This window comes from Phacochoerus africanus, chromosome 9 (assembly GCF_016906955.1).
Source record: "Phacochoerus africanus isolate WHEZ1 chromosome 9, ROS_Pafr_v1, whole genome shotgun sequence".
In the NCBI taxonomy this organism is placed as follows: Eukaryota; Metazoa; Chordata; class Mammalia; order Artiodactyla; family Suidae; genus Phacochoerus; species Phacochoerus africanus.
The window spans coordinates 53266538-53523377 of record NC_062552.1 but is presented as its reverse complement, the minus strand read 5'-3'; the positions used below and the strand labels follow the sequence as shown (position 1 = coordinate 53523377).

Below are 256840 nucleotides of genomic sequence, written 5' to 3'. Positions count from 1 at the left end.
TACAGAAAAGATGAATGGTTACATGCCTTTTTCAAGGTCACAAAGGGCCTTATGTGGAAAAATGCTCAGAACTACCTTTAACTCACCACTGGGTACCCGTTCAGAGATATCATGCACCCTGGGGGACTGACAGAGGGGCTAAGGGCTGGGGACCTGATGCCCATTCAGAGATGTCAGGGTACTCTGGGCGTCTGACAGGCCAGCCCCTCAGCGGTCTCTGTCTAAAGAAACAAAGGCCCCTTTCTCCTGTGTGAAGACAATAATCGTGGACTAAAGTAGGAAGAAAGCCGTCTTCCCTCCTCTAGATGCCAGGAAGGAAAAGGAAATGAACCCACAAGGAACTCAACCATCATGAGGCAGAGACAATAAACAGAGCCTTTAAGTTGAGCATGCTTATTAACATGTCTAAAGAGAGAAAAGAAGCAACAGAAACCATACGGTAAAGTTCCTGCTCTGATGCAGTGGATTAAGAATCCAACTGCAATGGCTTGGGTCATTGCAGAAGCATGAGTTTGATTCCTGGCCTGCCCCATAGGTTAAAGCGTCTAGCACTGCCACAGCTGTAGCATAGGTCACAGCTGTGGCTTGGATGCAGTCCCTGGCCTGGGAACCGCCATATGCCATGGGCGCAGCCATTAAAGAAACAGAAGAAACCATAAGGTAAAGCAAGGTAGTTTCAAAAAACTCTTTTCATTTGAAAAAAAAAAAAACAAAGAGACATTGTAGGTATTAAAGAATATACTCATCAAGGGAGTTCCTTTCGTGGCTCAGCGGTTAATGAACCCTACTCAGATCCATAAGGTTGCGGGTTCGATCCCAGGCCTCACTCCAGTGTTAAGGATCCGGCATTGCCATAAGCCCTGGTGCAGGTGGCAGACACAGCTTGCATCCTGTGTTGCTGTGGCTGTGGTGTAGGCCGGCAGCTATAGCTCTGATTCGACCCCTCGCCTGGGAACCTCCATGTGCCACACAGCGCTAAAAAGACTACACACACACACACACACACACACTCATAAAAACAAATGGAAAACTGTTCAGGTTTAACAGAAGACCAATATAACTAAAGAATTAATACACTGGAAGACATAAGGAAATGACTTAGCCTGTAGCACAGAGAGGGAAAAATGGAGAAAATGAATGTTAAAATATGGAGGGTAGAATGAAATGCCTCAAAATGTGTCTACATTAGGTGCTCCAGAAGGGAGACAGGGAGAAGGGCTCCCCAGAGAAAGTCAAATCCCTCAGGATTGGACAGAGACAAGTCCTCACATTTACAGAGTCCATCAAATTCCAAGGAGGATGAATGTACACAACACAGTGAAACTGCAGAGCACTAAGTTCAAAGAGAAAAGCCGAAAAGCTGGGAGAAAAGACAGATCCCTTACAAAGGAACCCGTAGTGTTAGCCATCAGACTTCTTTGCAACAGCTAGAAGACAGCATACACTACTGCATAAAATAGATCATTACTGAGAACCTACTGTGTAGCACAGGAGAATCTCAGTAGTTTGTAATAACCAACACGGGAAAAAAGAATCAGTATATGTATGACTAATTCACTTTTATTTATTTTTTGCTTTTTAGGGCCGTACCCGCAGCATATGGAGGTTCCCTGGCTAGGGGTTGAATCAGAGCTACAGCTGCCTGCCTACACCACAGCAATGCAAGATCTGAGCCTTGTCTGCAACTTACACCACAGCTCACGGCAATGCCGGATCCTTAACCCACTGAGCAAGGTCAGGCATCGAACACACAACCTCATGGTTCCTAGTCGGATTCATTTCTGCTGCGCCACAATGGAAACGTCCATGACTAATTCACTGCTGTACACCTGAAAGTAATACAATGTTGTAAGTCAACTATACTCCAATTAAATGTTTTAAAAGACAACAACAAACTCACAAGACAAAGGAATAATGTTTCAAAATACTGAAGGAAACTGTCGGCCTAGAATTACAAACCAAACCAAACTCTCTTCCAAGAGTGAGGTGAAATGAAGATAATTTCAGACATGCACCCATCTTAATTATGAACAGACCACTGTGGAAAAAACTGCTGAAAGATGTACGTCTTTAACATGAGTCCAGAAGTAAAAGGTGGGGTAGAGGAAGCAATAGTAAAGAGGGATTGGTAAACATCTGGGCAAAACTAAGGTATGTTGAGTGGGGAAAAAGTAACAGCAACATATAATCAGGAGTAGGGGAAGCCTGGTTTACAAAATAGGACAAGCCAAATGTGCAGGACAGAGGAGATTTTTATCATAGATTAGACCTGCAACATTGTCACCTAAAAGGGAAGTTGTCAAAGGAGAATTTAAAATCACTAAAAGGTTATAAATCAAAACTATGATGAAGTACCACCTCATACCAGTCAGAATGGCCATCATTAGCAAGTCCATAAATAACAAATGCTGGAGGGGGTGTGGAGACAAGGGAACCCTTATGCACTATGGGTGGGAATGTAAATTGGTACAACCACAATGGAAACCAGTATGGCGGTTCCTCAGAAAACTACATATACAACTACCATATGATCCAGCAATCCCACTCGGGGGCACATATCCAGACAAAACTTTCCTTGAAAAAGACACCTGCACCTGCATGTTCATTGCAGCACTATTCACAATAGCCAAGACATAGAAACAACCTAAATGTCTATCGACAGCTGAATGGATTAAGAAGGTGTGGTGTATATTCACAATGGAATACTACTCAGCCATAAAAAAGAACAAAATAATGCCATTTGCAGCAACATGGATAGAACCAGAGACTCTCATACTAAGTGACATAAGACAGAAAGAGAAAGACAAATACCAAATGGTATCACTTTTATCTGGAATCTAACATATAGCATAAATGAACCTTTCCACAGAAAAAAAACTCATGGACTTGGAGAACAGACTTGTAGCTGCCAAGGGGGAGGAGGAGGAAGTGGGATGGACTGGGAATCTGGGGTTAATAGATGTAAAGTGTTGCCTTTGGAATGGATAAGCAATGAGATCCTGCTGTATAGCACAGGGAACTACAGTCACTTGTGATGGAACATGATGGAGGATAAAGTGAGAAAAAAATGCATATATACATATGTGTGTGTGTGTGACTTGGTCACTTTGCTGTACAGTAGAAAACTGACAGAACACTGTAAACCAACTATAATGGAAAAAATAAAAATCATTAAAAAATCACTAAAATGAAAGCTATGGGAGGAAAAAATGTAATTAATGCAACCACTAAAAGATAAATGAAAAAAGTATGAATTAGAAAAGACACGACAGAAATAAGTACAAATATAAGATCACAAAACATGCAAAATCAATTCTGGAAAACAGTTTAAATTCATTTAAGAAGAGTAAGTAAATAAGTGATGGTAGGTCCTTAAAATAGAATACTACGTTTTTTTTTTAGGGCCACACCCACGGCATATGGACGTTCCCAGGCTAGGGGTCGAATGGGAGCTGCAGCTGCTGGCCTGCGGCCTGTGCCACAGCTCATGGCAACACTGGATCCTTGACTGAGCAGGGCCAGAGATCCAATCTGCAACGTCATAGATACTAGTCGGGATCGTTACTGCTGAGCCATAATGAGAACTCCACTCTGCTGTTTTAGGTCTAAAAAAGAATGAGAATTTCTGTGCTGATAATGAAGAGATTGCCAAGATATATTAATAAATGGGGAAAAAACATAACACAAAACAATATACATGTGTGCTAGCATTTGTTTAAATGCTGAATAAGCTTCAAATTTCTAGATGTGCACACAGCAAACGGGTTGCTTGTGGTGACTAGGAATACAAACGATCTGCATAAACATAAAGGCAAAACTGTTTTCAGGGTGAGTTATTTTTGCAATTTCTTCCTAAATTATTCTATGAATTTAGCATGATTCCCAATTAAGAAAAAACCCTTTTAAATCTAGTTAAGTCATTCTAATATTCATGTATTGCATGAAAGAAAGTCAGGAAAAATCTGAAAATGAAGTGTAAATAGAGAAGATTAACCCCAGACGTGAAAATATAAAACCGCCCTGATTGAAACAGTGAGACACCCTGTCTGGATGAGTAAATGGAGCTGAATAGAGCCAGGAAACATCAGCACAGGGTTTAGTAGAATATTAAAGGCGCTGTTTCACGTCCCTGGAGGAAAGATGGATTTATTCAGTAAATGGTGTTAGGATGACTCGGTGTCTCTCTGAGAAATAGATTCTTTCTCTTTAATTTTCATATCTAAAGCAATATGCCAATGTTTTAGATGTGAAAATTAAAAAATTAGGAAAAAACCATGAAGAAAAGATCTTTATCATCTCATGGTGGAAAAGGCATGACATAAAATCCAGAGTTTACTTAAAATCTCCCCACCCATGTTTAAGAGACCACCTGCCCTGGGCCAGGCCCGGGAGGCGACCAAGAGGGATGTGTAGTTGGATCAGAGCACTAACGCAAGGGACAGTCAAGCTGGGGACCACACAAGTTTCAGGGGTGCTCATCACAGCTGCATATCGGTTTGAGAAACTGGAAACAACCGAAGTGCCCAGCTCTAGGTGACTGTCAAGAAGACAACTTTGGGATGAGTCCAAACAGGAATTCTTTGCAGCCACTAAAAATAATGATTTAGAAAAGCATTCAGTGGGAGCTGTGGCTCAGTGGTTAATGAACCCAATGAGTATCCATGAGGACATGGGTTCGATCCCTGGCCTCGCTCAGTGGGTTAAGGATCCGGTGTTGCTGTGGCTGTGGTGTAGGCCAGCAGTTGCAGCTCTGATTCAAACCCTAGCCTGGGAACTTCCATATGCCTCGGGTGCAGCTCTAAAAAGCCAAGAAAGAAAAAAAAAAAAAAAAAGAAGAAGAAAAAAAGCAAAGCATTCAGTGAACTGGGACAACTTCGAGGCTGTGTTACTAAGTGAAAACCCACTAAAGAACAGTAATGTGGGGCAGCCCTTTGTGGACGGAAGGGAGATGAAGCCTATGATTAGAAGAAAAAGACTGAAAGGAAACGCAGGGGCGCGGCTGTCTGCAGGCCTTCCCTCTGGAGGTTGGGGTTACAGGGGTTCACTGCCTGCCCTGTGTTTTTCTGGGTTTTCTCAAACGTCATTAATATATCTGATTACTTCTGCAGTTAGAAGGTCCTAAGGTTTGAAATCTGAAGGACTGAGAAGGTGGTGTGAGTCCCATGAGTAGGAAATGCGGGCCTGGAGCGGACTCGCAAGGGGAGGCGGCCAGACCAGACCTGGACATACGCGGGGACCCAGCTGGAGATGAGCAGGGACCCGGGATGAAGCCTGTGCCATGTTTAGCTCCATGGACATGACACAAGCCTTGAAGTAGTCGAGGGTGAGGCGGGGAGGGGACAGCTGAGCGGCCCAGTTATGACCCCTGCCACTGAGGTCCACAGGCAGCCACAGACAAGGCGAGGGCCCCCAGGGGTTCCCTTGGCTGAAAGAGCCCAGCGATGACTGCATCCCAGGTTTTTCACCTCCTGCCTGAGCAAGCTCCGAGGACTCTGGCCTCCCAGCTGGAAAGGACAGCGACAAGTGGGCGCTGCCAGTGAGTCCCCGGAACAGAGGGAGCCACGCTGCGAGGCGAAAGATACCAACCTGGGAGGAGACAGCTCTGCCCGGCCCCCTCGTTCGAGCTGGACCTTTCCACAAAGGGGAGAGAAAGGTCAAAGAAAAGCAGGAAGCAGTTTCGCTCCCCCATTTTCTTCAAAGAAATAATTGGATGTGGAAGAACTGGCTTCTGAGTCACAAGGAAACCTTTTCCCTAAGGACTGGGATCAGAAACAATGGGGGAAGGAATTATTAAAATCCATCAGCTCACAATAAGCTCAGGAAGAAGCTGAATAAACTTTAAACAATTTGTCTCATCCTGCTATAAAAAGAGGAAATTTCAGAAAGTTAAGAACCATCACTGTGTAGTTACAGGCCCTTTCACTCCACTGACACGGCCCTGCATCAGAGCTAAGGGAACGTTGGAGTTCCCGTTGAGGCTCGGCGGTAATGAAACTGACTAGTATCCATGAGGAGGCGGGTTCGATCCCTGGCCTCACTCAGTGAGTTAAGAATCCGGCATTGCTGTGAGCTGTGGTGTAGGTCACAGATGTGGCTCAGATCCCACCTTACTGTAGGCTGGTGGCTGTGGCTCTAATTCAATCCCTAGCCTGGGAACTTCCACAGGCTGTGAGAGCGGCCTTAAAAAGACAGGAAAAAAAAAAAAGAGGAACACCCTTGATTCTTCCCCGAGGCCTGTGCGCAAGACAAAGCCCACAGCCCCTCACCTGTCACTCTGGGGCAGCTGCCGGGGAGCATTCGCAGCTCGGGCCAGACCCCTGCCGCCTGGGCCCCACAGGCTTGCCGCCCAGAACCTGCCTTTCATTGCTCTGCCCTCTGCAGGCTGAGCACAGTGGCTTCACAGATGCTCTTTGCAAAATGAAGGGCCCTGCCTGACATGGGGTGTTTTCACAAGTCACCCTTCCCATTTTCTCTCACCTCTGTTTCACCAATGCCACAGAACCCCAGCTAAAAGGTCCCATTTTCATCTCACAGAATAAGTCCTATTTAATTTAGAAATGGAGGAAACACGCTCAACGGTCAGGAAGCAATAGCATTAACTTAGGGGCCAAAAACAACCCTGCAGATGGAGAACAATGCAGGAGGCGGCCCGGGGAGGGTCAGGGTGGCTTAGCCAGGTGGTTCTGGTCACTAAGTCAGAAAGGAGAGTCGAATGCAAATTACACACAGAGGGTGGACTGTGCAGTGTTCCTACAATGAGTAATAATGGTTTAAGAATTTATCGAGGATTTTCAGATATTAAAAATGAGTGTTCTTCCAGACAAGAGAGATTAGCCTCACATAATGCATTAGTTTCAGCTCAAATTGTCCCAAAGTACCTAGTGATTTGCCTACAGACCTGCAGGTGATGGGGAACTCCCCAGAAAGGAAAGGATTTCGGAAGGAAAAAAGTGATTGACCTCCCGAACAATTTATGAAAAGCCAAGACTCAAGTGTCCCTTAGCTTTTAAAAAGGAAAAAGAGGAGATCCCATGGTGGCACTGCAGAAAGGAACCTGACCAGTACCCATGAGGATGTGGGTTCCATCCCTGGCCTCGCTCAGTGGGTTAAGGATCCGGTGTTGCCCTGAGCTGTGGTGTAGGTCACAGATGAGTCTCGGATCTGGTGTTACCATGGCTGTGGCTTAGGCCAGCAGCTGCAGCTCCAATTCAACCCCTAGCCTGGGAACCTCCATATGCCGAGGGTGTAGCCCTCAAAAGACAAAAAGACAAAAAATAAAATAAAATAAAAATTAAAAACACTATTTTTATTATGCTCCATTCCAAGAATGTATAGTTTCCAGAATTTCACACAAGATTATTAAAAATGAAGGTAAAATAAACTAATGTGAAGATAAAACATGCTACAATGTCCCATAATTGCTACAAGTAGCAGCAAATTTAGCTTGGAATTTTCTAGTAGCCAAAGTGAGAACAGAACAAGATCAATTCAAAATTGTAACACAATAAGCAGGTATCTAGAAGTCTTTTTTTTGTAGAAATTTGAGAAAAGTTCTACTTTCGACTAAATTCTGTACCTGTACTGTGCCATCAAGACCTTAGAACAAAGCTCCAAGGTCAGGTTTGTTGTTGTTGTTTTTTGTCTTTTGTCCTTTTAGGGCCACAACCACGGCATATGGAGGTTCCCAGGCTTGGGGTCTAATTGGAGCTGTAGCTGCCGGCATCTGCCAGAGACACAGCAACGTGGGATCTGAGCCGCGTCTTCGACCTACACCATAGCTCACGCCAACGCCGGATCCTCCACCCACTGAGCAAGGCCAGGGATCGAACCCACAACCTCATGGTTCCCAGTCGGATTCATTAACCACTGAGCCATGACTAGAACTCCCAAGATCAGGTTTAATGTTGACCTCATTGCCTATAGGTAAGCACCATCTCTGCTTCACGGACACTGTGGCTGTCTCTCCTACCCGGTGATTACCCCGCATCTACCAGTAATGCTCCAGCAATGGACAGGTGACCCCATCCTGTCCAATAAACCACAAAGAGAAGTTTGCAAGGATGATGCTGAATTAAGTTCTCACTCCGACTGGAGAGCCACAGGAAGAGACAGTCTCTTCTCTCTGTCTCTCTCTCTCTCTAGGTAGACTGGGTGTGGACGTGACAGCTGGGACTGCTGCAGCCATACAGCTGCCAGCCCAAGGATGAAGCTACCGCCAATAGGGACAGTGCAGAAGGATGGAAGAGACCTGGGTTTGCAGTGTTATCAAGCAGCATGGGACCCTCAGAACTCCTGGACTTCCTGCCAATGAGATAATAGCCTGTCCTTGTGGTTTCCGCTAGGTCCATTCAGGGTTTTCATTTCTATGGACACAAAATGTTAAAGCCTAGTTTTCAGAGTGAAAACACAAAATTCACACAAAAGGAAAATATCTTCACACAAGATAACTACTGCCTAAATTAGACTATTCATCCAGCATTATTCGAAAGAGCCAAAGACTGGATACAGGAATTCCCATCGTGGCTCAGTGGTTAACAAACTCGACTAGTATCCATGAGGGCACGAGTTCGATCCCTGGCCTTGCTTGGTGGGTTAAGGATCCAGCATTGCCATGAGCTGTGGTGTAGTTTGCAGACATGGCTAGGGTCCCATGTTGCTGTGGCTGTGGTGTAGGCCGGCACCTTCAGCTCCAATTAGACCCCTAGCCTGGGAACCTCCATATACCGCGGGTGCAGCCCTAAAAAGACAAAAGACAAAAAAAAGAAAAAAAGACTGAATACAATCTTAATGTACATCATTGAGTTAGTGGAGGCACATATCCATCATAAGTTATTGGTTAAATGCGTGAAAAGTAGAATCTCAAAAAGAGTGATAAAAAAGGAATGGAGAAATGGTACCCTCTTCACTGCTGGTGGGAATGTAAATTGGTACAACCACTACGGAAAACAGCATGGCAGCACCCATAGAAAACTAAATATAGAACTACCATATGATCCAGCAATCCCACTCCTGGGCATATATCCAGACAAAACTTGCACTGAAAAAGATACACGCACCCATATGTTCACTGCAGTGCTATTCACAATAGCCAAGACATGGAAACAACCTCAATGTCCATCGACAGATGAATGGAAGATGAGGTACATATACACAATGGAATATTACTTAGCCATAAAAAAGACAAACTAATGCCATTTGCAGCAACATAGATAGAACTAGAGATTCTCATACTAAATGAAGTCAGAAAGAAAGAAATACCATATGATATCACCTATTTGTGGAATCTAAAATATGGCAGAAATGAACCTATCTATAGAAAAGGAATCTCTGCATGCCATGAGCATGGCCAAAAAAAACCCCAAATAAAGCAATGAAACTATGTGCTAATTACAAGAAACGCACTAGATTCAGACACAAATAGGTTGAAACTAAAAGGACAGAAAAGTACTATACCATTCAGTTTTGTTTGTTTGCTTGCTTGCTTGATTTTTTCCCTTTTTTTGGCTGCCCCATAGCATATGGAGTTCCCAGGCCAGGGATCAGATTTGAGCTGCAGTTGAGACCTATGTGACCTATGCAGTTGTGAGCTGTGGCAATGCTGGATCTTTTAACCCACTGTGCTGGGCCAGGGATCAAACCTGCATCCTTGGCGCCACAGAGACACACCAAAACAAACAGTAGGAAAGAAATAATAAAGATTATAGTAGGGTAGATGCAATAAAAATAGAAAAAATATAGAAAAAAAAATCAGCACAGGACCAGAAGTTGATTCTTTGAAAGATGAACAAATGGAAAAACTTTGAGCTAAACTGACAAATAAAAAAGAGCATCAAAGAGAATAAAAATCTTAGGAAAAAAGTATAAGGCTTGTGCACTGAAAACTACAGAGCATCACTGAATGAAATTAGTAAGTTCAAAAATATTCCATGTTCATGCATTGAGAGACTTTATATTGTTAAGCAGACAAGAGGCCCTTTTTTAGGGTTGAAATAGTCTTCCCCAAAATGATGTGTTCAATTCTTAATCCCAGTACCTTGCAATGTGAACTTATTTGGAATATAATCATTTGCAGATGTAATTAGTTAAGATGAGGTCATACTGAAATAGGGTAGCGTCCTCTATCAGTAGATTGTTGTCCTTATAAAAAGATGTCATGAGGAGTTCTCCTGTGGTGCAGTGGGTTGAGGATTCAGCATTGTCACTGCAACAGCTTGGGTCACTGCTGTGGTGTGGATTCCGTCCCTGGCCTGGGAACTTCTGCTTGCCGTGGGCATGGCCAAAAGAATTTAAAAAAAAAAAAAGCCATGTTAAGACAACATTAGAGTGATGCATCTACAAGGCAATGAATACCAAAGATTACTGGATCACCACCGGAAGCTAGGAGGAGACAAGGAAAGATTCACCAATAGGTTTCAGAGGAAGCGGGGCCCTTGAAGACACCTTGATTTCAGACTGCTAACCTCCAGAACTATGAGACAGTAAATTTCTATTGTTTTAAGCCACCTAGTTTGTGGTTCTTTACTATGGCAGACTTAGGAAAGTAATAAAGTCTACACATTGATCTATGGATTAAATGCAATCCCTTTTAGAGGCCCAAATGCCTTTTTATTTTGCAGCAATTAAGCTGATCCTAAAAATTCACAATGGGAATACTGAAGACCCTGAAAAGACAAAATAATCTTGAAAAAGAACAACGTTGGAAGACTCACAGTTCCTGATTTTAAAATTTTCTATAAAGCTGTAATAATCAAGACTATGTAATACCGGCATAAGGATAGGCATATAAATTAATGGACTAGAAATGAGTTAGAAATACGTACATTTATGATTAACTTTTTTCCTGCAAGGGTGCCAAGATCTTTCAGTGGGGAAAATTACAGTCTTTCAACAAATGAGCCTGGGATAATTAGAGATCTACATGCAAAAGAATGAATTTGGACCCTTACCTCATACCACATACAAAAATTAACACAAAATAGACCAAGGACCTAAACATGAGAGCTAAAATTACAAAATTTTTAGATGAAAACACAGGCATAAATCATAGTGATCTTGGATTAGGCAATGATTTCTTAGCTATGACAAAACACAAGCAACCAAAGGAAAAAAATAGGTAAATCAGATTTCATCATAACTTAGAACTCTGCGCTTCAAAGGACACTATCAGGAACATGAAAAGATGGTTGATAGAATGGGAGAAAGTGAGAGTTCCAGCTGTGGCACAGTGGGTTAAGAATCCAACTGCAGGAGTTCCAGTTGCTGTAGAGGTGTGGGTTCAATCCCCGGCCCAGTGCAGTAGGTTAAAGGATCTGGTGTTGCCAAAGCTGTGGCGTAATCACAGCTGTGGCTTAATTCAATCCCTGGCCCGGGAGTTTCCATATGTCATGACTGCAGCCATAAAATTAAAAAAAGAAAAGAAAAGAAAAGAATGGGAGAAAGCATTTGCAAATCATATATCTGATTAGGTTATAGTAATCAGAATATATAAAGAACACTTACAGCTCAACAATAAAAACATAATTCAGATTTTAAATGAGCAAAAAAGGATTGAATAGACATTTCTTCAAAGACTACATACAAATGGTCAATGAGCACATAATCAACATCATTAACCATCAGGGAAATGCAAAACAAAACTACAGTAAGATATCACTTCACACACACAAGCATGGCATCATCAAAAAAGGCAGTTGGGAGTTCCCTTCATGGCTCAGTGGTTAGCGAACCCGACTAGGATCCATGAGGATGCAGGTTTGATCCCTGGCCTCACTCAGTGGGTTATGGATCCAGCGCTGCCACGAGCTGTGGTGTAGGTCACAGATGCAGCTTGGATCCTGCGTTGCTGTGACTGTGGCACAGGCTGGTGGCTACAGCTCCGACTGGATCCCTAGCTTGGGAATCTCCATGTGCTGTGGGTGCGGCCCTAAGATAGAAAAAAAAAAGGGCAGTTCATAACAAGTTTTGGTGAGAATGTGGAGGAACTGGAACCCCCATATGCTGCTGGAAGCTGCTTTATAAAACAGTTTGGCAACTTTTCAAAAAAATTAAACATCAAGTTACCATGTGACCCAACAACTGCACGCCTAGATATATACTCAAGTGAAATTAAAACGCATTCACACAAAAATTTTTGTACATGTTCATAGCTACATTATTCACAATAACTAAAAATTTGAAACAAACCCAAATGTTCATAAATTGATGTATAAACAAGATGTGGTATTATCTATACACTGAATACTATCCAGCCATACAAAGGAGGGAGGTTCTGACACATGCTACCACATGGATGGAACTTGAAAATATTATGCTAAGTGAAGGAAGCCAGACACAAAAGGCCACATACTGTACGATTCCATTTATATCAAATTCCCAAGCGTATTCATAGAAAGCAGATTAGTGGTTACCAGGGGCTGGGCATAGAGGAACGGGGAGTGAATTGGTATGAGGCTTCTTTTGGGGGTAGTTGAATATGTTCTGAAATTAGACAGTGGTGATGGTTGCACAATCTTGTGAATATATCAAAAACTACTATATTTATCTCCAAAAGGGCAAATGTTATGGTATGTGGATTATATCTCAATTAAAAAAAAAAAAAAAGATGTTATCCAGGCTGCAGTCATCTACAAGTTTCCCTGGGGCTGGAGGGGTGGTCCAGGATGTCTTTTTTACATTGCTGCTGCTGGGCGGCCTCAGCTCTTCACCAAGGGGACCTCTCAAAAGGCTGCTTAAATGTCTTTGCAACATGGCTGCCCCCAGAGAAAGCGATTCCAGAAAGAACAAGGAAGAAGTTACAAAGTATTTTGATGACCTAGTCTTCGATATAACACTATCACTTCTGTCATGTTCTATTAGTTATATGGGCTTGGTTAGGTCCAGCCCATAACGAAGAAGAGGGATAAAACCTACACTCTTGAAGGGAGGGGGTTTTAATAACGTGTGGACACACTTTAAAAGCTGCCGCATATAGGAGTTCCCATTGTGGCTCAGCATAAACAAATCTGACTAGGAACTATGAGGATGCAGGTTCGCTCTGACTTTGATCAGTGGGTTAAGGATCTGGCGTTGCCATGAGTTGTGGGGTTGAGTTGTGGGGTAGGTCGAAAATATGGATTGGCTCCCGTGTTGCTGTGGTGTAAGCCAGCAGCTGCAGCTCTGATTTGACTCCTAGTCTGGGAACTTCCATAAACTGCACCTGGGGCCCTAAAAAGATTTTAAAAAGAAAAAATACCCTTTATGAATATCACTGCGAAGATCCTCAAAAAAATACTACGGAACTAAACTGAGTGCATTAAAAGGATTAAACATCATGACAAAGTGGAATTTATAATAGAAATGCAGGAGTTCAATATAAGAAAAAAAAATGAGTGTTAATATATCACCATAGCAGAAGGAAAGAAAAAAAACCCATACTATCACCTCAATTGATACAGAAAATGTTACAAAAGCCAACACTCTTTCATGATAAAAATTCTCAGATAACTAGGAATAGAGGGAGGATTCCTCAACATGATAAGGGGCATTTATGAAAAAACCACAGCTAACATTATGCTTCCTGATGAGACAAGAATGCCTGCTTTCACCACTGCTGTTTAACACTGTACTAGAAATTCTAGCCAGAGTAATTAGACAGAAAAAAAAAAAAAGGAAGAAAGGAAGGGAGGGAGAAAGGATGGAGGTTCAATAATTTGCTATAAAAGTTCACAGAACTCTGGGAATAAACTTTCCCATTACTAGTTTATTATAAAGGATACAAATGAATAGATGAAGAGGTACACAGGTGAGGTCTTGGAAGGATCCTGAGCACAGGATCTTCTGTTCCCAGGGGTTTGGGATGTGCCAACCTCCCAGCACACATTCACCAACCTAGAAGCTCTCCAAACCCCATCATTTAGAATTTTTATGGAGGCTTGATTATGTAGGCATGATAGATTAAATTATCGGCAATTGGTGATTAACTTAATCTCCAGCCCCTCTTCCCTCCAGAGGTCAGGGGATGGAGCTGAGAGTTCCAATCCTCTGGAGTTTCCCTCGTGGCTCAGTGGTTAACAAACCCAACTAGCATCCAGGCGGGTTCAATCCCTAGCCTCGCTTGGTGGGTTAAGGATCCAGCATTGCCATGAACTGTGGTGTAGGTCGAAGACATGGCTCGGATCCTGCATTGCTGTGGCTGTTGTGTAGGCCAGCGGCTACAGCTCTCTTGGACCCCAGCCTGCAAACCTCCATATGCCATGGGTGCAGCCCTAAAAAGAAAAGCAAAAAAGAGTTCCAAATCCTCAAATCACACATTTGGTTCCTCTAGCAACCAACCCCCAACCTGAAACTATCTATAGCCCACCAAGACTCATTTGTATAAACTCATGACTTATTACTAATAACAAAACATGGTTGTCCTTCCACCCCTAACACTCAGGAAATTCCAAGGGTTTTAGATGATTTTGTGCCAATAACTGGGCAGAAAGATCAAACATATATTTCCTTTTTTTTTTTTTTGGGTCTTTTTAGGGTCACACTCATGGCATATGGAAGTTCCTAGTCTAGGGGTGAAATCAGAGCCACAGCAATGCCAGACTGGAGCTGCATCTGGGACTACATGGCAGCTTGTGGCAATGGTGGATACTTAACCCACTGAACGAGGCCAGGGATTGAACCCACATCCTCATGAATACTAGTTTGGTTCTTAATCCACTGAGCTACATCAGGAACTCCTCAAACATGTATTTCTTATTTTATCACAATGGCACAATCTATTAAAATACCTGGGAATAAATTAGGCAAGGAGTGAAAGACTTGTTTCCTGAAATACAAAACATTCTTCCAAGAGATTAAAGAAGATCTAAATAAGTGGAAGACATACCATACTCATGGGTTAGAAGAATTAATATAGTCAAGATGTCAATATTGGAGTTCCTATTGTGGCTCAGTGGGTTAAGAACCCAACAGTGTCGACACGGATGTGGGTTCAATCCTTGGCCTTGTTCAGTGGGGTAAGGAGCCAATGCTGCCACGAGCTACAGCTAGGTCAAAGATGTGGCTTGAATCTGGCATTGCTGATGCTGTGGCTTATGCCAGCAACTGTAGCTCTGATTCAACCCCTAGCCTGGGAACTTCCACATGCTGCAGGTGTGGCTGTAAAAAGAAAAAAAAAAAAATGTCAATAATACTCAAAGCCACATATAAAATTCTGAACAACTTTTTAAATTTTGTTTTTGGCTGGATCCATGGCAAGCAGAAGTTCCTGGGCCAGAGACTGAACTGGAGCCTCAGCTGTAACCAGAGCCACAGCAGTGACAATGCCAATCCTTAACTGTTGAGCTATGAGGGAACTTGCCGAACGAGTGAGCGACTTACTAAAATTTCAATGGCCTTTTTTTGCAGAAATGGGAAAGCTGATCCTCAAATTCATTGCATGGAGTCCATGTCATAGGCTGAACTTTGTTCCTCAAAATTCAAATATGGAAGCCTTAATTCCTAGTACCTCAAAATGTTGAGTGCATTTGGAGACACAGCCTTTAAAGAGGTGATTGTGTGACAATGACTCTGTTAAGGTGGGCCCTAGTCTACTCTGACTGGTGTCCTTGTAAGAGGAAATGCGGACACACACGCAGAGACCAGGGATGTATATGCACAGAGAAAAGACCAGGTGAGGACATAGCAGGAAGGTAGTCATCTGCAAGCTGAAAGGCTCAGGAGAAACCAAACCTACTTACATCTTGATGGACTTCTAGCCTCCAGAACTGTTAAGAAAATAAATCTCAGAGTTCCCATTGTGCCTCAGCGGAAACAATCTGACTAGCATCCATGAGGACACAGGTTTGATCCCTGGCCTCACTCAGTAGGTTAAAGATCCAGCGTTGCCGTGAGCTGTGGTGTAGGTCACAGACATTGGCTCGGATCCGTGTTGCTGTGGCTGTGGTGTAGGCCAGTGGCTATAGCTCCAATTCGACCTCTAGCCTGGGAATCTCCATATGCTGCAGGTGTGGCCCTAAAAGGACAGAAGAAAAAAAAAAAAGGAAAGAAAAGAAATCTCTGTTTAAGCCACCCAGTCTGTGGTATTGCGTTATGGCAGAACTAGCACACTTATACAGCTCTGGTATCCAAAAAAAATCTCGAAAAAGAACAAAGTTGAAGGACTCACACATTTACGGCTCACTACACAACAGCTACAGTTATCAAAAGACTGTGGTCAGATTTATAGATCAATAGCAAAGAACTGAGAGTTCAAAAATAAATCTATCCATTTACGGCTGACTGTTGACAAAGGTCCCACATCCATTCAATGGGGAAGGAAGTCTCTTTAATAGATGATGCTGGGACAACAGGACTTGCACACACAAAAGAACCCCTACCTCATACCATATACAAAAATTAACACAAAATGTATCAAAGAATCAAATTCAAGACCTAAACACCTGAAACTAACACAACTTTGCAAGTCAAATATACTCCAATAAAATTAGAAAAAAAAATATATATATATGGGCTAAAATCATAAAACTCTTGAAAGAAAATATAGGGGTAATTCTTCATGGCTGTGGATTTGGCTAAGGATTAGATATGTCACCAAAAACATAGGCAGTAAAAGAAAAAAATAACAACTGGACTTCATCGAAATTTTTAAAAATTTTGTGCAACAAAGGATAATATCAACAGAGAAAAGGTGACCACAGAATGGGAGAAACTCTTTGCAAATCATATGATAAAGAATTAATATCCAGAATATACAAAGAACTCCTACAACTCAATAAAATAACTCAATTTACTAGACATTTCTCCAAAGATATGCAAATGGCCAATAAACACATAAAAAGATGCTCAACATCACTAATCATTAGGGCAATGCAAATCAAAACTATAATGAGATACCACTTCACACTAAGGAGAATAGCTATTATAAACAAACACCTCCCTCCCCCAATCCAGAAAGTAGGAAGTATTGATAAGAATTTGGAGAAATTAGAACTCTTGTGCATTGCTGGTAGGAATGCAAAATGCTGCAGCTGCTGTGGAAAATAGTATGGCATTTCCTCAAAATAATTAAACACAGATTTACCATACGATCTAGCAATTCCACTTTTTGGTATATACTAAAAATAATCGAAAGCAGGGCTTTAAACAGTATTTTTATACCCATGTTCATAGCAGCATTATTCACAACCAAAAAGTGGAAACAACCAAAACGTCCACCAAAACAATGGATAAACAAAATGTGGTATGAATGAATGTATGTATCTATGTGTGTACATACATCTCAATATTATAGAATATTACTTACCCATAAAAAGGAAAATAATTTGATATATGTCACAACATGGAAATATGGACACAGAAAACATGTTTTGTGAAATAAGCCGGTCATAAAAAGGACAAATTCTTTTTTTTTCTCTCTTTTTAGGGCTGCACCTGCCGCATATGGAAGTTCCCAGGCTAGGAGTCAAATCAGAGCTGTAGCCACTGGCCTACATCACAGCCACAGCGCCAGATCTGAGCCGTGTCTGCGACCTGCACCACAGCTCAGGGCAATGTGGGATCCTAACCCACTGAGCGAGGCCAAGGATTCAACCAGTATTCTCATGGATGCTAGTCAGATTCGTTTCCCCTGAGCCATGAGGTTAACTCCAAAAAGGACAAATTCTGTATGATTCCACTTACACGAGGCACCTAGAATAAGCAAACTCATAAAGACAGAAAGCAGAACAGAGATTACCAGATGCTGGGGGGAAGGGGGAGTGGGGAGTTTTTGTTGGGGGGATGATGAAAGAGCTTTGGATGACTATGGTTACTAACACCTGTGATGTGTACACTTAGGAAAGGTTAAAATAATAAACATTGTTATGTGTTAAAAAAACAAAAATAGGAGTTCCCGTCATGGCGCAGTGGTTAACGAATCCGACTAGGAACCATGAGGTTGTGGGTTCGGTCCCTGCCCTTGCTCAGTGGGTTAATGATCCGGCGTTGCCGTGAGCTGTGGTGTAGGTTGCAGACGCGGCTCGGATCCCGCGTTGCTGTGGCTCTGGCGTAGGCCGGTGGCTACAGCTCCGATTCAACCCCTAGCCTGGGAACCTCCATATGCCGCAGGAGCGGCCCAAGAAATAGCAACAACAGCAACAACAACAACAAAAAAGACCAAATAAATAAATAAATAATAAAAGTAAATAAATGAATAAATAAACTTCACCACAGTTAAAAAAAACCCTTACCAAAATTCATGTAACTGATGATGGCTGTACAAGAGTGAAATGCACTGATAACAGTACTGGTTCAGTAATTGACAGATTTAGGTATTTTCTACAAAATACATACCGATGAATAACATAATGAATTGTACAGGTTTTAAACACTTTACATTTTTTGCAGGCTTTGAAGGATGACTAAATAAGCCCTTCCTGCTTTGCACATTTATTTCCACAACATCAGCTGTAATATGAGCTCAGCCAATCCCCACTTCAGGTTATACTGAATCACTGATTTCTAATCTTTAAAAATATTCTCACCTGGGAGTTCCTGCCATGGCGCAGTAGGTTAAGAGTCCGACTACAGTGGCTCAGGTAGCTGCAGAGGTGTGGGTTCAATCTCCAGCCCTGTGCAGTGGTATCCAGCATTGCTGCATCTGTGGCTCGGATTCAGTTCCTGGCAGGGGAAACTTCCATGTGAGCAGGTGCAACAATCAAATCAAATCAAATAAAAATATTCTCACCTGTAGTTGCTCTATGCAGATTTTTCTAGAGACTAATTCTTTAGTCTCTTCAAATCTGGCACTGACTCTTACATAAAACAACTGAGAAGCACTGATAACATTTTTTTGACTCAATAGCCAAGGAAAATCATTCGAAATCATTTGCGCTTTTTTTTTGTCTTTTTTGCTATTCCTTGGGCCGCTCCCACGGCATATGGAGGTTCCCAGGCTAGGGCTCGAATTGGAGCCTACACCAGAGGCATAGCAATGTGGGATCCGAGCCTCGTCTGCAACCTACACCACAGCTCACGGCAACGCCGGATCATTAACCCACTGAGCAAGGGCAGAGACTGAACCCGCAACCTCATGGTTCCTAGTTGGATTCATTAACCACTGCGCCACGACGTGAACTCCTGTTTGTAATTGATAACTGATACTGCTCCCAATGTTCTCAACTCTTTAGGCAACCGTCCTCACCCAAAGGCTAATAGTTTTGCTTTTTTTTTTTTTGTCTTCTTAGGGCTGCACTGGAGGTTCCCAGTCTAGAGGTCAAATCGGAGCTACAGCTGTCGGCCTACACCACAGCCACAGCAATGCTAGATCTGAGCTACATCTGTGACCTACACCACAGCTCATGCAAATGCCGGATCCTCAACCCACTGAGCGAGGCCAGGGATCAAACCTGCATCCTCATGGTTCCTAGTCAGATTTGTTTCTGCTGAGCCACAATGGGAACTCCCAAGTCTTTATTTCCTCTTGTTTCTTCCAGAGAAATTAACTCACCATTGTTAAACAGCTTCCCTTGCCTAGCTAATGAATGAACTGTAAAAACCCACGTAAAGCCCAGGTTTTCTTTTTTTAAACGTAAGTATGCACTAATAATTTTTTAAAAGTAAAATGTCACGATAGGTGATAGGTAGTTTCCTCAAAACACTATTGAGTTATAAATATGTAACTACAATCTATAACGCAAAGTGATATACACTGCCACCCTTTAGAACTGTAAAAACTGTTCTTAGTTCATGGCTTACCAACAAACAGGCAGCTGCCCATAGTTTGCTGACCCCTGCTGTCGAAAAAGAGAAAATGAGCTTTTATTCACATTCCTCACAATTGGTTCGTTGTTTTTTCCCAGTACTAATGAAGAAAAGAGGCAATCCTGAGGAAAACAGAAGGGTAAAGCTCCAGGTGCTGGTTCTTTGAAACTCTCAATAAAAAAACCAAAAGTCTGACAAGTTTAATTTAGAAAAGAATAACATTTAAAGTGATACATAGTAACAGGGAGTTTTCCTAATTATGAGAGAAAAACTAATTATGCACTTATAAAAACTGAAAATCTTAATGACATACAATACAGAGAATATGAGTTTACAGATAGAGGGGAATCTGTGTGTGTCAATTGTTAAGAGCAACAAATACATAAAAAGCCTTGGAGGAAGTTTCCATTGTGGCACAGAGAAAACTAATCCATCTAGGAACCATGAAATTGTGGGGTTCAATCCCTGGTCTTGCTCAGTGGGATGAAGATCCAGTGTTACCCTGAGCTGCGGTGTAGGTCACAGACGCAGCTCGGATTCCCATTTGCTGTGGCTCTGGTACAAGCTGCCGGTGGCTACAGCTCTGCTTGGACCCCTAGCCTGGGAACCTCCACATGCTATGGTTGTGGCCCTAGGAAAGATAAAAAGACAAAAAAGAAAGAAAAAGAAAAGCCTTGGAGGGAATGCTGAAAGACATGAAAACTAGATGCAGTGATTCTCTGTTGGATCCTGGACCAGGAAAAAACTATGAAAGACATTATTGGGAAAATTGGCACAAATTGACTCTGGGCTATGGATTTAGGAAACAGTATTGTATCAATGTTACATTTCCTGATTTTGATCATTGATCTGTGGTTATGAAGTTTCCAGTTCTTAGGAAATTAACATTTGTAACAAAAGGGCACCTCAATGGATCAGAAAAAAGCATGTGGGAGTTTGCTTGCCTTGATGCACATTGAGAACGCAGTGTTGTCACTGCAGCTGCTGTAGTATGGGTTCTATCCCTGGCCCAGGAACTTTCACATGCTGAGTGCAGCCCCCTCCCTGCCAAAAAAAGAAAAAAAATCGTGTCTACATATAGAACTTAGAGCAATTGAGGCAAAATGTGAACTGGTACTACCTTTCAGAGATCCATGTGCACGTGTACACAAACAGGCCAGTGGTTCAACCGTTCTTCCCACCCAACACAGACAATTGGACTAACAGCCTCAGCAGACCCCTAAACTCAGATCCATCTACCCAGTGTGCTCTGCCTCTCCTTAAGATGACATCTTGTTTCATTAATGCTCCTCCACACACATGTTGTTTACACTCCCCTATGCTCCAGGTACTGGGCCCAACAATGGATAGAGACAAAGAACACCACTGGCCCCACCTCCAACCTTGTCACCCTCTCAAGATGGGTAGGTTAATTCAAATTGTGGGTACCCAGGAGAGACATGGACACTTGGAGCATGCAAGGCAAGGAGGCAAAGGCATCTCCTGACTTCTGCCTGAAGCCAGAGTGAATGCTCAGGGCCTGCAAGAACCAGGCAAGACAGAGCTGGCAACCAAACTAGTAGTGCAGTTTTCAGGCTCAGGCCTCTGAACACATCCATTATCTGTGTAGGCACTGCCCGGGGGCCACTTACAAGTGCTCACATTGCAGACCACTCTTCTTTAGAACACTTCTCCCTTGAGAAAGAATTCCTGCCCTTAGTTCCACTGGCACCCAACCCCACAGATGACACAGGCAAGGTTGTTGACTGAGGTTTATTCAAAATATTACAGCATAGCAGAAAGATTCAAACAGCTCCACGTGGTGTTTTGAAATTCATCCCAACTGTAGGCTGAGTGACTTGCAGGTTGGACAGACTGCCAAAGTCCTGGAATAACAACAAAAATGGACTTAGTATGGCTATACCATGAGATCTGTGGTCAGAGTCCCAGTACTACCATTAGGCCATGGTTTTGTCAGCCTCCAATGGCTTGGGGGCAGATTGGTGGGACCCTGCAGAAAACCAGAGAGCTTTCTCTTCTCCACCACCCCAGAACAATAAACTCCTAAGGGGTCTACCTGAGATCTGAAGGACACTATACTCCAACAGCCATTAGGGAGCTGTCATGCGCATTTTAAGACATTTAACAGCATCCCTGGCCTCCATCCACTCATGTCTGCTGGTATCTCCCAGCTGTAACAACCAATAACATGTCCAGATGTTAACAAATGTCCCCTGGGAGTGAGGAAAGCAAAACCTGGCCCTTTGAGAATCACTGGTCTAAGGCATGAAGTGCCACTTCATTTCCAGGAGCAGCCTCAGGAAAGACAAGGTCAGGGCCTGCCTTTAAGCTGGCTCAATCTCAGTGACTGGGGCAAAGCATCCAATAGCCCACCACATACCTGGAACTTAATTTCCCATTTTATCCTCAAAAACCAGTGATCATAAAAAAGGGAAAAATAAAGTTGCTCTAATTCACAAACTGCCTCCTGGACTTTGAAACTCAAACTGCCTCAGCACTAAGATAAGCCACAGAAGAGACACACATCAAAACTGTATTGAAGACAGCTGAACCACCCAAGAAATGCCCCATCAGCAACTGGAAATGAGACCACAGGTGACTGGAATGGGTCAGCATACAGACACAGAAGGAAAGCAGGCAGAGAAAAGAACCAGGGCTGGAACTAAGGGGAGGCAAATGTGAGAAGCCAGCCAGGAAAGAAGGGGTGCCCTGAGAAGAAGAGCCACTGGATTTGGGAGTTATCTTCATAAGAAAAGCAAACTGAACCTACAGTAACAAGCTAAACCCATTTTGGAGGCAGTCTAGTTTAGTGGTTAGCAGTATGGATGAAATTCTCATTCCTGCCACGTACTAATTTTGCAATTACCATCTTATAAAATGTAATTAACAGGACATGCCTATAGGATATTATGAGAAAAAGGAAAACAATGCACAGAGAATGTTGAGAATACTTGATGTATTTTATGGATTCAGTTAAGTGTTACCTATCACAGAGAGAAAGCTACTGATGGTGACCAGGGGTGCCCTACTTCAGGAATTCAGTAAACACTTACCAAGAGTTTCAGCATCTCCTTAGTGTCAGGATCTACTTCAATGATCTCTTGATCCAGGGCTGAGACCTAGAAGGAACAAGGCAGGCCCCAAATAGCAATGAGTTATCTCTCACTTTCCGTGTCTTTTCTCCAAGATTCTTAAATGAGGGGAAAAAAGGGTGGTGGGGTGAGGGGGGGGGAAGACAGGGGACATAAGAGGACAGAACGGGATCTCACAAGTTCGCTATTTAGAAAACCTTAAGACTGGGTTTATGCTTCAGAAACAACATGCTAGAGCAAATAAACCAGATGACATGGTAAGTCACCAAAGCAGCATCGTTACAGGCCCTCATGTGTAAAAGAGAACGAACTCACATGGGCCCAACAGGGAAGAACAAAAACTAACACACAGGCAGGTAGATCAGGGGCACGTACAGCAAGTTCAGACTCGGCTAAGGTCTCCTTGAAAACCTCTTATCTCAAATGGTTCTCAGGAACCCTGTTTTATCTTCTAAGATGAACCAGAGGCCCAGAGAAAGATCTACAAAGTTTACCTCAGGCACGTAGTTGTCTCTCCTCTCTCTCTCCTCCTCCTGCAGCTTGATGGAGATACCCCTCACTGGTCCTCTCTGAATCCGCTTCATCAGATGTGTGACATAGCTACAAAGCACAAACGTCCAGGAACACTGAGAAGGCACGCTGCTCCCACTGGTACAGGGAACTTCTGGAGGAGTTTTAGTTCTCTTTCCACAGTGAGAAGGGAGAGGATTTACCACTTTAGGAGCCCTGATTCTGAATCTTCTGCACACACCCAACCCCTACACGCAGCTCCGCTTACACAGGCACGCCGGTCCTTCGGGGTCCTATATCCTCTATGCAAATTCACTCTCCCAAGTTACTAAAACCTCCCAACAAACTTTCCTGCTCTCTCCCAGGAATCATTTTCTTTCCTCCGAGTTACAATCTACATAACTGAGCATTTAATCTCGTTGTCCTTTACTGTAAATGTCAGCCTTCCAGGGATCGACTGTGGCCAACCTCGTCAAGTGCCGTCGCCCGTCAAGCCGCCAAACACAAAGCGAACACAAGACAACCGCTGCAAGAAACCCGGCAAATGCACACCCCCAGCGCCCCGCCCGAATCGGACCCCAAACGGCCCCGCATCTCCCACCCGGCGCGGGAGCCGAAGGCCGGGCCAACTCACCCTGCGATCTTGTTGCGGAGCTTCTTGCTGGGAATAATGGCAATCTCCTCGCACACGCGCTTGTTGGTGTGGAAGTCGTTGCCCAGGCGCGTGTAGTACTTCTCAATGATGACCCGGGCAGCCTTCTTCACGGTCTTGGTGCGAACGCGCCCCTGCGGGTGGAGAAGACAGGGTCACTCCTGACTCAGGGCGCCCCTCCGGGACCAGCGCGGGGACAGGCTGACTGGAGCGGGGTTCGCGGCCCGGAGCTAAGCCCTGGAGAGGGCCAGCCAGGTGAGGCTGGAGCGCCGGGTCAACGCGGAAACCAGCGGCCCACGGAGGCTTCGGCCTCACAGGCCCCGGCACACCGCCCTGCGGGCTGGGGGCGGTGGAAAGCGGCGGATGGAGGAGGATTGGAGGGATAGCAGCTTCGAGCCAAAACACCTACCATCTTGGCGGGTTCTTGGTAAAAGAGGAAACAGGAAGCACAAGAGAGGCCTATAAAGCGCAGGCCAGAAAGCCGCTTCCGCCTAGCCTGGGACTTGCTGAGCCGCCTCCAGGGAACCACAGCGACCCCTGGCAGAGCGGGGCGGAAGTGTGGCCGGAGCCGCCGTCCAGTGGGCGGAGCGAGTGCTTGAGCCACCCCCTGATGGGCGGAGCTTACCTCCCACCTCCAGCCACGTTTAAGGCTGTCTTGGGCAGGCTTCTCAAGCCCGATTCTTGTGATTAGATCGCCTGTGTGCTCTACACTAGGAGTTGAACATTTCTTCACAGGCCGAGGAGAAGGAGGAAGGCTTAAGAGCTCTAGCTAAGGCAGGAGCGAGGAAAAGTGAGGGGATGCGGATGGCGCCCGGCATAGGGCCGCCTCCCAGTGCATGGGTCAGAGACTTGTCTAACCTGGTGTAGGTTAGACACAGGTGCAACTGGGAGAGAATTGTCTCACTTCTTCCCAGTCGTTTGCTCAGGTGTCACTACACCAAAGGGGCTTTCCCTACAGTTTATATAAAGTAGTACCGTTACCCTTTTATAGTTTTTTAGCATCACTATCCTTTTTTTTTTTTTTTTTTAGTGGACTGCAGCAGTAGTTCTCCTTGTGGTGCAATGGGATCAGCGGTGTCTCTGCAGCCACTGGGACTCAGGTTCCAGCGCAGCACAGTGGGTTAAGGATTTGGTGTTGCCATCTTCAAATCTGATCCCTGGCCAAGGAACTCCACAAGCCTCAGGGAGGCCAAAAATGAAAAAAAAAAGGGGGGGGGGGTGTTCCTGGGTCAGGGATTGAATGAGAGCTGGAGCTGCGACCTACACTGCAGCTGTGGCAATGCCAGCTCCTTTAACCCACTATGCCAGGCTGGTAATTGAACCTGCACCCCAAAAAGGCACCCAAGCTGCTGCAGTTGGATTCTTAACCTATTGTGCCACAGTGGGAATTCCTAGCATTGCTATCCTTTTAAAGTTGCTCTGGTATTTCTTAGCACATGTCACAGTGACTTGTCTGTTTTCCCAGCCAAGAGTGAGTTCTGTACCAGTAAGAGCCGTTTTGCCCTTGAACAGTGCCCAGCAAAAAATAAATTTCTCGAATATTTAAGTGAAGGGCCCAGTTCACCTGCAGTTCTCCCAACTAAAACAGCTCCTCCAACCACCACTGTTCTTCAGGCTGTTCCTGCCATACTCATCCACAAACCAGGCCTTCTGAAGCCAGCAGCACAGGAGACCCCTGATGGCCTCATTAGCCTAGAGAGTACCCTGTTCCTTCTCTCCAACTCTGCTGAAGTGGGTTCTAGGCCCCCACCCAACTTAAGAGGTGGCTGCCCAAGTTGGATGAGTTAATGGGCACTGGCTGTCATCCCTCAACTCATCTCCTGGTCACCTTGGGCAATCCAATCAGACTCTTTAAACTGAATGGGAATGGAAGGCTGAGGGACATCAAGCCCTTGCCCTGAAAGTAGCACCTGGACAAAGGGGAGAGGAGATGGCTCTCAGAAAAAAATACCAAAAGGGAAAGTCAGACTCTTCCAAGACCATTATAGGAACTGAGTTTCCAAGACCACTGTAGGAATTGAATTTAAAAATTTAACGGCAAACTTCAAATTAAGCTGATGCCGGCCAGGTCTCAAATGAAAGATGAGGCCACTCATTCTTGGCTGAGGGACTCCTCACCAGCTACAATAGTGAGTTCTTGCACCTCTCACCCAACAGATGCTTCAGTATGCAGGTCTCCCTCCACCTCAGATTAAAATGGAAACTTTCAAAGGATCACTCCAATATCAGGCCCAGGCACACACAACCTACCTGAAAAAATCATCAGTAGACCCTTTCACAAATCCTGGGAGCCTGTGAGAAAGAGTCCAGATGATAGAGCTCTCTGCAGAAGAGCAAAAATTTACTCCATCTCAGGAAGGATCTGGGTCTGCACAGGTAGCCTGCCAAGAAGAATGAGCTCTAAGGCTTACAGAAGCTGAGAACCATCGGTTCGTGCCGACCACTGAGGAGCTATGCCTCCAGTTTCTCCAAGCTGGGTCTGGGATTATGGGAAGAGGAGCCCCAAGAAGTTTAATTGTGAGGGCTTTCAACACACTTGGACTAGAAGTACCCACTTACCAGAGAGATGCCTCCCAGATGCATTTGGCCATGGAAACGTTCTTGTCTGTAAGAACGACTTACAGGGGCAAGACTCCCACACTGCCCCACCACCACAGAAAATCCAAGGAAACATGAGTTTTTACTTTGGAATCTAAGTACCCCTCTGCCCCCCTGTTCCCACACTGCAGACACAGAGACAGAACCAGAACTCTGCTGCAACGTGTTTATTATGTGCCAAAAAAACTACACCACAGCTTACTCCACACATCTGTAGGAGAGTGCAGTCTTGCCTGCATATACTACAATGAGGTAGAGACTTCACACACAGCTTCACAAAACCCACAGAGTAGCTGGGATATGCAACGATGCAACTCAGCAGGAGGGAGGAGGGAGGTTATGACACTGGTTCTTTGGCACACAGCTTCCCAAAGAGGGGCAAGTCTTTTTTTTGTTTTTTGTTTTTGTTTTTTTTTTAAAGAAAAAGTCAAGTTTTCAAATTCCAGTAGCATTTTAGTCAACTGCAACTGTGGGTTCATACATTTCTCAAATGAAAGAAATAAGGGAAGGGTACTTGTCCCCTCTGAGAAAGGGCTCCTGTGAGCCTTCATCTGCCCCCACCAAAAAGCAGCCCTTTTTAGCTCAGTTTACAAAAGAAAAAAAGTCCTGTGACTTTGTGATTAAAAACTTCTATCAACCCTCCCCCCCCACATAAGTGCAACTTAAGAAGGTGCAATATACAGCAGCCGCTCAAACACCGTTTATCAGGTCCAGTTTCAAATCCAAAAAAAGGTTTTTTTTTCTTGGTTGCAAATGCCTTGATTTGCAACTGTGAGAAACAGTGACCAGCAGTCCCCCAGACACAAATTTGCTATAATGTTAAAAGCTGCCAAGAAAGAAAAAAAAATCTCTTGTTCCAAACGACTTAAAAACTGTTTTAAGGAGTGTAAAAAGGAACCGGTAAAAACCCTGGAGCGTGAAATATGAAATATGATTTTGGTTTAAATGAAGAGCAAAGTCTCCTTGTTGTTTACAGTAAAAAACACCAGCTGAACACTCAGTTTATGCCGTTCAGGTGGGGGTTAAATAAATGGAAAGGCACTGTATGGCAACTGCAAGAATGAAACCAATGAGACCTGCACATCATCACCATCAGTATTGCAAGGAATGTAAAAAAGCGCTTTTAATAAATAAACCTAGATGTAGGCTCGTGTCAATACCTCCTGGACACGTAGTTCTTTTTTTGCTTTTCATCCGCAAAATGAGAAAACTAAAATCTGGGAAAACTACAGAGTCGCTTGGAGGGTGAGCCAGAGGGTCCTTGCCCTGGCACACCCCCTGAAAACAAAACCCGACAAAACTCATTGTGCATTAATTAGTGCAGAAACAAAGACAGATGCAGCAAGTGCAAAGGTGACTACGATTTTCCCTTGTCCTCGGGAAGCCAGCTCCCTGGTCGCCAGTGGCAGGTGGTGCAGGCTATGGCTTGACCTGCCAGCCTTGGGCGCCACAGGCCACTGGGCAGGACCAGCTCCTCTAGCTGGCATCTCGGTTCTTCTGGTTCCGCATCAATGGGCTGTGGTGGCGCAGGCCCTCCACGCTGTGCCGCCAGTGCCAGCAGCTTCGGCAGAAGTACTTGAAGCACACCTGGGTGGAAGGGAGAAAAAGGGAAAGAAGCCAGCCTGTGTCAGCACCAGCCAGAAGGGCAGGTGTATGAGCTGTCTGCTCCGCCTGAGAGGGGGTGGGGGATTCTGATGGCCTCTGTGGGGCTAGAAGAGATGGCCCTGGGAATCGTTCTCACCCCTAACACAGACGCCTGACCAACCACAGCAAATCCACTGTCTATGTTTCTACAGGTGCCTGACACAAACACACTGGGCTGCAATTGTGTACAGATACCAGCCAGCTTCCCTCATCTTCTCTCACCAGCACAGCTGCTCTTCCAGTCCCCAACCTTCTCACCTTCTATAAGAGTAGTCGTATGTCACAGCTGCTAACATGGGAGAACATTTAAAGACAGTGACTTCAGGTCCTAATGTCAGGCAAAGTGGCTTCTTCTTCACATTTAGTGTTGAGAGGTGACTGGGCACAGACCTCAGTGCCAGCCCCACATTCTTGGTGGCTGTGTAAACTCAGGCAAGCTACTAACTTCCAGCCAATTATCTGAAAATGGGGATTATCCATGAATGATGCTGACACACAAAAGCCTAGAAGAGGCTAATCTGATCAGAGAGATACTTATTCTCAGGCTTTACCTAGCAACCCAAACTTATTCCACACTCTCATTTTGCAGTCTCTGATTAACTAATCTACCCAGAGTCTCCACACCTGAGTGATAGTACCACTACTAAAATCACTAAGTATGGACACGTTGCTAGTGTTCAAACAGGCCCAAACTTCTCTTGTTGCCAGCAACACTGGCACCACTTGGAAACTTGTCAGAAACCAGAAATCCCAGGCTACACTCCAAACCCCCGCATCAGAATCTGCAGTCACACAAGATCCTCAGGTCGTAGTATACATTGGTATGAGTATGAGAAGCACTGTCTGAATGCATCCAGATCTGTGCTCTCACCCAGAAATACTCAACAAAAACTATTGTGCTGCTTTCTGCCTGCTTCTGACAACTGTGAGTACAAATAGGTACAAATATCAAAACAGTCCAGAGGTTCAGAAGTAAATCAAGAAGGCTTCCTTGCAAAGGGGAAAATCAATCGAGAAGGCTTTACAGTTAGAACAACAGTGCTTGGCTTGTAGGTACTGCTGACTACACCCACCTGGGCGCCTATCACCCTCAAACACCACCTATTAGCACTAGTGCCAATACTGTACACCAACCTCCCAGGCAAGGAAACAGCTGAAGCATCAAGACTCAATGAGCTTTCCTGACAGCTCTGGGCCAAGTGTGTCTCTGGACTGACCATCAGCAAACATTACTGCTGCGTCTTCTCTGCTCTCAGACAACCACTAGATCTTCAACATTCCATGTGACGAATGTGGCAAGACAATCTTAAATTGAGGGCGGGGGCTTTACAGACATCTCAAGTGCCCAGGGGACTCACCTGATCACGACAGAAGAAAGGACCAGGCTGAGAACTGCAGATATGACACAGAGAATCTTCTAGGTAGGGGTCAATCTGAACCTGCACAAAGTAAAATAAGATAATGAAGATGGTTCTCACCAGGAAGCTAAATGGGTCAGAGAAGAGAGAATGCTATGGGCTATCCATATGAATACAGGGTTTTTCCTGTGGTTTTTGTTTCTTTTTTCATCTTTTCTAGGGCCGCACCCTCAGCATATGGAGGTTCCCAGGCTAGGGGTCTAATCGGAGCTGTAGCCACCAACCTACACCAGAGCCACAGCAACGTGGGATCCAAGCCGCATTTGTGACCTACACCACAGCTCACGGCAACACCAGATCCTTAACCCACTGAGCGAGGCCAGGGATCAAACCCGCAACCTCATGGTTCCTAGTCAGATTCGTTAACCACTGAGCCACAACAGGAACTCTGGTGTTTCCTGTTTTAAAGGAGGCCTAGAGAGACTTAAATGCAGAATACAGAGATCTTCAACAGCAGATATCCAAAAGTGAGAGGCACACATATTACTGCCTGGTCAGCAAAATGGACCCCAGCACTCCACCATCCAGCAACAAGTAAGCAATCAGAGGATGCACATCAGGTTATCTCACACTGCTGGTCAAGTGCTACAGCAACAGTCCTCCAGAGCAAACCAGGACTAGGCTCAATCTCAACCCTACCCCAAGTGTGTCCTCAGTGGCTTGGCTCATTCCCCAGAGCACACGCAACACAGAGACAGTGTCCATCTCAGAACGGCCCCAGGAGTAGCTGGCTCAGATCCCTCTCGATGGCCCAGAGTGAGCGTATGGACCAGCCCACTCACCTTCTTGGTGAACTTGGTGGTTTTGATCTCCACGAAAGCAGCACTGACTGCTTTCAGGTAACTACGTTGGTTATTGAAAGTCACACGTCCAGACCCTAGGAAAAACAGAAAAACTTACCTTCTACCCAAATTCTACCAAGTGCCACTTGTCAACACTCAGGAAACCCTGTTCCTAAATGCCGTGCTGTCCAACAGAACTATAATGTGGGCTACTTAGGTAATTTTAAGTTTTCTACTAGCCAATTTAAGTGAAAATAATGTAGTGGAATTAATTTTAATAATATATTTTCTTTAAATATACTATTTATATACATCCAAAATATTATCATTTCAACCTATAGCACTAGGCACATTTCAAGCACAGAGTCACATTTAGCTGGTGGGACTGTATCAGACACTACAGCTGTAGACCTCTAAGGCACTAGCCCCTTGGGAACTGGCAAAGGATTTGCTGACCGTAAGCGGGAGGGAAGAGACTCCGTGTAGATGCACAGGTATGTTAAAAGGGTTCAGAGTGGAAAGCAAGATGCAAATAGGATACCCTTCTGAAGGCAGGCCCAGCCATCAAAGCCCCCCTGGCCTGGAGGTACTCCCTCCACAGACCTAGCAAGGGAGCCGGAAGCAGTTGCATTCTGCCAAGTGCCACCTCTGAAGTCCCTGTTCTCAATCTGCGGAGCAGCACAGGCGAGCACACAGTGCTCCTTCCTGACCAGATTCGGTGTGGGTGGCCAACAAAGTGTGTGGGAAGGTGGGTTAGCCATGTGTTGATCAGGATGTTCAGGCCCTGCTCCACCTCCGAACCCCACCACTGAGATTATTCTGCCACGACTGAGGAACTGACCTCCTTCTTCAGGGGGGCCAAAAATCCAGTGATTAAGCCCCAGACTCTCCTACACTAGGACTGCATAGGCCATGACTACCTTCTGTTGCCCGAGTCACCCAGAGTCCTCCTTCAGCCTGACCTGGTCTCTGACCCTAGAAAAGGCTGTTTTTCAAAAACTCTTAATAAAGGAAACCAGGCAGGTTCACCAGAATCCTGACCTTTTAGTGAAATACTTATTACTTGCTGTCTGTGCCAGAAGGGTTTGGCTGTGAACTCGGAGCCTCTAACCAAAGTTCCTGTCTCACTTCCACCACCTATCACCTCCTGTAGTGCTCCTACCAATGTTTCCCCTTCAAGGGAGGTAGGAGAGAAGTATGGGTGCAGAGGGATCAGTACTGGTGGCTTATCTAGGAAAAGATGCTCTGCTGCTAGTATATGCTGATCTGCAGACCTGGGTCAGGCTGCTCCCTCCATTCCCATGGGGAGGTATCATAAGCTTGTTCTATATCCCAGGGGCTGCCAAGCTTTCCCAAACAAAAGTGGGACACTTACCAATGGGATACTTGTGCTTATCAGTGTCAATCCCAGCATACACCACACCACCAAATAGGTCGTTCAGAATGGCTGCCAGGGCCTCAGCATTGAGCATTCCATGCAGGGCACCGACAAACACCGTCCTGCTGGGGTCAAGTCTCTGAGATGGGCTCCGAACAAAGTTGCTGTCAGCCAAGACCCAGGGGATCACTTGTACCTGAAAGCCACCCAAAGATAAATTAGCCCTGGCAGGAAGCTAGAGACAGGGAGGCACCTGCTCTGGAGATGCTAAGCTGGGACTACTGAGACCCATAGGACAGGTGAGAAAGTGCAGCCCCAGGTACACAGGCATTCAGCAAGCCACCCTCACCCCAACATAGCTAAACTTGAAATTTACTGAGTCTTTGTGTCCAATATGGTAAAACTAAATGGTAGAACAGTGGTCACTCATCCTGGAAAGTAAGCAAAAGAGTCTCAAACTGTCATACCCAGAAACCTAGCACTCCATCGCAACCTTCAACTGTGTGGTTCCAAAGGACCATGGGAACCTGATGAACAGAGAGCAGGGTCTACATTCCTTGGGACAGGAAGAATTCAGAAAAGTGACAGGACAGGATCTTGGGGATGCTTAAGGTACCTGTATGAGATGGTTACTGGCCTCATGTACACATTAGAAGGCTTGTGCCAGGAGCAGTGGGAATAAATGGAGAGAAGCAGTGTGGAAAGTCACACACAGGAGATCGCAGAGCAGAGTAACACTAGGACAGGAGGTGACCATGTCCTTTGTCTCCGAGTCCCGAGCCTAGAACAACATCTGGCATAGCAGGCAGAAGGCTCCAGAATAAAGTGAGTTGACAGATGATCAGTAAATGTTTTAGAAGATTAATATGTGAAGACTTTTTTTTTTTTCTTAACAAAATGTCTCAAGACAGGAAGAGCTTTGAGGCAGAAACCAACAAGGAGGCAAAACAGTAGTTCAGAGGACAGATGGTGAAGACTGGAGAAGGCTGGTAGCACTGGGCACAGAACAGATCAAGACCAAGAAGATCCTTCATCAGGAGAATCTGCAGAATTCAGACCATCTGGGGCACGGTGGGAAAACAAGGAAGAATCAGACTGCTGGCTTATGCACCTAGATGACCTTGGGATGAGAAAGCCTGGCACAAGTTTCCAGGGGAAGCCAATTTCACCAGAAGATGAAAAAGCCCCTTTTGCTTTTTTTCCACTCCCATGGGAAAGTATCCCAATCTTGGTCCACATCCCAAGGGCCATCAAGCTTTCCAAGCTTTTTCTTACACTAAACAGAAGAGTTCATGAGGACATCTCAAAGAAAGGCCCCACAGGAAGTGGTGTTCATGTAGGACCTGAGACTAGAGGTGAGTCTGGGTCTAAAGCTTCGAGCAGAGCCACAGAAGTGAGTAATTTGTCTGATATGGGAAAGCAACGGGGGGACTCAAACACTGACTACACTGGTGGTGCAGAGGGTGAACACGAAGGACATACAGGGTCAGAGAGGTGTGAGAACCATGGCAGCCTACAGTCTACGCATCAAAGAAGGACACTAAAACACCGCAAGGTGATGAGGGACTAGGAGCCAGGAAGGCATCTGCAGGGGCACTGACCTGCAGTGGTCAGTGTAACAGCAGCCTCTCCCTGTGGAGGCAGGGGACAGGGGAAAAGTCCTAGAATATCCTAAGGTGGGATGACTGCATGAGCTCCACGCAGCAAGAAAGGAGAGAGGGTAGGGAAGCCGTAGGTCACTGCCAGAGGACAAAACGTGAACTAACACCAGGAAACACCTGTAAAACAAAGAACCAGCTTTGTTATATGGATTATTTATTTTAAATCAAATGTGACCATCTCAATAAAATGGGCGTTTTCTTCCCCTTACCCTACAGATTTTAATAGACTTTCCTTTTTTTTTCTTTTTTTTGTCTTTTTGCCATTTCTTGGGCCGCTCCCGCGGCATATGGAGGTTCCCAGGCTAGGGGTCTAATCGGAGCTGTAGCTGCCAGCCTACGCCAGAGCCACAGAAACACAGGATCCAAGCCACATATGCCACCTACACCACAGCTCACAGCAATGCCAGATTGTTAACCCACTGAGCGAGGCCAGGGATCAAACCTGCAACTTCATGGTTCCTAGTCGGATTCGTTAACCACTGCACCATGATGGGACCTCCTCCTTTTTTTTTTGTTTTTTTTTTTTGTTTTTTAGGGCCACACCCACGGCATATGGAAGATCCCAGGCTAGGGGTCTGATCGGAGCTACAGCTGCTGGCCTACGCCACAGCAATGTGGGATCTGAGCTGCATCTGCAACCTATACCACAGCTCATGGCAGCACTTGATCCTTGACCCACTGAGTGAGGCCAGGGATGGAACCCGCAACCTCATGGTTCCTAGTCGGATTCATCTCTGCTGCGCCATGACGGGAACTCCAAGAGCAGTTTTAGATTCACAGCAAAACTGAGCTGAAAATGTGGAGTTTCCTATATACTTCCTGCCCCCTACACATGCACAGCCTCCCTCACTTTCAACACCCTGAGGAGTGGTACCTTTGTTAAAATCAGGTAGCCTACACAGATACATCATCATCCCAAATCCATGGTTTACTTTAGGGTTCACACTTGGTGTTTGTTGTACCCCTGTAACTCTATGGGTATAATGGCCTGTATCTACCATCATGGTATCATAGAGAGTGTTTTCACCATCCTTAAAATCCTCTGTGTGCTGTCTAGTCATCCTTCCCTCCCCCATTACCCTGGCAACTGCTGGTCTCTTTACTAAAATAAGCATTTCGATTCCCCATTTTTTTAAAGATGAGGAAATGAATTTTCAGAGATACTAAATGTCTAGTCCAATATCACAAAAGTAATGTACTCTGGGGAGTTCCCGTTGCAGCTCAGCAGAAAAGAATCTGACTAGAATCCATGAGATAGCAGGTTTGATCCTTAGCCTTGCTCAGTGGGTTAAGGATCCGGTGTTGCCATGAGGTATGGTGTAGGTTGCAGACTCGGCTCAGATTTGGCATTGCTGTGACTGTGGTGCAGGCCTTCAGCTGTAGCTCCAATTTGACCCCTAGCCTGGGAACTTCCATATACTGCAGGTGTGGCCCTAAAAATACAAAAAAAAAAAAAAGTACTCTGGAATCAAATCTTTAAAAGTAACATGTACTCCTGAGTTCAAAATTTCCATGGACAAATGGTTCTCAAACACCACCACTAGGACCACTTGGAGAACTTGGTTAAAACAGAGATTCTTTTTTCTTTTTTTTTAAATGACTTTCCTGAATGTGGTGATGGCTCTAACTTGTGAAACGGCCCAGTGGGCTCTGGCTCCGTGCGGTGGCTGCACAGCACTCAGCACTTGCTGTGCTGCAGTGGAGGGTGCTGGCAGCCTCAGTTAGCCAAAAGCAGGGAAGAAGCAGCACTCTCCCCAGACGCCGCTGAGAAGGTATGTGTGAATCAAGTTTTATAAATCAGGGCTCTCCTGGAACCACAGATCTCTCTGCTCCTTGCTCCTTCTAACAGTACATTGTGCTGTGAATGTCTCACTTTCTACTGTGTTTTATTTATTTGTTTTAATTGAAGTATAGTTGATATAATGTTGTGTTAGTTGCAGATGTACAGCAAAGTGCTTCAGTTATACATATATATATATATATATATATATATATATATATACATATTCTTTTTCAGATTTCTTTCCCATATAGGTTATTACAGAATATTGAGTAGAGTTCCTTGTGCTATACAGTAGGTCCTTGTTGATTATCTAGTTTATACACAATAGTGTGTATGTGTTAATCTCAAACTCTTAATTTCTCTCTCCTCACTCCATCCCCTTTGGTAACCACAAGTTTGTTTTCTATGTCTGTGAGTCTGTTTCTGTTTCATGAATAAGTTCACTTGTACTATTTTTTAGATTCCACACAGAAGTGAGACCATATATTTGTCTTTCTCTGACATACTTCACTTAGTATCATAAAAAGTGGAGCTTCTGAAGCTCCACAGAAACGGACTTAGTCCAAGAACATGCAAAGAGGCTCCCAGGTAGGGTGACTCTAGCTAGAGACCCACAATGCAGAGGGCACACACAGTTATTGCCAGAAAAGGTGCACAGAGAATCATCGGGAGAGAACTACACACTAATGACGCCCTGAATGGAAGTGAAGAAGTGATCCATGGGTGGATGTGGGCTAAAGAGGGATACACCCACCCCAGCCTGGTAGAGGTCAGAAGGCACAGCCTGAAGGCAGGACTAGGGAGAAATGACTGGAGATTATCAGTTAAGGCCAAGCTGAGAAAGTTGCTATTTTCAATTTCATTTCTAAGATGACAGGTTTGGGACGGAAGTGTTGGCCAGAATAAGAAGAGGAAAATACGAGATGAGAGAGAGTTTGATCTCCACAGGCAGAAGCACACGCATACCATTCAGGTCCATGGTGGTAGTGGTTTTAATGTAACCGAGAGACTGTTGTTGTATTTACTGTGAGGCAAGAAGAACAGCCCTCTTGCCTCAGTAGGAATACTTAACCTGCAGCCTGTGTGTGTATCCACCCACCCCACGAAATCCACTGTCTCATGTGCCAATTACCAGTCCAGAAAGATGCTGTGCCAACTCACCTCCTTGCAGCGCATCCTCCGGCTGGACATCTTGAAGTAATATTCACTCAGGCCATCTGGGTTCAGTGAGTCACGAGAACAAGCCTGAAGCAAGGCCCGGACAGACTTCTCTAGTTCGAAGACCAGATACACATACCCTATTCCCAATGGAAGGAGAAACTGCATTAACATCCCTCAGGCGACGACTCCTCAGCCTTGATTTCACAGCAGGGAGTTTCTGCCGAGAAAGATGGCTTGTGTGTAAGATACAGTTCTGTCCTACTCCTGCAGTCTCGCTAAATGAAAGCACTGGCTGTGCTGGATACCTGGCCAAGGGAGGGAGAAGCAGACTGCTTCCCACCCTGGTAAGGACAAGGGACTGGCAAAGTAGAGCAGAGGATCCCACCAAGACCACACTGTCTCTCTCCCACAACACACAGCATGTTTGGGTCAGCGAGCCTGGCCTTCCTAGGGACAGGAGCAATGACAGATCTGTGGCCAGGGGATGGAGGTGTTCCTTTAAAAGCCTAGTTAGACCACTGGTTCAGGTTGCTGGAACATTCTCAGCGAAGGTGGGGCAGAGTGAAAATAGCATCTGCTCCTTTCTACAGGGAAGGGATCTCATTTCAGACCAGTGAGGAATCAGATGCTTGATCCTCATTCCTGCTAACTCCAAAGGGATCCCTGAATTAGGTCGGGCAACAACCTAACTGGGCAGAAAAGACAGGAAAGCTTTTCAGACACCTCATTCTGAGAGGAAAGGAACTGCTGTTTCAGGTTGGGAAGGAAGTGCACCAGGCAGTGTCAGAGGCAGCTCCAGCTGCAGTGTGGGTCTGGAGAGATGGAGTACTAGGTCAAAGAAACAGGGATGTGCAGGTTGAGGAGAAGTGCTGACAGCTGAAAGTTCTGTGCTCTCAAGTGCCCAAACCATGTTACCAGCATGCAGCTGTGACATCCCAGCATCCCTCAGTGCAGTGACGTACAAGGGAGGGAAAACAGCGCCTACCATGTCTTTATTACCTTTAGGCGTATTACCTTTGGGAGGACACCGGGGGTGCTTGCCATCCTTACCAGGCCACTCCACACTCAAAGAGCCAAAAACACGGAAGGTGTTAACCAATCCAGCTGCAACGAGATGGGAAAGAATGGCAGAAACTGGGGCCACCATCTTCCCCAGGAAGGCAGCAACATAGGGCCACCAGTGTTCTCCCAGGCTCATCCTCTTTGACAACTCAGAAGTGACCTCTGGTCTCAGGCAACAAGTGTAAGTGTGAGCCCTGTAGGAGTCTATGAAATGTACCTCTCCCTTCACGGATGTTCCTATAATACCCTGTGCCCAAGCAAAGGTTCAGTTCCTGACCTCAAGTCCAAGTTCCATGCTCCTCAAAGACATGCCCCACCTTCAAACACTTGAAGCAGAAGGTCTCAGGGCTCACCTTCCGTAATATCCCAAGGAACACCTCCTAGGAACACCTTGCAAGAGTAGATGGGGTTCTTATAGTTCCGGGGAGGAAGCTGGCCACTCCAGGTACAGGTGGCTTCATTCACAGCTTTGGTAGAAGACAAAGAGAAAAACAGGGGTCAGAGAATCAACAAAGTGACTGTCCTTCTCTGGGGTGAACTTGTCCAGGCAGGAGCAGAGAGGCCACAGTCCTAGCCTGGCTGCCTGGGAGAACACCCATGATCAGCTCTTTTGAAAGGCAAGAAATCTTACACCTCACCAAACCAGTCAGCCCAATATGGTAACCCTAATTCACTAGTTCTACCCCCACTAAAACTGAGAGGAAGAGCAAACCGAATGTGCAGGGGGAAAACCACAACCCAAGCTATTTCCAAACATGTAACTGGTATGCTAACCAGAAAGCATCTTTATGAAGACACTGCTTACAATACTAATGAATTTAAATTTATAGCCATAGGGATACCTCAGAGATATTGCAGGGTTTTACTCCAAATCACCACAATAAAATGAGTATCACAATAAAGCAGGTCATACAAATTTTTTGGTTTCCTAGTACATATAAAAATTACATTACACTGTAATCTATTAAGTGTGCAAAAGAATTATGTGTAAAATACAATGTAATCTACCTTAATTAAAATATACTTTATCACTAAAAAATGCTAACCGTTATCTGACAACACAGGGTTGCCACAAACCTCCAATTTGTAAAAAAAAAAAAAAAAAAAAAAAAAGCAGTATTAGTGAAGCTCAATAAAACAAAGTGTGCTTGGGCCTGAAGGTAAAACAGAGCCATACTGTATACAGCATCCTCGAGGCTTAGGTTGCGTCAAATGGACCTTCTCTTCAAATGTTCAAGTGAGGAACGTTCTACTGTGTCCCTGCCTTGCCTCTGAACTTATCAGTCAGAGATGTTAGGGCACTGCCAGTGAGAACCACCACCAGCAACCCACTAAGACAAAATGTCCACCTGTTTCAAGTCAGAACCATGCCCCATCATTTTCAGAGCTACCCTTACGATACACTGAGACACTGGGCCTTTCCTGATGCCAGCGCTTGAGATAATGGATCTTCCCTCCCAACCCCTCAGCTTCCTGTGTAAACTAATCCCAAGTTTGTCAAAACCCACTGTGAAGTTTCCCTGACTCTGACTCAAACATCTTGTTAAGAAACGCTTTGTTGCTATACAGAGGAGAAACTGTCTTCTGTTTGGCCTGCACTGACAGCTCCTAGAGGCCTCACTGTTCTTGGTGACCAGTCCAGCCCTCCCTCATACCAGTCTTTAATCATGTCCCCACTCAGTCTGCGCCCTTCCACACCAGAGACTGACCCCAGTGGGGACTGGCCAGTCCTTGTCTGCTTCACTCTCCTCCTCCAGCACTGGAGCAGAGAGATAGCCAATGAAATGAACCATCATTTTCATTCAGGACAAAGACACGAAAGGCCATTCTCTAAAAGGCACAGGCCTACTGTGTTGCTACAGCAAGAAATTAGGCACCATCAGCAATATTTTGTAAACAGAAGTGGATATAACGGTCTCATCCAAAAGGATGGTCCTGTCACCTCGTAAGAAAACAACGGCAGCAGAGAAAGTACAAAGTCAGGCTGACGAAACCATTGAGTGAACAGGGTAGCAGCACTATTAGGGGAGAATGAGATCAGGGCTAGCTCTGAATACACAGACAGACATGCTGAAACCTATGGAACAAATGGAACGGAGAAACTCAGCATTCAATCACCAACTCCAGAATCTGAGAACAGTGGTCAGTGAGCACCTCCCTGAAGCACTAGTAAAAAATGACTCATCTGCATTTGCTTCCAAGAACCGGTGTAAGATGAAGAACAGATTTAATATGTATTTAAGTTAATTTAAACGACACAAGGTTCCTGAGAGACCAGTAAATCTTGGGACATCCCTTACTTTGGAAGTTGACAAACCGACTACCCACCTCCCAGTGTCTCCCCATGTTTACCAATCAGAAAGCCCTGGGGAAGAGAGTGCAGTGTTTTTCCTGACATGTCTTCGACTCAGAAGTGGGGAGGGGACAGTCAAAATTCTTTTTTTTTTTTGGTCTTTTTTTTTTTGGCTATTTCTTTGGGCCGCTTCCGCGGCATATGGAGGTTCCCAGGCTAGGGGTTGAATCGGAGCTGTAGCCACCGGCCTACGCCAGAGCCACAGCAACGCGGGATCCGAGCCACGTCTGCAACCTACACCACAGCTCACGGCAAAGCCGGATCGTTAACCCACTGAGCAAGGGCAGGGACCGAACCCACAACCTCATGGTTCCTAGTCGGATTCGTTAACCACTGCGCCACGACGGGAACTCCGGGACAGTAAAAATTCTAAGCACCATTTCTAGTGTTTCTCTTGAAGACATCCACTCATGAAAAGAATCAAAGGCCACAGGGGTGTACAATCTCTGTGGAAGAGAATAAGTGAAAGATGGATCCAGTCCTTAATGAGCACCCTGTGTTCCAAGTTACCTGCTTCTCTCTGTTCAGCCTCAAAGAAGTTCCCAAGTTTGTCCCCATTAGCACAAACTCATCAGAACAGACCCTTCTTTGCAGATGCAGACTGCACCATGCAATCGAGTCTTCTTCTGGATAGTATACCGGTCTGTGAACTGAGGTCACTTACTCTCTGCCCCAGAATGAGGCCTCAGGCCTCCCACATGCCCACAGACACACTCACCTGCAGCTTGCCTGTGTAGCCTGGCCTCTCTCTCTATGCTGAAGGGGTCTTTGGGAGCTTCGAGGAGGTCCCAGGATGGCCACACAGAAGCTCCTGGCCATCTCTTTGATGCACTGGTTGGGGAAGGAGTGACTGCAGCCAGAGCAGCTTGCTCTTGGTCCATCCGGGACCCAACTCCCATCTTTAAAGGGTCTCTGGGACCACCCCCTGTCAGAGACAGGAAGGGCAGGGGAGGGGAAATTCGGAGGCTTGACTAGGGAAGGAAAGAGGAAGATATAGGTTTTTAAAGGACAGTTTTGTTATAAAATAATCACACTACAGAAAGTATGAAAAATTCCATTTAGCATTTTGATATAGTGTCTTTTAGATTTTCCTCCTATGCATTTTTAAGATTAGTTGTGCTTACATCATAATTTAAACAAATTCTTTTCTCCCCAATTCAGTTTTTTCCCCACATCACCAGTCTTCATAATCATTTTTAAATTGTTTATGATATGCTATTTAGGGAGTAAGCCACACTTCGCAGACCTTTTCCCCTACTGTTAAACAGTTAGATACTTTCAAGTTTTCAGGATTATAAATAAAAACTTTAAGTTGTAGCTGCTTCATATTCTGTATGTTCTCTGGTCAGATTCACAGATGCAGGAAGTCAAAATACCGTCTATGAGGGTTCTTTTGTTCTATCAGAAATGGATGAGAACATGAATTTCACTACAAGGCTTTAAATTCTACTAATTCAAGTGGGTAAAAATGATACCACGTTATCAAAAATAAAGGTAATTATTCAACAGAATATTTCCTATAAGTTCAAACACTGCCTCTATTTCCTCTTCTGTGGGTTGTCTGTCCATACCCTCTCATCAGTAAGACTTTGGGGTGGGGTATCTGAGACAGTTCTTTACACAAAATCCCCAAATATTAAAACTGATTATGTGGTAAATTCCCAAGACTGAGCCCCATCTAAAAGAACAAACAAAATTAGAAGCAACTTATCTAATTCCATTTATAAGGAATAAACAGCAGCCCAGAGAGTCAAAGGGACACGCTTATGGTTACCATCCTGAAAATACAGCCTGAACACACAACCAATGAGCAGAGGGGATACCAATGCCAGCTTTCACATTCTAGAACAGACTGACTGGGGGGCAAAGTGGGACCTAAGAAGTTATGCTATGAATGTTGCCAGTCTTGAATATGGAAGAAAAGAGGGCAGGGGAATAAACCATTCTATTAACTTAACAGTCAGTTCGGGGGGTTGGTAATAGAGAAGCCAGGCTCAGAAGGCACCTGAAATTGTATTTTACTTTAGGATGATTTCTTGCTGCCATTCCTATATATTTACTTCTGCTATGCCCTATTCCTCCTCTATTCTAAGCCACCTGCCAACTCCATTTGGAATGAATGTCACTCATGTCACACACAGCTGTAGATACAGAGGAGGAGATGTGGAAATGAACTCTGAGGCATTATTTCATAGATTCATCATGGCCTCTGAGAGTTTCACTGGCGTGGGTCTGTGAAAAACAATATAGGAGCTAGAGTCAGTAAGATTTGGATTAAACCCTAGACCCACAGATTACTAATATGTGATTTTTGTCTTTTTTCCCCCCTTTTTTCTAGGGTCACTTCCCACGGCATATGGAGGTTTCCAGGCTAGGGGGTCTAATCAGAGCTGTAGCCGCTGGCCTACGCCAGAGCCACAGCAACGCGGGATCTGAGCCGCATCTGCAACCTACACCACAGCTCACGGCAATGCCAGATCCTTAACCCACTGAGCAGGGCCAGGGATCGAACCCGCAACCTCATGGTTCCTAGTTGGATTCGTTAACCACTGCGCCACGAGGGGAACTCCCTAATATGTGACTTTTATTTCTTTCTCTCTCTTTTTTTGGCTTCACCCCTAGCATGTGGAAGTTCTCGGGCTAGGAATCGAACCCGTACCACAGCAGTGACCCAAGACGCTGTAGTGACAATGCTGGATCGATCCTTAACCCACTGAACCACAGAACTCCTAACGTGTGATTTTTTAAATCATCAGTTAAAAAATCTGAGGTATCATACATAAAGGTACATAAATGACGCTGTTTAAAGGTTAAAGAAAATACCCATGTAGGTCAAGAAACAGTACAATGCCAGGACTCCCACATTTACTTCTGAAACTGTTTCCCATTAGCTCCTGCAGTAACTGGCAAAGAAGCCTCCACTCAGGTCCTGAAATGTACCACCCAATGGGTATAATAGGTATACAAAGCATCCTCTATTCCGTTGAGGATGGGAAGTTCTACACCTGTCCACGTGGCCTCCATACCCCCCCATCATTCCACTCCCAGCATTCTAGTGGACTCGCATCCCACTCAAGCTCACTTGCTGTCCCGACCCCACTCCCCAACAAATTACATACAATCAAATCTGAGAGATGATCTGATCCAGAGCTGAAGCCACTGGTATCTGAGTCAGAGGGGCTGCTAGAACGGGAGTCCAAGATGGGCCGGGTGTCCAGGCGGGATCGTCTAACTGAGGGTGCTGGAAACTTGTCCACCAAGTCAGATCCAAGGGGGTCCAGAGGCAGGAAGCTCAAGGGGGGTTTCCCCAGGACATTGCCCAGTGGGTTGTGGAGCATGCTCAGTACTAGGAAGAGGGGGGGAAAAAAAAGAAAATCTCATGACCTCTTAGTTTTCCTCCCAGCCAATAGCCCTTCCTTTTACTCCCTCAGCCACCCAACAAGCTATACCACACCACGACCACCGAAAAGCACGACAGAACCACAGCTAAGAGTGTAACGAGGAGATACATATCTAGTACTGACACTGGCCACCGAGGGCCCTTTGGAAGCAGGAACAAGATGGCTTTCTGAGGACCAGAGTTCCTGCTGTGACAGGAGCAGCTAAACTCCAGCTCTCTGCCAACCAGGCTTCAGGGTCAGTGTTAGCATTTGGGAAAACTGTGCCACTGGGGACCCTTATCACAGGTCCTATTAATGTCCAGATACACACACCCATGCTGCTATAGGAGATACTTTCAGCACAATTAGGAAGCCCAAACCATACTCCTTCCATGCAGCCTACCATGTGTTTATTAAACCCTCACCTTTCTAACACTATACAGCTAAAAGACAGAATTTCATGCCATACCCCATAAGTCTGGTAGAGCATGAACATGCTTCTCATCTGAGAGGTTTCTTCATGCAAAATTCTAGCACATGCACTCTCTCCTATGCATTCCTGGATTTCACACATTTAGGATGGAAGCAGAATGACACTGTAGTTAAGCCTGGTCTGGTTTAAGACAATGTTGGGATGAAACCCTGGGTCTGACACCACCTTTACATGACTACGTGCTCTGGGAAGCTCTCTGAGTCTCCATTTTCTCATGGCATCTTGGATGGAATACCAACTACATCATAACATTGTCAAGAGAGTTCAATAATCAAGATAGCAGATGGAAAGTACTCAGCACAGCAGTGCCCTGCACACAATAAATATTTAAATATTAACCATCAAAAAAGAGTAAAGCAGAGGCCAGGAAAGATAAGGGAGGCAAACTGGACAGCAGAAGAGAGCAGCCTTTTTCCACATTTGACCTTGGGGAAAGAAGGAATCCAAAGCAAAGAATAACACTCTTTTATCCATGAGGTGGGTGTAGAGGGGGTTTTGGCCATGGAGCTATAGCAGTGCCAAGGCTAGGTGAGAAGCTTTATTAATCCGATTTTTTTTTTCATCTGCAGAAAGGGGAAAATACCCACCTCAAAAGCGCTGTGAGGCAAAACCAAAATAATGTGTTTAGTGTGAAAGTGCTCAATAAATGGTGGCTGTGACTGGCTCCATCTCACAATTACTCACTAGTAACTGAGTGGAACACAGGTCACCAGAGCTGTTTCCTCTCAGGGTCCAAGTAGTCTGAATGTCTGGCTGGGGCTGTAGTGAGTCTCAAGAGGCAGGAATAAACCTCTCTAAGCATGAAATCAGAGTGAAAGCATGCTTTCAGGGGATGCTGTTCACAACTGAGCCTACGTGCAAAATCAGACCAGTCCACTCTCCTTTAGCCAATGACTTCCTTCTTAGACTAAGACATGGTAGGTGTAGCCTTAACTCTTTGTTTAATGCAGGGGAATCATGTGTATGTATTTGTTTATTTTATCATGTTTATTTACCCTTAATTTTTATGAAACCTGTTGCATGTACCATTTCACACTCCCAGCAGCACTGATGAGCTTCAGTCCCTCCAAGCACTGGCCAACAGTCATCAGGGTTGGTCCTTTATTTTATTTTTTATTTTATTTTTTTGCTTTTTAGGGCCACACTGCACATGGAGGTTCCCAGGCTAGGGGTCAAATCTCAGCTACGGCTGCTGGCCTACACCACAGCCACAGCAATGTGGGATCCAAGCTGTGTCTGTGACTGAATGTGTGCACAGCTCACGGCAACACCAGATCTTTAACCCACTGAGCAAGGCCAGGGATTGAACCTGCATCCTCATGGATCCTGATCGGGTTCGTTAACCACTGAGCCACAAAGGGAACCCCAAGGGTTGATCTATTTAATTCTAGCCAGTCTTACATGTTTGTGTGTTGGGGAGTGGGGAGCTATACCATCTTCAGCAAGGAGTTTTACTTCATTTTTTTAAGAAAACAGTCTTTTAACTAGGCCTTTCAAAGCAGTTTCCCAGCACAAGCACTTAACCATATGCTGAAACTGTCTGTCTAAACTTGGATTCTGACACTTACCAATAAATCTCTGCCAAATTTCTCAATACTCCTGACAAACTCCTGTCTCAATACTCCTGACACACTCAAAGTCCAAGCCCCTAGAACTCACGCCCTGAGAAGGCAGGAGGTGTGAAGATTTATTCCAGGCTCCTCCTTGGTGCTGCAAAATGTGGTAAGAAAAACACTGTGAAAACTAACAGATCATCCATATTGATCTTAAAAGCAGTACCACTGCCCTAGAGGACTCATCTTCACATTTTACAAAAACAAGCTTAGGATGGTGAATCACGAGGTAACAATCAAATCATAAAGAGTTTTTTTTTTTTTTTTTTGTCTTTTTGCTATTTCTTGGGCCACTCCCGCGGCATATGGAGGTTCCCAGGCTAGGGGTCGAATCGGAGCTGTAGTCTCCGGCCTACACCAGAGCCACAGCAACGCGGGATCCGAGCCGCATCTGCAATCTACACCACAGCTCACGGCAACTCCGGATCGTTAACCCACTGAGCAGGGGCAGGGACCGAACCCGCAACCTCATGGTTGCTAGTCGGATTCGTTAACCACCACGCCATGTGGGAACTCCCATAAAGAGCTTTGAAAAGCAACTTAAGAGTGTTCAGATTTTATCCTACAGGTAAGTGGGAGACAGTGGTCAGCTGTTGTGGGGACAGCCAAGGAGGCTGACCAGGGACACTAGATAAGATTACATGGGTACCCAGCACCCAGTGAGAGACTGATTAGTAAATCAGACGTGGGTGGAAGTTCTCTTGTGGAGCAGTTTGTTAAGGATCTGGTGTTGCCACGGTTGTGGCACAGGCCATAATTGTGGGGCAGGTTCAACCCCTGACTGGGAAGCTTCCACAAGCCTCAGGTGTGGCTAAAATAAAATAAAATGAAATGAAATAAAGCAAGGAGTTCCTGTTGTGGCGCAGTGGAAACGAATCCAACTAGGAACCATGAGGTTGTGGGTTCAATCCCTGGCCTCGCTCAGTGAGTTAAGGATCTGGCATTGCTGTGACCTGTGGTGTAGGTCACAGACATGGCTCGGATCTGGCGTGGCTGTGGCTGTGGTGTAGGCTGGCAGCTGTAGCTCTGATTAGACCTCTAGCTTGGGAATCTACATATCCTGTGGGTGTGGCCCCAAAAAGCAAAAATAAAAAAAATTAAAAATTTAAAAAAAGTAAAATGAAATAAATCAGATATGGGTGATCTGGATACACCCTGGACCCATACAGGACCATGGGTTTTTTCCAAAGAGGTTTTGAAGGAGGAAATCGACAACAGAGTTGAAGGTACCAGCAACAGAGTTGAAGAAGAGCAGGTCATGTACTACAAGTAGAAGACAGGAGAGAGTCAAGAGACTGGAAGCAATGGAGAACAGCAATGGCCACGTGCTGGCAGCTACCAGAGGAGGGGGACAGACAGGAGAAACAGGAGGAGGAAGCACAGAGAAGACAGTTCTGAAGACCAAAAGGTCCAGGGTGTGTGACCACAGGTGGCTGAGGTGGACTATGTGGAGTCTAAAGTACTGTCTAGGTCACCTATAAGGACATTAAAGGGACCCATAGCTGTAAGTGGCTCTGGGGTTAAAACAAACAAAAACTAGATACTGAGATCTTCAGAGAAGGGAAAGGACTAGGAAGTTGGAAAGGATGAACAAAAAGAATGACCCAGAGGTAGACAGTAGATGAGGCTTGGGACACTGTGCAGCCTCCACGTGAGCAAGCAGCATTCTGATGGAAAAACCTTCCATGGAGGCAGAAGTTACAGGGACCATTCACCAGGGACAAATAAGATAAAGGGCACTTTGTCAGTCCCAGAAAACGGCAGCACAGGAGAGAGCTCCAAGAGTTGTCAAGGGGAAAGAAATAAAGCAGGATACAGAAAAAACGCTCAAGGAGATCGCTGGCCAAAAGGGCTTCTGTCTGGGGGCATCAAGGATGATAAATGTGGGCTATGGTGACTATGTCTTCACCCAAGGTTTTAAAAAAGTGTGGAGCAATATGGGAGCCAGTGTCAACCACTTTTCTCATTCACATCATTCTGTGTTCATTACTGTGTTGATACATCTGTTCTAACAGCCAGAAATCCATCTACCTCAACTAACCTAGGACTTTTTTTTTTGCCATGCCCAAAAAGACAGCTTGAGGCTTTGTCAAATTCCTGTGTCAAAATTAGAAATTATGTCTGTAAATAACACTCCTCTCATCTGATAATAAGCCTGTCTAAAAACAAAACGGCATGACAATCCACAATAGCCACTAATGAACTCCACCTCCTTAAATGCTCAGAGTTCATGGTCACATGGACCAGGTTCACCATTCACTAACGGCAGCTTCCATCTACTGCACATCTAGTGTATGCCAGATACTGTTAGAAGCACTTCGGTAAACAAACTTCACTGAATCCTAAGAAATGGATACTATTATCCCACATTTTTTTTCTTTTCAGGGCTGTACCTGCAGCATATGGAAGTTCCCAGGCTAGGGGTTGAATAGGAGCTGCAGCTGTTGGCCTATGCCACAGCCACAGCAACACCAGATCCGAGCCACGTCTGCAGCTCATGGCAACGCAGCATCCTTAACCCACTGAGCAAGGCCAGGGATCAAACCTGTGTCCTCCTCATGGATGCTAGTCAGATTTCTTTCCACTGAGCCAAGACAGGAATGGGAACTCCCCCCCACCCCCCTTTTTTTTTAAATACTCAGGACTTCACATCTTCTTGATGCCTCACTTTTTTTCAAAGTCCTTTAAGACCATCAACTACAGACAAGCTATCTTAGATTCCAGAGGTCAGTACCTTGGACTCTAAATCATCCAAGTCTTAGAACTTCTCTAGGACCTTGCCACTGTAGGAACTCATTAAAAAATGTATCTTGGATTCTCTCTAGACCTACTGAATCAGAACCTGCATTTTAACAAGATCCCCAGGAGATGCGTGTGCACATTAAAGTTTAAGAAGCACTAATCTAGAAAAATCTGAGGCTTGCTATTTCAGGCTTCTAATCAGTTCCCCTTATCACACCCCAAAACCTTTCATATGTAATTATTTCCCTTGACTTAAAAAATCTGTAGGTTATTTAAATACAGCTCTTACAGCACAATGGCAACTGTGTTTTTTTTTTCCAGGAGGAAAAAAGAAACCAAGGTGACTATGTATTTCCTAAAGAGCCTGATCTCTGAAAACTACCTTCTCCTCCCCATCCTGTGGTAGAGAGAGGGTGCTGGAGGAGAGGAGAGAGGGGGAGAGACCTAACCAGGAACAAATAAAGAATATAGAAAAAGATTGGCAGAGATTGTGATAATAGCTTCAGGAAAAGTGATGGCCGGAAACAAGCTGAACATTGTGAAAGACACTGAAGACGGAGTTCCCATTGTGGATCAGCGGTAATGAACCCCAGTAGTATCCATGAGGACGTGGGTTCAATCCCTGGCCTCACTCAGTGCGTTAAAGGATCCAGCATTGCCATCAGCTGTGGTATAAGTTGAAGATGCAGCTCAGATCCCTCGTTGCTGTGGCTGTGGTGTAAGGCCAGTGGCTACAGCTCCAATTTGACCCCTTGCCTGGGAACTTCCACATGCCGTGGGTGTGGCCCTAAAAAGACAGATAAATAAATAAATACATTAATTAATTCAAGACAAGAACTTTGTAAGCTCATACCAAGCAAATACAAAGAGAGCTCAGGCCTACTGCTCAGGGACAGACAACTGCTAAGAGACAAGGAAAAGAAAAATGCTATTAAGGATACTACCGGGGCACCAGACAAAGCTGGAATATGAACAATAGCTTAATGAGAGCATTACATCAAATTTTTTTTTTTTGTCTTTTTGCTATTTCTTGGGCCACTCCCGCGGCATATGGAGGTTCCCAGGCTAGGGATTGAATCGGAGCTGTAGCCACCGGCCTACGCCAGAGCCACAGCAATGCAGGATCTGAGCCGTGTCTGCAACCTACACCACAGCTCACGGGCAACGCCGGATCGTTAACCCACTGAGCAAGGGCAGGGACCGAACCCGCAACCTCATGGTTCCCAGTCGGATTCGTTAACCACTGCGCCACGACGGGAACTCCTCATTACATCAATTTTAAGTTGACTGAAGTTCATAGCTTTTGTTCTATGTGAATGTTTGTAAGAACATCTCTATTCTTTATGGTACAGAAAGAAATCAGATCTAGATATACATACAGAGAATGTGCAAATGATAAATCAAATGAGATAAATGTCAGTAATGGGAGAAACTGGATAAGGGGAATACAAGTATCTTTTGTATAATTTTTATAACCTCTGTAAATTTTAAATTACTTCCAAACAAAAAAAATTTTTTAAATGGCAAGAACGGAAACTAGTCAATTCCCATTTGACCTTCTTCACCTTTTTAGAGGTAACTAATCTGACCAGAAAAGGGAAACCAAGCACCACTAACAGAGCCTAGAATCCCCAGAGGGGGAAAAATGGTTAACTGAATACCTTTGGAGTCTTTGCCTATAAAAGAAATCATCTTATTTTGAACAAGCTTTTTATTTTTTATTTTTTTATTTTTTTTGCTTTTTAGGGTCGTGCCCACTGCATATGGAGGTTCCCAGGCTAGGGGCTGAACCAGAGCTGTAGCTGCTGGCCTACACTACAGCCACAGCAATACTGGATCTAAGCCACATCTGCGACCTACACCACAGCTCACGGCAATGCCGGATCCTTAACCCACTGAGTAAGGCCAGGGATGGAACCTGCATCCTCATGGATACTAGTTAGATTTGTTAACCACTGAGCCACAACAGGAACTCCTAAACAAGCTTTTTAAAGTCTCAAAAACATCTGTATAGATATTTTCAGGCACACACGTGTATAAAGCTCTGCCTTCTCAACCAAGCATACGAAGGGCCATTCTTACCACCCCACTCCAGCAGTAACTGCCTCAACCATCTGGCACAAGGCAGGTGATCAATGCTTACTGAATAGTACTGAAAGAAAGGGAGTATCATATGTCCCCAGGAGCCAGTATACTCACTGAGGCTATATCCCCTTCCTATCAAGGTTATCCAGTTTAAGAACACAATGCTGACTTACATGCAATTCAGAATTAAAGGAAAAAAAGAGTTCATCCTGACTCAGCCCATCACCAAAACAGAGGCCAAGAATACAGCTACTTGCTACACCAAACTTGTGACAATACTACTAGTTTCAAATACCTTCTTCAAAAAGAACTGACCATACCTGGATACTGGGCTGCAGAGAGCACCCTCCCCTGACCAATCTTCCCCAGAGTCTGCTAGGATCTCCACAGCCCCTGAAACATATTTCTCCACGCAGGTACAAGGAGCAGGGGTGCCCACGGAACACTATAGCAACCACAGAGGAAAACAAGGGGAAGGGATGGACCAGTGGCCCAGAAAGGGGCAATGCCAACCGGCAAATGTATAAGGTCAGGATGTACCGGAGTTAACACACCTGGGTCACATCAGTGCCTCCAGGCACCAGTTTCTTACAATTATTACAGGGGAAGGGGCCAAGAACAGAGACATTTGACTAGAAAATATACGGAAGATGAGAAAACCTTTTGTTAACACGGCTGCGATTTTCTAGGAGATTTGATATTTTCTTCAACCCACAGAAGGAGCAAAGTTTCTGGAAAATGTCACTCATGGTCAGATGCCCTACAGTGACCTGAGTGTCCCTCTATAGCCTAACCTCACAAAGGACTTGGCCAGGTAGTTCTTTGAGTATCTACAGATCAAAGGGAGGAAAGTAGCAGAGCTACTGGGCTTCTAGGGAAGGAGGGACCTCACTTCCAGGGATGGCACCTGTCTTGCTCCTAGCTCAGTCCACAGGACTATACTCCCCCTTATGTAAGGTTGCTGGATGAGCAGCACTGATTCACACCAGCGGGGAATCAGGAGGGAAGGAGCAATCTCTTCTTCCTAATTAACCTACAGCAGGAAGTATACCTACTGGAAAGGCACTCTCTTCAAGCCATATAATCTAAAATCCAGCGCAAGTGACAGGCATCTTATGCTACAGGCCACTGATTGACCTCAAGCTCCACTCCCCATCACATAGCACAGAGCTTCACCAACAGATGTCAAATATTAACCTAGATGGCTTAAGGGATGGGAGGGATGTGGGAGAGAAGTCCCATGGTCACCCTTCAATGGTGGCCATGCCCTGACCTCTCTGCTCTGCTCCTATACTGGCCGCTACAACTCAGGAATTACAGCAAGTCTGAGGTTACCATGGGCCTCCAGCCCTGGTGGCGAAGTGTAGAGCAAATTCTTCCAAAAGCGATGAAGAAAACCAATGTGCTCTTCCTAGGGCAGAGGTACCCATCCCCACTCCCATGCTGGCAGAAATCCGCATCAGCTACAGACAGCTCTAAGGGAAGTCACAGAGAGGACCTGGCAGAGGGATTCCAGCTCATTAATGCTACCTCAGAGGTACAAGAGACCAAATCAGCAGTAATATTTTTAGACTGATTGTTAACTTTCTCCACTTTCACCCTTCTGTGCCAGCTCCTGTGGGTTTTACAGCTGAGTCACTGTTTGAATTTTCTGAATCTTCCCCAAGAGTACAAAGGCACCCAGAGCCTGATGGCGGCAGCAGCAATGGCAGCAAGAGCTTGGATGTGGATGCCTGTGCTGCAAGGCACTGAACTTGAGCTCAGCCTGGGCAGAGACCAGGCCCAAGACATAACAGCCAGATGCCACTTGTCTAATGAGAGTAGTTGAGTGAAAACCCAGACCAGGGGCCATTGTTTTCAGCCTGAGATACAAGGCTGCATGCCTAGAACCTTCTTCCCTATTCCAACCCTTAGTTCTAGGCTGTCTGCTCAAAGTCTATCTGAAGGTACAGGACGAGGAAGCCGGAAGGCAGCACTCATTCCGGGTATAACAGAGTGCTCTTTGCCTATGACTCCAACTCTGCACCTATACCACATCCCAACTCAGGTGGTGATCTTGTAAGTCTGAACCCCCTCCACCAACTGTGGATCCCACAGGTCCAAGGTGGCAACCAACATAAGCCTTTCTTCCTGATCCCGACCACTGGACAAGTTCTGTACCTGAAGAAACGACATACCCAAGTCTCATGTAAGGTCAGCACACATTCGGTCCCTGCACCACCTCAACTTCTTTCTCACCTAGGAAGTGCCCCACCATCACACTGCTTCCCAGACCCTCCTTCCTCTCTGCACTAAAAGCTATTCCTCAGTGGACTACTTGACTCTGGGGCAGAATCCATGTTCCAGGGTATGACAAAAACTTTCTGTAAATCAATGCCCTAAAAGCAATGAAGGTTTGGAGATTCTGATCTTTTGACAATCTGTTGGTCTAGATGATCTCTAGGAGGCAGAAGACTGGGAGACACCTTGCCTGAACTCTGCAGTTCAAAATTACCCAGAATTTACTCAGCACTCTTCATTCATTCAATAAATACTTATTAAAAAACCAGAAGCCAGGCATTGTGCTACACACTGGGAATACAGTACTGGAGAACTGGACAGTTGAGGTAGATTCGCTCGAGAACCTGGTTGTGGCCAAGAAGTCTATGTTCCACAGAGGAGGAACCCAAGCCTGTTCTGTATGTTGCCTGGAAGCAAAGCAGCAACAAAATTAAAATGCCAAGACTCCCCTCTCCTTCCAGACTGATTCAGTCTGCAGACCAAAGGGGAGCCTGCAAGTGACACAGCACAGGGAACACACTATTCACTGGTTAGAAGTTAGGGCAGAAACCAGAGAGGGTGAGCAGGTTAATCCCCAAAGGACTTCCAAAGGAGAGTGAGAGGAAACAGGCCACATCCTCTGGCATCTTTAGACACAGCATCTGGTCTGCACACTGGGCTTCCGCACAAGGCATTCATTAGGAGTCCTTATTTCTAGGTCTCCCAAAGTAGGTTCTCAGTCACCCCACTTCCTGCTGAGTAATGCAAAAGAGTCACCAGGGGAACGCAGGAAGACAAATCCACTGGGTGGCACAGCTGATGAGCTGAGTCTCAGAGTGAAGAGGGAGTCAGAACTGTCTGTCTTGTGCCCTGGCCTTGAGGGATAACCTCAGCAAGGGAACACAACACCTCTGACTGAAGAGCCCTGGGGGCTGTATAAAGACATACCTTAACATCAGTGTTCCTGCCCAACATGTTAGGGTTCTGCCTACAGGATGACAAGTATGACAGTAGAGAGCATGAGAGGTTTGGAACCAACGAGACCCAGGTTCGAATTCTGGTGGTTCTATCACTTTGGGCAGTTGACCTCTTCTGCGCACGTCGTTTCCTCATCTTTCAGATAGGAACAGTAACAGTGCCCATTTTGCAGGACCATGCCAGCCTACAGTCACGTGATATCCTTAGCATAGGAAGCAGTCGATAAATAGCGATTCTTAAGTCCCTCTCTCCCCCATCCCAGGATATCAAGGATAGCTTTCATAGCTCTCTGTTCCATTACAGGTCTTAGGATGCTGCAAGTAGGACGAAGGTAACCCTGGACACATCAATGGGGTCACTTCTAACATTTATCTCGCCCTGATGGGAAAGAAGCTTCTTTACCAGCATGAGGAGAAGAGGCACAGTCTAGAAGGGAGGGAACCCCAGAGAGCCCTACCTCCAAACCTATGTTGGCCTTACAGGCAAAACACTCAAAAACAAACTCCACCCCAGAGTCTTCCTGCAGGCCTCTGGGGCCAATGAAATTCACACAGCAGAAGGACCCTAGCCCATGGAGAAAGGTCCTCACGTACCAATATCATGCTGAGAATACAATGAAAGGCTGCCCCAGTGCAAAAAAAAAACCCCCAAAACAAACAAACAAAAACCCTTAGTGGAGGCAAATGGCAGCCCCCATCACAGCAACTATCATGCTGCATTTAGTACTTTCCCATCTATTTTTCCTTGATAGTCAGGAGGACTTTTAAGGGTAACAGCTTTATTTAATGATATACCTTCAGTGCCTAACACAGTGCCTGGCACACAGCCAGCGCTCAACATTTGTTGAATGAGTTTAGCCAAGATTTTTTAGGCAAAAGTCCTGCTATCTCCAACCTTGCCCCCCACCCCCCACATTGCTGAAAACTTAAAAGAATTATAAAAAATGGTCAGATGTGAACCCATAACCACACAGGGCAACGCTGCACAAAGCAGAGCCCAAGGAAGAAACTTGCACCACATGCCCCATGCAGAGACATGAAGGTACCAGGCTGTCTGCAGGATGAGTCCCAGACTGTCCAGAGCTGGTGAAACACCTCCTTCCTCCCTCAAGAAACTGAGCTAGTTGGTCTTCAGATGGGAAGGCAGTGTAGGCACTGGGAATGTGGGCTGCATGTTCCCGCAGTGCTGGCAAGGATGCAGCTGGCTGGTGGGAGGGCTGCATCCTACTCCAGGAGGCAGTACCCTCAATGTGGGCTTTCCAAGAAGGCCCAGTGCTCAGAGAAAGAGAGATGGCTATCAATACAGCTCCAGAATCCATGGATAACACAGGGATTAGCGAGGGGTGTGTCCTCAACCCTCAGAAAGGAAGACACACTCACACTAACCCTGCCCGTGGCCAAATCATACCACTGGGGCAACTCTCTGGTTCCCGTGAATTCTAGGGCCACAGAGTGCAGGCCTTGCCTGATCCACGAAATCATGTAATATTTATCACTAAAGTGCTAGAGATGGAAGGTGGAAAAGTAAATAAACCCCCACTTTAGAGACAAATAGCTATAAACACAGGCTTTTCAAGAGGTGGAGAAGCCGAGGAAATTATGGCTGGACTCGAGTTATTTTTTACAGCCTAATTTCAGAATGAAATTAGGTTCAGGCCCACCTCCCCAAGCCCCAAGTTAGCCCCAAGCCCCTCTTGTATTTCTTTGTGTTATAACACATTTCAGAAGGACCCCTGTAGCTAAGAGAAACCAGCGCCAAAGAAGGGCCACACCCAGTGAAAGGTAGTGCCTTGGTTAAACATTGATTGCCACAGACAGGTGCCAGTCTCCTGTGTGAGCTCCCCTGACTTTTGCTCAGTTACAGCTGTGAGGGTGAGGACAAGGTCAGGTGCAGAGGCCGCCCAGGTTGGCTTCAGAGTACCACATTCAAGAAACTACCATGGCCTCCAAGCCAACATCTCCAGGCATAGGACACCAAACAGCGACACCACACTTCCTTGCCCAGAAAACAGGGCAGTTCCTAACCTTTCTGGAAAAACCTGCATCAGCTAAATGCCAGTACTTCAAGAAATTCTACCTTAACCCAGAGGTAGTGACTTAACCCTACCCGCAAAGCAAAAAAAAAAAAAAAAAAAAATCCACCCTCTACCCCTGAACAAACGGGATTTACCAAAACAACTGGGCATTAAAATGCCAACAGACACAACAGTCCCAGGCTCTGCTAAGCATTCTAAAAAAAGACCTGCGCCAAGTAGGGTGGAGGCCAGAGAAATCAACGAGACAGTACCTTGCTGCCGTGACTGCCGGGTTCTGGAACAGGGAAGGCAGGGAGAGGGGGCAGGCTCAGTGAACCCCACCGTCAGCACCAACAGCAAAGGCCGCCCCCACCCCCATTTTCCATTTTCCTAAAGTATCTGCTGCCAATATTCTTTTTTATTAAGGTATAATTTACACAAAGCAAAATACGTAGACTTTTAAGTATAGCTATTGTATTTCTTAAGTTCACATTTCCTTTTGAATAGTCTAAGACCTGCATCTGGCCAACCCTCCCCTTGAACCACAAGAGAGAAATAAATGGGCAATGGGAAGGGATGAGCAGAAGCAGTTCAAGGGCTTGCCAAGAAGCCCCTTCAACTGCCCCATCAAATCCTTCCAAGATGACAAGCGATCCTAAAGGGGAGTGGCTCTTCCTTCATCCACTTGGTTACCCTTAACACAAAGAAAGAAAGAAAAAAAGCCTCTGTAGCTGAGAGTTACTCCACCCCACTTACCCTGCTACCCCTTTCCAGGATCAATGCTCTTAACCTTATATTAAGCCAGTTCCAATATCCCAGTATTCCCCAGCCTCACTTATGTTTAAAATTCTTCCCTTGCCACGATTCAGGGACCACCCAACCTTCACACATAGCTCCCTAGCTTTAAAAGCCACTGAGAAACAGAATCTGGACATCCAGTAATCAGCCCCTTAAGTCCCCTCCCCCACCTAAAAGTGTTTTGCTTCATCATCTCTAAGACAGGCCTGGGCACCAGGGGGTTAGCTGGATCTTTTCTGCATAAGACTGTCACCTTGGGGACCCTTCTCAGGGCCACCTCAGGTGCAGACTAACAACTCCAGGGAATTTATCAGGGTAAGTGGAAAAGCCATGCCTGCCTTTACGAGCAACCATCTGTCCTGCCACACTCACAGCCAGCATTTCCATCTTTTGCAAAACAGCTCCATGTTGTATGGGGCGGGGGGAGGCAGAGGGGAACAGAACAACTGTTGCTGTGGATATCTTCACTCACCACCCCACGCACCCCCCACCCCCAACCAACTCATTTTCTGACACTCACCGGAGTGTGTGCTGCTCTGGGCTGAGGAATCTGAGTCCTGGGTGCTCCAGGGTCGGTCCCAGCCTATGAGACTGAGGGACTGCAGGCCAAGGCACAAGTCATTTGCATCTGGGAGGCCACGGGAAGAATCTTGCGCAGAGGTGGGGAAAAGCATCCTGCTTGTAACTGTTTCTTCAGAGTCCTGGAAGTCTGCTTTGGACAAGAGGACAGCAGAAACCCCAGAGTTAAGGGCTGTTTTCCCCAGTATTCTCAACAATAAATATTAATACTAGTTTCCTCAAGCTCAGGGACCAGACATCCAAGCTGGCTGAAAGCTGCAGTCGCTGCCTCTGCACTTTTAGGGGTGTTAAAGCAACAGCAGTTGCCATACAGCCCCTCTCCCCACATACACACCCCTATCCCGTCTGCATTACAGACTGGGCCAGCATGTGATCAGGCTGCTGATGCTCCCCGCTGCCAGTGACATCAGCCGGCTGAGCCGTGCAATAGAGAGCGGCATCATCCCTCACAGAACGGGGGAGGAGCAGGAGGGGACGACAGGGAGGAGACTTGCCTCCCAGGGAAAAGAGAGCACAACAGCTACTTGGAACAGTCCGGGTGCAGTGCCGGTAAGTCAGGGTTGCAAGGCAGCGCCCTCCGGTCTCCAGCAATGGTGGCCAAGCGGCCCTCAGGCACGACTGAAGTCCTCTGCTGACAGCAAAGCCAAAACAGCAGACTGCCTGCTTGTGCAGCTCTGCCCTCCTGCCCCTCCCTTTCCCTCCCTCTGCTCTCCACCCCCAAACCCAAAAACACTCTAGTCCTGGACTCTCTCCAGCTGCTTGCTCAAGCCCTGGTTTTGCAGCCCAATGCAAAGCCTCACAATTCTGCTGGCAAAAACCTATGTGCTCGAAGTGGCCTCTGAGCAGCACCCTGACACAGCAGTGTTTGCCACTGATGATGGGACAACCTCCAGAAAAACACTGTACACTCGAACCCTGGGGAACAACACCTGGTGCTCCAGGGTTGTCAGGAGAAGCTTATCACAGAGAAAGGGGGTCAGAGCTTTGGCAGGGGGAGGAGGAGACAGAGTCACTGGGCTACTCCAAGTATGGCCCACAGTCCACAAGGAAGAGTAAGATTGGTCTTGACTAGGATACTCCACTGCTCCCAAGTTCCCTCACCCTACAAGGGTGGACCTCAATTGTGAGCAGATATATCAGGACCAGCTCCTCCTCCTGCAAATGTAGGCACAGACTGAGGAAACACTGCCCAGACAGAATCTCAGATCAAAACAAGAGAAAGTGGTATTATGCACTGTCAGAAACCCCATGTTCGGGAGCTCACATCACCCCGCTCTGTCAATACTGCTTCTCTTGCCTTCCAGGAGCACTCAGAGTATAGTGGCCAGGTGTGAGGATCACTGATGTCTCTCGCTGGCTGGGTCCTCTCTCAGGGCACTGCCCAGGACCAAAAGTAGAACACTTCTGTGACCACTCATAGTTCCAGCACAAAGCCCAGCTCCACCCAGAGCTTCTGGAACCCATGCCATGCCCTGTTCGCCAATGTTCTCTCCTGCATCAGTCCTTTCCAACATGACCTCTGGTCACAAAGCTTCTTCCTCAGAAAGGAGGGCAAAGCCAAGGTCCCAGCCTCGGCAGGCAGGCTGGCAGCACCCCACCCTGCTGGTCCTCCCATGTTACAAAAAGTAACCAGAAACAGGAAGCAAACCCACCTGGGACTGCCCAGGACAGGGTCCGAGGTGGGCAGAGTGGGGGATGATGCCGCTGGCCATAGGGACAGCTGGCCAGAGCCTCCCGAGTATACCCTTCTGTCCACAGGCACTCAGGCATAGCCTAGAGGGGAAAATGGCCAGTCTGTGGGAGGAACTCCTCCCACTGGAGTTTTTTTTTTTTTAGAGCTTTGCTGCTGTGTCATCCATCCTCGTTATTCCTGTCTGGCTCTGCTTGCTCCTTGTCTGTGTCTGTCAAAGCCTTGTTCACCATTGCACAGGCTGAGCGAGAACTCAACCATGCTGGTGTTGTCCCTACCCCAGGCCACTCCCTCCTGCTTCTTGGACCACCCTTCCCCTAAGTGAAGAATATAGTTTAAAAACAATCCATATGCATTAATTATAAAAATATAATGATTCCTCTTAACATATGCATATTTACACAACCATTCCCCCACAAACCAGCCAACTACATAGTCCCTTCCATCATGACATGCACCTACATCTAGAAGTCATTGTTTCTCCCTCCCTTCTAAAATCAAGGCATTTGGGTACAGGGCTACCTTCAGGCCCCAGCAGAAAGAATCCAATCAACCATACTCCTGCTTCCCACAGACAGTGTAGCAGACCAGCATCACCAACATCACCAGGAGCTTGTCATAAATACAGAATCTCGGGAGTTCCCGTCGTGGCGCAGTGGTTAACGAACCCGACTAGGAACCATGAGGTTGCGGGTTCGGTCCCTGCCCTTGCTCAGTGGGTTAACGATCCGGCGTTGCCGTGAGCTGTGGTGTAGGTTGCAGACGCGGCTCGGATCCTGCGTTGCTGTGGCTCTGGCGTAGGCCGGTGGCTACAGCTCCGATTTGACCCCTAGCCTGGGAACCTCCATATGCCGCGGGAGCGGCCCAAGAAATAGCAACAACAACAACAACAACAAAAGACAAAAAACAAAAAAAATTAATAATAATAAATAAATAAATAAATAAATACAGAATCTCAGGCTCTACCTGAGACGTATGGAATTGATCTACATTTTAACAAGATTCCCAGTTGATATTAATGCACAGAAAAGTTTGAGTGGCACTGATCTATACAACTACCACAAACCTCCCAACCCAAGCAGAAAGATCCCAAGTCTGAGCAGCTGGTCCATTTAAGGCCATTTAGGAACAAATGGCTACAAGCATCCAGAAGCCTGGAGATCTAAATACAGTATAACTCTCTCTTTACTCCCAGCACCCCCACTAAGACATCATCTTTATCCTTACCCAGACATTCTCCACTCCACTGTTTCTTTAAGATAAAGGCTTTCACTATTATCATAGGATTTCTTCACTATATCTTTTTTTTTTTTTCCGCTTTTTAGGGCTGCACCCGAGGCATATAGAGGTTACCAGGCTAGGGGTCCAATTGGAGCTGCAGCTACCGGCCTATACCACGGTAACACCAGATCTGAGCCATGTCTATGACTTACACCAGAGCTCACAGCAATGCCGGATCCTTAACCCACTGAGAAAGGCCAGGGATCAAAACCACAACCTCATGGTTCCTAGTCGGGTTCATTAACCATGGAGCCACTGAACTCCACATAGCTTCTATTAATTTGAAGATGCAGTGATGAGGAGTTCCCATCATGGCGCAGTGGAAACAAACCCAACTAGAAACTGTGAGGTTTAGGGTTTGATCTCTGGCCTTACTCAGTGGATTAAGGATCCGGCATTGCCATGAGGTGTGTAGGTCACAGATGTGGCTCGGACCCCGCATTGCTGTGTCTATGGTGTAGCCCCGTCAGCTATAGCTCGGATTCGACCCCTAGACTGGGAACCTCCATATGCTGTGGGTGCGGTCCTAAAGAGACAAAAAAAAAAAAGAAGATGTGGTACATATACACAATGGAATACTACTCAGCCACAAAAAAGAACAAAATAATGCCATTTGCAGCAACATGGTTGCAACTACAGATTCTCATAGTAAGTAAAGTAAGTCAGAGAGAGGCAAATAACCATATATCACTTATGTGTGGGATCTAAAATATGGCAAAAATGAGACTATATAACAGAAACAAATTCATGGACATAAAGAACAGACTGGTTGCCAAGAGGGAGGGAGTGGGATGGACTGGAAGTTTCGGGTTAGTAGGCACAAACTATTACATTTAGAATGGAAGAGCAATGAGGTCCTGTTGTATAGCACAGGGAACTCTATCCAATCACTTGCAACAGACCATGACAGAAGATAAAAGGAGAAAAAAAATGTATATAAATGTGTAACTGGTCAATTTGCTGTGCAGCAGAAACTGACAGCAACAGTGTACATCAACTGTAATTTTTAAAAACTTTAAAAAATAAATAAATAAAACATTCTCTCAAAAAAACAAAACACTCCAGGCCCCAGATTGTTTCACTGGTAAATACTACCAAAATTTAGAGTACTGTAAATTTTACATAAATTCTTCCAAAGAACAGGAAAAAAGGAACTTCCCAATTTGTTTCAAGAAGCTAGTATAACCTTGATACTAAGGATATTTTAAGGAATGAAAATTACAAGCTAATGTCTTTTGCGCATCAATACAAAAATCCTGACGACATTTGCAAATCAATCCTAGCGATATACTACATAAAATACTTTATGACCAAGCTGGGTTTGTTCCAGGAATGCCAACTTGGTTTTACTTTGGTATCTTTTCTGAATGTTAGCCCCACTTTTTTTTTTTTTAAGAAGAGTCAAATGAACAGATGTAGGAAAAAAAAAATCATTTAACACCCAATCATGATTTTTTAAAAAATCTTCTCAGAATTCCCATCATAGCTCACTGGAAACAAACCTGACTAGTATCCATGAAGACCGCAGGTTCGATCCCTGGCCCTGCTCAGTGGGCTAAAAGATCTGGCATTGCTGTGAGTTGTGCTGTAGGTCGCAGACGTGGCTCGGATCTGGCATTGCCGTGGCTGTGGTGTAGGCCGGCGGCCACAGCTCCAATTGGACCCCTAGCCTGGGAACCTCCTTGTGCCTCGAGTGCGGCCCTAGAAAAACAAAAGACAAAAAAAAATTTGAAAAATCTTCTCAGCAAATTCTAAAAAGAAATTAATTTCCTTTACCAAATAAAACCCATCTAAAAAACTTCAGCTAACAAACTTAATAGTAAAATGCTGAAATCTTCCAACTCCTGAACTCCTTCCACAGGACTAGAAACAAGGTACAGATGCTGCTTATCATCACTTGTACTCAACAGTCTACTGCATACTCTAAGCCAGTGAAAAATAACAGGAAAAAAGGTAGAAGGACTCAAAAGGAAAAACAAAACATTTATAATTTACAGACAACACATTTATGTATGTAGAAAATCCCTAAGAATCTCTAAGTAAACTCAATATTTACAAGTAAATTTAGCAAGGTCACTGAAGGCAATATCCAAAAAGCTTTTCTATGTACTAGAAAACAATCGGGAAATATATTTCTTTAAATCCCATTCAGAATATTAAACAAAAGAAAATCAACCAAGAAAGCTTCTCATTGATAACACAAAAAATCCTCATTTCTATGTATGATATGAAAATGATAACTATTTTAAAAAGTCAGTAAATTTGAACAATCTTAAAATGAAGAACTTATGTTCATCAAAAGACAAATTAGAAGACAAAAAAGACAAGCCAAAAAGTAGGCAATAATAGCGATGCATATATCCAACAAAGGTGCCTACAAATCTGATTCACCCAACTGAAGACAGCATCAAGGACTTGCATAAGCACATTACGAAATAATATTTCAAATGGCCAACAAAAACCTGGAAATGCTGAATCTCAGCAGATATTAATAAGATACAAAATTTAAAACACAATGCAATATTACTCCATTCCACAAAAACAGTTACAAGAAAAAGCACTAATGCCAGTACATGGTTATGGTGTGAAGAAGCTGGCACTGACATACCCTGCTAGTGGAAAAGTAAAATGATACAACCTCTTAGGAAAAGTTTGGCATTATTTGTTACGTTTGAAGATACACCTAGATAGACAACTTGTGTGCCAGGATTCATGCACAACAGTATTCATTACACCACTGTTTAACAGCCCCAAACTGGTAACAACCCAAATGTTAAACATCGAAACTGATAAACTGTTAGATAGTTCATAACATCAATGCCAACAAACTACAGTTGCATGTAGCATGGATGAGTTTTGCAACAAGCCATCCAAAAAAGAATACAATATGGAATTCAAAATTTAAATACTTTTTAGGGATATATGCATTAGGTTGAAATCTATCAAAATAAGCACAGAAAGAGAAATGGTTATATCTAGAGAAAGAGAAATGTGCTCATTAGGGAAAACATGGGGAACTTCTGGTGTTACTGGTAATGCACGAAGTAGTTATAATGTTTATAATTTATTAGAGTGTATAATGGTTCTAGCAATCTTCTAGATATGCATGCTATACTTCATTTAGAAAAGTCAAACCAACCAGTCTAAAAATGAATCAGGAGTTTCTGTCATGGCTCAGCAATAATAAACCTGACTGGTATCCATGAGGACATGGGTTTGATCCCTGGCCCCACTGAGTGGCTTAAGGAGCCAGTGTTGCCATGAGCTCTGGTGTAAGTTGCAGATGTGGCTCAGAAACGGCATTGCTGCGGCTGTGGCTGTGACATAGGCCAGCAGGTATAGCTCCAATTTGACCCTTAGCCTAGGAACTTCCATATGCCACACGTGTGGCAATAAAAAGAAAAAACAAAAACAGAAAAGAAGCAGCCAGAGTAAGTTCCAAATATGTGACATAAGTGCATATACACGCACATCAAAACTGCAACTAAAATCTTAGATGTTAGGAGGATTCTGGGAAGATGAAAGAGAAGGAAGCACCAGGAATCTGTCTCCCCAGCTAGAGCACTAGCAGAATCTGTATGATGCAACCATTTCAGAATTCTAGAGTCATGAAGGTTTGAAACTTCCAGAGGAAGACTCAGAAGGCAAACTGCTATTAATTTCAGTCAATTTCAGCTCTCAGTACAAGAATGCTACCCACCTCCCACCCCAAGCTGTCCACATGTTCCTGTAGCAGCTTGTATACAGCTGTGGGAGTCAGGGTGGGCAAAAAGGACCTTGTCCTCCAAATACTGGGGATCTTTGGTCTGATCACTAACTGCTGCTTCTGCTCACAAACATGCAGAGGTGGGCAGCCATTGTTGCAGCAATTGAAACGAAAATTTCACTAGAGGGATTCAGAAGCAGATTTGAGCAGGCGGAAGAATCAGTGAAACTGAAGATAGGACAGTAAAAATTATCAAGGCCAAGGAACAGGAAAAAAGAAAGACTTCAGTGAACAGAACCTCATGGAGCTGTGGAACACCATCAAGTAGGCTAACAAATGCACCATGGGGGACCTAGGAGAAGAGAGAGAGAGAAGCCCAATATTTGAATGATGGTTGTAAACTTCTGAAATCTGTGGTGTTACCAGTTAAATCCTTGGCCCAGCACAGTGGGTTAAATGATCTGTCATTGCCACAACTGCAGCTCAGGTCACAGCTGCAGTGTGGATTCGATCCCTGGCCTGGGAACTTTCATATGCTACGGGTGCAGCCATTTAGAAAAAAAAAAAAGTGAGGGAAAAATTAAGACATGCCCAGATAAACAACAGCTGAAGGACCCCATGACCACCAATTGGTCCTGCAAGAAATGCTCAAGGGAGTCTTATAAAGTGAAATGAAAGGATCCTGAACAGTAACTTGAAGCCGTGTGGAGGAAAAAAAGATCTCAATAAAGGTAAATACACAGGTAATTATAAAAGTAAGTATAACTGTAAATGGTTTATAGCTGTATCCTTTGTTTTTCTACATGATTTAGGAGACAATACATTTAAAGAAGAAAATAATTATAACATAAAAAAAGCTAGTACTATTATAACTTTTTTAATTCCAAATCTTGTTGTCTACAGAATTTAGGAGACTAATGATTTTTTTATTTTTATTTTTTTATTTTTTTCCCCCAGCTACACCCACAGCATCTCGAAGTTCCCAGGCCAGGGAGCTAATCCAAGCCCCAACTGTAACCTACGTCAGAGCTGCAGCAATGCCAGATCCTTAATCCACTGTGCCGGGCGAGGGATCGAACTGGCAACACCACAGAAACAAGCCAGATCATTAGCCCACCACACCACAGTAGGAATTCCAACTAATGCATTTTTTAAATTATTAATTTATGTTTTGGAACATACATAGTTTAAAGGCACAATTTTATGGCATCAATAATTGAAAGGAGTGGGGACAGAGCTATAGAAGAGCAGAGGTTTTTTCTATGTTATGGAAACGAATCTGCTGTAAACTCAAATTAGAGTATTAAAACCTTATGACATTAAATGTAATCCTCATGGCAGCCACAAAGAAAACAGCTATAGAATTTACATAAAGGGATATTAAGAATGGATATAAACATTTAACTACTATAAATTAACTAAACACAAAAGAGGACAATAATGCAGGAAATTAGAGACAAAAAGGCTCTAAGACTTTAACAACAAATTAACAAATTAACACAATGACAAAAGTCCATCTTCTCCTTATGAGCAATTACTTTATATCATGTAAATGGATTAAACTCTCAAATCGAAAGACAGAAATATACAGAATAGATTAAAAAAATGACCCACATATGTCCTGTCTACAAGATACTCACTTGAGATCCAAAGATACAAACAGTTTGAAAGTACAAAGAGAAAAATAAATTCTACAAAAATCAAAGAAAGCAAGAGAGCAGGGGTGGCTATACTAATGTCAGGCAAAACAGACTATGTCAAAAAAAGGCTAAAAGAGACCAAAAAATGGTATTATGTATTAATGAAAGGCTCAATATATAGCCAGAATATACACACACACACACATATATACACACACACACATATATATAACATTTATAAGCATTTATGCATGCAATGATAGTCCATCAAAACATATGAAGCAAAAACTAACAACTGAAGAAATAGATGGTTCTATATCTATTAAGTTGGAGATTTAAATATCCTAACTCATGATAATGAATAGAATAAGACAAGATATTTAAATAAGGAAATACAGGACCTGAATAATACAATAAACCAACTAGATCTAGGAGATGTATACAGAAAATTCTACTGAACAATGAATACACATTCTCAAGTGCACATGGAACACATTCTAGTGTGAACCATTATCTTCTCTGACAATGACAGGGCAGAGTTCGAAATCAACAGCAAAAGTAAAACTGAAAAGTTCACAAAACTGTGGAAACTAAGCAACACACTTTTAAACAACCAATGGATCAAAGAAGGAATCAGAAGGGAAATTAAAAGATATTTTGAGACAAATGAGACCAAAAACACAATATATGAAAACTTACAGGATGTAGAAAAAGTGGTGCTATGAAGGAAATTTTTATCTGTAAAAGCGCACGTTAAAAAGAAAGAAAGATCTCAAATCAATATCCTAACTTTACAACTTAAGAACTAGAAAACAAACTAAACCAAAGCTAGAAGAAGGAAGGGAAGAAAATAATAAAGATTAGAGCAGAGATATCAAAAAACAAACAACTCAATCAAAAAAAGGAGAAGACCTAAATAGACATTTTTCCAAAGAAGACATACAGATGGCCAAAATACACACGAAAAGATGCTCAACACCACTAATTATTAGAGAAATACAAATCAAAATTACTGAGTACCACCTTACACAAGCCAAAATTCCACAAACAATAAATGCTGGAGAGGGTGCAAAGAAAAGGGAACCTTCTTACACTGTTGGTGGGAATGTAAACTGGTGCAACCACTATGGGAAACAGTATGGAGGTTCCTCAGAAAATTAAAAATAGAACTACTGTATGATCCAGCAATCACACTCCCGGGCACCTAACCTGAGAAAGCAATAATTTGAAAAAGTACATGGACCCCAGTGTTCACTGCAGCACTATTTACAACAGCCAAGACGTGGAAGTAACCTAAATATCCACCGACAAAGGAATGTATAAAGAAGATATAAGACACATATACAATGGAATATTACTCAGCCATAAAAAAGAATGAAGTAATGCCATTTGCAGCAACATGGATACAACTAAAGATTATCATACTAAGTGAAGTCAGTGAAAGACAAACATATGCTATCAATTATACGTGGAATCTTTTTTAAAAAGGATAAAAATGAACTTAATTGCAGAACAGGAACAGACCTACAGACTTTGGAAAGCTTATGGTTAACAATGGAGACTGGGGTGGGGGAGGGATGGACTGAGGGTTTGGGACTGGCATATGCACACAAGAGCTACATGGAATGATTGGCTAATGGAGACCTGCTGTATAGCCAGAGAACTCTACCCAATATTCTGTGATAATCTATGTGGGAAAAGAATATGAAAGAGAATGGATGTGTGTACAGGTATAAGTGAATCACTTTGTTGTATGAAATTATCAAGATACTATAAATCAATTATACATCAATAAAACTTTAAAAAACTAAAAAAAGGTTAGAGCAGAGATAAATAACATAGAAAACAGAAAAATTAATAAAACCAAAAGCTGGTTCTTTAAAAACAGCAACAAAATCAACAAACAGGCATGCTAAGAAATCCTGAAGAGAGAAAACTCAAATTACTAAATAAATAATTGAAGTGAGGACATTGCTACCTAGTCTACAGAGCTAAAAAGGACTAAAAGAATACTGTGAACAACTGTATACCAAAAAATTGGAGAACTTAACACAATGGACAAATTCCTAGAAATATATAACCTACAAAAACTAAATCACAAAGAAACAGATAAACTGAATAGATGTATTATTAGTAACAAGACTGACTCCATAATCAAGACTCTCCCAACATATTAAAGCCCCAGGCCTGCAGCACATGGTTTCACTGGTGAATTCTACCAAATATTTAAAAAATAACTAATACCAACCCTCCCCAAGCCTTTCCAAAAAACTGAAATGAAACCAGCATAGTCCTGATTCCAGAAAAAGGCACCAGAAGAAAATTATAGACGAGTATCCTTTATATGAACACTGATATAAAAATCCCCAACAAAATACTAGCAAACAGAAATCAACAGCACACTAAAAAGATAACCAAATGGGATTTATTTCTGGAAAGCAAGGATGATTCAACATACCAAAAAAAAAAAAAATTTAATGTAATACACCACAACAAAATGAAGAGAAAAAACCCCCAATGTAATCAGTTCAATTGATGCAGAAAAACATTTGTCAAAATTCAAAACCTTTTCATGATAAAACACTCAAAATAGGAACAAAAGGAAATTACCTCCACATAATAAATACCATATACATAAAACTCACATAAGATATCATTCTCAATAGTGAAAGACAAAGTTTTTTCTTAAGATCAGGAACAAAGCAAAGGTGTTTGCATTCACCATTTCTACTCAACATAGCAATGGAAGTTCTGGCCAGAGCAGTTAGCCAAGAAAAATAAATGAAAGGCAACCGAGTTAGAAACGAAGAGGTAAAATTGTCTATGCAGAAAATTGCATCTTATATGCAGAAAACCCTAAACTCACAAAACACTTAACAGAATAAATGAATTCAATAAAACTAGCAGATATAAAGTCGACACATACAAATGGGTTGCGTTTATATACACAATAAATAATCTGAAAAGGAAATTACAAACACAATTCCATTTATCATAGTATCAAAAGAATAAAATACTTAGGAATTAACTTCACCAAGAAGGTAAAAGTTGTACAGTGAAAAGCACTGCTGAAAAATTAAAGGGACATAAATAAATGGAAATGCAACACATGTTCATGAATTAGAAGACTTAATGTTATTAAAATGTCAATACTACCCAAAGCAATCTAAAGAGTCAACGCAATCCGTACCAAAACTCCAATGATACATTTTTTTGAACAGGAAAAACCCATCCTAAAATTCATATGGAATCTCAAGCAACCCCAAATAGCCAAAACAATCTTGAAAAAGAACAAAACAGAAGGACTGTTTCCTGATTTTAAAACTTACTACAAACTACAGCAATCAAAACAGGGTAGAATTAGCATAAAGAGAGACATACAGACCAATGGAAAAGAAGAGAGGGCATATAAATCACTGCATATACAGTCAAATGATTTTTGACAGGAATACCAAGATCATTCAATGGGGGAAAGAACAGTCTCTTCAACAAATGGTGCCTAGAAAACTGGATATCCACATGCAAAAGGATAAAGCTGAACCTCTTTACTCAACACCCTTTTACTCAAAGTGGATCGAGACCCTAAATATAAAACCTAAATCAATAAAACTCTTTAGAACAAAACAGAGGACAAAACCTTAACAATATTGGATTTGGCAATGATTTTTTTCTTTTTACTTTCTTTCTGCTTTTTAGGGGCACAGCTGTGGCATATGGAAGTTCCCAGACTAGGGGTTGAATTGAAGCTGCAGCTGCCAGCCACAGCCACAGCAACTCAGGATCCAAGCCACGCCTGCAACATACACCACAGCTCACAGCAATGTGTGATCCTTAACCCACTGAACCCAGCTGGGTTCATAGTCCACTGAGCCAAAACAGGAACTCCCTTTTTTATTTATTTTTTAATGATTTCTTTAATATGACTCCAGAGACACAAGTAACAAGGAAAAAATGAGATATTAGACTTCATGAAAATCTAAAAATTTTGTACATCAAAAGACTCTATCCGTGGAGTAAAGCGTCAACTCTCAGAATGGGAGAAATATTTGCAAATCATGCATCTGATAAGGAATTAATATCCAGAATATATAGAGAACTCTTGAAACTCAACAAGAACCCAAATAACCTAGTTAAAAAATAATCTAATTCAGGGAGTCCCTGCTGTGGTGCAATGGATTAAGAATCCAAATGCAGCAGCTCGAGTCACTCCGGAGGTGCAGTTCAATCCCTGGCCTGGGAACGTCCATATGCCACAGGGGTGGGCAGACACACACACACACACACAAACTAATTCAAAAGTGGGCCAAGGGCTTGAACAGATATTTCTCCAAAGAAGATACAAAAACGGCCAATAAGTACATTAAAAGATGCTATAACATCACTCATCACTGGAGAAATGCAAATTAAAAACTACTTCACATTCATTAGAGTGGTTACTATCCAAAAAAAAAAAAAAAACAAAACAAAACAGAAAACAAGTGTTGGTGAGGGTGGAGAGAAAGTCGAACCCTCGTGCACTAACTGTGGGAATGTAAAATGGAACAGCCTCTGTGGAAAACAATGACAATTTGCTCAAAAAATTAAAAACAGAGTTACCACATGATCCAGCAATTACACCTCTTGGTATATTCCCAAAAGAGTTGAAAGAAGGATCTCAAAGAAATATTTGTACTCTCGTGTTCATTCACAGCAGCAACATTCATAATAGATAAAATGTGGAAGCTAACTGAGTATCCATCAGCGGATGACTAGAGAAGCCAAAGGTAGTATTTATGTATAATGGAGTATTATTCGGAGTATTATTCGGAGTATTATTCAGTATTTGGAAAAGAAAGGAATTCCAAAACATGCTAAAACATGGATAATCCTTGAGGACATTATGCTAACATAAAATAAGCAAGTCACAAAAAAGAAAAATATAGTATGATTCCATTCATATGAGGTAAAGTAGTCAAAACCATAAAGACAAAGCATAATGGTGCTTGGCAAGGACTGGGGAAAGGGGAGAAGAGGAATTATTGCTTAGTGGGTACAAAATTTCAATTTTATAAGATTAGAGTTATGTGAATGAATGGTGCCAATATCTGCACAACAATACGAATTTAATATCACCAAACTATACACACTTAAAAATGGTTAAGCTGGAAAATTTTGTCCAGCAAAAAAAAGAAAAAAAATCCTAGATGTTATCACTATTGAATGTGGCAAAAGTATAATTGATTTGAACATAAATTTAGGGCCTCTTTTGGCTGAAGGCATCCAGTTTGTGAGGATGAATTCATTAATCAACTACATAATGATACCCATCATGTGCCAGGCCCAGTACGGAAGACTAGGAACCCAAGATTATTTAAGACTTGGTCCTTGACTTCACAACTCTTAGTCTAGGAGTTCCCTTTGTGGCTCACAGGTAATGAATCCGACTAGTATGCATGAGGACACAGATTCAACCCCTGGCCTTGATCAGTGGGTTAGGGAATCCGGCATTGCCATGAGCTGTGGTGTAGGTTGCAAATGCAACTCAGATCTGGTGTTGCTGTGGCTGTGGTGTAGGCCGACAGCTGAAGCTCCAATCTGTCCCCTAGCCTGGGAACTTTCATATGCTGCAGGTGCAGCCCTAAAAAAAAAAAAAAAGAAAAAAGACTCAGTCTAAACCTGAAACCAGTAGTTCACCTTTTAAAAACACATGAGGCTTGGATCTGGCATTGCTATGGCTATAGAATAGGCCAGGCAGCTGTAGCTCCAGTAAGACCCTTAGCCTGGGAATCTCCATATGCTGTGAGTGCGGCCTTAAAAAGACCAAAAACAAACAAACAAAAAAGGAGTTCCCGTCATGGCGCAGCACAGAAACGAATCCGACTAGGAACCATGAGGTTTCGGGTTTGATTTCTGGCCTCTCTCAGTGGGTTGAGGATCCTGAGTGGTGTAGTTCGCAGACACGGCTCGAATCTGGCGTTGCTGTGGCTGTGGCGTAGGCCATCAGTTGTAGTTTCGATAAGACCCTTAGCCTGGGAATCTCCATACGCCATGAGTGCAGCCTTAAAAAGACAAAAAAAAAGAAAAAATAAAAATACATGACCCCAGCAATGCTCTCACAACTGCATGCTTTATATACACACACCATCATAATCATCATTTAGTGAATGAGTTCAGTTATGGGCATCATTCAACATGATATTCAACACATATCTTATTTCAGCTTCACAAAAATCCTATAAATGTGTACTATTACTACTCCTGTGTTACAGTTCAGGAAACTTCACCTCCGAGAGTTGGACAAGGTTAGAGCAAGAAAGTAGCACAGCCAGGATTTGTTCTCAAATAACCTGCATCCAGAGCCTGCACTTTATTTTGTATCAGTTTACTACGAAATGGGTAAACTGAATACACCTTTTCAAAATTATACTTTAACCTCCCCACTTTGAGAATATATATGTTTACATTTATAACACCACCCAGTGGGTCAACAAACAATCTAGAAGAGCGAATGATCTTGCTCCACGCTATTGAGCCAAAGAGACAATGCGAACATGTTAGGCAGGAGAATGTGAGAAAAGTTCCCAGAAGTGATAACCAAGCTAATCTTGAAAAAGAATAGCATTTTTCTAAGCAGAGAATATTCAATTTAATATTCTGCTTAACAATTCTACTATGTGCTAGAACAGCACTCCCTGTGTAATTTCATATGTCAGTAATTTTAATTATATAATACATGATGGAATCTCAAGAAACACACCAAACACAACAGTATAATGGAAAAGAACCCTGGGGCACAGTTCTAGAGATCTTTTCTGGGCTGATGCCAGATCACATATGCTACATGTATTCTTTTAACTGCAGAAAATATTGAATAATATAAACAAGACAAAATTAAGTCGGCTTTACACCCAGATTGACTGAAATTTTGAAATATGACAGTAACTAAGAACTACAAAGATATGGAGAAAAACTCTCATGAAATCCTGGCCTGATTGCAAACTGTTACATTCTCTTTGAAAAATAAGTTAGCAACTTAAAGTTTAAAGACAGGCAACCAATTACTCTCGCAATTCACATCTAGGTGCATATGGTGAAGAAATTATTACTACGTGCACACAAGGAGATATAAACAAGTACTATATAATAACAGAAAACTGGAGTTAGACCTAAACATCTACCAGCAGAGATTAGATAATGTATATATTTATGTAAAATACTAATACACAGTATTTAAGATGCACTGGTTTGACTTAAATATCAATATGGACACAAAGTAAATGGAATAACACATGGGAAAAAAAAGAAAATATCAGAAAGACAACACATTTACACAATTTATGTAAACCTTAAAAGTACAACATTTAGGAAGAAGTTATGAGGGGTCTTCTTAGATGCTGGTAACATTCTGTATCTTGATCTGAACTATGGTTTTACCTATGGATATATTTTCTTTATGATAATTCGCCCCATTGTATCTGAGGTGTGCACTTTCCTAGATGTTATGTTGTATTCATTTAGAAAGTTAAATCACTAAACAATGTTTATAGACATATACATGTAAGTATAAAGGAAATACACCAATTTTAGGAGAGTCATTACCTCTAGGAGGGAGAGAGGCAAATTTTTTATTTAACGTCTTATGTTGCCTTAAAAAAGGTTTGAATCAAATACATCAAAATCTTAACATTTGATAAAGATGGGTAGTATGTACACAGGGATAGTTGATTTTCTTCTCTTTATTTTAAAATGTTTAATAGTAAAAAGTTCTCTGCAAAAGCAAAACAAGTACATTTAAAGCCTACCATTCAGATAACCACTGTTTTGAAACTGTTGACAGCTCTACTGAGGCGTAATTGACATCATAAACTGCATATATTTAAAGAGCAAATTTTGATGTTTCAACATTATGCATGAAACCATCACCATCGTCAAGGTAATAAATATATTCATCATCCCCAAGTTTCCTCATGTGCCTTGGTAATCCCTCTCTTTTCCCATCCCTGTACCTCTTTCCCCAGTAAACCATGGATTTGCTTTCTATCATTATAGCTTAGTTTGTATCTTCTAGAATTCCGTTTAACTGGAATCATATAGTATATAATCTTTTTTTGTCAGGCTTCTTTCACTGAGTCTAATTCTCCTTAGATTCATCTATGTTGTAGCATGCATTGATAAAAATATTCTTTTGTATGGACATGCCATGATTTGTTTATCCATTTACCAACTGATGGACATTCAGGTCAGCTATCACAAATAACTATGAACATTTGTGCACAAGTCTATCTACGGATACGTGCTTTCATTTCTCTTAAGTGTGACTACTACTCCCTAAATTTGTTAAAGTCAATAAAAACAGGAAAAGTGAGAAACTGTCATACTGTCTAGAAGAGCCTAAACAGACATGGTGACTAAATGTAATATGGGATCTTGGTACAAAAAAAAAGGACATTAGGCAAAAAATATGGAAATTCAAATAAAAGATGCACCCTATAGTATCAATACTGGTTCATTTGTTAACTGTGACAAATGGGACAAAAATTCACCATACTAATGTCAGATGTTAGCAGTAAGGGAAACTGGAAGTGGAATATAGAGAAACTCTATTATCTTTGTCATTTTCCTATAAATAAAAAACTATTCTGGAGTTTCCTGGTGGCTCAGTAGATTAAAGATCTGGCATTGCCATTACTGTGGCTCTGGTTACTGCTGTGGTGCAGGTTTGATCCCTGGCCTGGGAACTTCTGCATGCTGCAGGTGCAGCCGACCCCCCCCCCCCGGCCCCCAAATTATTCTAAAGTAAAAGTTTCTTTTAAAAAAGTGTGAGTGGAATGTTAGGTAAGCATTTAACTTTTTTAAAGAATCTACGAGGAGTTTCCCCTGTGGCCAGGTGAGTTAAAGATTCAGAACGGTCACTGCAGTGGCTTCGGTCACTGCTACGGCACAGGTTCAATCCCTGGCCCAGGAATTTCCACATCCTGTGGGCACAGCCGAAAAAATAAATTAAAAAAAAATTTTTAAAGAAATTAGAAAAAAAATCTACCAAACTGTTTCCCAAAGAGTTGTGCTATTTTGCATTCCTACCAGCAGTTTATGAAAGTTCCAGGTCTCCCACATTTCTAACAATTCTTGGTAAGGTCAGTCCTCTTAATTTTAGACATTCTAATAGGTGTGTACATTGTTAATATTTTAATATAAAATTGTTGGTGTATATTTTGCCAAGATATTTGAAAAAAGTATGCACATGCAGGCACACACATAAGATCAGCAAGATCCAATTTCTTAGTTCCTATTGGCAAACATGCAGCTGCTTAAATCCAAATCTCTCCATACATCTTTCAAAACCACATGGATCAACAAAAGTGAATAAAAGTGCTTGTAGCCTGAAACTACAGAATATTTAGGAAATAGAACATCATAAACTTAAATGTAAGAAGGATTCAAATTTCCCAAAGTAGTATGTATACTCAGCTCCGGACTTCACATTGGAACACATTAGGCAACGACAAGCAAACAGAAAATGACACAGAAAAATTATAATTTACAGGAAGTTCCTTTGTGGGAGAACAGGATAAGGATCCAGTGTTGCTGCAGCTGTGGCAGAGGTTGCAACTGTCGCAAGGGTTCAATCCCCGGCCTGGGAACTTCCACGTGCTGTAGATGTGGCCAAAAGGCACATTATAATTTACAACAGCATTAGAGACTTACCCAGACCTCGAGATAAACCTTAAAAAATGTCCAAGACATCTAGAAAACATTGAGAAAAATTAAAGACCTGATCAATGAAAAGACATACTAGCTTTGTTGAATTCAAAGATTTGTTGTCAACATATTCTTTTCACAAATTGATTCACAGATTCAAGGCAATCCCTAAAGAAAAATGAGTCTAAGACTTGAAGGAGCACTTCAAGAAAGAAAATATCAAAAGGTCAACAAACATATGAAAAGGTGTTCAACTTCATGAGTTATCAAAGAAACGAAAATTAAAACTGCAACAGAGATGCTATTACACACTCATCAAAATGGCCAAAGTGACAAAGACAATACCAGTTGTTGATGAGGATGTGGAACAACCCAAAGCATCTGACACTGTCACGAATGTCAACTGGCACAATCACTGTGAAACATCGCCTGGCAGCATCTACTAATGCTAAAAACATACACACCCCTATAAGCCAACACTTTCCTAGGATTACACTCAATAGAAATAAGTTCACCAAAAGGCATGTTCATAACAGCACTATTCATAATAGCCCCAAACGCCTATTAAAGGTAGAATGAAAAAGCCTGGGTATATTTATACAACATAACACTGTACAGCAATGAGAACCAATGATCCACAACCACTGCCTGAAATATGCATGAATCTCACAGATGAAAAGTATATATTTGTTATCTTATTATATATGTTCAAAAACAGGCAAAACTGTTCATGCATTTAAATGCCAATTTGATGGTTTACTCTTCACTAGTTAAAAGACTTCAGGGCTCTAAGAAGGTTTCTCATCTACTGCTTCTATACATGTGTGGATATACAAGATGTGTTCGGTGCATGAATATTCATTGAATTTTCATATTTACCATTTGTATACTTTTCTCTTTGTATGTTATACTTCAATAGAAAGTTAAACTTTTATCAGTTAACTGTTAAAGCCATATATTAAGGTTCCACAAAATTTTGTGGGAAACAAGACTTCTCAAGAGTAATTTCAACTGTCTCTTGTTAACTGAGACTGAATATATTAAAATTTATTTCAGAATACCTTTTCAGATAATTAAGTGACGGTACTGTTTAATGATCCTCCAGAATAAGAAAGAAATCCATTTCGGAGAGAAATTCAATATATTGGACTACAACTCTACACTTCCTTGGTCCTAAATTTAAAGTTGGTAGCTCATCTAGATCTGGGAGTTGCTGGTTACATGCTTGTTTTCAGTTTGTGAGCTCTTCACTTATGATGTATGCTTTTCTTTTTTTTGTCTTTTGTCTTTTTTTTTTTTAGGGCCGCACCCACGGCATATGGAGGTTCCCAGGCTCCGGATCTAATTGGTGCTGTTGCTGCCAGCCTACACACAGCCACAGCTACACAGGATCCGAGCCGCATCTGTGACCTACACCACAGCCCAAGGCAACACCAGATCTTCAACCCACTGAGCAAGGGCAGGGATCGAACCCGCAACCTTATGGCTCCTAGTCGGATTCGTTTCCACTGCGCCACGACAGGAACTCCGAAGTATACTTTTCTGTATGTGCATTATACTTCAATAATAAAAGTTTTTCGGAGTTCCCGTTATGGCACAGTGGTTAACGAATCTGACTAGGAACCATGAGGTTGCAGGTTCAATCCCTGGCCTTGCTCAGTGGGTAAAGGATCTGGCGTTGCTGTGAGCTGTGGTGTAGGTTGCAGACATGGCTCAGATCCCACATTGCTGTGGCTCCAGCTCTGATTCGACCAGGGCCTGGGAACACCCATATGCTGCAGGAGTGGCCCAAGAAATGGCAAAAAGACAAAAAAAATAATAATTTTTCTGTCTTTTTTTTTTTTTTTTTTTTAGGACCACACTCACAGCCTATGGAAGTTCCCAGGCTAGGGGTCATACGGGAGCTGCAGCTGCCGGTCTATACCACAGCCATGGCAACAAGGGATCTGAGCCACATCTGCGACCTACGCCACAGCTCACAGCAACACCAGATCCCTAATCCACTGATCGGGGCCAGGGATCAAATCCACATCCTCATGGATACTAGTCGGATTCGTTAACACTGAACCACGACTCGAACTCCAAAATAATAAAAATCTTAATCAGCGCTTCACAGCTTAATTACTTTGAACTACTTTGGCTAATCTATCCCTTTTCTAAGTCTTCAAGCTATTTTAACTGGTTACTGAGAATTCTCATCTCAGTGAGATAATGTGTAACTTTTTTCCTCCAGTTACTGCCGCCAGCCATACTATACATTAAATCTCCTATCCGTCTAGTCGTTAAGATGTCCCTTAATGTCATCTTACCAATTTTCACACTTTACAGGCACTTACTAAAAATTCATTTCATTTACAGTTTAATCACATGCCCATGTACAGCTTATTTCCTTCCTTCCTCACAGAGTTCAAAAGATTCTGACTTAAAGGACCGGGGAGCAGGGAAAGGCCCTGTAGGTGACAGGCATCCCTTTTATGAGGAGTGTGTACATCCCCACCACACAGTTGCCCGGGTAACGGATCCCAGCTCTGGCCTAAGCTTCCAGCCCCATCCCAACTCCTACTACCCCACACACAGCAAGGGCCTTCTTGGTGGGATTCTAGCCCAAAAGCTCAGGCCTTCTGCAACTTCTCCTAAACCTCCTGAACCACATTAAGTCACAGCTTCCCTGTGTGTCCACTGGTGGGAACTCAGATGCTTCAGCCATCTTCCCTCCCTCCCTGCCCTATATCATCTCTCCATTTCTCCTTCATCTCTACTCGTCAAGGACAGAAAGCAAGTCTGCTGCCTAACAAGGGGCTCAACTTCTGCCTTCTTTCTTAGAAGCACGCTCAATCTATACAAATGCTTCTCTTGAAGGGTCCCCCTGTGTGGCTGAGCAGAGGAAGCAGCATCCCAGTCTACTGTGCTCCATTGGGAGAGGAGGGACTCACCCCCAATGCTACCCTCCCTAAGCAGTCTCCTTATACAGACCAGGAAAAGACAGATAATGTTTGTGGTGGTAGGGACAGCTCTGTGTTCTCATGGTAAGCCCTTGGTGAGGTAACTGGTTCCACCTCTTAGGGACTGTCATTGTACCACAGGTCATTAATACCTCTTCATTCTCAGCTTTGGACCCCACTACCAATTCTAAAGCAAAAGGGAAAAAATATACTCATTATCCAGTTACTCTGAAATAACTTTCCCTTCTTCAAGGCCTATTTCAAAGGCTGCTTCATCGAAAAAGTGTTTCCTAGTTCCCTAATACAATCTCTCCCTCCTCTGACCCTGACACAGCACTTTTCTAATAATAGCTTAACTGAGTGTGTAGTTTTATTACTACTTGCACTGCATACCATATGCAATGAAATTCTGTCGCAGCTAACACAGCCTTGCAAGTGACAAACATGTGTTCAAATGAAAAATATAAATGGTACATAACTATTGCAAAGTTAGGCATACCCAGGAAACAAGTTGTGCAATTAAAATTAAATGTGCTCTATACAAAATCCAAACAACAACGTGAAACACTGTGCCCAGATATACAATTTTGAACAGGCTGTTTTTATTGTAAAACACGTTTGTTACAGAAGAACTAGTGGGGAAAAGCACACAGAAAAAAGATTACCAGGGAGTTCCCGTCGTGGCGCAGTGGTTAACAAATCCGACTAGGAACCATGAGGTTGCGGGTTCGGTCCCTGCCCTTGCTCAGTGGGTTAACCATCCGGCGTTGCCATGAGCTGTGGTGTAGGTTGCAGACGCGGCTCGGATCCCGCGTTGCTGTGGCTCTGGCGTAGGCCGGTGGCTGCAGCTCCGATTCGACCCCTAGCCTGGGAACCTCCATATGCCGTGGGAGCGGCCCAAGAAATAGCAACAATAACAACAACAACAACAAAAAAGACAAAAAAAGAAAAAAAAAAGAAAAAAGATTACCCATAATACCTTCACTATTACATTTATGTCTTGTCATTCCAGTCTTCTCCATGCATTTATACATACCTAAGACTATACTGTTTTCCACTTTTCTTTTTCACCTCATGTTGCAATCATTAGTCTTCTACAAACATCGTATTTAATAACTGCAGAACTGCATGGCTGCTGATACACTGAATGTTCCATATGCTGCAAAACACTCTACTGTCTGGTTACTTAAGCTTTTACTGTCACCAAACTGTTCCTAGTTATAATGCTGTGATAAACAATCTTGATAAGATTTTTTTTTGTCTTTTTAGGGCAGCATATGGAGGTTCCCAGATAGGGGCTGAATCAGAGCTGTAGCTGCCGGCCTATGTCACAGCCACAGCAACACAGGATCCAAGCTGCATCTGCAACCTACACCACAGATCATGGCAACACCAGATCCTTAACCCACTGAGTGAGGCAAGGGATGGAACCTGCGTCCTCATGGATGCTAGTCAGATTCATTTCCAATGAGCCACGATAGGAACTCCCTTGATAAGTTTTTATTTTTTTAATTTTTTGTATTTTTGTCTTCTCTAGGGCTGCACCTGTGGAATATGGAGGTTCCCAGGCTAGGGGTCCAATTTGAGCTGTAGCCACTGGCCTACACCAGAGACACAGCAACGCCAGATCCGAGCCTTGTCTGCGACCTACACCCACAGCTCACGGCAACACTGGATCCTTAACCCATTGAGTGAGGCCAGGGATTGAACCCGCAACCTCGTGGTTCCCAGTTGGATTCGTTAACCACTGAGCCATGACAGGAACTCCTGATAAGTTTTTATAATTCTGATTATCTTTTTAGGTAACAAGACTGATTTTGACCAGAAGCTACGAATTATTTCTTGAAGTTTTTCATGAAAAATACATACCCAGGTTTACTTCCTCATTAACCACAAGATGGGTTTTCCTGCTTGGGAAACCTGGGAGAGCTGCTCTCTGCTGTAGGCCAGGCAGCCCTGCCTCACCACTTGAAACCATGAGCCCACAGCCCTGAGTCAAGACCTCAGGTAGGGACAGGGAAAGAGCTGACCACACAGTGGGGGCTAGGTCACCTGCAAAGGGTCAGAACACCAGCTACCTTGACCAGAACCTCTCCCACACTCCCTTGAGGTCCTTTCAAACTGCAGCACTGCTTCCTCATCTAAGCACCACAGGAGAACCCTGCGAGGCATTTGGGGCAGGTACCATTCTGTCCTACAGCTGGAAGAATTATCTACTTCATTTTACTGCCCAAGGTCAACTTAGAATCCATTGTTTCTCTATTTCTTCAACATATTCTTCTGCTATGTGCCCTGAGAAGGCTCTGAAGAGGCCAAGAAGTCTACTTACTCCTTGTAGTTTGACCAGTCTGTGATGCGGGCGGAGTGCAACCGTAACAGTTTCACCAGAGCTTGGCATCTTCCTCGTGAGGCCATGGAGTTCCCTAGCCAACTGCAAATGTACACCCTCAAAGCTCCTCTCTCACCGACCATGCGTCTTACATGAGTCAACAACCTAGCATTACCTGAAAAATACTTTGCTATAAACCATCCAAGTTTACAGCATGTCTGAAGCAATCCAGTGAAATTTAAGCCATTGCTGACTATCATCCTTAATGGAATAAATGTCATGCATTTTCTCAAAAGAGAAAAACATCATGTATGTAGAACCAAGCAGGTTCTCCGAATTTTTAACCTGGCATAAGCTACATAATAAGGGTTAGCTCACGCTTATACCAGTTAACAGAAAATATCACATGTATACCTTTTTGGAAATTAGGAAAGAAAAGACCCTCCTCTGTCCCCCAGCCCCCACATTCTTCTATTTCCCCTCCAGGACAATTTAATAGCAAATGCTACAATTCCACAGGTCAGTCTCCTCCCTAAGGAACTTCTCCCTTAAACACTTAGCTAGTTTATGTTCACATGCTACAGCACTTCTGTGGGAATTATTTCCAAGGCCAAGTTAAAAATAACTCAAAGAATTTATAACTAAAAAATAGCAATTACCAGTTCCTGTTCTGAGAAGCTCTGTTGTTACCAAATATTTTCAAGGTCCATTTAAAAAATTATAAACATGTTCACTTTCATCTAAAATAATTCAAAAATATTTCACAAAATTCTTATATGCTGCAACTCCCACAAAAAGATAATGAAACACTGTTAGAGCATCCAAGCTCCTCCTGAAGGATCATCTTCAGGAGATGCTGCCCTTTCCCTCTACTATTCTGTGGAATATCATAAATATCATAAAAGCTGAATGCTTGTTGACCTGCATTCATGTTTAAAAGCAATTAAAATATTCAGGAGCTGCACCATCCAATACAATAGCCACTAGTCCCATGTGGCTACTGAGCACTTGAAATGTAACTAGTTCAAATTGAGCTGTGCTGTAAATTTAAAATAAGCATTGGATTTTGGAGTCTAAGTCGTACTAGTATATACAAAGACATACTAGCAAAAGAATATCTTGTTAATATTTTATTGATTATATATTGACATATCTTGAATATGTTGAATTAGACCAAGTATTGATTACCCTTGAAAAAATTTTAATATACCTGTAAGAAGATCTATCATAAAATACATGACTCACATTGTATATATAAATACTCTTGTCACATCTGACCTATCCTTTTTCACCCAATGTTCTTACAAATCATAAAATAGACTTCTATAAAATAATCAAAAGGTAGTCTTGGAGTTCCCGTCGTGGCGCAGTGGTTAACGAATCCGACTAGAAACCATGAGGTTGTGGGTTCGGTCCCTGCCCTTGCTCAGTGGGTTAACTACCCGGCGTTGCCGTGAGCTGTGGTGTAGGTTGCAGAGGCGGCTCGGATCCAGCGTTGCTGTGGCTCTGGCGTAGGCCGGTGGCTACAGCTCCGATTCAACCCCTAGCCTGGGAACCTCCATATGCCGCGGGAGCGGCCCAAGAAATAGCAAAAAAAAAAAAAAAAAAAAGGTAGTCTTCACCCTAAAGGGGACCCAATTCACAAAGCAAACTACAAAAGGGGCAAGTATTGCCAGAGATTCAAGGACATTTTTCACAGGTTTTATAAAAAGCTGCCTAGAACAGCTGTATATACATGTCTAGCACATCCAAGTTTTCATATCTAAATCACCTGGCAAATGATCATGAATTCCTCGATTTATGGGTGTAGTGCAGACTCTGCTGAAATCCAGAGAATTATCCAGTATGGTATTTATCCTTCGAAAGATATTGGCATTGCTACACGTGGAGAGTGCAGGTGCTTCCTGGTTGTCCCAGCAATCTTTTATCTTTCCTGCCTCTTCTTCCTAGACACAAAGAAAATATATTTAGGTTTTCTACTTTCCCTGATGATGGAGACATCACACCTCTTTCTTCCAATCCAAGTCCAAGATAACAAGGACTTGGGTTTCTTGTCTATATATTAAAATACTATGAGCAAGGTACCCTGAGAGAATTGTGAGAGGGAAAAACACTGAAGTATATAAGACACTGCCTCAAGAACTTTCTCATGCAATGGGACATGGATAGGAAGTATAGAATGGCATAGTAGCAACAGCATGAACCTTACAATGAGACATACCTGGTTCAAATCTTGAGTTTATCTATACAATAGATTTGGCAATAAAAAGGAATGAAGTACTGATACATACTACAAGATGGGTAAACCTCAAAAACATTATGTGAAAGAAGCCAGTCACAAGAGACCACATATTATATGAGCCCGATTATATAAAATGTCCAGAATAAACAAATCTAAAGTAGATTAGCTGCCTTCACCTGGGGAGATGGGGAGGGGGTTAGAGGGTGGTATCTAATGGGTTCAAGGTTTCTTTTTGAGATGATGCAAATATTCTAAAATTAGATTATGGTGATGGTTGCAAAACTCTGTAAATACATTAAAAATTAATGAATTGTACTTTTGAAGCTGAACTTTATGGTTATGTAAATTATATCTCAATAATGTTATTTAAAAAGTTTGGCTTGCCATTTATCGGCAATTATTAACCTCTGTGCCGTGGTTTCCCCATTTGTGAAATAGAAAGAATACCTCTCAGAGTTCCCATCATGGCTCACTGGAAACAAATCTGATTAGTGTCTATGAGGACATAGGTTCGATCCCTGGCCTCACTCAGCTGGTTAAGGATCCGGTGTTGCTGTGAGCTGTGGTGTAGGTTAAAGACACAGCTCAGATCCCATGTGGCTGTGGCTGTGGCATAGGCCAGTGGCTACAGCTCCAATTCAACCCCTAGCCTGGGGACCTCCATATGCCATGGGTGTGGCCCTATAAAGACACCCCCCCCCCCAGAAAAGAAAGAATACCTCTCAACCTTTTGATGAAATATATACAGCATTTACCATGGTGTGCTGATATATGGTGGCTGCTATTTTTATTTAAAAATATAATTAGAGGAAAACACATGGTAGGGATCAAGAGTGGTACAAACACTACCCAAAAGGAACCGTTTAAGTTATACAAGTCTATGTGTCATTAAAAGCACATACAACTCATATGTCATATGTCATTAAAAGTACATACAACAGTAATGTCAGTAAGACATTACTGAATCACTCCCAGATACATAAACATGAACTGAACCCCCACACAAGTGATTCTTTAGGTATTCTCTATCTCAGTAAATAACACCACCATCCACCAGGTGCCCTAGACGAAATTCCAGTGCCATTCTTCCCTCTTCATTTTCCCTCACTCACCACATCCAATGTCCAATATATAAGCAATGAAAAACTGGCTGACAGACAATCTTCTAAGGGGAGTCTGACTCATCAGTTCCATCATTCCCAATTAGCTTAGGGGAAAATAAACAAACAACAGACCAAGTAAGGAAACCAGTACCTAAGATCTTGTAGCTAATCACTTCGGAACAAAACTAAAAAAGGACTGGTGTCATTTTGTTTAGCCTATTAAAATCCAGGTATAAGCATAAGGATGACCAGAAGCATTTACAATTTTATGAACTCTGCAGGCCGGCCTTCAAGGGACAATCTTGACTCCTGTATCATTTTCAAGCTCTTGAAAAGACTGGTTATCCTTTGTGAGCTGTGAGGCTGACCAGAACACACAGCCTGCAAGGTCTTTTTCCCAAGCCCTCCAGAGAGGTACCATTGAGAATGGTTAAATCCACCAACACAAGGCCCCTTTCACAACTGTAGATTTCTAAGATGATTACTTCACTAAGGCAACTTCACAAAGGCTAAGGTACAAGCATTTACAATCAATATGCAGATCTCAGGTTATGCTTCATTCATTCCCTGCCTAATAAGCATTAACCAAATGCCTGCTATCTATAGCAGCATTCTATGGGTGGGCAGATTAGACAGAGACACAGCTAAAATTTTTTTTTTTGAAATCTAGAAAGGGAACGAAGACCTGACTGTATCATGAATAACCTCAAGCTATGATGTGTTGTAAAGGTACATTATCCTCTAAGCCAAGGGGACTGAGGGGGAGAGAATGTGTCTGGAAGTGGGGAATGAGGAGGGTCTGAAGAACACAGACACAGCAGCATTACCAGAAGTGGTGCCATGTGGTGGAGCATCACATACGGGAGAAGAGCAGACTGGAAAGACGGTCCTGTGTGCCAGGTTAAGGAGTTAAAATTATCATCTACATCAAAGATTTCCATACTTTAAAAGGCCTTTCTTAATATACAAAAATTAACTGAATTCGGAGTTCCCGTTGTGGCTCAGCAGGTTAAGAACCCGAAAAAGAGTCTGTGAGGATAAGGGTCGATCCCTGGTCTCACTCATTGGGTTAAGGATCTGGTGGTGCCACAAGCTGCAGCATAGGTCACAGATGTGGCTCGGCTCCAACCCCTGGCCTGAGAACTTCCATATGCCACGGGTGCTGCCATAAAAAGAAAAACAATTAATTTAATTTTTATTTATTAGGATTCCCAGATCCTGACCACACTTAAAGGCAAGTAAATAACTATATGCAACACCTAGGATACGCAGTAACTACATGAAAGATGGGAGGCAGGAGAACAGGTGACAAGAATGCCACAGTGGTCTATGGGAAAGATGCTGATCTGGAGGCCTTCTGGGACAAATCTTCCTCCCCAGGAGGAGGGAAAGTTCTAAGACTCTTATCATCTCACTCAGCCTGAAAAAAATCTGACTTAGGCATATGCCTGGCCAACTCTGCCCCACTCACATTAGGAACATACACTATAACTTCCAAACTCAAGGCAAATGCTATCTGGAACACCCTACTTCTCCCCTCAAGTACACCAAGTCAGAGATCTAGAGGACTTTATATAAATTAGAATAAAGGTAAATGAAGTGTTCAATTCCAAACTGCTTAATCAGGTCAGTAAGTACCAACAGTCTGCCTTGAGTAACCAATTTGGAAGGAAAAAAAGATCAAAGCCAGTAACATCAGATGGGGATAGACTACTTTCCTTATACAACAGGAATAAAAGGAATAATATTATTTCACAGGGCTTTCTGTGAATCAATGCACATAATGTGCTTGGCACAGTACCTGGCACGCAATTATGTGCTGACCAAACGACTCTGTAGGATCACTATTATTACACCAAGGGGTCAGAAGTCACAAGGATCCTTGAAAAAAAGAATATTAAAGGAGAAAAATGAACTAAAAACCTACGCCAACCATTCCCTGGAAGACCCCAGGCCCTTTCATGCCTAATCTCTATAATCATGTCATTTAAAAAGCTTAAATTAAAAGACATGATAAAAATTCAACTGCCTAAAAGCAGAGCCTACTATAGAATACAACAATCCTTTAAAAATTCCCCAGTTAAATGAATTCATAGTTTCTCTGACTTTTTTTTTTTTTTTTTTTTGCCTTGCCTGCAGCATACAAAAGTTCCCAGGCCAGGGCGTGAACCTGAGCCACAGTGACAACACTGGATCCTTAACTCACTAAATTACCACCAGGGAACTCCGTACTTTCTCATTTTTGAAAAAGAAAGCTTCTATCCAACCCCTATACTTACAGGCCCATTACTTTGTATATTCTGTCTTAACCCTGATCAATTTATAGGTCTGAGTTCATATCCATGTTTTACTCTAAGGAAAAATAAGTTCTTTCCCCTTAGTTATGCTACTATTTCTTGATAGCTCTCCCTGTTATTTTTGGCACATATTGCCATAAAGTGAGATAATCTGCAGCTTTTTTGGATATTTGGTTTTTCACTATGGATAAGAAAGCAGGCCTTAAAGACAGATTAGAGACTTATAAGAGAATACAAACTTTAATACTAATGAGAATCATGGATCAATAGGAAGAATTACTTGGCAGTGCCAGAAGAGAAAAGCAGTAATTCTTACTGTTAGCAGCTAAAAATGGCCTCAAGATAAAACTAGTTATACCTACTTATTATCAGAAAGAATGGTTCACTAGGAATTTCTGCTAATACAAGCTATTTTATAGCAGGTCACAATTTTCTCCTCTTCAACAGAAAAGGGTTGACACTCCCATCATGAAACAGTGGTTTTCTCTAGCAATAAACCTCAACTGCAAAGGGGATGATGGCGGGGGTGGGGGGTTGGGGAGATGACACCACAATCTGAAAAAAGCACTTCCCTTTTCCGCAAGGGAGGAATCCTCCCCCAACTGTGCATCACTGTTTTGAAAAGTAGAAAGGCTTTGGAGTACAAATACTAAGTCTACCACTAAAGTATCTTCTCTGAGCCTTGGTTGCCTTGGGTACAAAATGGAGTACCACCTACTTGTAGACTGTGTGATGATGAGAAATATATAAAGTGCCTGGATATGCTCAGTAACTCTTTAGGGACAAATGCCCCTCAACTCCATCACCGTTACTGAAAAGTATGCTTTCAACTTACAAGTTCACCAAGAAGCTTATAGCATGTAACTGTGGAGGATTTTTGTTTTTAAATTTATTGGAGTATAGTTGACTTACAATGTTGCATTAGTTTCAGGTGAATTGGGTGTGTGTGTGTGTGTGTGTGTGTGTGTATATTCTTTTTTTCCTTACATGTTATTACAAACTGTTGGGCAGATTTCCCTGAGTTATACAATAGGCTCTTGTTAATCGTCTGTTTTATACAATGGTACATACATGTTATTCAACTGGAAGGTTTTTACATTTGTGGTTTGAAACTCCAACTCAGAATTCTTCAAACATATGAACCCACACCATGTAGCCATGTTTGCTAGTTCAGGAATAATATCCCAAAATACTTATTTGTATGCTATAACAAAACTGTAACTGCCCTATTTGGGAACCCTGGCCTTGCCTTCAAATACCATATAACCCAGGATCAACATGGTGATGAAATGGCAAGTCCTTTAGGTCAAAATCCTGGTTTGGGGATATTTAATTGTCATAGATGATTGACAACTCTACCATCTCTGGGTTTGTTTTTATTGTTTGTCTTTAATCAACAGTAAAATATCTATACTGCAGACCACTTGTAGACTATTACTGCTAATCATCTCCTATGGATTCCTCAAAAAGTGGTTGAAAGATTTATGGAAGCTTATCTGAATGGCACACAATTTATCTACTCCTCCTAAGGGAGTTTTAAACCTGGGGTTCCATAGACTGGAATTCACTAAGCCCCTAGCAAAACTGTTCACACTAAAAATTTTTCTGAGAATAAAATCTTATAATTAATCAGGTATTTTTAAGCACTGCTCTTGAATATTTAGATGTTGTTTTTTAATTATGACACAGCAATAAAAGTAATACTTAGATATCCCCAAAGAACTGCTTCTGAAATGTACTTGCAATTTAGTCTTAGTTTTGTATATATGTAATAATAAATGTGAACAAAGCCTCTTGGCATTCATATTCAGGATGTTGAGAATACTGTTTACTTCAATTCTGAACAGCACTTACATGAACACTTGCTTAGAAAAATGTCATCCAGACCAAAGACCAGGAAATGCTATAGGTTCCCCTGAGGAGTTGATGTTTTCCTTATATTCTTTATGGAAGGATGTAAATCTTTCGGCCAAATTCCCAGGTTTGTTTTAGTCACCTGGCCATTCAAAGCCAAGTTTTTGGGTGAACTTCAATGACTCTATAGTTGTTAAGAAATGCTTCTCTAAACAAACAAACAAAAAAAACCACAAGGAGTTCCCGTCGTGGCACAGTGGTTAACAAATCCGACTAGGAACCATGAGGTTGTGCGTTCGATCCCTGGCCTTGCTCAGTGCGTTAAAGATCCGGCATTGCTGTGGCATCGGTCAGCAGCTACAGCTCCGATTGGACCCCTAGCCTGGGAACCTCCATATGTCACGGGAGTGGCCCAGGAAATGGCAAAAAAGACAAAAAAAAAATTCTTCTCTATGTTTAACTGTCTCCCTGGTCCTTACTTGTCCTTTTTTTTTTTTTTTTCTCTTTTTTCTTTTTATGGCTGCACCTGCAACATTTGGAAGGTCCCAGGCTAGGGGTTGAATCAGAGCTGCAACTGCAGGCCTATACACTACAGCCACAGCAACACTGGATCCAAGTCACATCTGCAACCCATGCCACAGGCAATGCAGGATCCTTAACTCACTGAGCAAGTCCAGGGATTAAACCTGTGTCCTCAGAGACAACATCAGGTTCTTAACCCTCTAAGCCTCAACAGGAACTCCCGCTTGTCCATTCTTACCAAACTTCCACCTCAAGTCTTCTGTGCAACAATATAAGGAATAAAAAGTTATTAGCCTGATCTCTATGCAATTGTCAATTATACTTACCTTTTCTGACCAAAAAAAAAAAAAAGCAGCCTCATATAGTTTCATTTAATATTTCATCATTACTAAAAACCTGCTAGGTCAGATGTTGAGATAAATAAAACATAATCCTTGCCCTAGGCAGAACTAAGTAAGTGGGAGAAAGAATCCAGCTAGGTAAGTGGAGATCAAGGTAAGTAAAAAAATACATAGAACAGAAGAGTATATTTGGTTTAGCAATGGTTTAACAATGACTTTCAATCTAGAAAATAATGAAAAAGCAGAATTTCAATAAGCAAGTCTGAGGAAGAACATTATAGACAGGCAGAAAACAAGCACAGAGTAGATACAGAACATAGTAAATTAAAGAAAAGGAAGTGGAGGAACAAGACTGGACAGAGGTTTACCAGGAATAAAGGAGATATGGCCGCAGGTCCTTACCCCGCAGAAAGAGAAAGCGAGTCAATCACCAGATACAAGAAGCAAGATATCACCTCCTCTTCATTCAGGATCTGACCTCCCTCTCCTTCTCCACTGGTCACTTCCCATCAATCTGTAAGTATGCCCAAGGTTCTCATCTCAAAAACAACCACATCTTCCTTGACTTAAAACATTCTCCTTTAAGCCACTGCCTTCTTCCTTTTGCTCTACCACCAATCTTCTAGAAAATACGCTACATTTACTTCTTAACCTATTTCATCCTCTCAACCCACAATATCCTGCCAGCATGTCCCTCTCCCCCAAAAAGAAACTCTACAACTGCTCCTAAGTTAATGACTTAAGTTGCCAAACCCAACCTGTACTTCAGATCTATCTTACTTGGCATTTTGGGTATCTGATCTTCGACTACTCTCCACTCATTTAATTCAGGAACCACTTTTTCCAGGCTCTTTCTTTACTTTTCTGGTTATTCTTCAGTTTCTGCAGAATGTATCTAATGCCTAATATTCTTTTTGCTTTATAAACTCGGGAAGAGGAAATAGTACAATTTACAGGACAGATTTATGAGAACATTAAGGGAATATTTAATATCCAGACTGCTCAAGAATATACAGAACACACAGTCATTCTAACTGTAGCTCCGGTCACACTTAACCTATCCAACTGCTCGTTGTATGCACTGTTAGCTCTGCATCTGACAATCTGTAAGATCCCTCAAAGCCTTTATTTAAGCAGCACCCCAGCATAAATATCTGCTAAATCTGCAGGTACTCAATATAGACCTCAGAGGAAAGGCAAAGGCAGACTCATATCCTACTCCTGTCATAGGTATTTTTACCACCTCCATCACAACCTCCTCCAAATGGTAGTGACTCTTTTTTTAAAACGTTAAGTTAAGATCAAAAATCAACGTTCACTCACCAATTCTATCGCTCTTCACTGTCAAAGCTCTTGGCCACTCAAAATCATTTCAGGATTTGGGATTTTAAGTTTGAAGCAGAGACAATTGCACATGAACAAAAAACAAGGAAACCATGAACAAAATGACCTGGTGCTTTGCGAACCCAAAGATTACATGTGCGGATTATATTTTCCTCATACACTAGAAGCCATTCTGGGGACAGAGGATAAATAAGACAGCCTGAGCTCCCAAGGAATTAATCTAATGGGAACACATAAACAAGTTATATGCTATAATTGTAAGCCCAATACTAAATATATACAGAAATAACAAGAGTATTAGGTAGGCAAAAAAGATCAAAAGGTTTTTGCTAAATAGGCATATTAGGGGTGGGGAAGGCATTCTAGGCAAAAAGAATAACATGTCCAAGGGCAAGAAGGTATGAAACAGAGGGATACTTTTAGAAGTACACCACTGCTAGAATTTTAAATACAAGGAATGACTTAGCAATTGCACTCATGCCCCTATATGCAAGAGAAGTGAGTACCTAAGACAGCTAAAAGGCATGTACAAGAACAATCAAAACAGATTTATTCATTATACTCAAAATCCTAAAAGAAATAAAAATTAATGGCTCTTGTGTTAGTGGTCCCCAAGACCACCCCCGGCCCAGGTTCCATGATTCACTAGAACGACAGGACTCACAGGATTCAGCACATAGGTGTACTCAGCATACATGGTTAAGACCGATTACAGCCAGAAAATAGCAAAATCAGCAAAGGGAAAAAAAAGCACAGGGGCAAAGCCTGGGAGAACCAGGAGCAAGTTTCCAAGGGTCCACCCTCCCCCCCAACCCAGGGAGTCACACAGGACATGCTTGACTCCCCCAGGAACAAACTGTGACACAACACTGAGAAATGCTGCCAACAAGGGAAGCATGGGCACCCAGGATTTTACTGAGGGCTGGTCACACAGGCAGCCTCTGTCTATAATACACCAAAATTCCAGACAACAAGAGGAAAGCAGATGTTCAGCATAAACCATATTGTTTGTGCACTTTACATATAATAATTCACCCTGACCAGTTCTGGGAATGGTAGAAACTCAAAATCCACATTCCCAGACACCAGCCAAAGGACAGCAGTCAGGTCTACTTTATTAACTTTTTCTGCACATCGTAAGCGTAAGTATGGATAAACTGTTCACCTCTGTAACATCTTAAGACAGGTAATTATTCACATCTCTAACATGCCAAACAGCAAAACAAAAACAAAAATATCTGTACTACACTGAAACTTATAGAAATCTCAGACACTAAATCAAGGGAAAAAAGCCAAACTCAAGAGTACATGCTACATGATTTCATTTATAAGAACTTCAAAAACTTCAAAAATAGGCAAAAATGACAGATGACAAGTCAGAATAGCAGTTAACTGTGTGGCCGGGCGGAGGTGTAAGAGTGGAAAGGGCACAAGGGCACCTTATGGAGTGCTGGAAACGTCCTCCACCTTGATCTATGTGATATACTGAAAAAAACATACAGGAGTTCCTGCTGCGACACAGTAGGTTAAGAATCTGACTATAGCGGCTTGGGTGGGTGGAGTGGGGTGGGGGGGTGTGTGTGCAGAGGTGTGGGTTCAATCCCCAGCCCCAGGCAGTGGGTTAAAGAATCTGTCCACTGGAGTTCCCGTCGTGGCGCAGTGGTTAACGAATCCAACTAGGAACCATGAGGTTGCGGGTTCGGTCCCTGCCCTTGCTCAGTGGGTTAACGATCCGGCGTTGCCCGTGAGCTGTGGTGTAGGTCACAGACGCAGCTCGGATCCCGCGTTGCTGTGGCTCTGGCGTAGGCCGGTGGCTACAGCTCCAATTCAACCCCTAGCCTGGGAACCTCCATATGCCGCGGGAGCAGCCCAAGAAACAAGAGATAGCAACAACAACAACAACAACAAAAAAGACAAAAAAAAAAAAAAAAAAGAATCTGTCCACTGCCACAGCTGCAGGTCGGATTCAATCCCTGGCCTTGGAAATTCTACATGCCACGGGAATGGCCATTTAAAAAAAAAAAATACAAATATGTAAAAATACATAAAAAATGTGAATATATAAAAATTGATCAAGATATGTACTAACAACTAGCATCTATTACTGCATGTATATTATCCCTCAATTTAAAAAAAAATTCAAGGAATAAACCATTAGGCCTCAAACTTGGCCACCACCCTGAAGTGAGACCTTGACAGGTTTTGTATGCTAACTAAGGAGCTTGATTTTACTTACTCTGTGGCAGCAGTTCTCTAAGTAAGGTCTGTGGACCTACCCCTCAGAGGTCTACAAAGTCAAAACTGTTTTCATAATTCTAAGCTATCAGTTTCTTTTTTTCACTTTGTTGATATTTGCACCAATGGTATAAAGGCAATGGGAGTGGGTAACACCGGCATGTTAGCAGGAATCGAGACACTGCCAATAAACTGCAGCAGCAGTTATTGTATTCTTTGTGCTCTGAATTCCCAGAAAAAGCCAGATCTACTTATAAATGTCCTTGGGTAAGCAGTAAAAATTTCATTAAATCTCAGTCCTTGAGTACATGCCTTTAATATTCTGTGAGACAAATGGATGTAGGTGTAAAGCCCATTTGCTTCATACTGAAATATAATGATGGACTCAAGAAAAAGGTTTTGTGACTGAGTTCCAAGAAGAATTAGGAGTTCCCTTGTGGCTCAGCGGGTAAAGGATCCAGCACTGTTGCTGCTATAGCTTTGGTTACAACTGTGGTGTGGGTCTGATCCCTGGCCCAGGAACTTATGCATGCCACAGGTGCAACCAAAAAAAATAAAAGTTTAGAAAAGTTTAAAAGAGAAGAATTAGCCTTTTGTTTTCCATGAAACATCTTTTGTACTTGAAAAAGTAACCAGCGTACTATGGTTTATCAGCTTTGGGTATCTGGCTTGAAAACAAAGTAAGCCAGTAGCTTCAAAAAAATAAATAAATCATTATCTGTCGCTAATGATAAAAACTGAGCTTTGAAGAAAAAATTAGAATTCTGGAAAACCTTTATTTGTCACCACTTGAAACTGACACCTTCCTCAATACTTATAAAATACTTTTCTGATGAGACTGGTCGTGCTACTAATCAGTGTTCAACATTTACAATACTGCATAACTCAGCGAAGCAGTATTTGTCAAATGGTTAAAATATGGTATTACAAAATCAGACATGGGTAGATGGCTCATCCAAAGTACGAGACAGACCAATGCATTTTAATGTAACAGAACATGAGGAGTATTGCCATATGGTTTCAGATTTCATGCTGCAACCACAGTCAGTCCTTTGTGTCCTGGGGTTCCTCATCTGCAAACTCAACCAACCACAGAGTAGAAACATTAGCAGAAAATATTCCAGAAAGTGCCAAAAAGCAAAAGCTGATTTTGCCATGCACTAGCAACTAAATGGCATTTTCCTTGTAACTACAACTATTTACATAGTATTAAGTATTACAATCAATCTAGGGATGACTTGACATATATGGGAGGACTGCCTAGGTTGTAAGCAAATACCATGTCATTTTATAGATGGAACTGGAGCCTCCTCAGATTTTGGTATCCATGGGGGAGGGGGGTCCTGGAACCAATCCTTCGTGGATACTGAGGGACAATTGCAACCTTTTACAACTCCATAGGTTGCAATTGTGGCTCAGATCTGATACCTGGCCCAGGAACCCCATAGCCTTTGAGGTGGCCAAAAAAGAAAAAAAGTTATCACTTGCTGAGTTTTGTTGAAGTATCAAAGAGGAATAGCCACAATTACTTGAAAAAGCTATTAAAACATTTCTCCTCTTCCAATTGCTTATCTGTGTAAAACCAAATTTTCTTCATATACATCAATCAAAACAACACACAGAAACAGATTAAATACAGAAGAAAACAACAAAATCCAGTTTTCTTCTGTTAAATCAGATACTGAAGAGTAAAAATGTAGAGGAATGCTCATTTTTATGATTCATATTTTTGTTTGTCTTAGGAAATATAAGTGCGTTAACATGGAATGGATTTATTTTTTAATGACTAGTGGATAAATTTATTTTTTCCATTTTTAATTTCTAATGAGTAAATATTGATAGATATGATCCACATGTGCAAAAGCTCCTGAGATTCTCAAAATATTAAGAGTTTAAAGGTAGCCTGAGATGAAAATGTTTAAGAACCACTGCCTATAGAGTAGGTGATCAAATCTGCACTTTCCAAAGATCTTAAAAGAACAGCCAATGGAGTTCCCTGGTAGCTCAGTGAGTTAAGGATCTAGCGTTGTCATAGCGGCAGCTTGGGTTACTGCTGTGGCACAGTTTCCATCTCTGGCCCCAGACCTCAGAACTCCCACATGCCACGGACATGAACAACAAAAAAAAACCAAACACATTCAAGCAAGAATGCAAACATTTTAAAAGGCTTGAGAAACATCTGTAAGATTTGACAAGGCACAATGAACTTGGTAAAGAGTTTCAGAACAGAATGTGTGAGGGGGGAGGGGATTATATAATGTCAGATCTCAAGGAATTAAGAGATGAGTAGAGTGAAGCAGTAAAGAAAGGGCTGGGTTAGTTAACACTCTGTACAAAAAGCTTGATGGGGAAACCAAGGAAAACCAGTGAGGCTGGTTGCTGGAGGGGGTTGCTGTAATAGGAAAGACCTAAGCATGGGAGAAAGGTGACCATGTTTGCAGACAGAGATGAAACATGTGGCAGGGACACAAGAGGCCCTGAAAGTGTGGGAGAAGATGGGCCCCAAGACACAAAACTCCTCTCTGAACAGGGAGGAGGACACTCATTCAATAACCAGAGAAAAGGGATAGTAATGGAAGCTAAGTCCAACTGGAGAGGACAAGCATAGGACCTGTATGACCAACCATCCAGTGCCTTCAGTTTCTCTTGTTCATCACAAAAATTTCTCAGCTTGTCTGTCTCATTACAAAGAAAAAGACATGCTTATCAGCAAAACAAAATCTTCCTCTAAGTCAGCCAGTTTAACAGGGCACTAGTACTCAAATCAGAATCCCAGACCCTAAAACTCCTCTTCCTTCTGCATCAAGGCAGTCTGAAAAACAAGGGAGGAGGAGAGGAGATAGCAGGTCTGGAAACCACCCTGTGACAACTCTGAAGCTGTGTAGGGAGTCTTTTTCGAGGGCAGGGAAATACTGTTATCAGAGCTTCACCTGAAACATTCAGAAGCTTTAGTATTAAGAGATCCTCCCAAACACAATAATACAAAATCTATGGGATGTCACCAAAGCAGTTCTTAGAGGAAAGTTCATAGCAATATAGGCCTTCCTCAAAATAACAAGAAAAATATCAAATCAACAACCTAACAGACAACCTAAAAGAATTACAAAAAGAAGAACAAAACCTTAAGTCAGCACAAGGAAGGAAATCATAAGGATCAGAGAAGAAATCTATAAAATAGATTTTAAAAAACAATAGAAAAAAATCAATAAAACCAAGATCTGGTTCTTTGAAAGGGTAAACAAAACTGACGAACCTCTGGTCAGACTCACCAAGAAGAAAGAACCCAAATAAACAAAATAAGAAATGAAAAAGGAGAAATCTCAACAGAAATACAAAAACAAACAAACCCCATCTAAGAGAATACTATGAACAACTCTATGCCAACAAATTTGACAACCTAAAAGAAATGGACATTTTTCTAGAGACATACAGACAGCTAAAAATGAATCAAGAAGAAACAGATCATTTGAACAGACCTATGGCAGAAATAAAATTGAGTATATAATAAAAAAAAAACACTCCCTACTAACAAAAATCCAGGACCCAATGGCTTCACAGGCAAATTCTACTAAACAAAGAAGATCTTATACCCATCCTTCCTAAACTTTTCAAAAAAAAAAAGAAACACTCCCAAAGACATTCTATAAAGCCACCATCACCCTAATACCAAAACCAAATATACTAACAAAAAAGAAAATTATAGGCCAACATCAATGATGGATATAGATGCAAAAATTCTCAACAAAATTTCAGCAAACCAAATCCAACAACACATAAAAAAAATTATACACCACGACCACATGAGATTCATCCCAACTTCACAAGGATGGTTCAACATACACAAATCAATGACATATACAACATTAACAAAAGAAAAGTCAAAAACTCATGATCAACGATATAAATTGCAGAAAAAGCATTTGACAAAATCCAACATGCATTTATGATAAAAACTCTTACCAAAGTAGGTATAGAGGGCACATACCTCAACATAATAAAAGCCATTTATAACAAACCCATAACCAATATAATACTCAACAGAGAAAAGCTGAAAGCCTTCCTGCTAAAATCTGGAATAAGACAAGGATGTTCCACTTTTATTCAATATAATATTGGAAGTTCTAGCCACAGCAATCAGACAAAAAATAAAATAAACTGGAAGAGAAAAGGCAAAATTGTCACCACATGCAGATGACATGATACTGCATATAGAAAATTCTAAGGATTCCACACAAACTACTTGAACTAATCGACAAATTCAGCACAGTAGCAGGATACCAGATTAATATTCAGAAATTGGTTTCATTCCTGTATACTAACAATAAAATATTAAGAAAAGGAATATAAAAAAATACCTCTACAAATCACACCAAAAAATTAAACACTTAGGAATAAAGCTGAACAAGAAGGTGAAAGACTTATATGCTGAGATCTATAAAACATCAATCAAGGAAATTAAAGAAGATTCAAAGAAACAGGAAGATATTCCATGCTCCCGGATTAAAAGAAAATTATTCAAATGGCCATACTATCCACAGCAATCTAAAGATTTAATGCAATCCCTATCAAGTTACCCATAACATTTTTCACAGAACTAGAACAAACAATCCAAAAATGTATATGGAACCATTCTGTTAAGATCCAGAATTGCCAAAGCAATCCTGAGGGGAAAAAAAAAAACAAGCATAACTCTCCCAGACTTCAGACAATATTACAAAGCTACAGTAATCAAGACAGTGTGGTACAGATACAAAAACAGACACATGGATCAATAAAACAGAATAGAGAGTCTAGAAATAAATCCAGACACCTATGGTCAATTAATCTTCAACAAAGGAGGCAAGAATATAAAATGGAAAAAAGACAGTCTCTTGAGCAAGTGGTGCAAGGAAAACTGACAGCTGCATTGAATCAACTAGAACACACCCCCACACCACACACAAAAATGAACTCAAAATGGTTTAAAGACTTAAACATAAGACATCATACCATAAATCTCCTCAAAGAGAACATAGGCAAAACATTCTCTGATGTCAACCATACAAATGTTTTCTTAGGTCAGATTCCTAAAGCAATAAAAATAAAAACAAAAATAAAGAAATAAGACCTAATCAACCTTAGAAGTTTTTGCACGGTGAAAGAAACCATTTAAAAAAAAAAAAAAAAAGACAACCTACAGAATGGGAGAAAACAATTAAGAATGATGCAACCAACAGGGCTTAATTCCCCAAATATACAAACTATTCATATAACTCAACAACAAAAAAAGCTAACGACCCAACTGAAAAATAAGCAGAAGACCTAAACATACATTTCTCCAAAGAAAACATACAGATGGCCAGTAGACACATGAAAAAATGCTCAACATCACTAATTATTAGAGGAATGCAAATCAAAACTATGAGGTACCACCTCACACTAGTCAGAATGGCCATCATTAATAAGTCTACAAACAACAAATGCTGGAGAGGGTGTGGAGAAAAGGGAACCCTCCTACACTTTTGGTGGGGATGTAAATTGTTACAACCACTGTGGAAAACAGTATAGAGGTTCCTCAGAAAACTAAATATAGAACTACCATATATGATCCAGAAATCCCACTCCTGAGCACATGTCTACACAAAACTGTAATTCAAAAAGATACACGAGCCAGATGTTCATAGCAGCACTATTCACAATAGCCAAGACATAGAAACAACCTAAATGGGCACTGATGGAAGAATGGATTATGAAGATGTGGTACAGGCAGTTCCTGTTGTGGCTAGCAGTAATGAACCCAACTAGTATCCATGAGGATCCTCGCTCAGTGGGTTAAGGATTTGGCATTGTTGTGAGTTGTGGTGTAGGTTGCAGACACAGCTCAGATCCTGTATTGCTGTGGTGTACTGGCTGGCAGCTGCAGCTCCAATTTGACCCCTAGCCTGGGAACTTCCGTATGTTGCAGGTGCAGCCCTAAAAAGCAAAAAAAAAAAATTAAAAATTTTAAAAAGATGTGGTACACATACACAATGGAAGACTACACAGCCATAAAAAAGAAGGAAATAATGCCACTTGCAGCAACATGGATGCGACTAAAGATCCTCATAGTAAGGGAAATAAGTCATAAAGAGAAAAAAATACCATATGACATCACTTATATGTGGAATCTAAAATATGGTGCAGGAGTTCCTGTCATGGCTCAGTGGTTAACAAACCTGACTGGTATCCACGAGGACGTGGGTTCAATCCCTGGCCCCACTGAGTGGGTTAAGGATCCAGCGTTGCTGTGAGCTGTGGTGCAAGTCACAGACATGGCTCGGATCCCAAGTTGCTGTGGCTGTGGTGTAGGTAGGCAGCTACAACTCTGATTCAACCCCTAGCTGGGAACCTTCATATGCTACAGGTGAGGCCCTAAAATAAACAAAAGACTAAAATAAAATAAGGCACAAATTAACCTATTTATAAAACAAAAACAGACTCACAGACATAGAGAACACATCTGTGGTTGTTAAGGGGGAGGGACAGACTGGGGGTTTGGGACTGGCATATGCACACTGAGGCATATGGAATGATTAGCCAACAGGGATCTGCTATATAGCACAGAGAACTTTACCCAATATTCTGTGATAATCTATGTGGGAAAAGAATCTGAAAGAGAATGCATGTTTGTACATGTATAACTGAATCACTTCGCTGTACAGCAGAAATTATCACAACACTATAAATCAACTATACTTCAATAAAATTTTTAAAAATTGAGAGAGAGATTGATCCTCCTAAACTCAGGCAGGGCAATATGAGCAGGAAAAGTAGCAGGATGGTGGAGCTGGGATAACCTCCTGACCAGCAGAGGCAAATTCAGCTTCTTCAAGTCCAAAAATCCAAGGCTTGTTTTTTGGTTTTTTCTTCCTTTTTAGGGTCACATCTGCGGCCTATGGAAGTTCCCAGGTTAGGGGTCAAATCAGAGCTGCAGCTGCTGGTCTACGCCATAGCCACAGTCATGCCAGATCTGAGTTGCATCTGCAACCTACACCGCAGGTATGGCAATGCCAGATCCTTAACCCACTGAGTAAGACCAAGGATCAAACCCACATTCTCATGGATACTAGTCTTGCCACTAGTTGCCACTGAGCCACAATAGCAACTCCCTTGAGTTTCATTTTGAAACTTCTGTATTTATTAACACCTCTCTAGTTATTGCCCTGGTGCACAGCGGGTTAGAAAGGATATAGGAAAAGGCCCTCTCATTCAGAGCTCACTACTCAGATTGGGACATACAATTAAGACCGAAGGACCAAGGATCTGGGGAGCAATAAAACCATTACTATGGCAGAGCTCCACACAGAGTGGTAGGTATGAATAAGCAGGAATTACTAAGGAGGAAGGTGGAAAGATCAGATTGAAAATATTCATCCAAAGGAGAACTGGATGGTGGCGATGGGAATGGAGAAGGGATGAGAGGGGCCAAGGGAGACAAAGTGAGCACAGCAAGCCTTTACAGTTACAGAAACTGGGAAGAGGTTTCTCAGGAAAGCTACAAGGACATGTTTACCTAGTCTCCTCCTGTACTGGGGCCTTTAGTGATGCAAAAATTAAAACAAACAAACAAACAAAAACCACCCAAACACCATTCTTTCCCCCAAGGGGACACTAGAGTGTAGTCAGGGGGAAAAAAATAGACCAGTAATTGGGTGGAGGAGACAGAATTGGATTAGTCCCAGGAGATGAGGAAAGGGATGAAACTGGTTGTTTTGAGATCTGCTATGCTTAATATGCCTCAGACAGAGACATTAATTCAGTAGGTTAATCAGAACTATGGGTCTTGAGAATGATCAGGGTTAAAGAGCTCAACCTAAAACTTGACCACATAGAGTGAGAACTGGTGCTACAAGAACATACGGGCTCTCTGTATAAGAAAACAAGAATGAGCCAACAGAACGAGCCACAGGGAATGTGGCATTCTGTGGGAGGAGGAGGAAGCCTGTTAAGAGGCAGGACAAGGAAAGATCCATCAGACAGAAGAAGAAAAACCAGGAACCCAAAGTTTTATGAACCAAGTGGAAATTTTAAGTAAAATAAGATAATCAGAGACCAATATAGCAAGATGCATGAATTCTAGAAATAACACTAGCCTGGAAATAAAGAAACTGGGGTTCCAAGTTTTGGCTTTATCATTCTCTCATTGTATAAACAACCACTTTTCATTCTAAACTTAATTTTCCTTGTCTGTGAAAATAGTCAGACACTATAATATGGGCTTAGTGTCAACTCTAAGATATACCTGGAAGGCAGACAGGTCTCTAACACCTCCTGAGCTTCAAAACAATTCCAAAATTACAGCTTAAAAAACAGTCTCAGGAGAAAGGGCAGACTCGGGAGACAGATGGTGTCAGAGCCAGAAGTACAAAGCCAGGATGCAGAGAGCACAGGTGTTAGGTAGTAAGAGATTAAGTGTTCCGTCAAAAGACACAAAAAAACCAACCTGCCCTTCGAGGTAACTGCTTTCCTTCAACAAGAGGAAAGCTACTCCCACACCTTTATCAAAGGAGACTTCGGGCCACAGTGCTAAACCTGTCAGGACAGTACATTTGGGCAAGAATAAAGAAACCAGTAACACTATTATAGTCAAGTCACTCCCAGAAACAGCAGCTACACGCAACTGTGACCCACTTTTACCTCACAAATCAATCTTCAGATCTGCCCTCTGAGGATTCTCCAATTACCTCAAGAAAAGTCATCACAAAATGCCTTAAAAATCAAAACAGTGTTAACTCACTATAATCTAAAAAGGTGCTCTCACCATGCAGGAATACTGAAAAGTGAAAGCAGCAGAATGTTATCCAGGCCTAAATGATGTTCTGCACCTCTGAAAGCAAAGCTCAACCCCATTTAGTCTGGAATGTTTCTCCACTCCTGTTATTTAAAAACACTCACTGTTATATATTTAGAAGGTTAAATGGGAGTTCCCACTATGGCACAATGAGATTGGCAGCGTCTCTGCAGTGCCAGGACGCAGGTTCAATCCCCAGCCCGTTACAGTGGGTTAAAGGATCCAGCCTTGCCAATGCTGTAGTGTAGGTCCCAGCTACAGCTCAGATCTAATCCCTGGACCAGGAAGTCCATATGTCGTGAGGCAGCCAAAAAAGATTTTAAAATTTTTTAAAAAGAGGGAATTCCCGCCATGGCTCAGTGGTTAACGAACCTGACTGGCATCCATGAGGATGCAGGTTCGATCCCTGGCCTCACTCAGTGGTTAAGGATCCGGCGTTGTTGTGAACTGTGGTGTAGGTTGCAGGTGCAGCTCGGATCCTGCGTTGCTGTGGCTGTGGCACAGGCTGGCGGCTACAGCTCCAATTAGACCCCTCACCTGGGAACTTCCATATGCCATGGGTACGGCCCCAAGAAGACAAAGACAAAACAAACAAACAAAAAATTTTTTTAAAAAAGAAGGCAAAATAATCCCAACAGGAGTCTTTAAAACCCAATAACAAAACTCTGAAAATTACGTTTATCATGTAAATTTAACACTCAAATTTGGATACTGACTTTTTATGGAAAGTCAGATGATTTTCCTACGGCAAAAAAATGAAATACTATACACACTATGTACCTTTTAATTCAATCTTTTCAGCCAGTTTACTGTAATTGGGAAAAGTCTTGTTTTGGAGGTCCTATCTTAAACATAAATACTTTCAGCATTTGGAATCTCTGCTTACAGAAGGTGGCGTACCCTCACTCACAGGTATAACTAAAATCAGCCTGCAAGAAATGGCAGGAAAGAAAACAAAGGGTACTGGTACTACCAAAGCTACAATATGTGGGGCAAAGGAGGGGGTTAGCAGTATCCAAACACTGAATGGGTGCAATCAGTGTTTCTCGGGTTTTAATTCAACCAACAGAGAGAAGCAAAAATTCTTCATGTAACTGTCTCCACTCCAATCTCTAGTCCAACCCCCTTCCTATTCCTCTCATCCCCTACCCCCAGGCTTTCTGGCAAGTTCTCCCCGGAGTCACTACAGCTTATATACGGCCTAAGAAAATTCAGATTTGCAAAAGAGTATGGGATTAGCATAGCCCTTCCATATGAGAGAAAGTAATTTGCCATCTGATCCTACAATTCTTTTACTGCCTCTACCACTAGCTACTGAAGACAAGAGCCTAACTAATATCTGGGTTTGACACACATGCCTACCCTAAACTTTAAGTCAGAAACACTACCCACTAATTCCCTTGCCCTTTAAACAAACAGGTAGCAATTTTAGGGGAATACTCATTTAGCTAAAAACAATGAATGAGAAACTCTGCTTAGATATTAGCTATCACATAAACACTAAAATACCAGCAGAGAACTAGTTTAGTCATCTCACACCCTTCCCCTCCATCCCTAAATTCATAAACATTGAACTCATAGCAGAGTGCTTGGCCTCTAATGACAGGTGGAGATAGATAACATTTTAAAGTTTCCATCTTTCCAAAAACTTCCCAGACCACAGGTAATTAAAAAAAAAAACAAAAAAAGGTGTCTGGTTTGTATTTGAGTCTGCATTCTCACTGAAAAATTCCTTTGGTAAAGTCTCTGAATATACTCTTCACTTCTTTATGCTTTAAATCCTTTGGGAGTAAGATGCAAAAACAAAGGTACATATATCCCTTCACATCTGCTACTGTGGCTATGTACACTGCTAGGATTCTAAGTTTTGCCCGAAATGAAATCCTAGCCCCTCATTCTTGGCACAGGGGTCTTTTATGCCCTGGGAGCTTATCCCAGAAAATTTTGCCATGTCCTGATAAAACCCTTATTAATTCTTCCTGGAAGCTTAAGAGATAGGATTATGGAAATTTTAGCGAAGAGAGAAAAAGGTGAGATTTAATAATCTTTCTACTTTTATAGGTCTTAAAACAATTACATAATTTCAAATATGCCTTGTCTCAGAATGAAAATGTTACTGAAATTTAACTGTCCTGAAAGAGGAAAGTCTTTTGTGCAGAGTTGGGAGGGTCACCCCCACAGTGGGAGGAGCCTGACTTCTTCAGACCTCTGGCTCTCTCAGGATCAGCTAACTGCTCTGACACACATCGTGGAATGATAGACACAGCACATTCCTCCCGACATCAACACTGCTGCACTAATGGTGGAAGACCCACAATGACTTCCACAGCAACCAGAGTCCCTCAAATGCCATTAAGTCTCCGTTTGACCAGCCCATAGACTACTGCACATTCCATACAACGTAGACCACTAATAACCCAACTCCCCAGACATACCAGAATACACATGATAGGCTGTGCTATGGCACCAGGAAGACCTAGACTCGCACACTGGTTCTATCACTTAATAGGCTTGTGACTTGATTTTTAAGCCTGTTTTATTATCTGCAAAATAGGGGGTGGGGAATACAAAAGGGATATTTTAAGGAGTTTCCCTGTGGCACAGCAGGTTAATGATCTGGCACTGTCTCCCCAATGGCTCAGGTTGTTGCTGTGGCACAGGTTTGATCCCTGGAACTTCCGCATGCTACAGGCGAGGGTCCCCCCCCCCAAAAAAAATGTTTTAAGACAGATATCCCAAACTGGCCCTCAAGTTGAATCAAATCTTCAGAATGGTGTTGCTTCAATCCTTCATTTTCTAATTGCTACATTTAAACAATAGAGATTATCAGCTTAACTAGTAAAGAAGTCAGAGATCCGCTAACTCTGCACCCACATTTTTGCAGCTACTAGCTCTCCTTTAGGGTAAATTCTATAGTTCAGCAGGTCCTACTCTTCTTTCTCTCCACTCACTCACGTAACCTCAAGGCCCTGTACGAATATGGGTTTGCAACCTATTTTAAGGATTAAAAACAATATAGATAGCTTGGTGACCCCTGAAAATACTTATAAAGTCAACTATCATCATTAGCTTGTTATCAAGCTTGGTGTTGAGCCTGAAGTCTTACTACTTTTACCACCTTCCTCCACTTCCAGCCTCGTGGACACTGGTACACTGTACCACAGTCAAAGACCAGAGCCATTCCTACATCAACTGCCTATGGCCCAATCCAAACTGCTAACGTTTCTACAATCACTCACCATATGCATCAGTTCTCTAACCTCCTGCCTGCTGTATTGGCTGACACAACTTCCCTCCTCCACATGAGATAACCTTCAGGAGTAAAAAGATACTTCTATACTACAAAGACTGACTCATATATGGTAGTCGACTTCCAAATCCTAATTCTATAAACTGAGCAGGGACTGCCAGACCACTCCTCAAGCTTAAAGTTACCTCATTGTGGCAAAAGCAAATCTCTATGACAAGGTGCTCTGGGAACAGTTTAGTCAACGCAAGCTCAACAAGGACACTCCAAGACCAGTGGTCAGTTCCAAACTCTACTCCTGAGGGGCTGCCCACAGCCCAGAGCTCCACGCAGTTTCTGAAGCAGAACTTCCCTCCACTCCTCTTCCACCTACGATAAAAACAAACCAACCAGGAAAACCACCACCAGCGCGAGGTTTCCAAGGTTTCCTTCTGCCTGTTTAGATTTATTTTTGTTTTTAACCCAGCATGTGTCCCCAAGCTCCAACAGATCGTGAGCCTAAGGGTGCAAACTATCCTCAAGAGACACACACTTCTAGCTGGCACATGTCAGCCCAGTCACCTGAGGCGCAGACAAAAAGCAGGTAGCACACTTGTGGCTTCCAGAGAACCAACTCCGGCCACTCGCCCCTCGCCCAGCAAATGACGCAGACCAGCAGTTTACTCAGGTGCCAGAGAGTGAGGCGGCAGATCGGTAGCCAGGGAGACCAAAGGAGGCGGTTGCCAGCGAAATGCAGCGCTAAGCAGAGCCCAGCCTGCAGAGGGGTGCGGGTAGGGTGGGGGAGGGGACCACGGCTGACAACCCAGGGTCTGAGAGTCGTCGTGGAGTCTTCCGTGCTTCCCACTCGCCTCCCCAGTAATCCTAGCAGATGGCGCTTGCAAAGGGGCAAGGCCTGCAAGGCGCAAAGTGCCACCAAAAAAGAACCCAAGCGCATGAGCACGTGCTCCAGAACCCAGGGATCCGCTTGGTCTTTCTCAGTCCCTTGAGCGGCGCTGAGCCACTTACGAGGAATGACGCAAGAAAGTCAGGGTCGACTTGACCATACACAACACCCACTCGAGGAAAAAGCCGGGGAAGGACGCCAAGTGGGACAGCCAAAGGTGAGTAACCTTTGCTGGGCCTGAGTTCCCCCCACAGCTCCCCCACCCCCACCCCCAGGGGCTCAGGGCAGGCATAGGCCTGACAGCAAAGCAATCTGCTTCTCCCCCACAACCACTGCTCCACCAGACTAAGGCTGAGTCTGCACCAACCCCCTACGCGAGTGTGGGCACCTGCTCCGGTCCTGGACTGAGGGGAGAATGACAAAGCCAAGGCCACACTCACGCTTCTCCATCGGTCAGGGAGCCCGGGGTGGGGAAAACGACGCAGATGTGGCCCAGGTCGGCTCCACACTTGGGGCACCTCCGCCCACACCCCCAAGACCCGCCTCCGGGCTGCGGGCTCCCCAGCGTGAAGCTGCGCTACACGTGCCGACCACCCACCCGCGCTTGACCCCACCAAGCCAACTCCGCCCCCAGAACTCCGGTTCCTGCGCCAATAGAACGTGTGAAGCCACGTGACCTCCCGGGCCAGGGAAGCGCGCGCTGCCCGCACGAGGGTCCTGATCCCTCCGCCTTAAAGGAGCCGCGCCCGCTGCCGTCGTGGGGCTCTCTGGTAACTGGAGGCCCACTGCTGGGAGAGCGCGGGGGGAGGGGGGTGGGGTCTCCGCTTCCAACAGTCCCGCCCCGCCCGGGCCGTCCGCCCCCGCAGCCCACTGGGTACGAACACGACTCGCGGGGAACGCTGCGAGGTGCGTGAGGTCCCAGCGCCGGTGGCTTCGGGTCTCACGTGCGACGGCTGCGGGAGAAGGAAGTGTTCCGGGCGCGGGGGCGCCCTTCCGTCCGGCTAGCTCCCGTCTGGACATACACTCGAGGCCAACGGGAGTTTGCAGCGCAGCTCCGAGGCCCCACCGGCCGCCCCCGGAGGGCCGCGGCGCCTTTAAAGCCAAAGGCCCTGAGTCACGAGGAGGCTCCTACCCCCCCCCCCGCCACACACCCCTCCACGAGGCCCCACGCCCGTGGGCACGTGACCCGCGCCCCGCCCGGGACTCGCGCGCACGGCGGGGGTGGGGGGAGGGAGGAGGTTACCGCGGAGCCGGCCGAGGCTGCGCGCGGACCGTTAGCTGCCGCGGCCGGGACCGCGGCCCCGCCCAGCCCCGCCCTGGCGGGCGGCAGGCGGCGGGCAGCTCTTACCAGCGGGGACGCCATGGGGTTGGCGAGGCCCTGCGGGACGGACGGACAGGCGGGCGGGCGGCAGGCCGGCGCGGCGAGGGACGCACAGACACGTGGGCACTATTTTTGCAGCGAGCCGAGGCCTCTTATAAAGCCCCACGGAGCCGCACCACCCCCCTCCGGGCCGGATGAGAAGCACCTGTGTCGGCCCCGCCCGGGGCCCCGCCCCTTCCAGCCAGCCGGGCGGAGGGCTTGGCCGCCCACCTGGAGCCGAGCGCCCGGACGGGGGCGGGCTCTGCGGCCGCAGCCCCTGCTGGCCAAAGCTACACTCTTGGGCCGCCGAGAAGCTAGGTTAAGCACGCCGCTCACCTAATGACCCTGGTCAAGTCACTTCTGAGCTTCAGTTTACCCCTTACGAAGTAGGGCGTGATTTCCAAGTCCCTGCGACGGGGCGGCAATGTAGCTTCGTCAGTAAAGCTCGCTTTGCAGTGTCCACGCTTCTTTTCTTCCAAGAACTCCTCCAGGCCGGGAGCCAACCCTACACCCCCTGTCTGAGCCTTCCCTCCTGGGATCCAGCAGGCGCGCTCACTCTACACCCGCTGTTCCGAATGCTGGAAAATGGGGGGAGGGGAGGAGATGGTGCGCGGGTGTCCGGGGATTCCGGAAAGTTCCATAGACACCAGGGGTCCCCTTCGGACCGCAGTTCCCTGGGGAGATCGCTTCCGACGCTTCTGCGGTACAGCGATGGGAAACTTCTTCAGGAGTCAAGAGAGGGGGCGGGGGTCGAGGGGCGAAAAGAAACCACTATGGGTCGGGCGGTTGTCAGGAACGGCGTCCTGGGGTAGCCGGGGCGGGAGCGGACCGGAAGCCCCGGGCAAGCACAGAGGCGGAGGTGGCATTCCTGGCGGGGAGATCGGGCAAAGGCTGTGAAGGAGGGCTGAACAGAGCAGCTCAATGTGACCAGGGCGGAGGATAATGCGTGCTGATGCCGCAGGAGGGAAGCCTGAGCCCAGTTTGTGAAGGACCTTTATTTTGCAGACAGCGGGGAAGTATTAAGAATTGTAAACAAGAGAATGGCAGTATTAGGTCTCTTTTAAGGGACCAGCGTTTGTAGCGCATCACTAAGTGTTTTGTGTATCTGTTACCTCATCAGCTGATGCTCTTCTATAAAGCGCTCACTGTGCTTAAGGTTCCTCCTAGCAAATGGGAAAGTGGGGCTGTTGCCGTCCTGGAAGGCTGGCTTGGCTCTAATGGCTAAAGGGAGGGAGGTGCAGAGGCGATGGAAGGAGAGGAAGGCACGGTCTAGCTTACTGTTGCAGGAGGCTTAATGGGAGAAGGCGAGGGTAAGAACAGATGCTGGAGTAGAAGTCCACAGGAGGACTCAGTGACAGAGTTGGCCATATAATATCCCCATGCAGGAACCTCCTTGGGTTACTGAGGTCATGACCAGAGAGGGGGATGGCTGCAGGGAGAGGCAAGAGGGGGCCCTGGCATCCCCTAGCCATAAACTGCTCCACCATCTCTTCCCCTTCAGAAGAGCTGCTTGGCCATGTGCCCTCCCTCCTCAAGATGGCTCATTCCAGCTGCCCAGGAAGCCACCCCTTCTAGTTTAGCTTCCCTGAAACCCTCCTGCACCGGCCCTACTGGAGGCTCTTTCTTCCCTAGGAGCAACCCACCCACAAGTCTCACCCTGGCCCACAAACAGCATAGGACAGCTCATCCGAGATGGTATATCTTGCTTGTCCTGTGGTGGGGAGGGTGCCACACCCAAATACATACAGCCCAAGAGCCAAATGATGGTGGATGACACCATTAAGAAGGCCCAAGACACATCTTAAATGGCAATTAGTTGATAGATACCAGGTAGGAATGACATCTCTGCTCAGCTGAAATGCAGTTTTGTTTTGTTTTTTAAGGTGAAATCTTCCTACTTTTAAATTTGGTCACTAATTCAAATTTAAAGAGCCAAGCCCAGCGTGTCCAGGGGCCTCATGCAGCTCATCCTTTCCATCCCTTCTTCCCTCACCCAAAGCTGAGCAAGATAAGAATCTGAAACCTGGAATAGTGCCCAGAGGAACAGGTATCTGGGAGCTCTTTCATATTTTAACACTCCCAGGCATAGACAATTAAGGCATATTTCAGGTGACTTGGAACAGAAATTTCTGCTGCATAAAATCCCTCTTCCTAAACTTTCTGTTGCAGGTAATAATAAATGATCTTCAGTGAGCACTTACTATGTGCTTGACACAACTCTAAGTGTTTTGCCTATGTTAAGTCATTTGTAGAAGAAGAAACTAAAGCTCAGAGAAATTAACTAGCCTAAGCACTCGCAGCTGGAAGTGGAACAATGAGAACTTAAATGCGGCAGTCATCTGGCTTCAGAGCCTGAAGCCTTAACCAGATAAGAGCAAAATGTCCAGCATCTTTATGCGTTCAGTTCCTTCTGAATGACCCCAGAGCTCACTGTAGGCAGTGAAGAAAGGGGTGACTGAGTGCACATACAATCATATATCTGAAGAGTCCTTTCCCTGCCCTTTCTTGGCCATGCAAGTGACCCAGGAAGAATAGTACCTCTAACCATAAGCTGTCCATGATTCACAGGGGGCAGGGGGTGGAAGATGGCAGAGCTGGAGATATGAAATGACTTGGTCAAGTCCCCACAGCTGGTCACTGGCAGAAGTAGTGGGAACAAACAGGCAGCATTATCTATTCTCCCAGTCAACAAACAGCCTTTGAGCAGAGCTATGCCTGGCACCATCTCTGGCAGTCATGCCCCAGATTTACAATACAGGTTTTAAGTGTAACTGTAATTGGCTGGACTAAGTTTTAAATGCATGTACTACAAAGACAGGAGAGACCTTGTATTACATGCTCAGGTGCCTCCACAGCAGTCGGAGAGCTAAAAGGAGAAAGGAGACTGCAGGGAGAAAATTTCCGTGGTTGGAGAAGATCAGAAGGAGGATTCATTTAGAACTCAAGACCACAAGGTAAAGTAAGCACATCGTGTCTACTCAAGTTTTGCCAAGCTCTCTGCAAAAGAAATCATATTCTTTGCTTTTTTTTCATGCCCTCTAAGTGGGACCAAAGAAAGTGGATCAGCCCCAACTTTCATCATACGCAAATATAAACTTTAAGAGGGTTAAAAATACAAATGTTTAAAGCATTACTTGGAATTTTTTTAGAAGAAAATATTAGGAGAATATTTTTATTACCTCAGAGTATGGCCAAATTTGTAAATATGGAACAAGAAGCACAGGATGTAAAGGAAAATTGATAAATCTGACCACATTGGAATTTAAGCCTTTGGTTTGTCAAAAGATGCTTAAAGCTCAGGATGTAAGGGAAATTGATAAATTTGACTACCTTGGAATTTAAGCCTTTAGTTTGTAAAAAGATATTTAAAGCACAGGATACAAAGGAAAATTGATAAATTTGACCGCGTTGGAATTTAAGCCTTTGGTTTATCAAAAGATATCCAAAACTTGAAAAGACAAGTCATAGACTAGAAGAAGGTATTTGCAATCCATGATCTACAACAGACTAGATTCCAGAATATATAAGAACTTCTGCAATGAGGCAAATAGAAAAATGGGCCAAAGATTGGAACAGGCAGTTGACAGGAGTGGAAGCCCAAATGTCTCACAAACATGTATGAGATGGCCCACCCTCACCAATAAGCAGGGCAATGCAAATGAAACACAGTAGGATACCATTTCACACCTTCCAGAGAGACAAATGAAAAGTCTCACTGTCCCAAGAGCAGGCTCACGTCCAGTTAGGGTGTAAACTGGTTCAGCCACTGTGGTTGGGGCTTTTATTTTCCACATTTCTTAAAATTAAGAGGTAACCCACAGAGAGTGCACAGAGTGTACAGTCTTAGGTGTACAGGTTGATACTTTTTACCTACCTACATATCCACCACCCATATCAAGGCAGGAAATCCTTCCAGAACCCCATAGGGTTCCATTGGATCTCTTCCCACTTTAATCTCCTCTCTTTGAGGTAACTAATACTCTTAGAGCTCTCCTCACCGATTCATTCTGAGCATTTTAGGACTTCATAAACTTTTGGCTCTTTCATTCAACATAGCATCTGTGAGATCTATCCATATCATTGCAGGTAGCAATAGTTAAGTCTTTTCAACTGCTAAGCAGTAGTCCATTGTATGGATATACCATAATTTATTTCTCTGTTCTCCTGTTGATTGGCAATTTGAATTGGACTCTTATGAACATTCTTGAGGGGAAGTCTGGCTACTCTGGCAACCAATTTGGCAATGTTGTTAAGTTGCAGGTGTGTATACTCTATGACCTGACAATCTCACTCCCAGGGAAATGTGTTGGAGAAACTTTCACATGTGTTAAAAAAGGCAGGATAGATGTGTTATTCAAAATTGCAAAAATAGAAGTTCCCTGGTGGTGCAGTGGGTTGGAGATCCAGCATTATCACTGCTGTGGCTTTGGTTCATTCAATTCCTGGCCCAGGGAACTTCTGCATGTGGTTTGTGTGGTCAAAAAGAAAAAAGAAAAGCAAAAATAAAATAAAATACCTTAAATACCCACCAATAGGAGAGTAGATGGATAAATTGTAGTCTAGTCATACAATGGAATACTACATATACATAAGAGTAAACAAAATAAATCTAATCATATCAACATGGATGACTCAAACAACATTGAGTGAAAAAAAGCAAGATTAGGCAAATACATACTCTACAATGCCATTTTATACAAAATTTAAAACATGTAGTTCATTACCATCGTGAAGTACAATACAACATATTGTTTAGGACTTCATTTGCATGTAGTAAAAGTACAAAAAATGCATGGCATTGATAAATAGAAAATTCAGAATACTGATTTACTTTGGGTGGGGAGGGAAGAGCTTGGTGTATAGGGCGTATCCAGTGAATTGATGAGTGCTTTAGTCCTTAAACTGGGTGATCAGTACACAAGAGGTTATTTTATTCTTTAAACTTGAAATATATCATAATTATTTAAAGAGGTAAAGGGCAATGGTGTGCTGGCAAGTGACAGTTGTCTGCAGGGAGGGCAGTGATTTATAGTATTCACCTATTTCTGTGGCATAAATACTTCTATCATGGCTGAGTTCAAACTACCAATATGAGCACTACCAGTCAGTGCTCATGAGCTAGTATGAGCCAGCTCCAGCACACCACTGACACTGAATGTGGGAGCAAACTGCTCTGAAGGACTTTTCAGATACCCTAGGAATAGGTTGGGGGGTGCATTGTTTTAATTTTATGCTGTTAAGTTATCCCAAAACTAAGCAGATTGAATCAACAAATATTTATTGTCTCACACAATTTCTGAGAGTCAGGAATCCAAGAATTACTTAGCTGGGTGGTTCTGGCTCAGTCTCTCTCCTGAGGTTGCAGTCAAGCTGGCAACCGGAACTGCAGTCATTTGAAGCTCTGCCTGGAGCTGGAGGATCTGCCTCTTAGCTCAACCTCAAACTCACTCAGTTCCTCGTCACTGAACCTCTCCAGAGGGCTGCTGGCTTTCTCTAGTGCAAATGGCCAGAGAGACAGAGAGAGACAGAGATAGAGACTGAAATGGAGGTGCAGTGACTTTCACAAGCTAACCTCACAAATGATATACTCTCACTTCTGCAGTATCCTATTGTTTACACACATCAACCCTGATAAGCCACAGGAGAGGATGACACAAGGGTGCAAATGCCAGGAAGCAAGGATCACTGGAGGTCAGCTGTCTCACTGATCACGGGTGAAGCTGAGTGCTGGTTGTCCTGAGATGCTCATAAAGGGGTTAGAGGATGCCTCAAGTCTCAGCGCAGGGGGAGACATGGGGACCTAAGAGGCCATCCCCTTTGTTGCAGCTGAGGAAACTGAAGAGTTTAGGGGTTTACTGGAGAATGTGCAGCCACTTTTGTCCGGAGCCCAGGGTCTCAGTCTTGCCTTAGTCCTAGTGAGAAGGACCACCCCTCATCCTCTCCCAACCTCATCTCTCCCTGCCTTCCCTCTGCAGGTGCAGAAGGTGGGATCCCAGCACATCAAGGCATAGATCAAGGTCACCAAGCCCAAGCCCTCAAGAGTTCCTTCCTCCCTACCCAGCAATCCCACTCCTGGACATCTATACAGAGAAAACCATGACTCAAAAAGACACATGTACTCCAATGTTCATTGCAGCACTATATACAATAGCCAAGACATGGAAACAACCTAACTGTCCATCGACAGAGAAGTGCATAAAGAAGATGTGGTACATATACACAATGGAATACTACTCATCCATTAAAAGGAAAGGGATAACGGCATTTGCAGCAACATGGATGGACCTAGAAATTATCATGCTAAGCGAAGTTAGTGAGACACCAACATCATATGCTATCATTTACATTTGGAATTTAAAAAAAGGACACAATGAATGTCTTTACAGAACAGATACTGACTCACAGACTTTGAAAAACTTACGGTTTCCAAAGGAGACAGGTTGGGGTTGGGGGGATGGGCTGGGGGTTTGGGATGGAAATGCTATAAAATTGGGTTATGATGATCATTGTACAACTATAAATGTAATAAACTTCAATGAGTTAAAAAAAAAAAAACAGGGAGTTCCCATCGTGGCTCAATGGAAATGAATCTGACTAGCATCTGTGACAATGCATGTTCAATCCCTGGCCTCGCTCAGTGGGTTAAGGATCTGGCGTTGCCATGAGCTGTGGTGTAGGTTGCAGAGTCGGCTGGGATCTGAAGTTGAAAAAAAAAAAAACAATAAAAAAGAGTTCCTTTCTCCTTAGAGCTGTTTCTTCACAAAAAGACAACCCCACTGATTTCCACACACCCCGCCCCTACCACAGGGGGTGTTGGTAAACAGGTCCGGTAGCCCCAGAGAGCATTCATATGCTACCATGTTGGCATGGCCAGGCACAAGTTCGTGCAGGCCTTCCTGGATCCCACCGCCATTTGCAGTCTGGTATTGAACCTTTGCAAAGCTTTGCGATTGATCTCTGAGTGAAAAAAACACAGCCCCAAACTAGAAGGAGGCACATGGGAGGGGTGCTATTGCACTTCTTGATCTGGATGCTGTTTGCATGGGTTATTCATTCAGTGAAAACCCATCAGATCGCATGCTTACAGTTTCTACAATTGTCTATATGATTATTATACCTAAAAGGTTTGTTTTTTTTTTTTTAACAGTCTCAAAGACAGGAACACAGGTATCTGGGAAAATCCCAGGCAGAAACATTTTTCTGAGCTGTTGGCAGTCTTTGTTCCCCAGGTACCACTGGGAAGCTCCACTCTGGTAGATTCTTGGGCTAAAGTTAGAGGGTCCTTGACAGCAAGATGAGAAGTGACTTTCAAGGTAAAAGTGACATTCAGGTAAGAAATGACTCCCAGGTTTGCTTACTCTCCTCAGCACTGTCCCAAACCTCAGTGACCCCAAGCATTCTCAGCAGTATTGGGGTAACCAGGTTGGGGGTTCCCAACAGTCAAAATTAAACATTGTGGCCCTAAGAGGACAGGTCAGTGGGATGGGGGAGAAGATGACAGGGTCAGACCAGCACCATCAAGATCCAAGAAGGTGTGCACTTCTTTTCCTTTGGATGTACCCCACTTCATCCCCCTGTTCGCCAAACCCCATCCTAGGCCTCACCCTTCCAAGAGCTGGTTCACCGTCCTTGGAGATGACACTGACCAGGCCATCATAGCAGGAAGACCCATGCACATCCTTCCTATAGCTCTCGTCCTGCCTCACCCCTGAGCTGGGGCTCTCCCAACCCAGCAGGCTCTGCAGCCAAGTGTGGGCTGGTGGAATGAAACAGGACCCAGTGGGCTGAGTAATCCCTCCTTGGTGCATACCTCAGTCCTATAGCTTCTTTGCCACCACAGTGCCTAGCACATGTTGGCTGCTCAGTAAATGCTTAATGAGGAAGGAGGGACCGAAGGCAGGTCTTTCTCCACCCCCGCCCCCGACATACTGCATCATGTGGAGCATGGTAGAAATGTGTGTGACTAACAGGGACATGAATGTGGCTGGAGAGGCTGGGAAGAAATTGGTAGTGGGGATCCTGGCTGGCCAAGAGCCAGGCCTCTGGGTGTGTGTCAGGGGGGAGGGGGGAGTCAGATGTTTGCTATTTTCCCTTATTTGCCTGCTAAGGCCAGGGACAGTCCTGTCACACTGACTTACACACCCAACGTCTGTCCCTTTGATCTGCAGGCTATGCTAGGAGGTGACCCTCAAAATGCCCTGCAGAAGGGGCAGAAGGAGCACAGGGGCTTGCCCTAGGGCTGACTGGCTGGGGGGTTCAGGCATGGGCACAGCTAATGTCCCCTACTCTAGGGTCCTTGGAGTGGCTTCCTTGTGTCCCTAGATGGGTCTATTCCCAACCACTGCAGCTAGTTAGCTACAGCAGCCTCACCAGAAACTGAAGCTATTCCTCTTACCCATTTGCCAGGGCACCACTTTGCAGCCATCTCAGACTAAGCTCCTGTTCTCAGCCCCTCACTGAGTTCCTTGTCTTCTGACCTGTCAAGGCCTGCGGTCAGGCTCAGACCACACTTGGACCTCACCAATGCTCCACCTGACCCTTGCTGGGGGCACTTTTGGTCTCTGTGCCAGTCCCTCTGCTTCTATCCACTTCTGGGCCCCTCCCACAACCCCTCCTGTGCACAGGCAGAGTCCTAAGAGCCCTTCCTAGTCTGCTCTGTAGTTCAGTCTGATGGTCCTTGTTCTACTTTCTTAGAAAGGTGCTCCACCCTCTTCCTGCTGTGGGCACTGCTGATTCAGACAAACGCAAAAACGAGTCCACTATCCGGGTTGCCAATGATGGGTGGATCAGTCCCATCTCAGAGCCTGCAGTGACAAAAACAGTGATCCCAGGGAGACTTTGGGGCCCCAAGGCTCTCAAAGAAGCACCGGGCCCCAGCTGCTCTCTGGTGCCACAGAGCCCCATAAGTCCCTGGAGCTGGAGGCAGGGCTGTCCCCTGGCACTGTCTTTGTTCTCCTTCCCTGAGAAGAGAGCCACACCTGCTTCACCCTGTCTTTCCCTGAACAGACTTGTTTAGGGACCCTTAGGGCTGTAAAGTCAAAGAACTAGAGTCTTGGTTATGAGGATCAGGGCTGAGGCAGCACATCTCGAACCGTAACTGGAGTGTGTTTCTTTTAACACAGTCAATCAAGATATTCTGGGACAAGATATCCCTGGTGGCTCAGTGGTAACAAACCTGACTAGCATCCATGAGGATTCGGGTTTGATACCTGGTCTTGCGCGGTGGGTTAAGGATCCATCATTGCCATGAGCTGGAGTGTAGGTCACAGATGAGGCTCGGATCTAGCATTGCTGCAGCTCTGATTCAACCCCTAGCCTGGGAACTTCCATATACTGCAGGTGCAGCCCTAAAAAGACAAAAAACAAAAACAAAACAAGTTCTGGGACAAATGCATCCTAAGGTCAAAACCAAGTGCGGATAACATTGTGAGGTCTAGCCCCGCTTGGAAGGGGTTGGGGGAGTGGTCACAATGGACAGGAGCATAGTAAAGGCTCTGAGAATGCCTTTGGGAAACTTACTGCATTAAATTCATGATTCCTAAACTTATTTGATTATAGACTTTTTCCCCCCCCAGAACCTGTTAATGGAACACCCATTACACCTTTAGGAACCAAGGTCTGCTCAGCCTCTTTCCTCACCAGGAAAGGTATCAGGGTGGGCCCTGACCCTCACTGCCACTACCCCCAGAAGGTTTGTCCACAGTGTGAAGGCTCTACATCCTCACTACTCAAGTGTGTCCATGGAGCAACAGCATCAGTTGTTGGGATCTTGTTAGAAATGTGGAATCTCAGGCCTCACCCCATACCTACTGATCTGAATCTGCAAGTTAACAAAATCCCCTGGTGATCTAATAAAGGGCAGTTTGAGAAGCACTGTTCTACATCTCCTGTTCTTCCCCCTCCAAGATGGCCAGTTGGTCATGGCCCCAGTTAGGTCAGGGCTCTAGGCCCCATGTCTAGATGCAGTTGACATATTTTGAGCCTTGCGTCTATCTTTGGGAATTCCCCACATTATGAGTTCTCCTTCCCAAGAACCCCTGAGGGGAACCAAAAGGGACTGCCAGATGTCAAAGAGGCCTCATTTTTGCAGAGGCTCATAAAAAAGACCAGGGAGTTCTTCTGGCTTGGCCTCCCGATCCCCGATCAGATGTCTCATCCATAGAGACGCCTGGAGACCTGACGATGGTTATCTTGGGGGTCCAACCAGAGTCACTTCTGAGAGTCAGTCACAGCCTCCCCTAGAAGGTCAGTGGCAATCACAAGGGTCAAACACAGTCACTCTTAGGAGCTTTCCCCTGCCCCCTCCCTGCCCCCATTAACCCCCTCAGGCAGAAGCCAGAAGAAAGGAAAGGGGAGCCAGCATCTAGGGAGAAAACATTTTATTGAGATTTTGCTACTTAAATAGCCACAGAAAGCTGGAAGGACTGAATGGCACTGTCGTCCTGTGCACAGGTCACTAAGGAACCCATGGAGAGGGGAGTTAGGAGGGAGCCTGGCAATGACCAGGGAGGGAGAGAGGACCCTCGATGCAATCTGGAATGAGGACTCTGATAGGAGAGAGAGAGAGAGAGAGAGAGACAGACAGACAGACTAACAGCCTAGATGTCATGAGGGAGGGAGAAGTGGGGGTCAGAGAGGTCACAGCACTCGCGATCACTGGGTCAGAGCCTGTACCACATCTTTCACCAGCATGGTACCGATCACCATCTTCTCACTGTTGACTGTTAGCTGGGCAGCTCCAGTGGGCCGAGCATCCAGGGTCAGCAGGACCAGGCTCCCACTAGTCAGTGTCCTCCCTGCAAACCTGGAGTATGGGTAGAGGAAGGGGCTCAACCCTGGGGCATGGGGCCCCTTCTTCAAACCCAGCCCAAGAGCCAATCTCTTCCCCTCTGCTGGTGGTCAATACCTGTACTCATCAGATGTCCCACAAGGGACACGACCCAGATTGGCAGTGGCTGTCACTTTCTGCACCACGATGTGGTCACTCCGACAGGTGTCGGGCAATGTGAGCTTCTCTGTGATCTCATTCATGCCTGTCAGCTTTCCTGGGGGCAGAGGTCATGATGAGGGCGGGGGGTGGGGGGTGGGGACACCTGCATCTGCCCACTGAGCATCCTCACCAGGTCCTCCTCAGGAGGGGCAGGTCTGAGTCCTCACCGCCTCTCGGACCTGGGCCTCCCTCAGGGAGGCCTGTCAGCCCCCTACCCCACTTAGGGTTCTATCCATATTGCTGACCAAAGACTCATTTGGCATCTGGGCCACCAGCCCCTTGGGAGGAGCCAATGGACTTGGTGGCCAGTTAGTACTTAGAGGTTGCCTCCACCTGGTTCCAACATCCTTTGGTTGTTCCTGGTTGGCTCTCCAACCCAAGTTCACATGTCTCCCAGCTCCTGGAGGCTGAGTCCTTTTAAAGAGATGACTAGTGGCTGCTGCTGGTCCTTACCAGATGGGCCAGAGTCCAGTCGTCACATGCAGCCCTCATAAGTAGCAAAATTTCACCTGTGGCAAGTTTTCAGACCCGGCTAGGGCTCCTGAGGCCCCTGGGCACTCACAGCACCCTCAGAAACCCTCTCTCTATAGGGCTGACCTTTCTTCTCCGCTCACACTCTAGCCAGCCTGTGCGCTGCTCTGTCCCCCTCTTGCCCACCTCCTCATCAGTCTCTCTCTCCTGGTCCTGCTGCTTCCTCCATTCTTCTCCTTTTAAGAATGAACATCCCTCTTCTGTTGCTTTCATCCTCTCCCTTCTTGACTAGTTACCTTTTCTTGCCCCTATACCTTTAGTCTGTCCATGTTCAAGTCTCCCTGTTGCTAAGAAAACCTCTCCAGAAGCAAGATCCCTCATCATGCCAGTGCTACGTCTGCTTCCCCATTCACGGTCAAGGTCCTCCAAAGCGGACTCCATTTCTTCAAGCCCTGGTCTCTCTCAACCCACGACAACTGGCCTCAGTCCCCACTCTCTCTGTGTTGTCAGTAGCTTCCTATCTTCTGGATCTGAAGGTCTTTGCCTATCCTGGCCTATAGACCAGCCAAGGCTATCTTCCACTGCCTCATTGCTCATGGTTCTCCTCCCACCTCTTGGTCTATTCCTTCTCTTCTCCCTCCTCCTGCCCTTTTTCTCATGAAGAATGAAGCTTTTCCTCAAAGAAGGTCTTTGGCCTTCTTATCTTTCCACCCATTTCTCTCCCAGGGTGATCTCACTCATATTCACAGCTTCAGTTACCACCTCTAGGCTCCTGACTCCAGCCTAAGAGTGTTTCCTGAGAGTTGCGTGCTAAACACCTCCTCCTGAATTTCCCAAATCTATTTCAAAAGTGGCTTACCCGAAACTAACAAAGATCTTCCCTGTACCTTACACAACTCACTCTTCTTTCTTCCAGATCAGGGGTTTAGCAAATTTCAGCATGAAGGCCAAGGACAACCCACTGCCTGCATGGCTCACAATGTTTTTTTAAATATTTTTTAAGTGTGGAAGTGAAAATCAAAAGATAGATATTTCATGACACATGAAAATTATACAAAATTCAATTTTACGTGTCTATAAATAGAATTTTAATGGAACACAGCCATACTCATTCATTTACGTATTATCTGTGGCTGTTCTTAGGTTACAAAAGCATATTGCAGCAGAGATCCAGAAAGCCTAAAACATTCGTTTTATGACTACCCACTGCAGAAAAAGTTAACCAAGCCCTGGTCCAGGTGAACGGCACTGCCATTCTCCCCACCATCTAAGCCAGACATTCTAAAGCCATGATATGTCTCCTCTCTTCTTTCATAGGGCAAATGCCTGAGGCTTCTTTCTCTTCCACCTCAGCCTTTCATTATTTTTGCTGCGGCTCTAATCCTCATCCTCACCACCTCTCATCAGAACTATTGCAATAGCCTTATTAACTGGTCACAGAATTTAGTCCAAAGTCACAAACCAAGCAAGGGGCAGGTTCAGAACTCAAAGCCAGGACCCATGAAGCCCCATCTTTTCTCCCACTTCTGATGTTCTGCCTCTTTTTCCTGCTGCAGATGATCTCAACTCCAGTCCTAGCTGTAAATGGTGCCAGATCCCTCTTTCTGGAGCAGAGGTCTCACCTTGGCCCCTTCCTCACTCAAAAAACTTCAGTCATTCCTCCACAGCTACAAAAATGAAGTCAACAGTCTTTCTCTCTCTAATGATGGAAATGGACCCAATAACTTCTGTGACCCCTTTCCAGCTCTGAAATTTAAGGGCTGAAATATTTTAGCCTAGCATTTAAGGCTTCCAGAAACTAGTCCAGACATATTTTCAGCTTTGTTCTCACTATTCCCCAGTGCTAAGGACTGCTCTATTCCCCAGAGCAAACTGCTCCCCTCCACTCCTCCTGTAAAATTTCACTAACACCTACTCTTAATGTTTTTTGCAGCTGGAATTCTGGCCTAGAATTTTCTGCCTAGCTGAGTCCCAACTCTCTCCAAGGCCTCACTGAAGGGTCCTGGCCTCTGTGAAGCTTTTGCTGGAGCCACAGGCTGTGAGGCCTCCCTCTGTCTGCAGGAACTGAGGCTCCCTGAGCATGACCATATGGAGGAGCTGAATGAGCCCCAGAGGATGTCCTGAGTGCCCTCCCTGCCCACCACATGGAGCACTCACCCTGTTCCTTCTTGAACTCGTTCTCACTCATGAATACGGGGGCCATCAGCTCCCCAACAGGTGGCTGAATGGAGACATAGAACTGTCGGGTTTGGGTGCTGGGAAGGGTGGGAGGAGACAGAGGGAGAGGGAGTGAGGCCAGCTGCTCTCTCCTCACCTCCCACGTTGTCCAGAGGCAGAGCTGAGAAGCAGCAGGAGAGGCATCAGGGCATCCCTGAGGTCCTGCAATGCCTTCCCGACCCAGCAGATCATAGGGTGTCCCCATGTGCCACACCCCCAGCTCCAATTAATTTTGACCCCACCTCTCCCCAGCCATCCTCCTACTCCCCCATGAGGAGGACACATACCACAGCTGGAAGTTGGCCGCCTGGGTTGAGTCACAGAAGTTGATGCCCATGATAGCAGTGGCAGACTCTCCAGGTGCCAGGGACTCTGCAGCCATGTGAGGCAGGGCAAGGGGGATAGGGAGATGCCATCAGCTGGTAGGCCTGGAACCCAGGCCCCCTCTCCCCTCCACTGCCAGAGCTGACCATCCCGCTATGGAATCCTGGTTTTCTGGGCTCCTAGAGACTGTGCCTGGATTTTTCCTGAAGCCTAAACATGCTTCCCCATTTAGTCCCTCACCCCATTTAGTCAGTGCTGAAACAACCCAGCCTCGAGCCCCTCATGCCCTAATGTGGACTCACTCATGTCCTAGTCTATCTTGTGCACAAGGGCATGGGTTGTGTTAGATGCCACCTCCATGCCTCCAGAGCCTAGACTCTGGCCTGGCAAGAGGGGGGGCTTCAGCAGCCACCAAAAGTCCAACCCCCTCCCCGGAACCTCCTTTGCCACCATGTCCAAGTCCCTTCCGCACCAATTTCAGGAAATTCCTGGATGCTTATGCCAGCAGGCAGTTTGGGGGTGCCCACGTGCAGGCCTTTGATGGGGGTATCAGAGCTGTTGGAGAAGTGGATGTGCACTGACACCATGTGGGGGTCCCCAGAGAAAGGCTGGCGGCTGAAGGTGTAGTCCACAGCCAGCCCCTCGCCAGCCACCCGGTGCAGCAGCTCCTGCCTCCCGACACCCGACACTGGACTCAGCAGCTAGAGGGGAGGGGGATATGGAAAGGAACAAGAAGGAGAGACCATGACCCAGCCTTGTCCCCACCTCTGGTCCCAGCAACAGGGACTCAAAGCTATCCCCTCTGCCACCCCCTTTCCACAAATCCACACCACAGGGTGCTGCACAGAGCTGTGTCCCTGCCCCAGCTCAGTCCCTCCCCATTCCACTCACAGAGGGTGCCAGGGGTGAGTCTGTGAGTGTCAGGCCCTCCAGGTCAGCGGCCAGACTGGTGGACACAACCGCAGGGGGAGACACAGGCTGGATACTGGGAGGGGTGACTGTGGGAGTGAATGAGGAAGATTGATGGGGGGGGGGCAGAGTGGAATTGGAGCAGGGAGCCCAAGCTTCGGGAACAGGCAGTTCAGCACCACGGACAGCGTGGCACATGGCAGCTGGGTGCCTACCCGCTCCTGATCCCAACCCCACACCTGGGGAGGGGTCCTGCTGCCTTCAGGCCCAAAGAAGTATTCCATCTGCTCCCCCACCCCGAAACCCCGAGGAACCCAGTCTAGACACCCACAGACCTTCCTAAGTCATACTCCCCAGGACTTAGACCGCCCAACTCACAGTCCTCTAGATCAAGCAGGGAGATCTCCTTGGCTGCAGGTGCACTTTTGCTACTGGAAGGCTGAAATGGGAAGAGAAAAATGGGATGTGAGTGTGGAAGAGGAGTACCTGGGCTGCTCTGAGTGGTGGAGAGATGCCTGGGCCTGGCCCAGAAGTGGGGAGGGCCCTGGTCCATGAGCCCGCCCCATTCCAGCCCCAAGGCTCTCACTGTTTTTTTCCTCCAGGAGGCAGGTTCCACCTGCTCCTCCTCAGTCTCCGATGTCATCTCAGACTCCGACGAGCTGCTGCTGGAGTCGCTGCCCTCATCTGAGGACGAGCCGCCTTCTTGTCCCTCTGGCACCTTCTTCCTCTTCTTCATCTGCCTCTTCTTACCTTCCTCCTCACTCTGGTCACTGGAGGGAGGGTGCAAGCAGGGATCAGGCTCAACCTGGGAGGCCTTTCCTCACAGAAGAGCAGGGAAAGCCTTGACATTGGGGGGTGCAGGTGGGGAGCCTGGGCCAGTGGGCTCCCCACCTGAGCTCCTGTGCCTGGGCCGCAGTGAGAGCTTTAGACTGGCCTGTGTCAGCCAGGACCCTACCCCAACTCCTTCTCCATGCTGCCCCAAGAGGCAGCAGGCCTGTCGCTGAGACTCCCCATAGCCATCAGCTGAGTCCACCGGGTGGGGGTGTCTGCAGGCCCCAGCAGCTCATGAGGAGGCTCGGGGTTTTTTGGGGACTGGCTAAGGCTGAGTGTTAGCCTTTCTTTTCCAGAAGAAGAAGCCCTGCAGTCATCTTACCTCTCACTGCTCCTCCCTTTCTCCTCATCCTCATCCTGGTCTTCATTGTCGGACTCACTGCTGGACCCCCCAGAGCCGCTCTCACTGCTGCTCTTACTGTCCGATTCACTCTCAGACTCTGGGTCTGTGGAGGCAGGGATGGTCTCAGGTTTCCCTCCCTCATGTACAGGGCTCCTGGGTGCCCAGCTTCAGACTGCACTTTTCCCGGCCTGCTCCTCGCCCCAGAGGCCATCCCAGATGAAAAGGACATGGGGGGACCTGTATGGATAGAGACCTACCCAAGCACACACACATCTGGGCTGAGCAGTTCCTTAGGTGCATAACACACCTTCAGGTGCACACAAGCAGGTGCACAACCCCTTGGACACGTGACCCTATAAAACAGGCGGGTGCACACACTCCAGTCAGCCAGCCACCAGGCACACACACAGGCAGGAGCACAGGGCCCCAGCTCTCCCCATCATCTCACCACTGTCTGCGGACTCGGTGGGGCCGGACTCTCCCTCGGAGTCTGAGTAGAAGGGTTTCTCCTTCTCCTTCCTTTTCTCCCTACTGGAGCACTTGGTCCATTCAGGTACCTGGAGATGGACGGGGAGGGGGAGGAAAGCACAAGGCCCTCTTATCCTTCACCCTAGCTCTTCTCAGGACCCACGCAGTTCTGTCCCCAAGAGGAAATAATGCGGGAAGGAAAGGGACGCTGTCCACGGAGGGGAGGGTATGCTGCTCACAGAGGGGCCCTGCCAACAAGGAAGACACAGCATGTAGGGAAGGCACAGGGGTGCAGCACACGAGGCAAGGGCAGGGGGCAGCACAGGCTGGGAGAGAACACCGCACACAGAGCAGAGGGCCCACAGCACACGGGGGCAGGGGGACCTCGGTGTATTCGCCCAACAGGCCCACGTGGGTCTCAATGAGGGAGAGATCTTCTTCCTGCGTGTGGGGAGGGTGTCAGGAGGGCCGTGCCCACCCTCCCAGGGCCCCCTGCTGTCTGTCCTCCCGCATGCCCCACTCAGCCTTTCGCCCCTGCTGACCTCCACATTGCGCACAGATGGGTCCGGGGCTTCCTCCGGCCAGTCTGGGAGCTCCTGGTAGCCTGTGGCCTTGGCATTGAGCAGGTGGGACAGTGAGCCCAGCTGGAAGTGGTCCCGGTCTGGGGACAGGGTGAGAGATCAGGGTGGTAGTGGCAGTGAGGAAATGGCCCGGGCATTATTTCCTATCAGGATGGGGCAGCGATGCTGGCGGGAACGCCCAGCCAGACGGAAGGAGGCGGTGGACCTGTCCCCTAATGACTCTTCGGCCCTGACTCAACCTCCAGGCCCACATGCTGGAATGACGGTTGTATGGCCCAACGCCAGCTGGGGCTGAGGGGCAGGGGAAACAGGGACTGAAGTAGAGGGCAGTGGGGAGGATGCAGGGCCCAGAGCTGCTGCTGGCCTGTCCGCCCAGGTCTGCCTGCTGGGGAGGCAGAAATGTGAATGTGGCTTCCCTTCCAGTGCAGCTGGGGCTGGGCTGCTGCAGAGCTGGGCTCAGGAAGGAGGCCTGCTTGGGGCGAAGCAACTGTGAATCCGGGGCTGGCCAGGCTGGGTCAAAGGGCAGGAGCCATGTCTGCTCAGGCCCTGGACTCCATGGGGGAGGGGTGAGCATTCCAGATGCGAGTGGGAGGGAGTTAGGGCCAGAGGAGGGCAACACTGAGACCTGTAGCTGGGGTGGTGCTGAGGAGGACAAAAGCACCAGTCCCCTTCCTCCTGGGGGTTTTCACATCCTGCCCCACCCTGGCCTAGAATCTTCCTATACCTGAGATCCACGGCAGAGAAAACGCAGAACAAAAAGACATGCAAGAGGAGTTCTTGTCATGTTCAGTGGTTAATGAGCCTGGCTAGCATCCATGAGGATGCAGGTTCCATCCCTGGCCTCACTCAGTGGGTTAAGGATCAGGCATTGCCATGAGCTGTGGTGTAGGTTGCAGACGAGGCTCAGATCCTGCATTGCTGTGGCTGTGGTGTAGGCCAGCAGCTTTAGCTCCGATTCAACCCCTAGCCTGGGAACTTCCATATGTTGTGAGTGTGGCCATTAAAGCCAAAAGAAAAAAAAAAAGACACGCAAGAGGACCGAGTTTTATGAAGGAGGCTCCCCTTCTGGGTAGGTTCCTGAGTCCACGGAGCAGAGCCGGTGGGGGATACTTCTCTCAGAACAATTGTTAGGGGAGAACAGCCCGAGAAAAGAGGGAAGGCTAAGGACTTGGGGTCTGGGTTGACCTCTAGGGACAGCCCACTAAGCGCAGGCAACTGCTTTCTCAGGACTCATACAAACACAGCCCTCTTGGAGTTCCCACCGTGACGCAGCAGAAACAAATTCGACTAGGAACCATGAGGTTGCCGGTTCGATCCCTGGCCTCATTGAGTGAGTTAAGGATCTGGCATTGCTGTGAGCTGTGGTGCAGGTTACAGACGTGGCTCGGATCCCATGTTGCTGTAGCTGTGGTGTAGGCCAGGGACATAGCTCCAATTAGACCTCTAGCCTGGGAACCTCCATATGCCACAGACGCGGCTCTAAAAAGCAAAACAAACAAACAAACAAACAAACAAACAAACCCTCTCCTTTGTGTGGTGTTTCACTTCTTGCCTTCCTGAGCCCTTAGGATGGTATACAGGGCCTGCCTGGGGAGGTGGGTGCAAAGGGAGAGGAGCCAGGAGCCCATCCTGCCTGGGAGGGCAGAGACTCAGGTGAGACGATGCTAGTGGTGCTTTTAAGCAGGTCAAAGGGGCAGGCCAGTCGGCAGGACTAGCATTTTTCCAGAAGTCCTGGCCACCGGAGCCTGATGCCTGGCTAAGACTGAGACCTCAGGGGGAAGGGCTGGGTCTGGGGTGCCAGCCAATTCACCGTCCCCACCCCCAACCCCCGGGAAGGTTCCCATTGATTTCAGCTCCCACCTTTGAAGGATGACTCCAAGACTGGGGCTGGTTTGGGCGCCAGGAAAAGCTTCTTGGCATGGCGGCTGAGGGCCCCGCCCTGCTCCGAAGGGACAATGAGCTGCCGGGTGAAGCGCGCTCGGTCTCGGATGTCGTAGTTCTGATCATACTTGGCCAGACTCAGCACATACTGGGTCAGCAGCTTGGTCTGGGGGACAAGAGGTGGGTCAACAGCCATCACAGAGGGCGGGGACACAGAAGGTCTCTGAACCAGATTCTTGGTTTTTTGTGGGGTTTTTTTTGGCTTTTGTCTTTTTAGGGCAGCATATGGAGGTTCCCAGGCTAGAGGTTGAATGGGAGCTGTAGCCGCCGGCCTACACCACATCCACAGCACCTCCAGATCCAAGCCGTGTCTGCGACCTACACCACAGGTCAGGACAGTCCCAGATCCCTAACCCATTGAGCAAGACCAGGGATCGAACCCACAATCTCATGTGAACCAGATTCTTTAAGCCAACAGCTCCAAGCAGTGCTGTCCCCACCCCTCTTTTGCTCCCACCCTGCCCCCGTGCCAGACCCTGAGTTTTCCTCACCTCTTCAGCCCTGAACCCTGACCCCCACTTTGAAAACTGTCTTGGGCCAGCAAAAGACATTGCCCTTCTGCAACCCTCCCTTTTGGCCCTAGATACCATTCTTCTCAGGTTTATGGTCCCTGCTGCCCCAGGCCCACTCCTACCCAGCCTGGTCCAGGCTGGCCCAACCTCTCTATGCTTGGGTGCCACAGAGAGGAAAGTCTGCATTATTCTGCAAGACCTCAGTTTCCAGGCTCTAGCTTCCCCTGTCTGGTTCAGGGGAAACTAGACAACAAAAAGAGAAAGTAGGAACACAAAGGAATCCCCTTGGCGGGGGCTGCCCTCATACCCCACTGAGCCACATAGTAGATTCAGAGCAGCCCAGGGATCTCAGAGGCCATAATCCCCCCCAGAAGGTTCTCTGTGTGTGTGTGTGTGTGTGTGTGTGTGTGTGTGTGTGTGTGTGTGTGTGTCTTTTTAGGGCTGTACCCACAGCATATGGAGGTTCCCAGGCTAGGGGTCTAATTGGAGCCACAGCTGCCGGCCTAAACCACAGCCACAGCCAACACCAGATCAGAGCCGAGTCTGCAAACTACCCCAGAGCTCACGGCAATGCTGGATCCTTAATCCACTGGGCGAGGCCAGGGATCAAACCCGCAACCTCATGGTTCCCAATCGGATTTGTTTTCACTGCGCCATAATGGAAACTCCCCCTAGAAAGTTCTAATGAGATCAGAACAAATTGCAGCTGCCTATGGGTTTGCTAAAGTCACATGGGATTCACAGTCTGCAGTCAAGGCAGCCATATCCCAGACCCCAAATCTCAATTTCTGCCCTGATCCTGACCTAGTCTAACTTGTCTTTACAAAATGACGGTGGTAGCCATCATTTATGGAATGCCCTCTAGTGCTAAGGACCCTGCTCCGTCCTTCACAATCTAATGCAATCTCTACAACCCTTCTAGGAGGTGGTGGCTACTGCCCCCATTTACAGAGGAGAAGCAGAGCCATGTGACTTTTCCCAGGTTAAGGTGCTAGTCAGGGCTGCACCCAGGCCGGGACCCACCAAAGCTGGCACTCTACCTGCTTTCCCCCACTGCCTACATCCGTGGCTGCCCCCATCCAGGTCTCCATCCCTTTTGACCTAGACAATCAAAAACCACAAAGTAGCATTGCTGTCTGTGGCTGTGGTGTAGGCAAGTGGCTATGACTCCAAGTCAACCCCTAGCCTGGGAAACTCCATATGCTGTGAGTGTAGCCCTAAAAAAAAAGACAAAAACAAAAACAAACAAACAAAAAAATTCACAAAGTATATCCATCCTGTGTCACCACAGCCAGAGTACCTGGCAAAATTTTTTTCTTTTCTTTTGTCTTTTTAGGGCCGCACCCTGGCACATGGAAGTTCCCAGGCTCGGGGTCAGAGTTGTAGCTGCTGGCCTATGCCACAGCCCCAGCAATGTGCAACCTACACCACAGCTCACGGCAATGCCGGATCCTTAACTCGCTGAGCAAGGCCAGGGATCGAACCTGCGTCCTCATGGATACTAGTCAGTTTTGTTACCACTGAGCCACGATGGGAGCTCCTGGGGAGATTCTGAGGGGTTGGGAGCAGCAAACTGACTCTGAGGCCTTCCTGAGGTTTCTGGTTATTTGGTGTTAGATCAAGCCTTGGACATGGCTGATCCAGGTAACCTGGCAGGGGCATCGGGAAGATGTCCATGAGGAACAGAGCCCCAAGATGTTGGCCCAGAGTCAGAGCTACTGCTGTGGCAAAACTCTTGTGAGCTACCATGACTCCACTCCTTCCTACACCATGGCCCATGCGGACTTGGGTGGCCTCACATTCAGCTCAGTCCCTTCCTCTGTTGTGGCCCCTGCAACCCTGTTTTCATCTCAGATAAGTACTCCAAACCCTATACTCCCTAGAATGCCACCATCAAAATGGACTTCATCACAGACCTGCCTCTCCTTAGCCAGACCCCATCTCACCAGCCAAGGCTGGCAGATGCCCTTAACAACATATTTCATTATCAAGAGGCTGCTGATCTCCTTCCACAGACTTCCCAGCGGGCTGATCAGATCCTCTCTCCCCTCAAGTCCTTGACTAGTTCTGGAACGAAGTGTTCAGGATTTTGATCCATCCACAGTCTTTTTTCTTTTTGTCTTTTTAGAGCTGCACCTGCAGCATATGGAGGTTCCCAGGCTTGGGGTTGAACCAGAGCTGTAGCTGCTGGCCTATGCCGCAGCCACAGCAATGTCAGATCCGAGCCACGTCTGCGACCTACACCACAGCTCATGGCAATGCCACTTCCTTAACCCACAGAGTGAGGCCAAGGATCGAACCTGCATCCTCTTGGATGCTAGTCAGATTCGTTTCCTCTGAGCCATGATGGGAACTCTTGTCCACAATCTTAACTGCATGTCGACAACCCACATGAGAAGGGACTGCTCCACCCACCTCAACACTGCAGGATTTGCCTATAACAGGCAAACATCACCCTGCATCCATTATGGCATCCAGTCTGCAGCATCAAGACCCTCAACTCACCTAGCCAGTGTGTGTACAAGAATTATAGGCTGCTCAAGAGGACTGAGAAGAGGCTTCACTGCACTAAGAACAGAATAAAGCTCTCACTGAGCAGTGGGCTCCAGGTGCCAGGGAGAATTTTAAGTGGGGAACATTCATTGATGCCTTTTTAAGAACCTATGCCAGTGTAACTGCTACCTGGCAAGTGCCTGTTAAATCATGCTGGGGAAAACAGCTCTTCAAAAAAAAGAATTAAAATACATTCTCACCTCACACACTACATTAAAATAAGCTCTAGATGGAGATGTGGCAGATGGACGCCAAAGTCCTCCCCCACAATCCCTGCCTCCGGATGCTCAGGCCTTGATCTCCACCCCCTTGATTGTGGGCAAGACCTGCGATGTGCTTCTGACTGATAGAATGTGGCAAAAGTGACTGGGGGCAAGAGGCAAGCCCATAATTACATTTCATTATACAAGACTCCAGCCTTGCTGGCAGACTGGCTCTAGCGACTTGTTTCCCTTGTGGCGCTGAAGAAATAAGCAGCGATGGAGGAGCCACATGGCGGGGAGCTGAGGGTGGTCTCCAGCTGACAACCAGCAAGAAGCCAGGGCCTTGTCCTACCACCAACCCCGTGATCAGAGCCTCCAGATGAGAGCCCAGACTGGACCGGCACCTCAGCTGGAGCCTCGCATACGAACCATGGAAATAGAAAATAAACATGTTGTTTTGAGCTATAAGTTTATGGCACTTTATTACACAGCAGCAGAAAACTAATACTGTGGATTTGAAAATACAAAAATAGAAGTTCCCGTCGTGGCATAGCAGAAACGAATCTGGCTAGGAACCATGAGGTTTCAGGCTCAATCCCTGGCCTCCCTCAGTGGGTTAAGGATCCGGCGTTGCCATGAGCTGCAGTGTAGGTCACAGATGTGGCTCAGATCTGGTGTAGGCTGGCAGCTACAGCTCCGATTAGACCCCTAGCCTGGGAAACTCCATATGCCATGGGTGCGGCCTTAAAAAGACAAAAGACGGAAAAAAAAAAATGGAAAAAAATCTGGAGGAAATTATACATGAAAAATTTAATTGATATGTGAATGTGGAAACAATTTTATAAATATAAGGCATTGGGAGGAAACAGAAATGAAAAGATTAATGTATTAAAAAAGACATAAATGGAGTTCCCGTCGTGGCACAGTGGTTAATGAATCCGACTAGGAACCATGAGGTTGCGGGTTCGGTCCCTGCCCTTGCTCAGTGGGTTAACGACCCGGCGTTGCCGTGAGCTGTGGTGTAGGTTGCAGACTCGGCTCGGATCCCCCGTTGCTGTGGCTCTGGCGTAGGCTGGCGGCTACAGCTCCGATTTGACCCCTAGCCTGGGAACCTCCATATGCCGCGGGAGTGGCCCAAGAAATAGCAACAACAACAACAACAAAAAGACAAAAAAAAACCCCAAAAAAACAAACAAACAAACAAACAAACAAAAAAAGACATAAATTTATCAATTCTGGATGACTATACATAGGCACCAACCTTTTTAAAAAGCTACAGAGATATAAAATTAATGGTGATCTTTTCTAAGTGGCAGACCTATGGGTAATTTAAACTTTTTTTGTTTTTTGGCCATGTCCATGATATGCAGAAGTTCCTGGGCCAGGGATTGAAGTCACGCCACCACAACAGCAGTGACAATGCTGTTATCCTTGATCCATTGAGCCACCAGAGAGCTCCTAATTTAAACTTTTAATTAATATTTTTCTGAATTTTCCAAATGTTTTATGATGAGCATGCATTTCTTTTATGATATTTAAAAAGTTATTAACTTTTTAAAAATACTGCAGAGCCTAGCAGAATCTTCCATCCACTGTAGAGGCCAGATTCTCCCCCCTATATCTCACCATGGCCAAGCAGATTCTCCCTCCATATCTCACCAGGCATACAAAAGCAAACTCACCTCCAAAAGCATTCCAGGCAGTTGCCCCAAGTGACTGTAATCGCTACTGCCACCCCAAGCCCTGTCAGTGTGTCTTCTGCTAGCGGCCTTGTGGCTTCTGACCTAGAACCTGATTATCTGTTAAACAACAGAGGAGCACAGCTCATTGGTCATCTCCTTGGCCTCAGCCTGGGCCAGAATCTGAGAGGCAATGGGGATCAGCAAGTGGGTGGGTGGGTGGGGGATGGCTGAGTTGTTGTGGCCCTGTGGCAGGTCCAGAATGTCACCCATGGTACCGGGATGGGGAAAATTTCACTGGTGTTTTACACAGAGGGCCAAGGGCACATCCAAACCAACTCCCTCCTAGTAGGTCAAGAATTCCCCTTCCTCCACCACTCCCAGAACAGGCTGGGAAGAAAGAAAAAGATGGGGAGGGTGGGAGGGAGGAGGAAAGCTCTTTATTGAGTCAAAGAACTATTCTGGAGTTCCCGTCGTGGCGCAGTGGTTAACGAATCTGACTAGGAACCATGAGGTTGCGGGTTCGGTCCCTGCCCTTGCTCAGTGGGTTAACGATCCGGCGTTGCCGCGAGCTGTGGTGTAGGTTGCAGACGCGGCTCGGATGGCTCGGATCCCACGTTGCTGTGGCTCTGGCGTAGGCCGGTGGCTACAGCTCCAATTCGACCCCTAGCCTGGGAACCTCCATATGCCGCGGGAGCGGCCCAAGAAATAGCGACAACAACAACAACAACAACAACAACAACAACAACAACAACAACAACAAAAAGAACTATTCTAAGGGGCCTGTGCCTGGAAGGACTGGCCTTCAGGTGAAGGGCATCTGAAGGTCAGTGTCCACTTGCCTGAACGGATGATTCTGGGTGGCCTGATGGGGACTGAGACCTTGTGTCCCCTATTAGAGGGATTGAGCCATCTATACCTACAGCTCTCTGTGCCATCCTGACCACAGCTCTCATTGCTTGGCAGTTTGTGCTGTCTCCGCTACTTGACTATGAGCATTTGGAGGCCAGGAAGCATGTTTTGCTCATTGTCATTACCTCAGGACTCAGCTCAGTGCCGGGTATAATAGGCACTCAGGAAATGGATGTTAAATAAATTAATGAATAAATGAATATGTAGCTAGCAGTGACAACTTGGGGGAATGCCATGTGGCCGCCCCCAGGCTTAGGAAAACATGCCGACATCACCATTCTGGGGCTCAGGACGCTGGCTCAGTCCTGAGCCTGTCAGACGCCCCCCCACTTGGGTGGCGACCCACTCAGGCCGCTTCAGACATTCCTCCCACTTGAATAAAGGAGGCACACAAATATTTGCTCTATGATGAAGGCTTCCCCATGATGTTCCTTCTAATAACTCCCTCTGTCTCCAATCTGCTTCCCCCACAATAAAGACACTGCCGACCCAGCCCCTCATTGCTTCCACACAACTGCCGTCCCTTCCAACGCCTGATAAGAGTCCCAGCACGTGATGGCCCTGCCTCCCTAGTTTGAGTCCTCTGGGGCCCATTTAGCCACCATGGATCAAAGAAGCCGCTGAAGACACACAAGTGCCACCATTCAAAGACTCCATGGGATGGCAAAGAGGCCACCTTCAGGCCAGCAGGGACATCACAGTCTCCAGGGGATGGCCCGGATGCTTTGCTCCAAGGGTTGGCAAACTCTTTCTATAAAGGGCCCAAGTAACTATTCTAGGCTTTGCAGGCCATGTGGACTCTGTTGCAACTACAACATCCACCGACAATAAACAAATGAATGAATGTGGCTGTGTCCCAATAAAATTTTATTTACCAAAACAGGCAGCAGGCCAGATTTGGCCCATGGCTGGCAGTTTACCAACCCCTTTCCTTCCTTCCATCCTCCCCTTTTTTCTTGCTTGCTTGCTTTTTAGGGACGCACCCATGACATATGGAGGTTCCCAGGCTAGGGGTTGAATCAGAGCTGCAGCTGCCGGCCTACATCACAGCCACAGCAATGTGGGATCCAAGCCGCCTCTGCAACCTACACCACAGCTCACAGCAATGCCAGATCCTTAACCCACTGAGCGAGGCCAGGGATCGATCCCAGTCCTCATGGATACTAGTCGGGTTTGTTGTTGCTGAGCCACAATGGGAACTCCCAACCCATGGCTGGTAGTCTACCAACACTTTTCTTGCTTAACTGAGTGGGGCAGTGAGTGTGGGAACTGTCATGGTGCTTAGCGTTCCCAGTACCTTTAAAGCTCTGCACATACGCTTTATTCCTTTCAGAATCTCTTGAGACCATCCCAGAGGATTCAGGATACTGAAGAGGCTTTTCATATCCTGACATTCCAGTTTGGCTGAGCCACGTCCTTGGCTACAGAGCCTCTCATAACCTTTCACCTTGGCAGTGACAATGGCTGACAATATTACCCAAGCCTCAGCAGAGATTTGCCTTCTTATCTCTGGCACAGACTGGCATCACCAACCTTTGGGAAGAAGCACAGACCACATCTCCTGGGACACATATTCTCCCATAAGTGCCTGTCACTGCTGGCCCCTCCCCTGGGCTCCAGTGCTCCAAAGACAGCAGGTAGGGCAGATTAGAAGTCAGAGCCCCATAGGAGAGCTTCTTCATCAATGGCCACCATCCCTACGACAGAACCTCGAGTCTCCAGAGTAGCTGCGGACACTGGGGGAACACGGGTTACCTGCGCAGACCAGCCACCTGCCCTGAATTCTCTTTCAGCAAGAAGAGCCGGAGTTCGCGCCTTTCTGGTGAGGGCCCACAAAGGACTGCCTGCATCTCTCAATTGGTACCTGCTTAGAGTTGGTCAGATAGAGCTTGGCTGCCAGGTTGATGACTTGCAGTTTAACAATGTCCTCCTCTGCTGTGAAGGACTTGGCCATTTTTCTTAGGACATCAGGTGCAATCCTGGGGACGTGTTCACAGTACTCGCCAATGAGCCACAGGATGCTGGCTCGGGCCATGGGTACCTGTGGGTGTGGGAGAGGGGACAGGACTGGGGTTAACTTGAGAATTGGGGTGAGCACATGGCCTGCCAGGGAACTGGCACTCCTCCCATCTCTGCGGGCCTCACGTATCATGAGATTCTCTGGCAACGGGAGTGGGAGGTATTGGGAGAGAGATTAAAAGGTGGGCATTTCCTGAGCAGCATTTCCCCTCTTCCTTAGGATTTCATGAGCATGGGCAGGGCCATTAAGCCCCAAATTCAGTTGCAGTTTGGAATAAAAGACTGATTTTCTGGATCCATCGTACCCTCGATGCTTTACCGCCATGTTATTCTTCCTGAGTCTTCATAAATGCCTTGTTTGAATGTTTCAACTTGGCAGCACAACACAACTTGGCAGTCCGACACAAAAACACAGGATTTGTTGATCAGCTACCTTGGGCCAGAGAAAATTTGAGTGGCGGTACAGGCAGCAGAGCTCAGCAAGGGACCCCACAGGGAAGGTGAATCAGGGTTACGTGGTCTCCTCTCTTCTCCCCTTCCACTGGGAGACCTTTCAGAGCCCATATGGAAGGTTTGGAAGTTGATTTTTATTAATGCTAGTGATTTCTTACTTTTTTTTCATTGAAGTATAGTTGATTTACAATGTTGTGTTAATTCCTGCTGTACAGCAAAGTGACTCAGTGACACATATATTCTTTTTCATATTCTTTCCCATTATGGTTTTGTTTTGTTTTTCTTTTTATTTTGTTTTGTTTTTTTAGGGCCACACCCACAGCACATGGACGTTCCCAGGCTAGGGGTAGAATTGGAACTGTTGCCACTGGCCTACACCAGAGCCACAGCAACTCGGCATCTGAGCCACGTCTGCGACCTACACCACAGCTCACGGCAATGCCAGATCCTTAACTCACCAAGTGAGGCCAGAGATCAGACCATGTCTTCATGGGTACTTGTCGGGTTTGTTACCACTGAGCCAGGATGGGAATTCCTCCATTACGGTTTATCACGGGATATTGAGTAGTTACAGTCCCCTGTGTCATACAGTGGGACCTTGTTGTTTATCCATTCTGTACATAAGGCTAGTGTTTAGTTAGAGAGTCTTAAAACCCTGGGGGGTAGGCGGGGGCAGACCTTGGGGTGGGGCAGGGCTACTTCCTCACCTGGATGTTGTCTGTGAGTTTTGCCAAGTGTTTGATGATCTCTCCGTGTTGTGCCGGCTGCATCTGCAGCAGCTTCTTAATGACAACCACTGACTCTGCGACCACAAGCTCTGTGGAATGGGAAATGAGCCCAGGACAGTTAGATAATCACGGACACTGCACAGACATACCTGCAATGCCTTCAGACCCTTGGCACTCTTCCTCAAGCTCCTGTACACCTCCGGTGGCCTTCGGCGATGTAGATGCATGGGGACACTAATTGAGACCGATGAACACACATCGTGTCTGGACAGACAGGTGGATACCCACTGGCCATCAGAGTCAGACATGCAGGCGGATACCCACTATACACCAACATTGGACATTCAAGCAGACAAACACTGACCATCACGGTTGGACAGCAGCTGCACTAGGCCGTTGAGGCAGGTGTCACGGACTCGGCCTATGTTCGTTGCACAGCGCCCAATGGCCTGGATTGTGGCCGCCACAAAGTCCTTGTCCATGCTGCGAATGTAGGTCTGTGGGACACCACAACAGAGTGAGCCCCCTGCAGGTGGTGTCCCCTCAGGCTTGACTCAGACATGACTCTGCAAGCTTGAGGGTGACCTTTGGAAGGCTGTTACCCTGCATGCAAAGACTCATCATGCCAGAGATAAAACTCTGGGAAAGGGAGGGACACCCTCACCCATCCCCAAGCCAAAGCCAGCAGAAGGCACTGGGAGGGACCCAAAATAACAGCTTCTCCACTTTGGGCTCATAAGAGAAGGTTTGACCCATCAGGACAGTTCTCATTGAGCACAAGGAGCTATAGGGCAACTCTGGTGGGCCCCTCTGGCCATGAGCCGGCCCCTGGCCTGTACCTGGAATTCCCGTAGGACAGTGGGGATGTTGGTCTCATTGGCCAGGTTAGTCAACACTTCCAGCTGCATGGAGGCAGAAAGTGGGCAGAGTGGTCAGTGGGCTTTTTGTGCTCTCATAACCCTTCATTCCAAACACACACACTTCACTGACCAGAGAACAATCCTCAGATAGGACAGTCCTGCATCATCCTTAGACTGATGATGAGGGAACTGACAGATCCCAAAGCTTGTCCAAAATGCAGGAGGACCAGTTTGCTTCTTATATACATATATATTTTTTGTCTTTTGTCTTTTCAGGGCTGCACCCACAGCATATGGAGGTTCCCAGGCTAGGGGTCTAATTGGAGCTATAGCTGCCGGCCTATGCCACAGCCACAGCAACACCAGATCTGAGCTGCATCTGCGACCTACACCACAGCTCACAGCAATGCCAGATTCTTAACCCACTGAGTGAGGCCAGGAATCAAACCCGCAAGTCCATGGTTCCTAGTTGGATTCATTTCTACTGCACCACGACAGGAACTCCCAGTTTGCTTCTTAAATGGACCCCCTGACAGAGTATGCTTACAGTGGGAGCATGTCACCTCTTCCCTTCTAGCAAAAGTTAACATCTCCTATTGCTTCTAAAATAAAGACAAACATCCATTCCACGGTCTATAAGTTTCCAAATGGCCTCACTGCTGCCACCTCTGACCTCTCATGCTTCTCCTCCTGACCTTCTGTGCTCCAGTCACACCGGCCTTTAGCCGGACTGCTACCGCCTCATGGCCTTTGCACGTGCTGTTTCCTCTGTGTGGACACCTCTTCCTATTCTTGTCCCTGCCTTGACCTAGAGAGTTCATGTTCATTTCTCAGGCCTCAGAGCAAGCCTCGCCTCCTGTAGGAAAACTTCCCTGACTTGAGACTAGGTCAAATCCTCTGATTTATGCTCATACAGCTCTCTGCACTTGTCTTTCACATTCTGTTTCACAAATGGATTTTTCCATGTGCTCTGTGATCAGCCCTCACTGCCTCCTCCAAACCCCAGCTAGACTGTAAGTGCCACAAGGGCAGCGTGCCTGATTGGTTTGCAGCCCTAGATCTAGCTGGGGATATGCAGGAGATGTTCAGAAGGCTTAGGAGGATTAACTGTTGCTGAAGGAAGTCACTCAATAACGAGGCAGAGCAGGGATGGAAAGTGGATACGAGCTCCTGCCACCTTGCCTGTGGACGTGTGTCTGCGCTACAGCCTGGAGGTAGGTGTGTGGGGCCATTAACACTGTGGAAAGAAGACAGAGTCTGCAGCGGGGAAAGTGTGAATTTGGAGTCTGCATACCTGACCGTGAGTAGTTACCTTACCTCCCTGAGTCTACATTTTTATAAAGTGGAGATAATGTACACTTCCTGAAGTGATTATGAAAATTAAATGACTTCGGAGTTCCCTTCGTGGCTCAACGGTTAACGAACACAACTAGGATCCATGAGGATGTGGGTTTGATCCCTGGCCTCTCTTAGTGCGTTAAGGATCCAGCCTTGCTGTGAGCTGTGGTGTAGGTCACAGAAGTGGCTTGGATCCTGCATTGCTGTGGCTGTGGCATAGGCTGGTAGCTGTAGCTCCAATGTGACCCCCTAGCCTGGGAACCTCCATATGCCACAAGTGTGGCCCTAAAGAGCAAAATTTAAATTACTTCAGTCACCATGCTGTACAGTAAAAAATTGACGGAACACTGTAAACCAGCTATAATGGGAAAAAAATCATTATATAAAAATAAATAAATTACTTCGTATGTGACAAGTGGCAGGCGTCTGACAGGTTCTGGACAAAAGACAACTCCTTTCACCCTGTCCCCCAACCCCTCCCATTAGCCTGGCTTCCTGAGCAAACACTTCCGGCTGGAGCAGCAGTGAGCTCAGCCCTAGAAATAGGCGCCAAGGTGGCCACTGTGGGTATATGAGTGGGTGCTGGGGGTGAGGGTAGGGGCAGAAAGGCCACAGGCACTTCTGTCCATCACTCACCTTCAAGATCTTGATCTGGGTGGGGTCAGTGGACCTGATGTAGAAGCTCTTCAGGTACGGCTCAAACATACCCTGGCACAAGAGAGGCAGCCCCATAGAGCTCCACCACAGCCTGAGACCCGCTTCTCCCTCAGGGCATCCCACCATCTCCTGACCCAGGGTTCAGTGACCTTCCTGCCCCTCGCTTTCCTCCTCTCTTCAGTTCTTCCCCCTCCCCCTCCTCACATCTGACTGCGTCCTGCTTCATCAGGTTTTCTTTCCTCCGTGGCCCTAGGGACCCAGGCTCTGCTTCTCCATCTGCATGTAGAGTCTCCCCTGCTATGCTCTGCACAGCCAAGGTTTTCTCCCCATCCTGTCCTTCCCCAGTGCCCCCCAGCCCCGCAGGGCACCCCCACCTCGAACTGCCAGGACAGGCCTTGGTCACTGACTCACCCGACGCTTGATGGACATGGTGGCCACATTCTGGAGCACCACGTACTGCACTTCGCTGTGGGGAGGAAGGTCAGAGGTCCCTAGGCCCCTCGGACGGGTCAAGGGGCGGCAGGTGGGGAGAAGGGAAGGGGGCCAAATAGGAGGGAAGAGAGGACCGGTGCGGGGAGGGCACCAGCGGGAGGAGGCAGGACCAGGGTGAGTGCTGGGTGCTAGTGGACTCGAGTGGGGTCCTGTGCTGAGCTCAGGGTGGGGGAGAAGCGGGCGGGGCGGGTGCGCACCTGTGGCTGCGCAGCAGGCGCACGAGGGCCTTGGCAATGACGCCCACCTCCGCCTTGGGCGCCAGGTGGAAGTAGAGCTGCGCCACCGCCATGACCACGGCTGCGCTGCGGCTCTGCAGGAGCGGCTTCGTGTTGCGCAGCAGCAGCCGGTGGTCCGGGTCCATGACATAGGGCTTGCGGGCGGGCAGCGTCGTGGCAGCCGCCTCCTCCGACCCCGGGCCCTTAGCCTCGTCCTCCTCGGAGCCGTAGAAGGCTTTCTCAGGATTCTCCTCCAGCAGAGATTCCTGGAGGGGGACAGGTGGGGCAGTGGGCATCTCCTCCCGGAGACCTTCCGAACCACTCCGCCTGGGTGAGGGTGTGGGTCCCGCCTGGGGTTCTGGGCCACTCACGTTCTGGGTGGGGCTCAGGAACTGCGTGCGGGCGTAGCGGGTGAGCATGCTGATGATGACCACCTGGCCCCACTCCTCCACGTCGATGAGCAGGTTACAGAGCTTCCGGTAGTTCTTGTGGATCAGATCGATGCGCTCTGGGCACACCTCCTCAAAGGCCATCACCACGCTGCCCGCCACCAGCTGGGGAAGCGACAGAGGCAAGGGCGCATGAACAGGAAGGACAGAAGGGCCTCTGCCTGACACTCTTCCACCACCCATCCCCGTGTGGCCCTATACGAACCGTAGTCTTGTCAGCCAGAAGCTTCTCAATGACTTCAATCAGCTGGTCCTTCTGGTCAGAATCCAAGCTGAGAGAGAACACATTGAGAGGTGCCCTCATCCCAACCCTATTCATAAAAAGGTGGGAACCACTGCCGCCAATGTCCTCCATCTCCATCAGTTCCCCAAACTTCCTTAAACCATCTGAAGAGTTTAAGGAAAAAAAAAAAAAAAAAAAAAAAGGCAGCCTGAAAGATTTGGGAGAGGCCAGAGATGGGCTGGGGCCTTGGCGTATACCTGTAGAGCTTAGGGATGGCATGGGCTGCCGTTTTCCGCACATAGGGCGACATATCCGAGGCAGCTTCCTTGATGGCCAGCATCATGATGGGCACTATGATGGGCACACGGATGCTAGAGAGGACACGAAGGGCACTGGCACGGATGAGCTGGTTGGGGTCCTAAGGGCAGAGATGGAGGCAGAGCCATGAGAGGGCAGCAGGTGGCCTGATGGGAGAGGCCACACATATGGAACTCACTGTCTCTGGTTAGCACCAGCTCTGCCTTCCCTGCCTCCCATCCTGAGCCTGGACGATAGGCTACTTCTGGGCACCTGGGGGGCACTGCCTGAAGGCTCTGGCTCTTGGACCCAAGCAGAAATCTGACACCTGAACAGATGTGGCATTGGGCTGCTTCACTTTCAGGAAGAGTGACAAACTTTCAGAAGTTCCTGGGAACACCTCCTATTCCTTAGGGGTAGGGGGTGAGGAGGAAGGTACCTCTGTGCTGGAAGGGACTGCCAGCAAAGGCAAACTGGTCTTTTTTTCAAAGAATTTATTCTTACAGTCCTCTCTTCCTACTTCTCAAAAGCTGCTTCTCTCCTCCCTCTCCACAAGGAAAGAACATTTTAAAGAGAATAGGTGTGTGGAGTTCCCATCATGGCGCAGTAGTTAACGAATCTGACTAGGAAACATGAGGTTGCAGGTTCGATCCCTGGCTTTGCTCAGTGGGTTAAGGATCCAGTGTTGCTGTGAGCTGTGGTGTAGGTCGCAGACGCGGCTCAGATCCTGCGTTGCTGTGGCTCTGGCGTGGGCCAGCGGCCACAGCTCCAATTCAACCTCTAGCCTGGGAACCTAAGTATGCCATGGAAGCGGCCCTAGAAAAGACAAAAAAAAAAAAAAAGAAAAAGAAAAAAAAGAGAATAAGTATGTGAGCCCCTCCTATTTGCTCTTATTGCATCCTACAGACACCTGAGAAGAGCCTTAGACACAGGTACTGTAATCATGGGATTACAGTAGCAGCAGCTGCAGCCATAAATGACTATCTTGGAAAATGGTGAACAATGGGAGAGGTGCTGGAACACAAAGGGAAGATGCTACCTTGACTTTCTAAAATGGACAAAGAAGATTCATAGAATTACAGGTGAAAATGATGGTAATCCCTTTTAAAATTCTAGAATTGGCTTTTAAATAGATAGTTTTGAAGAACTTATTTAAAAAGCAGGAGTCTATATTAGAGTCAGATGATATCACATTCACTGCTAAAACCAAGTTCCTTTTTTATTTTTATTTTCTTCTGTCTTTTTAGGGCCCCACCCAAGGCATATGGAGGTTCCCAGGCTAGGGGTCGAATTGGAGCTGCAGCTGCTGGTATATGCGACAGCCACAGCAACGCCAAATCCAAGCTGAGTCTGTGACCTACACCACAGCCCACTGAGTGAGGCCAGGGATCGAGCCTGCATTCTCATGGATACTAGCCGGATTTGTTTCTGCTGAGCGACGATGGGAACTCCATAGATTGCTATTTCTGATGTAGGCTTTTGTTTCATTTAGTATGTAAGCATTTTAAGAGAATTCATGTCTATTTTTTATCTCTGATAACCATAGCCCTTTATACATAAAAGGTGTTAAATTTTTTTGCTATTAAGATCCTTCCTAACAGAGAAAGAGAAAATACCAGCTGACTGCATAGTTAGGTGGACCCATAATTTGGTAAAATGTGGTGCTTGGGGAAGATTTACTAACAGATCACTGTCTGCCTGAAAATGGGACTCAAGTCCATTGCCCTGGTCTGAATAGTCTATCAACATCTTGGAGGAAGACACAAGATCAGGAGGACAAAACTGAGATTCAGAATCACCCTGGCTTGGAACCTATGCTAAACCTCTATCAGCAAATATAGTAAGGGAAGTTCCTGTTGTGGCTCAGCGGTTACAAACCCAACTAGTATCTATGAAGATGCAGGTTCGATCCCTAGCCTGGCTCAGTGGGTTAAGGATCTGGTATTGCTGTGAGCTGTGGTGTAGGTCACAGATACGGCTCAGATCTCACATTGTTGTGGCTGTGGTGTAGGCCGGCAGCTACAGCTCCAATTTGACCCCTAGCCTGGGAACCTCCATATGCCACAGGTGCAGCTCTACAAAGACAAAGAAAGAAAGAAAGAAAGAAAGAAAGAAAGAAAGAAAGAAAGAAAGAAAGAAAGAAAGAAAGAAAGAAAGAAGAAAGAAGGAAGGAAGGAGAAGGAAAGGAAGGAAGGAAGGAAGGAAGGAAGGAAGGAAGGAAGGAAGGAAGGAAAGAAAGGAAAGAAACATAGTAGGGATTCACAGGGGATTCAAGGGACCAATTGCATTAAGACAGGATACGGAAAGGCTTAGATTCTGCTTGCCAACTGGAGGTTTGTCTGAATCGAGGCATCAACATTAGCAGGCTGCAAAGCAACACAGCCTCAGCCTGGGCTGACAGAAAAGGCTGGTTCAAAAAGGACATCCTCCCAAAGAATAACAATAACAAAAAGAGAATGAGTTTTAGAGGAATGCATAACACACTGTTTACAAAACAATATCATACCTTATTTAGGAAACATAAATAAATAGTAAGAGAATAAATACATGCATATGAATAACACGGGAAGATGCATGGAGGCTTTGGCTGATAAACCTTTCATTTCTCATGCTGGGTATATAGTCATTTTATTATCTTTATATCTTTTGTGAACCTGAGATAAATTTTTTAATATTATGGCAATAGAAGTTTCAATACAATATAATGTGTTTTTTTATTTTTTTTTTGTCTTTTTAGGGCCACATGTGAAAGTGGCATGTGAAAGTTTGTAGGCTAGGGGTCAAATTGGAGCTGCAGCTGAGGCCTACGCCACAGCCACAGCCACAGCAACGCCACTGAGCCACATCTGTGACCTACACCACAGCTCGTGGCAATGCCAGATCCTTAACCCACTGAGCAAGGCCAGAAACTGAACCTGCATCCTCATGGATACTAGTTGGGTTGGTTACTACTGAGCCACAACGGGAACTCCAACACAATATAATGTTTTTTTTTTTTTTAAAAAAAGCTATAATCACTTCATACCTTTCAAAATGGCTATCATCAAAAAGGCAACAAATGACAAATGTTGGCGAGGATGTAGCGAAAAGGGAACCCTCCTACACTGTTGGTGGGAATTTAAATTGGTATAGCCATTGTAGAAAACAGTATGGCAGTTACTCAAAAAACTAAAAACAGGAAGTTCCCTTGTGGTGCAGTGGGTTGAGGGCCCAGCATTGCTGCAGCTGTAGCACAAGAGGGTTTGATCCCTGCCCTAGGCAACTTCCATATGACGCAGGCGCAGGCCAAAAAACTCCCCAAAACAGAACGTTCAAATGATCCAGCAATTCCACTTCTGGGTATATATCCAGAAAAATGAAAATACTTATTTGAAAAGAGACATGTACCCCAATGTTCATAGCATTTTTTACAATATCCAAGATAGGGAAGAAACATAGGTGTCTAGCAACAGATGAATGGATAAATAAGATGAGACATATATATAAAAGAATGAAATTCTGCTATTTGCGACAACGTGGATGAGCCTGGAAGGTATTATCCTCAGTGAAATAAGTCAGACAGAGAAAGATAAATACTGTGTGTTTTCATTTATATGTGGAATCTAAAAAATAAAACAAATGAATGAATATAACAGATGAGAAACAGACTCAAAGATACAGAGAACAAACTAGTGGTTACCAGTAGAGAGGGGAGAGAGGAGAAGCAATATAGGACAAAGGATTAAAAGGTACGAACTACTATATATAAAATAAATAAGCTATCAGGATATATTGTACAGCACTGGGAATATAGCTAATACTTTATAACTTTAAACAGGGTATAACCCATAAAAATATTAAATCAATATGTCAAACACCTGAAACTAATATAATATTGTAAATCAGCTATACTTCAATAAAAACAAAAACAAGGGGAGTTTCCATCATGGCTCAGTGGTAACAAACCTGACTAGTATCATGAGGACACAGGTTTGATCCCTGGCCCTGCTCAGTGGGTTAAGGATCTGGCATTGCCATGAGCTATGGTGTAGGTCCCAGATGCAGCTTGGATCCCGAGTTGCTGTGGCTGTGGTGTAGGCTGGCAGCTGTAGCTCTGAATCGACCCCTAGCCTGGGAACTTCCATATGTTGTGGGTGTGACCCTAAAAAGACAAAAAAAAAAGGGGTGGTGGTGGATGGACTGGAGTTTGAGGTTCGTATATGCAAACTATTACATGTAGAATGGATAAGCAATGAGGTCTACTGTATAGCACAGGGAGCTATACCCAGTCTCCTGAGACAGACCATGATGGAAGATAATACAAGAAAAAGGAATACATATAAATATAACATATAAATGAAATATAAATATACTTATTTATGAACATATAAATAAATACATATATGAATGATGGGGTCACTTAGCTGTACAGTAGAAAATGGCAAAATACTGTAAATCAACTATAATTTTAAAAAAATAAAAAGAAAATGGAATGACCTATCCTTATGTTCTCTGTGCTGATCCTGGAATCCAACTTCCTTATCTGAGGATGCTCTCCTGCTTGTGGTTTTCCTCTTCATGGAGCTCATTTGTTGTCAATAAATGACTTTGTCCTCCTTACCAAATTTCAGATGAGGAGGTTCCAAAGTCACTGTTCTCAGATACCTAGGCCCAGTGGGCCTGCCAGTGGCAAGGCTCTGACACCCAGAGGTGAGGAATGCAGGTCAGCAGCTCCCCTCACAGAATCCTGTCCTTTACACCAGGGCAGGAAGGGTCAACTCTCAGGGGCTCAAGTGGTCCATGTTTGAGGCAGCCTTTATCAGAGGCTCCCCTCACTCTGACTCTCTCAACTTTAGGCAAGTTGGAAGGGGCCTCCAGAGCTACCCCTACCCCATTCCCACAGGCTCACTCCTCCAGTATAGTGCCAATGAGGCTCGGACCCCGGGGAGGCAGAGTGAGGCCTCTGACCTTTAGGCCACGCTGGAAGGTAGAGATAGACAGCAGGGCTAGGTCTTGCTGCTCCTCTGCGTAGCGCACCAGATACACGTAGACAAGCTTCTTCACCTGGGGAAGAGGCAGTTTCTCAGCAGGGACTGGTGCCCCCACCCAAGAGATGTCATCACCCCAGCTGAGTTCGGTCCATGTGCAAAGCATCCTCCGGGTACACTGAGCCACATCTAGTTCGGGGACATGTAGTCAGTGTCTTTTCCTGGATTAGGGACATTTCAAAGCAGATTGGTGCCCCAGGGGCTGGATTGTTCTCTTCCTCACCCCCAACCACCTCCAGTTTATTCCTGGTGAGGTGGGCACGAAAGACCCCCCCCCCCCCAGGCAGTGCTCACCTCTATGTTCTTACAGGCCACATTCTTCACCACAGCAGGAAACAGGTCGGAGGCATTCTTTCCCCGGGCAATCATCTGGGTGGTGGGTCAGGGCAAGGGGAGAAGAAGAAGGTGGGAGGCCAGTGCTCAGTACGGGAAGGTCCACGAGGAGCCAAGGAGAGCTGCTCTTTGATTCCCAGATCCCTCCCCCAAGGTAAGCGCCCCCCACCTCTGCTTCCCCCTCACCGCTACAATCCTCTTCATGGCCTCTAGCTTGAGGGAATCCTTGTTGGTGTCCAGCATCTCCTTCAGGTCATCATGCCTGGTGGGAGACACAAAAGGTCAGCTGAGGACACAATGGCAGGGGCTGGGCTATCAGTCAGTAGGATCCAGGCAGGAAGAAGGGCCATGGGCAGGGAAGGCTCAGGCAGGACCCAACTACAAGAGGAGGTGGTCAAATACAGATTGGGGGACTTGGGGTCAGGAGAAACACGTGTGCCCAGCCAGATTACAATTTGAGTTGTATCCCCTTCAAAAAAGATATGTTGAAGTCCTAACCCTGAATATCTCAGAATGTGACCTTACTTGGAAATAGAATTGTTTTGTTGTGGTAAGTTAGAATGAGGTAATACTGGAGTAGAGTGGGTCCCTAATTCAATTATGTTGGGTGTTTTTTTTTTTTTTTTCCCCTTTTCTAGGGCCACTCGCATGGCATATGGAGGTTCCCAGGCTAGGGGTCTAATCGGAGCTGTAGCCGCCAGCCTACGCCACAGCCACAGCAACGCGGGATCCGAGTCACATCTTCGACCTACACCACAACTCACGGCAACGCCGGATCCCTAACCCACTGAGCAAGGCCAGGGACTGAACCCACAACCTCATGGCTCCTAGTCGGATTCGTTAACCACTGAGCCACGTCGGGAACTCCTATGTTGGGTGTTCTTAAAAGAAGACAGCCTTGTGAAGAGGCAGAGATGCAAGGAGAAAGCCTTGTGAAGACAGAGGATTGGAGTGATCCATCTACAAGTCAAGGAACACCAAAGATTGCAGGAAACTCCTAAAGCTAGGAGGGGGCAAGGGAGGATTCCCCTACAGGTTTCAGGAGGAGTCTGGCCCTGTAGACACCTTGATTTTGGATTTCTAACCTTCAGAACTGTAAGACAATACATTTGTTGGCTTAAGCCACCTAGCTTGTGGTTATAGAAACCCTGGGGAACTAATAGAGCCAGGAGACAAGAAGATGGATTTGGGTGGGAAAGGTAAGCACCTGCCCAGGACATGGCCAGTTGGATAGACGAGAAGGACCTAGATCCAGGGAAAGGGAGGGGGTGTCAAAACAAGAACAGAATGCCCTGGCTTCCTCCCCTCCCAGGGTGTTCCCAGAATGATCTGATTCCAAGGACTGGCCTGGATGAGTCCCAGATGCTCCAGAGTCTGTTGAGATGGCCTTACAACAAAGGCTGGACCTATCACTCAACATTTAACTGTCATTCAAAGAAGTTATAAAACCCAAATGGGAGAAAGAAATGAGGAATAAACAACCCCTGGCACATGGTGGAGGGGAATAAAGGTACTCCTTAAACCAATGTATAAATTCCATGCAATATCTGTTGAAATTTCAATGGAGGTCTTTTGTCAAAGGCTGTTGAGACAGCTGCTATGTGGCAAAGAATTTAACTTGTATTTTAAATCTCAAAATAAATCTCACATCTGTTTTATAGTTATTTTATTTTTACATATGGAAGAAGGGTAAATTACAATTTTCAAGGCCATGAAATTAAACGGTAATATGATGGCAAGGCTTAATTTTTTTAAATTTTGGTATATAAAAATAAATTTAAGGGAAAAAAATAAGGCAACTGTATTCGTTTGCTAAGTCTGCTTAACGGTACCACAGACAGAGCAGCTTAACAATCTAACCTTATTTTCTCAGATTCCGGAGGCTAGAAGTCTGAGACCAAGGTGTCAGCAGGGCTGGTGTTTTCTTAGGTCTCTCTTCTTGGCTTGTTGTTGGCTGTCTTCCTATGGCTTCACACAGACTTCCCTCTATCTGTCTTTGTGTCCAAATTTTTCTTCTTATAAGGACACCATTAAGGTGGATTAGAGCCCACCTTAATGACCTCATTTTAACTTAATTACCTTTTTATTTTATTTATTTACTTTATTTATTTATTTTTTCTGCTGTACAGCATGGGGACTAACTTACACTTACATGTATACATTTTTTTCCCTTCCTTTGTTTTAATTACCTTTTTAAAGGCCCTATCTCCAAATGCAATCACATTACGAATTTTAGGGGGATGCAATTCAACCCGTGACAGCAACAGAAAGGAATGCATTTGAGATATGGTGCATAAAAGTTTAATATTCAAAACAGATGAAGTACTGATATAAATTTCGGGTCTATATCCAGGGTTCACTGTCAGGGCTTTTACAAGCCCATCTGCCATACGTTTGCCCTTCCAGGTAGACGCAGCCCTGAGCTATTGCTCCCCATTCAGTGAGAGGAGCATGGTTTGGTGTGCCTTGGCCATGTGACCTTGTGCAGTGAACAACCAACCCAGAGGTCCAGGGGCTGATGGTCAAAGAAGTGAACAAAGAAGTGTGAATAACTTTGTGGGAAAATGTGTCTGTACACAGATGACAGAGCTGGGGGACAATTGGTGCATTCATATCTTGCCCAGACAATTCTGAACATTCTCTAATCTCCCAGATGATACTCAGATAATCCACAGCTTTGACCCAGGCATGAGAACCTAGCCAGAACAAGTACCACCAATGGTAAGAATTAAAAAGCAGTGTGTACAAAAAATTGTCACTGAGGCAAAACATTTAGAAGTGACAGAAAATCAGAAATGGGAAGCAGTGATATTAGGAGAGGGAAGAGCATGATAACAGTCATAAAGAGGCAAGTGTGACTGGTGCTGATGCTGAGAAATGAGTAAGTGACAAATGCTAAGAGGAAGAGAAGCTGACATCACATACACCTAGTCATAGGGCTGCATTTTGCAGAAATGTGTGAATGCTTAACAGATAAAATCAGAAAGGACAGGAGGAGTGCTAAGAAATGGATGTTCCAAGGATTTAAAAAATATCTTTCCTGAAAAAATTTTTGATGGAAAGCAAAGTACATAGTTGATACTTTCCAGAACACAGAGGATTTGCTAGCTATCAGATGAGGGCAGAAGATCCAGCCCCACCCATGTTAATCTAAAAATTCTCCATTTATGGATCCTACTCACCCATAAAAAAGAATAAAATGATGCCATGTGCAGCAGCATGGATGAACCTGGAGATTATCATACTAAGTGAAGTAAGTCAGAAGGAGAAAGACAAATACCATGTGATACCACTTATATGTGCAATTTAAAATATGATACAGGAGTTCCCCTCGTGGCGCAGTGGTTAACGAATCTGAATAGGAACCATGAGGTTGCAGGTTCGGTCCCTGCCCTTGCTCAGTGGGTTAACGATCCGGTGTTGCCGCGAGCTGTGGTGTAGGTTGCAGACGCGGCTCGGATCCTGTGTTGCTGTGGCTCTGGTGTAGGCCGACAGCTACAGCTCTGATTCGACCCCTAGCCTGGGAACCTCCATATGCTGCAGGAGCGGCCCAAGAAATGGCAAAAAGACAAAAAAAAAAAAATGATACAAAACAGAAACAGACTCACAGACACAGATAACAAATTTATGGTTACCAAAGGGGGAAAATAGTGGGAGAGGGATAAATTAGGAGTGTGGGGTTAGCAGATACCAACTACTATATGTAAAATAGATAAACAACAAGGTCCTATATAACACAGGGAACTGTATTCAATATATATAGCAATGGGATCCTGCTGTGTAGCACTGGGAACTACATTGAGTCACTTACGATGGAGCATGCTAATGTGTGAAAAAAGAATGTATATACGTATGTGTGACTGGGTCACCTTGCTGTATAGTAGAAAATTGACAGAGCACTATAAACCAGGTATAATGGAAAAAAAATCACTAAAATAATATATATATATATATATATGTATATGTATAACTGAATTACTTTGCTATAAACCAGAAACTAACACATCAATGTAAATCAACTATACTTCAATTTAAAAAAAACAACAACACAGGAGTTCCCACTGTAGCTCAGTGGGTTAAGAACCTGACATAGTATCTGTGAGGATTCGGGTTCAATCCCTGGCCTCCCTCAGTGGGTTAAGGATCCAGGGCTGGATCCTATGTTGCTGTGGCTGTGGTGTACACTGGCAGCTGCAGCTCTGAATCGACCCCCTGACCAGGAATTTCCACATGCTGTGGATGTGGCCCTTAAAAAACAAAACTAAACTAAATTAAAAAACTCCTCCATTCAGGAGGACAACCTCCCAAACTAGAGGACATCTTCTACTCCCCATGGCCAAGCCAGAAGACAACCACCTTGTCCCTCTCATAAACACAAACCTAGGCATGTTGAGTTCAGGACACATGGCTGCTGACAGAGGTACAGACCATTCAGCTGGGCCTGGGCAGCAGAGGAGGTGTGGAAAGAATGACAGAGCTGAGTGCAGCCTTTCCCAGTATACAAATGCACACCACTGCACACCTAGGATCCTCCATACATACAACCACACAGTCAACACACCCCGACAGACACACATACACACCAACACCCCCGCCAAACACTGGTACTACCCATACACCCCCATATCTCTCCCACAGACATACCCATACTCCCAAAGACACACCTATATCCCCAGACACATACAATCCATACATAACCCCCCACACACACCACAAAAATCCTACAAACACCCACAATCCCCACACAATCATAGACACACATGCCACACAGATAGACACTTCCCACAAAAGCAAACTCTCAACACATAAACCCACACACCTATGGACCAAACACCTCACCTACAAATCCCTGTAAACATCCACAGACACATTCCCACCATGAACCCTGGACTAGACATGCACATCCCACATGATGCACATACCCCACACATGTTCCCCCACAAACGCACACACTGCATACACAAACACCTCTTTTTTTTCTTTTTTGGCTGCCCGCAGCATATGGAGTTCCCAGGCCAGGGATCAGATCCAAGTCTCTTGTGACCTACACTGCAGCTGTGGCAATACCAGATCCTTAACACACTGTGCCAGGCTGGGGATCAAACCTGCGTCCCAGTGCTCCAGAGAGGCCATGGATCCCCTTGTGCTGCAGCAGGAACTCCCACAAACACTTTTTTGATGACTCTGGGTTACTTTAGTCTCGTTCACCAAAATGGCCTGTGGACTCCTATTTGAGATTCTTGATGATAAATTTAGGCTTCCAAGATCAAATATGTCCAGACTCACAGATCCTCTGACCTCCTTCTGAGGGGTCACATCCTCACTAGTCAGCCTGGGGTGACTTCCCTGGGACCTGGCCCCTTTAAATCTGGGAGCTCCCTAAAGCAGACTTCCTCACACCCAGGTGTCTGCATCAGCCCCACAGATGCCACACACCCGTGTCAAAAGTGCACACCCACACTGCTGCCACCAGCCCAGCCTAGTGCATACCTTCCAGGCTCCTGAGGGCTCCAGGGCCCTGGGCAAAGGGGAATAGAGGGAGAGGACAGACTGCAAGTACACAGCAGACACAGCACAGGCAGGATTGTCAGCTGCCCACCAACACAGACAAAGCTCCCTCCTGGAGTGCGACACACCCCCGCCCCCGCCCGCCACCGGCCCTCATCTTTGCTCCCACCAGCCTATGTTCCCAAGACGGGAGGAAGGGAGAGACACACAGCCACACTCTCAGGCCTTGGAAGGTTCATCTCCCGCAGTCAGATCCCCTACCATGGCTCTCACAGTGACCTGATCCCTGGCCTGGCTTGGCCAGAGGGACTCTCTGAGGGTAGCTGGAGCCAGCCAGGGGGTAGAATATGGCATCTGAGACCAGACATACTCCCCTTGCCTGATATACACCTTTCTCCCTCCCCTCACCACCCAAGTTTCAACCCACTGGATGGGAGAGGCCAGCTTATCCTGTGCTTGTCCTAACCTCACTCAGAACCACCTTTAGCCAGGACCTGGGGGGAGGAAAAGGTCAAACATTTACTCTACCCTCAAATAATCTACTATCCTCCTCCCCTTGGAGCTTCCAGGGAACTAAGCTCACCTACCCTCATGCAAACTTTTGTGCCCCAACACCTACCTCCCCCTCTGGACCCTAAATTCCGGCCCAGTCCTCCCGCTGAAGAGATGGGCCTTAAAAGGGGTCTGGCATGAGAATGGCAGCTTCCCACCCCTCGCCTTTCTGGCTGAGGGTCCTCTGGGGCCCCTCTGTACCGTAGTGGCTGGTTCTGGCTCTGGCCTTGACCAGGCTCTGGGCAGGGTCCTTCCAGGGATGTTTCTGGGGTCGTGTCTTCCTCTGGAGCCTGGAGCCACCGAAGCTCCTCCGGCTGCAGGGCCTGGTACCAGGGTGGGGGCCCGCCTTCGGGGGCCAGTACAGGGCTGGCAGCCTCCTGATCGGCCCCACAAGCCCCTCTGCCCCCTGGCCTCACTACGGCCCCTGGGAGCTGCAGGAATCGCTGCATTGGGCACCAGGTCCTGCTCCAAAATGGGACTGAGCTGACCAGGGAGCCAGGAATGCCTGTCGCTGTCACCAGATGGCCCGCCCCGAAACTCAGAAACCAGACACTGACGGGGAGGGAGGCTCTGGTTTCCTTTTCACTGCTCAGAGACAAGGACTCTCGAGGGGGAGGAGAGCAGGGAATGGGGACAAAGCCAACCCCCAATCTCCAGGCAGGGGACCAGGGGCAGGGGAGCTGATCCAGATGTAGGTGAGGAATTCTTCACCACCACTTTCCTGCCACAACTGGACCTCCGCCTCCCCAGAAATGCTCTTCTTCAGAAAGCTCCCTTCTCACTCTGATCCTGACTCTTGATCCTCACCTGCTTTTCCAGGGCCAGTTCCTTTATTTTTTCCCTTCTTTTCAGGGCTCTCTTATCTCTACTTCCTCCATACCTGGTCTAAGCCCCCCAGGTCCACCCCTCCAACTGCTCCTCACTCACATCCTTGGCTCTCTTGTCCCCTGGGCCCCTACCCTGCCAGGAGTGATTGGCTTTATTGGCTGTCTTTCAAACCCACTCGATGATCCTTAAATTCGCACACACAGCCTTGCCCTTGATGCTTCCCTACTTGCTTCTTACAGAAAAACAAAAACAAAAACAAAAAAACAAAAAACAAAAACCCAAAACCAAAAAACCTTAGATCAGATCCCCTGCAGCTCCCAAACATCTACATCTATGCTCTCCTCCCCTGTGCCCGCCTACCCCTGGGCGGAGCTGGTCCTCCTCCGAGGCAAACCAGTCCTCCCACCTGACTCAGCAAGCCTCCCCTGCCATCACTCAGGGATCACAGCCTCCTTCAGTTCCTTTCAGCCTCTTCCACACTACTGGCTGCTCCCAACTGGCAGTTAAACCTGCTCAGGGCTCTCCCATCCTAATAGTAAACAAACAAAAACAACAACTAAAATAAAATAAACACACCGTCTTGAACCGATGTTCTCCTCCAACAACTCTTTCCCTCGCTCCCATTTACAGTCACATTTCTTGAAAGCAAAATTCCCATCAACTGTGTTGCATTTATTCACCTCTTACTCACTTTAATATGGCTTTATTTGTTTATTTATTTATTGCCTTTTTAGGGCCACACTCGTGGCATATGGAGGTTCCCAGTCTAGGGGTCGAATAGGAGCTACAGCCGCTGGCCTACACCACAGCCACAGCAACGCAGGATCTGAGCTGCATTCACGACCTACATACACCACAGCTCACAGCAATGCCAGATCTTCAACCCACTGAGCAAGGCCAGGGATTGAAACCACAGCCTCATGGTTCCTAGTTGGATTGGTTTCCACTGTGCCACGACAGGAGCTCCTAATCTGGCTTTAGATGCTGATTAGAATTTAGGGCTGAGGGGCCATGATGTCTGTAATTCACATGGTTCAGCTAAAAATATTTATAGACAGATGGTTAGACAAAACAAATACGGCAAAATGTCAACAACGGTTAAGTCTAGGTGGTAGGTATACATATATTCATTGTATTATTCACTCAACTTTTCAGTATATTAAAAATTGTTCATAATAGAATGTTAGGGGGAAAATGGTCTACCTTCTTCTCTTCTGATTTGGCCAGAGCTGGTCCCCTCAGGGCAGGAGATGAAGTGGAGCAGGGAGGGGTTGACTTGCTCTTTGTCAAGCCAATGGTCACCATTTATCTTCTTGTTTGAGTTGACCTTATGGGGCATTGACACTGCTGACTGTTCCCTTCTTGAAGCCACATTTTGCTTTTCCTCTGGCCCTTGCCTTACTTTTTCTCAGTTACCTTGAAACACCTTCCCCCTGCTCTCTGTTCACCCTTAATTCCATGCCTTCAGGGTTCCTATCTGTGCCCTGTCTGAACTCATTTTATACATGCTTCCTAGGTTATCTTCACTTCACATGCTTTAACAAAATATATATATGCTAATAATCTCTCCTGGAATCCAAAGTCTAATATCCAGCTACCTCCTAGACTTGAATGTGCCTCTAAATTTACAATATCAGCATGTCAAAAGGCAGGATCAACACAGTTTTCCACAAATTTGTTTGTATTGTCTTTCTTTCCAATCACACCACCAAGGTGTGCATGACACCACCATCTATCCAATTACAAGAACTAGTAACCTAAAATTGTCCTTCTATTCTCCCTGCCCCTTCCCCTTTCTGTCCCCGCCAGTTAATCGTCAGGTTTGTGGCTTCTACCACCTCAATAGTCCTCAGGTCCTCTGCCTCACCCATAGTCTAGGCCACCATCGTGCTCCCCTTCTCCAAATTAAACACCCCTTTATTGTCTTCTGCTCAGTCCAGCATGCCTTGTTCTCCATAATCCAGCTTGGGATCCTTCTTTCTTTGTTTTTTCTGGCCCTGCCCACAGCATGTGGAAATTCCAGGGCCAGGGATAAACCTGAGCCACAGCGGTGATAATGCAGGATCCTTAGCCACTAGGCCCAGCAAGGAACTCCCTGCTTAGGATCCTTCTAAAATGCAAATCTGCTATTGCCTGCTTGGAACCCTTCAGATTCTGGCCACACCATATTAAGACCTATGAAACCTGTGACCTGACTCTCTTTCACCTCCACACCTTGATAAAAAAAAGCTCTTTCCTCTGCTTGAAACATCCCTGGCTCTCCCCTCTCCCTTCACTCCAGGCCCAGGGACCAGCTCCTCTCATCTGACAGCTCCCACTATATTGAATTGTCACTGACAGATTCTTCCCTGCGCTCTCCCCTAGAGCAACTTGACAAAGACTATCTTATATTCACAGCTGCATTCACAGTGACTAGTACAAGACTTGACAGAGTAGGCTCTTAAAAAAAATGCTTGTTTTCAGGAGTTCCCGTCGTGGCACAGAGGAAACGAATCTGGCCAGGAACCATGAGGTTGCAGGTTCCAACCCCGGCCTAAGGATCTGGCGTTGCCGGGAACTGTGGTGTAGGTCCCAGACACAACTCAGATCCGGCGTTGCTGTGGCTGTGGTGTAGGCCAGCAGCTGTAGCTCCGATTAGACCTGGGAACCTCCATATGCCCTGGGTACGGCCCTAAAAAAGACAAAAATGCCAAGAAAAAAAAAAAAAAGCTTCTTTTCAGAATTTACAAATGAACTGAATGAATGAGCCAAAGGCGGAGAAGAGAGGGAAGTTAAAGTAGAGTTGAACTATAGGAGCGATGTGGGGTGCAGGAGTGTGAGCGCCAGACAGAAGATAGGGATAAGAACGTGGGGACGGCCAGAATGAGGGGGGAAGGATTTTAGGAGGGGCCAGGCCTAGGAGTCTATTTCAGGACCTGCCTTGGAGGACAGGCGTCAGCGCAAGCTCGCCGGATCCCTCCCCCACATTCTTTTGAAGTCAGTTCGCCAAGCATAAAAAAAGACGGGGAACCTGTAATCCAGCCTACAAACAGGAGAAACACCTGGGGCGGGAGGTTCCGTCCTCCAGAAAAAGAGCTGGCTGGCCCATCCCCCGCCAGCCTCCACCCTCCCTTTCCGGGTTCTAGGCTGGTCCCTCCCGGCAGGGTGCTGGCGTAGGGGATTGGGGTCTCTAGGGCTGGTGCCCGCGGCGGGAGGGGGCTGGGCGGGGCCTGGGCTGGGCCGCGGCGGACAGGCCAGGGAGCTGTCCATGGTACCAGCGTGCGTCTGCCGAGGCCAGGCCATGCCAGCCCCGGCCCATTCACCCTCTTGGCGAGTTCCCTCACCGCTTGTAGTCGGAGGAGAAGATGCCGCCGCTCGCTGGGTCGTGGCCGTACTCGGGCTCCCCGGGGCCAGCGGAGCCGCCCTTGTCTTCGCTGTAGGCGGGGGCAGCCGACATGGGGCAGCAGGGGAGAGGGCCTCGCTGAGGAGGACGCGGCGCCGCCGGGATACGACAAGGGCCGAGGAAGGGAACGCAGGCTGGACCGGCGAGGTTGGCGGCGCGGCCTGGGCTCTGCAGAGGCCGCAATCTGCGGTGCTGGAGGCTGCGCGCGGATTTATCAATCAGGACAGAGGGAATTGAGGTTCTTAAAGCTACCGGCGCCTGCGGGGCGGAGGGCGTGTCCGCGGAGGGAGCGGGAGGGGAGGTGCATCAAGGGCTAGCCCCGCCCCAATTCCTTGGAAATCCCCCCCCCACCCCTTATAAGGAGGGTTCCTTCTCTTTAAAGGGACCTGATGCACCTGCCAGTCCCGGGGTGGGTGGAGGTTGCTGGACCGATAATGGGACGGCCTTCTGGGATTGCAGAACGCCTTTACTCACCCCTGACTACCGGGTCTCAGCGGAACGGCCTCTAGGGGCTCCACTCATTCCAGACACAAGCTTGGATGCTCGCATCCTTGCTGAAGAAGGAAAGGGGGTGGGGGTCTAAGAGAGGACTGTACTACAAGGCTGAGGGTCCTAGAATGGGAAAGAGGCACCGCATTCAGAGGCTGGGTCAGAGATCAAGAATCGTCCCTCTCCTCCTTCCACCCCTCTGACCCAGAGTCCTGGTTTCTCACCGGGAAGCCAGAGGGCTTCCTGGAGGTGATAGAATTTAAAGAAAATTGGTCCAAGAGCACCAAGGAGCCTACAGAAGCCTGCTGTAGATGTAGATGCAGATGTAGAGAGATGGGGACAGAATACAGAGGTCAATGAACCTTGAATTCAGCTTTAGAAAATAGTTTAATGACCATTTCTGAGGCCCCCATGCCCACCAGGAGTGCCTGAGGTCATAGCTGGTCCATGGTCAAGTCCACCTCCACCGACACCTAGGAAAGAAGGAAAAGGGAAAAGGTTAGATTAGGGTTGGGTTTGACTGCCAGGACTCCTGGATCTTGTGAGGCCTCCAGCTCCTCTCTCAAGGCTGGCAGTACCTCAAGGAAAGACAGCTTGGTTCCAGAGGGCAAGTAATGATTAGGCTGGGGGAAGGGTGGGTTCTAGCTGAGTTTGGGGCATCAAGGTGAATAGCTGGGGTCTCTTGGCTGGGCTTAGGAGAGGAGGTGAGGAGGGCTGGACTTGGAGAGTGGAAGGGTCCATAGGGCTGAGTCTTGATCTATATATAGATGGGGTACCTGTGTCTTCAGAACCAGAACTGGTGGGCTTGGGTGGAAATGGGCAGGCCCAGAAAGATGGAGCTTGACTCTAAAGGTGGGTTGGGGGTGGGGGGAATGGGAATGAGAGTGGACCAGGCCCACACCAGTACCTGGCTGATGCAGGCTGAAGTAAATGGATGTGATAGTTATGGCGAGCTGGGATCTTCCTAGAGTGGGCCCAAAAGGGTTTCTGGGGAGTAGAAACTTGATGAGTTAGCAGGCCTAGTTTGCAGCTGGGGGCTTTGGGTCTGCCAGAGTAAAGTGGATCTGGAGTTTAAGAAACATGCCCAGGGAGTTCCCGTTGTGGTGCAGTGGAAATAATCAGACTAGTATCCGTGAGGATGTGGGCTGGATCCCTGGCCTTGCTCAGTGGGTTAAGGATCCAGTGTTGCTGTGAGCTGCTGTGTAGGTCACAGAGGCAGATAGGATCTGGCGTTGCCTCTGTGGCTGCGGCGCAGGCCGGGGACTACAGCTCCAATTCAACTCCTAGCCTGGGAAATTCCATATGCTGCGGGTGTGACCCTAAAAAGCAAAAAAGAAAAAAGAAACATGCCCGGGATAGGAAGGCCCTGAAATTTCCAGGAGCTTGTTCGTTAGCTACTTTCGTTAACTGGCTCTGGAGGCGAGGTTAGAATCCTGCCTGGTTAGCTGGGCCATGCTCACCGAACTAATGGGATTTCCATCTGTTTGTCTGATATCCACATTGGGCCTTGGACTGAGCAGTTGCATTGCAAAGTGCACACAGTTGCTGAGCGTGGGGTGATAGGGAGGGGGGGTCAGCGTCCATGGCTTCACGGATGCGGCGCTCCAGCACTGCGAGGTCAACGCCGCTGCATCTACCCAGTACACACCAAAGCAAGCAGGAGCGCAGCAGCGGCCCTGCCCTTGTTTGGATACAACGCCTTCGCAGTAGCCCAGAAATGTGTGAGGCCCACAGCGACCAGGATTCTTGCCTGAGGGACCATCGGATGAGTGCGGATCAGAGCCAGGTTAGGTCCTATATGGCTCCAACCCCAACATCCCGCACCTCCATCTCCCGGGGATCCCGAAGCCCGAAACCCCATAACCCGGGTGCCCAAGCATCTGTCTTCAGAGACCCGCACCATCAGCTTGCGGACCTGCAGTCTTTGCCCCAGCGAGGCCCACTCACTGGTGGAGTGAGGCTTGATGGGCAGTCTCCGAAGACTGGGGCCTGTGTTTCAGCCGAGACACTCACCCTCAAAGTGGATGATCTCTCCGCGGCCGCAATACACGCCCACGTGGGCCCCACACCAGTGTCCAGTAGGGGACATCAGCCTGAACAGGAAGAGTCTCCCGGCTCAGGGTCACTGCCCTCCTACTCCACAGGCTCAAAATGGTGACCCAAGGAAAGCTTCAGAGAGGAAGAAATGGTGCTGACTGCCCCCGTCAGGCCCTGGGAGGAGAAATGGACCAGATCACTGGGCCGGGGTGAAAGATAAGCCAGTTCCTCCCACTAATCATGGGTCAGATGGGCCACCCAGGGCACAGGGAGGCCTGGCTTGGGCTAGGCCCCAGGTAAATGTCTTCATTACCCCACACCTGCTTCCCTGTGCTGAGGAACTTCAGAGGCCTGGGCATCGTGGATAAAGTCTGCCCTGAGCCTTCCTTCAGTGTCCAGTAATTGGGACCTCCGTCTCACCCCCAGTTTTCTTATCTCAAATTCCAGTCTCTCCATTCTCTCCCCCCCCCCCCCCCAGGAGCCCCTTCCCCAATCATCTCCCCTCTTGCTATTCCCTGGAGGCAACGCCAGGGGGCATGTGTACCTGAGACGAGCAAGAGTCCCAAAGAAACAAACCTGGGTGAGATCTGGCCCAAGACAGGGATCTCCTCCCAAGTCTAAGTGGAGAAAGAGTCCTCCAACAACTTCAGCCACCAACATCTGTTGAGCAGCAGCTCATTTCATGTGTAATACAATCCCACAAGATAGGTACAGTATCTGCCTTTTCACAATAAAGAACTGAGGTTCACAGAGATTACATGTTGCCAGAGGGCCCACAGCTTAATACCTCTAAGACTCTGTTTCTTGTGCCCTTTGATCTAAACATCAATCACCTCCCTTTCCTCTTTTTTTTTTTCTTCTATAAGGAAGTGAGAAATACATTTCAGATTTCTCCTATCTTTACTGAGAACAGAGGGCTTTTGGAACTTGGGAGGATGGCCTGCTGGGCTACGCCTGAGCTTGGGTCTCAGAGAGAGCCTGGGAAAGGGGCTAAAAGTAGGGCTTATTGAGCACTGAACCATCCGGAGTTAACAGAGGAGCTGGGAGAATAAAGTGGCCCACCACCCCAGGTCTCTGGGTATCTATTTTGGAAGGGAAGAGATTGACTCCTCCAGATATGATTTGGTGGGAAGGATCCACCTAAAAATGAGGAGCCGAGCTGCCCAAGCCCACACTGCAGAGTGCCAACCACTAGGTGGCCTGCCAAGTCTCTCCTATTTCTGACCCTCCCCTTCCCTCCTGGCCCCAGTTTACAATATCCTTTATGTATTACAGGGTGAATCTCATTTTTCCAAACAGGGAGCTATGGAAGACTCAGGGGATCAACTCATCCCAGTTTGTGTGGGACTTTCTAGGTTTTAAATTTGAAAACTTGGTGGAGTTCCCTTGTGGCACAATGGGTTAAAGATCTGGCATTGTCACTGTAGCAGCTTGGGCCACTGCTGTGGGATAGGTTCGAACCCCAGCCTGGGAACTTCTACATGTGCAGGTGCGGCAATCAATCAATCAATAGAAAACCCTGCATCCCAGGAACCCAGGAAAACTTGGACAGTTGGTTACCTTAAGCTCAGGTCTCCCCTCTCCCATCTCTCTTAACCTCAGGAGACCACAGGGAGGACCCGGTTATGTGAACAGCTCTTTGGACTTTAGTCACATGCTCCTGTAATCCACTAGCAGCATCTCTTGCTTCCCACTCCTGCCATACCCACTAGGTCAAGTAGTGGTCACAGCTGTGGAAGAGGGTGGACTGTCCTGGCCTGTGTTAGGGCAGCAGGCACCCCCACACACACTGGGGAAATGACAAGACAAGCTGAGGACTTCTGTTCCATTTACCTGGGAGGCGAAGCTCATCTAGGGGGGAAAAGACAAAACAAAACAAAAATGGCTGTCACCACCTGGCTCCTGGGGAGTGAGGGTCCAAACCACTGCCCCTCACCTCTCTCTACTCAGCAGTGCGCTCTGCATGTGCGGCTCTTTGTCTGTGTGTCAATGCATGGCTGTGTATTTGGTGTGTCCGTGAGTCTGTGTTGCAATACTGGCTACAGTCTGGGCTGGGCTGCTTCTCTATATGGGACATCAAATAAACTACTTCCTCTCTCTGGGCCTCAACTTCCTCATCTGTGAACTGGGGATAATAAACTTAGAAGGATGGGCATCACAAGACCATTGTGAGGCACTGACAGCTCTTTGTGAGCAAGACAGAGACAGGCAGGGTTTGTTTATTTTCGGTCTGCGCTTCAGCATGCAGCGTTGGACGTCAAGGGAGGAGGGGTGGGGAGAAAGTGTCTTTCTCAGCTCAGAGGAGAAAAACAATGGGCCCTCAGAGGTTGGCTGCCTCTCTGTGACCCCTGCCCCAGAGCTCTCAGGCAGTCACCCAGCTGGAAAGGCCTTGGAGAGCAGGGCCCCACCCCTGACTCTCCCTCTGAAAATTTCCCAGTGGTGATAGGGGTGATGATGCACTTTGGCTACCATCAGCTGGGCCCCTGGACTTTGAGTCAAGGTTTGGAAAAGGGGATGCCCCCTCAGATAAACACGTGGGCTCCATCCATAATAACATTTATTGCCAGAAACTATGTTAAAGCCCCATTTAGCTCTAACAGCAGTGTCATGAAATAGATACTGTTGTTACCTTTCCAACTGAACACATGGGGAAACTGAGGCTTGGAGAGGGTGCCGGGGTTATAAAGTAGTAAGTGGAGGAATGAGGATTCAAGCCCAGGCCGTCTGGTTCCAGTACCCATGACCTTAACCACTGTACAGTACTGCCCCCTCATGCTGCTGGCAGAAGCACCCTCTTCCCAGGAGCCCACCACCAGGAATTATTGACTCCCTGTATTCTTCCTGACCTTCCCCTCAGCTTTCTTTGAGCCTAGCCACCGTTGTCTTCATATTAAGGGAAAAGGAGCAAGGTCCTGGAGCTGTGGGTAAGAGCTCAGGGAACAGAGCATCCCACGCTCTGGGCACCTGGCTTGGCAATGTTGCCACCCCATTGGGGCTCCTCACTGGAGGCCTGAGCTCCTTTTCCTCTCACCCTGAGGCCTTCAGGGGAACAGTGGTGAGGGTGGCCCTGGAACTGGGTGTGGGGATGACAAGCAGTCTCTTTGGGGCCCCAGAGGTTGGTCCCAAAGGGCCCCTGCCCTCTTCCCAGAGATCCCTGAAGCCCAGTGGGGTCCTATCACTGAGCATTAGGGCTTGTAGTGACTCTCGGTCATGGGGCTGTGGTTTGGCTTGACTTTCCATCCTCCGTTGAGTCTAACACTAGACAAAGGGTTCCTCTGTGAGAGGCAAGGTTTGGCAGTCACTGCTCTTGGCTGGCCACCTCCAGCCAGAACAAAGGTTAGGGCTCCCCACTGGGGCAAAGCAGGCTGTTCCTATGAGCCCCCAGCACAGCTTAGGCTAGCCCTTCCTTCCTTTACAAAGCCTTTGGTCACCCCCTCCCTCTTGGCCCACTGTAATCCCACCTGAATGCCAGCCCCCAGCCCAAGCAGATCACCTTGCAGTAGTCCCCTCTGTACCTTGCTAGGTGCTCTCCTCTGTGGCCAGAGCTGGAAGGACTAGCTGTCCACCCCTCAGGGAGACAGAGGAGCCAAGCAGGAAGCCCTGGAGCCCCGTTTTGAGCATCACCATCTGGGGCAATCTGATGGCACTACTCCCACCTCCTGGCAGCTTGAGGGGCAAGTGGCAGCCAGAGACGGCAAGGCTGGGGTCTGGAGTGGGTAACTGGTGCCCTCACCTACCTCTCTCCTCCTCCTGGTGTTCAGCCCCTACCCCATACCTGGTTGTGCTGCCACTGCCACTGGTGCCTGCTGACTGAACCCACTCTTCTCCCTTTACTGCCCCACACCTACCCTACCGTGGTCAGAGAATAAACTGCATGGTTTAATTCCTTTTGTTTTACTGAGACTTGCTTTATTGACTAACATATGGTCTATATTAGTAAACATACTGTGTGCACTTGAAAATATTTGCACATTTAGCGTGTAATGTTCTATAAATATCAATTAGGTCAGGGTGACTGATAATGTTCAGATTATCTATGTCTTTGCTCATTTTTTGTGTAGTTTTTCTATCAATTGAGGGATAGAAATTATGATTGTGAAACTGTCCTTTTTTTTTGCTTTTTAGGGCTACACCTAGTTCCCAGGCTAGGGGTTGAATCGAAGCTGCACCTGCTGGCCATAGCCACAGCAACACGGGATCTGAGCTGTGTCTGTGACCTACACTGCAGCTCATCACAACGCTGGATCCTTAACCTACTGAGCAAGGCTGGGGATCAAACCTGCATCCTCATGGATACTAGTCAGGTTTGTTACCATCAAGCCACAACAGGAACTCCCATTTCTCCTTGCAATTCTGACAAATTTTGCCTTGCGGATTTTGAAACGCTATTATTAGCTGTGTAAACATTTTATTATTGTTATGTTTTTCTAATGAATTGACTCCTTATGGTTACAGATGTTGATCCTTATCTCTGCTAATAGTTTTTGCTTTGAAGTCTATTTTATTTAATATTATGCTCACTATTTGCTGGTATATCTTTTACCATTCATTTACTTTTATTTTTTTGGACACACCTACTGTGGCATGTGGAAATTCCAGGGCCAGGGATCAGACCCCTGGTTGCATAGCTGCAACCAGAGCCATAGTGGTGACAATACTGGATCCCCAATACAATGAGCCACCAGGGAACTCCACCATTCATTTACTTTTGATCTGTGTCTTTATATTTGAGGTGTATCTCTTGCAGACAGGATATAGTTGAGTCTTGCTTTTTATTCACTTTGGTAATCTCTGCCTTTAAATTGGACTGTTTATACTATTGCCTTTGGAATGAATTAGCAATGAGATCCTGCTGTGTAGCATTGGGAACTATGTCTAGTCACTTATGATGGAGCATGATAATGTGAGAAAAAAGAATGTACACATGTATGTGTAACTGGACCACCATGCTGTACAGTAGGAAAAAAACTGTATTGGGGAAATAACAAAAATAAATAAATAAATAAAAATAAATTGGACTGTTTAGTCCATAGATATTTAATGTAATAATTGATATGGTTGGATTTTGATCTATCATTTGTTTTTATTCCCTATGGCTTTTGTTCCTTTGTTCTCCCTTTCCTGTCTTCTTTTGGCATAGTTATCTTTTTTAAAAAATTTCATTTCATGTATTGACAGTTAGCTGTACCTCTTTATCCTATATTTTAGTAATTTCTCTAGTATTACAATGTAACTACTTTAGTTTTCATACCTACTTAGTATTGTAAGACTTCACAAAAAATGTAGAAGCCTTGTAACCAAATAGGTCCATTTACTACCATCCCTGCTCCATACTTTATGCTATATCTGTTGTAGGTATCATATCTACACACATTATAAACTCCACAGATAATGTTGTAATTTTTTTTTTTTGGCTTTTTGCCATTTTCTTGGGCCACTCTCGTGGTATATGGAGTTCCCAGGCTAGGGGTCCAATCGGAGCCACAGCAACGCGGGATCTGAGCCGCGTCTGCAACCTACACCACAGCTCACAGCAACGCCAGATTGTTAACCCACTGAGCAAGGCCAGGGATTGAACCTGCAACCTCATGGTTCCTAGTCGGATTCGTTAGCTACTGCGTCACGAGGGGAACTCCAATGTTATAATTTTTGCTTTAAACTGTCCTGTATCTTGACTCACAAACATGGAGAACAGACCTGTGGTTGCCAAGAGGGAGGGGGATGGAGTGGGATGGACTGGAAGTTTGGGGTTAGTAAATGCAAACTATTACATTTAGAATGGATAAGCAATGAGGTCCTGCTGTATAGCACAGGGAGCTATATCAAGTCTCTTGGGAAAGACCATGATGGAAGATAATATGAGAAAAAGAATGTATGTATACATATGAATGGGTCACTTTGTCATACAGCAGAAATTGACAAACCATTGTAAATCGACTCTACTTCAATAAAAAATTAAATAAAATACAGCACTAAGAAAAAAAAAACTGTCCTGTATCTTAAAGAAAATAGAAAGAAAAAGTAGTCTTTCATATTTACCCAGATATTTATACCATTTTTGATCCTCTAATATTGATTCTTGAAAGTCTAAGATTTTCCCTGACATCGTTTCCTTTTAGCCTGAAGAGTTTCCTTCACCATTTTGTTTGTTGCAGATCTGCTGGTGATGAATTTTCTTAGATGAATTCTTTTATTTGAAAATAACTTTATTTCATTTTCATCATCCTATTGGATGTAGAAGTCTGTATTAACAATCTTTTTCTTTCAACACTTTAAAGGTTTTCCACTGGACAGCCACATGGAAAAGAATGAAAACAGAACACTTTCTAACACCATACACAAAAACTCAAAATGGATTAAAGACCTAAATATAAGACCAGATACTATAAAACTCTTAGAGAAAAACATAGGCCAAACACTCTCTGACATAAAAGCAATACCTTCCCAGATCCATCTCCTAGAGTAATGACCAAAAAAACCCAAAATAAACAAATGGGACTTAATTAAACTTAAAAGTTTCTGCACAGCAAAGGAAATCCTAAACAGAATGAAAAGAAAACTCACAGAATGGAAGAAAATATTTGCAAATGAAGCGACTGATAAGGGATTAATCTCCAAAATTTATAAACACCTTCTGCAGCTCAATAACAAGAAAACAAACAACCCCATCAAAAAATGGGCAGAAGAGGAGTTCCCGTCGTGGCGCAGTGGTTAACGAATCTGACTAGGAACCATGAGGTTGCAGGTTTGGTCCCTGCCCTTGCTCAGTGCGTTAACGATCCGGCGTTGCCGCGAGCTGTGGTGTAGGTTGCAGATGTGGCTCAGATCCTGCGTTGCTGTGGCTCTGGTGTAGGCTGGTGGCTGCGGCTCCGATTGGACCCCTAGCCTGGGAACCTCCATATGCCGCGGGAGCGGCCCAAGAAATAGCAAAAAAAAAAAAAAAAAGGGGGGGCAGAAGATCTAAACAGACAGTTCTCCAGAGAAGACATACAAATGGCCAAAAACACATAAAAAGATGTTCAACATCACTAATGATTAGAGAAATGCATATCAAAACCACTATGAGGTACTACCTTACACCAGCCAGAATGGCCATCATCAAAAAGTGTACAAACAATAAATGCTAGAGAGGGTGGAGAAAAGGGAACCTTACTACACTGTTGGTGGGAATGCAAATTGGTGCAACCACTGTGGAAAACAGTATGGAGATTCCTCAGAAAACTAAAAATAAATTACCATTTGATCCAGCAATCCCACTCCTAGGCATCTATCCAGAGAAAACCATGACTCAAAAAGATACATGTACCCCAATGTTCATTGCAGCACTATATACAATAGCCAAGACATGGGAACAACCTAAATGTCTATCGACAGAGGAGTGGGTCAAGAAGATGTGGTACATGTACACAATGGAAAATTACTCAGCCATTAAAAAGGAAAGACATAACGGCAGCTGCAGCAACATGGACGGACTTAGAAATTATGCTAAGAATTCAATCAGACAGTGAGACACCAACATCATATGCTATCACTTACATTTGGAATCTAAAAAAAAGGACACAATGAACTTCACTGCAGAACAGATACTGATTTACAGACTTTGAAAAGCTTATGGTTTCCAAATGAGACAGGTTGAGGGGGTGATGAGCTAGGGGTTTGGGATGGAAATGCTATAAAATTGGGTTGTGATGATTGTTGTACAACTATAAATGTAATAAAATTCATTGAGTAATTTTTTAAAAAGTTTAAAGGTTTTCCCCCACTGTTATTTGACCAGGTGAGAAATCAAAGATATCTCAAATTATTGTTCTCCAATATGTCATGTATTATTTATCTTTGCTATTCAGATTTTATATTTGTTTTTGGCGGTTTGACTATGATGTATCTAGGAGTGGTTTTCTTCATACATATCTCATTGTGGTGCCCTGAGATTTTTGAATATATAAATGTTGTCTTTACAAATTCGGGGATTTTTGTCATTTTTTCTTCATATGTTTTTCTGCCTTGTTTTCTCTCTCCTCTCCTTCTCTAACCCCAATAAATACCATTACTTTAATATTGTTTGATATGTCTTTTTTTTCAATTTTTATTCTCAGTCTTTTGACTGGGATATCTCCCAGTATTTCATTAATTTCACTGATCTTTTCATCTGACAACTTAAACTTGCTGTTAGACTCATTCATTGAATTGCTCACTTAATTTCAGTTTTAGAATTTCTATTTTTAAATATAATTTTCTTGGAGTTCCCATTGTGGTTCAGCAGGTTAAGGACACGACATTGTCTCTGTGAGGATGTGGGTTTGATCCCTGGTGTGCTCAGAGGGTTGAGGATCCAGTGTTGCCATGGCTGTGGCATAGGCCCCAGCTGCAGCTCAGATTCAGCCCCTGGCCCAGGAACTTCCATATGCCACAGGTGTTGTCCTTAAAAAAAAAAAAAGAGAGAAAGAAAAAGAAAAAAAAGTAAATAGAGAGTTCGTTGCGGCACAGCAAAAAAGAATCCGGCTAGTATCCATGAGGATGAGGGTTCGATCCCTGGCCTTGCTTAGTAGGTTGGGGATCTGGTGTTGCCATGAGCTGTGGTGGAGGTCCCAGATGTGGCTTGGATCCTGCATTCCTGTGGCTGTATTGTAGGCTGGTAGCTGTAGCTCTGATGCGACTCTTAGCCTGGGAACTTCCATATGCTGCGAGTGCTGCCCTAAAAAGCCCCTCCCCCCAAAAAAGTAAATATAATTTTCTTTTGCTGAGATTCTCCATCTATTTATTCATTGTAACTATCTTTTGCTTAAGGTCTTTTGTAGATATTTATAGTAAAATATAATAAATTTCTTCCCAATATTTGGGTGGTCTTGGTATCTACTGTCATTGTCTGACTTTTCTAATGATGTTAAGTTACATTTTCCTATTTTTTCTTTTTTTTGGCATGGCTAGGATTTTAAAAATCTGTATAATGGACATTGGGGATGATACATTGTACAGATCCTGGATTCTTTATCTTCCTCTTAAGAACACTGATATTTGTATTAGGAAGCAGTCAAATTAATAGCTTGAACTTGACTCAAACTTGAGGAGTTTGGTTCAATCCTTTCTTATGATGAATGCTGTTTAAGTTTCACCATTATTATTAGGGTGAATTCCTTAGTCCTAGTCCATAGTCTTCTAATTCCACAGCCCCTATGGAATTTCAGTGGGCAGTCTAAAGTCATTACCAAACTTCTTTAAATCTATGGAAATCAAACTACAAATTCTGTCTCCTTTGCAGCAGCAGCAGCTGAAATACCTGCTTTTCAGCTTTTGCTTTCCACTGGGCTCTTTGGAGTCTCACCTACTTGATGTGCAGTAAGGAGCTATCCAAGGATTTGTGGGGATTTTATATCCAGATTTAGGGGATCCTTTCTCTGTAGATACCTCCTGTCTGGGATATCCCCCCCTCAATTTCCAACTTCTCCACCCTGGAATTTATCCACTGATCCTTTTGTGTGTGTGTGTGTGTGTGTGTGTCTTTTTAGGGTCACACTCACAGCATATGGAAGTTCCCAGGGTAGGGGTTGAATCAGAGCTGTAGCTACAGGCCTACACCACAGCCACAGCAATTCGGGATCTACACCACACCACAGTTCACGGCAACGCTGGATCCTTAACCCACTGTGGTCAGGGGTTGAATCCACGTCCTCATGGATACTAGTCAGGCTCATTACCGCTGATCCATGACGGGTACTCCTATGCACTGATATCTTTTTTTTTTGTCTTTTGTCTTTGTTGTTGTTGTTGTTGTTGCTGCTGCTATTTCTTGGGCCGCTCCCGCGGCATATGGAGGTTCCCAGGCTAGGGGTTGAATCGGAGCTGTAGCCACCGGCCTACGCCAGAGCCACAGCAACTCGGGATCCAAGCCGCGTCTGCAACCTACACCACAGCTCACGGCAACGCCGGATCCTTAACCCACTGAGCAAGGGCAGGGACCAAACCCGCAACCTCATGGTTCCTAGTCGGATTCGTTAACCACTGCGCCACGACGGGAACTCCAAAATTCACCATTTTAAAGTGTGCACTTCAGTGGTTTTTAGTATGTTCAAAAGTTTGTGGAACCATCGCCACTACCTAATTCCAGAACATTTTCATCATATCCACTAAGCAGTCGTTTTTCATTATCCTCCCCACCTTCCCCCAGCTCCCAGTAACTACTAATCTTTTTCTCTCTGAATTTCTTATTCCGGACATTTCATATAAATGAAATTATATATTCTGTGGCCTTTTCTGTCTGGCTTTTCTCACTTAGCATAATGTTTTCAAGATTCACCCATAGTGTAGCATATACCAGTACTTCATGTATTTTTATGGTCACATAATATTCCACTGCATGATTATACCATGTTTTGTTTATCTATTCATCAGTTGATGGATATTTGGGTTGTTCTCACTGTTTGAATATTATGAATAAGGCTTCTATGAACATTCATGTACCAGTTTTTATTTGAACTTATGTTTTCACTACTCTCGGGTAAATACCTAATACTTGCTGGGTCATATGGTAATTCCATGTGATTATGCCTACAGCACTCAGAAGTTCCTGGGCCAGGGATCAAATCCACACCAGTGGATCCTTAACCGCTAGGCCAGGAGGGAACTCCCCATGTTTAACTTTTTGAAGAACCAACCAACTGCTTTCCAAAGCAAATTCATTCCTGTCAGCACTGTTACAGTTGCTCCATATTCTTGCCAACACTTGTTGTCTATTTGATTATAGTCATCCTAGTAGGTATGAAGTGGTATCTCATTGTGTTTTTGATTTGAATTTCCCTAATGACTAATGATGTGAGCATTTTTCATGTGCTTATTGGCATTTCTATATCTTCTTCGGGCAAATGTCTTTAATACTTTTGTCCATTTTTCATTGGGTTGTGTTTGTACTATGAAATTGTAGGAGTTCTATATATATACTATGGTTACTAGACCTTTATCAAATATATGGTTTACAAATATTTTCTTCCCTTCTGTGGATTGTCTTTTCACTATCTTGAGAGTATCCACTGACATGCAGAAGTTTTTCTGCTTTGATATAGTGCAGTTCATCTATTGTTTCTTGTGTTTTTTGGTGTCATACCTAAGAAACTATTGCCTAAGGCAAGGTCTCAAAGATTTATATTTACGTATTCTTCTAAGAGCATTCTAATTTTAGCTCTTACATTTAGGCCTCTTATCCAGTTTGTGTTAATTCTTGTATATGCTTTGAGGTAGGGTTCAACTACATTCTTTTGCATGTGGATATCCAGTCATCATAGCACTATTTGTGAGAATAGTCTTTTTCCCACTGAATGATCTTAGACTCTTGTTGAAAATCAGTTTAACATAGCTATATGGATTGATTTTGGGTCTCTCAATTCTACTCCATTGATCTATATGTTTGTCTTTATGCTATTACCAAATTGTCTTAAATGTTGTAGATTTGTAGTAGTTTTGAAATTGGGAAATGTGAGTCTTGCAACTTTATTCTTCTTATATAAAGTTGTTTTGGCTATTTAAGGTCACTTGGAATTCCATATGAATTTTAGGATCAGCTTGTTTGTTTCTTTTTGAAAAGGCAACTGGGATTTTGATGGCAATTGTGTTGAATTTATAGATCAATTTCGGGAGAACTGCCATCTTAATATTAAATCTTACAATCCATGAACATTGGATATCTTTCCATTTATTTATGTCTTAATTTTTTTCTTGCTTTAGATCTTTAATGTCTTGTGTTTTTCAGTGTACAACTCTTGCACTTCTCTGTGTAAGAGGAATTCTATGTATTATTTTTGATACTATTGTAAGTGGAATTATTTCTTGAATTTCATTTTGAGATTGCCATTGTTAATGTATAGACATACAACTGATTTTTGTGTATTGCTGTTGTATCTTGCAATGTTGCTAGAACTTGTTTATTAGCTCTAATTAGCTTTTTTGTGGATATTCTTTAGTATTTTCTAAATATAAGATCATGTCATCTTCAGAAAGCAACAGTTTTACTTTTTTCTTTCCAATCTGGATGACTTTTATTACTTAGTTTTACTAATATCCCTGGCCTGACTCTATAGTACAATGTTAAGTAGAGTGGTAAGAGCAGACATCCGTATCTTGTTCCTGATCTTAGAGAGCTTTTAGTCTTTCACCACTAAGTATGATGTTAGCTCTAGGTTTGGGGTTTTTGTGTATGGTAAATTATACATAGCAAAATTTACTTTTTTTTTTTCCTGTACCTGAGGCATGTGGAAGCTCCTGGGCCAGGGATCAAACCTGTGCCACAGCAGTGACTCAGGCTGCTGCAGTGACATCGGATCCTTAACCTGCTGCACCAGAGGAGAACTCCTAAAATTTACCATTTTAACAATTTTTAAGTGTACAATTCAGTGGCATTAAGTGCATTTACATTGTTGTGCAACTATTACTACCATCCATCTCTAGAACTTTATCATCCCAAAGTGAAACAACTAGCAATATCTGTCACAGACCCCACATCAATTTATGAGGCTATTGTAAAAATACACAAAACAGAAAAACAACACTAAAATAAATAAATAAATAAACCCCAAAAACCTCATAAGCCAGTCTTTCCTATGAATACAAATGAGAAAACTGTGGGACTTCAAGGCCTTTTCAAGGAGATAGAACTCAAAGCCTCTGGCCAAGACAAGAATTTTAAGACCCTTATCATAGTCCCACCAATCTCATTGTAATGCCCCTTTTCCCACCTTGAGCAATCTGTTCTACTCCTTCCTACCCCCTATAGGAAATGTATGTGGCCCACTCCTCACCCCTCCCCTATGGGGCATTATATACCCCCAACCAACTAGCAAATGTACCATAAGACCCTTCTTTCCCCAACCAATCAGCAGGCTAGAAGGTGTATCATAAGACCCATCCTCTCTCCCTGGGCTATAAAAACAGACAGAACCATGCATGTCAGGCTCTCCCTGATTAACAGGAAGTTGTCCCACTGTGCTAGCAGCATCTCTTATCTTTCTTTTCACCTGCTATGAATCTGGGAAATTCTTTTTCTAACCCATGCCCACAGACCATGACAAAAACTGTCTTCTAGAACATCAGCAAATTGAAATCATGATCAAGTTTAGCTTATTCTCAAAATTTCAAGAATGAGTTAACTTGAGAAAACCTACTAATATAAGTCATTATATTAATCAATTAAAGAAGAAAAGTCACATGTTAAGCTTTTTTTTTTCTTTTTAGGGCCACACCCACCAAATAAATAGTTCTCAGGCTAGGGGTCCAATTAGAGCTACAGCTGCCAGTCATAGCCACAGCCACAGCAACGTGGGATCCAAGCTGCATCTGTGACCTACATCACAGCCCAGGGCAACACCAGATCCCTGACCCACTAAGCCAGGCCAGAGATCAAACCTGAATCCTCATGGATACTGGTCAGATTCATTTCCACTGTGCCACAACAGGAACTCCCTAAATTTTTTTTTTTTTGTCTTTTTGTCTTTTCTAGGGCTGCACCTGCGGCATATGGAGGTTCCCAGGCTAGGGGTCTAATCTGAGCTGCAGCTGCCAGCCTACACCACAGCCACAGCAATGCAGGAACGAGCCATGTCTGCGACCTACACCACAGCTCACGGCAATACCGGATCCTTAACCCACTGAGTGAGGCCAGGGATTGAACCCGCAATCTCGTGGTTCCTAGTCAGATTCGTTAACCACTGAGCCACGATGGGAACTCCGATAAATCTTTTTAATTACATAAAAACACTGAACAAAGTTTAACATCTGCTCATGATAAAAGCTTTTAGCAAACTGGGAATGAAAGACAACTTAATAAAGATTATCACAGCAAACATATTTAATGGTAAAATGTTAGGGCATGGTGTCCCACTGAAATTCATATACCGAAGTCCTAATCAGTATTTCAGAATGTGACTGTATTTAAAAATAAGGTCACTGCAGGTGTAATTAAATTAATAACAGGTCATTAAGGTGAGTCCCAATCCAATATAACTGGTGTCCTTATAAAAAGGGGAAATCTAGACACATAGGCAGATAAACACACAGACAGAATGCTATGTGAACATGAAGGCAGAGATCAGGGTGATGCATCTATAATCCTAGGAATGCCAAAGACTGCCAGTAAACCACCAGAAGTTAGAGAAGAAGCATGAAACAGATATTCCTACACAGTCTCAGAAGGAACCAAACCTGCCGATACCATGATTTTCGACTTCCAGCCTCCAAAACTGTGAGACAGTAAACTTCTATCAAGCCACCTAGCTTGCGGTACTTTGTTATGGTAAACTTAGAAAATTAAGGAGTTCCCATTGCCACTCAGCAGTAACAAACCCATCTAGTCTCCATGAGGATGTGGGTTTGATCCCGGCTTCACTCATTGGGTTAAGGATCTGGCATTGCTGTGAGCTGTGGTGTAGGTTGCAGACACAACTCAGCTCTGGCACTGCAGTGGCTGTGGTACAGGCTGGCAGCTGCAACTCCAATTTGACCTCTAACCTGGGAACCTCCATATGCTGTGGGTTTGGCCCTAAAAAAGCAAAAAAAGAAAAAGAAAATTAATACATCTGCCTTTTCAAAATTAGAAAAAGACAAAGATGTCTGCTACTACTGTTTTTGTTCAACACTGCATCGAAGGTATTAACTAGTGTAGGGGAGGAAAAACGTATCTACCTTCTTAGGGTCTCTGGCTGGGCCTAAGAATTAAACTGACATAAGCCAGACTAATAGGAGAAAAGCATACAAATTCTATTAAATGTACATGTAAGAATGAAAACCCAAATAAGTGACCAGAGCAGGAAGCTTTTATACCTTTTAGACAAAGAAATAATGAATTGGTAAAGAACAGATAAGAGAGAAGGGTTTGGGCTAAGGATAGTAAATGGTGAAGAAGTGTAGTGTAATAGAAATACAGACAGAATGATCAAGAGGAGGATTAAGACATGGAACTCACCTTCCCCCCCAAACACATCAAAAAAAAAAGAAATCTACATGTAGAACAATTTGCATAGAACATCTACTGAACGCTGGCAGAAGACCTCAAACCTCCAAAACGGGCAAGAAACCCTCCACCTAACTGGGCAGAACAAAAGGGGACAAAAGGGAGAGAGAGAAAGAGAGAAAAGGAATCAGGATGGGACCAACACTCCAGAGAGGAAGCTGTTGAAGAGGAGAGGAACCCACACCCTGGGAAGCCACCTAACGGATGGGGAGATCAGCCAAGACAGAGGCTGAGGAGGGCAAATTAGAGTGAGAGCCACACAGACCATCTGTGCCACTGCCCCCAGGCACCACAGCCTGAGATGCTTGGGTGGGGGCTGGGTGCTGAGACTCAGGCTCTGGATGCTAGTTCCTGTGAGAAGACTAGGATTGGCAGTGTGGAGACAGACTGAGGGGCTAGGCGGCAGTGCACCACGGGTGGGGTCGCCAAATGCCAGGAGCTGGGGAGCAGAACGCCACAGCCAAGGGAACCTGGGAGGAGGTCTGGCCCACAGGAGAAATAAGGAGCCACTGTTAGGAGGGTGAGAGGAGGCGGGGTGGACCGCCATAGGATTATCTTTCCCTGAGCACCCGTGGACTCTCAGAGGGTGGGGTGCCTTTATCGCAGGCTACAGGTATCGAGGTGCCACTTGCTTGGGCTAAGGAAGACTGGGTGCCTCCTGTGCAGGCTACACGTGGCCAGACACTTCTTGTGTGGAGTAAGGGAAGCAGGGGAGCTAAGCACAATGTGGCACCTCTTGAATGTTCTACAGGCCATGGGGACAAACCACAGCAGTCATCTGTGTGGGGCATGGCTAGGGGTCTGTGAACAGGCACCACCTGGGCCCCAGTCACATCAGAGGTTGGCAAAGAAGAGGGCACTGCAACCAGGAACCACCCCTTGTTGCTCTCATTACCCTGGGAACACACCGGCCCTGCTGCTGCCACTATAGGTAGGGTGCTTCCTACACATGCCTGATCACTGTCACTTCCCAGGGCCCTGCATCTGGGAGCAGTCTGTGCCACCTTCCCACAGGTCCCTGACACTGTCAAGGGCCGAGCAACCAGGCACTGGCTACTAGCTCTGCCCATTGCCTCCATCTCCCTGGAAGCACATGCAGCACCCTAAAAATAAAATGTAAGCCCTACCTAACAAAATACCCAGGGGTACTCATGCATATACATAGCCCTCCAAGACTACAGTAATTGTTTTCCCTAAACTCACAGAGTAAGAAAAATATAAGCAAAATGAAGAAGCTGAGGAACCATTCCCAGTTAAAAGAACGGGAGAATTCACCTGAAGGAGCAAATAATGAAAGAGACCTCTGCAGGCTAACAGACATTGAGTTGAAAAAAGGAGATGGTAAAAATACTGAAGGAATTAATAGCGAATACAAAGGAATTAAGATTAGATATGAGGAGTTCCCATCGTGGCGCAGTGGTTAACGAATCCGACTAGGAACCATGAGGTTGCGGGTTCAGTCCCTGCCCTTGCTCAGTGGGTTAATGATCCGGCGTTGCCGTGAGCTGTGGTGTAGGTTGCAGACGCGGCTTGGATCCCGCGTTGCTGTGGCTCTGGTGTAGGCCGGTGGCTACAGCTCGGATTCAACCCCTAGCCTGGGAACCTCCATATGCCGCAGGAGCGGCCCAAGAAATAGCAACAACAACAACAAAAAAAGACAAAAGACAAAAAAAAAAGATTAGATATGAACAGTAAAGCAGATTACTTTAGAAAGGAACTAGAAAATATAAGGAGGAGCCAAGAAAAACTAGAAAATTCATTTGCAGAGACACAAGGTGAGTTAAAGGCACTGAAGAGCAAAATGAATAACACGGAGGAACGAATTAGTGACTTGGAAGATAGAAGAATGGGAACCACCCAAGCAGGACAGCAGAGAGAAAACCAGATGAAAAAAACATGAAAGCAATATAAGAGATCTATAGAATAATATAAAGAGGGCCGATCTACACATAATAGGGATTCCAGAAGGAGAAGAAAAAGAAAAAGGGAGAGAAAATGTATTTGAAGAAAACTTCAAACTGAAAACTTTCCAAATCAAAAGGAAACAGACATCAAGATACAGGAAGCACAGAGGGCCCCCAAAACATTGAACCCAAAAAGGCCCAAACCAAGACATATTATAATAAAAATGGCAAAAGTTAAAGAGAGGATTCTAAAGGCAGCAAGAGAAGAACAGAGTTAATTATAAGGGAACCCCCATAAGGCTCTCAGCTGATTTCTCTGTGGAAACACTACAGGCCAGAAGAGAGTGGCATGATATATTCAAAGTTCTAAAAAAATAAAAAATAAAAATAAAAAATAAAAAAAGGACAACCTACAGAATGGGAGAAAATAGTTTCAAACAATGCAACCAACAAGGACTTAATCTCTAAAATATACAAACAACTTATACAACTCAACAACAAACAAATCAACAACCCAATTGAAAAGTGGGCAGAAGACTTGAATAGACATTTCTCCAAAGAAGATATACAGATGGCCAATAGGCACATGAAGAAATGCTCGACATCACTACTTATCAAAGAAATGCAAACCAAAAATGCTACGAGGTACCACTTCGCAGAGGTCAGAATGGCCATCACTAACAAGTGAACAAATAAATGCTGGAGAGGGTGTGGAGAACAGGGAACCCTCCTTCACTGATGGTGGGAATGTAAATTGGGACAACCACCATGGAAAACAGTATGGAGGTACCTCAGAAAACTGAATATGGAACTACCATATGACCCAGCAATCCCACTTGTGGGCATATATCCAGACAAAACTTATATTCAAAAAGATACATGCATCCCTATGTTCACTGCATCACTATTCACAACAGCCAAGACATGAAAACAAAATGTCCATTGACAGACGAATGAATGAAGACGACGTGGTACATACACACAACAGAACTCTACTCAGCCATAAAAAAGAACAAGATAATGCCAGTTGCAGCAACATGGATGGAACTAGAGAGTCTCATACTAAGTGAAGTAAGTCAGAAAGAGAAAGACAAATACCATATGACATCACTTATATCTGGAATCTAATATATGGTACAAATGAACCTTTCTACAGAAAAAAAAATCATGGATATGGAGAACAGACTTGTGGTTGACAACAGGGAGTTGGGGGGTTGGATGGAGTTTGGGGTTAATAGATGTAAACTATTGCATTTGTAATGGATAAGCAATGAGATCCTGCTGTATAGCACAGGGAACTATATCTAGTCACTTATGATGGAACATGATGGAGGATAATGTAAGAAAAAGAATGTGTGTGTGTATGTGTGTGTGCGTGTGTATGGGTCACTTTGCTGTGCAGCAGAAATTGACAGAACAATGTAAATCAACTATAATAGAAAAAATAAAAACCTAAAAAAAGAAATAACGTGTGTGTGTGTGTGTATATATATAAAATATCTCCCTGGTTCCTGGCACAGAATTCCTAAAACCTTTGTAATTTCATAAGTGATAAGAGCACTAGGAGAATCTTTTGTTCAAATATTTCATCTTTGGCTCCAGTTCTAGAGTGAGTTCTTAAATCTCTTGGAACTTCCTAGGCTCTGGCAGTGTCTTTTGTTCTAATAATAACTCTAGGTGAGCTCCTGGATGGAAGCTAGTCACCAGAAAGGCTAAGCCATGATTACAATCTTGCAATTTTCAGCCCCACCTCCCATTCCTCAGAGAGGAGAGAGGCGCTTGAATTGGAATTATTGGTACATCATACCTACATGATGAAACCTCCCTAAAAATCCCAAAAGTATAGAGTCCAGAGAGCTTACAGGTTGGTGAACACGTGGAGGTGCTGGGAGAGTGGCATGCCCAAAGATGGCATGGAAGCTCTGTGCTCCTTCCCACATACCTTGCCATATGCATCTCTTTCATCTGGATGTTCATCTGTATCCTTTTATTTTATTATTATATTTTATTTTATTATTTTATATCATATTATTTTATATTACATTATTTTTTTTAATGGCTGCACCTGTGCCATATGGAAATTCCCTGGCCAAGGATGGAATCCAAGCCTCAGCTGTGACCTAGGCCACAGCTGCAGCAAGGCTGGATCCTTTAACCCAATACACTGGGCTAAGGATCAAACCTGTGCCTCCGTAGCAACCCCAGCTGCTGCAGTTGGATTCTTAACCTACTGTGTCACAATGGGAACTCCTATCCTATCCTTTTATAATAAACTGGTAAATGTGTAGTTCTGAAATAGGTAGACTGCCCCATATTTCTCAGGCAAAAACAGGTTTATTTGGCATCAGCAGAGAACTGTAATTCGAGGTCTATAGCTCTGGAGGAGAAACATGCATGTCCACAAAAGGCAGGAGACGGAGAACGAATTCATGGGGAAGAAAAAGAAGTTGGGAGCATTAGAGCAAGCAAAGAGTCCATGGCTTTTCATTGGCTGGGTCCTTGCCAGGAAAGAAGAGGCATCTTTCTTCTTCCTCTTGGGCTCTGCTACCATTTTAGGGTGTGAGAGCTCCCCCTTCTGGTCTCCCAACTCTACTTAATTGAGGTTTCTGTCAATTTTTTAATAATACTAAGTACATTGTTTTCCTGAGTTTTATGAGCCGTTCTAAAAAGTAACTGAATCCAAGGTGGGGATGGGGGAGGGTCACGGGAAGCTCCAATTTACAGCCAAGTCAGACAGAAGTTGTAGGTAACCTGGAGACCTACTACCTGAGATTGGCATCTGAAATGGGAGGCAGTCTTGTGGGACTAAGCCATTAGCCTGTGGAATCTGATGATATCTTCCAAGTCAGATAGTGTCAGAATTGAGTTAAACTGTAGGATACCCAGTTTCACAAGCAATTCAGTTTCACAGAATTGCTTGGTGTGGGCAAAACCCCACACGCCTGTGTCAGAAGTTGTATGAACGTGTGTGAGGGTAAAGGAGAAACACAGGAGGAGAAGTGAATTTTTTCCTACTCAAGAAGTAACTGGTAAGGTAAGGGTTAACAAGGTTTGTTTGTACAGATTTCTCAGCCCAAATGCCCCATCTCTGGTGCAAGAATGGCTCCCTTCCTCCTGGTATCGGCAGGGTACTTTTCACATGGGGGTTTACCTCCTGCTTTCAGGAAGAAGAGGCAGGTCAGTGTCCTTCTTACATCTGCTATTTCTTCTTGTCCTTAATTCAAAATAATCAATATACCAAAGTGGCATATTTTGAGGTGACAAAGTCTGGTTCCCTTCACTATACAGTGGGAGGACAAAAAGTAGAAGGCAAGACGGGTAAAAGGCATGGTCCTGCCTCTTGGAGCTTACAGTGTGGGGCTCTATCAACACTTCATGGAGAAAGGGGAAGGAAACAAAGTGAAAGATGTGAGTGTCTTGACTCCTGATCCTTCATCAAGACTACCTTCAAGAGAACGGTTTCTCTAGATTTATAAGAATGGCCTTTCTCTGTAGGATTTTCTTTTAGAGACTGAAACCTAAGTCTAGAGAATGAATTTAAAGGAATTTTTAGCGTATAGCTACTATTGTTGTTATTATTGTTTCACTGCATGAGATATATTGAATTCTATGTATGAGACATTATATAAACTTAATGTTTAAAACAATCCTGAAAGGTAGATTGCAAGAAACCTTATATACCATGGAGAGAATTTGATCCATCCTGTAGTCCCTTGAGGAGCTACTGAGCCACAGGACTTTTTTAATTAGGTACGTTTTAGAGATTAACTGGTGGCCACTGTGAAAAATAATGGCAACAAGGGGAAACAGGTTTTTGGGGTGACTAGGTGAGAGCACAAGAATAATTAATGAAGAGATGAATGTGAATTAAGGCCATGGCAGGCAGAGTAAAAAGATGGGAAGATAAAAGAGAGATTGAGGTAACTGATACTTTCAAATCCTTTTAATTGGGTTGTCCCCAAGCATCCTTTCAAATTTCCTTTTCTAACTGAAGTAGGTTAAGGGTTAGGGTTTCTTCTACCCCAGTTCTTCTTTTATTGCTTTGCGCATGCATACAGAAGTTCCCAGGCCAGGGGTCGAAACTGCACCACAGCAGCGACAACGCAGGATCTGTAACCTGCTGTGCCACAAGAGAACACCTACCCTACTTCTTTATTCATATTCACTTTATGCTTTCAAAATGCTATAACATGAATTTATTGATCCTCTCAAAATAAGTATAGAGAAGTTTCGCTTTTGTTTTTGTTTTTTTGGCTGCACGCGCAGCATATGGAAGTTCCTAGGCTGGGGATTGAATGAGCCGGCTGTGATCTATGCCACAGCTGTGGCAATGCTGGATCTTTAACCCACTTTGCCAGGCTGGGGATCGAACCCCAGCCTCTGTACTCAGATCCTTAACTCATAGTGCCATAGCAGGATTCCCCTGCAGATAAGAATTTTACAGAGAATGATTTTAAGGGGTCTTTTTTAGGGTTCAAAAGGCACAATCAGGACCAGATCCCTGATGTTCTGATAGTTGAACCCCATGCGTAGAAATATAGAAGAACTACAGTTTGTTTAGCTGATAGGCTACTGAGAGAGAACACAGATTTTTATGAGGTTTCACTCCTGGTTTAAAAAAAACATTAAAATAAAGCTGCTTCTCTCATCTGTATTCAGAATCGTCCTGAGAAATATGCATTTAAAGGCCTTCAAATCAGGAAGATCATCACCAATATCTTTCTTATCTTTCATAATCATTCCTATCCTCCCTAATGGCCAAGTGGGGACACCTCAGCATATAGACAAAACTATGGTATTGGAGTTCCCTTCGTGGCTCAGTGGTTAACGAACCCAACTAGGACCCATGAGGATTCGGGTTCAATCCCTGGCCTCACTCAGTGGGTTGAGGATCCAGCGTTGCTGTGAGCTGTGGGGTAGGCCGGCAGCTATAGCTCCAATTCAACCCCTAGCCTAGGAACTTCCATATGCCGCAGGTGTGGCCCTAGGGGAAAAAAAAAAAAAAAACCCGCAAAAAACAACAACCAAAAAAAACCTGGTGTTTTACCAACTGACTCTTTCCAGAGCCTAGGAAAAGCACAGAAGACCTGTCTATCCCCTGCTCTTGATTATGTTATCCTCCCCACTCCACAGCTGGTTCCTGCTTTCTCTGGAATGCGAGGTTGGTTGGTTGCCCAACCAACAAATGCTGTAGCAAACCAGAACCACTTTTCCTCTAAAAGAGTGTTTTACCGCAGATTACTGCCATAAACTGGTCTCCTCAGAAGAGAATAAGGGTTTTTTGTTTTTGCATGTAACTATAAATGTATGTGTGTCTGAATGGATTGATCCTTCCATGTTAAACTTAAGAAAACTTTTAGGGTGCATCTTTGAAATTCCTGCATTTGCTTTTATTTGTGCTTCTGAGGTCCCAGTTTGGATAAACTGAGAACTTATCACCATCATGGATCTCATCCTCGCATAGGTATGAGAGCAACTGAACACTCATCTATGTAGGGCCCATTAACTACCACCAACCTGGTTTTACTGGCCAACCTACTGGAGAGTGAAGAAAGAGAAGGGAATGACCCACTGCAGCCTTTAGAGGACACAGTCAGCATGACTTGCTGCCATAACACTCAGACCACCTTTGCATTAGAGACAGTCTCCGGAGGCAACAGCTGACCCATCTGAGCACACAGAGGTTACACTCTAGTTGATTCAAAGCCTTGTACAACTGTACCACCACCAATTATGTTCCAAAACTTGTCAGATTTTTGTGTGTGACTGATTAGAGGCAAGGTCATCACAACAATAATCAAAAGTGAAATACATCTCTCAAACATACAATGAAGAAACAAACAACTTGGAGTTCCTGTTGTAGCACAGTGGAAATGAATCCAGCTAGTATTCATGAGGATGCAGGTTCAATCCCTGGGCTTGCTCAGTAGTTTGGGGATCCAACATTGCTGTGAGCTGTGGTGTAGGTCACAGACGAGACTCAGATCTGGTATCACTGTGGCTGTGGTGTAGGCTGGCAGCTGTACCTCTCATTCAACCCCTAGCCTGGGAACTTCCACATGCTGAGGGTAGAGCCCTAAGAAGAAAAGAAAAAAGAAAGGAAGGAAGGAAGAAACTACAATTCAATTGAAAAATGGGCAGAAGACCTAAGTAGACATTTCTCCAAAGAAGATATATGGATGGCCAACAGGCACCTGAAAAAATGCTCAATGTGGAGTTCCCGTCGTGGCGCAGTGGTTAACGAATCCGACTAGGAACCATGAGGTTGCGGGTTCGGTCCCTGCCCTTGCTCAGTGGGTTAACGATCCGGCGTTGCCGTGAGCTGTGGTGTAGGTTGCAGATGCGGCTCGGATCCCACGTTGCTGTGGCTCTGGCGTAGGCTGGTGGCTACAGCTCCAATTCGACCCCTAGCCTGGGAACCTCCATATGCCGCGGGAGCGGCCCAAAGAAATAGCAAAAAGACAAAAAAAAAAAAAAATGCTCAATGTCACTATTAGAGAAACGCAAATCAAAACTACAATGAAGTACCACCTCACACCAGTCAGAATGGCTTAATAAGTCTACAAACAACAAATGCTGGAGAGGATGTGGAGAAAAGGGAACTTTCCCTTACTGTTGGTGGGAGTGTAAACTGGTACAACTACTATGGAAAACAGTATGGAGGTTCCTCAGAAAACTAAATACAGAACTACCATATGATCCAGCAATCCCACTCCTGGGCATGTATCTGAACAAAACTTTCATTCAAAAAGATACATGCACCCCTATGTTCACTGCAGCACAATTCACAATAGCCAAGCCCTGGAGACAACCTAAATGTCCATTGATAGATGAATGGATTAAGAAAATGTAGTATGTATACACAGTGGAACACTACTTAGCTATAAAAAAGAACAAAATAATGTCATTTGCAGCAACATGGATGCAACTAGAAATTTCCATACTAAGTGAAGTAAGTCAGAAAGAGAGACATGATATCACATATATATAATCTAAAATATGGTGCAAATGAACCTGTCTACAGAAAACAAACTCATGGATGTAAAGAACAGGCTTGTGCTTGCCAAGGGGGAAGGAGGGGGATGGGCTGGGAGTCTGGGGTTAGTAGATGCAAACTATTGTATTTGCAGTGGATAAACAATGAGGTTCTGCTGTATAGCACAGGGAACTATATCTAATCACTTGTAATGGGACATGACGGAAGATAATATGAGAAAAAGAATGTATGTGTATATATATATACACACACACACATATGTATAACTGGGTCATTTTACTGTACAGTAGAAATTGACAGAATGTTGTAAATCAACCATAATAAAAATTTTTAAAAGACACATATAGATGAGAAATGATAAAACTGAAGTTTGGAAAGTAAGTAGTAAAGCCATATGTGAGCCTAAAATGGAGAACCTTGTGAAAATCTTTAAAAAAAAAGATAAACCTAGGATCAATAAAGAGCTTACAGCACATGTACACAATTTGCTCCTAAGTGGTAGTTTAACCAGAAAATTTTGCTTTTAATCTGATACAATTCACAAACCACAGGGAGCTCCCGTCGTGGCTCAGTGGTTAACAAATCTGACTAGGAATCATGAGGTTGCGGGTTCAACCCCTGGCCTTGCTCAGTGGGTTAAGGATCCGGTGTTGCTGTGAGCTGTGGTGTAGGTTGCAGACGCAGCTCGGATCCCGCATTGCTGTGGCTCTGGTGTAGGCTGGTGGCTACAGCTCTGATTCAACTCCTAGCCTGGGAACCTCCATATGCCGTGGGAGTGGTCCAAGAATTGGCAAAAAGACAAAACAAACAAAATTCGCAAATCACAAACTGACATTTTTAAAACTTGTGGTGAATAAATATTTTAAATGTTATATCTCAAGAGTGAAAAGAGGATTTGTTCATTTAATAATCACAGAAACAAATGAGGTGAAAAACTGAAGACAAATTAAGAAAAAAATTTGGGAGTTCCCGTCGTGGCGCAGTGGTTAACAAATCCGACTAGGAACCATGAGGTTGCGGGTTCGGTCCCTGCCCTTGCTCAGTGGGTTAACGATCCGGCGTTGCCATGAGCTGTGGTCTAGGTTGCAGACGCGGCTCGGATCCTGAGTTGCTGTGGCCCTGGCGTAGGCCGGTGGCTACAGCTCCGATTCAACCCCTAGCCTGGGAGCCTCCATATGCCGCAGGAGCGGCCCAAGAAATAGCAAAAAGACAAGAAAAAAGAAAAAAATTTGCCTCCTACCATTATGTATATGTATACTCCAGGTTAATGAAGGAATAGATATCACTAACTGTTGGTTAAAGTCACAGAAATTACTTTCCAGATGTTTCTGCTCAGTCAAGAAATGAGGCAGTGATCTGTATCCAATTCTAAGCAGAAATCGAAAAAAACAAACAAACAGTATCTTAACTCTGTTTCAATTATGTAGTGTCATAAGAACAGACTAGCTCTCTTAAGAACAGATTGTTCTGTGTGAGAAAACTTATACCCACATCCATATAGTTATCATTGCTGATGTGCTTCATTTCTTTGAGTAGATCTAGGTTTCCATTTGGTGTTATTTTCCTTCTGCCTGAATGGCTTCCTCCCTTTATTTATTTATTTTTTTGTCTTTTTGTCTTTTAGGGCCACACCCACAGCATATGGAGGTTCCCAAGCTAGGGGTCAAATTGGAGCTACAGCTGCTGGCCTACACCACAGCCACAGCAACGCCAGATCCGAGCTGCATCTGAGACCTACACCACAGCTTACAGCAATGCCAGATCCTTAACCCACTGAGTGAGGCCAGGAATTGAACCTGCAACCTCATGGTTCCTAGTCGGATTCGTTTCCACTGCACCACGACAGGAACTCCCTGAATGGCTTCCTTGAATATTTTTAGGAAGGTCTGTTGCTGAATTCTTTAAGCTTTTATATTTCTGAAAAAAGTTTTTCACTTTTGTTTTGAAAGAAGGAATAGAATTGGTAAAGAATTCTATCTAGCTTGACAGTTTTTTTAAGGATGCTGCTCCACTGTCTTCTGACATCCAATGTTTTCAACAAGTTATTTGCTGTCATTCTTACCTTTGTTCTTCTGCATGTAATGTCCTTTTTTTCCCTCCACTCTGATTGCTTTCAAAGTTTTTCTTTTTCACTGGTTTTGAGAAATTCGACTGTAATGTGCTTGGTACTAAAATTTGGTTATGATGTGCTTTTCTTCATGTTTCTTCTTGCTGTTCACTAAACTTTGATCTGTGGATTTGTCTATTTGGGAAAAAATCTGATCATTATTTCTTCGAATGTATTTTCTCTCCTCTCTACCTCATCTCCTTTGGGGATTCAAATTACATATACTAGGCAACTTGAAGTTATCTCATAGTTTGTTGATCTGATACAATTTTTTCCTTTTCTGTGTTTCATGTTAATTTCTAGTACTATGTTTCAAATTCATTAGTCTTCTGTAATATATAACCAGCTGTTAATTCAACCCAGTTTCTCATCCCAGACACTGCATTTTTCAGCTCAGAAAGTTCAGCCGGAATATTTAAAAAATCTTCCATGTCTACACTCCTTATGTTCAAAAAGTTAAATGTCTTCCATTTAACTTCTGAACAAAACATTATGGACTGTAGTTGTAATTAATTTTTATGTCCTTCTCTGCTAATTCTAATGTCTTTAGTTCTAGATTGGTTTCAAATGATTTATTATTCACCTCATAATGGATTGTACTTTCCTGCCTGGATTCAGTTGATTTACTATTTACTCCACTTGGGTTGCATTCCCTTTGCATATCTGGTAATCATCAATTAGACGCTAGCTATTGTGAATTTTACATTATTCACTGCTAGATATTTTGCTTCAACAAATTTTAGGGGTTTGTTTTTGTTTTTTTGGCTGCACCTACAGCATACAAAAATTCTGGGGCCAGGGTCTGAACCCACATCACAGCAGTGATCCAAGCTACAACAGCAACAGTGTGGTGGTTACCATGAACCACCAGGAAATGCTTTCTTCTTTCCAACAAATTTTTGGTGCTTTGTTCTTTTTGTTTTGTTTTGTCTTTTTAGGGCTGTACCTATGGCAATATGGAGGTTCCCAGGCTAGAGGCTGAATAGGAGCTGTAGCTGCTGGCCTACGCTACAGCCAGAGCAATGCCAGATCTGAGCCGTGTCTGTGACCTACACCACAGTTCACGGCAATGCCAGATCTTTAACCCATTGAGCTAAGCCAGGGATCAAACCTGTGTCCTCATGGATACTAGTCAGATCTGTTTCCACTGAGCCATGACGGGAACCCCGTGGTGCTTTGTTCCGAACTGCAGTTACGTTATTGGAAACTGATCCTTTCTGGTCTTCATTTGGAAGTTATTAGGTGGGACTAGATGTGTATTTAGGGGATAATTATTCCCCGCTAATGAAACAAGACTTTTAAAATATTCTCCCCAAAGCCCAATGAATTATGAGTTTTCTGTCTTGCTGGTGGGAACAGGAACCATTTTTGGCCCTCCATGAGCACTGGCATTATTCTAATTCTTTCAAGGTGTTCTTTTCCTGGCATCAGGTAGTTTCCTGATCAAACATGGGCTATCAGCACTCTACTGAATACTCAAGGTGAACCCCCTGCAGATCTCCACATTTCCCTGTGCAGCTCTTTCCTCTGTGGTATACTGTCCTGCAGACTCTACCAGTATTGTCTCCATGGATTCCCAATTCCATCTCTTCAACTCAGTGAGTCCACTGGCTTCTGACTGGGTACTCCCTTTCTGCTGTGGATTGGAAACTTTCTCAAGGCAATGAGCTGGGCAATTTTAGGGCTCATCTAGTATTTTCAGTCTCTCAGAAATCACTATCCTTCCCACATCTTGAAAATTGTTGTTTCATGTATTTTGTCCATTTTATTGTCATTATTACTTATGTGGGAGGATAAATACATTTCTTGTTACTTCATCTTGGCTGGAAACAAAGTCCACATTTATTGCAATTCTTCACTCAGCAGTGTGTACTATGTGCCAATATTTACCATGAAGATAAAAGTAGCTAGTTTCTGTTATAGGACATGAAATAGTGAAGAAAAAAGGTTCATTAAGGCAAGTATTTCAAATTCATGCCAAATGCTAGTAGAGCCTGATATAGAAGGATTAATTTATCCTGAGTAGATATCAAAGAGGAGCTATTGAATGAGGACCAAAAGAATTAGCAAGAGTCCTTAAAGGGAAGACCATGCTTAGAACTATGGCACATGGTGGCTAGGTAGAAATATACTTTAGCTTGATCTAAAGTGATGCAATTGAGAACTTTGTCTAGATACCCATGTTGCAACAGAAGAAAGGGTGGGGGAAAAAATGTAATTGTAATGTGTACATTTAAGGATAACCTGACCCCCTTGCTGTACAGTGGGAAAATAAAAAAAAATTATAAAAAAAAATAAAATAATAAAATAAAAAATAAAAATATCTTAAAGAGTATAAAATAAATAAATAAATAAATAAAGTGATGCAATATTGGTGAGAGTGTCAGCACCCCTAACCCTCAAGTTGCTCAAGGATCAACTGTAATATTAAATGAATAAATAAGGTACAAAACTGTTCACATATAGAATGAACAAACTGGCCTTAAAGTAGTTGGTTAATTCAATGAAGCTGTGAGTAGGAAATTTTTAACTCCTTTTATAATACCCCAATACTAATTTAGGAGCAAAAGAGCATTTTTTTTACACAAAAAGTAAACTCTAGAAAACAATGGAGCATCATAGGAAGATAAGAAAAACTTGTATTATGTTGATTATAATGAAGACAAGACTTATAGAGCTCCACTAGAAAAAATGAGTCATTTAGAACTCAACTTCTAAATAGATACAAGTTCCAACTTCCTCATCCAGTAAGTGAATTCCTACACAGTAAATACCATATAGAGAGAAAGCTGCAGAACACACAGTCTAGGTCCTGTATTTTATAGTCAAAATGACTCGAATTCTTGTGCATAAGCTTCATTCCATAATCTTTCCACCCACATTCAGCTGGTTCAAGTTTTCACTGCTTAGGAAAACAGTGACCAGTTCACTACAGCTGTTATCCAATGACAGAGAAACAGTGTAGAGGGTAAAGACAGACACAGGAGAAGCATCAACATCAGTCACTATGTATTCTTTACTTGCCTGCATTCCTAACCTATCTCTTATGGTCTATCATCATTACTTTCTCTTTTATTTCTCACGACTTTCGGGCCTCATGCTAAATGATAATAACAAAAGCATACATCTTAATCAGCTTTGGCGGCTGTAACAAAATACCACAGACTGGGTAGGTTAAATAACCTATGTTTGTTTCTTGCAGTTAGAGGCTGGTAGTCTGAGATCAGGGTGCCAGTACGGTGGAGGCCTGCTGAGGGCTCTCTTCCTGGCTTTTACATGACTGTCTTGCTGTTTCCTAACATTAGGGGGTGGGGGGAGAATTCTCTGGTATCTCTTTTTATAAGGGCACTAATCCCATCATGACCCAGTCATATTCCAATGGTCCCACCTCCAAATGACACCACATTGGAGGTTATAGCTTCACACATAAATTTTGGTGGTGGGAAAGGCAAAATTCAGTCTATAGCATTGTACATAGTCAGGATAATTCCTTCTTATAATAGTCACAATGACAGTAATAATAAATATAACTTAAGGGCTTGTTATATACCAGCATTGTGCCGTATGCTTATATGGTCCTTATTACATAGATGAGGGAACAGAATCTAGCTCACTAACCACGGTTACGGATGGTAAGTTATTGTAGAGCTAAGATTTGAGCTCAGGCAGTCTGACTATAAGTCACAAACTCCTAATTCCCTCCCTACTCTGCCTCAACCAGAGGAAAATAAATTTGAAATCTGATGAACTGAGTTCAGGAATTTATTGTTTTAGTCCTCACTTTTGTTGTTGTTGTTGTTGTTGTTGTTGTTGTTGCTATTTCTTGGGCCGCTCCTGCGGCATATGGAGGTTCCCAGGCTAGGGGTCTAATCGGAGCTGCAGCCACTGGCCTACGCCAGAGCCACAGCAACGTGGGATCCGAGCCGCGTCTGCAACCTACACCACAGCTCACGGCAACGCCGGATCGTTAACCCACTGAGCAAGGCCAGGGACCGAACCCACAACCTCATGGTTCCTAGTCGGATTCGTTAACCACTGCGCCACGACGGGAACTCCCTCACATTTTTGCACACTGGTAGAGAAGGGCTTAAAATATCAAAGTGATTCTTTTGATAACTACTCATAACAAAAATAAACCAAACAAGAGTTCCTGTCGTGGCTCAGTGGTTAATGAATCCAACTAGGAACCATGAGGTTGCGGGTCCGATCCCTGGCCTCATTCAGTGGGTTAAGGATCCAGCATTGCCGTGAGCTGTGGTGTAGGTAGCAGATGCAGCTTGGATCCTGAGCTGCTATGGCTCTGGCGTAGGCTGGCGAGTACAGCTCCAATTCGACCCCTAGCTGGGAACCTCCATACGCTATGGGTGCGGCCCTAAAAAGACATAAATAAATAAATAAATAAACAAACCAACAACCAACCAGACAGGTTTTTTAAAATGATGATACTAGAAAGAGCTAAAAGCAAAGAAAAACTTTGGAGCATGTCCAAACACCAATGCGAAAGGGGTAACTCCTTGAGTACTATTAAGATGAGGCATGCCTTGAAGAAAGAACCAGAAGAGATAACCTATCAAATTGGCTAATGAGGAAAAAAAATAAGTGATGATCTATCATTCCTTGGCTTCAGTAAGGGTTGATGAAACTAGTACTGTCAAATACTGCTCATAAATACATACCTGCATTCTTTCTGGAGAGGAAATTTTAAAATCGGATTTAAAGCCTCAGGTAGTGAACAAATAATTTCAGTATGGGTACTTAGCTTAAGGAAGTCAAGATGTACACATAATTCCATATACATGGATAGTCATTATTTCAAAAATAGATTTATATATATATTGGTTATTAAAAACATGCTGTTAAAAAGTTCAAAAGACACAGAGACGTCTAAAGAAATGAAAACAAATAACTTTGGATATTACCTCTCAGACTTAACCCTTGTTATAACTGGGCTCCCCTCTCCCCTCAGGCATGTGTATGTATATATAATTTATATTTCTATAACTCAATGCTTTGTAACCTGCTTTTTTCCCATACTTACTATGGAGTTATTATGCCAAAAATACAGTTACATCATTCTTAACAAATGCCAAGTACTTCTTGCATAAACAGACCACAGTTTAACTAATTAACCCTTGATGGACTTTTAGTGTTTTTAATGATGAGGATTGGAAAGATGTGATGTAGAACTGTTATTCTGGGAGACTGAAAACACTGATTTATCATCTCATTATCTTAAGACCTTGTTAAAATAATACTTAAGAAATAAAAAGAGACATAAAGATATAAACAAGAGAATTGGAAAAGAACCATCAGTGGATCAGAGATTTCAAAAAAATTCTGGAAGATGGAAATTTGATGAAGGAATGATAAATGACAGGAAAAAGTAGAAGAAACAGTGGAGAATAAGAGATACAGCCAAAGAAGCAGCCAATTCACCCTACAGAACACTAGGAGGATGCAGAACCAGGAAATATCAGGGACCCTGAGTGCAGGAGAGCTAGAATCCACACATGAAATAGTTGGCTCTCCCTCCTACCAGCATTCAGCCTGCCCCATTAGCCAAGTATCAACCCCCTGGGTGAGGGTGTGGTAGGAAGAATGGAGAACACCCAGAACTTCCCACATGCATATACACATAAAATACTGAAATATTATTCACTAAATAAATTTGATAGCTCCATAGAAAAGACCCTGCATTCTTCCATCAGAATAAAATGTCACCATTTCTGTCCCATCATCTTGGCCAAATGACAAGTCTCACCTGCGTACAGAGAGCTCATAGCCACCTCATTCTTAAATATGCACAGTCAAGACACCCCAGACAGTTGAAAAAGCTCCTTGTATGAAATAAAGAGACTGAAAAGAATGGACCCTGAAGGAAACAGTTAATTCAGGGCACAGAAGAGAACATGCATGCATGTGCACATGCAGGTACATACATGGAGTGAGAAAAATGCAGCCTTAAAACAATAACAGGATGCTACTAAAGAGTAACTAACAAAGAACAAAAGCTCCAGAAAGTTAAAACTGTGCTTAAATTAAATCAACAGCATGGGAGAAGATATTTGCAATGATATATCTGACAAAGAGTTAATATCCAAAATATACAAGAACTCATACAACTCTACACCAAAAAAAAAAAAAAAAAAACCAGCAAACAAGCCAATTAAAAATGGGCAGAGGACCTAAATGGACATTTTCCCAAAGAAGACATACAACTGGCCAACAGACATGAAAAGATGCTCAACAGCACTAATCATCAGGCAAATGTAAACCAAGACCACAATGAGATATCACCTCACGCCTGCTAGAATGGCTGTTATCAAAAAGACAAGGGACAAGTGTTGGTAAGGAGGTGGAGAAAAGGGAACTCTTGTGCACTGTTGGTGGCAATGTAAACTGGTGCAGCCACTGTGGAAAACAATATGGGGATTCCTAAAAAAAACAAAAACAAAACCAAAAAATGTAACAACCATATGAGGTAGCAATTCCACCCCTAGGTATTTATTTGAAGAAAATGAAAACACTAATTAGAAAAGATACATGCACCCCCATGTTCACCGCAGCCTTATTACTATCCAGGTGAGGAAAGGGCACTTGCAGAGAATTGTACATCCCTTACTCTAACATCACTGGAACACAGGACATGGCGTTTAAGTGCTTTCCAATGTACTGGCAGTACCTGCTGTCAAAGTGGGTCTCCTTCCTCTTGTCTCCCTCACACCCTTAGGTTTACACAGGTGTCTTGAATTCGTTTAAAAACCATCTCACACCCGACCAGGCTTTGCCCTTCACAGGAGAAACCTATTAGCACCTTCTCTTCCCGACCAGGTGCCGCTCTTGCGCTCAGATTCCGCTTAGCATTGAGAGAAATCAGTGTCCAAACACTGATTAAAATTGACAGATAACGAATGATGGGAGTTTCCACAAAGCTCACACAGATAAGAGATAACGCCCTGCTATTCTGTTTTGCTTTCTCTAAAGCAAGACTTTCGATCTTGATCTAAGGTTTCTTACATAACTCCAACATTCTGAGTTATAGAAGAGGAGGAAAGGAAGGTGCACCGGAGCAGCTCAAAATTTACCGCTGGATTAGAGACGGAGGCAGGGATGTGGAGAAAGAAAGCCCAGAGAGCAAGATAAGTTGCGCTGGTCCTAGAGGGATATTGGGGGAAGGCCCTAGGAGAACGCAGGCAGTCGGGCCGCGATCTGATTGGCTGTTGCGCTTCTGGGCCCGGAAATCCTGTCTTCCAATTGGCTCTCTTGGGAAGACTAACCTGAGCTAAAGTGGATGGAAACACTTTGCCTCCTATTCTCAAGCCTATACTGAGCCTACCCTCTCACTTCCTCATTTTGAGTAAAAGGAGGCATCTTTTTCCCCTCCACGGCAAGAGCCCTAACAGGGCCCCTGACCCCATCTGCTTCTGATGATTCACAACTAGAAGGGTGTGAAGAGGCAGGGGTGATCTCGGGCAGGGAATAGGGAAAGCAAGGATAGTGGGTCTGGGCTTTTAGGAACCTACTGTCAATGAAAAAATTAATAGTCAAACCAAGGAAGAAGTGGAAATTTTTATTCCAGCCAACCTGAAGATTATAACCTGAAAGACCATCTTTCAGAAATCTCTGAGGACTGTTTCCGCTGCTAGGGGTCAAAGCACAGTTCTATAAGTCTTTGAGACAAAGGGTTATACATCAAATGGTGTATCATTTAGTTTACACAATCCAGATGTACACATACAAAGCAAGAAGTGGGTCATTGGTCATTGTGACCCCTTACAAGATTAAGAAGGAATGTTATCTCCTAAGGTGGTCTGGTTAGTATAGATGCACGATATATTCTAAAGGGAAGGGGAGGCTGCCCAAATGGACAAAAAAAAAAATGTTTAAATTATTCTCATCTTGCCATAAAACAGGAATTTTTACTTCATCACTATAAAGTCTTTTCCCAGGACACCTGAAATATTTAAAGAATGAACATAATCATTACCAATGGAAAGTCAAATCCATGACTCCATGCAAATCACTTTGTGATTTCCTTAGAATCAAATTCTAGCTATATGCTAAGCTGTTTTTGCCAAAGTAAACTCTGATATCAGAAACATGATGTGAGTGGCTGGCTGTACATTTAGACCCTGGTGTTTAATTAGTAGATACAAATTTTTATGTTCATTTTTGGCCATCCCACTGGCATATGGCTCTCCCAGCGGAGCCATAGTTGCAGCCTAAGCTGCAGCTGTGGCAATGCCAAATACTTAACCCACTGTTCCTGGCCAAGTATTGAACCTGCATCCCAGTGCTCCTAAGATGCTGCCAATCCTGTTGTGCTACAGTGGGAGTTCCAGTAGATGTAATCTTAACAAAGTTATGCAGAAGAGAGATGGAGGTAGAAGACACACATCGAAGTTTAATAAACCATGAAGGATATACTTTAGAAAGAAATAGAGATGGCATAAGTGGCAGTGGGGAGATGTACTATTAATTAAATGTCAACTATGGGACAATAAATGCAGGATAAACTCATGCAAAAATGAAATCTCCCTTTTCAAACATAATGAAATACTACATATAATACTTTATCTTTTGGCATGTGGAGATTCCCAGGCCAGGGGTGGAACCTGCGCCACTTCAATGACCTGAACCACAGCAGTGACAATGCTGAATCCTTAATCTGCTGCACCACTAGGGAACTCCTAGATATCATACTTTAAAAAAACTGAACACATAGTTGAGCTTGAAATCAGGAGGCTTTAAATATATATAATACATATATTATTACATATTTATATATTAAATATAATGTATTTAACATATATTGATAATATAATTATTTTAAATAATATAGTATATATTATTAATAAAGAACTCAAATAAACAAAATAAGAAATGAAACAGAAGAGATGTAACAAATACTGCAGAAATACAAAAAACCACAAGGGAATACTATGAACAACTCTCTGCCAACAAATTTGACAACCTAGAAGAAATGGACAACTTTCTAGAGACACACAGCCCACCAAAACTCAATCAAGAAGTAATAGATCAACTGAGCAGACTGATCACTAAAAATAAATTGAACATGTATTAAAAACATTCCCTGTGAACAAAAGTTCATGACCAGATGGCTTCATAGGCGAATTCTACCAAACATACAAAGAAGAACTTACACCCATTCTGCTTAAACTTTTCCAAAATGTTGAAGAAGGAACACTCCCAAAGACATTCTATGAAGCCACACTCACCCTAATAACAAGACAAAGATACTACCAAAAAAGAAAATTATAGGCCAATATCTTTGATGAATATAGATACAAAAATTGTCAACAAAATTTTAGCCAACTGAATGCAACATGTAAAAAAGATTATATACCATGACCAAGTGGGACTCATCCCAGGTTCACAAGGATGGTTCAACATATGCAAATCAATCAATGTCATACATCACATTAACAAAAGAAAAGTCAAAAATCACATGGTCATCCCAATAGATGCATAAAAAGCATTTGATAAAATCCATTCATGATAAAAACTCTTACCAAAAGTGGGTATAGAGGGAACATACCTTAACATAATCAAAGCCATTTATGACAAACCCAGACCCCTTCTGCTAAAATCTGGAACAAGACAAGGATGTCCACTCTTACCAGTTTTATTCAACATAGTACTGGAAATCCTAGCTACTGCAATCAGAAAAACAAAAGAAATAAAAGGTTTCCAAATTAGAAGAGATGTCATTCTGTGAGATGATATGATACTATATATAGAAAACCCCAAGGACTCCACACAAAAACTATTCAAACTGACCAATGAATTCAGCAAAGTAGCAGGATACAAGATTAACATACAGAAATTGGTTGCATTTCTGTACACAAACAATGAAATATTAGAAAAGGAATATAAAACTACAATCCTTTTAAAATTGCACCCAAGACAGCAGCTGCCGGAGCCTCAGAGTTCCTAATTTATCCTTGAGACTCCTCTACTCTCATCTGTCCTCATGGATGAACTTCAGGATGTTCAACTCACAGAAATCAAACCACTTCTTTTTTATTTTTTTGTCTTTTGTCTTTTTGAGGGCTGCACCCACGGCATATGGAGGTTCCCAGGCTAGGGGTCTAATCGGAGCTGTTGCTGCTGGCCTACGCCAGAGACACAGCAATGCCAGATCCGAGCCGCATCTGCAACCTATACCACAGCTCACGGCAATGCCAGATCCTTAACCCACTGAGCGAGGCCAGGGATCGAACCCATGACCTCATGGTTCCTAGTCGGATTCGTTTCCACTGCGCCATGATGGGAAATCCTCAAACCACTTCTAAATGGTAAGAATGGCACACAAAACTTCCAGGACTTTGAATGTCAGGAACATGATATAGAAACAACTCATGGTATGGTCCACATTACTATAAAAGGCCTACCAAAAGGAAATAGACCAGTTATTATGACACACCATGACAATGGCCTCAATCATAAAGCCTGTTTCAATGTGTTCTTTTAACTTTGAGGATATGCAAGAAATCACCCAGCACTTTGCTGTCTGTCATGTGGATGCCCTATGCCAGCAGGAAGGTGTACCCTCTTTCCCAACTGGGTACCAGTACCCCACAATGGATGAACTGGCTGAAATGCTGCCTTCTGTTCTTGCCCACTCAAATCTGAAAAGCATCATTGGGGTTTAAGTTGGAAATGAAGCTTACATCCTCAGGAGATTTGCCCTCAATCATCCAGAGCTTGTGGAAAGTCTCATGCTCATTAACATTGACCCTTGTGCTAAAAGGCTGGATTAACTGCGAAGCTTCCACACTCTCAGGATTGACAACCAATTTTGTGGACATTATTTTGGCTCATCACTTTGGGCAAGAAGAGTTGCAAGCCAACTTGGACCTGATTCAAACCTACAGACTGCATATTGCCCAAGATATCAGCCAAGAAAACCTACAGCTCTTCCTGAGTTCTTATAATGGATACAAAGACCTGGAGATTGAAAGAGCCATCCTGGGACAAAATAACAAATCACAGGCATTAAAGTGTTCCACTTTATTGGTGGTCGGTGACATTTCACTTCAGCTGAGGCTGTGGTTAAATGTAATTCTTGCCTGAATCCTGTAAATACAACTTTGCTAAAGATGGCAGACTGTGGACTACCCCTAGTTCAGCCCAGGAAGCTCACCGAGGCCTTCAAATACTTTTTGCAGGGAATGGACTACATCCCATCTTCCAGCATGACTCAGCTCACCCGATCACGAACCCACGCAACCTCGAGCAGCATCGGCTCTGGAGAAAGTGCCTTTAGCTGATCGATCACCAGCAATCAGTCAGATAGAACCCAAGAATCTTCTGAGTCCCCTGATGTTCTGGACAGACACAAGACCATGGCGGTGTCCTGCTAAGCAGATGCTCCTCCCTGGACCATGCAAGTCCAACCTCCTTCAAACGACCACTCCATAATATAACACTTCCTCCAGCCAACTGGCATCTATCTTTAACTCCTGCATGGCCACTGATGCTCTCTCTCTCTTGTGTCCTGGATTTATCATCCTCTCTGCCTGCCCACTCCCCTTTTTGTATGTACCAAGAGCCACTTCCATGCCATTACTCTAACATTCCACATCTTCCTCTGCTCAAACCTCCATATCTTCTCTTGCCAGCTTTTCCCTGTGCTTTCCCAACTACGTATCTAAGATTCTTTGATCCTAATATGTGTGTGTGAGTGTGTCTGTTTGTGTATGCACAGTTCTGTGATTTTAGACATGCTTTCTTGTAGAGCTTCTGCAATAAAAAAAAGTCACACTCATTTTTTGCATTTCCAGTGACGTTTTTAGCGGAAATATGTAGATCAGATTTCTAGGTTGGGTAGGCCACTGCATTCTCTTTTCAATTCCAAATTATTCAACATGATTTGCAAAGTGACTTCAGGAGAAGGCAGCTCTGAGGGTTGTGGAAGATCGTAAGTGCTGTTTTGACTGTTGACTGATGGTGACAGACAGAAAGGAACCTGTTATATACAGAAGCAGGCTGGATGTCCAGCCATCTTCTCCTGTCCACACAAATTCACATATGCTGTTCTACAAATAAAAGGGAGGGAGATGTTCTCCTAGAAGCCCATAAACGATGAGGTTCTGATGCACTATGTTTTTCCCAAGGAGTGAGTGTGACTTAATTATTGGACTGTCTTAGCACAGAAATGTGGAAAAAGAAATTCCAGACCTCAGTTTTGTCAGAGCAAAATGGATGTGTCTGATACCACATACCACACGTCTGTAGGAAGCATCTCCCAGGGGAAATACTCTCCAGTCAATCACCCAAAAAGGGAGAGGTATGGCCTGAAAATTATGTATGATAAGAAAATGGCGGAGTTCCCGTCGTGGCGCAGTGGTTAACGAATCTGACTAGGAACCATGAGGTTGTGGGTTCGGTCCCTGCCCTTGCTCAGTGGGTTAACGACCCGGTATTGCCGTGAGCTGTGGTGTAGGTTGCAGACGCGGCTCGGATCCCGAGTTGCTGTGGCTCTGGCGTAGGCCGGTGGCTACAGCTCCGATTCAACCCCTAGCCTGGGAACCTCCATATGCCGCGGGAGCGGCCCAAGAAATAGCAACAACAACAACAACAAAAAGACCTTTTGTCTTTTACAAAAAAAAAAGAAAGAAAAAAAAAGAAAATGGCTAGAGGAGATGGGATTAAGATGGCAGAATAGAAGGACTGGAGCTCATCTTTTCTCATAAAAACAACAAAATTACAACCAAATGCTGAACATCCTTCAACTGAATGGACTGGAAACTTTCAAAAAGATATCCTACTCCAGAAGACAAAGAGGAGGCCACATCAAGAGGTAGGAGAGGTGATTACATAATATAAGCAACCCCATACCTCCCAGGTGGGAAGCCCACAGACTGGAAAGTTACTTTATCACAGAGACCCACCTACAAGAGTGAGAGTTCTGAGGCCCACATCAGGTCCCCAATCCTGGGGATCTGGCATTGGGAGAAAGAGCCCCCAGAGCATCTGGCATTGAAGGCCAGTGGGGCTTGTGTGCAGGAGCTCCACGGGACTGGGGGAAACAGCAACCCCATTCTTGAAAGGCACACACAGGCTGCCATGTGCACTGGGTCCCAGGGCAAAGCAGAGGCTCCATAGGAACCTGGGTCAGACCTGACTGCAGTTCTTGATGGATCTCCTCAGAAAACAGGGGGTGACTGTGGCTTGTTGTGGGGGAACGGCAAAGCTTTCGGGAATATTCATCAGCATGTGTTCCTCTAGGGGTGGCCATTTTGGGCAAATCTGGCCCCAACCCATCAGCGCTGAGAAGCCCCAGGCCAAACAATAATCCAGGTGGGATCACAGCCCCACCCATCAGTAAATAGGCTGCCTAAAGACCCCCAGAGGCACACAGCCACCTCTAATCTCACTCAGACACAAAGCCCCACCCACCAGAGGGATAGGAATCAGCCCTACCTACCAGTGGGCAGGCACCAGTCCCTCCCATCAGGAAGCCTACAGCAAGCCCCCCTGTAGCAACTTCAGCCACAAGGGGGGCAGACATCCGAAGTAAGAGAGGCTACAACTCTATTGTCTGCAAAAAGGTCACCACATCAAAAACCTATAAGAATGAAAAGACAGAGAACTATAACTCAAATAAGGGAGCAAGAAAACACCCCAGAAAACGGCAAGTGATCTGGAGATTATCAGCCTCCAGGAAAAAGACTTTAGACTGAAGATGCTGAAGATGATGCAAGATATTAGAAAATGGCTGGAGAGTGAGGAACAGAACTAACACAATATGATAGTAATAATACACTTATTATCTGCCTTGATTTCAGCAGACTTAATAGAAGATACATGAAATTCAGACATAACCTGTTTCTCAGAAAGTTAATCCTGTGAACTTCCTTTTGGAAGAGGAAAAGGGCCATCTGTAAGGGCAGCCTGTCCAGGTGAAATTGTGTTTAGTTGCTGCTATTTGAGGGGGTCACAACCACCCAGAGAGCGTCACCAGGGAGGAGGGCGAAAGCAACTGCCACACAGCAAGGGCCCAGCTTTGAGGGCATCGAGATGTCAGCTCAGAGTTACACAGTCAGATCTTAAGAAGGTGCTTTTCAGACGGAGCATTCGCTTTCTGCTGAGACAGAGAATGCGTCTCTGCTGGAATATGACTTTTTACAATGACGAAATAAAGCTGTAGGGAGTTCCCACTGTGGTGCAGTGGTTAACAAATCCTACTAGGAACCATGAGGTTGCAGGTTCGATCCCTGGCCTTGCTCAGTGGGTTAAGGATCCAGCATTGTCGAGAGCTGTGATGTAGGTCGCAGATGCAGCTCGGATCTGGCATTGCTGTGGCTCTGGTGTAGGCCAGCAGCTATAGCTCCGATTAGACCTCTAGCCTGGGAACCTCCACATGCCACAGGTGCGGCCCCAGAAAAGACAAAAAGAAAAGAAGTAAAGCTGTATATGTCTCATTGTTAAAAAATAAATATTAAAAAATAATAAATAAAACATTAAAAAAAAATAAAATTGCACCCCCAAAAGTTAAATACCTAGAAATAATCCTGACTAAGGACATGAAAGACTTATATGCTGGGAACTATAAAACATTAATCAAAGAAATTAATGAGGATTCAAAGAAATGGAAAGATATCCCATGCTCCTGGATTGGAAGAATTAATATTGCAAAAATGGCCATGTTACCCAAAGCAACCTACAGATTCAATGCACTCACTATCAAATTACCCATGACATTTTTCACTGAATTAGAACAAACAATCCAAAAATTTATATGGAACCAATAAAGGCCCAGAATTGCCAATCCTGAGGGGGGGGAAAAAAAAAACTAAGTAGGAGGCATAACTCTCCCAGACTTCAGACAATATTACAAAGTTACAGTATTCAAGACAGTGTGGTACTGGTACAAAAACAGACATACAGCCCAATGGAACAGAATAGAGAACCCAGAAATAAACCCAGACACCTATGGTCAATTAATCTTTGACCAAGGAGGCAAGAATGTAAAATGGGAAAAAGACAGTCTCTTCATCAGGTGGTGCTAACAACACTGGACAGCTGCATGGAAATCAGTGAAACTATAACACACCCTCACACCATGCACAAAAATAAACTCAAAATGGCTTAACGACTTAAATGCATGACAAGACACCATCAAACTCCTAGAAGAGAACACAGGCAAAACATTCTCTGACATCAACCACATAAATGTTTTCTTAGGCCATTTTCTCAAGGCAACAAAAATAAAAACAAAAATAAGCCTCCTAATCAAACTGACAAGCTTTTGGACAGCAAAGGAAACCATAAAAAAAAAAAAGACAATATACAGAATGGGAGAAAATAGTTTCAAATGATGCAACTGAAAAGGGCTTAATCTCTAAAATATATAAAAAAACTTATACAACTCAACAGCAAAAAAGCCAACAACCCGATTGAAAAATGGACAGAAGACCTGAACAGCCATTTCTCCAAAGAAGATATACAGATGGCCAACAGGCACATGAAAAAATGTTTGGAGTTCCCATTGTGGCTCAGAGGAAACAAATCTGACTAGCATTCATGAGGATGCAAGTTTGATCCCTGGCCTTGTGGGTTAAGGATTCAGCGTTGTCATGAGCTGTGGTGTAGGTTGCAGACACAGCTCAGATTCTGTGTTGCTGTGGCTGTGGTGTAGGCCAATGGCTACAGCTCCAATTTGACCCCTAGCCTGGGAACTTCCATATGCCACAGGTGCAGCCCTAAAAAGCCAAAAGAAAAAAAAAAGTTCAACATCAGTAATTATTACAGAAATGCAAATCAAAACTACAATGAGATACCACTTCACACCAGTCAGAATGGCCATCATTAACAAGCCAACAAATAACAAATGCTGGAAAAGGTGTGGAAAAAGGGAACCCTCCTACACTCTTGGTGGAAATGCAAATTGGTACAACTACTATGGAAAACAGTATGGAGAAACCTCAGAAAACTAAATATAGAACTATCATATGACCCAGAAATTCCACTCCTGGGCGTGTATCCAAACAAAACCTTCACTGAAAGAGATGCATTCATCCCTATGTTCATAGGAGCACTGTTCACAATAGCCAAGACCTGGAAACAACCTAAATGTCCACTGACAGATGAGTGAATTAAGAAGATGTGGTATATATATATATATATATATATATATATATATATACACACACATATACACATGTACACATATATAATATATAAATATATTATACATAATAATATATATACATACACATACACAATGGAATATGACTCAGCCATAAAAAAGAACAAAATAATGCCATTTGCAGCAACATGGATGGAACTAGAGACTCTCATACTAAGAGAAATAGATCACAAAGAGAAAGACAAATATCATATGATATCATTTATACCTGGAATCTAATATACAGCACAAATGCACCTATCTACAGAAAACAAACAAACAAACCCATGAACATGGAGAACAGACTTGTGGTTGCCAAGGGGGAGGAGGAGGGAGTGGTATGGACTTGGAGTTTGGTGTTAGTAGATGCAAATTACTGCATTTGGAGTGGATAAGCAATGAGATCCTATTGCACAGCACAGGGAACTATATCTAGTTACTTGTGATGGAACATGATAGAGGATAATGTGAGAAAAAATATATATATATATATAAACCTGGGTCACTTTGCTGTACAGCAGAAATTGATAGAACATTGTAAATCAACTATAATAAAAAATTTTATATTTATATATAAATTTTATGTATATTATATATCAAATATATTTGATCCATATGATAATTATTCATATATCTATCCTTAATAAGTTATATATTAAATATAGTATATATTAAATATATTAATATAATCAATATATTATATTAAATATATGCTTATATATTATCTATATTTAATATGTATATTAAACAGGTTCTCTCCTCTCTATACACACATACACACATATGTATCTACCGATCTACATATAGAGATATTCAGATGCCCTAAACAATGAGGCAGCAACAATGAGAACTGAAGCCTTGTGATCCGCAAAGTAACTGAACCAAATATGTGCCTTAGATACTGGGTTTTAACACCTGAAGCACAGGCTTGTGCTAGTGGGAAAGCTGCAACTGAGGCAGGAGCCAGGAAAGGACAGCCCCTCCCATGAACTAAAACAATAAAAGCTCCAGAAAAGGACTGGCAGATTTAGCAAATAAAAATATAGGACACCTGGTTAGATTTGAATTCCAGATAAACAACAAATATTCAAGACATACATACTAAACAATTACTCCTTGTTGATGAGAAATTCAAATTTAACTGAGTATCCTGTATGATATCTGGTAAACCTACCCCAGAATGAAGTGAGAGGACAAGTCATGAATGTGTTTTAGAGGATGATGGCTCTGCGCAGGGACAGTAGCAAGTACAAAGACTGTGAGGCAGGAACACGGTTGGCATATACGAGGAATAAGAAAGCTGGAATGGCTGAAGTGGTGAGAGTAGGCAGGACAGTGGCAGATGGGTTGGAGAGGCACTCTGAAGTAGAGATCTCATAGGCCTTGCAGACCATGGTAGGGATTTATGATTTTATTTTAAAGTGTGGTGAAAAGTCATTGGGCAGTTCGGCACAGGAGCATGACTGGTGATTAATAGGATTACGCTAATTGCTGTGTGATGCAGAGAGAAAAGGGTAGAAGCAGAGTCCAGTTAGGATGCTCAGGCAGCAATCCAGGCAAAGATGTTGGTGGCTGGGACGAGGTTAGTAATTATATTAGGGGAAAGAAGTGGTCAGATTCAGTATATATTTTAAAAGTAGAAGTCATTTGCTGATAGAGACTGCGTTTGATATAGATTGCGTTTACAAAAGAGGCATCAAGGATGAGCCCAAGGTTTCTGATCCTAATGACTGGATGAATGCTAGTATCATAATAAGATGAGGAATACTATGGGAAGAGCAGGTTTGAGGGTGGCAGAAGTCAAAAGTTTAATTTTAGACTTGTTAAGTTTGAAATATGTATTAAACAGCAAACTAGAAATGTGAAGTTACGGTCTGGATATATGAGTATACAGTTCAGAGGAACTGTCAAGACTAAAGAATTAACTTGAAGGAGTTCCCATTGTGGCTCGGGGGTTATGAACCCAACTAGTATCCATGAAGATGTGGGTTCAAGCCCTGGCCTTGCTCAGTGGGTTAAGGATCTGGCACTGCCATGAGCTATGGTGTAGGTAAAAAAAGAATTAATTTGAGGTGCGTCAAAATTAAGATGATTAAAGTCATTACACTGGAGGAAACCAACAATAACATCAATGTAAATAGGACTGGGGTATCTAACCTTGAGGGTTGGGAGGAAAAGGAGAAGAATTAAGCAAACAAAAAGGAGAGCTAGCAAGATAGGAGAAAAAAGAGGAGTGTGGTATCCCTGGAACAACCAAAGAGAAGATCAAGAAGTGGAGAGAGAGCAACGAAAGCCCAGAAGTGGAGCAGTGGCTGCGGTTGTTACAAGCTATCCATAGACTAATGGGAATCATTCAGCAGAAAGGGAAAAACTGACCATTCAGAAAAGAGAGAATGAATGGCAGGATCACAGTCCTTGAGTGGTTGGGAGGAGAGGGAGTCTAGGTCACGGATGGAGGGACTGGGAGTAAATAAGAGCCTAGACTGATCTATACTAACAGGAGGGAAGATTAAATGGGACAGTCAGGAGGGTGGGTAGGTAGGGGCAAGGGGAGGACTGATGGCTTCTATTTTATCAATAAGAAATCAAGGACATAAGAGTTCTGATGAGAGAGGTGGAAAGTGTAAAATGTTCTCCTGGAAAATTAAAGAGTTAATTGACAGAAAAAAATATCATGGTATCTTTAGGAGAAATCACATATTTATAGTAGTGAATCTTCATGTTCAAGGTCTTGATGCATGTTTCCATTATTTAAGCCTTCCTTTTTGTTTTTCAGAACTTTCAACAAGTTTTCTCCGTATAATTCTGTCCCTTCAAATTCAGAAACAGTATCTGGGTGATGAGCTTTTCAAAGCTAAGTGACATGAGGGTACAGAGTTTAAAAAAAAAAAAAAAGAGCCAGATTTTTGTGTTCAAGGGGTTATAGCATCTGTGTGTCTAGGTATGTCCCTTTATAGTGGGACTATAGCAGATAGTGGGAAAAGAACAGAATGCAGGGGGCTGATCAGTTTACTAGGAGAGTTCACAGCAGGCAACAGCCACTCAAGAAGAGGGGGACAAAAGATGCCCAGTAGCTTTCTCAGGAGCACCTATGCTCCTGCAGTCCTGATCATTAACCTGTCACTCGAGGACACTCATGTGCAGCTGCTGGAGTCACAGTGAAGTCCTGACTGGTTAGCAATTCTGTTTGATTTGGCTGTTCTCCTTGAGACTTTTCTTGATCTCCACTTTTAGAAACGTATCTAAAAGGAGTTAGCTGTTTGTTTTCTTTGTTTTTTTAATAGCGTAAAGCTACCAAATGTACTGGGATAAAGGAGAAGGGGTTGGGAGCATTGGTATACTGTTTCTAGCTAAGGAGATGACAGGCTTTTGATCCTTGGCTGATTCTATACAGCATGTAAATAATCTTAACAATAGTCCCTGTGTTTTCATTACAGAATAGCCTGAGAAATCTACTGTCAAGATTTTGATGGCTATGTTTCTAGGCTATCTTTTGTACTTAATGATTTTACAAGAGTGATACCACAAACTAAATTGTAAACTACTGTTTATTTTAACATCAATATAATATTAAGGAGTTCCCGTCCTGGCTCAGTGGAAATGAATCTGACTAGCATTTAGGAGGATGCAGGTTTGATCCCTGGCCTTGCTCAGTGGGTTGAAGAATCCGGCGTTGCTGTGAGCTGTGGTGTAGGTTGAAGAGGTGGCGCAGATCTGGTGTTGCTGTGGTTGTGGTGTAGGGCGGCAGCTGTAGCTCCGACTAGACCCCTAGCCGGGGAACCTCCATATGGCGTGGGTGTGGCCCCAAAAAGACAAAAGACAAAAATATATATATATATATATATATAATATTAAATTTTCTTTTGCAACATAAAAGTATCCCAGCTCTAAGCCACCATGAATCTTCAGATCTGCTCATGATGGTAGCTGGCTTCTGCACAGTAGCTAAACTCTCCGGGTGAAAAAGAAAACTCAGGCTGCTCATTTGTTATATCTATACTTTTTTTAACTAGAAATGAAACTTAAGGTAAAATGAAAGATTGAAAATAAAGAAGAAAGACAAAAAAGAAAAGAAAAAAAAAAAGAGGAGTTCCCGTCGTGGTGCAGTGGTTAACGAATCCGACTAGGAACCATGAGGTTGCAGGTTTGGTCCCTGCCCTTGCTCAGTGGGTTAAGGATCCGGCGTTGCCATGAGCTGTGGTGTAGGTTGCAGACACGGCTCGGATCCCGAGTTGCTGTGGCTCTGGCGTAGGCCGGTGGCTACAGCTCCGATTTGACCCCTAGCCTGGGAACCTCCACATGCCGCGGGAGCAGCCCAAGAAATAGCAAAAAAGACAAAAAAAACCAAAAAACCAAAAAAAAAAAAAGAAAGAGAAGCAGACAAACAGAGGTAAAGTGAAGAAAGGAGAAATGGTAACATTAACATCAGATAATGATATATTGGTTAGATATAAATTGAAAGCACTAGGAGTTCCTGTTGTGGCTCAGCAGGGTAAGAATCCAACTAGTATCCATGAGGATTCAAGTTCGATCCCTGGCCTTGCTCAGTGGGTAAGGATTCAGTGTTGCTGCAAGCTGCAGCATAGGTCACATATGTGGCTTGGCTCCTGCGATGCTGTGGCTGTGGCTTAGGCTGGAGGCTGCAGCTTCGATTCAACCCTCTAGCCTGGGGATTTCCATATTCTACAGGTGCGGCCCCCCTCCAAAAAAAAAAGGAGTAGTAGCAGAAGGAGAAACTGAAAGCACTAAACAGGAAAAAAGGTAATTTATAAAATGCACAATTTACAAAAAGGAGCATGCTGTCATAGTCCTATATGAACCAAAGACACAGCAACTGAATACAAAAACCTACCTTTAGGAAATGCAAGAAAAACTTGTCTAAAATATATTTAAGTTGGAAATTTCAATCACACCTCCTTTAGAATTATACTGATCAAGGAAATATATCAGAGAATTGAATTCTGAAATCAATAAATTTGAATACTAAAACCAATAAACCTGTGTAATAGAAATGTATGCAATTTCAAACATAAGTAGAAAATATGCATATTTTAAATGTCCATGGAATATGTAAACATTGATTATATACTTGACAAAGAAGAAAATCTCAATTTAATAAGCACAGGATCTAATTCTTTGTACACAGAAAAAATAAAAAGCTGATCAAAAACTTAAATATTTTAAAAATGTGATATCAAGTCCTGAATAACCACTGGATAAAAGAGAAAATTACAAGTAAAATTACAACATATGTAAAGAGGAATGAAAAAAGACTTTAAACTAAAAACTATAGAACAAATGCAAGCTGTACTCAGAGGCACATTTATGGCCTTAAAATATCTTCATTAAAAACAAAAGATTAAAAATGAAGGCACTTAGAAAAAACAAAGAATCTTAGATTCATATCTGGAAGTTAGAAAAGAATAACAACAACAACAAAAAAAGAGTAGGAAGAGGAACTACCATGAAAAGTAAAATTGAAAAATAGAAGACAATAGCAGAAAAATACACTCCAAAGCTCGTTCTTTGCAGAGTTCAACAAAATGGACAAATCCCTTGTGAGCCTGATTTAGAAAAAAAGAAAGCAAAAATACTAAGGTTAGAAATGAGAAAGTAAACAACCACATGTGCAGAACAGATTTTTAAAATCACAAGAGAATTCTATGTCTAACACAACAACTAATTTGAAAAATCTTTTAGAAATGAATGGATTCCAAGCAAAGTATAAATTATAACTGATCCCAGAAAAAGTAGAAAAGATCGGCAATTCAATTACCGTAGAAGAGAGTAGCTTAAAACCCACAGATAACAATGCTTCATATAACATAATTTCACAGCTGAGCTCTCTGTTCAGCCTTAAAAAAGATAATTCTAAAGTTACTTAAATTACTTCAGACCACAGAAAAAATGTGAAATGCTTCCTAATTTATTTTAAGGCATCTCATATAATTTTAAATTCCAACATCTGATTAATGTAGTACCAAAAAAATCCTATATACCAATCTCACTAATAAGATATATTCTATATAAAATATCAATAAATGGAACCCAGGAGTGTATCAAAAGAATAATATACTTTGGACAAAGAAAGCTCTTCAGAATTCCTATCAGCATTTTAACAGGCATTGTATCAAAACCTTTTGTCATAAACTTTTATCTTAAAATCGCTAAATTTTCCTATCCTGGAACATGAATAGCTCTGTTTACTTAAGTCCTTCCTGTCTTTCAATACTTATTTCTTATAAAAAGTCTTGTACATCTTTTGTGCAGTGTATTCAGATTGGATTCCTTTTTAAACCCTATTTTATCACTAGCATATAAGAAAATTTTAAGTTTTTTCAGGCTGGGGTCAAATCAGAGCTGCAGCAGCACACCTACACCACAGTCACAGGAATGCCAGATCCAAGCCACATCTGCAACCTATGCTGCCCCTTGTGACAACTCAGGATCCTTAAACCACTGATTGAGGCCAGGGATCAAACCTGCATCCATCACAGATACTAGTCAGGATCTTAACCCACTGAGCCATGACAGGAACCCCAAAAACTTTCAGTTTCTATACTGAATTCAGCCACCTTGCTGAACCATTTAGTTTGTCATTTCATTATCCTGCGTCATCTAGAAAGAAGATCATATAATCTGAAAATAATGTTTTTATTTCTTCCTTCCCTAATTTTTTTTTTTGTCTTTATCTTGTTTTGTTGCATTGGTTAAAAAGTCTAACACCATGCTGAACGTTAGTAGTGAAAGTGGGTATTCATTTTTTCCTGACTTTAATGGGAATGTCTCCAAGTTCCCACTATGGTGCAATGGATTAAGAATCCAACTGCAGGTCACTGTGGAGGCACAGGTTTGATCCCTGGCCCAAGAACTTCCATGTGCCAGGGGTGCAGTCATAATTTTTTTTTTAAGTGAGTAATGGGAATGTTTCTAGTGTCTTACTATGTATAATGTTTACTAGAGATTTCCGGTGCCTTTTATCAAGTTGCTATTTATTCATTCCCATTTTGCTGAAAGTGTTCTCTCCTTTTTCCTTTTTTTTTTTTTTTTTTTTTTCTTTTTCAGCTGCACCCTCAGCATATGAACGTTCCCAGGCCAGGTATCAAATCCAAGCTGCAGCTGCAACTTATGCCACAGCTGCAGCAATGCTGGAGCCTTAACCCACTGCACCACAGCGGGAACTCCTGAAAGTGTTCTCTTTTAAGTCAAATTAGATATTAAATTTTTAAGACATTTTATCAGTTGAGATGATGATATAGTTTTAAACTTCTAAATTATTAACAGAATTAATAGCAACAGATTTTCTAATATTAAATTATTTCATAAACGCTTTCTTGTTTCAAATGGAGTACCCCGGTGCATTTGCTGATATTTTATTTCAGAGTTTTGTATCTATGTGAGTTTAGTCTCTAGGTTTTTTTTTTCCTTGTGCTATTTTTGTCAGGTTTTGCTATTAAGGGGGGATGTTAATAATACAAGTTGAATTACAATGAGGTATCATCTCACACTAGTCAGAATAGCCATCAACAAAAAAATCTACAAATAACAGATGCTGGAGAGGGTGTAGAGAAAAGGGAACCCTCCAACACTGTTGGTGGGAATATAAATTGGTGTAGCCACTATGGCAAACAATATGGAGGTTGCTTAAAAAACTAAAAATAGAGTTACCATATAATCCAGAGATCCCATGCTGCTACCAGCATATATCCAAAAGAGAGGAAATCTCTAGTTCAAAAAGATACATGCACCCCAAAGTTCATAGCAACACTGTTTACAATAGCTAAGACTTAGAAGCAACTAAATGTCTATCACAGGTGAATGAATAAAGATGTGGTACATATAAACAATAGAATATTCGGAGTTCCAGTCGTGGCTCAGTGGTTAACAACCCCGACTAGTATCCACGAGGACTCGGGTTTGATCCCTGGCACCACTCAGTAGGTTAAGGATCTGGCATTGCCGTGAGCTGTGGTGTAGTTCGCAGACTGGGCTCAGATCCCTTGTTGCTGTGGCTATGGTGTTGGCCAGCAGCTACAGCTCCGATTCAACCCCTCGCCTGGGAACCTCCATATGCCATGGGTGTGGCCCTAAAAAGACAAAAGACCAAATACATATATATATATATATATAGAGAGAGAGAGAGAGAGAATATTACTCAGACATAAAAAGAATGAAATAATTCCTTTTGCAGCAACACGGGATGGATGTAAAGATTATTATACTAAGTGAAGTCAGCCAAAGACAACTATCATATGATATCACTTATAAGCGGAATCTAAAAAACCGACACAAATGAACTTAATTATGATTAATTATGAAACAGAAATAAGACACAGATAGAACACCATTAGAGCAGAGTTAAGAGAATGGAATTAGGCAGCTACAAGCCAAAGAATGCCAAAGATTGTGGGATGGACCACACCAGAAACTAGGAAAAGGTAAGGGCTTTACCTAGTCTCACGGGAAACACGATCCTGATGACCCCTTTTTTTCGGACTTCCATCTTCCAAAACTGTGAGAGAACAAATATCTGTTGTTTAAAACCATTCAATTTGTGTTACTCTGTTATGACAGCCTAAGGATACTAGGACAACAGCAATTTTAATTTCTAATTTACCTTCCCGGTCCCCAAAGTGCCATAGCCACAGTCCAGTTCAGGACTACTTAGGCGCTCAATCCTGTCCTTGGTAAAGGGATGAGTAAACTTCCATCAGTCCAGTAGTCAAGAATTACCAGGTATTTATGAGCTACTGCTGTGAGATGCACAACCAATGCAGCAAATGACAGCCATTACTGCAACAAGATATGGACCCACATTGATAAACGAATGATAGTAAGGTACTAAAAACGGCACGGGGAGGTGGAGCGAAGCGAGAAACGAGGACAGCTGGGGGCAGAGGGGCTTCGATTTCCCGGAGGACACCGTTGTGAGAATATGGTTGTTTTTTGAGGAGATGGAGTCTACAAGCTGCTCTCTCAAGCCCTGCTGAACGGGTCCCATGGCCTGTCCCCACCGCCATGGACACAGCAGCAACAACCTCCCACACTGCGTGCCTCCAGTCGACCCTACAGAGTGGGGAGCAGCCCATTGAAGTGGCGTCATCTCCTAATCTTTTACGCGCCTGCGCGGCGCCTCGACGCGACCCGCCCCCTCACGCTGTTGCGTGGGGCCGGACTTCCTCCAGCGCCCCGGAAGCCGAGACGACCTGTTTTCCGCCTGCTGGGGAAGGAATTGCCACCGAGATCGGACACGGTAGGGGAGGTTGTTTACACGGCGTAAAGTGAGGCCGAGTTCCGGCCACCCAGCAGGGTAGGTGACAGCAGCGTCCTTGTAGGCAGTCAGTCTGGAGTATAGGGCTTCAGAGGATGCGGCGGGGAACCGAAGTAGAGGTGAGGGGTCGAGGTATCTGTCGCCGGGCCAGGGCCACCAGCGAGGAAGGGCTCATTCCAAACACATTGTGCTTACCTTTCTCAACTTCGTGTGAAAAACGAGCTTGGTTGCACATGGAGCTGTCGTAGGGATAAATGTGGAAGGGAGAAGTCCACACTCAAAAAGATTAAGAACAAATTTCAGTAGGCGAAATTTCACATGGGAAATGCCCTTTGTTGCATGAGGTATGTAACGTGAAGTTCTATACAAACCCAGACGTTCTAAGACGGCTTGAGGCAGCAGCTCAGGTTGCATTAATTGGAAAAAGTACACCCTCAGTTAGTAATAAGTTTCCCGAATCAGCCAGCAAGTTCATTTGGTATTACGGTGGAACTGAGCTGTATAGGTCATACCCCTCCTTTCCTCTTAAGCGCAGTGTCTGAGAGGAGACAGGCTGAAAGTTAAACAGATTATTATTGACAGAAACAGGACTAGAAATGAGATTTCTTCATTTCCAACCCCAAATTCTTTCCTTCACATCGTACTGCCTTCGCTTTTTATTTTAAAAAATTATTTATTTATTTATTTATTTTTGTCTTTTTGCCTTTTCTTGAGCTGCTCCCGCGGCATATGGAGGTTCGCAGGCTGGGGGTCTAATCAGAGCTGTAGCCGCCGGCCTACGCCACAGCCACAGCAACGCCGGCTCTTTAACCCACTGAACAAGGACAGGGATCGAATCCGCAACCTCATGGTTCCTAGTCGGATTCATTAACCACTGGCCACGACGAGAACTCCTTTGCTTTTTATTTATTTATTTATCTTTGCCTTGTATTTATCTTTGCTATTTATTTATTTATTCTTTTTAGGGCCCCACCCTCAGCATATGGAAGTTAAGTTCCTAGGGGTGGAATGCGAGCTGTAGCTACTGGCCTGCCACAGCCAGGGCAAAATCCCCACCACATCTGCGACCTAGTCTGCAGCTTACTGCAAGGTTGGATCCTTAACCCCCTGATTGAGGCCGGCGATCAGACTGCATCCTCTGGAGACTATGTTGGGTCCTTAACCTGCTGAGCCACAATGGGAACTCCTCATATTGTCTCTTTGGATTACTAAACAGTTTCTCTTTTGCAGGGACATGAGCCAGAATGAAGATAGTAGTGGTGTATATGCATTTGGGTGCAGCAGTAACTAACTCATCAAGGGCAAAGTCAGTATGTGTCTTTTTAGGTATTCTGTAGATGGAGATGAGTCTTGTGTTGCTTCAGTCATTTCCTTTTCAGCAATGTAAATCTAGTAACAAAATGTGAAGATGAAATATTCAGTACCTGTTACATACCTTTATGCAGAAAGGCCTGGTATTCATAAATATATGCTCACCAAGGAAGACTTACAACTACTTATCATATGAGTTCTCATTATGAATATCTCTGTAAAATTCTGTGGGAATGTTCACCTGAAACACTGTCTGAGTCAGAAACTAGCTATAAAGAACTTATAATTAGCCCTGAAGTCTAGGTCAGATCCTGTAGAGTACAATGCAGTCACACTTCATCTGTCTCCTTAAGTAATACTTGTTTAGTGCTTGTGCTGTTTAAAAGTTTTGTGCATTGTCTTTATTATCTTTCTCATACTATTAGATGGAAAAGTCTTGTAGCAAAGTGGGCAAGCCTAAGAGGTTTAGAAAACAACCCAAACATAGGCCAATATTGAAAAACTGTTGGCATCACATAGGGGAAATCTTTCTACTGAGGAACTCATTTAACCAGATGTTCATTGTGAGGGAGCCATTATTACTGTATATAAATTATTGTTAAACTTTTTGCTCTCAGAGCTCCCTTAAAAATTACTGAGGACACCAAAGAGCTCTCATTTAGGTGTGTCATACATATCACTGTTTATGGTATTTAGAAATTAAAACCGATAGTGTCTTTGAACACAAGAATATGCATGCACACACTCTGTTAGCTGTCAGAGTGAAAGGATCTCAGGGGCCCTCACAGGCACCAGACTTTAAGAATAACTGCTCCATGCAAATACTTCAAAGAAATTTTAGATAGTGTAGACAGATGATTGCTGTAGCAAGTGATTGTGACATGAGCAGAAGAGTCAACTTAAACAAGTAATAACAGGGACAGTCTTGTATTTCTTTAATGTCTGCTAGAATTATACCAAGTTCATAATCATTACATAAATAGGTAATTGGTGTTGAAAATGCCTTTTTTTATAGACATCTTTGATACTTACCTGTAGTTATTTGGGAGAAATTGCCTTGAAGTTCTTTGCAGGGCTGGAGACATAATTTTCTGGTTTATCGTAGTGAAAAGGGAAGTTTTTATTGCGGCCAGCAGTAACGAGCCTGACTAGTATCCATGAGGATGCAAGTTCAATCCCTGGCCTTGCTCAGCGGGTTAAGGATCTGGCATTGCCGTAGCTGTGGTATAGGTTGCAGACACAGCTCTGATCCCACGTTGCTGTGGCATAGGCTGGCAGCTGCATCTCCAATTCAATGCCTAGCCAGAGAACTTCCATATGCTGCCGGTGTGGCCCTAAAAGGCAATAAATAAAGTAGTGAAATGTAGGATCCCACTTTCTGAAATTTTTAGCCCTCCATCAACTTTTTTAGAAAAGGATGAAATTTCAGTAATGAGGGGTGCCTCTGTCTGATTTTCACCCTGTATGTAATACATAAATTTAGCCCAAGTTGTTTGGGGGAAAGGGTGGTTGTTTGGCACTGAACTACTGTATTGTTGCTTTGTATCACTTGTGAGGAAATCTTTCCCATAAAATGATTTTTAAAATACATTTGAGAAGCAATCACCTGTGATCTTTGTAAATTCCTAAATTTTTCATTACCTTGACAGCATATAATTTCCTCCATAAAGTCTTAGATCGGCGTTCCCATTGTGGCTCAGTGGGTTAAGAGCCTGACTGGTATCCATGAGGATGTGGCCTTGCTCAGTGGCTTAAGGATCCAGTGTTGCCATGAGCTATGGGGTAGGTTTCAGACTTAGATTGGATCTAGCATTGCTATGCCTGTGGCATAGGCTGGCAGCTGTAGCTCTTATTTGACCCCTAGCCTGGGAACATCCATATGCCATAGGAGTGGCCCTGAAAAGAAAAAAAAAGTCTCAGGTCCTAAGACCAGCAGATAGCCACAGAGTCATATGGTGCCATAATATCAAAACATCTATCAAGCTTAGGGCCAAGGGGGTAACTTCCACTTATCACCCTCCAGAGCATACGAACCAGAGCATTTTAAATATACATGTTGTAGATCTTTGGGTTCTCTCAAGAGTAGTCAAAAATATGAATGTGTCAGAGGTTCTTCCCCATCCCCTAGATTCTTCTCAGCTCTCTGCTCAGATTTGAAGTCACCATGGAGCACTCTTGCTAATGTGATTATCAGATCCTTAGATGTATTGGAACAGAAGAATGGTTAAGAATCACTTGTCTTTTTTTTGTTGTCCTTTGTATTTTTAGGCCCACACCCATGGCATATGGAGGTTCCCAGGCCAGGGGTCTTATCGGAGCTACAGCCGTCAGCCTACACCACAGCCACAGCAACATGGGATCTAAACCATGTCTGTGACCTAAACCATGGCTCACAGCAATGCCGGATCCTTAACCCACTGAGCGAGGCCAGGGATGGAACCCGCAACCTCATGGTTCCTAGTCAGATTCATTTCTGCTGCACCACAATGGGAACTCCCACTTGTCTGTTTTTAACGTCTCCCTGCTCCTGCCAATACACACAAATTTGAAAGCTACTTTCTATTTTTTTTCCTTTTTTTTGTCTTTTTGTCTTTTTGCCTTTTCTGGGGCCGCTCCCTTGGCATATGGAGGTTCCCAGGCTAGGGGTCTAATCAGAGCTGTAGCCGCTGGCCTACACCACAGCCACAGCAATGCGGGATCCGAGCCGCATCTGCAACCTACACCACAGCTCACGGCAACGCCAGATCCTTAACCCACTGAGCAAGGCCAGGGATCGAACCCACAACCTCATGGTTTCTAGTCGAATTCATTAACCACTGCGCCACGACAGGAACTCCGAAAGCTACTTTCTATTAAAGAAGCTTTTCTTTTAACTTGAAAGACAATTATGTGTGTCTCCTTTTTCTTTTCAGGTATATGAGCTCTTTTAAAGGAGAACACGTGGTTTCCATGTTCTGAGCTTCTGAGATTGTGAAGGCATAACTCCTTTGATTTGCTTACAGCCAAGTGGAGTTGCACAGCTCATGGTGGCAGTATAGCCACTTAAGTATTCTAAAGGAGGTGAGTGTGTGGCACTTGACCTGGGAGAGGGAAGAATTAGGCAGTGCTTCTAAGAAGTGACTTTTGAGCAATACAGGGATTACTTAGGTGGGCCAGAAAGGGGAGGTCCATTCTAGGTGCCTAGGAATCTGTGGCTGGTTTATAATTTGTATAAAAGATACTGTCAAGTGTCTTTTCCAGAGCTCTCTTCTTATTTTTTGGATAGTGCTTCTCTTGTTTTCCTTCTCTCTCATTGTCCCCTCCCCCTTAATGGGGTGGTATTTGGGATATGAAAGGAGGTCAGAGGGTAGAAATCCTTCTGAGTGGCAGAATGATAGGATGGCTTTACCAAGAAATAATGTATATACTCAGTGAACCCATCCCTGAAAACTAAGTTCCTGCTTTGTTTAAATGCATAACTGGGAAGCCTCAATTTTGTTGGCTGGATGCTGACCCAGCGAGTAGATTATATTCTTGTCTCCAGTCCAGTCTGTTTGAATACGAGGACATCTCTTAAGCTGTTTTCAAGAAGGGACCCGCATTTAGGTTAAGGAATGAGCACAGGGGAGACAGCAAGATTAGAGTCCAAGTTCCTACTACAAAAACATTTTTATTGGCTATGTCTGGGTGACTGCATGTTGTTTTAATCAGCCGTAAGCTGTTTAGCTGAATTTGCATAATTCAAATAAATGATAGTTTAATTCCACCAGGATTTGAGTGAGGTGGAAATAGAGCAGAAAAACCTGATCCTGTCAAAGTTTGGGGAAATGAAGAAAAAGCAATCAGTTAGTGGGTTGGGCTTCATTTTTTTCTGGGGAATAGCAGAAAACAAGCTGTGAAGTAGTAAGACATGAACTAGCCCCTGTTGAGTATCATTTTGGAAAAGTTTGGGGCATTTTTTCTGACTTGGGACATTGTACCCAGCTCATTGTTATGCTCCTTCCAGGAGACTTCCTGACAGAAAAGATACTGACTGGGTGGGATCTTTCCATCACAAACTGTTATCTTGCATTTAGATTCATTACCCATTGGTTGCAGTGAAGCACGCAAATGTAAGAGTTGAAATCTCTTAAAACTTGAAATTATAGTAGCAATAAATTACTATTCCCTTAATATCTTCACATGCTAGAGGACAGCATTTTATCTTTTTTTAAAATTTTTTGGCCACACCTGTGGCATGTGGAAATTCCCAGGTCAGGGATCAGACCCGCACCACGGCATTGACAACACTGGGTCCTTCACTGCTATGCCCCCAGGAAGCTCCTAGAGGACAGTGTTTTGAACATTGGATTGTCAGGTTCTTCTGGAGGCTAAGAAAACAGAGTCCTTGAAGTCAAGCCGATTCTGCTTTTAGCCTCCTAAATGAAAAGGTAGATAGAACAGGTCTTGTTTGCAAGATGAATTCAAGACCTACTTTTCTACCAACAGCAATTACACACTTTCCATTGTCTTCTGTAGAAAGTAGCAGTAGTACATTTACAGATGAGCGAGGATGAAGAAAGACATAGTGAACTCATGAGCATCTTACTCTAATTGATGGGACCGTGACTAGAACTTGGCAGTTGATGAAAGCAGAGGAGAGGACCTTTCCTGCAGTGCAGTCTTTATAGGAAGTTTTCTGGTAGCTAAACCTCCTTAGATAGAAACCAACATGGTCTCATTTATAGAATGTCACATCATGGTGAATTGTGCCAGGGGCAGCTGTCAGTGTGTGAGCCGTATAAAATTGTGATTTAACAAGTTTTGGAGGACGAGAAGAGCAAATTGATGACCAAGCACATGTGATTGCATATTGTTGTTTGAACCATCAGGAAGTCAATTATTAAATATAAACTTTTCCAAATAAAAGGCAATTTCATTTTATCAGAAATAGTATCATTTTATAACCCCAGTCTCTAACCAACCTTCCAATCTCATCTAATAAGGGTGACTTAAATTCTGAGTATTCTGAATCACTAAACCTGGATTAGTTTCCACTAGGATTCTGTGATTGCTTTCCAGATTCTCTTTTCCCTGTAAGGGTGGGGAAGCCAAAGATTATGTTAAAAACTTGCTCAAGAGTTATAAAGTCATACAGGTAAAGCTAAGGATAGAACAGATTTTGATTTCTCTCAACTGTCCAATGTGAGGGATTGTGACTACAATTGTCTGATTTTTAAAGAAATCTTTTTTTTGTTTGTTTTTTGACAGATTTATCAGCAGGTTGCAGGTGAACATGGCCTTGAGGTAAATCCTGCCCCTTGTGAAATTTAGTTTCAGCAGATTGTTCTTGGCATCTTAAGGAATTAGAATATTTTACAAACAATCAAAAGTTTTGTTTTGGTTCTTTTTTAGACTTGCTTTTGCTTCTTGTAGAAGATGAGAAACATGTTTAAACAAAGGTTCTTTATGCTGAATAAATAGGTTGCTTGAAGTTGGTCATCTGCCTTATTTAAATTAAGTGAATTTTGGAGTTCCCATCGTGGCTCAGCAGAAACCAATCTGACTAGCATCCATGAGGATGCAGGTTCAGTCCCTGGCCTCAGTGCGTTAAGGATCCGGCATTGCCATGAGCTGTGGTGTAGGTCACAGACTCAGCTCAGAATGGCGTGGCTGTGGCTGTGGCGTAGGCCAGTGGCCACAGCTCTGATTGGACCCCTAGCCTGGGAACCTCTGTATGCCGCGGGTACGGCCCTAAAAAGACATAAATAAATAAAGTAGATTTTAAATGTCAAAGCTAATCCTAGACTGTTTTTCCTTCATCAAATAATCTTATTAAAACCTTACAGATGCCTAGTTTTTATCCATTTTATTTATCCATGTTATATTACATGTGAAGTAAAGCCTATTAGAACCCTGAATTCATTCACCGTGCCTTGCCTTATCTGTGATGTCCTACTTCCTACTTGGTAGTTTTCTTTTTAAGTAGCTGAGAACATTTAAAAATATATACATACATATATTTTAATCGTTTGTAATTTGAACCATCTCTGTGTTACATTGGTTGTACCTTCCTTATTTCAGGGTAGTGATCCATGTTGGGAGGGCAGAGGGGTGTATGTGTGTGCAAAGAGCTTCAAGACTGTCAGGTTGGGTTGTGAATTCAAGACTCTGAACTTCTGTGTATACCAGCAGGCTGTTTTGGGTAGGAGATAAGGTGTTTGTTGTGTCAGACTCGAATGTACTAGGAAACATGAAAGGTTTCGAGTGAAGTTTCTCTGTTAACACAGAATCTCAAGTGATGAGATCAGGGGCACATATGTTTAGAGATGCATCCATGGGGCATGACACTAAATTATCTGAGAATTGCTTCATAATTGGAGTCACTTCCTCTGCATCTTGACCCATAAGCTTGAAAATGCTGTGTGTGCAGAGCTGTATGTGGCAACCGGAAACTTGAACCCACTGGGCTGGGCAGTGAGGTCACAAATTGGCATGAGAGGAGTGAGGCAGGATGCCCAAAAGCCACGGGCTGGAGACCACCTCTCCCGCCAGGACTCAGCTCTGCACTTGGTGGGCTGATGTTTTCTCTTAAAAGATTGTTATGCATTTGCTATATGTCATGCAGTCTCGTGTTTGTCATTAAATTTCCCATCCTGTTAAGACAAGTATTTTTCTATTGTTTAAAGGGAACCAGAAGCCAAGGGAGATAACGTGACTTTTCTAGGGTCATAAGGCAAAGTAGCTGCAGAGTAGCAAACTCAAGTCTTCTGATTTCAAATCTGGTTCTCTGTACATTATAAAACAGTACCTAGAATCAGTCGAAACTAATGTTTTCTATTTTTTTTTTCCAGATCTATCCCTCCACCCCCTGCCCCAACACACACATAATGAAAGCAGCACTCTTATTATTATTTATGTATGAGCTGCTGTGTGACACTAGGAAGCATGTAGTGCGTAGTGTTGCAGTTTTTTTCCCAATCTTGCCATCAAGCCACAGGTGCCCGTCTCTTCCTTTATACTCCCTCCTCTCCAGGTTTTTCCATCTCCTGGTGGTAAGTCTTTTGCTATAGTTTGAGTAAGCCCTGCCATTCCTCACATGGAGAGCAGTGAGAGGCCGAAGAACAGTGCTTTTTGAAGAAGATGCTCTTTTATTCAACAAATATTTGGTGTGCACGCATTAGCCATTGGGGGTTGAGTGACGAACAAGACAGACACTGTCCTGCCTTCATGGAATTAGGCATTACAAAGATCATTTCAAAATTAGAGAGGTGAGTACTATGAAGGGGAAGAACAGTTGTTAGAAAGAGTGTTCTGTGTTCAGTGGGAGAAACCTCACTGGAGTGCCACTAACACTAGCAAAACAGGAGAGGGCAAGGCCACGTGGCTTCCCTGGTTCTCTTTGTGGGTGGCCTCTTGCGGTCTCAGGTCTGTTCTTGGCTGACTAATGAAATGTCACCAGTGGACTAAAACCACTAACTCTTCCGTCTCTCTTTCCTCCTCCTCTCCCAAGCTCCACAGGCCTTATGTACACAAATAGACCAATACAGTTTGACCACCTGAAAGTCTGAGCCTTCATTTTACATTAGGGCCTGGAACTGACTGACTAATCTAGCATCACACAAGTGGCAGCGCACAAGACCCAGGTCAGGTGCGGTGAATGCCAGCACACCAGTCCGCCAGATAATGACATGAGCCATAAATGATGCTGAGTGCATGGGGCTTGGATGCCCAATTCAGCCAGCTGAGGTGTGAGTGGCTGGGAGAGGAGTAGGTACCGAAGAGAGGATGCTCAGCATCAGAATGTGGTCTAATAGAAAGTGACATGCTTTGGCATTGAAATGCCATTGTGTATCTTTAGACATCCAGGCTTTTCCAGAGAAAAACAGGGATGCACGAATTGGTGAAGCTGACAACTGAATGTGTACAGATGCTGAGAAAGACCCACGTTGAAAAATGACAGTTTTGAATTTTCATAGTCTAATAGGATGCCAATCTTCTTTGGGGAAACCGTTATTCTTATGTCTGGAGTCGTCTTGTTGTGTAGAAATTCGTATTTGTGCCTGAAGATTAAATGTTGATAAAGCTTCAGAAATTATGTGAATGGGCTATTTATAGAACATTTCAGGTTTCAAATATAACTATAATTTTCTTTTATTAAATGACTATCAAAGTAACAGCCCATTTCTAAAACTATGTATCTCTTTTCTAAAACATGCCCTAAGAAACTTATTTTTTAAAACTTTTTTTTTTTTTTGACCATGCTCGCAGCACATGGGAGATCCTGGGCCAGGGATTGAACCCGTGTCACAGCAACAACCTGTGCCACTGCAGTGATAACACCAGATCCTTAATCCGCTGCACCACAAGCAAACTCCTTAAACCTGTTTTTGAGCAAATGCTTAACCTAAGAAACTTACATTCAATATAATAAACTCATACTGCATCCAAATCTCCATAGAAATAATACATTAAAAATTTTGAATTTCAAGGTTCAAATATGTAAATCCCTTGTAACAAAGACATGTGAAACAGGGAATCTTAGGATCTTTCGTACACTGAACCTGTGCACACATACTCTAAGGCTTCCTTTTCTTAAACTTTCAAACTGAACCGGGCACCTCGGGGCTCGTCACCATTCCCCTCATGCTGGGGAGGTTCCCACCATGAAGGGTGGTTGCTTCTCCTGTGTGCTTTGAAAATGGCTGAAATCAAAGCCAGCCGTAGGAATTTCCTAACTCTGCTACCTACAGACATTTGCAGAGCTCTGTGTGCCGGCACGTTGGTCCATGTGACTGGGATGGACACTTAGAATATGATGCAAATGTATCAGAGCCAGCCAGCCTGTTTCCATCCCATTTCACCTTATTTTTTCTTAACTGAGCAGCCACCAGAAGCTGAATGAGGAGTTCCCGTCGTGGCGCAGTGGTTAACAAATCGACTAGGAACCATGAGGTTTCGAGTTCGGTCCCTGCCCTTGCTCAGTGGGTTAAGGATCCGGTGTTGCCGTGAGCTGTGGGGTGTAGGTTGCAGACGCGGCTCGGATCCCACGTTGCTGTGGCTCTGGCGTAGGCCGGAGGCTACAGTTCCGATTGGACCCCTAGCCTGGGAACCTCCATATGCCGCGGGAGCGGCCCTAGAAATGGCAAAAAGACCAAAAAAAAAAAAGAAGAAGAAGCTGAATGAGTCCTTCCCTCTACTTTTCCTCCCACCAGTAGAGTCTAAGACTATGACCCAAACATTCCTCCCTATTAAGACACGCTCATAGAGACATCTTTCCAAGGTGGGACTATAAACAGCTCTAGGGCTCAGATTTTTGCCCTTCTTTTTTCACTCTATATGTGGTGTTCCCACCTCTGTCTTCTAACCGAGCCCTCCCACTCCACACAGACCCCTGCTTTCTTTTTGCTCTTCCAGATTTTGTCTGCCCCTGTTCTTAACCTTTCTAGGAGAGGAGACTTTGATTTTTAGTCTAACTTCAGGCAGAATCTCCTAAAGCGGTCTGTGGCTCAGTGTGTAGTATTTCTTGCATTCCCCAAACTGAGTCTGAGGTTTAGCAGAGTCCTTCATGGGCTGAATATCTCACAGGGAGAAAGTTGGTCTTCTCGCCTTTGCTGGGGCATGAGAACACGTAATCATGATGGAGGCTCATGGCACAGAACATTGGATGCAATATTCCTAGGGCTCAGCAGGTTGAAGGTCAGAGGCCCCATAGTACACAGGGTGCTGGGAAAGTGGTGTGGTAAAAGTTTTTGCAATTTTTGAAATGAAGGGAGGTTGGAACCCATGGCCTTTTAAGTCTGAAATGCCCTGACCTTGGCCTCAAGGGATTTTCCTTGCTTTATGGAACTGCTCCCTTAGAGGACAGTGCTTAGCAGCAGAAGCAAACCAGAATTAGCCATGACCTATAAGCCTCATCTACATCTACTAAAAAAGATGGAATTGGGGCTTCACATCCTACTGTTCATTTAGTAACACTGAAATTAGGCATAAATAAAAAAAACAATCACTTGGTGAAGAATGCTACCTTTGGAGCTAGACCGCCTGGGTTTGAATCTGAGCTCTGAATCCATGTTGCGTGGATTATGGAACTGCTGTGAGGCATAGCTTTCTTATTTTTAGAATGGGATAATAGAAGTAAATAAGATAGTTTGTGTAAGAGTGTAGAACAGTGCTTAGCACACAATAAGCTCTCCATGAATTTTAGCTGTTTTATCAAAAGTATCCAGAGCTGCACTTTCTCTTTCCAGCTGGGCTTTAGGGAAAAGGGGGCTAAAAACAAGTCATGAAGTATCTTCGCATAGTTCATAAAACAGAATGTAGGCCTTAGTTAATACTAGCAGAAAGTTCTCACTCTATTCCTGCCAAAGCATGTTTTCATCGTGGGTGTCCAGATTTCACCTTACCTTGATGATGCAAACGTGTGTCTCATGCACCAGGAGAGGTGGTTCGCTCCCAGGTCCTCCTGTTTGGGGACATCTTCAAAAGCCACACCCACTGTGTAGTCCAAACACTCGTCCACCTCCACCTCCCAGTAATGGCGCCCTCGGACTGGAATTAGATTTCCCATGACAGCAACACACCTGGTTTTAGAAAGTGGAAGCAGGTGTGATTTGGGGTGAGCCAAGCCTAGCTGTGCAGGTGAGTGATGCCTATTGCTGGGGTCCGTTAGTAGGTGGTCTAGAGGTGTGGGGGCAAGTGTTTGACCACCTCACTTGCAAAGCATCACAGCCTTAGCTCTCAAAGCTCACCTGACCAATGCTAAAGATTAGAAGGGGGTTATTACACTGCTGGTCATAGATGAGGAAGAGACAAACCATAAAAAAGGCTCTGTTTGCTTTTTTTCCTTTTCTTTCTTTTTTTTTAATGGCCACACCCATGACATATGGAAGTTCCCAGGCCAGGGACTGAACCCAAGCCACAGCTGTGACCCATGCTATACCTGCAGAAATGCTGGATCCTTTAACCCACTGTGCCAGGCTGGGGATTGAATCTGTGCCTCAAACTGAGCCACTGCAGTTGGATTCTTAACCCACTGTGCCACAGAGGGAACTCCAATTTGTTTTTTTAGGTGACTGGGCTCTTACAGTAACAAAGAGGTTTGGTTACCTGCAATGTTGGTGGGAATGTAAGTTGGTGCAGCCATTAGGAGGAGAGTATGGAGGTCCCTCAAAAAAACAAAAAAAGAGTCGCCATGCAATCCAGCAGTCCTATTCCTGGGCGTATAGCCAGACAAAACTATAATTCAAAAAGTTACATGCACCCCTATGTTCATAGCAGCACTAGTCACAATAGCCAAGACATGGAAATGACCTAAATATCTGGACAGATGAATGAATAAAGAAGATATAGTATATATATACACAATAGAATATTACTCAGACATAAGAATGAAACAATGCCACTTGCAGCAACAGAGATGGAACTAGAGATTATCATACTAAGTGAAGTAAGTCAAAAGAGAGACAGGAGTTCCTGTTGTGGCTCAGCGGGTTAAGAACCCAGCTAGTATCCATGAGGATGGGGGTTCAATCCCTGGCCTCGCTCAGTGGATTGAGGATCCAGCATTGCCGCAAGTTGAGGCATAGTTTGCAGACGTGGCTTAGATCTGGCATTGCTATGGCTACGGTGTAGGCTGGCAGCTGCAGCTCCAATTTGACCCCTAGCCTGAGAACTTACATATACCTCAGATATGGCCCTAAAAAGAAAAGAAAGACAAATACCATACGGTATCATTTCTATGTGGAATTAAAATGTAAAAAACGTATCTACAAAACAGAAATGAACTCATGGAGTTCCCGTCATGGCTCAGTGGTTAACAAATCGGACTAGGGACCATGCATGAGGTTGTGGGTTCGATCCCTGGCCTTGCTCAGTGGGTTAAGGATCCAGCGTTGCCGTGAGCTGTGGTGTAGGTCGCAGACGTGGCTAGGATCCCACATTGCTGTGGCATGGTGTAGGCTGGTGGCTACAGCTCCAATTGGACCCCTAACCTGGGAACCTCCATATGCTGTGAGTGCAGCCCTAGAAAAGGCAAAAACAAACAAACAAACAAAAAAACAACCTGGAAACAAACTCAGACATAGAGAACAAACTTAGGGCTGTCAAGGCAGAGATGGGGTGGAGAGAGAGGGACTGGGAGTTTGGGGTTAGTAGGTGCAAACTAGTGTATATAGGATGGATAAACAGCAATGTCCTCTATAAACCATAGTGGCACAGAGAAATATATTCAATATTCTAAGATAAACTACAGTGGAAAAGAATATTTTAAAAGAATGTATACATGTATAGCTGAATCATTTTGCTGTACAGCAGAAATTAACACATTATGAGTCAGCTATACTTCAGACTTCCCATGTGGCTTGCAGCATAACTGCTTGGCCTTGCTTCTGCAGTGGCTGTGGCTAGACCCCTGGCTCAGGAACTTCCATATGCTGCAGGTGCGGCAAAAAAAAAAAGTGACTATTATACTTCAATTTAGAAGGGGGGGGAGTGGTTCACTTGTTCATTAAAAACGAAAAGGATTGAAACCCTATAGAATGCAACACAGTCAAGGGAACCACATGCTTGAGTTCATGAACTTGCTTATGCTCCAAAATGGCATGGAGGGTCTCTGAAGTGATGCTTGTGTTAGAGATGACTGCAGGAGAAGACAAGAATTCAGATTTCAGAGGCAGACCCTCAAAAGAGCAAAACAGCAAATTCCTCACAAATTATCAAAGTCTACGTCCAAGGTTCCACTGGAAACAATTACACTGCTGAAGGTCGGAGTTATGTTTTGTTCCACCACAGTAAAGAAGTCTCTAGAGGAGGGGTTTCATCGGAAATAGATCCAATCATATCTCCAAAGTGAATGGTCTCCCTCTTGTAGGAGCCTCCTCCCTCAGCCAAGCTTTATGTGGCTCCCAAGATCCCTAGGCAGATTGTTCAGCTGTCATTAACACATAATCCTGAGTTCTGGATGCCCAAGCAAAGCTCTGGGAGAGGATATTGCACGTTAGCAACTCCTCACCTATAAAGTCAGGCCAGCTCTATTCCAAGCTCCAGATCCACCTGTGGTTTCTAATTCAGAATGTCCCAAACTAAAATGATCACATTCCCACCTGCCAAGTTTGTGCTTTGGGGGATATATTCCTCATATTTTCTGTTAATAGACTCACTGACTATCCAGTAACCCAAGGCAGAAAACTAAGACAGGAATAAAGTGGTTATAAGCTCAGCTTCCAGTTTAATTCCAGCTCCAACCCTTAACAGCAGTGTACTTTTGGGCAAATTACTTAATATCTCTGCCTCAGTTTTCCTATCTGTTATATGGGAACTCAGATATTGTGATGATTCAATGAGGGAATCCATGTAAAGCACGGGAACACACCTAGTACTCGATAAGCACGCTGTAAACATAGCAGTGCTATCATCCCTCTCCCGTTTCCCATGTAACCAGGTGGCACTAGCCTTGCTGGGTTTGTGTGCGAAGTATGGGCTAAATCCCTTGGCTCCTCTAGTCCACCTACTGCTGATTTAGCCAAGGCTCCACCCCTCCTCCCTGGTCTTGTTCTCCATCTGCCTCTCCCTGTCCTTCCCTAACTCATACTTCTTTTCGACATGTAAATCTGATCCTTTCACTCCCCACTTTAATCCTCCAGTAATTCCCTTCCCCTAAAAGGTAATATCCAAACTTCTCTTTTGTCCTGGACCGCATCAGTCTTTCTTGCCTGTCCTCCCCCTCTTCCTGTTATAGACCCCAGACTGCAGACACACTAAACTTCTCACAGTCCTCCAATTATCTGGCCTCCAAACATCTGATCTTTCTGGCTTGGTTGGTACATATACTAAGCACTTAACCTGTCTTGTCGTCCTGAAGAACTCCTCTTTATCCTTCAAGATCTTGTCCTTCCAGGAAGCTCTCTGTGGGCCCTTGTCCAGACTTCTATCTTTTATACGTGTGCTTTTACATATGTATCTCTCCCACTTGTTTGTCAGAGTCTCAGGTGGGCAGGGCCTTTGTCTTTGTCTATTTACCCCCAGCACACAGCACAGTGTTTCACGGGGCAACAGATATACTGGTAACAGGATATTAAAATGGGACTCTAGGAGTTCCCATCGTGGCACAGTGGTTAACGAATCTGACTGGGAACCGTGAGGTTGCGGGTTCGATCCCTGGCCTTGCTCAGTGGGTTAAGGATCCGGCGTTGCTGTGAGCTGTGGTGTAGGTTGCAGACGTGGCTCAGATCCCGCATTGCTGTGGCTCTGGCGTAGGCTGGCAGCTACAGCTCCGATTGGACCCCTAGCCTGGGAACTCCCATATGCTGCAGGAGCAGCCCTAGAAAAGGCAAAAAGACAAAAAAATAAATAAATAAAAACAAATAAAATGGGACTCTAACTCAGCTTGGATGGACCCCCCAAAATGAAGAACAGAATAATCAGTGGTAAGTACTCCCCTATTTCAGGTTGAGAGGCTGGATGACCTACACAGAACTTGCAAAATAGATGACCAAAAACTTGTCTGCAACCTTTAGTGCAACATCAAAGGGTTGGAGCAGAAGATGCTTGAGGCTGCGTCTGCCCAGAGAACTGTCTCTTAGTCCTCATTGGAGCTGTCTCCAATCTTTTTATGGCCACACCTGTGGCATACAGAGGTTCCCAGGCTGGAGGTCGAATGGAGCTGCAGCTGCCGGCCTACACAACAGCCACAGCAACGCCAGATCCAAGCCTCACCTGTGATCTACATCACAGCTCACAGCAATGCCAGATCCTTAAACCACTGAGTGAGGCTCAGGATCGAACCCTAATCCTCATGGATCCTAGTCAGGTTTGTTTCCGTTGCACCACAGTGGGAACGTTATTTCCAATGTATCTGCCCCCTACTTTAAATCTTCCTTAAGTATTTGGAAGTTCCCGCCTTTAATGGACACCCCTCCCTCAGGCAGTGCGCTAGGACCACCATCGTTTCCCCCACCAGCTGTGAGCGAGTTTTTCATCAGGAGTTTGGTTAGAAAGTGTCACAGGGGAGTTCCCGTCGTGGCGCAGTGGTTAACGAATCCGACTAGGAACCATGAGGTTGCGGGTTCGGTCCCTGCCCTTGCTCAGTGGGTTAACGATCCGGCGTTGCTGTGAGCTGTGGTGTAGGTTGCAGATGCGGCTTGGATCCCGCGTTGCTGTGGCTCTGGCGTAGGCTGGTGGCTACAGCTCTGATTAGACCCCTAGCCTGGGAACCTCCACATGCCGCGGGAGCGGCCCAAGAAATAGCAAAAAAAAAAAAAAAAAGTGTCACAGTGTGGGAGCAAGACCTGGGCTAATCCCTGGGAGTCTGGGTCCTTGCTGTTCTCCCGCTGCCCAGTGGGGTGACCCTCCTCCCACGGCTTCCTGATCTGATGCTTCCAGCTCTGGCAGCCGCGGACTCCACCTCAGAGGCCACAAGGTGACTCTTCTGCCAGCACCAGCCGGACCCCTCTCCCCCTCTGACCTCCCTTCCCCACCAGCCCTCTTCCCCTCACTTCTGGGAGTGAGAGCCTGAAGCCCCCCCTCAAGGCTGCATCTGTCATCATCTAATTTTACCTGAGTAACACTGGGTTGTGTTGGTTCACGCACTGTTCAAGTGAGGGGCTGATGATGTACCTGGTAAAGCGGGTGTCGCTGGGGAGCAGCTCGCTGGCAGGGGCTCTCCTTTCACTTCGTACAACTGTGAGCCCATCTTCAGAAATGGTCAGCCAGGGATGGCACGTGTGCTCATTCAGGTGAAAGTAGCTGCCTGTGCGGGGAGGAAGCACATGGAGACGACCAGCCAATCACTCCACTGCTTTCTCCACGTTGTGTTCCCCGGGGCTGGGTCTCACCACGTGTGGGCGGCTTAGCTTCCTGTACAACACACACACACGCACGCACGCACGCACGCACACTCGCACACACACACTTAAGCCTGGACCTTGTGTGGTAATGACCCTCGTGCTAGTAATGATGGCAGTTAACACGTGTTGAGGGTTACTGTGCATCTAGTACTGAACTTGTTTTGCAAGTCTTCTTTCCTCCTTACAAGTACCCACGTGTTAGTATTTCTGTTTAGTAGAGGAGAAAACTAAGGCACAGGGTGGTTAAGAAGTCAGCTGGCAGATCCTGGAACTCAAATTTGAATCCCCAGCCTCTCTGCTTCCAGAGGCTGCGCTCTTAACTGGGAGGCTGTAAATACCTGCACATGAATAGGAATTTCTAACCTCCTGGTTAAGGGAAATAGGAATTGAAGGAATTCTTAATGATCAATTTGACACAGGTTAGCAAAATGCAACATTCAGTTTTCGGCGGGAGGAGTGGGGAGACAAGGAAGGAAATTGTAACCATCTCCAAATCATGGTTAAAACAAAGCACATCAAAAAATGGTACAGAATAGTTTTTTGTTGTTTTTTTGTTTGTTTGGGTTTTTTTGTTTTTTTGTTTTGTTTTGTTTTTTCGGGTTGCGCCTGCAGCATATGGAAGTTCCCTGGCTAGGGGTCAAATCAGAGCTGTAGTTACCAGCCTATGCCACAGCCACAGCGAGCCCATATGTGAGCCTTTGTCTGCCACCTTGAGTGAGGCCAGGGATGGAACCTCATGGATACTGATTGGGTTCATTCCTGCTGATCCACAATGGGAACTCCCCAGAATAGATTTAATAAGAAATCTGTTTTTAAAAATCCTTTGTTTAGGAACATGGTAACACCTTCTCCATTATTGTCTCTTGGCCAGTTCCTAGGTTCCCATTCTATCACTTTCATTGCTTCAGACTCCAGTTCAAGCCGCACCATTAAGCTGTTTACATTTATTTCCACAATGAGATGCTCCTGGAAATTTCATTTGCTATCTGAGCTGGCAGGCGAGGGGGAGGCAGGTTCCCACCTTGCAGCTGACAGATGTGGCCCTTGGCGCCTGGTCTCAAGTCCCAAATAAGGACTGTATTTGTATGTATACATATAATGTCTTTTGCTAATTCATGTTCAAGTCTTTTGTAAATACACACTTAACAAATTATTTGAACAAATTTCATAGATGACAATAACCAAGGTTGTTCTCTTTTATTGAAATAGCCAGAATCTGATATTTCAAAACACCAAGTCAGAACAGGAAATCAGAAATGCCAGTCAACCAAAGGAAGGTCCCAGCACAATAAAAAGGAAAAACCTGGGTCATAAACCCAGCACCAACCCCTACCACCTTAGGCAGCCACGTAACTTATTTTTCCCCATCTGTGTGGAAGGAACATAAGTGGGTACCAATCACATACCTCTCCTCCTGACACTGGAAATGAGGGCAGATGACACAGCATCCCTCAGGAAAAGATCTCAGGCAAAGGAACATTGTCCCCTGAGCCCTGGGCCCAGGTTCCTTGCTTCTGCTTCTTACCTGCACGTCACCTAATCAGCTGGCCTGAGCTGGACTCACTCTGTGAGGTGTGGGAAGACCCCCCGGCTTCAGGGCATCCCAGCAAAACTCAGAACCCAGAGCCGTGGTGGTGCCAGGACAGCAGGGGATGCTGAAATGTTTCTGGAGATGTCTCTGCTGACTCAAATTTGGACATGGGATGTGATGATTCTATGACGATGGCAAATTGGAGGAGGGGCACCCATCAGGGCAGCCAAGACTAAGTTGGGCCTATGAATGGGGAGATGCTTAGGCTGATGGCGGGAAGATAAGCCACAGCCAAGGGCTCTTCCTGGGAATTTCATAAAGAGCCCGTCCCAGAGGTGATGCTCAGCCTATGTGAAACATGCAGTGTCTGGGCCACCTAGGTTCAGTGCAACAGGCCCTTAGCCCACCAGAAGGGTGTGGAGAAAAACCTTGACTTCTAATGCTTGTTCAGCCACCCAGCTGCTATATGACTTGGGCCTTCAATCTCCCCACCTATAAAATGGGATCACAGGGTTTGATCACTCCTGAGCCCCTTCCCAGCCTGATTTGCTATGCATTTGTATTGATGAACATTCACTGATTTTCCACTGAAGCCATAGCAGCCCAGGGTCTGCCACACGGTGGTCACTTTGGGCCCAGAGAGTATGCGACGGGGCACAGACCTGTGGTGTGGACCGTAGCAGGCTGGCTCCTTGCACTGGGGCCCCCCACGTTGAGGGCTCGCACGTAGATGATGTAGCTCTGCCGGGGCTGCAGCTGCACCAGGCACTCGCAGGTCGGGATGCCCACAACAGACCTGGCAAGGAGGCAATCCACAGTCATCCTGGGGCTGGGGCAGCCAGGCCCAAGCATCGGCTTCCCTTTCAAAGCTGGGATTATTCTCTTTTCTTTTTTCTTTTTAGGGCTGCATCTGCAGCATATGGAAGTTCCCAGGCTAGGGGTCGAATCTAGGCTGCAGCTGCCAGCCTACGCCACAGCCATAGCAACACCAGATCCGAGCCACGTCTCCGACCTACACCGCAGCTTGCAGCAACAGCAGATCCTTAACCCACTGAGTGAGGCCAGGGATGGAACCCGCGTCCTCATGGATACCAGTCAGGTTCATGACTGCTGAGCCACGACAGGAACTCCAAAGCTGGGATTTTTAACTCCTTCTCGCGTCCCTGTCTTCTGATTGCCAGCAGCACAGTAAGGAGTGTGGACCCTCTTAGGGATCCCTCTCACTCAGGCCCATTTTTCTCATTTCTTTGTATCCTTTCTGTCTGTGGCTGTCCCTCCTCCAAGCTCCCCACCCTGGGTCCCAGGCACCCAGCACCGTGCTTGGCCTCTGCCTGATGCTGCAATTGAATCCAGTGGAGGGTGCATGCAATTGAATCCAGTGTGGACTGTCTGGTAGGACCATAACCTCTCTGAGGGCAGGGGCCAGGTACCACTTACCTAAGCACAGCGCTGGGCCCAGAGCAGGCTCTCAGTCCGTGCTCATGAACACATGATCTGACTGTTGCTGAGAGGCCCATAGAAGCCCACTGCTGGTAGCTGCCTACTGGGAATAATCCAACTTATTTAAATCACAAGTCCATGGTTGTCACTGTCTGTACTCCTGCAGTTGCCAATCCCATTTCAGTCCAGTGGGAAAGAGAAGCCTTCAGGGAATGTCCATTTATAGTCTCAACACCCACACCCGGCAAGGCCAGGATGTCCAGGTCACTCTGGGGCTGCAGCTCTAGCCAGAGGGGCACTTGTATATATTCATTCAATAAACATTAACTAAGCACCTTAGGTTCCAGAGACTGTATAGGGAGGCCCTGTGGGAAACTGAATGTAGTTCCTGCCCTCCTAGAACTTGCAGTCTAGACGGGAAGAGAGGCATTTCTCAAGCTATCACTGGAAGAAATGTAACATGGTAACTATGACAAATTGACAGTGTACTATAGAAGGTACACTATGGGGAGTGGTATAATTAAAAAAAAATTATTTTACTGAAGTTTACAATGTTGTGTTGGGAGGTGACTTTTGACCTGAGCTCTGAAGAATGACTAGGAGGTAATGGGATAAAAAGGGAGTAGAGGATTCTCCTACATAGAAGGAGAAGCATGTGCAAAAGCCCTGTGGCAGGAAGAAGCATGGAAAGCTGGAGGAACTGAAAAGCAGGACCTGTGTGGTTGGATTGAAAAAGGGAGGGAGAGCTGGTGCGAATGAGCTGGAGAGGCAGGGAGGGGCCAGAGCCTGTGAAGGAATTTTGCCTTTTCTTCAGAGCACTAGGACACTAGGATGAGTTTGTATTAGGAGCATAAGCCCCACCCCAGATCACCTAGGTCACAGACCAGCCTTCTGATGACCTCCATCATGGGTGGTCCCAGGCATCAGGTGCTCCTAAAGTAGCAGCACAAATTGCAAAGGAAGTCCGAGTCATTTGGGAGGCCAGACCCCTGGACTCCATGCCCTGCTCCTGAGCATCTCCAGAGGTAGATAACCAAGGTCAGCCCTGATGTGGCTGTGGACATGGGTTCTACCTGGAACAGATGGGAGTGGGGATGACCAGGTTCCCAGCCTGGCAGTTAGCACAGAAGAATCTGTCTCCCTCAAAGATGACACCAAACCCCTCCTCCTCCATATCTCCAGAGCTGGGCAGGTACACAGCAGGACAGCCCCTGGCCTTGGTGGTTGGTATTAGCTGCCTGGTTCCCCTTCCACAAGTTTCTATACTGCCGAGTTGTAAATTTTTTTTTTTTTTTTTAGTTTTTTTAATTTTTAGGGCTGCACCTGCAGCATAGAGAAGTTCCCAGGCTAGAGGTCAAATCAGGGTTGCAGCTTCCAGTCTACACCACAGCCATAGCAGTGCAGGATCCGAGCCTCATCAGCAACCTATGCTGCAACTTGTGGCAACACTGGATTCTTAACCCACCGAGCGAGGCCAGGGATCGAACCTGCATCCTCATGGATACCAGTCAGGTTCTTAGCCTGCTGAGCCTCGAGGGGAACTCCTGGACTGCCTGGTTGTAAACCAGAAGTACATCCGTGATTCTTCCACTGAACACAGCTGCAGACTCATAGGGTCTGCAGGCTCTTGCAGTCACTGAGTCCAGCCCTCTTCTAGCTGTGAGCCCCTCTGGATCTCCACCAACCAGAGAGGAATGTGAGTCCCCAGACAGCCTTCTGCTGTGGACGTGATGTTCTTTGTACATTGAACTCTAGTCCCTTTCATTTCTGTCTCCTGCAGTTCTCTTTCCCCCTCACATCTCAGCCAGGTGTGTCTTTGGGTCCTTCAGCACGTGAAGCTCACTCCTGCCCAGGGGCCAAACATGGCCTCTGCCTGCAGCGCTCCTGCATCCAGTCTTCTCAGGCCTCAGTCCTTCCCATTTGGTCAGGTCCCAGTTCAAACATCCATTCAGTCAAAATAAGCCCCATGTCCACCCCATTCCATATTTCATTATGTTTTTCACCCTTCGTAATACTGGGTATTTATTTATTTATTTATTTTTGTCTTTTTGCCTTTTCTAGGACCACTCCCGTGGCACATGGAGGTTCCCAGGCTAGGGGTCTAATCGGAGCTGAAGCTACTGGCCTGCACCACAGCCACAGCAACTCGGGATCCGAGCTACGTCGGGATCGAGCTACACCACAGTTCACCGCAATGCCAGATCCTTAACCCACTGAGCAAGGCCAGGGATCGAACCTGCAACCTCATGGTTCCTAGTCGGATTCGTTAACCACTGAGCCATGACAGGAACTCCCTAATACTGGGTATTTAATGCTTTTGTTTTCTTGGTTTTTGTCTATCCCCCATCACCACTTGACTGTCAGTTCTAGGAGGGCAGGGAATTTGTCTAGTTCACCAGTGCCCAGGCACAACCTACGTGCTCAGTATTTGAATGAATGAGTGATAGTAAACTTGGGTTAAGAAAGTAAGCCTGAGGTTTACCATGTATTCACCTATCCTTGGCTCCTCCATTCACCTTTGATCCTGGCATTCCAGCTATTTCTCATGAAATCAGCTATTTCTCATGAAACCCAGCAACCTCAAAGTAAGGATGCGGGCTGTTACAAATCCTGACCTTCTCTCCAGATTTGACCCATTTCTTAGGGTGTGTCACTGTGTCAAGTGTTGAGGCCTCTCCTTCCCAGCAAGTGCCCCTTGTGACTCACTCAGTTACACCTGAGGCTCCTGGTGCTTCTGCCTGGCTCAGCTCCACTGTGTATGAGTCCACAGGATTCAGGTTCCCAGACTCCCAGCAGATCAGCGCAGCCTCTTCACAGCTCCTTATCTCTCTGCTTTTTATGGTTGGGGGAGAAGGTGCTAAATGCAGAGGAGAGGGAGAGGAGATGAATGGCTCTCCTGTCCATATCCAGTCCTGTGGTCCAGAGCACAGGCTGACATGGCAAGCTGGGAACTCTTCCCACAAGAGAGGCAGTGCCATAAAAAGTAAGCTGTGCTAGAGACAGAATACTTGTGCCTCTCCCAAATTCACACGTCGAAACCTATTCCCCAATGTGATCCTATTGGGAGTCTTTGGGAAGTGATTGGGTCATCAGAGTTGAAGGGTTTTTTTAAATTTATTTTTGTCTTTTTAGGGCTGCACCCGCAGCATATGGAGGTTCCCAGGCTAGGGGCTAAATTGGAGCTGTAGCCACTGGCCTACACCACAGCCACAGCAATGCCAGATCCTAGCCATGTCTGCAACCTACACCGAAGCTCACAGCAACGCTGGATCCCCAACCCATTGAGTGAAGCCAGGGATCGAACCCACGTCCTCATGGATACTAGTCAGGTTCTGAATCCACTGAGCCACAACGGGAACTCCTGAAGGGGTTTATTACACAAGAAAACCCAGTGAGCTCCATTGCCCCCTTCTACCAGGTAAGGACACAGCAAAGAAAACTGATGACTGACACTGAATCTGCTGGCGCCTTGATCTTGGACTTCCCAGCCTCCAAAGCCATGAGGAATAAAAAAAGTTCTGTTGTTTATGAACCACCCAATCCATAGTATTCTGTTATAGCAGCCTCCACAGACCAAGACACCAGAGAATCTCTTTCAGATCTTCCTGGAGTAGAGGGTGGTTGTAAGGGTCAAATGGTACTGTTTGGTGCTTTTTGATATTTTTGAGACCAAAACTATGAGAAAATCTCCCTGTCACATCAAGCATGTAGACACGTTGTATTAAATGAAAGAAGAAATATGAAATTCTTCCTGCTCTTCCAAGTAAAATCAAGAGCCCTGCCACAGCAAGAAAGCCACGATTCCTGTGTCCCCTTTCGTGAAGGTCCTGCTACAGAAACAAGTGGCCCCATTACCTGTCATGTACACTGCATGCTCACTGGCGGGGCTGAGGCCAGCTCTGTTCCGAGCTGTGACCCAAAATTCATACTGGGTATTTGGCACAAGGTTTGTCACTGAGCAATATGTTTCTTTGATGGTCATCGTAAACTCTGGGGGGAAAAAAAAGACAAGAATTCAATCCTAAAATAGGCCAACTGGCTCCAAGTTCATTGTGCTGTAATCTCTTATCCTCTTCATTGATTGAAGAACTGGCCACAAATTCCTCCCACCCCTGCACACATGTCCCTCTGCAATGTGACTTTGCTGAGCCTTCCACTGAGAGGTTTGGTTTTTCTCACTATCCCTCGAGGCTGGGCTTAACCACCTGACTTGCTTTTGCGAGGGGACAAGAGCAAACATGGTGCAAGCAGAGATTTGGGAAGTGCTGGTGCAAAGGGGCTTGTTCGTTTCCTGCCAGGAATGCTTCCACTTCCATGTGAACCTGCCTGAGCCAGCCTCTTGGAAGATGAGATCACAGGGACAGAGGCCCCAGCCATTGCAGCTGAGGCCCCAGGCATATATGCAAGGCCATCCTAGCCCGTCCAGCCTCACCCAAGCTGGCACAGACCAGAACTGTCCATCCAACTCAAAGAATTATAAGAAATGATTAATGTCATTTTAAAAACTGAAACATAGTGGATTTATAATATTATATTCATTTCAGATGTACAACGTAGTGATTCAATATTTTTATAGGTTGTACTCCACTTAAAGTTATTGATATTGTTAAAGTTATTGTTATTGATAAAGTTAAGATATTGACTATATTCCTCGTACTGTACAATATAGCTTGTAGCTAATTTATTATATACCTAGTAGTTTGTACCTATTTTTGTATGTGTGTGTATTTTTTAGGGCTGCACTTGCGGCATATGGATATTCCCAGGCTAGAGGTCAAATCGGAGCTACAGCTGTGTCTGTGACCTATACCACATCTCATGGCAAAGCCAGATCCCCAATCCACTGAGTAAGGCCAGGGATCGAACCCTCATCCTCAGGAATACTAGTTGGATTCGTTACCACTGCGTCACAATGGGAACTCCAGTAGTTTGTACCTCTTACTACCCTACCTCATCTTGCCCCTCCCAAAAAATGAATGAAAGTATTTGTCAATTTTAGCTGAAATATTGTATATATGTGTGGGTTTGGGGGTGGTATTGTCACACAGCAAAAGCTAACTGATATACCTCCAAACATCCCCAGACTCTTTATCTTAAAAAGGCAGTGACAAGTCATTAATTCACCCTCTGATATTAGTTTCTTTATAACAAAATCGGTCCATTGAAAAGATCTTTATCAATCACCAGGACATAGCCCCAACACAGTGGCCCCTTCTGCAGAGAGTGTCAACAGGGTTGATTTATGGCAAAAACTGAGTAATCAGATCTGATTTTTTTGGTCCCCAACTCCCTTTCCAAATCTCCCCATTTTCCTCCATGCTCTCTTTTGTCCTTATTCTGACTACCCTTGCTCTTCTTCATCCTTAAACTTACTCTTACTTTTCTCAAGGATTCTCCTTCCTTCCTGGTTCCTGGGCAAAACCATCCTCACCGTCAGTGCTCAGAACCCTTCACCTGCACGACCTGGTACAACAAGAAGAGCTCTGGGCAAGAAGCCTGCAGACCTGATTCTCATCCTGCTTCTGCCATAACTCATGGTGTCCCTACAGACAGCTCATTTCTCTCCAGGTCCCAGTTTCCTCAGCCATAAAAATGGAGATTTCAAAGTCCCCTTCTAGCAATCTCACCCTGACCCCACACACACAGGACAGTCCTACCAGGTTGGCCCCATCCCTGACTCCTTGAGGTGCCTGGCAGGGGCTCCTCTGCCATCTGACCCTCCCTTCTCAACAGGAGACCGGCTCATCTATGATTGGGGTGGGGAGGGGAAGCCACCCCAGCTCTAACCTCACGCCCTCCAGCTCCATTGCCATGGGAAGAGGATGGGCCGAGAGCTGCCCACACTGGGGACAGGGGGCCATTCCCAGTAGCTGGCTCCATCTGGGAATGTGGATCAGATCCACGGTAGCCCTTCCAGGCTACAGAGCCCCACCTCATCCTGCATGAGGGTCTGCAGACTAACTCTCCAGTTTCTCCCAACACAGGGTTGCTGTGAGTAGATCCAGCCTGGCCTCACACCCAGGACCAGCTAGAACCCAGCCAGTCTAGCTGGGCCTCTTCAAGGATGGGGTGTCCTCACCCTTCCTGCACACGGTGTGCAGCCAGACACTCATCCCCAGGACCCCTCTGGCCGGGCGGGTGTAGACACACTCCACACATCTCAGCCTGGCCTCATGGGTGGTCCTCTCCAGTTAGGTCCCAACTTGCCTTTCTGGCCCTTGCTGCCATGCTCTGCTCCTGCATCCCATCCCTGGGTAGTTCCCAGGTTGTGACAGCTCCAAGGGGCAAGGTATACAGATCCACCTTCCCAACTACCTGGAAGGCGGGGCCCTGGCCTCTGAGGGAACACGGTTCTGTTTATTCTGTTCCTGGCAGAGCCTCACCTGCTTGGTCCTTCTCAGGTGAGCTGTCCCGCACTGGCCGGTAGGACAGTTGATAGCTCTCCACGGTGTCATCGGAGTATAGGCTCCAGCACACTCGGACCGAGGAACCTGTGGCGGAGTTGGGGGCCTGTGGGTTTATCACTGGAGCAGAAGGAGCTAGACAAGGAAAAAGGAGAAGAGGAAGAACAACTGAGAACCCTTAAGTAGAGATATGGGATGGGAATGGCCCTTTTTACAGGGCAGCGGATCCCTCCACAGGCTTTGGAGATGGACGAGGCAGCTCAGGGTGAAGGGATGGGACAGCCAAACCTCCCAAGCATGAGCCTCAAGCAACAACCGGTGAGTCCATTCCTGCTTTGACCAATCCACACAAGCTTGGGGAGATGGGATTGGTGACAGTGCCTCAGGCTGAGGTGTGGTTCACAAGTCCTGCCCCAGGTATGGTCCTCTGACCCTCCCACACCATCTGAAGAGGCAGGACAGCCAGGACCACAGTACTGCTGCCCAGCGCTCTGGAGTGAACAAAGGAGTGAAAGAAGCCTTCGGCAGGACGCTCCATGTCCTCTGGGGGACCCGTCCAACAACTGCCTCCTTCACTAGACAAGAATCATATCTCTCCTTGACGAGACAAGATTGAGTCTGACCAAGGTGGGCTTTTTATTATTTTTTTAGTATTGTTTTTAATTAAGTTGCGCTTTTTAGAACCAACTGCTTGAGAGTCCATCTACTGACTAAATTCTTTTCTTTTCTGTAAGTTAATACTTCTGCCTTCTCCATCTCCACACAGACTCACACACAACTGAGAAGCACTCCTTGTCTTTTCTCCATAGTTCTCCCATGGCAGCACCTCCCTCCATCCCAGGCTTTTAAGAACATCCTTAGTTTCAAATCCTGAGATTGTTCTGTCCAGGGAAGACTTAAACTTAAAGGAATGTATCAGCCTTTCCTGGCGGGTTAGGGGCTAGAAGACCTTCACATGACAAAGGTGAGAAGAAGAGAAAGAGTCTGTATCCCCAAATGACAGAGTTCAGGAGGCACAGAAGAGACTCGTCCATATCCTGCAAAGAACAGCCCCACCAGAGGATGCAGAAAGAAAAGGGATGGCTCCAAATACAGGAGGGTACTTGGCTGCATGGGAGCTGGACACAGGCGGGTGAGGAAACAACTCCATGCTTCTCTGAATTGGGTGACAGTCCCTTTCTTTCCAAATGACTAGGCCTGATTATTTAGACAGCACTATTCCTAGACCATCCAAAGGACATCATCGCTCAATGAAATCTCCCCTTGACCCACTGAGTCTATGAATGTCCTCCAAGAGGAGTTCCCATTGTGGCTCAGCAGAAACGAATCTGACTAGCATCCATGAGGATGCAGGTTCGCTCCCTGGCCTCGCTCGCTCAGTGGGTTAAGGATCGGTGTTGCTGTGAGCTGTGGTGTAGGTCTCAGACACGGTTTGGATCCGGATCCAGTGTTGCTGTGGCTGTGGTGTTAAGTCAGTGGCTATAGCTCTGATGTGACCCCTAGCCTGGGAACCTCCATATGCCTCAGGTGCAGCCCTTAAAAGACACACACATACACAAAAGAATGTCCTTCAAGATTTATGATTAAGGTATGATACATATTGGTGAAAATCTAGAAACATCTTAGCATCTAACAGTTGAGGACGAAATAAACAGGTATGTAGCCATAAAAATGATGTTGTGGAAGAATTTGTCAGTGTGAGAAAATATTCATCACAACTATTTGCTAAAAAAAAAAGCAGATTACAAAACAAGATGATTCCGTTTTTACTTTAAAAAATATATGTGTGAAGGAAAAACCTAAAATATGTAGAATATTGTTCATAATGTGGCTGGGTGTTGGTGAGAAAGGGAAGATGAGCAGTCCAAAAAAAGTTGGACACTAGCAAACAACGTTAAAGTACCAAAACCAAAAAAAAGTTGAATTCTAGCGTTATTCTTAGAAATAAGATTTTTACCAGCTACCTGGCACCATGTGATGTGTTGTACATATATTACCTTATTTATTTCTCACCATGTCCCCATGAGTCATTATTATGTCCATTTTATAGACAAGGAAACCAAAGTTCAGAGAGGTTTGGTAAGTTGTCCAGAGTCATACAGCTAGGAAGTAGCAGGGTGGGGATTCTCACCAGCTCCATGAGATTCCAAAGCCCATCTCTTAACCCTATACTAAACACAGCCACCCTAGGAGAAACATAAATATAACATTCAGGGAAATCAAATTCGGGATACTTGCTTTGAGTAAACTAGGCTTCTTGGAGCCAGATGTTGGTACCCTGGAGAGGGAGGGCAGACATTTACCCCTGGAAAGGTCAGCTCTGTTCTCACCCTAATAAGCCATAAAGATGAAAATATGAAGCCCATGAAGCTGAGAAATGCTTGTTTCTAAACCTTTATGATTTTTTTTTTTTTTAGCCATCAAAGTTTCTCTTTTAAAGCTCAAGGAAACCCGTGTGAAGTATGCACACTGAAAATATACACAGGTGGGGGAGTTCCTGTCGTGGCACAGTGGAAACGAATCCGACTAGGAACCATGAGGTTGGGGGTTCGATCCCTGGCCTTGCTCAATGGGTTAAGAATCCGGCATTGCTGTTGCCATTGCCGTGAGCTGTGGTATAGGTCGAAGACTCGGCTTGGATCTGGGGTTGCTGGACCTGTGGTGTAGGCTGGCGGCTACAGCTCTGATTGGACCCCTAGCCTGGCAACCTCCTATACTGCGGGTGCGGCCCTAAAAAGCGGAAGACAAAAAAAAGAGAGATATGCAGGTGGGTATCACTGGTGAGATATGCACCTGGGATGGTGTTAAGAGAGTCCATCAGCTGCTCCACATCAGAAAAGTCCAAAGTCTGGTCGTCGAAGTCAGGCTGCGTCGAGATCTCAACATCTGTTTTTGTTTTCAGGAATTTTCCGAGTCTGTGGGTGTAAAAAGACACACTGACAAGAATGGAGGGGCGCTCTCCTGAGGGGTCACTAATGTAATGCAAAGAGGGCCTCTTGGCTGAACTTTGATTTCCTCATTCTTTTTTTTTTTTTTTGTCTTTTTGTGTTTTTCTTGAGCCGCTCTCGCGGCATATGGAGGTTCCCAGGCTAGGGGTCGAATCGGAGCTGTAGCGGCCGGCCTATACCACAGCCACAGCAACGCGAGATCTGAGCCGCTTCTGCAACCTACACCACAGCTCTCGGCAACGCCAGATCCTTTAACCCACTGAGCAAGGGCAGGGATTGAACCCGCAACCTCATGTTTCCTAGTCGGATTCGTTAACCACTGCGCCATGATGGGAACTCCCTGATTTCCTCATTCTAACATGCTGTGGGCTGCCTTCTGGCTTCAGCTTCAATGACTGACCTACAACATCAGCATTGGGCATTGGGCAGGGTTGGTTTACGACTCTGAGGAGAGGAGGATGGTCATGTCAGAGGGTGGGGGTTGGGAGATGTGTGCCAGTGAGCCCCAAATCCATAACCCCTGGAAGATCTGCAGATACTGACCTGGAAGCTCCGTCCCCCAACACCACCCCAGGCACCAAAGACATGCAGCCTCTCTGGGGCTCCCTCTCTGTGTGGCCAAGTGCTCAAGTTGATGACTGGGGCTCTGGGTCTTCTGCACCTGCTCCTGGCCGTCACAGGGTTTGTAAATAGCAGGGGAAGAATTTGAAACCATGTCTGTCTTGCCAAAGCCCACGCTCTCAACCCTTACATGATTAAGCTTCAGTCTTTGTGTTGCTTTAGAGACCCTGTCTTATTTTATGTCCACAAAGCTATCCCTGTTTTTAGATGAGGAAGGAGAGTCCTAGACTGGTTGGACTTGCCCAAGGTCATGGGCGTAGCAGGATTTGAACTCCTCTGACTCTATAACATGCTTTCCATAGCACACTGTCTGGGTCCTGGCTCAGCTGGGGGACACTGGGGACACTCTGTGGGTCTCTGTTTCTCTTGGGGAAAGGAGGGGTTCAGGAGGAGGTCTGCCCTGCGCTTGCAGGCTGGGCCTTGCCATACACCCCCTGCCAGCTCAGAGATTTTGAGATTTGGTACTAGAAGGTCCTTATGATCCCACAGTGTCATTCCAAAGCCAGTGCTATTTATTCCTTTTTTTTTTTTTTTTGGCTTTTGAGGGCCAGCCCCAGGCTAGCGGTTGAATCAGAGCCACAGCTGCTGGCCTACACCACAGCCACAGAAACACGGGATTCAAGCCGCATCTGAGACCTACACCACAGCTCACGGCAATGCCAGATCCTTAACCCACTGAGCGAGGCCAGGGATCAAACCCATATCCTCATGGATGCTAGTCAGGTTCGTTACTGCTAAGCCACATCGGGAACTCCTACTCATGAGGCACAAAAGCTGAAACTGGGAACCTGTAACCAAGCAGAATTGAATCTATTTGGATATCCAGAAGTAAAAGGAGCAGAAAAAGAAAATACATGTCAGAACAAAAGTATTACCTGTCAGCCATGGCCACAGCATCCTGAAAAAACAGAAGAAAGGAACAAAATATTAAATTGACTCAGGAAATAAATTTCTCAAGCTATAGAATAAACATATTTAAAAACTTAGAAATTGGGAAAAGAAAAAAGAAATCAGCCATGTCTCACCCCTAACAAAAACTACTCTTATGTCACCTGTGGGGCTGCTCCTGTGTTACTGCTTTTCCGTTATCATTAGGTAAAACTTGCCAGGTTACAAATGGTCTTTGGATCATCAGCCTGAATCGTTCATCGAATGGGACCTCCATCATTGATTGTTGGATATTGTGGTTGGTTCTAGTTTCTCACCATCATAAATTACAGAGAAAACATCTTCACATCTGTCACCTTCTCCACAGTCTGGATGGTGTCTCTGAGCTAGAGTGATATCGTGGAACCCCTGGTTCAAAAAGTCTGAGTATGGAGGGCTATAGTGATGTCTGCCAACCTGCAGTCCAGCTCCCAAGCATGGCAGGAAGGACGTGCTGCTGGGCTTTGAGGGACCTCTACGGGCGTGGCCCACGTCAAAGCTGCATGTGGCAACTTAGGCAGCTCTGGAGGCTGAAGGCCCCTCCCTTACATCCTAGACACCACTACTGCCCCACATTCCTGTGGGACCGTATGGAAAAAGGAGGCCCCAGCTCTCATAGAGGTTGAAATTCCCACAGTCTGGCTGCATGGGAACGTGGGGTCAAATGGAAAGTGGATTTCAAAGAAATCACGAGATGGACTTATTTTGCATGTCTGAGCTTATGAAGCAAGATCTGTAACTGCTGCACTTGTAGCTGGAAAGAGGAGGTGCCTTTTTAGCCTGGACAACTTTCTCCCCAGAGTTCTAAGATGGCCAGAAAAGTCTCAGAGCACTGTGTTTGCCCTACTCCAGGATGAAGGGACAGATGCCTGGGTAACAAAGAGCTGGTGCTATCTGAGCAGTGGTGGAGGGAAGGGTCAGCTGTGCATGAGCCTGCTCGACCACTCAGGGCAAAGCTGTGCAGAGAGATGCATGTGGAATCATCGTGATACATCCAGTGGAGTCAAAGGGATGCTGATGGTAAAAGCCAGTTCCAACACCTCCAGACAGAGAGGGGACAACCTAACCTACTCTGGCCACAACCATCATTTCAGTTCATTATTTCATTTCACTTTGTTACTGACCTTTTTTCTGTTTTCTTTTTTGGGGGCTTGGGGGGCTGCCCCACAGCATATGGACTTCCCGGTCCAGGGATCACATCCAAGCTGCAGCTGCAACCTACACTGCAGCTATGGCAATGCCAGATCATTTAACCCACTGTGCCAGGCCAGGGATCGAACCTGCATCCTGGTGCTGCAGAGACGCTCTGATCCCTTTGTACCACAGTGGGAACTCCTTGTTACTGACCTTTATGAAATCAACCTTCTCTTCGTGACACATCTCCTCTATTGTTTCCATTAGTTCTTTGCAGGTATCAAGATTTTCTCCACAGCTGACCAGCTGTCCATACAAGGCTTCTAGCTTCTCTTTCTTTTTCTCCCCTAGAGCTTGTATTTTTTCTTCGTATTTTTGAGCAAGTGTTTCCAAGATCTCGTTGTAATGTGACTCAAAGTTTTGTTCTTGTCTTCCAAAATTTTCCTACAAGATAGTCAACCTCAGCCATCATTTCAGTGCATGAATGTTCATGACAGAGTCATTTGGGGACATGAAAATGTGCCTCTCCAGAGACGTTTTAGTCCCTCCCTGTTGTCCTATCATCTCTTTCCAGGATGCCGAGGTGGATGAAGGGGGAGCTAGGACCAGGAGTCTCCAGCTAGACCCTCAAGGATAATCTTAACAAAAAGTACTGCTTTCTCTGCTGGCAGCATTTTGCAAGCCTCTTCCTCATACCCCGCCCACCTCTGTTTTAACCACCTTCCATCTCCATGACAACTGCCCAGGAAGATTGTCAGTGGTGGTGAGTCAGCCTGCCAGTGGGAGCTTGGACCTTAACATGGAGAAGTTTGCCCTGGGAGATTCCCACCTATCTTTCCCTGTCAACATCTCATGACACTCACTACTTCCACTCCCTGATGCTCATATTGTACAAACAATAGGATCATGCAGCTCCTTATATAAAACTAGAAAAAGATGCAGGAAGGGGAATAAACGTTGTGACCAGGTAGCACTGCCTAATAGATGAGAAAAGGCAGGAAGGCAGAGGGAGGGTTGTGACAGTACTTAATCCTGGAACGCAGTGGATGAGACACATTAATTAAAGCAGATCAACTCCTGGCTGCCCTTAATAAGATTGAAAGCCCAGGATAGCTCTGCAGGTTCTTTCTCTGTCTCTCTGTCTCTCTCTCTCTACATGTATATATGCACAGCCTTTTAGGGCTGCACCCGCGGCATATAGGCTACGGGTCAAATTGGAGCTACAGCTGCTGGCCTACACCACAGCTCACAGCAATGCCAGATCCTTAACCCACTGCGCGAGGCCAGGGATTGAACCTGCAACCTCATGGTTCCTAGTCGGATTCGTTTCCGCTGCACCACAACGGGAACTCCTGAGGGTTCTGACTGATGTCACCCTTATCAGATAACAGAGACATTTCCAAAGAAGTGGTTCTTATCAATCATTCAAGAAGTAGTTACTGAGCACCTACTGTGTGTATAAGACTTGCACAGAATGGTGGAAGAAAGGGAAAAGCAGCAGATGCCCCCCAGGGTGGAGTTTACGAGGAAGAGCTCAGAGTCCTCACTGAGGGTGGAGGTGCTCTGAGCTGAGAGCGAGCTGGCAGTACTGAGCAAGGGAGTTGTCTACTTACCGTTCTACCTCCACCTGCCTGTGCTTAGACATGGAAGGGTTTGACCTTCCTCTGCCTTCCATAGGGAATTAGTGCAATAGCTCTCCTCCCTTTTAAGATTAGGGGTGGGGAGTTCCCATTATGGCTCAGCGGTTAACAAACCCGAATAGTATCCATGAGGATGTGGGTTCCATACCTGGCCTTGCTCAATGGGTTGAGGATCCGGCATTGCCATGAGGTATGGCACAGGTGGCAGACACGGCTCAGATCCTGCATTGCTGTGGCTGTGGCATAGGCCAGGGGCTGTATCTCCAACTCGACCTCTAGCCTGGGAACCTCCATATGCCATGGGTGTGGCCCTAAAAAGACAAAAGACAAAAAAAGTTAAAAGGTTGGGATGGGGAGGAAAGTCTAGCTTCAGGGGAAAGGGGCCCAGGGCTCCGTGAGGTGCTCCGGTTGATACACTCCAAGGCTGCCTTCATAGAAGTAGAGCATCCCCGTGAAGAGAGGGGACACAGGAAGTCCTATGGTCCTTAGTCCTGGTCTGTCCATCTGGATGGCTAGGTTGAGTGCTGGCAGTGCACACACAGCTGTGTACACACTTCCCGGGCACACCCAGGGGATGTGTTTGGTACCAGCACAGAAACACTATTATTATTATTTTTTTTGTCTTTTTGCTATTTCTTGGGCCGCTCCAGCGGCATATGGAAGTTCCCAGGCTAGGAGTCTAATCAGAGCTGTAGCTGCCAGCCTACGCCAGAGCCACAGCAACTCGGGACCCAAGCCGCGTCTGCAACCTACATCACAGTTCACAGCAACGCTGGATCCTTAACCCACTGAGCAAGGGCAGGGACCGAACCTGCAACCTCACGGTTCCTAGTCAGATTCGTTAACCACTGCGCCACGATGGGAACTCCACAGAAACATTATTAATCTTGGAAGAAATAGGTAAAGAAAGGAAAAGAACACTTAGTTATAATAGCCTGGGTGTCTTGCAATGCCTTATCAGGTTGGCCATGAAAGAGTCCAACCTTATAGCAGGAATGGGGATATAAAGACATCGAAGACTCAGCCTCCCCAGGAGAGCTGACAGTTCATTAGGGAATGTTGCCATAGGTATACGCCCACCATGCTACGGGAGGGCAGAAAGAGGGGTGAGGGGAGAGGGGCAGTACTGACTCGATACATTCCAAGAAAACAGATTCTCTAACTGGTGCCAGACACAGCTGCTGACCCCACCCCCGATGGAAATGATGTGTGTCTGACAGCGTCGTCAGGTGTGCTCTTACCTCCACAGTGATGAAAACCTCCTCCAAGTGACTTGCAAAATTTTCCATCTCAATAATCTGCTTTTCCAGTTTGTACATGTTTTTGTGAATTTCGTCCTATTAAACAAAGGATCCCAAGAAGGCATTAATGCTCTGTCTTTTCTCTCTCTCTTTTGTAGAAGGCATTTTATTTTTGTTTTTATTTTTTTGCTTTTTAGGGCTGCACCCACAGCATATGAGGGTTCCCAGGCTAGGGGTCGAATTGGAGCTACAGCTGCTGGCATATGCCACAGCCACAGCAACAAAGGATCTGAGCCATGTATGTGACCTACACCACAGCTCATGGCAACGCCTGATCCTTAACCCACTGAGCAAGGCCAGGGATAGAACCCGCAACCTCATGGTTCCTAGTTGGATTCGTTTCCCCTGAGCCACAATGGGAACTCCGGTGGAAGGCATTTTAGATTCATATCCTCCCTATACCCTTGAGATAGAAATGCAATATCAAGAGCAAGAAGAACTAAGGAGATCTATTTACCTTGGCACTTTCCAGTGCTTTATGGAGTGGGGTTACCTCATGTTCCTTGTGTTCATCAGAAACCTCCAAAGCTCTGACTGGTGTTTTGCAGGTGACACAGAAGACATCCGCAGCTTCATCCTCGTCTTCCTCCTCTGGGATGACGTAGCATTCATACTCCTCACTGGCACGGCCATGGGTATACCTATAGGCTTCCCGCAAGTCCTGGCACTGGCCCGCCGAGCCCCAGCCCCCCAAGCTCAGGTCCTCTGCATTAGCCTCCTCCCCGCTAAGTCTCCAGTCTCTCTGCTCCCTGGCTGCTTCTCTCCCCGTCATCCCATAAGGAGGATACTCTGAAACCTCTATTCTGGGCATGCTTTCATCAATGAATGCATCGCCTAATTCATGATCATCTTCAAGTCCGTAAAGATGGACAAGTTCATCCACTTCTTCTTCAAGGTCTCTCGGAGCCTTCCCTTTCACGGCTGCTCTTGGTTCATTGGTCATTTCAGCCTGGACTACCTCTCTTCGCATCCGAGCGTTTCCTTCCGGGAAGATCTGCAGTCTGTCTTCAGAGTCGTACAGATCCACGTGATAAAAGTGGAAATCCTTAGGAGCAGCAGGCCTGCCCAGCCCTGGGGCCTCACCTGCTTCCTCTTCCATCGTGGCTCTGGATGCTTGGGGCAGCCCCTCTGCACAGGAAGGTTTCTTTTTGGACAGTTATTAATAGATATCCTGGGTCCTAGAACAGAAAACCCCATTTCTGAAGTCAGTGCACTAGATGGTTATTAGATTGGGCTCAACTCATTCACAATTTTTTAGAAAAAAAAAAAATCATCCAAGCATCTTAGTTGTAGTTTCACTTTAAGTGATCTATAAAGAAAGGTTTGTTTTTGAAGCTCCCGTTGTGGCTCAGTGGTAATGAACCTGACTAGGATCCATGAGGACGCAGGTTCAGTCCCTGGCCTTGCACAGTGGGTTATGGATCCAGCGTTGTGAGCTATAGTGTAGGTCACAGATGCGGCTTGGATTCCAAGTTGCCGTGGCTATGTTGTAGGCCAGCGGCTATAGCTCCGAAATGACCCCTAGCCTAGGAACTTACATATGCCGAGAGTGTGGCCCTAAAAAAGACAAAAATTAACTAACTAAATAAATAAATAGGAATTCCCGTCGTGGCGCAGTGGTTAACGAATCGACTAGGAACCATGAGGTTGCGGGTTCGGTCCCTGCCCTTGCTCAGTGGGTTAAGGATCCGGCGTTGCCGTGAGCTGTAGTGTAGGTTGCAGACGCGGCTCGGATCCCGAGTTGCTGTGGCTCTGGCGTAGGCCGGCGGCTACAGCTCCGATTGGACCCCTAGCCTGGGAACCTCCATATGCCGCGGGAGCGGCCCAAGAAATAGCAACAGCAACAACAACAACAACTGCAACAACAGCAACAACTACAACAACAAAAAAAAAGACAAAAAGACATAAATAAATAAATAAATAAATAAATAAATAAATAAATAAATAAATAAATAAAGGAATTCCCGTCGTGGCTCAGTGGTTAATGAATCCAACTAGGAACAGTGGGGTTGTGGGTTTGATCCCTGGCCTTGCTCAGTGGGTTAAGGATCTGGCATTGCTGTGAGCTGTGGTGTAGGTCGCAGATGTGGCTCAGATCCCGAGTTGCTGTGGCTGTGGTGGAGGCCAGTAGCTACAGCTACGATTAGACCCCTAGCCTGGGAATTTCCATATGCCCAGGGAGCAGCCCTAAAAAAGGCAAAAAGACAAATAAATAAATAAATAGGTTTTTTTTTCTATGGGTGGACAGGCTTCCTAAGCTTCAAAGAGGAGAAATTACAGAAAAAAATCTGTAAATTGATTTCACTAACAAACAACTCCTATGTACTTAGAAAACCTAAAAATCTCCAAAAGCCAAATAATGGGCTTGTCTCAGGCAATTATTAATAAATAAATTATATAAATTAATTGAAAAGAAGAAATCTCAATAGATTACTGAGCAATGACAAGTCACAAAATAATTTCTTTTGCATGTAATATTACCTGTATAAAAACATTTGGAAAATAATTCATCTTTATGAGTAAGAGATTACAAATAAGTAGATGCCATTTTGCCTCTTGATGCCCAAGGCTGGGTAAGCCTCCAGGGAAGTAAGTACTCTTAACGTGTTGTTGGTTAGAATGTACATGGCCCCACCTTTCCAGAGAGAAGATTTGGCAGTATGGATCAAAAGCCTTAAAAACATTTGCACTCTTTTTTTCTTTTTAAATGGCTGCACCGGTGGCATATGGAAGTTCCCAGCCCAGGGACTGAATCCAGGCTTGAGCTGCAGCTGTGACCCAAGCCACAGCTCAGCAATGCTGGATCCTTTAGCCCACTTCTCAGGGCCGGGGATCAAACCTGAACCTCTGCAGCAACCCGAATTGCTGCTCAGATTCTTTACTCACTGCACCATGGGGGGAACACCTACACTCTTTAACCTAAGAGTCCTCTTCTAGGACCCTAAGGGAAAAAAATCTCAAATATGGTGGAAAAAGTTATTTGTATATAAAATGTCCACCACAAAATGTTTTATATTAGCCCCCCAAAATTGTAAAGCCCTAATGATTAGGAGAACAGTTAAGGAAACTGTGATATGTACACTCTATAAAATATAATGTAGCCTTTAAAATATCAGGGAGAGACAATGATAATTTGGAAAAAAGACTTCCAATATGATATTAAGTAAAATAAACTGAATACTCATTATATATAGACTACGATGTCTACTATTTTAATGGAGGCACATAAAATCTAGAAAGAAATAATAAGTATCAGTAAATACATTATTAATAGTAGCTACTATGTATTAAACACTTGCCCTGTGTTTTTTCTGTGCTAAGCAGTTTATATACTTTCTTCTCTGGGTAGGCGCTGCTATTATTCCCATTTTACAGATGAGGATACAGAGGCTCAGAGACAGTATTTTGTACAAGGTCATGTGGCTGGTAAGTTGTTGAGATGGGATTTGAACCTTAGTGTGTGTGGTGGCCGTGAGACTGCGCCTTGCAGATACCCAAGGAAGGGAGGCATAACTGGCCAGGGGGTTTGGCTGCACTCTGAAAGCCACTGTCAGCTTTGCCTGGAGGTTGTGCTTCCTGTGGGCATCTCTCATCAACGACAAAGTGTAGCAGGGACACTAGGGCAGATTCATTTCTGACTGACACCAAACTACTCCGACGCCAGATTTTGGCTGGAGGACTCCTTGAAGGTCTTTCCAAACCTTTCTTAGAATACGTGGCAGTCTAGGATGATTGCTCCAAACCTTCCTTCCTTTTCTCCTTTGCTCAGGGTCAGACTTGCATCATGGTGCGACAGCTCTCTCAGCCTTTCCTTTCTTCCTCTCCTTTTTATCTTACACAAGTGTCTCTCCTAATAAAATTACTGCATATCTAATTCCATTTGGTGCCTGTTTCTTGGAGCACCTTAGTAGTCTGTTGGACTACTAAATCCTGGCTTGCCTCTTGGCACAGAACTGCCATTATATTATTTTTTTGTATAATTTTACTGATACATAAGGCATGTAACACGTAATTCACTTGTTTAAAATGTATAATTCAATAGTGTTCAATATAGTTATGAAAATGAGCTGTGATCACCACAATCAATTTTAGACAGTCATTTTCATCACCTCAAAAAGAAACTCTGCATCTGTCAGCTATCACCACCCACATTCTCTCATTTCTACAAGCTCTAAGGCACTACTAATCTATTTTCTGTCTCTACTGAGTTTCCTGTTTGGACATTTCCTATAAGGGAAATTGTATGATATGTGGTCTTTCATGACTGGCTTTGTTCTTAGCCAGTGTTTTCAGGGTTCATACAGGTTGTAGCATATGTCAGTACTTCATTTCTTCTTAGGGCTGAATAATATTTCATTGCAGGGACAATTCATATTTTGTTTATCCATTTATCAATTGATTTGTTTCCCACTTCGTTTGGGTTGATTTCACCCTTTGGCCATTATAAATAATGTTGTTAAAATATTTGTATACATATATATATTTCATCTCTCTTGGGTATATACCTAGGAGTGGGATTTCTGGGTCAAATGATAACTCTGTGGTTAACACTTGCTGGGGTTTAACTTTCTGAGGAATTGCCAAATTGTTTCCCAAAGTGGCTGTACCATTTAATATTCCTACTAGCATTGTATAAAGGCTCTGATTTCTCCACATCCCTGTCAATACTTGTTATCATATGATTTTTAAATTATAGGCGTACTAGTAGGTATGAAACGGTATCTGTCTCATTGTTTTTGTTTTTGTTTTTTTTTTAGGGATGCACCCCTGGTATATGGATGTTCTTAGGCTAGGGGTTGAATGGGCGCTGCAGCTGCCAGCCTTGCCACAGCCACAGCAATGCCAGATATGAACCACGTCTGCAACTGGCACCACAGCTCACGGCAACACCAGATCCTTAACCCACTGAGTGGAGCCAGGGATCAAACCTGTATCCTCATGGATCCTAGTTGGGTTTGTTACTGCTAAGCCACAATGGGAACTCCTCATTGTAGTTTCAATTTGCGTTTCCCTGATGAACAATTATGTCAGGTACCTTTTTCATGTATTTATTGGCCATTTATATATCTTTCGAAAAATGTCTGTTCACATACTTTCAGTTGGGTTATTTGTAAGATTTCTTTATACATTATAATGGAGACTAGTCCATTATCAAATAAATGATTTGCAAATATTTTCCCCATACTATAGGTTGTCTTTTCACTTTCTTTTTCTCTCTTTATGGCTGCACCTACTGCATATGGAAGTTCCCAGGCTAAGGGTCAAAATGGAGCTGCAGCTGCAGGCCTGCACCACAGCCACAGCAACACCACAGGTTGCAGCAATACCAGATCCTTAACCCACTGAGCAAGGCCAGGGATTGAACCCGAATCCTCATGGAGACTATGTCAGGTTCTTAACCTGCTGAGCCACAATGGGAACTCCTGTCTTTTCACTTTAATGATGTCCCATGAAGCACTTTTTAATTTTGATAAAATATGATTTACCTATGTTTTCTTTTATTGCCTATACTTTTGGTGTCATATTTAAGAATCCATTGCCAACACTAAGTTTAAACCATCCTTGCGGAGTTCCCGTCGTGGTGCAGTGGTTAACGAATCCGACTAGGAACCATGAGGTTGCGGGTTCGGTCCCTGCCCTTGCTCAGTGGGTTAACGATCCGGCATTGCCGTGAGCTGTGGTGTAGGTTGCAGACACGGCTCGGATCCCGAGTTGCTGTGGCTCTGGCATAGGCCGGTGGCTACAGCTCCGATTCAACCCCTAGCCTGGGAACCTCCATATGCCTCGGGAGCGGCCCAAGAAATAGCAACAACAACAACAACAATGACAAAAAAGACAAAAAAAAAAAAAAACCATCCTTGCATTCCTGGGATAAAGCCCATTTTGTCATGATGTAAAATTTTTTTATATGCTACTTGATTCAGTAACATACAGTGTCAGTAGACAACCAATAAATACATTGTCTCAGCCTAAAAACTACTTTCTCCCCTCTTGCTATCATTCTCTCCTTCCTTTTTCTTCACATTTGGGCTTCTCCAAAGGGTAGCAGTTAAACTACTGATTTTCAGACTATGGCATATGTACACAAAGACTTTGGAAGGGATACATGGCCATGAACAATTTTAAGAGTATCAGTTTCCAGGATTTCCCGTTGTTGTTCTGTGGAAATGAAACTGACTAGTATCCATGAGAATATGAGTTCAATCCCTGGCCTTGCTCAGTGGGTTAAGGATCTGGCGTTGCTGTGAGCTGTGGTATAGGTTGCAGGCGTGGCTCAGATCTGGTGTTGCAGTGGCTCTGGTGTAAGACGGCGGCAACAGCTCCGACTAGACCCCTAGCCTGGGAACCTCCATATGCAAAGAGTGCAGCCCTAAAAAGACAAAAAGACCAAAAAAAAAAAAAAAAGAGTATCAGTTCCCAAATGCCCAGATGCCCAACATAATATTTAATCTTTCTCAGAGCTTCCGTACCTGGAAATAAGCCAGCAGTTGAAAGTTTCTGCATGTTATCTTTTCACAATAGCCTTTTTTTCTCTTTATTGAAAAAGTAAAACTATACCTCTCACTCATCCTGAATATTCCATTGCTCTGTAAGATTTCATTGCTTTGGAATTATAAAACCTCCAGTGGGCTAAATGAAAGGACAATCTGAAGTACTGGTATCAATGTTGAGAGAGCGAATGACATTAATGAATAGGTAAGAAAATATATTGTAAGCTGAGTGGTTTCCAATTCTTTGCTTTCAAAAAAATTGAAGGAAAATCTAATCAAGCATTAGCTGATACATGATGAAAATGATTTTTCATGGTATGTTACTATGTAATTTTTATATACATTTCGGAAAGAGTTCAAAGAATTGAGTGACACTGCTATAACAAAGCAGCCTCCATTTCCACCTACTTAAGTAAGTAAACAATGTTGCAAAGTGCTTACATTTAGGAAATGAAAAGCAGAAAGACAATTGACACTAATTCCTGTTGCACTTGAGAATATGTCATTTTCATCCATGGATGCATGAATTAACTTCTTAAAAAGGAAAAGGAAAAGCCCCAACCACCTTATCAAGAAATGTACTTCCATTTTACTTTTTTTTTTAAAGAACTATTTAATCAAAATTTGCAGTATATTATATCATTCTGCTTACAGGTGACTAAAAATTGTATTGATAAATTAATGCAGAAGAAAAAAAGAGGTTATTGAAAAAGTAAAATTATATCTCTCACTCATCCTGAATATTCCATTGCGCTGTAAGATTTCATTGCTTTGGAATTATAAAACCTCCAGTGGGCTAAACGAAAGGACTACTATATGACCCAGATAAGAATATACAATGGTAAAAAGACAGTCTCTTCAATAAGTGGTGCTGGGAAAACTGGTCAGCTACATGTAAAAGAGGGAAATTAGAACATTTGCTAACACCATACACAAAAATTAACTCAAAAGGGATTAAAGACTTAAATGTACGGCAAGATACTGTGAAACTCCTAGAGGTAAACAGGCAGAACACTCAGCAATAAACTGCAGCAATATCTGTTTTGATCTGCCTCCTAGAGTAACAAAAATAAAAACAAAAATAAATAAAAGGGATCTAATTAAATAAGAGAAGCAGCAACGGAACCCATTAAAAAACTGAAAATACAACCCATAGAATGGGAAAAAATCTTTGCAAACAAAGCAACTGACAAGGGATTAATCTCCAAAATATACAAACCTCTCATGCAGCTTTTTATCAAAAAACAAACAATACGATCACAACATCGTCAGAAGATCCAAACAGACATTTCTTCAGAGACAGACATTTGGCCAAAAAGCACATAAAAAGTTGCCCAACATCGCTAATTATTAGATAAAAGCAAATCAAAACTACAATGAAGTATCACCTCACTCAAGTCAGAATGGCCATCATCAAAAAGTCTACAAATAATAAATGCTGGAGAGGGTGTGGAGAAAAGAGAACCCTTCAACACTGTTGGTGAGAATGTAAATTGGTGCAACCACTATGGAAAACAATATGGAGGCCTCTCAAAAAATTAAATATAGGACTACTATAAGACCCAGCAATCCCACTCCTGGCAGACATGTGGAGAAAACCATAATTTGAAAAGGTAAAAGCACCCCAATGTTCATAGCAGCGCTATTCACTGTTTTTTTTTGGGTTTTGTTTGTCTTTTTAGGGCTGCACCCATGGCATATGGAGGTTTCCAGGCTAGGGGTCGAATCAGAGCTGTAGCTGCTGGCCTACACCAGAGCCACAGCAACACAGGATCCGAGTCTCATCTGTGACCTACAACACAGCTCACAGATCCTTAACTCACTGAGTGAGGTCAGGGATCGAACCCATGTCATCATGGATGCCAGTTGGGTTTGTTAACCACTGAGCCAAGATGGGAACTCCCATAGCAGTGCTATTTATAATAGCCATGACATGGAATCAACCTAACAGAGGAATGAATAAAGAAGGTGTGGTACATATACACAATGGAATATTACTTAGCCATAAAAAGCATGAAATAATGCCATTTGCAGCAACATGGAGGGATCTAGAGATTATCATACTAAGTGAAGTCAGACAGAGGAAGACAAATATCACTGATGTCACTTATATGGAGAATCTAATAAAAATGATACAAAAGAATACACACACACACACACATGGTGTGTATATATATATTTGCTTTTTAGAGCTGCACCTGCAGCACATGGGAGTCCCTAGGCTAGGGGTCAAATCAGAGCTGCAGCTGCCGGCCTACACCACAGCCACAGCAACTCTGGATCCGAGTTGCGTCTGCTACCTACACCACACCTCATGGCAATGCTGGATCCTCAACCCACTGAACGAGGCCAGGGAGTGAACCTGCGTCCTCATGGATACTGGTCAGGTTCATTACCTGTGAGCCACGATGGGAACTCCCTATTTATAAAACAGAAACAAACACAGATTTCAAAATCAAACTCATGGTTACCAAAGGGGAAACTGTGAGGCAGGAGGAATAAATTGGGAGGATGGCATTAGCACATACACAGTACTAAATATAAAATAGATAACAAGGAACTACTGTATAGCACAGGCGGTCAACTTCTGTAATAACCTACATGGGAAAAAAGAATGGATATGTGTGTATGTATAACACATTCATTTTGCTGTACACATGAAACTAACACAACATTGTAAATCAACTACACTCCAATAAAATTTAAAAAGAGGTTATTATTTAGAAATTTACAATTGTAAGAAAATAAGAAAACATTTAAATCTCAGGTCATAGACCTGCATTTTTTGTAGAGAAATAGAGATGATCAATAAAAGACTTTCCAAGCATAGAGAAATAATACATTAGGAAAAAATTCCTCTGAAAAGTGAAATGGAAATACAAGCTCAGGAGGAAAAAGAACAGTGTAAAATTTCTGATGTTTTAGAAGAGTTCTTGCATTTTTAAAGATAGCTGAGGAAGGATAACAAATTGCCAGAGTATTTAAGACTCCACTGAATACATTTAAAAAGGGCTATAAAATAGTTTTATTTGAGTGGGAAATATTTATAATAGGCCACAAAGAATATCTTTTGCAACCATTTACACTTTAAAAATAATAGCTTTATTAAGATAATTAACATACTATAGGGTTTACCCTTTTAAAGTTTACAGTTTAGCAGTTCCCGTCATGGCTCAGTGGTTGACGAATCCAACTAGGAACCATGAGGTTGCAGGTTCGATCCCTGGCCTTGCTCAGTGGGTTAAAGATCCGGTGTTGCCATGAGCTGTGGTGTGGGTTGCAGATGTGGCTCGGATCTGACATTGCTGTGGCTGTGGTGTAGGCCAGCGGCTACAGCTCTGATTCGACCCCTAGCCTGGGAACCTCCATATGCCGCGGGAGCGGCCCAAGAAATGGCAAAAAGATAAAAAAATAAGTAAACAAAGTTTACAATTTAGTATTTTTAGTATATTTAAGAATTGTCCATCCAGCACCACTAATTCCAGAACACTTTCATCACCCAGTCCTTCAGTGCCCAATAACCACTAATCTACTTTTTGTCTCCATGCATTTGCCTATTCTGGATATTTCACGTAAATGGAATCCTATACTACATGACCTTTGGTGTTCGGATCTTTTCATTGAACATAATGTTTTCAGGGTTCATCCACATTGTACAGTGTATTCTTTTAATACCTGAATAGTATTCCAATATAGGAATATACCATATTTTGTTTATCCATTCATCAATTGATAGATACCTGTGTTGTTTCCACTTTTTGGCTACAATGAATAATGTTGCTATTAATAGTCATGTACAGGGTTTTGTATGGACATAACATTTTCATTTCTCTTGGGCATATTTCTCTTGGGATTGAAATTGCTGGGTAATATGGAAATTCTATGATTAACCTTTTGAGAAACTGCCAAACTCCTCCAAAGTGGCTGCACCATTTTTGCCTTCTTATCATCAGTGTATGTGGGTTCCAGTTTCTCCATGTCCTCATCAGCACTTGTTTAATCTATCTTTTGGAGTGCAGCCATCCTAGAGGATATAAAGTGGTATCTCAACGTGGTTTTGATTGGCACTTCCCAGGCGACTCATCATGTGCACACACTGGCATTTGTATATCTTCTTTGGAGAAATGGCTATTCCGATCCACTGTCCACTGTGATGGTTAATTTTATGTGTTAACTTGGCTGGGCCACCATGTCCAGACATTTGGTCAAACATTATACTGAATGTTTCTGGGAGGGTGTGTTTTGGATGAGGTTGATATTTATATTGGTGGACTTTGAGTAAATCAGATTGCTCTCTAAAATGTGATGGACTTCTAATCCGTCAAAGGCTGACCGCCCCCCCACCCCCAATCAAGAGGGAATTCCTTCAGCAGACAAGCTTGACTTAAACTGCAACTTTGGCTCTTCCCTGGGCTCCAGCCTGCTGGACCCCCCTGAGACTCCGTATTTGCCAGGTTCAGTTTCTCTGGGGAAGCATGACTAATACACCTATTTTAAACATTTTGTTTTAAATGGCTGTCCTGTAGCATATGGAAGTTCCTGGGCCAGGGATTGAGTCTGAGCCGCAGTTGTGACCCCAGCTATAGCAATGCCAGATCCTTTAACCCACTGCGCAGAGCCAGGGATCGAACCCACCCCTCTGCGATGACCCAAGCCACTGCAGTCTGGTTCTTAATCCACTGTGCCACAGCAGTAACTCCCATCTATTTTATAAATTAGGTTATTTGTCTGTTTTGGAGGGATTCCAGATAATTTTTATTTTTTCTTATTTGTATTTTCTAAAGTTTCTCCATAAACATATATGTGTGTGTGTTTATACACACACACACATATGTACTTTTAAAAAATTATTGAAATATAGTTGACAAACAATATTATATAAGTTTCAGGGGTACTACATAGTGATTCAACCTTTGAATACACTACTGCTGTGATCACCACTATAAGTCAGTCTAGTAACCATCTGTCCCCATACAAAGTTATTACAATATGATTGACCATATTCCTTATGCTGTATATTAAATCCTTGTGTCTTATTTATGTTAGAACTGGAGGTTTGTATCTCTTAACCCACTTCAGCTATTTCACCCACACCCACCCCGCCCTTCTGCAACTACCTGTTTGTCTTCTTTATCTATGAATCTGTTTTCATTTTGTTTCGTCTTCTTGTTTTAGACTCCATATAAAAGATCATAGGATGTTTGTCTTTCTGTCTGACTTATTTCACTCAGCATAATACCCCTAGAGCCATCCATGTTGTCATAAATGGCAAGATTTCAAATTTTTATGGCTGAGTAAATACTTCGTTCTATATATAAACCTTCCAATCCATGAGCACAGTACATCTCCCATCTGTTTGTATCATCTTCAATTTATTTATTGTTAGTTATTAAGAGTTCTTTGTAAATTCTGGATACAAATTCTTTATTAGCACTTGTATGGGGTTGCATATGGAGTTCCTGGGCCAGGAATCAGATCCGTGCTGCAGTTGCAACCTATACCACAGCTGAAGCGATACGGGATTCTTAACCCACTGGGCTGGGCCAGGGATTGAACCTGGGTCCCAGGGCTCCAGAAATGCCACCAATCCTGTTGTGCTACAACAGGAACTCCATCTTGACGGTGTCCTTTGAAACATTAAAGTTTTGAATTTCGATGCAGCCAATTTATTAATTTTTTCTTCTTAGCTCTTGTTTCTGGTATCATATCTGAGAAACCATTGCCTAATCCAAGGTTATCTAAACTCTTTTTTGCTTTTTTTAGTGCCACACCTGAGGCATATGGAAATTCCAAGGCTAGGGGTTGAATTGGAGCTGCAGATACCAGCCTATGCTCTCTATAGCAACACCAGATCCGAGCCACATCTGCAACCTGCACCAACAGCTCACAGCAATGCCAGATCCTTAACCCACTGAGCGAGGTCAGGGATAGAAACCGCATCCTTACGGATACTAGTTGGATTCATTTCTGCTACATCACAACAGGAAATCCCAGTCATTTAAACTTTTGATAAAAAATTGTTTAGATAACAGAAATATTACAAGGGAGTTTACAAGCAAAAAGCTTTGTTTATGGACCTCTGATTCATAAACAAGAAGATGACTATTTTTCCTTAAAGAAGCAGGTTTTCTTTTTTTTTTTTCATTTAACTGTACAAATCACAAACAGGTACAGTTGATGTCCAAATATTGACCTAAATTTCCATATACCAGAATTGTTGTACCACAATAACAACATATTCCTACATAAAACCAGGAATTGTGTGAGCTGCTTATCTTGTTCCCTAATATCATTTAAAAATAACTTCACTGAATTATAATTATATACTATAAAAATTCACTTGTTTTAAGTGCACAATTCAGTGACTTTTAGTGAATTCCTCTAATTGTGCAACAATCACTACAATCCAGTTCCTAATGCCACCCTTAAAAAAAAAACTATAGTAGGAGTTCCTGCTGTGGTACAGTGGGTTAAGGATCTGGCATTGCTCCAGCTGTGGTGTAGGTCTCAGCTGTGGTCCTGGCCCGGGAACTTCCATATGCCACAGATGTGGCCAAAACAGAAAAAAAAATTGTAGTAAACCTAATGCCTTTTTTTAAAAAAAGTAATATTGCTAAAATGTTTCAACATGGCACATATGCAATAAGGCCTTGAGGAAAAGAATAAAAGGAAAAACATTTTTAAAGATACAGTTTCGCATTCTCCCCCCTCCAGCCATAACTTTTATGATCCATACAGCTTCCCTTAATTTCCATTTATGGGGTGAAAGTCAGCAGCCAGCCATTTGTCT

At 44.6% G+C, this 256840-nt stretch overlaps 4 protein-coding genes, 1 long non-coding RNA gene, 1 other non-coding gene and 1 pseudogene across 16 annotated transcripts; 3 read left to right on the top strand and 4 right to left on the bottom strand.

Annotated features, from left to right (window-relative positions):
• Positions 1-21450: 21450 nt before the first annotated feature.
• On the bottom strand, positions 21451-24480 carry RPS17 (ribosomal protein S17). The gene is made up of 5 exons (XM_047796543.1): positions 24377-24480; positions 23950-24101; positions 23300-23405; positions 22767-22832; positions 21451-21578 (listed from the first exon to the last, which is right to left on the bottom strand). Exons 1-5 carry the CDS (start codon positions 24377-24379, stop codon positions 21498-21500), a joined length of 408 nt encoding a protein of 135 aa, XP_047652499.1. The 5' UTR covers positions 24380-24480; the 3' UTR covers positions 21451-21497.
• A 2237-nt stretch (positions 24481-26717) lies between these two features.
• Positions 26718-107067, bottom strand: CPEB1 (cytoplasmic polyadenylation element binding protein 1). Of its 6 annotated transcripts, none has more exons than XM_047796347.1 (12): positions 106588-107067; positions 81786-81960; positions 56690-56878; positions 42927-43153; positions 40526-40778; positions 37808-37921; positions 37392-37496; positions 36393-36529; positions 31785-31983; positions 30410-30504; positions 29568-29648; positions 26718-28152 (listed from the first exon to the last, which is right to left on the bottom strand). In XM_047796347.1, the coding sequence occupies exons 3-12, from the start codon at positions 56841-56843 to the stop codon at positions 28042-28044; spliced, it is 1476 nt and encodes a 491-aa protein (XP_047652303.1). In that variant the 5' UTR covers positions 56844-56878; positions 81786-81960; positions 106588-107067; the 3' UTR covers positions 26718-28041. The 6 variants fall into 6 exon arrangements, with proteins under 6 accessions (XP_047652303.1, XP_047652299.1, XP_047652301.1 ...); XM_047796343.1 differs by lacking the exon at positions 106588-107067 and adding an exon at positions 105774-106011; XM_047796345.1 differs by lacking the exon at positions 106588-107067 and adding an exon at positions 105774-106011 and having other exon boundaries at positions 37407-37496.
• A 9546-nt stretch (positions 107068-116613) lies between these two features.
• Positions 116614-208342, bottom strand: AP3B2 (adaptor related protein complex 3 subunit beta 2). Of its 4 annotated transcripts, XM_047795934.1 has the most exons (32): positions 207846-208342; positions 207680-207740; positions 158906-158923; positions 157049-157246; positions 155398-155508; positions 155021-155158; positions 154488-154745; positions 144463-144538; positions 144238-144312; positions 143864-143959; positions 138877-139037; positions 138602-138668; positions 138319-138501; positions 137930-138213; positions 137652-137706; positions 137220-137291; positions 135225-135287; positions 134750-134882; positions 134365-134474; positions 133050-133226; positions 125246-125432; positions 123347-123465; positions 122785-122893; positions 122316-122439; positions 121749-121932; positions 121541-121601; positions 121145-121251; positions 120726-120954; positions 120217-120301; positions 119870-119967; positions 117158-117296; positions 116614-117055 (listed from the first exon to the last, which is right to left on the bottom strand). In XM_047795934.1, exons 7-32 carry the CDS (start codon positions 154598-154600, stop codon positions 116905-116907), a joined length of 3258 nt encoding a protein of 1085 aa, XP_047651890.1. In that variant the 5' UTR covers positions 154601-154745; positions 155021-155158; positions 155398-155508; positions 157049-157246; positions 158906-158923; positions 207680-207740; positions 207846-208342; the 3' UTR covers positions 116614-116904. The 4 variants fall into 4 exon arrangements, with proteins under 4 accessions (XP_047651890.1, XP_047651892.1, XP_047651891.1 ...); XM_047795936.1 differs by having other exon boundaries at positions 155021-155508; positions 208267-208342; XM_047795935.1 differs by lacking the exons at positions 157049-157246; positions 158906-158923 and having other exon boundaries at positions 155021-155508.
• LOC125135634 (protein NDRG3-like) lies at positions 193483-194470 on the top strand (annotated as a pseudogene).
• Positions 208343-208409: 67 nt separating the features above from the next.
• Positions 208410-215262, top strand: LOC125135494 (uncharacterized). Of its 3 annotated transcripts, none has more exons than XR_007136977.1 (4): positions 208410-208538; positions 209730-209805; positions 212723-212870; positions 215040-215262. It is a non-coding gene; the product is annotated as an uncharacterized LOC125135494 (long non-coding RNA). The 3 variants fall into 3 exon arrangements; XR_007136976.1 differs by having other exon boundaries at positions 209730-209809; XR_007136975.1 differs by lacking the exon at positions 209730-209805.
• Positions 214153-214279, top strand: LOC125137044 (small Cajal body-specific RNA 15). Its single transcript, XR_007137352.1, has one exon. It is a non-coding gene; the product is annotated as a small Cajal body-specific RNA 15 (non-coding RNA).
• A 1637-nt stretch (positions 215263-216899) lies between the features above and the next one.
• FSD2 (fibronectin type III and SPRY domain containing 2) lies at positions 216900-244733 on the bottom strand. Its single transcript, XM_047795715.1, has 12 exons — positions 244017-244733; positions 243500-243595; positions 240832-241062; positions 239433-239455; positions 237782-237903; positions 234968-235123; positions 232440-232574; positions 231291-231441; positions 227807-227940; positions 225384-225516; positions 220175-220351; positions 216900-217831 (listed from the first exon to the last, which is right to left on the bottom strand). The coding sequence occupies exons 1-12, from the start codon at positions 244656-244658 to the stop codon at positions 217579-217581; spliced, it is 2253 nt and encodes a 750-aa protein (XP_047651671.1). The 5' UTR covers positions 244659-244733; the 3' UTR covers positions 216900-217578.
• Positions 244734-256840: the final 12107 nt, after the last annotated feature.

Excerpts from the sequence above, each read along its gene's own strand:
- FSD2 (XM_047795715.1), bottom strand. The coding sequence starts at position 244,658 with ATGGAAGAGGAAGCAGGTGAGGCCCCAGGGCTGGGCAGGCCTGCTGCT. Across the intron at positions 241,063-243,499 it reads AGGTTTTCATCACTGTGGAG|GAAAATTTTGGAAGACAAGA; the intron begins GTAAGAGCACAC and ends ACTATCTTGTAG. Across the intron at positions 232,575-234,967 it reads ACCTGAGAAGGACCAAGCAG|AGTTTACGATGACCATCAAA; the intron begins GTGAGGCTCTGC and ends TTTTCCCCCCAG.
- CPEB1 (XM_047796343.1), bottom strand. The coding sequence starts at position 105,911 with ATGTCCAGACGGGAGCTAGCCGGACGGAAGGGCGCCCCCGCGCCCGGA. Across the intron at positions 30,505-31,784 it reads TAAGCACAAGTATCCCATTG|GGTCTGGACGTGTGACTTTC; the intron begins GTAAGTGTCCCA and ends TGTTTTTCCTAG. Across the intron at positions 28,153-29,567 it reads CTTTCTTCTGTCGTGATCAG|GTGTGCTTCAAGTACTTCTG; the intron begins GTGAGTCCCCTG and ends CCTTCCACCCAG.
- AP3B2 (XM_047795934.1), bottom strand. The coding sequence starts at position 154,600 with ATGTCGGCTGCCCCCGCCTACAGCGAAGACAAGGGCGGCTCCGCTGGC. Across the intron at positions 138,502-138,601 it reads TTCTGGCTGACAAGACTACG|CTGGTGGCGGGCAGCGTGGT; the intron begins GTTCGTATAGGG and ends TCGCTTCCCCAG. Across the intron at positions 135,288-137,219 it reads CCCAGATCAAGATCTTGAAG|CTGGAAGTGTTGACTAACCT; the intron begins GTGAGTGATGGA and ends GCCTCCATGCAG.
- RPS17 (XM_047796543.1), bottom strand. Across the intron at positions 23,406-23,949 it reads CTCCGCAACAAGATCGCAGG|CTATGTCACACATCTGATGA; the intron begins GTGAGTTGGCCC and ends TGTGCTTTGTAG. Across the intron at positions 21,579-22,766 it reads AGGAGATGCTGAAACTCTTG|GACTTTGGCAGTCTGTCCAA; the intron begins GTAAGTGTTTAC and ends TTGTTATTCCAG.